Source organism: Dermacentor albipictus, chromosome 3, assembly GCF_038994185.2.
Source record: "Dermacentor albipictus isolate Rhodes 1998 colony chromosome 3, USDA_Dalb.pri_finalv2, whole genome shotgun sequence".
In the NCBI taxonomy this organism is placed as follows: Eukaryota; Metazoa; Arthropoda; class Arachnida; order Ixodida; family Ixodidae; genus Dermacentor; species Dermacentor albipictus.
Window position 1 is genome coordinate 145,939,395 of NC_091823.1, and position 280,850 is coordinate 146,220,244.

The window sequence follows — 280,850 nt, forward strand, 5'->3', positions numbered from 1 at the left end:
AATGATTTACGTGATATTAACAGGATTGCAAACAATGTAACGTTACAAGCCTCCATCGAATCTGCGCCACGTGTAATTTCATAAAGTAGACGCAAAACGCCTTGTAAATTAGAAATTGTTTGTTTCGTTCTAAATAAATACTGGTTCCGCCCTTTTTGTGCGCTCATCCAACGTTGTGGCACCAGGTAAGTAGCAGTAGTTCCCGCACGAGTCTACCGGATTACGTCAGCTGAAAGAATTTAATTACAAGTACGTATCATTTTGGTATTGAGACCTTATTGTAATACTGCCTGTAGAGGAGAAACGTGCGAAAGTGGTGAATGCGGGACGTTACAGACAAAAGCAGTTCACGTTTACGTGCACGGCGTTGCAAATACCCGACTCATTCTAAGCCTTACTATAAATCATGAAGAAAACATCCAATTTCCAAGGAATTTCCTACTCCTTAAGAGCACAATTCAACGGCGACTGTGTTTTTTCAAAACAACTCCGCTTCAGCCGACGCGATAGTGCGCTACATACATAGAAGTTGCCACAACACAGGCTCTCAGCCGGACCATGCTAGACGCTCGCAAAATACCTTATACTCGCACTCAAGAGAAGGGCGTGGATGCAAAGCCTGTTTGCAGTCGTTCAGAGGACGGAATTTTCATGTTCTTGATTTTTGTGCTCTTCGGCGTTACCTTTCGCGCGTTCTGCCAGCGCAAGCAACAAATTCCAGTGTTATAACTCTTGGCAATCACTCGTCGCGTCTTCCACAAGCGTGAATACCGAAAGTAGGTATGTGTCACGGGGCCATAGAAAGCGCAACAAACTTGTCTCCATAAAATTCAGTACATGCCCAACTTACTGCGTGACACGGCCAAGCAGCTTTTCGTAAGCTGCGTCACAACTCCAGGCGCGGCGAGCGTGCCTCTGAAGTATCACAAAAAGTTGCGAAATCAACTACGATAATGTTGGGGGTCAGGGAAAGCGTCACGAACTTGTCCCAGTCAAGTTTAGCAGACGTGAAACCATCACCACGGTCGAGCTACTTTTCGCTCACTGCATCAAAAAGCCGGGTGCGGCGAGTGCAACCAGAAACTACATAAATAAGGTACAATGATGTTGGGGCTCAAAGAGAGCGTCGCAAACATCTCCGAGTACCACAAATTATCTGAAATTAACTGGTCGAGAATGGCCGAGCTGTTTTTCGGTAACTGCGTCACAAGTCTTGGTTCCGTGCCGCAAGAGCAAAAATTGCTTGAAATGCGTCGCAGACTGTCGAACAAATTTTCTCACCTTGCCGTAGTCCAATAGTGCAGCGGCGCCGTGTTGAAGTGCAGAAGGAACGCAAGAATACGCCGGGAGCCCAGTAAACACACGATACATCCAAAAGAGGCGGGTCGCCAATAGATAGATAGAAACTTTATTGGAATGGTAAAGATTTGAAGGTGGGGTGGTCGGAGCCTCTCAGTCCAGGGCTCCACTGGGCTCTGCCGCCTGTCTGACCTGGCTAATTAAGGACGTTTGTCCTGCCAGGTCGGAGCGGGCGAGCTGCGCCTCCCGCTGCTCCATTGCGTTACTGGTATTTGGCCTATGAGGGTGCTTGGTGCACTCTCAGGTTATGTGTATTAGGGTAGGTATGCCACCGCAACAAGGACAGTTGGCCCTATAACGAGTGGGATACATGGCATTTAGCTATTTTAAATGGGAGAATACCCCGGTCTGTATTTTACGCCAATCGGCGACCTCTTCCCCGCTAAGTTGTGGGTGAGGCGGCGGGTATTTTTGCGGACACTGCGCTGATGAGCAAGGATGTCTTTGGCATTTGAATTGGTAGAATTTTGTGAGGGATAGTGCGGATGGTTGGGGTAAGAAGAGGACGCCGTCGCTCGGTTAGTGAACCCTCGAGCTAACGCATTAGCCTTTCCGTTCCCCTGTACCTCCACGTGGCCTGGGCACCAGAGTAGGCGATGATGGTGGTTGAAGGATTTGGGGATTATCGCGAGGCTAGCCGCAGTCACGTGCCTCTTGAGAAACATGCGACATGTCTCCTGGGAGTCCGTGACCACGACGGAGTCCCTTGGCGGCAATCAGCTTGTTCGGGAACCGATGAGTGTCGCGCCCCGCCGCCCTGCACACGGCGCACTGCACTGCACATTCGTGTCCTTGTGGGGGTGAATTTTCGAGTCCACAGCCACGGCATATGTTCTTCGCGTTCGGACAAACGTCCGAGCGGCGTCCCTCTTGCATGCACTCCAGGCCCATTTGGATTATTGGTCTGTACTCTGTACACCGCAACTCTACTCCTATGTAGCACACGCATTTGGGGTGCGTGCCTCACGAGAAGGTGAGGACAGCGGTATTTGAGCTTCCTAGCATTCGGGCCCTTTCGATGGTGACTTCTTGGGTTCTGCTTCGTAGGTGTTGCTGGAGATCTGCTGATTCAGTGCATGCTGGAAATCCGTGCACCACCCCTCTGTAGCTATCATCTGCATCCACTACGTACACGTTGAAGGGGTGTTGCTTGCCTCGAAGCTCCATGCACTCGATTCGACGAATGACGTCCGCCACTTCCAGTGAAGGTGTGGAGACGATGATATTCGTTCCCTCACGGATTCGCAGTATGAAATCCTCTCCAGCGATTTTTCACTGGCTCGGTCCGCTTCCTGCGATTATCGTCCCAGTAGCCCGAATAATCGCTTGTAGTATTTCTTTCCTCAGATATTCCTTGAGCATTAGACCCTTGTGAGGCCTCAGTATTACCTTGATGTCATTCTTCGGTAATGGTGGCAGAGGCTTCCCCTTCCTCGGGCGCATGTTGCAACGACCGATTTGCCCGTCTCCTCTCGCGCCTACTGCTGATGGCTATCCGTTTATGTTATTCTTGTTGTTGGAAGCCGTTTCCTTGTCGTTGTGCTTGACAGCCTCTCGCTGTCGCCGCGATAGAACTAACTGCCAGCTGTCCGTCACCTGATTATAGGCGGCGATCTCTTGGCTTTTGCTAGTCCCTGCTTCAGAAATTATTCTTTTGTCCCCGTTTTCGTCCGCGTTGTTAACCGGATGCAAAGGGGTCATTTGGAGGTCCATGTGTTCTGATGTAGCCATCTCATACGCTCGACAGAAGCGATCCGGTTATTAAGTGATGAGGCGGTCGCTCACCCGCTAAGCCTATCGAGGCCTAACGGGGATTCCGCCGCTTCGAATTTTCAAGGTCGCGTGGGATGACGAAAAATTCAATTAGGGCTTTAACTTGGTCTTGAAACGGAGCTTTTGTAGAATGGAACCAGATCGGATAGTCCAGGCTGGTGCTGTTGACGAGTTTTCGGCTAAAACGTCGATAGTCGGCGTAGCCCATGTGAAAGAGCGTGTTCTGCCGGAACTTTTTCATTTTCTCCCCGGGTCGCCAAACAAGCGAACTACGCATGGGCAACCGGCCTCGCTGGCTTCGGTGGCCTTTCTGGCGCATGACGCACGCATGATTGTATACATGACGCATGCATGTCGCTCCTCGCGTGCCGTTAGCCTGTTGCTAGTGACGCAAGAAAAATAAGTCGCAAAGTACAAGTTCATTTATACGCAAAATATCTTATTTTTAGCAGGAGAGCAGATAGAAAAAATAAAACGTTTCCTGTAAGTTTATTTCATATTCTTTTCTTCCAATGCTCGCGTCAACGGATGAAATTGACACTAGGCGTGACGTGTTTCCTTTTGCCAGTTTTCGCCGAGTATTACAGCGTCATCCAGCGATTCCAGTGTAATCGCTGAGGCCCGCATAGCTTCCAGAAAGAACTACGCAATACGCGTCGCGCATGCTGTCAGATTACAAAAATCGCAAACCATGACACTCGAAACAAGCGCAAACGATAGTAAACGAAGCAACCCAAAGAGCCACGAGCGAGAGCTGACGCGAGCAGACGATAGAACGAAACGAGAAGTGAGATGGCTTCGTATGGCACCAGTTTTGCGCGAGCACTTCATTGAAGGGGTCACTCCCATTGGTCTCTGGCATTCGCGTCTAAAGTTTTTCATCTCCCCCTGAGCATTCGCTCTGTCTTCTGTCGCTGTTTGCGTTCGCTCGGCTTCGCTGCCGATGCCGATGCTCGCCGCAGGAATGGGCGCATGAGAGCTGCGCTCTAAAAATTGAAGGTAATGATGAAGAAGTCCTCTTGAAATAGTAGCAGAAAAACTAAAATGCGAATGAAAATACGCGAGAAACTATAGAGTGTACTAGAGTACGGTTGAGTGGGACGAGGGGCCAGTGTGCACATTCTTTGCAGTAAGAGAGAGAGAAACAACTTCATTTAGTCGCCTGCAGAACGACGCCATGGCTAAATGGCGCCGTGACGCGGTCCCTGACGTCTTCTCAGCGGGTGGTCTCTACTTAACTCCAGCGCGTGTTACTCCCGGGGTCGCTCGCCCTGAGGGGCAAGGTTCCGTCGGTTTCGCTCTACCTTTGTCTTTCAAGAGCCGCCAAGACGGGATGGACGGCCCAGGTTTGGTTTTCTTAGTGGTAGCATTCCGCCGCAGCTGCGAGTCGTGGCGGAATCGTTGTACTTGCCGAAGCTTCATCGGGGAACTTGGTGCAATGCCATAGGATGAGCGTCAGGGTGGCCCTCTCCCGTTGGCACACGTGGTACACATCACTCATATTCACTCACTCATAATTCACTCATTCATATTCACTCACTCATTCACATCACTCATAATTTCGGGTACAAATGATTCATTAACACTGGAATGGGTAAGAAACAGGCTTGTAATTGTCTGAACAGAGCCCCGGGTGCGGGGGTGGGAAAGTCTTTCTAGCCAGGCGGTGAAACTGTGTAAGTTCGTTGAACCTCGTTATGCGGTCCTTGGCACTACACCACGTTGGACGGTCGGTTGCAGCGGCGTGGTTGGTTAGCACTCGCACGTCTGCGTGTGCCGTCTCGTTGTGGTTATCACGCTTCTCCGACGCATCGTTGCCCGCGTGCGCCGGGAACACTTCATTTTAACATACCTATTCTCTCGTTGCAGGTCAGCCGAGCACACAGCGCGCACAGCCTCACCACACACTTTGCTCTTGACATAATTCCGCAATGCACTTCGCGAATCACACAACACCGTTTGGCACCCAGGGTCGGCAATGGCCAGGGCAATGGCCCCCTCCACCGCCTGAAACGCCTCGCGGACCCGTAAGCTCGCCGCTGCCCTCGTCGCACCGGATGACGCCTTGATGACGGTAGCTACGAAAGCCGCGCTGTCTCTGGTATTCTGCCGCATCCACGAATCTTGCGTGCTCGTCCTTGGCCTGAAAGTCGATGAGAGACTTGGTCCTCACCACTCTTATCTCCTTGTTAAACTCCGGGTTCATGTTTCTCGGGATGCGGCTTACCCGAATGTTGCACCTGGTCCCGTCCGGAACAGGAACGTCGCTGCTCGCCTTTCTCGCCCCGGGCGTGAAGCCCAAGTATTGAAGTATGCGCCTGCCGGCTTCGGTCATAGAGAGTCGCTCCAGCTGGGCGGTCCATTGCGCTTCCGCAATTTCCTTGAATGTATTGTGTCGTCAGCTTGTTGGTGTTCGTACACTCGAATAGCCCGAGCGCCGCCTGGGCCGGTATTTTGTAGCGATGCCTTTTTCCGATTCTATGCTTTTTCATTCTTTTCGCGCTTGGCCAGTGGTCAGAGCGACGGTCTGCCCACATTATCAACGGGATCGGACGGCCGTGTGTGGTGGATGATAAGAATAGCATAGAATAAGGCATAATAATAATAATATTTGGGGTTTTACGTGCCAAAACCACTTTCTGATTGTGAGGCACGCCGTAGTGGAGGACTCCGGAAATTTAGACCACCTGGGGTTCTTTAACGTGCACCTAAATCTAAGCACACGGGTGTTTTCGCATTTCGCCCCCATCGAAATGCGGCCGCCGTGGCCGGGATTCGATCCCGCGACCTCGTGCTCAGCAGCCCAACACCATAGCCACTGAGCAACCACGGCGGGTTAGAATAAGGCATAAGGCATCGCTACAAAATAGCGGCCCTGGTAAGCTCGGCGTATCAGGGCGTTGATCTTATTCGCCTCACACTGCATCCAGTTGTGGAAGGCTGCAACGTAGGTGACATGGCTGATTACGAAGGAGTGCACAAGCCGAATCAAGCTTTCCTCTTTCATCTCAGCCACCTGTCTGATGAGGCGTATTTCGGTGGTAATCTTGCCTTTAAGGCGGGAAATGGTCTCGCCGTTGCCCCGTCGCTTGTCTATAATTATGCCAAGCACCCGAATTTTGTCGACCTCCGTGATTGCTTGGCCGTTCCTCGTCACGATTTTGATGGCCTCGTAATCCCTCGGTTCACTCTTGTTATGTCTGACGTACTTCGGCGGTAAAACCGGCAGGTCTGACTTGCTGAGTGAGCAGATCAAACCGGAACCGTTTAGTTGGTCTTCGATTGCGTCGACGGCTTCTTGCAGCGTGCTCTCAATGTGACCATCACTGCCTCCGGGAATACACAGCGTTATGTCATTGGCGTTGATGGTGTGCCGGACCCTCTCGTCTCAAGAGAGTCGCTTGGCCACCCCGATCATAACGAGGTTGAATAACAATGGCGCGATGACCAAGCCTTGGGGAGGCCCGACACTGGCGAGCCTCCTCTTCTCTTGGAGCCGTAGATCGCCGGTGCAGAGCTCGGTAGTCCGCCCCGTCACAAAGTCCTTGATGTAAGTGTACGTTCTTGCGCCCATGTTGAGTCTGGACACCTGGGCTAAGATCGCAGAGTGCTTCACCTTGTCGAAGCCGCTCCGCAGGTTCAGCCCCAGGGTAGCCGTGTTGTCTTTCGTTAGGGGTTCATCGTCAATGATATCTTTCTTCAACAGAATCATCGCGTCTTGGGTGTCGACGGAATGCCGAAACCCGATGATCGTGGTAGGGTATAGTGACGACTCCTCCAGGTAGTCCTGCCACCTTCACATGAGGACGTGGTCCAACACCTTGCTCACGCAGGACGTGAGCGAGATGGGCCGTCGGTTGACCGTGTTCCCCGGCTTACCTGGTTTGTGGATGACGGTGGTCTTGGCAGTCTTCCACTGCTGGGCCAGTGACCCTGAACTTTGAGGTTCTTGAGCGCTCTGTTCGAGATATGATCCGGGCAGGCTGCCGACTTGCTGTTTAGTTCGTGCAGGGCCGCTCGCACCCTCTCGACACTGATGACGATGATGATGACGAGGCTGGTCATGATGTCGAGCTTCTCGTTGGCTTGACCACCGTACTCGGGATGCCTTTCCGTGGGTGTAACTGGGAGGTACTTGCCGTCTATGCGTCTGATAACTTCGGGTTCCGCATTTTCCTTGACTGCTCTGTGAACGATCTTTGCGAGGTGGTGGCGTTGGTGGGATTTTGTTTTAGTCTCACCGAGCAGATGCCGCCTCAAGTTCCAGGTCTTACCGCAATGCATCTGCCCGTCCGCAGCGCTACAGATTTCGTTCCACTGTTGCGTGCGGAGCACCCGACAATGGACTTCAATCGCGCAATTCAGCTCCGCCCCCTTCTTCCTCAGCTGCAGATTTTGTCGTTGCTTTTCCACCTGTTTAGGATAGATGGTTTTGATCGATTTAGTGCGCAAGGTGGCTGTAAATCTTGTCGTCCAGCTCATTCGTTTCTATGACCTTGGTCGCCTCCTTGATCTTCCCCGCGATGGAGGCTGACCATTTTTCTATGTTCTCGATATCCGGCATCTCCGTTGGTAACAGGATACGCAAGGCATCCCAATCTGTATAATTATGTTTTCTGGTGTCCTCTCAGGCCTTGACCTCATCAGGTATGATGACCTCTACAATGTAGTGGTCGCTGTCGAGCTCAGACCCCGTGATGCGCCAGGAGATATTTCCCTTCTCATCGTTCCTCACGAAGGTGAGGTCCAGCGTCATGTCCTTGGAGACAGAGTTCCCAATCCTCGTAGGATCAGTCGGGTCTGTGATGAGGGCGAAGCCCATGTCTATTGTGTCTTGTAACAGGTCTCGCCCCTTGGCCAATTGTTTGCTATATCCCTATGCCGGCTGCACCGCGTTGAAGACCCCGCAGGCGACGGCCCTGTGCGTTCCTGCCACGGTGCAGGCTCTGTGAAGGGGCGTCTTGAATTTTTTATTCCAGTGTGAAGGGCTACTGTAGACGTTAAGCAGAAAGGTGCTGTTCTTTTGTTTCTTGCCCGTGTTCCCTTAAACGCATGTTTCCTCTTTTGCGCCCAACAAGCTTTCGAAGCTGTGTTCTAGAGTTTGCTGTGAGAGCAGGCGGCAGCCCCGAATGCTTTCACAGCAAACTAGAGAACACAGCATCGGAAGCTTGTTGGGCGCAGGAAAGGAAACATGCGTTTAAGGAAACATGTTCCCCTTCAAAGGAACATGCGCGAAAACTAAAGAAAAAGGAGGATAAAGGCGCACATTTGGTGACCCATGTTAGCGCGTGTGGTTGTGACGCTCGATTTTCTGCGACAACTCTTTTGGGCAGGAGCGGAAACGCCTCTTCTAGGCTAGCTCTTGAGGCCTTCTTTATCAAGAAGAATAGAGATATGTGCGTAAGTGAGCGTCCTATCACATTCCTAGATGACGACTTTAACTTCTTGCGCAACCGCCTATGTTTTGCATGCGCCTGTTTCTCTTCTGCTTGGTAGGCGCGTGCGTGACAAGAGGATATATATGTATTCTCCTTGCTTCCCAAAATCAATTGTCAGTAGTGCTTGTCCTTGTCCGGCTTTCTTGTTTCTGTGTTTTTAAAAGCGAATTGGGTCGCACCAAGAACGCGACGTTGGTAACTACTGGCAATTCTGCTCAGCGAGGTCGTTGATGCTGAAACCCCTGAAACTGCAAATTAGCGGCACGCTTTGAAGAATGCCGCCTCCTGAGTGCGCGCCCTCGAAGAGGCCAACGACGCGTCGCTATTGGCCTAATAGCATCACGTGGCAGCTCGTGCCTACTTTGTTTCGTTACAGTCGCGGGTCACCACCATTTATGGTCCAAAAGCGTCCACCTACTGGTGCGAAGCACATGCTTGCGGTATTTCTCTTCCGTGTGCGTTCTGTTTGTTGTTTGCGGTCGCCCCAAACCACATTTTATGCTAAGTGCGACGACGCACCACGGTGTTTTCCATTACAACGAGCTTCTGAGCCTTCGGACGTAGAAATAGACTCACCGAAGGCAACAGCCTCTTCGCGATATTGTCCGAAAAGCCCGTCCAGTTAAGAATAAAGACGTCGGTTAAGCGAATTGGGAGGGAGAACCTATGACCGACATACTTCACCGTACTATGCGAAGTAATTGCGAATCTCTCATAGTATACTATGTGTCGAGGATTGCGTGATTGGCTACGGGCCATAACGTAGTATATATGACACAGTTCTCTGAGCACGTTGCCCTCTATGTGCCCATTTTAACACTATTCCTACGCAACGGATACTTTCGTTTATAAGAGTACTACCTGCTCGTATTTTGTGCGCTCACGCGCTAACAGTCTTCAATTTACTGCTTCACGCGGCTGCGTCTGAACACTTGATCGCAAAACTATTAAATCCAGGAAAGTATTTTTACAGAATTTGAGGCTGGAGCGAGAAAGGCATCTTCTAAATGTAACTCTCTGCCTTTTGTGGTTACACAATTACTAGCCTTCTCTAGAGCGATTAGCTTTCTTTGTCGGTCATTGAATTTACGATACAAGCACACCGATTAAAATCGTGCGCGCTCTCCCGAAAGTGAGCTACGGGACGCGTTCTTAGCCAAGCAGCATCATAGGCCTTTGAAACGCACGGGGGATTCCAGGTGACGTTTAAAGTGTGTGATATTTCAGTAGAGTACTCGCAAAAAAATATAGGGTCGCCCACTCTGCGATTGGCTGGTTTAGTCGTTTGCTCGGTCATAATTTGCCTATACACTAATATCTTGCAAATGGAATTTCGGAGCGACTGCAACCGTCCTCAGTGCATGCCCCTCTAAATTACTAATGGTGCAACTCAATTCACGACAAGTGCATCGCTTCATTGTGGAACGAGCTAAAGCACGATAAAGTGTGACTCGGGATCAGTTACTAACCTGAAAGACTAAAAGCAATTTACTCAGCGTAAGCTTTAAGCTCTTGCTTGAGGCTGAGTCAAGCGTTGTTACCTCTTTCGCGCTTTGCGAATGAACGCTAAAAAAGTGATTTAATTTTCTACGCACGCCCCGTTCTGACTGGATGATCGACCGCGCTTATTTTATCGATTTCAAGGCAAGAAATGCACAATAGAATCAATGCCCACTTCTGAGCCTTTGCGCGCGCATAGAAGATTGGCAAGCACGCACGAAGGCTAGGACGTTGGCGGCACTGTAGCTTGTAATACTCTATCGAATTTTAGAGCAGTGATTGTTCGTGCCCTCAGCCAGCCTTTGTGCGTCATAGCTGACACACGCCGGAAATTCACCTACTAAGGACGGTGCCGATTATATAGGTTACTGAGGGCTTGATGAGGGTCGGGATATTAGCATTCAATCGTAATTTGCAACCATTTGCAACAAGATCTTGCGACACGAGCTCGACAAATGTCGCGTACCTAACTGTAGCGTACGCGATACATTCCTAATGGCCATGGGACTACGTTAGTGGTAGTTTAGATACTTTTTTTGCAAAACGTTATCAACACAGGAAACAAAGTTGCAGTTACTGACTTTGTATGGCCCTCTGTAAAGAAATTCTATGCTGTACACGAACTTACTCGCTGCTAGAAAGCCAACACGAGCGCTTAATGCGCTCCACCTTGCTATACGTGCATTCACTCTGTGAAAGGTCGTTTGCTATGCTTACGCATGGTAGGATGTGAGCTCCAACGAGTCTGGTGAGGCCGGGGTAACCACACAGTCCCCACAAACCCAACAAGAAGACTCGAGGTACGTCTCAGCGGGGGCCTCATACCTGAGAAGCCATTGCTGAGGGTGCTGGGCATGTGGCAGCAGTCCAATCAGCGGGCTACACACACCCTTACGCTCCTCAAAACCAGTGTAAAGGCGATATCACGCACGATCTCCCGCGTAACATCCAAGAACCGAGGCCTGAAGGAAAGGGACACCCTCCGACTGGTCAGAAGCCTGGCGTTGAGCAGAATCACATACAGCCTGCCCTACTACCACCTCGCACAGTCCGAGGCGAAGCAGGCCGACACAATTTTGAGGATGGCTTTCAAGACCACTCTCCGACTGCCAATGAGTACATGGACTGAAACAATATTGGCGCTTGGGTTGCACAACACCCTCAGCGAACTGATAGAAGTCCTTTAAGTGTCGCAATAACAGAGACATGCGCGGACTCTCATGGGCGGGCAGGCCTTACAAACCTTGGGGTTCCCGGCTATAACAACACAAACCCAAGAGACCTGCATGATACCTCGTCACGTCCAGGACAGGTTTCAGCTTGCCCCGATACCACGCAACATGGACCCTAACCTACACTCCGGCAGGAGGAGAGCAAGGGCCCAGTACATGGAGAAAGCATTCAGGTTCAATACCACGGCCCCTTTTACGGACACCGCCATGTATGGGACGGAGAACAAGGGCGCAGTGGCAATGGCATGCGACCACCGAGGCTACGTTAACTCCGTTGCATCAACCCGCCCCTGCGCGATTACGGCAACCGAAAACCTGGCCAACTGTTTAGTCATCCGCGAGGGCTACACGTAAACCAACCACTGACAATCCTCGCGAATTCCCAGCAGGCCTGCCGCAACTTCCTACAGGGAAGAATTGGAAGACCTGCTGCACAAGTCCTAGCCCGAATGCTCAAGGAGGACATGGAGGACTTCACCACCCAAACCACCATATGGATACCGGGCCATAGTGGCATTACGGGTAATCTGCAGGCCGACAGACCAGCTCGAGGATTCGTACATAACCGAGTACTGATCACGCCGGCTGCAGAAGACCCGGACCCTGTTGACCTTGAGCCATCGTGAACTACCGCAGATGGCATCGCTTGCGTTATCCACCACCCCACCAAAATCTAAAGACAGAGGATGCCAATGCCTGGCGTAGGCTCCAGGCAGGCACTTACGCGAACCTACACATATTACATCGGATACACCCCACAGCCTACAGGGACGAATACCTATGGTGTGGGTCCACACCAAACCTATACCACAGTACGTAGGCGTGCACACAACACAACATCGAACACCCAGACATGAACACCACGAGGGAGCAATGGGAGGCACTGCTGTCCAGCTCGGCCCTGGACGACCAGCCCAACCTGATAAAGAGAGCTGAGAAAATGGCAACAGCCAGCGGAGCCCTGGACTAGGGGCCCCGACCATTACTGGTTTTTCTGATTATTCTTTTAATAAATATTATCTATCTATCTGGCAGCACGGCGGAAGAGAAAGCGCGAAAGAAAGGAGAAACAAGGAGAAGCGAAGGCAGAGGAGGGGAGTGTTGCTACTTCAAGAACTTTCAGGGGCTTTAGTTCTTGCTACTTCACACTTTTGTATTTGTGGTCGGATAAATCAAATGGTGTTCCTAATCGCATATGACGGGTATTTATGTCTAAAGAATAAATGCATTTATTTTTAATATTTTTTACGCGGCGCGTTGATTGCGTGTGAATTGTGACCGCAGTGTCACCTTTCATTCTACTATGGTATTGTAGTCGGGCGGTCGCAGACAGCCAGACGAGTCCAAGACCACATCTTGGAGGATCTGCCAGCAGAGTAGGAGTATTCGGGGTTCAGCACAAACGCCCTTGCTTGTTACCGATGCACGAATTATCATAAATAGAGAAATACTGCAGCACCAGAAGAAAACCAGCATGCCAGCACAAAGCTTCGTCGTCGTCTCTTATTGTAAGGGTGCTGTCTGTAGCTCGACCCAGCATTACCGCGACCTATTGAAAGGGTTGAAAGTCGCGATATGCTGGCTCGAGTAACAGACAGGAATCGTAATGAATTGTCTTTGACGCCCTGTCGTAGGCTAGAGGAGTGGCCAGTGCACAGTCAATGACCAACGTTCCGGATGCCCGATAATTTGGAAGGCTTTGCGGCACCACCACATAGCCCATAGAGTCAATGTATCAGAACGTCTGAACTTTCGGACGCGAGAACCCTCCACCGTACGATTTTCCGGCCTTTTTGCCGTTACCGCAGGTCTGAAACGGCATCAATCAAAGCAAACACTATTGCCATTTTGATTACCTCGCCGTCTCGAACCGGCGCTCTCGCTCGCAGATCCGCTGGCAGCCATAACCACCACTGCGGCAACGCTAGATCTAGCTGCTTCGACGTTCGCTATTAAGCTTCATGCCATTGAGCGCGATGTTTTTCGTTGAGGGAATTAGCTGCTGTCAGCAATGGCACCGACTCCGCTTTGTGGTCTTCGCGATTGGCTTAGAAACTTGGAAAGCACGATGCGTTGCATAGTGCCAGTTTCCGAAAGTCAGCTTCGCCTCTGCATATAAATGTTATTTGGTGAAGCATCGGCAAAAGTATTGCAGTGAAGCATAACAAGCGTGTGAACGGGCTATTGCCTTGGGACACAGTATGTATTGTTTAATTAAACACAAGTGTACCTTGTATCTACTGTCACAGTACGAGCACCGATATGCCTAATACGTGTACCGACATGCCTTCAGAGCGTTTTTGAATGTGCCTGTGGCTGTTTGAGACCTTAAGGGCAGTAAATACCATGCATTTATTTTTTCCAGCTTGCCGAGTTTTCGGACGTTTTCGCGGCCCCTAAGGAGTTCGACAAATCGGATGTCGGCAATGCAGCTGACAAATAAGATGCTTGAGATGGTCCGTGGGGCAAACGAGTGGTGGAAAGAGGACAAAAACCGAAAGCACCTATGCATAGAGGAATGAACGGGAAAGCAAGTGTGCTGCCGCTGTTTTGAAGGAGCTTGAGCTCAAAAAACAAAGTGTTGCTTGATGCCGTGATGCAGGTTTCCCTCATCCAAACCAAAATAAACTCTTTAAAGCAGTGAAACCCAACACTGAGGCGTCGTTTGCGGGCTGAGAGTATGTCAGGACAGTTGAGGTTGACCTAAAAGCTGGTGATAAAGAATCTCAGTTGTGACAAACTCGGGCCTCATACCACTGAGCTTGGCATCAGTTGATAGAAATAGATTATATTAGGAAATATTTGCTTCTGCATGCTTCTCCTTTTTATTCGTATTTGAGAATTTGCGACACAATTTGCAATATTTTTCGAAGACATTTTATTTGCTGCGCATTTTACTAACCCCTCGTTTCTATTCTCTTATTGAATAACATAAACACTACTCCTTAGTATTCAAATTGGATTAAGTCCTTTTTTTATTTTTTTTTTTCATATGCTTAATACAGAGTGACATCATCGGGTGATATGGTTTCAGCCCGTTTTGACTTAAAACATAGTTCTGCATCACTCAGCGAATTTCGCAAAGGCACTCAGGGAAAACCTGGAAAACTCAGGGAATTCGGACATGCCAACTTGGTCAATTTATGTCAATGTCAATTTATCGCTTCTTTATTTCATTTATTAAGCACAAGTAATTCCCCCTATGTTGTCCTTGGGGTCAGTGTTTGTTGGCTTCTTATGATATGACTAATAAAAATCGGGACCCTCGGTTAACCCCCTCTCTTCTCATTTCTTGCTAACCTATAGTTACACTTGCAGGTTCACATAGGTTGGAGGAGTACTCATCGACGAGGTGATCCTGGAACAGCTTAAAATGGCCTGCCAAGTTGGACCAAACGAGTTTTCAAGTCTTACACCACCACGTGTTCACAGAGCAGGAGCTCATGGGACTCTCTTTGGACAGAACAGGGCAAAAAGAAGCCCTTCACCTTAGCGGCGTCAATGGTCTTCTAGGCAAGCGCCATACATCCTTTCCCATTTCATTTTTGCATTCACATTGCGGACTTTAAGACCTTGCGATTAGCATAACATAAAGATTTCAAGTAGCCTGTGATTGCAACTGCGTGCTACAATAGTCTGCCATCTGGAATGACTCTCTTCGTCCAGTTCTTTAGCGCTGTTTGCTACTCGCAATCCTGAGCCAACCTGCCCAAATGCGTACTCTTCTGTAATTGCTTTCTTCTTCTGCCGGGATGCTTTCTTTAACAAACATCAGCAAGTATACGTAGCTTTCCAAATGTGTCAGTGCCAAATTAGTCTCCGATTCCTCTGTTAGCCCTTGCTGTGGTATTCGTCTTTCCTTTCGCCTCTCACAGTCTTCTTTTTTTCGAGTTTTTCGCGCTAAAAACAGCATGTTAACCTATCCTCAGAGATTCTCACTGAGCCGGATGCATCCTCGCTAGAGCATTTCCACTGGTTTCACTAGCTATGGGTTGTGATTCCTGACTGTCTACGTCACGACGAATATTTTTGGCTTCGTTGCCGTTATTTATCTCCACCGCGATCTCTGGAGCCTCGGTGGTGGAGGTGGCGGTGGTGAATTGTAGCAACAGGCGGGCTTAGCCTGGCGATCAAGGCCAATTGCTCCGCCCGAGCGTCTCGCACAATACTGCTGAAGGGTTTCACCATATGTCCATCACACCAGTCTCTCTTAAGAATTCGATGAGGAGACGTGAAGTGCCTTTGCGGGCCCTCGGGAAATATAAGGCGCTGCAGGCGCGCATGCGGGAGGTCCTTGTTTTGCAGATTCTTCAACAGAGTGCCTCTTTCATCTTGGAATTGCTGGCAGGACCAACGCATGAGGACTTGGACTGTATGGAGGCCAAAACTCAGGCCCTTTTTCTTCAGCAGTATTTCCAAGTGCTTTCAAGCTAAGTAAAATAACATTCTGACAGATTTGGCGATACTGCCGCTTCAGTCAGCAATAGTCCAAACGGCTCTTCAGTCTTCACGCTGGGTGTGGGCAAGCAAACAGCATTCTTTTCGACCACCTGCCGGATCCACGCATATTCCCTGGTGATATACATAGGTTTCACAAAGGCAGAGTCGACAACGTCCATTGCCGTAGCTGAGTCCCTAAGTATCTGAGATGGCATTTCATACAGGCCGCGAAGGTAGGATTAGAAGAGGGCCAAATTGCCATCATTGCCATTCACGAAAGAAAACACAGTTCTAGGATTCAAACAGTCGATCGCATGGTATCCAGGCTCCTGGCAACTGAAACAGACCCCTGGTTTTCTAGTCTCAAACACTTTTTCTGTTTTTTTTTTTGTATTTTACTGCGGTGATTTTCTCACCTGAGTCATCGGACTGCATGCCTTTTGTACGACCTCCAGCTTCATCGCGGTGATGGGGCGCCTGTTTTCCTCTTTGCTCAATTTGGTGAACGGCCTGAGGCGCGTTTTTCGGGATTCGCGACGTGTGGCGAATTCATCTCGAAGCGCTGCAGCAAGTTTCAAGCCTTTTTCGCCCTACCTTCCGTGAATCCACAGGTGCACCTTCTCGCTAAAGGATCCATAGTACTACTCCTTGGAGATTAGCTCCACAACCTTGTCGTGACAACCGAACGCACTTTCTTCTTTTAGCCAATCAATTAAACTGGATTTGAGCTTGTAAGTGAAATCCTGAAGCGACATGCCCGGTGATCTGGCTGTCTCCCGAAATCGACGGCGGAAAGCCTCCCCTGAGAGCCGGCATTGTCTTAGTAACACAGATTTTACTTTCTGATAGTCATATGTGTCGCCTATCGTTAGCTTTGCAATTATTTCGCTCGCTTCCCCAGCAAAAGTTGACAGAATGTGTTGCAGCCAACTATCTAGTGCCAACTTGTTTTTCTAACAGGTTAGTTCAAATGTACAGAGAAACAATCCCATGTCATCGTTCACATTGTACAACGGCATGAGATCCATTATTCTCACTTCTGCATCACCTGAACGTATCTCATTTGTCGAGAAGTTATTCGCTGATTGCCTGGCCAGATCCCCTTGCACGTCTAGTTCTTTCAGCTTTAGTTCATGAGTTCTATGTTCCTTTCGTTCCGTTCTTTCTGCAGCTTCATTTTCGTTTGCTTCAGCTTTCTCAGCATTCTGTCTTTCTTCTGCAGTGGTTTGTTCAGCTTTCTCAGTTCGTTTCTCTCTCTCTTCTCATGCTCCTGAAATTTCGTCCTCATGAGCTCTGCACTTCTCAATCTCCTTAATAAGCTGCGGCTTTCTATGACTTTTCCAGACGTCACTTCCTGCCTCTTGACAAAGTTATAACTCTGGCTCTCTCCGTTCACTTTTATCCATGGTTAATCCCGAACGAAAATGTTCTAACTTTGATGTGATATGAGGAAGCTTCAACACGGCCGTGCACGTACCTAAACTTATTTGTCGTATTAGAAAACAGGCGAGCTAAAAGATGGCGAATTCTAAAAGAAAGTCAAGTGCTCAACAATCTGCTTCGGCCAGTATAAAGGGTGGAATACCCCTTTGCTGCCAACCAGCTGATACAATCTGGACCGGGGAGATGCGCCTTCACCACAGGAATAAAGAAACGACGATGCAGGTGGGCATTGCAGTGGTGAAAAAAAAGTAGAAAAGAATGCGCTAACTTCACTGCTACATAGTTATGACTCTCTACGAATCTCGAGCGGTTCTGCCATACGCGGGAGCCACGACGGCCTTGAATACCCCTCGTGGTCTCTTGGTAGTCGATGCCTTGCAAAACTTGGGGAGTTCGTGGAAGTGTCAGTGCCTTTGTTACGTTGTTAAGCCGAGGACCTCCTCCCCTTTTTGTCTTCTCCTCTTGGGTCCTCGCCTTTGCGTCTGCTCAAGGTGGAGATAGGTGACGCTTTTTCGAGGAACAGGAGAATAATCTCGACATGGGAGCACCTGATGAAATGTTTCCCACACTGAGAGGTCGATCATAACAGTGCCAAAACTACGATAAGATTGAAGGGCTGGCTGTAGTGGCGGACTCCGGAAACTTGGGCCACCTGGGGCTTTTTAACAAGCACGTAAATCTACGTAACTAAGGGGACCAATTTTAATGCATGCTAGGTGACCTGGAGAAGCAAACCAGCTGCAAAATTAATCAAAATTAATCTGCAGAAAAGAAAGTTAATGTTTAACAATCTCGGAAGAGAACAGCAGTTTACGATAGGTGGCGGGGCACTGGAAGTGGTAAAGGAATACATCTACTTAGGACAGGTAGTGACCGCTGACCCGGATCATGAGACTGAAATAATCGGAAGAATAAGAATGGCTTCGGGTGTGTTTGCCAGGCATTCTCAGATCATGAACAGTAGGTTTCCATTATCCCCCAAGAGAAAAGTGTATAACAGCTGCGTCTTACCAGTACTCACGTACGGGGCAGAAACCTGGAGGCTTACTAAAAGGGTTCTCCTTAAATTGACGACGCAAGGAGCTATCGGAAAAAGAATGATAGGTGTAACATTAAGGGATAAGAAAAGAGCAGATTGGGTGAGGGAACAAACGCGAGGTAATGACATCTTTGTTAAAATTAAAAAAATAAATAGGCATGGGCAGGACATGTAATGAGGAGGGAAGATAACCGATGGTCATTACGGGTTACGAACTAGATTTCAAAAGAAGGGTAGCGTATCAGAGGACGGCAGAAATTTAGGTGGGCGGATGAGATTAAGAAGTTTGCAGGGACAAAATGGCCACCATTAGCACAGGACCGGGGTAGTTGGAGAAGTATGGGAGAGGCCTTTTCCCTGCAGTGGGCGTAACCAGGCAGCGGCTGCTGCTGCTGATGATGATGAAATCTAAGTACTTGGGTGTTTTCGCATTAGGTCCATATCGAAATGCAGCCGCCGTGGCTTAGGTTCGATACTGCGACTTCGTACTTAGCAGCCGAACGTCAGAGCCAGTAAGCAATTACGGCGGGTTTTTTGTTTGGTTGTTTCGATCAAAGCGACAATGGGGATAGTGTTGTCAGCATCACTAAGGTCGTTCCTAAGAGATCGGGAATCTTCGGCGAAAATTGGGTCAGAACAATATGTCACCGACGTCAGCAAGGGTGGTTATGGAAGCAGAGAATATGGAGCTACTATGTGAGGAGGGCACGACTATTGGGATTTTTTTTAAAATTTAATACAAGGTATAGTTTGATTCATTCAACAAAAATAGAACACCTAACCAATTTAATTTACGCGTGACGAGAAAAGACAACACTATTTTACTTATTCCTTGAAATAAATACCTTTTTTCAGCGCTAACCATAAGAGAGGGTGTTGACGAAGTCATTTGAAATGCAATCTAGCTCTTGAATTGTCAACGTTTTATCAACGTTTTTCTGAATATGATGGCACGTGTGGTTTCATCGTTGCTCAACCTGTTCAGTCAAAGGTAGCGAGCTACGATCGCCATATAACCGTTAAGCTTAGAAATTTTCGTGGCGCAGTGCTGGCTGACCGGCATCGCGACGGGCGATAGGACGAGCACTCTACACCCAAAGCTTTCGTCGCCCTCCAAAAAAAGTATGTTGTGTACGAGGCTGCAATTTTGACACCCGTACGCGTCACCCTTTGCTGCATCGCTTCCTGCGCTGGAAGCTCGAAACGCCCATCAAGTCGAATGGCGGGCATTTAAGCATACAGTTCTAATGGCAGGCTGTCAAAACAAATTTCTTGCTTTTGACATCAAAGTGGCGTCGCTTCTGTTTTAGAAGACATGGCGTCACATTACTTTTCTTCAGCCGGAAGTATTCCCTCGCCACACAGATGGCACTAAGCCCCTTTGAAGTGCCGCTGAACCACCATGTTTTGAACGTATGAGTTTCTATGGAAGCTTCGCTACAAGGTGTACTTACTTTGGCATCAATGCCAACATTCCTAGCTGCAATGAACGCTTATTCATTCTAAGCGCCTAATCTATTTGTCAAGATGCACTTTGTCAGTTTGTATTGTAACATATGGTAAAAAAACATTATGTGGTTTTTCCTGGCATGTTTCAAATAAATTGAGGAGCACTGAATAGGCCCTTGACATCTACAGTCTAAAGCTTCTTAGAGACCATGGGACATGTCCACTGCCCCATTCAGAAATCGTTGGAAGTGTCTCCTGCTTTCTTGCTTCAAGCGAGCGCTTGCCAGTTTACAGGGTTATTATGAACCATTATTCAAGTAGCCTATGGGTTCAAATTGATCAAAAAGATGAATGGGCTCTCAAGTTGTCCTTGTTTAATTGGTTGAGGGTCACATTTTGGGGGGAAATATTTCTCGTAATTTAGGTTTCATATATTTTTTCGGTGTGCGAATACTCGACACTTTCAAATAACGAACTAAATAGTGTCCCATTTGATACGGTCTTCGAATACAAAGCCACTATTCGTAAATGTAAATATTTTTAAATTGTTGAATCAATCAATGAACCTTTATTTCAAACAGAGACTGGTCAATCGAGGGGGGAGGGTCTCTTATTCCAGGAATCCTTTCCCCTGGAATATCTTTCAATAGTATTCAAAGATTTCCAAAGACCAATTAAACATAAAATTGGAGCAATAGTACGGTAAATTATAACCTTTGCGGGCATAGTATCAAAATAAAACATCAGAACTTGCGCAGGCGGCGTCGCTTAGGTAGGTAGGTAGGTAGGTAGGTAGGTAGGTAGGTAGGTTCGCTTAGGTAGCCGCACTTTACAGGCTACGCAACAATCATTCACGCTTACTGAAGAATCCTATGCATCGGGAAAAGGAACTGGTTGGGTGCTTCATTTGTGCTTTTAATAAGAAGCGATTCATAAGGTACTATGCAGTGACAGAAACTTGGCAATTTTAAGAATACTAGGATGTTAGCATGCTATTATTCTTGGTCTCCTGAAGAGCCCAAGTTGTTCATCTGAAACCAAGAACCAAGTTTGCTTTTCTAAGGGTCGATATTTTTATACCAATACCAGGCCGTCCAGCAGATCTCGGCGGCCCTCGAAAGGCAACGACCGAGCGAAACCGGAGGGAGGCTGCCACCCCAAAGGAGGGGCAGGCGCGGTCGACCAAAGGGAATAGTGCGGCCACGGCCGAAGTAGAGGCGCCACACGCCGCGAAGACGTCATGGCCGCGTCACGGTAACGCCTCCCTAACAGGGGAAGGCTAACCGTTCTGCAGGCATTCATAACAAAGTTTCTTCACTCACTCGCTCAATGTTTGTTACGTTAGTCTCCTATAGAGTCCAATTCAAATTTCTGAAACGAGCGAACAAACGTTGTGTTTTTGTAACTCTTCAAATTTTATGTTAATTTGAGTTATGTTAGTTATACTGGTCTCCGTAACGGCCAGTCATTGCTGACTGAAATCAGTATGCCAGTGTTGTGCCTAGTTCTTACCAGTTTTTAAGTTTTTACCTAGTTCTGCCAAATATAGTGTTTGTTTACTACGTTTACTGTTTTGTGTTTTAGTTATCTTGTGTTTTTCATGTCATACAGCCCAGTTTTGTGAAAAAAAATTGTTCCATGGTGCCACACCATTTCAAGTTACTAAGAAAAAGTTTCAGAAAATTTTGTTTCATGCGTATGTCTGCAAGTGAATCAATGGCATTGTTGGAGTGGTTCTCGTTAATAGAAAATTTCTGAAATTCTGGAAATTGCACGTATGCACATATTGCCATGGCCATTCCGGTGGCAAACAATGCTTAGGGTTTAGTAAACAGCTGACAGATTTTTCTCGGCGCTTCCAACCCCTTCAGTGCAATCGTACCAATTGAACCGGAACTCCGGCCACTAGCGCGCATCGACGGAGCAGAGCGCTCAAAAGCGAGCAGCTGCCGCGGTAGCGCGTGAGGCGTGGAGTGATGGGAGAGTGCATGGCCGCGAAGCCATGTCATCTTCACTGCCGCTTGCGCAAGCATGAGTTATGCGCGCGTTCCTTGCTCCCTCAAGCTCTCGCCTGCTTTCCCACTGCGTCTCGGTAAGGCCCAATGAAAACAAGCCAAGCGTCTCAATGCACTCGCTTGCACGCGAGGTGATCAAAACTCGAAGGGTGCTCAGCAGCGCTTACTTGTGCATTTAGCCACCCCAATATCTCAAGTATGTTCACTACCAAATTTCAAGTTCGCCCACCCCCAAATTTAGGTTGGCTCATTAGTAAATTCATTTCAAGTTGGCTCAACTCCAATTTCATGTTGCGCACCCCCAAATATCAAGTTGGTCCACCCCCAAATTTTCGTGACACTGCTCGCGCGTTCGCCGTCGTCTTCTTCCACAATTGGATGCCTCTATCTTGAGAGCAATCATTTTAGGCGAAGGAGGGATGGACGGACAGCTTTCTCGTTTGGTAACGACGGAACTGCTTATGGATTTAAAGCTGTAATTAATTTAAGTTCAGGTAAGTGTTGTTTTGCTATCCCAATACATGAGCAAGAATAAAAGGTATAAGTTAACTTGAATTTAGGGTACCCCAAAAGCTGTCGAGTAATGGCAATGATGTGCCGTTAATGTATGCATGAAACTAGATTTTTGGGGAATTCATTCATTCTATGTTTTCTTGTGGCACTAAATAAGACTGAAATGGAACTCATTCGAGGAATAATTATTTAATACCTTCGAGAAGTTCAGTAATATTCATGATTTCTCGAATAAAAAGTTGAAGTAGTTAAAATAAATAAGTCGCTTGGTACGCAACGATCAGAAATGCAGTAATCCATGCCAATTAACCCACATTGCACTAAAAACGAAGACTAAGAAATAGTAGACACTACACTTTCAAATGGAAAACTTATTGAATAAATGAATCAGTATTAACTTGAACAGTGCATTTGTGCGTAAGGCACTGAACAATTCGCGATAAGTATTCATGGTCAGATCAGGTTATACAACATTACCAAAGTAATGAATGAACAAAGATCGAAAACAAGCGTGCTGCTCGGCTATCAAAGATTGCGTGGTCTAAAAAAGAAATTTATCTTTTTTTGTGGGCTATTCACGGCTGAATAATACAATCTGGTCCTGCTTTTTGTATTCTATCATCATCAGCCTCGTTACGCCAACTGCAGGGCAAAGGCGTCTGCCATACTTCTCCAACTATCGCGGTCATGTACAAATTGTGGGCATTTGCATTCTATAGGCATCACAAATTTGACGTGTCAATTAGTCTGGATGGCGAAAATGAGTCTTGGTGCGAGCGAAATCTGCGGTGCAGCCGTAATCCCTGCAACGCACTGCCAAGTATGAAGAGAAACCAGTGCCTTTAGCGCATTTGGGTGCTCCTTGAGGTGCACGTTTGCACATAACCCTGATTGTGCCACCTATACTGGGACACACGTGAGGGGATGCTGTTTACTACCCTTAACTAGCTTCGTGGAAAAGGCACAAGGGCAAAAGATATCCGCCCTGTAAAGCACACTAATATGTTTGTGCTCTGTGCCTCTGCGGTAGTGTACAGCGTCCCCCTCACGTATGGTCCAGTCTACGTGGGACGATTAGGGTGGTATGCAAACGTGCACCTCGGGGAGCACGGCAGTGCGCTTAAAGACATTGCTTGCTTTTATGCGAAGCATACTAGCCGCACAACCACGCTCTTCCTTGCTGCGCCGCGCGCGGCCGCGTAGCTACCATATGACGTCATAACAGCTGCAAAAGCGGAGGCTCAACTCGTGCGCTCGCTTGCGGCCGCGTAGTTACATAGCCGGGTCTCAGCTCGTGCGCTCGCCTGCGGTCGCGCAGATGGCACTGCGGCCTAACTCCCACTCCTCCCGCTATACCAGGTTACCAATACCGCTATACCAGCGGTATAGCGGTATTAGTAGCGGTAGAGCGTATTTATTGCTTTGAAAATAAAGGAATCAGCAGAGTAACACATGAGTTGTGTCTTCGTCTAGCCGAACCAAATATAGCCAAGCAACAGCAGTTCACCAGGCTAAACAGTGGTTCAACAACTAAAATAAAGGCTAGTATGCTTCGCATCTTGGGCTTAACCTTAGCTAAGCCACAGCCATTTTTTACACTTGGAAATGCATTGCCTTGACTGCGGGTTTCTACAAAGGCTACTCGGGCCAAATGTCTTTTTCGGCATCCATACCAATTGACGCACGAAATTTGTGAGTTCTATAGTATACATAAAGCAGGACCAGATTGTCAGCCTTAAATGGCCCTCCAAGAAAAATAAATTTTCCTTTTAAAAGACGAAAATAGTTGGTAGCCGAGCAGTAGGCTGGTTTTGATTTTTCTTAATTTATTGTTTTTTGGTGTCACCTGACCTAACCACGAATGCCTGTCATGAATTGTTCACTGTTTGTAGGCGCGTGCGCTGTTCAAGTGTATACGAAGTCGTTCATTTAATATGCTTGCCAGTTGAAAGTCAGCCCTTGTGTCGGCGTCTTCTTTCGCCTTTGTTTGCAGTTCACCCTTGCTTAGTGGCCTTCGAATCAATACCAACTCGCCCAGCTTTCTATTCCTTTCAGTCTAGTAATCATAGCAGGAAACACGAATGGTTCTTGCGACAAGCAAAGTAGCGCAATAAACTGCTACTACGGATTCACTTATTGAAATTTCCATGTTGTTTCAGAGGTCGACCATATTTAGCAAAATTGGCACACACCATTCAAAAATTAAATAGGAGGATTATAGGGGGTGATCATTTTATAGTTCTGCGGCATTTTTAATTATCGCCTGTGGCAGATAGCAAATTGTTGTTCCTCAGCTGATTATTCATAGAGGTAGACATTATCAGTCCAAGAAATTGAAAAACCTACACTATTCCACTAATAAACACAAAGTTTGTAATTCACCGAAATAATTGCTTTGCGGCACATATTGTAGTTTACAAGCTTTATCCGGTAAAAATTCAAGACGTATTCATGGAAATTATCTTACAGAATGACAGCATTTTCGAAATATTTCCAAAATATGCTAGAAGAGACAGGGGCATTCCAGTTGCTTTTGTGTTTCAATGCAACAAAATGTTTTTTTTTGTCATTTTGAATAAGTGCAACAAGAGTGAATTTCCATGGCCAGTATTGTGGCGTATATTTAGAAACTGGTGTCATTCTATAAATTCCTTCAATGCATGTGTGTGGCAAATTCCGTGGCAACAATTCGTAAATTGGAATAGGCGCCATCAAGTAATTAAAAAAAGTAGATAATGGATTTTCGTTTTTCTCTTGAAGATGTATTTTAATTTCTCATGCAAGAAACGTGTGCCTCCCTAATTCCGCTCAAGGACTGGAATTATGTTATCTGCAACAGCCGATTTTCTTTTAATTCACCAAAACTTATATATCACCACCTAATGTATCAGTGTTTGCCATGTGCTTGTGCGAGTCGTGTCTTGGTTACTGTCACTGGCTACCTAATAAATATATCAAGTACTTTTCTTGAGTGTTTTTGTCTGCTATGACGCAGTTCTACTTGCATATAATTTAATTGCTTGTTATATGTTTTGCTATTTATTAAAATAGACAAAATATTTTACTTCAGGGCCACGCAGACTTTACATCTGACAGTATTAAACCTTGTTATGGTGTCAAGCTATAGGTAGTTTGTACTTTACAAAACCTTTTAGGAAGCTTCTGTTGTTCTCAAGCTGCAAATGGTTGTACATTTACACAAAGGTTTGGTGACAAGTAAACATTTAGAAACATGGTTTTAGTCTGCATCAATTTTAAATTGTTCATTTTGAGAAGGAGCATTTATTTCGCTATATTGTGCCAATTGAAAAACTGGCATAACGATTGTACTGGCAGCTTTGCAATATGGTTTATTCCAGGCTTATCACAGGTTTATAGGTTTATTAGAGAGCAGCATGCTTTTAAGCCTAAGGCGACCCACGCCTGCCATAGAGATGCACCCGTATTTAAGTTTGCCCGTGTCGTTTCACATGCAAGGACTATATCAACATGATGGCAAAGCTAATGATGTGTGACATAACATAGCTGAACAGAATTGTAATAAAAGTGCCGTTTTAAACATCAGTCAAGAAACATTGCGGGCGTGATTCAATCGACTTTCAACATCCTTTCAATGTTGACGTTAAATAAAGCTCCAACAATATTGCGACGGGCTTTCCCTCTTCACACGCAACGCATTTGAAAAATGTTTCGATAAGTTTTCAATACCGACATGCAACACATCAACAATGCTTCAATGGAGCCTCACCATTTACATTAAACATGTTTTCAACAGATCAATGATTTTTCAAAGGGAAGTGTCTGAATGGTTTTATACAAAATATCATGGGCCCATTAACACTTGTCAACGTCTTCCTCAGAGGTGTTTCAACAACGCCACAATGAACGTTCGATGGCATTTATTGGCATTGACCAAAATATTTCAATAACTAGTGAAATATTTTTTTGTAAGGAAAGGTTGTGTTTTACACCATACATAGTGGCCCAATGCCTGAACGACGTGAAATATGAGGTAGTGCCAAATGGTGAAAGTTGCACGCGGTCCCAGAATACCCACCCAAAAGGGTGCATGTGGTGACATGAAATCGTACCTATACAAGTGACTTACGTTATCATGTTTTCTGTAAAGATGTTACGCATCGGTACGATGCTTTTTTTTCCTATGGAATGCAACTGCCGCGTCTGTAGTGCAATAAGGACGATGAGATGTATCGGCACTTTAAAGAACAATGATGTGACTTACGCACGATAATAAATCATTCTTATTACTGCATCTCATAGCAAGTGTTTTTCTTTATCGCGGCAATATGCTGGAATGCTCATTCTGTCAAACGAAGGCAGGCGTGCTAACCGCCATACTGGTGACACTGACACAGGCGTATATATGCTTAGCATAAGTCAATCAATGGTGGAATAAACAGGCAAGGCACGGAAACAGCCAAGAAATTTCCAAACCCAATCATGCGCACTTCAGCTTGCCAGGTAAAAACTTCAAAGAATTTAGAGTATTTACAAAATGTACAGCTTTTACAGTATAAAGTATTTACTGTCACACTTTCATTCTCACAGATCCAGAAAATATACAGGATTGCATCCCATCCTGAAGTTCGCTGCACTGCAACCACCAGTCAGAAAAGTTTCAAAGGCAGCTCTCGAACCTGTTTATTATAATATTGAGAAGGAAATAAAAGCAGCCCTTAGCTTTTGTGGTGTTATACCTATTCGGAAGAGAGCTAAACTTATCGTAAAACCCTATTTTTTATTTTTTTTTGCACACAGGTCAGTTTTTACTTATATCTCACAATAGTTTACTCTCAACTTGAGTTAAATTGTAGTGGCGATCTTTTTTTATATTCTGTGTTATATTTATTGGCTTTTTCACCTTTTGCTGCCACAACTTCAGCAAGACTATATATTCATGCTCATTGTATTAATTTCTCCTTTGCATTTTCACTCTTAACCAGTAAGCTGTGACAGGGCTTCCTTTAAATTATTTTGCTGTTTATTATTCCCCTGACCAAAGCCCCTGTACTTTTACTGAAGGAAAGATAGAGCATACCGAAATGAAGAACACATACTGGCGAAAACGTTCAACTAATTTATATCAGAAGCCGGCAATATAAGTACGTTATCAAACAATGACAGTGAGGCAGGATGGAATCACTATGCAAGAAAGAAAAGTAGAGTGGTAAAACGTGGACGATGTGCTGGCGCCTTATCGCCGCTGTTAAGAAGGTAGCTGCTGTTTCGCCCACATATGCGGTATCTTCAGAAGTCATACACAAGGCACCAATCAGCTCGCTCAATGTAAATGTTTTCCTTCTTTCCAGAACATTGATCCCTCCGCGTCACCAGCACATAGGCACGGGCTATAATGCACTGGCAATTTCGCACTACTGCTACATTTGATCTAATGTTCGCACTCTCCTTGCAGCTAGGGCAATAATGCAGTGCCTTTGGAGTGCAGTGTGAACATAAGAGCTGTTTTATCTCTCCTTTCTCCGACAGATACGTCCCTATAAGTGTCCTGCGAGTGACGCACAGCTGAACTAAACAATCCGCTCCAGTCTGTAATAAATGTGACGTTATTGGACTAGTACTGACTTCGCTTGTAGATTCGGTATATTTCTTGACTTACGAGCGCTTATCAATATTTATCTGACACCACCAACTGTATTCTGACGAAAGCCCTACCCACGACCGAAGCACAAATAATTTTTTTATAGGTAGTTTTATTTTTGCTTTCAATATTTCACGATGCTAATAAGCGCTTCCTCTTGTTATTGATTCATTCGATGTTGCACCATTGGGTGAAAAAGAAGCAAAAGTAAACAGAAGTGCGGGGCAAATTAGCTGTTCCAGTAAACTGACAAAATGCGTTACATAAAAGTTGTAGCGGCAATATTTTCCAAGATGTTTATATACTCAGGGAAGATAAAGTGCGAGTAAGGAAAACGAAGAGAAATCCATGGGCGGTGAAAACGCTGGAAGACCAGTTCGTGGCTGCTTGAAAACCAACTACGTTAGGTAACATGTTGTATTTGACAAGTTCCTACTGCAGTGAATACCTAACGAGAAGCCTCGATAATTAGTTATCTTTAACTGAGCTCCTGTGTACGCCTTGCAGCTAAAATTGGATATTATTTCGAACACAATTCGCAATATAATGTAAGCGTGCCCTGGAAGTTCCAGACTTCGTTCAGAAGGTTGCTGTGGCCAGACGCAAGCTTGAGGAATAAATCATCGGTAACCAGTCTCCAAACAACATTGGGCTAAAAAAGAAAACAAACATTAATAAGAATCCTAATGTCTGGAAATATATTTTTTTTCAGAATGCTCAGCGAAACTTCTCCGTAAAACTAAAACGCGCCTTCAAAGCAAAGTTATGATGGCTGTGGCTCCATTATTCGGACTGCGAAATTCCCGTGTATAAGAACGACAGCTCAAGTAAAATTAACCCCATAAGTGAATATTTTGCAAATGTTATATGTCAGTGGAAAGAGGTAAAGCTTATATTATTTGTGACAAGAAAACGATAAGAATACAATGTGGCGTGTAGCGGCTCGTTTATATGACTCATCAGATTACGAGTAGTCATAAGACAGCCCTTGAGTAATGGGGGCCTCCCTGTCTGCATTCGCCAGTCAATTTATGGACGCTCTAAACTCCCATATCCGCATAAATTTATTTGCACTAAATTATGATATGTCTCACACTCTTCATTAGTAACATAAAACCCTGAATCCACTACAGTTCCTCAGAATCGTGCAATTATCGTGTTTATCCAAATGAGTTCAAGTGAAAAACTCAAGTTGAATGAAATATCGAGTTCCATGACAGAAAACTCGCAATGCAGCTCCTCCTCCTCCTTCCCTCACAATAGCATAATACTGTTGCCGGGGGGCAGTATTACGCCGCCGGGCGGGCGGGGGGGGGGGGGTAGTATTACGATATGATCAAGCGATCTTCAAGAAACGAGCCGCCGCGAGAACGACGATGAAATTGGTCTGTGCCCTTGGCGCGAGCGAGTGTCGGCCTGGCTGCCTGGCTCCAGTGTAAATAGCCTGCAAAAAGCGTCAACCGGAAAACTAGGCACTGCAGCTTCTGGAGGTCAAGCTGCGTTGTCGACCCTGCTCTCAAATCCTCTGCTCACGTTACCTACAAACCGAAACCTTCTTGATGTTGACGTTGACGGCTATCCTGTCACGGCACTTATCGATACACGAGCACATCTTTCAATTGTGAGTGCTGCCTTCCGACGACAATTGCACAAGCTCCTTACCCCAGCGTCAGCACGCGTCGTCCGCGTTGCGGATGGCGGTACTGTGCCTATCATCGGCATGTGTACGGCATGCGTCAGCATCGCCGGCCGCCACACTCCTGTCCTCTTCACCGGAATTTCTCATTGCCCCCGCGACCTCATTCTCGGCCTCGATTTTCTCTCCGCACATTCTGCTCTTATTGACTGCTCTTCCAGTACCCTTCGCCTTGAGTTGCCGATGCTCGCAGAACCTTCTGACGCACCCCACTGCCGCTCACGTTCCACCGGCTTTCTTCGCCTGCAGCCAAAGCCAATAGCCTACATTGAGCTGTTGTCTTTCCCACCAGTTCCTGATGGCGAGTACCTCGTCACTCCTCTGCCCGACATTCCAATAAGGTATGACGCCACAGTGCCTCACAGTATACTAATTATTACTGGGAACCGCAGTCGCCCGTGCCAAGCGCACCGACCAACTTAATCGTCGTTCTCACGGCGGCTCGTTTCTTGAGCATCGCTCGATCATATTGTAATAATATTATAAATAACCGTTATGATGCAGTCTATACGAAAACTGATCTTCACAGTTGAAAAGCAGTTTACCAATGATTGGTAATGGCTCGCTCCGCTGTCTTTCTTGTGCAGTTACTCTAGCATATCATCAAACAGGGAGGTGAGCGTATGGCACAGCCAAACCGAATTAACCGACAAATCGAGGAGCGGAGACCTTCACGTTATGCAATTTACGTAATTTACACGGATATTAGATGGTTCCGAATGTTTTGTGTAAGATAAGCGTTGCTGTAGCAGCGTGTTACAACGAAATGAACTGTTGTGAACACAGAGGCAAATTTTCATGTTCAAATGCAGCTCCTACTTGTTATGAGATCGCAACAAAGGCCACTGCATTTTCCAGGAATAGTCTAGATTCTGTTTCTAAACGTTGTCAGCGACTTAGCTAGAGAGCCATTCTTTCTAATCCGAAGTCCCTTACAACGACACAGAAATTCATCTTATTCTTGCATGCTTTAACCCTTCCAGTCGTGCTTGTGCTGGCGTCAACACATTTTCCTGTTGAATAAAGGGGGAAATCAGACATCCACCCGTTCGTAGCAATTGCTACAAAGGAAACCCATGCGAGTTCTTCGAAAGAAAAGCCTTATATTTGAAGAAAAATTCGTCCTGGTCCGGGACTCGAACCCGGGACCACCACCTTTCCGGGGCAGCCGCTCCACCATCTGAAGTAACCAGGCGGCTAGCAGATGGCAGGGCGAAGTCGAATTTGGCGACAACACGAAGCAAAGGCAAGAGTTTGTCGTAGTAGTTCTACGGGTGGATGTCAGATTTCCCCCTTTATTCATTACTTCTCTCCACCTTGCGGGTTTCTGCAGAACTACTACGACAAACTCTTGCCTTTTCTTCGTGTTGTCGACAAACTCGACTTCGCCCTGCCATCTGCTAGCCGCCTGGCTAGTTCGGATGGTAGAGCGGCTGCCCCGGAAAGGCAGTGGTCCCGGGTTCAAGAACCGGACCGGGACGAATTTTTCTTCAACTATGAGGCTTTTTTTTTCGAGGAACTCGTATGGGGTTTTTTTTTTCGAGGAACTCGTATGGGTTTCCTATGTAGCAATTGCTATGAACGCGTGGATGTCTGATTTCACCCTTTATTCATTACTTCTATCCAACTAGCGGTTGTCCGCAGAACTACTACGACAGACACTTTCCTTGTTGTGTGAGTGCTTCTAGCAACAACTATTTCTTTCAGATAATATCAATTATTCCGTGTATCAGCTCTTAATGTGTGTAAAAGGCTCCTAAAATGTTTAGCCGCTTTCGTAATCTACGTTTCTGCAAGATAGAAAACGCTTACGCGTTATCCAGTCGCTTTGAGTGCTCCACAGATTGCTATTATACGAAAGTATCTACCGCTTCCTGGCACGCGCTAGTTATGCTAGGAGCCGAGGATGCAGAACTGTGCGTGAGGCCTGCTGAAGAAACGCACAGTAAACGGCCGTTCGCTTGGAACTGGCTGCTTGCCTTTTCCTCTCGCGATAGACTGGTGGAGGCGCCGGGTAAGCACCCGCCCTATGCCTACTGGTCCTGAACAAGTGCTGTTTGCCTACACGAACATTGAACACACATATATGCCGAACGAAACGCCAATGACGGAAACGTTTACACAAAGTAACGCAAACGGAAGCTACTTATACGCACTTCTCTCTAGTCTAGTTCTTAAATTTTGTGTTGTCGGAAATTTGCTATGTTTTCCTGCTGCCTTGCTTCTCTACACGGGTACCTAATTGGCCAATAATAGCGAACGCAAGCCAGCCTCCTCTGCATGCACTCTTCCCTCCTTTCAGCGCCTATTGGCACGATGGGAAGTAGGCCCTCCGATATTGCCGAACATAAGGCATTGTTTGGCTCGTGGTAGCTTTCAGTGACGTCCTCGTAGCGGTCAAGAACGGCCACCCGCCCTACACACCCTCCCCTATACACCCTCCATATGCTTGGTGGCTAGCAATTACCGCTTGCCTATTACGGAACAACGGCCTGTTTCTCACGCGCCTTTCCTTTATAGAAGTTTCAAAATTGTCACGGGGCGCTCCTTTCTATAGTAATTTCTTTTCCGATGTATACGTTCATGCCACCGGAGCCAGGCTTAAGATGTGACGCACTGGCTCGCTTCGATTTCCTGATCAATCACCGCTTGTGGCCGGTCCTCAATATTGTTACGGAAGTGTGAACGAAGAGAGGAACAAGAAGATCGTGAGGCGCTGGCTGCTGCGGGTTGTTGGTGGTCAGCCATCTTAACTACTCAGACTCATTATATCGGGACAGCGTTAAGGAGCTCGTGTCGCAGAAAAGCCAGTGTATTCGGCGTCGGCGGCATTGGCCATAAACGAAAAATGGCGGAAGTCAATTCATAAATAAAAAAAAACTTGCAAGATGGGCGGGGTGGGAATCAAACCAGGGTCTCCGGAATGTGAGACGGAGACGCTACCACTCAGCCACGAGTTCGATGCTTTAAAGCGGGAGAAAAGCGCCTCTAGGGAATGCGGTGTTGCCTTAGAAGCGTGCCATAGAAAGTTATACTGCGGTGTATATTGGTAATTATGAGCATGTAAATGAAAGAAGTCGCAGTTAAACGCGTAGCTATGTACGTTACCGCTACATTTCTTCTGCGCTTGGCGCGCATGTAGAGCCCTCTTGCGGCAAACACACAAGACCCCCTTCTCGCAATGTACAGCGCTGTCCGAACATGTGGCGTGCCACTCGCCCGCTTCTCCCCTTCGTCTCGTTTGAGCGCATTGGGGTCGTGCGGGGACCGGTGCGAGGATGCCCCAATACCCTTGCGTTTAATAAGTTTTCTCGCTCTCTCTCCTTCCAACTTCCAGTGTGTGTCACATGAACGCTCGTGTTTAGGCGACACGGCTCCTCTTTCCGCTCACAGCGCGATTCCTAGGTGCAGCGTCCGATGCGGCACGCCTCTGACGTGATCGCTGCGCCGTAGCGCGTCTGGTGCGATAGCTTTCTCTGCAAAGTGTGCCGTACTGCTGGCGAGGTGTCATGCGTCTGCGTGGTGCTCCCAGGCGAGATAGAGGATCGAGGCGTCAGCCCCACGATCACGTCCGCCTTCGTCGCACGTCCCGGCCCGGCTGTCCGTGCCGATCACGACGTTTGGCTCTCGTAGATTGTTTCTCCCTCCGAGACACCAAGTTCTTTAGTTCCTCCCGTTTGCTCAGGCGCACGTTTCGTCTTTGTGTGACTCAAGAGCATGCCGAGCGAATGAGTGGCTGGTGTGAACGGGGTGCGATAACGCTAACGCGTCCACTTTTGAAGGCGAAGCTTAAGCGTTCTCCAAGTTTTGGTATATATATTGACACGTGTATTTATATTTATCGGGCGACCAGGTTTCGCCGCCTAACAAATCTTATCGCACAGCGCGGGATGCGCTTGCATGTATCCGAAGTTTCTGGAAAGGTATCGATGCTTCTATCCGCTGGCTGTTGTCGCCGAACGTTATGTTATCTGATTTAATCGCCTGACGCGAATGGTGTAGAACTTTGTGGAAGGCACGCGGGTCCGAACGATTAGTCTGGAACATTCGACGACCGCTCTATAAAAGCCGACGCACTTGACCCGCTGATCAGTTTTCCGACGATCGCCGACCGTGTTCGCCGCTATCGTTGTGCTATAAGTGTAGCCTGTTTTTGTGGGCACAGGTTCGCCCAATAAAATCTCGTTTTGTATTCCACCGTATTGCTTCTTTCTTCACTGTCACTACCACGTGACATCTGGTGGAGGTGCTTTGCGTTCATGCACCGGACGCCCCCACAAAGCCGTGACCCAAGCCCTCACTCGGAAGACACCAACGTCGATAAGAACCAGCGAGGTAGCCGCAGGCTGCTAGGACTGCCCCCGGAGCACGGACTTTTGCCCGAGACGACTAGAAAGATGGCCACCAAGTCCACCCCAATGGCAGCACCAGCGTCACCCGTCGTGCTGCAGCAGCCCAGGGAGCCTCCGACGTTCCGTGGTTCAACTTTCGAGGACCCGGAAAGCTGGCTTGAGACGTACGAAAGAGTCGCTACCTTTAACAACTGGAACAGCGACGACAAATTGCGATATGTGTTCTTCGCTTTGGAAGACGGGGCCAGGACGTGGTTCGAAAACCGAGAAGCCACCTTAACAACCTGGGAACTTTTCCGAAGCGGCTTCCTGAAGACATTCGCAAGCGTCGTACGCCGAGAACGAGCCCAAGCGTTACTAGAAACCCGGGTGCAGCTACCTAATGAGACGACCGCGATCTACACGGAAGAAATGAGCCGTCTCTTCCGCCACGCCGACCCTGAAATGCCCGAGGACAAGAAAGTTCGCCTACTCATGCGTGGTGTGAAGGAGGAACTTTTTGCCGGGATGGTACGAAGCCCACCGAAGACCGTCGACGAGTTTCTTCGCGAGGCCACCAGCATCGAGAATACACTCGAGATGCGAAACCGGCAATTCGACCGCCGCACGAACGCGACAAACTACGCCGGACTTCAGTCACTGGCCACCGACGACCTACGCGAGACTATCCGAGCTGTCGTGCGGGAGGAGCTACAAAAGCTGTTCCCATCATCACAGCCTGAAGTGGCTTCGATTGCCGATGCCGTGCGTGAGGAACTCCAACAGCAACTTGGAGTAGCCCCTGAATCGCCGCAGCCCAAGCCGCAAGCAATGACCTACGCTGCCGTCGCACGCCGTCAAGGCCCCCCTCCACGACCGCGCCAGGGCCCTGTCACGCCGCAGTTTCGTCGTCCGCCGCCGCCGCCGCCGCCAGCACGACCACCCGTCGCCCAGCGCACCTACCCGAGGAAGACAGACGTTTGGCGCGCTCCTGACCACCGCCCGCTTTGCTACCACTGCGGGGAAGCCGGCCATGTGTACCGCCGATGCCCATACCGGGAGATGGGACTGCGAGGTTTCGCCGTTAACGCGCCGCGGCCACAGATTGGCGAACGACCTCGCGATATCGCCGACTACCTCACCGCCACTCGGTGGAGCCATCGACGTGCTTCCCGTTCGCCGTCACCAGGCCGCTACCTGTCGCCGCAGCGCCGACCATACACTGGCCCAGCCCGAGGCCGGTCAGCAAGCCCATATCCGGAAAACTAAAAGCAGCAACCGATGGAGGTGCGGTTGCTGTTCGTCGAACTGACGAAGATCCTCCGCCGCCGACGAAGACGACGACGAAACGATCTCGACGATATAACGACACGCCGCCGTCACGACGAAGTCAAGAAAGCAAGACTACACCGACGAACGACGACTTGACGACGCGACGTTCTAACTTCAGTTCAACACGACGCAGCCGTGATCCGACGCCACGACCTAACTGCAACGCCAGACAAAGAACCACCGACCTCGACGTGCTTCTCGACGGCCACGCAGTTACCGCCTTAGTGGACACAGGGGCTGATTACTCCGTAATGAGTGGACACATCGCCGCCCATTTGAAGAAAGTTAAAACTGCATGGGAAGGCCCCCAAATTCGGACCGCTGGAGGACACCTCATTACGCCGACTGGAATCTGCACGGCAAGAATAACCGTTCATGACCGGACTTACCCTGCCACCTTCGTTATCCTCCAACAGTGTTCACGAGATGTCATTCTCGGTATGGACTTCCTGAACCAACACGGCGCAGTCATCGACCTCAAGTCGAAGTCAATAACGCTATCGGAAGATAAAGCGATACCGCCGGAGAGCCCTCGTAGTCACCACGCCTTGAGTGTGCTTGAAGATCAAGTGAGCATCCCGCCTCGCTGCAGCATTGTTCTTTCGGTCAGCACCGAAACACCCGCTGACGTAGAAGGTGTCATCGAAGGCGACCAACGCCTCCTGCTAGACCGTGAAATTTGCGTCGCAAGAGGGATCGCTCGACTGCATGGAGGGAAAACTGAAGTGTTGCTGACAAACTTCAGCCCGGAGTTCAAGCACATCAACAAGGGCACGACGATCGCATACATCGAGGAATTTCAGGAAACCAGCGATGCGTTTGTCCTCTCGGATTCTGTTGCATCTACCCCGACGACCGTAGTTCCCGAGCCAGACTTCGACATAAATCCAAGTCTCCCCGTGATTAAGAAGCAGCAGCTCAGAAGTCTCCTTCGACGCTACAAAGACTGCTTTTCGACGTCATCGAGGATTCGACAAACCCCAGTCGCAAAGCATCGCATAATAACCGAAGAGTGCGCTCGACCACTCCGCCAGAGCGCTTACCGAGTTTCGACGAGAGAACGCGAAGCTATAAGAAAACAAGTCGACGAAATGCTGCGCGACGACATCATCCAGCCGTCGAAAAGCCCGTGGGCATCCCCTGTTGTCCTGGTGAAGAAAAAGGACGGAACCCTACGTTTCTGCGTCGATTATCGTCGTCTGAAGAAGATCACGAAGAAGGACGTATACCCCCTTCCACGGATAGACGACGCGTTGGATCGCCTCTGCAACGCTAAGTACTTCTCCTCGATGGACCTCAAGTCTGGCTATTGGCAAATAGAAGTCGACGAAAGAGACCGCGAAAAGACCGCCTTCATCACCCCAGACGGCCTCTACGAGTTCAAGGTTATGCCATTTGGACTGTGCTCGGCGCCTGCAACGTTCCAGCGCGTGATGGACACGGTTTTAGCGGGATTGAAATGGCAGACCTGTCTCGTTTACTTGGATGACGTCGTTGTATTCGCCGGAAATTTCGACGATCACCTTAGGCGGCTTGCCACAGTACTAGAGGCCATCAAGTCATCAGGGCTCACTCTGAAGCCAGAAAAATGCCGCTTCGCTTACGACGAGCTTCTGTTCCTAGGCCACGTCATCAGTAAATCCGGAGTACGCCCCGACCCCCAGAAAACAGCTGCCATCGCAAAGTTCCCGCAGCCCACCGACAAGAAGGCAGTGCGTAGATTCCTTGGCATGTGTGCCTACTACAGGCGCTTTGTCAAGGACTTTTCACGCATCGCCGAGCCGTTGACACATCTAACTAAATGTGATGTTGAGTTCAAGTGGGAAACGCCGCAGGGCGACGCATTTGAAGAACTCAAACGACGCATGCAGTCGCCGCCGGTACTTGCGCACTTCGACGAGTACGCCGATACAGAAATCCATACTGACGCCAGTAGCCTAGGCCTCGGTGCCGTTCTAGTCCAGAGGAAAAACGGAGTCGAACAGGTGATATCTTACGCTAGCCGGTCACTGTCAAAAGCGGAAGGCAACTATTCTACGACCGAAAAAGAATGCCTCGCCATCGTTTGGGCTACAGCTAAATTTCGCCCTTATCTTTATGGCAGGCCATTCAAAGTCGTCAGTGACCATCACGCGTTGTGTTGGCTAGCGAATATAAAGGATCCTTCAGGACGACTGGCACGATGGAGCCTCAGACTACAAGAATACGACATCACTGTAACCTACAAGTCCGGACGAAAACACTCCGATGCCGATTGCCTATCACGCGCCCCCATTGACCCGCCGCCGCAAGATGAAGATGACGACGCCTTTCTTGGCATGATAAGCGCCGAAGACTTCGCTGAACAGCAACGGGCAGACCCGGAGCTAAAAGGCCTGGTGGAATACTTGGAAGGGCACACCGACGTTGTCCCCAGGGCATTTAAGCGCGGATTATCTTCCTTCACGCTTCAAAACACTCTCCTCGTGAAGAAGAATTTTTCACCAGTCCGCGCCAACTACCTTCTTGTTGTCGCGTCAGGACTTCGTCCAGAAGTACTGCATGCCCTACATGACGATCCGACCGCTGGACACCTCGGTTTTTCCCGGACACTATCGAGGATACAAGAAAAGTATTATTGGCCGCGCCTGACCGCCGACGTCGCCCATTATGTCAGAACATGCCGAGACTGTCAGCGACGTAAGACACCGCCGACAAGGCCAGCCGGATTACTACACCCAATCGAGCCTCCTTGCCGACCATTCCAGCAGATCGGGATGGACTTGCTGGGACCCTTTCCGACGTCAATAACCGGAAATAAGTGGATCGTCGTGGCGACGGACTACCTCACCCGCTTCGCTGAAACAAAAGCACTGCCGAAAGGTAGCGCAGCCGAAGTGGCGAAATTCTTTGTCGAAAACATCCTGCTGCGACATGGCGCCCCAGAAGTCCTCATCACCGACCGAGGAACGGCCTTTACAGCGGAGCTCACCCAAGCCATTCTGAAATACAGTCAGACAATGCACAGGAGAACAACGGCTTACCACCCGCAGACGAATGGTCTTACGGAGCGGCTGAATAAGACCCTCGCCGACATGCTAGCGATGTACGTCGACGTCGAACACAAGACCTGGGATGCCGTCCTGCCGTACGTAACATTCGCTTATAACACGGCGGTGCAAGAAACAACACAGATCACGCCGTTCAAGCTGGTTTACGGCAGGAATCCGACGACGACGCTCGACGCCATGCTGCCGCACGTCACTGACGAGGAAAATGTTGACGTCGCTAGCTATCTCCAGCGCGCCGAAGAAGCCCGACAGCTCGCCCGCCTGCGGATCAAGAACCAGCAGAGGACCGACAGCCGACACTACAACCTCCGACGACGCTTTGTCGAGTACCAGCCCGGTGACCGTGTTTGGGTTTGGACCCCTATACGCCGACGAGGACTGAGCGAGAAGCTTTTGCGTCGCTATTTCGGACCGTACAAGATCATCCGACGTATTGGTGCACTGGACTACGAGGTCGTGCCAGACGGCATTTCGCTGTCACAGCGGCGCCGCTCACGACCTGAAATTGTCCACGTTGTGCGGTTAAAGCCATACCACCAGCGTTAACGAACTTTGGGACTTCGCGTAACTGACCTTTGAACTTTGTTTCTTTTCGTTGTGTTGTTACTTCTGTTTAATAAGTATCCTTTTGCGTTTCGCTCTCTTTGTAGCATCGGGACGATGCTTTTTAAGAGGGGGGTATTGACACGTGTATTTATATTTATCGGGCGACCAGGTTTCGCCGCCTAACAAATCTTATCGCACAGCGCGGGATGCGCTTGCATGTATCCGAAGTTTCTGGAAAGGTATCGATGCTTCTATCCGCTGGCTGTTGTCGCCGAACGTTATGTTATCTGATTTAATCGCCTGACGCGAATGGTGTAGAACTTTGTGGAAGGCACGCGGGTCCGAACGATTAGTCTGGAACATTCGACGACCGCTCTATAAAAGCCGACGCACTTGACCCGCTGATCAGTTTTCCGACGATCGCCGACCGTGTTCGCCGCTATCGTTGTGCTATAAGTGTAGCCTGTTTTTGTGGGCACAGGTTCGCCCAATAAAAGCTCGTTTTGTATTCCACCGTATTGCTTCTTTCTTCACTGTCACTACCACGTGACATCTGGTGGAGGTGCTTTGCGTTCATGCACCGGACGCCCCCACAAAGCCGTGACCCAAGCCCTCACTCGGAAGACACCAACGTCGATAAGAACCAGCGAGGTAGCCGCAGGCTGCAAGGACTGCCTCCGGAGCACGGACTTTTGCCCGAGACGACTAGAAGGATGGCCACCAAGTCCACCCCAATGGCAGCACCAGCGTCACCCGTCGTGCTGCAGCAGCCCAGGGAGCCTCCGACGTTCCGTGGTTCAACTTTCGAGGACCCGGAAAGCTGGCTTGAGACGTACGAAAGAGTCGCTACCTTTAACAACTGGAACAGCGACGACAAATTGCGATATGTGTTCTTCGCTTTGGAAGACGCGGCCAGGACGTGGTTCGAAAACCGAGAAGCCACCTTAACAATCTGGGAACTTTTCCGAAGCGGCTTCCTGAAGACATTCGCAAGCGTCGTAGGCCGAGAACGAGCCCAAGCGTTACTAGAAACCCGGGTGCAGCTACCTAATGAGACGACCGCGATCTACACGGAAGAAATGAGCCGTCTCTTCCGCCACGCCGACCCTGAAATGCCCGAGGACAAGAAAGTTCGCCTACTCATGCGTGGTGTGAAGGAGGAACTTTTTGCCGGGATGGTACGAAGCCCACCGAAGACCGTCGACGAGTTTCTTCGCGAGGCCACCAGCATCGAGAAGACACTCGAGATGCGAAACCGGCAATTCGACCGCCGCACGAACGCGACAAACTACGCCGGACTTCAGTCACTGGCCACCGACGACCTACGCGAGACTATCCGAGCTGTCGTGCGGGAGGAGCCACAAAAGCTGTTCCCATCATCACAGCCTCAAGTGGCTTCGATTGCCGATGCCGTGCGTGAGGAACTCCAACAGCAACTTGGAGTAGCCCCTGAATCGCCGCAGCCCAAGCCGCAAGCAATGACCTACGCCGCCGTCGCACGCCGTCAAGGCCCCCCTCCACGACCGCGCCAGGGCCCTGTCACGCCGCAGTTTCGTCGTCCGCCGCCGCCGCCGCCGCCAGCACGACCACCCGTCGCCCAGCGCACCTACCCGAGGAAGACAGACGTTTGGCGCGCTCCTGACCACCGCCCGCTTTGCTACCACTGCGGGGAAGCCGGCCATGTGTACCGTCGATGCCCATACCGGGAGATGGGACTGCGAGGTTTCGCCGTTAACGCGCCGCGGCCACAGATTGGCGAACGACCTCGCGATATCGCCGACTACCTCACCGCCACTCGGTGGAGCCATCGACGTGCTTCCCGTTCGCCGTCACCAGGCCGCTACCTGTCGCCGCAGCGCCGACCATACACTGGCCCAGCCCGAGGCCGGTCAGCAAGCCCATATCCGGAAAACTAAAAGCAGCAACCGATGGAGGTGCGGTTGCTGTTCGTCGAACTGACGAAGATCCTCCGCCGCCGACGAAGACGACGACGAAACGATCTCGACGACATAACGACACGCCGCCGTCACGACGAAGTCAAGAAAGCAAGACTACACCGACGAACGACGACTTGACGACGCGACGTTCTAACTTCAGTTCAACACGACGCAGCCGTGATCCGACGCCACGACCTAACTGCAACGCCAGACAAAGAACCACCGACCTCGACGTGCTTCTCGACGGCCACGCAGTTACCGCCTTAGTGGACACAGGGGCTGATTACTCCGTAATGAGTGGACATATCGCCGCCCATTTGAAGAAAGTTAAAACTGCATGGGAAGGCCCCCAAATTCGGACCGCTGGAGGACACCTCATTACGCCGACTGGAATCTGCACGGCAAGAATAACCGTTCATGACCGGACTTACCCTGCCACCTTCGTTATCCTCCAACAGTGTTCACGAGATGTCATTCTCGGTATGGACTTCCTGAACCAACACGGCGCAGTCATCGACCTCAAGTCGAAGTCAATAACGCTGTCGGAAGATAAAGCGATACCGCCGGAGAGCCCTCGTAGTCACCACGCCTTGAGTGTGCTTGAAGATCAAGTGAGCATCCCGCCTCGCTGCAGCATTGTTCTTTCGGTCAGCACCGAAACACCCGCTGACGTAGAAGGTGTCATCGAAGGCGACCAACGCCTCCTGCTAGACCGTGAAATTTGCGTCGCAAGAGGGATCGCTCGACTGCATGGAGGGAAAACTGAAGTGTTGCTGACAAACTTCAGCCCGGAGTTCAAGCACATCAACAAGGGCACGACGATCGCATACATCGAGGAATTTCAGGAAACCAGCGATGCGTTTGTCCTCTCGGATTCTGTTGCATCTACCCCGACGACCGTAGTTCCCGAGCCAGACTTCGACATAAATCCAAGTCTCCCCGTGATTAAGAAGCAGCAGCTCAGAAGTCTCCTTCGACGCTACAAAGACTGCTTTTCGACGTCATCGAGGATTCGACAAACCCCAGTCGCAAAGCATCGCATAATAACCGAAGAGTGCGCTCGACCACTCCGCCAGAGCCCTTACCGAGTTTCGACGAGAGAACGCGAAGCTATAAGAAAACAAGTCGACGAAATGCTGCGCGACGACATCATCCAGCCGTCGAAAAGCCCGTGGGCATCCCCTGTTGTCCTGGTGAAGAAAAAGGACGGAACCCTACGTTTCTGCGTCGATTATCGTCGTCTGAACAAGATCACGAAGAAGGACGTATACCCCCTTCCACGGATAGACGACGCGTTGGATCGCCTCTGCAACGCTAAGTACTTCTCCTCGATGGACCTCAAGTCTGGCTATTGGCAAATAGAAGTCGACGAAAGAGACCGCGAAAAGACCGCCTTCATCACCCCAGATGGCCTCTACGAGTTCAAGGTTATGCCATTTGGACTGTGCTCGGCGCCTGCAACGTTCCAGCGCGTGATGGACACGGTTTTAGCGGGATTGAAATGGCAGACCTGTCTCGTTTACTTGGATGACGTCGTTGTATTCGCCGGAAATTTCGACGATCACCTTAGGCGGCTTGCCACAGTACTAGAGGCCATCAAGTCATCAGGGCTCACTCTGAAGCCAGAAAAATGCCGCTTCGCTTACGACGAGCTTCTGTTCCTAGGCCACGTCATCAGTAAATCCGGAGTACGCCCCGACCCCCAGAAAACAGCTGCCATCGCAAAGTTCCCGCAGCCCACCGACAAGAAGGCAGTGCGTAGATTCCTTGGCATGTGTGCCTACTACAGGCGCTTTGTCAAGGACTTTTCACGCATCGCCGAGCCGTTGACACATCTAACTAAATGTGATGTTGAGTTCAAGTGGGAAACGCCGCAGGCCGACGCTTTTGAAGAACTCAAACGACGCATGCAGTCGCCGCCGGTACTTGCGCACTTCGACGAGTACGCCGATACAGAAATCCATACTGACGCCAGTAGCCTAGGCCTCGGTGCCGTTCTAGTCCAGAGGAAAAACGGAGTCGAACAGGTGATATCTTACGCTAGCCGGTCACTGTCAAAAGCGGAAGGCAACTATTCTACGACCGAAAAAGAATGCCTCGCCATCGTTTGGGCTACAGCTAAATTTCGCCCTTATCTTTATGGCAGGCCATTCAAAGTCGTCAGTGACCATCACGCGTTGTGTTGGCTAGCGAATATAAAGGATCCTTCAGGACGACTGGCACGATGGAGCCTCAGACTACAAGAATACGACATCACTGTAACCTACAAGTCCGGACGAAAACACTCCGATGCCGATTGCCTATCACGCGCCCCCATTGACCCGCCGCCGCAAGATGAAGATGACGACGCCTTTCTTGGCATGATAAGCGCCGAAGACTTCGCTGAACAGCAACGGGCAGACCCGGAGCTAAAAGGCCTGGTGGAATACTTGGAAGGGCACACCGACGTTGTCCCCAGGGCATTTAAGCGCGGATTATCTTCCTTCACGCTTCAAAACACTCTCCTCGTGAAGAAGAATTTTTCACCAGTCCGCGCCAACTACCTTCTTGTTGTCCCGTCAGGACTTCGTCCAGAAGTACTGCATGCCCTACATGACGATCCGACCGCTGGACACCTCGGTTTTTCCCGGACACTATCGAGGATACAAGAAAAGTATTATTGGCCGCGCCTGACCGCCGACGTCGCCCATTATGTCAGAACATGCCGAGACTGTCAGCGACGTAAGACACCGCCGACAAGGCCAGCCGGATTACTACACCCAATCGAGCCTCCTTGCCGACCATTCCAGCAGATCGGGATGGACTTGCTGGGACCCTTTCCGACGTCAATAACCGGAAATAAGTGGATCGTCGTGGCGACGGACTACCTCACCCGCTTCGCTGAAACAAAAGCACTGCCGAAAGGTAGCGCAGCCGAAGTGGCGAAATTCTTTGTCGAAAACATCCTGCTGCGACATGGCGCCCCAGAAGTCCTCATCACCGACCGAGGAACGGCCTTTACAGCGGAGCTCACCCAAGCCATTCTGAAATACAGTCAGACAATGCACAGGAGAACAACGGCTTACCACCCGCAGACGAATGGTCTTACGGAGCGGCTGAATAAGACCCTCGCCGACATGCTAGCGATGTACGTCGACGTCGAACACAAGACCTGGGATGCCGTCCTGCCGTACGTAACATTCGCTTATAACACGGCGGTGCAAGAAACAACACAGATCACGCCGTTCAAGCTGGTTTACGGCAGGAATCCGACGACGACGCTCGACGCCATGCTGCCGCACGTCACTGACGAGGAAAATGTTGACGTCGCTAGCTATCTCCAGCGCGCCGAAGAAGCCCGACAGCTCGCCCGCCTGCGGATCAAGAACCAGCAGAGGACCGACAGCCGACACTACAACCTCCGACGACGCTTTGTCGAGTACCAGCCCGGTGACCGTGTTTGGGTTTGGACCCCTATACGCCGACGAGGACTGAGCGAGAAGCTTTTGCGTCGCTATTTCGGACCGTACAAGATCATCCGACGTATTGGTGCACTGGACTACGAGGTCGTGCCAGACGGCATTTCGCTGTCACAGCGGCGCCGCTCACGACCTGAAATTGTCCACGTTGTGCGGTTAAAGCCATACCACCAGCGTTAACGAACTTTGGGACTTCGCGTAACTGACCTTTGAACTTTGTTTCTTTTCGTTGTGTTGTTACTTCTGTTTAATAAGTATCCTTTTGCGTTTCGCTCTCTTTGTAGCATCGGGACGATGCTTTTTAAGAGGGGGGTATTGACACGTGTATTTATATTTATCGGGCGACCAGGTTTCGCCGCCTAACAAATCTTATCGCACAGCGCGGGATGCGCTTGCATGTATGCGAAGTTTCTGGAAAGGTATCGATGCTTCTATCCGCTGGCTGTTGTCGCCGAACGTTATGTTATCTGATTTAATCGCCTGACGCGAATGGTGTAGAACTTTGTGGAAGGCACGCGGGTCCGAACGATTAGTCTGGAACATTCGACGACCGCTCTATAAAAGCCGACGCACTTGACCCGCTGATCAGTTTTCCGACGATCGCCGACCGTGTTCGCCGCTATCGTTGTGCTATAAGTGTAGCCTGTTTTTGTGGGCACAGGTTCGCCCAATAAAAGCTCGTTTTGTATTCCACCGTATTGCTTCTTTCTTCACCGTCACTACCACGTGACAATATTGTAAATTTAATATTCTATAATCCGAACATCCGCGTAACATATATGTGAAAGGTGCGGGGTACCACGGCTGGAAACGAAACTACGCAGTGGACGTCGCGTCACCATCCGCACCATGAATGACGGTGAGCACGTGGGATAAATGTCCTTGCCGCCTTCTACGTCACCGTCACCAGCTACGTCGTTCTCACCTTCGTTTGTCGTCGTGCAATCCAACGATCCTGGAACTTCCTGCGGGACCAATGGCACCGACGTTGAAGAGTGGGTGGACATGTACGAATGCGTGAGTGGAATCAACAGATGGAACTCTACGCTTACGCTAGCTAGCCTGTTGTTCCCCCTGAGAGGCACGAGAAAGATGCGGTATGAAAACCACAAAGTGGAGCGAACTGGATGGGACAAATGCAAAGAGAACTTGACAGACTTGTTTGGCAAACCAGCCAGCCGTAAAATTGTCGGAAAGCCGGAACTGGCCTCAAGTGCCCAATTCCCCCGAAGTCCTATTTCTCATACATCCAGGATGTGCTGGCACTTTGTCGTAAGGCCGATAATGACATGACAGAAGCTGAGAAGGTCGGGCACGTGCTTAAGGTCATTGCTGACGACGCGTTTAATCTGCTGATGTTCAAGAGTTGCTCTACAGTTGATGCAATCATTTAAGAGTGGCGAAAATTCGAGCACGCCAAAAGCCGACGCATCTTGCAACCATTCGCCAGACTTCCCAATACAGCGGCAACCTGGACATGTGAAGATCAACCCGCACAGCAGCATTCGTCGCCATCAGAGGATGTGGTGCGAATTGTTAGACGTGAACTGGATGCGATGGCTCCCGCCGCTTTCTGTTCGCGTAGCCTTGATGCTACCACATTTTCAGTTATTCTTGCACAAGCAATCGTTCGCCAGGAACTCGAAAACATTGGTTTACATTTTGTGAGTGCTGTCGCCAATCCCAGAGATAACGAACGCTTTCTACTATTTTCTCTCCATTACGATGCTTCTCTCAGCGTTATCGGAACACGACTGAATGGAGAACTGCGGACGACCAGCCTATATGTTTCACCTGTCGCCGCATTGGTCATGTCGCCGATACTGTCGCAACTCGCGGCCCTCAACACCTCGCGCGCCGACCAACCTGAGCAATTTTGATGGAAATACGCGCAATGTTTCGCCCACCGCCGAGTCTAACAGCGCGGACAACTCTGCTAGGAACACGCGGTACAGCCGCTCACCATCACCGCGCGGACACCAGTCTCGTTCACCGCAAACACGTCGCCCACCTTCCCGTTCACCGTAGCCACGTCGCCGTTCGTACCCTGTGGCGTTTGGTCACACCTTTTCGGAAAATTAAATGCAGCCCTCAGAGGTGGTGCTGCTTCGCCGACTACCACAGCAAATCCTCTGTCTGCACCCACAAGGAGAAGTGTAATAGACGTTAAAATAGGCGGCGTATCTGTCCAAGCACTCGTCGACACTGGAGCCAACGTATTTGTGATGAGTGCTAGCCTACGTAGACGTTTAAAGAAGATCCTCACCCCAGCAGCTGCCCGAGTGCTTCGTGTGGCCGACAGCGGCGTGCTGGTTGTTCTTGGAATGTGTGCTGCGCGTTCCATTATATTCGGCCGCCCTACTTCTGTTCTTTTTGCTGTGATCGACAACTGTCCTCACGACGTTATCCTTGGATTACGCTGCTTATCCACTCATTCTGCTCTAATCGAATGCGCGACCGGCGTTCTTCAGTTGGAACTGCCTCAACTCGCCGATGCGCCGAGTACCCCTCCACAGCGCCTTTGCTCGCTTCTAGCTGTGCGTCTGTTACCCGAGGCAGTTACTTACGTCACTTAGATCACCCAGCCACAGGTTCCTGACGGTGAATATGTGCTTCGCCCCATCATCGACGTGCTTTCGAACAGGAAAGTTGCTGTTCTGCATATGTTGGTCACAGTGACTAATAACGACGTCGTTCTACCGCTTCTGGATTTCAGCCTGTGCCCTCAAGTGATTCCGGCCGGGATGTTCTTGGCCAGCGTTAGTACTGGTTCCGGATTTGACATTGATAGTCTGAATGCCGAGAGTGGCTTATTAGCACACATTGAAGCTCACAGTACTGGTTTCTTAACGAATGACTTCTCGAAAATGATTGCACCGGACCTCAGCTTTTTACAGGCCACGGACATACGTCACCTGCTTGAATCGTACAGTGACACCTTTGATTTCGCCGACAGGCCTTTAGGCCAAACATCTGTTGCGCACCCCCGCATAAAAACTGCAGACACAAATCCTATTCGTCGGCGTCCCTATCGGTTATCGCATGCTGAAAGTCGAGTCATCCAATCATAAGTGGACAAAATGATCCCCAAAGGGGTCATCGAGCCATCAGGCAGCCCTTGGGCTTCGCCTGTCACTTTGTGAAAAATAAAGATGGTACCTGGTGTTTTTGCGTCGATTATCACCACTTAAACAATATCACGCAAAAAGACGTCTTCCCACTACCACGCATCCACAACGCCTTGGACTGCTTGCAAGGAGTTAAATACTTTTCGCCCATCGATCTTCGATCCGGCTACTGCCAGATTTCTGTTGAAGAAATGCACCGCTAGACGACATCTCTCATCACGCCGAATGGCTTATCCCAGTTCAAAGCCATGCCCTTTGGCCTATGCAATGCTCCTGCGACATTTGAACGTATGATGGACTCTCTTCTGCGAGGCTGCAAATGGACCACCTGTCTCTGTTACCTTGATGACGCTATTGTTTTTTCTCTCACGTTCGGCAGCCACTTTACCCGACTCGCTGCCATTCTTGAGGTCTTGCGGAAAGCCGGCCTTAAACTAAACTCCACGAAGCGTCAATTCGGGCGCCGTCAGATTACCCTGTTGGGAAACCTCGTTGACGTATCTAGTGTCCAACCAGATCCCGAAAAAGTTCGCGCCGTGCGCAATCACCTTGAGCCACGTTCTGCTTCTGACGTGCGCTGCTTCGTCGGCCTGTGTTCTTACTTTCACCGTTTCGTCAAAACTTCGCCGACGTTGATCGGCCTTTGACAGATCTAAAGAAGAAGACGCCATTCTCAAGGAGCCCGGAGCAAGCTCACGTGTTCGCCGCTGTCATCGGGTTTCTGACCACTCCTCCCATACTTGCCCACCTTGATCTATCTGCACCAACCGAAGTCTACACTGGCGCAAGCGGCCATGGCATCGGCGCAGTTCTCGCCCAAAAGTACCGAGTGCGTGATAGCTTACACCAGCCGCCTGCTCTCACCTGCTGAGAGAAATTACTCCATCCCCAAGCGGGAGTGCTTGGCTTTAGTTTGGGCTGTCACCAAGTTCCTGTCATATTTGTACGGCCGCACGTTTTCGGTCGTTACAGACCACCACGCCCTCTGCTGGCTGTCTTCCCTGCGGGACCCCACAGGACGGCGTGGTTGCTGGCCTTTGCGGCTCCAGGAATTTTCATTCTTTGTCAACTATAAGTGTGGAGGTCTGCACAAAGACGCTGACTGCCTCTCGCGTAACCCCGTGGACCCCCCTGATCCTGTTGCGCATGATCCGGTGACCTGCGTGATAGCTTTGACTGACATGACCGACATGTGCGCTGAACAACAACGCGATCGCATCCTTACAATCCATGATTGCCAGAGTGCAACGTGGCAGCACTGATGGCACGTGCCACAGGTTCGTGCTGCACAACGGCATCTTTTACCGCCGTAACAATCAACCCTGACGGCCCTGAGTTGCTCTTTGGGCTCCCTTGTCATCTGCGATCCGTCGTTCTCGAACGATTTTATGATGCACCGACGGCAATACACCTTGGAGTTTGCGTACGTATACGACCGCGCACTACGGCAGTTCTTCTGGCCGTGTCATTACCGCTCTGTGCGTGGCTACATCGCAACTTGCGAATTGTGTCAGCGCCGGAAGAAACCTCCCCTGCCACCTGTCGATCGACTCCATCCTATTGAAGTTCCCTCTGAACCATTCTTTCGCGTATGCCTTGACCTGCTTAGCCCTTTTCCGACGACGACTATAGAAGCAATAAATGGATCGCCGTCTCTACTGATTACGGGACGCGCTACGCGATAACAAAGGCGTGTCCGACTATTTGCGCAATAGACGTCACTGATTTTCTCCTTCGGGACATCATTCTCCAGCCCGGTGCACCTCGACAGTTACTTACAGGCCGCGGCCGCTCGTTCTTGTCTCGAGGTGTGGACGACCTCCTCCACTCTTGTGCCACTGAGCACAGACTGTCCATCGCCTACCACCTACAAACGAACGGTCTTACGGAACGTCCAAACCGAAAACTCACAGGGGTGCTGTCGATGTACGCTCCCAACGATCCCCGCGACTGGGACGCCACGCTAGCCTGCGTGACATTCGCGTATAACTCGTCCCGACATGACACCGCAGGATATTCACCCTTTTATCTTTTGTATGATTGCTACCCCACTTTGACACCATCCTACTTTCTTTGCCTCGCGTTGTCACTGAGTACCCTCGCGAAGTCAACGATCGCGCTCACATGGCGCGTCAAGTCGCCCGATCTCGCTTAATAGCCTCGCAGCATCTGCAAAAAGAGCGTTACTACCGGTGCCATCGCGATGTTCAGTTCGCCCCAGGTGCTTGGTTGCTGCTATAGTCACCATGTCGTCGGGTCGGCCTCTCCCAAAAGCTCCTCTCTCGCTACATAGGGCCTTATGAAGTCCTACGACGTCGTGCACGTTTCGCGGCTGACGCCATACTTGGCTCACAGTTCTTCTCTTCGAAACCCGGGGGTCATGTTACGGAAGGATGAACGAAGAGAGGAAGAAGAAGATCGCGGGACGCTGGCTGATGCGGGTTGTTGGTGGCCAGCCATCTTAACTACTCAGACTCATTTTGTATATATGTTGTAAATGTAATCTTCTATACTACCAACATCGCCGTAACAATATGTGTAGATGAATTAGGATGACCAATGGGATGTATGGATGGGTTGAGATGGGTGGACGGACGGACGTGCGGATGAACGGACGGAAGAATAAATGGATGCAGAAACTTTATTGTGGTCCATTAGGTCGCGCTAGTTTCGTAGCCCGAAGCGGACAGCTCCCACGTAATTTTTTCATGGCCGTATAAAACAAATACGCAGTGAAGCCAGTCAAAGCACAGGGTAAGTAAACTCTTATCCTTGTTTGACATATAGAAATAATTTGGCTTAGGGAAGTGAAAGTGAACGAAAAGACAACTGCGGCAGTGCTTCGATCAGCTTTTTCGGCTATTTCTGCATGTGTACAAGATAGTGCCTCGCAGTGTTAGACAGTCTCACTCGCGGTCACGGCGGAGGTTGTGGGACATCCTTTGAACGGCAGATCTCCCGTAGTGCATCCACTTAGAAGCAGTCAACTGGTCAATGACATACTGTTCCTCACGGCGTCAACGCCGCCAAAGTCACTGTTTTCATATGTCGGAGAGCATGAAGAAACTATCCTGCTGCAAGACATGTTATAGATGTCTGTGACCAGCCAAAATGGGTAAAGCGTATACAACTGCTCAAGGAAGCTACAAGGCATGCCCCAAAACTTCCTAAAGATATTTTAAGGAGGCTACGAGAAGTCCTGCAAAATCTGATGCAATCCGCAGGAAGGAAAGGAAACCCAATGGCGACGTTATGGTCGCCGAAGGGCAGTCCACAGAAAACGACCGTAAGGTCGCGGTGATTCCATACTACAGGGGATATCAATCGTTTTAAAGAAACCTTACATGACATTTTGTTTTGAGTACTCTTGTTTTAACTGTGTTTGAAACTATGGTTTCAGTGCTCTTCTCACATTGAATTGTGCACTCTGCTTACTAACGTCCCTTATACAACTTCGTATATGTAATCTATGTACGATAAAATATGTAGTTCGAATAATTAGAAATATTCTTTATTTACTTTGTTTTTTATGCGCTAAAATTTTATATTTGTACTAGAATATTTTGGCTGTTTGCTGACGCTGCTGTGTGTAATATACGTTCTACTTATTCCCCACTCCCATCTGTGATGCCATTGGCCCTGAGGGTATAGTAACTAAATATTAAATAAATAAATAAATAGGGATATACATGAATAAATAAATAAATGGTGGCAAGCATCGCCCTCTGTCACTAGAAGACGACTGTATGGGCATGTTGGGACTGATATAAAGTGTTGCGTGTTTCATACAGAAGTGACAGCCTGTGTAACAGCCACCCTCAGCATGACACCTCTAAGCACAACTTCCTCCGCCCTAGTTAGGAGACTTGGGGTGGGGTGGGACAGAGCAGACACATGGGTCGGGGGGGGGGGGGGGAGGGTATTAGCGTGTCCATCCCACCAGAGTCTCATGCAGTGGGACACACACGGCGAATTGACGAAGTATCACGAATGGGAGGGCTCTGTGCCTGCTGGTCAGCAACAATATTGTAATGCTTCGAAGCATGCCCTTGAATCCAGTGTACCGTGATGCAGGTACATGTATTGCGATTCATTGCGTGTATCGTGTCAGTGCTCGAGCACAATGAAAATAACAAGACAGTGAGACTACAAGACAACGCTCCTGGTCTTGTGGTTCCGCCCGTGTTAAGCCTATTCGACGCCTCGAAGACGTTGTAGACGTGAATATCCCCAATGAGTCATTACCTCGGCGTGCAGTCGGAAGGCCTTATATATGCGATGACTCACTGCCGTTATTCAGTCGGAAGTAAAGCTATAGTGCACTGATTCCTTTTCCATGCTTTGTTTTAATCTATGCATCACAGCACACGACAAGTTTCGCAACGGGTGCACCGTGACCCAAAGTTATGATCGCTCCAGCATTGTTAGTGTCGCTGCGCAGTTGGCAGGAAAGTTAATGTGCAACATTGAAGGCCATACATCACTGGGCAGATTGAATGCTACTGTGGTGCTTACGTGCACTAGCCGCTATCATGATGCGAGCTTTCAGAAACCCTACTTCACAAATATTGGAAGCTGTCTGAGCAGAGTCTAAATATGCAGTTTTTCCTGTTTGGTTACCTTTACTTGACTCTCTTCTGGCTATTGTGATAAGTCGTCACATTGTACAGTTAGATTGTATCGTGATTTTTATTGTAGTTCAGAAATAAATTTCTCGGCAGGTTTTGTGTAAACAACAAAGAGCAAGAACTTATATCCGCTTCAAGCAGTCAGTATATTAAAGCTCCACATTTATATAAAATTAGCGTAAGCGTGTCGGATGGAGTGGCCAGCGAAGCTATTTCTCCGTTCTGATCTATCTTGGCGGCAGCTCCAGAGAGAAAGGTTCCTTATGTTAAAAATGCAAATTTGTACCTCGTAGTAACATTTAGGACTGAAGGCATGCCGTTACCTGGAATAATAATGCCAATTATGACATGTCTATAACAAAGACACACACTAAGAGAACGCCATGTAACAGCCGTTCGGCGTATTACCGACTGACTGCCATAGGAGAACATTCTTCGCTGGTCCCCATTTTAAAGGATGACCAACTCTAATTCAATGAACCATTTTTACATAGCAAAATTTTAACATTTCATTTCGAAAGTGCTCTATGGCATCGAGAACCTTTTTGCACACTGGCATCTGAACAAGCCTGTTAACAAAATTGTTTATATTGTTGGGTTTTATTAGATAAGACCACGATACAATTCGACGACACGTCGTCGTGGGAGACTGAATAATTTCAACCACCGGAGGGTCTTTATTGTGCGTTAAGCCTAACTACGCTAACGTTATTGTATTACTCTCTTAAGTCCTTCCAGAGCCTAAACTTTCGCAAGGTCTCACATTTTTCTGCAAACTTCATTGACTCCGAACCTCAGGAAATTATCCATCTGAACCGTCCTGTTGTGAAATCCGTAGTTTTTCCCCTTTTTATGATTCTTTGTTACCATGAATTTCAATAAATGCTTCATCCTAATCGACAAAGTAGGTTGGAAGGTATTTAGCAAAAAAAATTAAAAAAATGAGAAACATGCAGCCTGACAATGAAATAAGAGCTTGCGACGGCTTGTTTTGGAGTGAACAAGGATTCCTATAAAAGGAACTATCAGAGTCCCTGGATCAGTGAAAAAATTTACCTTACATAAGAGTCAAGGACGTATCCGTATGCTACCATGCCGTGATCTTTTCATGTTCTTGCAAAAGGAAACAACGCATTTTTCTAAACCCGCCACTACCTTTTCTTTAAAAACATGTTTATTGACCAATTTCACGTTCCATTTGCCTAAAAGGGAACAGTCGTCAACTAGTAAAAAGGTGAGCGCTGACTTCAGCCTGGTTAACAGTTGCTAAAAAGCTTTTACGGCTAAGCAGAGCCGCACTATTGGTCTCCGTTCCTCTGCAGGTCATTGCTCTTGCAGCAAAAAGTCGGTGCTGTTCGCCCGCTTTCGCTTGTTGGAACGCTCCATGGCAGCAGCTGCGTTCTGGCTCTTCGGATCCTCCTCTTCGTCGTCCAGAATGTCACCGACCTTGAGGTAGGAGCGTAGGTAATCCAACATGTCGGCACCAAGTTTGTCAAGCTGGCGTACCTTCTTGCCGTTTGCCCCAGTAGGCGGGGCATTGCAGATGAGCTGTTCTTTGACAATGCCAGACAGCTGCCAGAACTGCATGAAAAAATACATGTATGGCAAATCAGTTTTGCGGAAACCTGCAATGTCAATGAAGGTTCAAGAGGGAAGGAAGGAAGGAAGGAAGGAAGGAAGGAAGGAAGGAAAGGGAAAATTCACGCACGCACGCACGCACGCACGCACACACAAGCGGAAAGTAAATGGGTCAAAGCCTGCCGCATGATTTACTCCTGGTCTAGTCAAATCAATTATTCAAATTGGAATAATCAAATTAGTTGTGGGCTGCAATGAGTGGGCGGTGACAACGGAAACAAAGCGAGGTTTTCCAAGGCATGCAGCCATGGATTATTGTGCGAAAAGAGACGAATAGCCTTGGTTGTCGACGACCTGCCTTTGGCCATTGTGCACTTTGGTTATCGCGTCATGCGCGCCGATACTAGCAGGGATGTGTGCAACTGCTATTCCTTTTGTACCTGGTAGCAGGGTAGATGTGAGTTGATCTTCGTCAGAGTCACGTTATTAATAATTTTGTATGAATAACATGCGTGTTGGTTTTACAGCCCGCGTTCACAGAAAGCGATCATGCCTTACGCTTTTAGAACATTAGAAACTAGCAAAGATAAATCTCCGCCCTCTGGCTAAAATAAGCAATCTTAGTCCTATCCCTACACAATGCAGCGCAGTTTTGACAAAGAATTGGCGATGATTTTTAGAGCCGGATACGCGGGCTAAGTCTTGAAAGTGGTCCATCAGATCCTCCCGAAGAAGGTGAACGACCCTAGATGAAAATGAAAATATGCAGATTCCACGCACGATGGGAATCGATGTAATCGATGTTGCTGTGCTGTTTCTGTTAATTGACCGCATTTGGCTTTGATTTCGACGGCATGCAGCAGTGATTAGGTGGTAAAAGAAGCTTCGCATGCACCGCTTGCGTTTGTCTAAATTGTGCACACAGCACACAGCGAGACGTGTTTGCTCGAGACGTTGCTGCGCGCCGTTGTCCGTAGCCTGCGAAAAGGTTGGCACTGCCACTCCCACACACGGCGCATTGCACGGTCGATGAGAGAGAGAAATCCTTTTACTTATGCCTTAGGAGCAATAGCTGCTGCAACGTCCCTTAACCGACGGACCAGCACCTGCTGGCCACCCGTGCTCCGTTAAGTATCAGGCATCTCCCCCCACCTCCCCCACCCAAGTGTTGCAGGGTAACGGCACCGCGGATAAAGTGTGTATTTGCTGGATCACCACTTGCGTGCCGTCATTTTCAGGCCGCGGTGCTTTAATGCGGCTTTGCGTTTGCGCACAAAGACCCTGCGTCAGTTGTCCGCGTGGACGAACTTCCATGGTGCTCATTTTTCAGAAATTGCAGAAACGTGCCGTACCATACCTTGAATTATTATTATTATTATTATTATTATTATTATTATTATTATTATTATTATTATTATTATTATTGAAGTGTGGCGAAAGAGAAGATGCCGGATAACATCCCCAGGAGCCGGGAGACAAAGGAGAAGAATAAACAAGTAAGCAATGGCGACATCACGCTTATTGGACCTATTTGATATGTCTGGCTTATTTGAAATTTTGGCGCCGCCGACAAGGGAACGAAGATGTGGGCGTATTTTTTTCCTGGAGAGGTACAGCGAGGCAGTTGTATTCAAAGGCTGCTATCTCCACGATTATTCTCCGGTCGACCTACCCGTGGACACAACGGGTAAGCTCCTGGATCTTGTTCTAGATCGAGCTTCTGTGTCGACCGAAGAGCTTGTTTAACGAGGCTCAGCGAAGGTGAATATCCCATTGGGCCTGTTTAGTCAGGTGGTACTCGGACGACCATTCGGTCGTGCAGGATCGTATGCCAGCAAATCATCAATTCTACAAGCCATACCCATGCAACAATAACATTTATCGCAACAGAGCGCAGCGGCGCATGTTCGCCTGCTTACTTTAAGCCACAAGAGAAACCATCTACTTGAAATTTTAACGCCAAAAACTTTTGACGTGTCTTCAAATAACCTACAAAGATGAATGAATTTTTATGAGACCGCAGCGAAATACATTGGGTAGATTTCTGACCAAGACCCGGTTTTAAACATGCGACAATATTTGAGTGGTGTAGCCAGAATGCGGCATTAGTTGCCCTAGATAGAGCTTGTTTGCGAACCTTGGTGCATGTGGAAATATTTTTTTGTCAGCCTTCTGCAGAAATAACGTGCAGCGATAAGACCAGGCACTGTTTTAACGTTTTAGGTGCGGTTCCTCACTTGGCCACTTTCTTGAGAAGCAGTGACTGCTTCGACTTGCTGAACCAGATTTGCAATCACGATCAGCCTTAATGCTTGTATTTCACGGTCTCCCAAACGATTTGCAACTACACACACAAATAAAAGGGCTGAAAACTCCCGAAGCACTACTAGAGCTGCTACAAGTACTCCCTCATCTCTGGTGTTAGAGGAGCTGTTAGACGCGGCAAGCTCCTCACGGACAGTCAGATTCTCAGTCCAGCAAACGTAAGGTAGCCACTAATTAAATATAGTGCAAATATTGGAGTTCGTGCGAGCAACTCAGGGCCTGGTGATGCCTTGCAGTCATCGACACTGTTCGAACGGAGACAATTGACAAAAAAGCCTCAGTGTGTTCCATCGAAACGAAACAAGACCACGTTACTGATTTCTTCAAGTTTGCTTGACGTATAGCTCGATGTGAATGCACATAACCTGCGATCTCTTCAGTATCAATACTCAAAGAAGCGGAGCAAGTGCAGAGGATAGATGGAAGGACAGATCAGTCCTTGTACGACGTTATGACAGCTGTGAAGAGGAGCACGGTGAACGGACAAGCTTAAGGCTAAAATATCAGTCGACGCACACGCAAATGCTTGCGTTGATGATGGAAGGCGTCTTATGCGACTTTCTTCTCTCTCGTCTTCTCTCTCGTCAATACGGAGTTGGCTTTACGCATCCTGTTCCTCCTGCCTACCGTTCTACGTCCCTCCCGGCCATTGCGCGTGTCAGAAAATGTAAGCCCTGCAGCTTTTGCAATGCTTTTGTGAGGGGCTCATGCGTAATTACATCAATATGTCGACGACGAGAGAATTCCAGAGAGCATTGTGGCAACGGCGAGGGACTTGCGTAGGGCATAGTGGCGACGCCCCCGAAGTTCATTGGGAAGGTTTCCCACGCACTTGCAATGCACATTATGCACGTTATCAAGCGGCTCCCTACGTGGCGTGCAAAACAGCAGCAGCAGCATCGGACAAATCAAAGAAAAAGAAAAGACAAAGAAATATTGGTTTAAAAAAAAATGTCTCGGCCCAGAAGCAGATCAAGCCCTGAATAGTGTCTTATGTCCACAATATGTCCCACTATGTGAAGAAGGTAGCAAACTTGTATGGCGCTCAAGTGATGTTTTTGGCGCCATGTAAGCTCGTGCGCTGTTAACGCGGAAGTGTTAAGGCCCACATGTAGCAAAAAATCTGGCGTCGCGTGTATGGCGTCCCTTCGATAAAACGAATTTCGAACCACGCATACCCAACAACGCAGGCTTTCCATGTGGCGCAAGGAAATTGCTGAAGTAATTATACTTCGCAGAAACAAATTCGTAGAAAAATCGTAAAGTACGACTTGCGCACAACCTACAGACATAATAGCATCGGATTGTAATTTGAATATGCAAAAAAAAAACAATTCTATTATTCGAAAACTTAAAAAGAACAAGTCCACTTTCCAGCGTTTCTACCACCCATAGAAGGGCCATGGCCTCCCAGGTTTGCGCGCGAACATCTCAAGGGCCATAAAGCAGCGCTGCCGCTTCCTTGCAGCATCTGGAGATAGCGCTTGCCTCCGCCGCATCGCGGCCGACGCAAGAGGCGCGTTTCTGCAAGAAAGATCAGCTTCATGCATAGCGTTCGACGCCAGCGTTTCCCGGTAAACATTACAATTATATAAGCAGCAGTTGCCGGGAGACGTGAGAAATTCAAGGATTTTCAATTGGTGTAGCCTTCCACTACTAAAGGAAAAGCGTAAGCGTGCTCCAATTATTTTCATGTTAAAACACAAAGCGTTAACGCCAGAAGAATCAGGTGAGACCACATGTGAGATGTGCAACCGGCGTGGTTTGCTTTATTGAATTGTTACGGTATTGAATTGTTACCTGTTCACCTCATACGCGTCTGACGGCAACGTTGCCAATGACGCTGCGATGGCGCTGCGGTGACATCATTGTGGGGATTCGCATTTCTCGTCTGCTACACTTCGCTATAACAGCTGGATTTTAATTCGTTTCCTGGCGCCGTGGATGCATGCTCGCGTGGCACGGCGTTCTCCGATTACTACGTGTATTTTTTCTAGGTTGGTTTTAAAAAGTCCAGCATTATTATGACTAACCAACTTATTTTCCCTATAACAAAGCACTGTGGTTGCCCAGCGGCTATTACGTTTCGCTGCAGAGCTGTCGGCTTTGGGGTAGATATAAATGGAGAGCAAAGTGCACGTATGCTCGTGTATTTAGATTTCACTGCGCAGAATAGAACCCCAGATGGTCAAAGCTAATGCGGAGTCCTCTGTTATGGCGCGCCTCCTAATATCTGTTTCTGGCACGTGAAATGTCAGAATAGCTTTCTTTTTGCATTTAATTACAGACGTCTTGTTAAGGGCATGAAGTCACGACTCAGTCACCAAGCATCACACATAGCAAGTAAACGGGAGTCTACACTGCTTTGAAACGATCTCGGTCGCAGGGCTCACTGGCTAAATTTTGCATCGATCAAGTAGTAAGTTGACGCAAATTTTACATTTCGGTCACAATCATATTCAGTTGGTGTCGCACGTAAGAAACTCTTGCTCATATAAATAACCTAATTTCACTGACAGTTGGTTTATCACGAATATTAGTTGCAAAACCCTCTATCATATTTCGCAGTCGCCAAGCATGCGTTACACTATATGTTTGACAAATAAATTTCTTGACTATAGTGTAATACAAAAAAATGACCTGCAGAAGGGCAGCGGATTGGGCGAGTTGGTGTTGCATGGTAACAATAAAAATTCAAACAGCGCATAAACGATGGGACCAGAATGAGGAGGACACAAACACGACAAAAAAATGACATTTGAAATGCGAGAAGAATGACAACATTTCTGTTGAACGAATTTTTAGGCTACTGGAGAGCGCTCGGAAAATATCACTTCATATAAGTGCAAGAATAAAGATATGTTAATAAGGAGCCGGAAAACCTATCACCGATTTATTGCACCGATGTGTGTTTGGTCATTTGTTTAGTCCGGAAACCAACTCAGTAAGAACAATGAACGGACAGCATACTTTTCTCGCCCACCACAATTTCCAGATGAGGAGTGTAGAAACTTCCCCGTTGAAGAAAAAGTTGCACGATATTTGCGGAAAACCAGATCTAATACTCAGCCACACATGTTTATAATTGCTTCGTGCTTTCTGGGTAGGCTCAGCTTGCATCGTGTTGGACCATTTACAGTTGCAGATACATCACTTATTTACCTTATGTCATTTTTAACTCATGCCACATTGTAGCAATATACCGCATTCTGCTGCAAAGGCGGTAAAGTAGCATATGCAATAATGCGGCGCAGAAACCACCTAATTTTTGGGAACAGGATCAGGTGTCTTTCGTGAGGTGCTTAACGCTGTCGGCAGCAACAAAATTGAACTACCTGTGCACAAGGGATCAGGTACTTGAGTAGGCAGCGCGCGCTGGCGAGAGACAAACAGTATAGCAGCATAGACGTCGAGGAAGACGAGTAGAACGGTGGCTGGGTAGGAAGGACAACAACAACAACTACAACGGCAGTCCACTGCGTAGGGAACGAAGCGGGCACCCGGCCTACATCACGAGCGGCCGGCGCGAGGCAGCCAGGAGAGTGATCCCTCTAAGTATGAGCGTCAGCTAAGGCCTCCCGGTCAGTTAAAATGTACTTGCGTTTGTTGTGGCTCATCGTCATCACTGATGGTGCACCCCACAATATTGGTGACCACGGACGGTGGACATGGAGTTAAGACAATCGCAATGCTTCCAATGATCGATCATCGTCACGGTTGACAGCAATCGAAGAACCCCTGCACCGCAGTGCGACTTGGCTACTATTTCGCAAAGGTTACCCAAAAACTGACCAGTGGACCCCGAACTCTTGATCGCTCAAATAAACAGCCTGTTCATCATTGCGCGAGTAACTTCGCAGGCTCAAAAATTCAACCGTCTCCTTTCTTCGATGCTGCCCTAGATTGCCACCCAGCTTCGCGATCTCATCCTTCAACCCCCTGGCGACAGGCCCTTCTGACATCACGAGCCAATTCGTCAAACGTAGGACAATGTCGGAACAGCGACGCCTACATCAGTTTCTCCAAACTGAAGAGCTCGGGGATCGCAAATCTTCGCAGCTCCTGAGTCATTTTCAACAGCACCTTGAAGACAAGGAAACCACCTTCGGTTAAAATTTGCTTCGAGAATTTTTCCTACAACCTTTGCCCTCTTCCGTCTGCATGGTTCTGGCGACCCGCAGCAGTTTGCCCGTGTCCCAATTAGCCGAACTTGCCGGCTGCGTCCTGAACATATCAATTGATTGATGATTGATGTTTATTGATGCAAGGGCATCAAAGGCCAATGAGTGCCAGGACATGTGTTATATTTAGTAAAATTTAGTGTTTAGGACTGTGACCTAAATAAAGGCTGTATAGAGGCCTACACGTAGGATATATCTATAAATACTAGTAGATGATTTCTAAAATAAATACTAAGATAAATATACGGCCTTAAAGGAATTTGCTACAGGCTCACATGTTAAATTATTCTGGATCATCTGAGTCCCTTGATGTACAATTCCTGCTTGCGCAAGGAGTGCGAGAGATCAGACATACTTTTGAGCATCAGATTGTACCTAAACCTGTGAGGCACAACCTGAAGCTTAGGATGGTATGAGATGATGTCGAGAAAGTTAGCTTCTGCAAGATAATTAACAACTATTTTAAAGTTAAAAAGTGCATCCTCTGATAAGAACATCGAGGGATGGTAGGGGGGGGGGGAGGGGTGTATATGGTGCGAGTAGAGTTCCCTAATATGAGCTAATCGGTCTCGGTGAAGTTCAGGAAACTGAATTAGGACATGTAGGATGGTTAGCCTCTCATCGCAGCGTGTGCTCATTGGTGGGCCAGTTGCTGTCAAGAGATATTTGTGTGTGCCATCAGTGTGCCCTATTCTGAGTCGTGCCAGGGTGACTTCGGTGTGTCTATCAAGCTTCAGTGGAAAAGATTTGGTTAACTGCGGTTAAAGCCGGTGCAGCTCATTTTTAACTTCCTTGTCCCACTCAGTTTGCCAATGATTACGGAGCGCCTTTGGTACCACAGGTTACATATCTACACCATGTACCCAGCTTACATCAATTGTATCCCGATGATCCGCTTGTGCAGCATTTTTGTCCGCCATTTCATTGCCTGCGATCCCAGAGTGGCCTGGCACCCAGCATACAACAAGAGCAAGGTTTTGTTTATACGCTACCTGAATGTGCTTATGGAGCTGGTTAATTACAGGGTTTCTGTTTGCTTTGCTACAGGACAGAGCTATTACAGCGCTTAAGGAATCTGTGTATATTATGGAGTTTCGTATCTTGTGCTGGGTACTATGTACTCAACAGTGATCAGGATAACGTACGCTTCGGCTGTAAAAATGCTGCTATGGTTATGCAAGGTTTTAGAGTTGGAGAAGTTTCGGCCATGGACTGCACATGATACCGAAGTTGCAGACTTCGAAGCATCAGTGAAAAATGCCATCGTTCAATACTTGTCTTCAAGGGCCAAAAAATGTTGCTGGATTAGGGAACTTGGACAACTCTTATTGTTCAGTTCTTTAGAGGACAGGTAACAGGTAACTGTACATTGCTCATAAGGTGGGATGGATTCAGCGTAGTCGCTTTCCTGCAGATCCGTGAAAACTACTCCGAGTTTTTCCGCAACAGATTTTACTGCTAACGGGAACGGTGGAGCGTGTGGAAGCCTGTTTAAATACAACTGATTTGTGGACTGATCACTTATGAGTGCTTTGCATGAATGTTGTTTCGTGACAAGGTTCTTATTGCGTAGGTGACTCCCTGATATGTACGCTGATTATCCCGCGGCCATTGATCCGATTCTGCATGATGTCACGTGGCCGTGACGCCAAAGAACACACTACCAATACTGTTAAAGGCAAAAACTAGCTTTTATTGGGCGAACCTGTGCCCACAAAACACCTACACTTAAAGCACAACGAGAGCGGCGAACACAGTCGGCGATCGTCGTAAATCTGATCAGCGGGTCAAGCGCGTCGGCTTTTATGCAGAGTCGTTGAATGTTCCAGACTAATCATTGGGACCCGCGTGCCTTCCATAAAGTTCTACATCATTCGGGTCAGGCGAATAAATCAGATAACACAAGGTTCGGCGATAACAGACTGCGGATAGAAGCATCGATAACTCTCCAGAAACTTCGGATACATGCAAGCGCGTCCCGCGCTGTGCGATAAGATTTGTTAGGCGGCGAAACCTGGTCGCCCGATAAATATAAATACACGTGTCAATATAGACTTTGGACGGGACTCGTATGAAAGGCACCAAGTGCTAGGCGGATACCCAAGTGATAGACAGGATCGAGTGGCTTAAGTGTTGTCTTTGAAGCCGACTGATAAACAATACATCCATAGTCTATACATGGCAACACAAGGCTTTTAAAAAGAGATAGGAGACAATACTTATCGGTTCCCCACGACTGGTGAGATAATATTTTTAAAAGGTTCATAGTTTTAAGACATATGAGCTTCAACTATTTTATATGCTGCATGAAAGATAGCTTACAATCGAAGATTACACACAGAATTGTTTGTTCTTTTCTAATTACCAAGCTTCTTTCATTCATCGTAATGCATGGGTCAGAACATACCCCTTTTCGCCTGGAAAGCAGCACACAGGTAGTCTTCTCTGCGCTGAATCTAAACCGGTTTTCTTCTGCCCTTTCGCGAGCCGATTAACACTTAACTCTATCTGGCGTTCACATATGGACAGATTGCAAGATTTAAAACTGACTTGGATGTCGTACACAGAGACAGAATGAGACACCAGGAAGGTATAGCAAAGCGGAGACAGTTCATTTTAATTAGGAAATGTGTGCAACTTAGCACTCCTCCCTGTGGTACGCCGTTTTTTTTTTGAACAAATGCGCGTGATAGAACATTGCCGATTCTTACGCGGAACTTCCTTTCAGATTGGTAATTTCGCAAGATGTTCAGCATATAACCACAAATTCCATAAGACGACCGGTGTTGCAGAATACCGTATCGCCAGGCAGTATCATATGCCTTCTCAAGTTCAAAGAATACAGATAGACAGTATTGGCTGTGTACAAATGCATCGCGTATATATGACTCTAGGAGAACAAGATTATCTGTTGCAGACCTTGCTCTTCGGAAGCCAGATTTGTGAGGGTCCCAAAATACTACTATATTCTGAAAAGAACACAAGACGACGGTTAACCATTTTTTCAAATATTTAAGTAAACAGCTCGTGAGTGCAATTGGTCTGTCGTTGTTAACTAAGGAAGGGTATTTGCCGTGTTTCAGTATTGGCAGGACTATTACCAAGATGAAGGTATATGACCAGTTGCAAAAATCTTATTGTATACACCTAAAATGCAGTTTAAGGCCTCACCAGGCAGATTTTTGTTTATTTCATAGGTTATTGGGTCAGAGCCTAGAGCTGAGCTCCCACAAGAGCCTAGGGCAAGCTTCAGTTCATGGAATGTTAGTGGTTTGCTGTATCCTTCGGATGACAACTTGTTTGGACGCAGAGGAATACTTTCAGCTATTTTTTTATGGTGTAAGAGCTTTTTGGTATAATTTTCGGAGCTTAATACCCTCTGAAAGTGCTCACAAAGAGTATTTGCTTTATCTTCTATTGTCTCGCCAGAGCCAGGAATGAAAGGAAAAGGATTTGGACGTTGTCCTTTTCGTTTACGTACCCTATCATATACTTTGCTTACATCCATGTATGGGTTTATGGAGGATACGTAGCGGGTCCAGCTTTCTCTTTCGGATATTCGGCGGATACGGCGGCCATTCGCTTCGCCCTACTTAAGTTCTATTATATGTTCTGTTGCTGGGTGGCGTGAAAATCTGCTCCATGCTCTGTTCTGGCGTTTCTTTGCGGTTTCACAGTCTTTGTTCCACCATGGTTTTGGATTGATTTTTTCTGCAGGACTGAGGTATGCACTCTTCAGCAGAAGAGAGGATACGTGCAGTGCTGTAGGGGGTCAGTTCCTCTACGCCTAGATGGTCCACTTCTTCCAGACACAGTTTACTTATGTTACTAAATTTCAACCAGTCGGCACTATTAGGTCTCCATTTTCGAGGGTAAGCTGGTCCATCGTGCCACTTTGTTGTTTCAAGGAGTGTTGGAAAATGATCGCTCCCATATGGATTACTGATAACTCTCCATTCTAGGTATGAAAGAAGTGAGGCGGACCTTATGGCTAAGTCTATACACGAATACGTGTTGTGTGTAGGACTGTAAAATGTTGGCTCTGTCTTGTTAAATAGAAAGGAAATTGAAATAGAAAGGAAATAGAAGGAACTTTTCAATTGCCCATCCTCTCGCATCACATCTTGAGTCACCGCAAGAATATGCTGCGAGAATTGAAGTCTCCGATTACTATATAGGGTTCGGGAAGCTGGTCAATCAGCTTTTCAAATTCTGCTTTGTCAAACCGTTCATCAGTCAATATATCTATGGACCAAATAGTTATAAATTGGTTGAACAATATAGCCCGAACAGCCACTGCTTCAAATGAAGTCTGGAGTGATACATGCTGGCATGCTACGGAGTTTGGGCTATGATTGCCACACCACTGGGAGAATTACCATTATTTCTATCTTTACGGAAGATTATGTACTGTCTTCAGAAGTTCTTGTTTGTTGACTTTAAATGTGTTTCTTGAACAAAAAACAGTCGTGGCTGATATTCCTCTAGCAGAGCTTTGACATCATCTAGATTATTAAGTAGGCCCCTGCCATACCACTGAATTTGTTGTGTAGCCATATCGAGGAAGATTTTTGTTGTCTGCGTTGAAGAGGCCGCGTTAAAGATAGATATGTATATATACAAGGACGGTAATCGTTTAGGTTACCGGCCACTTTTTTTGAGCAGTTACAGGTATTTTATCTCTTCTAGTGCGCTAGTGAGAGCGCTGATCTTTCGGCGTCGATGACGCCGGGGATTTTTGATCACCCTGCATAACCTTCTTAGAGGCGCTGGAAGATCATGAACTAGACGCTGAAACTTACGTCCCAGGCCGTGGAGTTCAGATTAGCTTTGGGACCTGCGGAACAGGAGTCGGCAGGTCCACTTTCAATGTTGATGAAGCAGCACTTCTTGCAGCCACCAGGGGGGCAGGCGGAGTGATTACAGGACCACTATCAGTGACCCCGGTAGACTCCCGAGGGATTTGTGACGCTGTCCCCGTCGCGCCACTCCGGAAAAGCTTTTGTGATTGAAGTATGACAGACGTTTCCTTCATTCATGAAATGTTATATTTTCTTTGAGCTTTACTGAAATGATTTCTTTTTTCTTTCTTCCATTTAAGGCATGTTCTAGAGTAGTCTGGATGGCTTCCATCACAGTTCACCCAATGTGGAGATGAGTCGAAAGTGCCTGATGGATGATCGTTCGAGCTGTATTTCGCGCAAGTGTGCGTTCCTCGACATGTCTGGGATCCGTGCCCATACCTCTGGCACTTAAAGCATCTTCGAGGATTTGGGATGTACGGCCTAACACCTACTTTGATATAGCCTGCATCCAATGTACTAGGCAGCACACTGGTACTAAAGGTTTATACAGTATGCTTTGTTCGAAGTTGTTCGTTATTTCTGCTGATTAGGATTCTTTCTACCTTGATGACATTTCGTCTTGAAAGCCTTCAAGCAGCTTTTCGTTACTAAGCTTCAAGTAGTCATCTTCAGAAATTACTCCACGGCTCGTATTCATGGTTCGATGTGCCGACACAGTGAATGCAACATCGCCAATCCATTTTAAGTCATTCATATTATCATATTGGGTTTTATCTTTCAATTCAAGGAGTAGGTCTCCCTTGGACATCTTTATGGCTTTGTTGCCAGGTGCTATCGTGTTTGCGAGGCATTTCGCCACGAAGAAGGGGGAAAATTTGCGCACGCTTGTGTTGCCTTCACTATTTATGACATGGGACTAGGGAAGTGTTTCTCATTGTTCTTCAAAAAGAATTGGAAGCTTGCAACGGTGCGCACTTTTTTCAGAGGGCGATCAAGGGATAGTTGTCTACTTGAAGCCAGATAGGGGTCTTGAATTCTGCAGCAGCGGCAATCGCCCACCACCGAGACCAACATGGGACGGAGCAGATCCTGCGATCAAGACAAGCCCTCGCCAGTTGTATGGTGCTACTATAAACCAATCTGGAGTACCCAACGTTGGCCACCCAGACAAGGTTAAACCTCGCTGCTAGGAAAGTCGGAAGTAAATAGAAGACAGGAGAAGGCAGGAAATATTGAAAGGAAGAGAGAAATACGCAGAATGGAGAGGGGGACAGGAAAAGGCAACTACCGATTTCCCCCGGTAGGGTCAGTCCGGGGGTGCCGTCTACCTGAAGCCCGAGGCTAAAGAGGTGTGTTGCCTCCACTGAGGAGCCATAGAGGTCCAATTATTCGGCATCGTCTCAACCCCCAGGATCCCCTTTTCCCCGGACACGGCAAAGCCGCGCATGGTTAAACGCGGGAGGGTCCAACCCCCATGTGCTCGGGTACGTGGTGTCGCAGCACACCAAACGCCTGCTGACGCAGACGCCCCTGCGGTGCATGGACGCATCAGGTCCCGCGGTTTCAGTCGTGTAACGTTGAGATGCATCCATTGTGCCACCCTTGCCGTCTCTGCAAAGTCTGCGGAATGAATTCCGCGAGGAGATTTACGAACTATCAGACCAGACTACCGCTCTATCTCGTCGATATCAGCATTCTTTCTCGCACAGCCACTCCCGTCCTCATCACAGCAAGGCGAATTCTGGTACCACCGTACGTTCGGTAAGGCATCGTGAAAGTGCACCACGCCCTAAAGTTTTCAGGGCAATTTCCCTCAGGGTGAACTGTGAATTCGGCGCACGCAAGTTGGACTTCATCAAACACCGTGTCGAGAAGAATGGCATCTATTTCTTGTCGTTAAAAGTCAAGTCCATACAAGATTTTCGTCAGCCATCTTCCATCCGTAAACCGTGCGAGTTTTTTGGCCTCGTAAATTTCTACAACCGCTTCATATTTCATTGCGCTGCTTTTCACAGGCCATTAAGACATGCTGCAGGGCAACAAATTCAAAAGAACTGAACTCGCTTGGCCCCCAGAAGCACTAACTGTTTTGATACAATGAAGACCAAGCTGTCTCAGGCGACCCTTCTTGTCCATCCGAGACTAGGAGCCCCACTTTTCTTCATGACTGATGCGTCGAATGCTGCGATGGGAGCGGTGCTTTAACAGTCTGCGGATAATTACTGGCAGCCCCTTTTTTTCTTTGCTCGGAAGCTCTCTCTAATGGAGACCGCTACAGCGCATTAGGAAGAGAACTCCTGGGAATGTACATGGCTGTATGTCCCTTCAGACATTTCCTGGAGAGTATCACGGCGCATACGCGATTGCCGAAAGCCAGAAGCTGCATTTCGTTGTCAAAAAAGGCCTGACAAATAATTAGGAGTGCGCCGTGAAGTGTAAAAGGAATGGAGAGAAACCAGTGTCATGCAAGCACGTGTGCCGACTGATTGCTAGTAGACGACACCAGCAGCAATCCACACTGAGCATAGTAACGACAGCCAGTGCGCTGGATTTACCGAGGGATAATGTTCCAAAAGACTTGCTTACTGTTGTACATAGCTGCCCACTCACGCTTAACTCGAAAAATCGAATGGAACAGGTCGGCCGACACCGTCAAGTTGCCTTCTCCTAACGAGGGAGCACGCGGCAGGACGGAGGAGTTCATCGCTGAGGTCAAAAGCAAGAGGGCGCCACTGAAACATCTCATGGCTAAAACATGTGAAATTGGGCGATGCGTTAGTGACCGAGCACGGCAGCACTATCTCTCAATTAAAAATAAAAGCAATGCAATGTTCTGTTCGAACATTGTATGGCTTGTAAATGCGAGCCTTCGTTTCGCCACATTAAGATTCTGGGCAGTAGCAAGCAGTCTTTCGCACACGAACTTTTGGAAGCCGCCCATATCAAAAAGAGAAGTAGTACGAATTGCATTACATGTTCTTGTTTGTCTTTTTCGTAGGGAGGTCTGATTTGATTAATCCTTTTTTTTGGTAACAAACTCCTGTGCATGCGCATTTTAGCATACGTTTCTTCTGGCTTTCAAGACACCTATAAATCAGATAAGAGTGTAGCACCCGTTGTGTCCGGTCTAGTGCTGTGGTCATTTTTATTTGCGCTACTATGGTTTAAGCAAGCCTTGTCGCACTTGGACTTCGTACTTAACATGAAGGCGAACATTCGTCTGGAGTGGTCATGTAATTTGCTTCGGAATAATGAGCAGGCTGGTCGCCATGACATGTGATGATCCATAGTGTTATTGGTTCACCGTCTACGCTGCATTGGCGATTTCACCAATGAAGTTCAGCAGTTCGACATGTCGGCACGTCACAGGCACGACGGGGCCGCTTTTAGATATGCCAGAGCTGGGACGACCAAAGAACGAAATTACAGGGCATATCGCACCATGTGAAACAGATTTTTGCAAACAGCGTCATCATTGGGCAAGATTGTTTGGGAGTTTTTCGGATGGTATTGAATTTCGCCGAAGGTTTGTAATGCGCGAAATTGCATTTCGTAAATGCACAGTGCGCCAGAGTGCATTTCGTAAATGCACTGTGGCGCTCAACGTGAGCAGGCGTCAAAGGATCATCGAGAAGCCATAAAGTTGGGACTACACGAGCAAGAGGTGCTCCGTAGATGGAACAAATACAGAGAAGAGGGTGGCGAGTGAGCTTGTGCAAGGTAAAATTAAATGCACAAGCGAATGTTGGGTGCATAACATTCACAAAACAGACAAAGGCGCACAAAAATGAGCACCAAGTAAATATTCGTACATGGCTGTAAGGAACGAAGGCAATAACATTTTCGAAGATGGCTATGCGCTGCGGTACATCAGAGACGATATTACGTACAACTACGGCACGAAAAAAAACAAAGCATAGTCCGGACTCAAACAGATCAAGCAACAACAGAGAAGCCTGAGGGACCAAAACTTAGTATAGAAATCTATTGCTAGAAGACAGTAGAAGAAAATGACCCCAATAACACTGCCGCAGCATCCCACAAAATTCCGATGCAGGTAATCAAAAATATTGGTGCAAAGAACCAGCGACTGCTACCACAGAGGAATTGAGTAGATGGATGGAAAATGAGGTTGGATGGCGTAAAAGCAAGATTGAGCTCATCTACAAAAGCGAACGTGATAAGGATAAGATGAGCACGCATAGGCCAGTTACCTGAGGTCGGTGATATACAGAGTGGTAATGCAAGCCATGAAATTACAACTGTCTAAGTAGGTTGAAATAAAATTACGTACTCGGGGAACTAGAGAATGGGTTCAGACCAGGCAGACGTTTAGATGATTCGGCCGTAATAACTCAGTGCGAGCTCAATAGCTCAGAATATAGCTTTATGGATAGCATTTCCAAATGTCAAAGGAGCCTACAACAACAACATAGGCAAGGAATTGTTATGGTTTATTCTCAAGCACGAAAGTTGAAATAACAATTTCTTGGAGCTGCTGAGGTACATATATAGAGCCAACATAGTGTAAGTCGTGCCGGAATGTAAAAAATGTAATGGAGTGGTAGAAATTCACCTAGGACTGAAGCAGTGGTGTCCTTTGTTTCCAGTGTTGTTCACGCTTTATGTAAAATGCATAGAAAGACCACTGCAAAAAAAGTCAATTAGGGTTTGATTGATCCTACCTGCGTAATATACAAATGGTGCAACAGAATGTCCGCGGACTGGTGTATGCGAACAACATAGTGCTACTAGCAGGCAATGCAGGAGGTATACAGACACTTGCGAATATCAGTGAAAAGACGGCGACCAATATAGGTGTTGAGTTTAGCACACAGAAATCGGTAATTATGACCTTTTATGAAAAGTCGGGTAATTTCGTGGTGTCAATTAAAAAGTCATACCGATAGACAAAAAGTATAAATATCTCGGCGTATACAAAACGAAGGAAATAATTTCTGAAGCACCACCCACGATATTCTGAAAATAAAGGGGAAGCGCAATGCAACTATGAAACTTAGAGCACTGTGGGGCCACAATAAATGTGAGGTGGTGCGTGGAATCTGGAAAGTAGTCATGGCGGCAGCAATAACGTTCATAAATATTAAGTACTTATTATCGGATATCATGGCGTGGTTAGAAGTTGACCAAAGGTTGGTAGGCCGGTTGGCTTCGGAAGCCCACGGTAAAACCACAAATAAGGCAGTCCAGGGTGAAATAGGTCGGGCCTCATTTGAAATCAATGAAGCGCAGAGCAAATGAGTTTTGAAGAAAGACTCAGGAACATGCATCAACATAAATGGGCAGCTAAAGTGCACAAGTTTCTTAACCTGACAAGCGTGGGCACGGAATGGAGTACGAAGTCAAGAAATTTGACAGCCAAGTACAGGGTAATTTAAAGGGTAAATAAACAAGCAAGGGCTATACGAAATAAAGTGAAAGTAACACAGACAACAAATCGGATGCAAAGAATAGAAATAAAGAAAACATGGAGATTTACTATAGCAAGAAGGAAATTAGACTGGAAAATCTGTGCGATAAGAGAGAAGGAAGTACCTTGCTATTTCATGCTCGAGCTGGTTGCCGAAGAACAAAAACATACCGGAGCAACTATTCGCAATAAGACGAGGCATGTGTATGCTGCAATCCGGAGACGGCTCAGCACATCCTAATGAAATTAAATGTGATTCACCTAGTGAGAGCCTTGGACCCCCGCCTACCTCATCACGAAGCCGAAGGCGGCTTTGCTCCATTCTCGCCTTGGCCTCGCTTTCACTCAGGGATCCCATGTACTGGACCACCTCGGGAAGCTGCGGGTGCCACGAGACCAGTTCGTAGGCGACCGCAGCGCGTTTAAGCGAGCTTCCCTTGACGAACGCAGCTGCGCACTGCACCAATCCGTAGTTACGCCGAATCTGCAGGGTTTCAGAATGGTTCGTGGGCTCAGGCAATGGTGACAAAAAAACACTGAACATTCAAGGAATGCTTGTGATGCGTGTTCAGAAATGTCGGCGCTCACAAGAACACCGCAGACCTGTTGAGCATCTGCTGTACGTGTGGCCGTGTCGTCAGGACCGTGTCTGGCCCTGCCGACGTTAGCTGGCAACGGGTACTTAAATATTTAGTCTGTACAGCAGTGTTTGAAGGTGCGAGAAAAATAAAACAACAAAGGTGATGTCGCGTTTAAGTCAGGTTGGCAGCCGGGGAAAGCTGGCAGTGAATTCGCTATTTTATGTGCCTGACGGATGCCAACTGCGGTTACGTCTTATGTTGGGAGATTCCGAGAAAAATAAAAATGTAACAAACAAATACAAATGCATTAAATGATACCACTATAAAAACCATTATAAAAATGCATGAAATAAAATTACGTAGAAAAACGAGGACTGTTGGCTAGAAGGAAGGTAAAAAGCTGAATGGATGTATTCTTTTTAATGTTCACGCCTCGGCGTTTGAAACACTCTGGCGAGCTAGACAAAGTGTCTTGTTAAATAGACATATACCTAATTTTTTTATCCGATGAAGGAGTAAACTAGCAGTATGAACGATTTTCGATTACGCGGCATGCTTTTTAAGATCCGATAACATCACTAAAATTGGCTCTGAGAAAAAAAAAAGATAAGGCATATCAAACGCTGGAATTCGTGTGAAGCAAAGCTTCAGTGAACAGATGATTAAAGGATGTACAACTAAGGCGAATGCGCACAATTGTGCTCATTTACATATTGGGCAACATGTATACTCACGCATTGTTTGTGTATATGGACCATATTGTTCAATTATCATTTCGGACAATGTTTATGTACTACACCCTTCAAAAGATACGCCTAAACGCTAGAAAAAACTCAGGTGGATGGCCAAAGTGAGACATCAATGCAGCGATGTCATGAGGACGAACGCGATGTTTGATGCTTGTTGCAGGAAGAATGGGGAAAACAGGATGGGGGGATAGGAAAGTGCGGCACTTATTTAACTTCGTTTAACACTTCTGTAACCATGGTGCCTCACTTAACCTAGAATTTAGAAATTAGAACTTGTGCGGAACCATGAACAGGCCAATTATGTTTTTGATTGCAAAACTTTCCGAGCAACCCCTATATGTTTCCTCTGTATCTCCATGCTACAACCAGGTAGATTACAAGTTTTTTTTTTGCTTGAATCTTCCTCCAATTTGATCGTTTTCACAAAAGCCTATTAACATTTCGATTGAAGCAATAAAAATACACTGAAATGCGCTCTCTTTAGTGTATTCACTTATAGCAAGGTCAAAGCTTCACTGTATTTTAAAACAAATGCTAACTTGAACTGTGTGAAGGATGTTTCTACCCGTAGGAAATTTTATGTGCTGAAGCTAGTAATAAAAGTGCCTACTAAACAACACCTCTACTGTTCTGTAAACATTCCGCAGGTCTTCTGTGATGCAAAGGAGTTGCATGCATGGTATTAGCCCTGCTTACCCTTTCGATTGACTAGGGGCTACCATAGCAAATATTTAAATACCGCTACGACGCTCTGACGATGACGGTCGTCGTTATACTGCATGCGGCCATAGTAAAACGAACTTCATGTTATGGCCAAGCACTAGTTACGTTGGAGTAACCCTTGGCAGGTATAACGAGAAGAAAGGGGGTTAACCGAGGGGCCCGATTTTTATTAGTCATATCATAAGAAGCCAACAAACACTGACACCAAGGACAACATAGGGGAAATTACTTGTGCTTAATAAATGAAATAAAGAAACGATAAATAATGGAAATAAAAGTGGATGAAAAAACAACTTGAAGATGTGTTCAACCTATAAGCTAATAAACTGGGAAGGTTTAGCAGTGAGAATCAATGGCGAATAACTCGGCAATCTTCGAGATGATATGACTATCTCGAGATGATAGTGTCTTGTTCGGCAACATTGGGGACGAATTAGAACAAATAATTCAGGTCTTTAACAGAGGAAGTGTTAAAGTGGGGTTGAAGACTAATATGCAGAAGACAAAGCTAATCATGAATAGTCGGGCAAGGGAACAAGAGTTCAGGATCGCCAACGAGCCTGTAGAGTATGTGGAGGAGGACGTTTACTTAGGTCAATTACTCACAGGGGAACCTGATCATGAGGAACAATTCGGATAAATTTCAGGATATGTGCTGTTAAGGGATGCGCGTCCTGTGGTGAGGTTGCTACTTTGCCTTATGTGCTCTGGCAGTGCTGGTTGCTTGGCCCGAAGTTCACCAAGGAATAGTGGGACGCGCTCCTGCGAAGTCCCGTCTTTGAAGACCACATCCTGGCAGTCCAGCGCGCCCGTGGTCGGGCCGGCAGACTAGGTCTTTCAGTCCCGCCGAGGCACTAGGCGGGTGCGCGTTTTATTGCGTTTTGCTGAACCCAATAAAAGTTTATTCACTAACTCACTCACTAACTTACTGATCATGAGGAGGAAATTTACAGAATAGAAATGGGTTGGAGCACGCATACGGCAGAGAATGTTAGACTCTGACTCGAAGCTCATCATTATTATCAAGTAGAAAGCTCTACAGTAAGTGAATTATACTGGTGCTAACATATGGAGCAGAAACTTGACTGACAAAGAAGCTCAAGAAAAAGTTATGGTCTGCGCAAAGAGCGATGGAACGAAGAATGTTAGGCGTAAGGTTAAGAGACAGGGAGCGCTGTGAATGAAAGAGCGAACGGGGATAGCCGAGATTGCAATTGATATTAAGAGCGAAAAATGAACCTATGCAACGCATGCAATGCGCAGTACGGATAACAGGTCGACCTTTAAAGTTACAGTATGGGTGCCAAAAGACCGGAAGTGCAGACGAGTACGGCAGAAAACAACCTGGGGTGACCAAGTTAAGAAATATGCAGGCACAAGTTGGAATTGGTTGAAGATGGACTGGGGTGAATGGAGATCCCAGAGAAGAGGCCTTCGTGCTGCAGTGAACATAAATAGGCTGACGATGATGAAGTCTTCGATCCAAACCTATTCTCGCAGGCACCACGTTTGCAGTGAACAGTGGCACGGAATATCGCCGTGTGGGCGCTGGCGAAATGCGATGAGTTTGGGCTGTAGTGACTGCCTCCGAGCGGCGTAAACTTGTATCAGTTTAAAATCACATTCACTGATATAAATGAACGTGTTCAACGTTAAAGTGCTCCACCAGATGTGGGAATTTTCAGGATCTCTGCACCTTGCACATCTCCACGACCGTCTGCTTACTGCGGAAAAGGCTGGACCTTGCAAACGTTTCTTAAAGTGAATAGCTTGATTTTGCGCTTTCACCTGTTTTCGTGTTCGGCGGCTGCCAATGGTCGGACTTGCGACACAAAGGAGCCGAGGGAAATGGTGCCCATCCAACTGAGTGACGGGGAGGGCGCATCATCGAGAAGTAGAGTGGAGGACTGTCTCGTACTATATTTGTCGAGTGTTCGGGAAGGGAAACGCTCGTGCGTTCGTTCGTTCTTCCATTCGCGCTGTTCTCTTAAATTGCCTTTCCTCTTCGATTCTAGTTGCTGAATTGTATGCGTTTTTGATCACTCATTTTAGCAGCACTAATGTGCTTGCTCAAGACATTTACTGGTGGATATATCCTCATTTCTAGCCCATGCCGAATCAGCTGTTTTACATTAAGAATATTTTGTATATTCCCTCTTATATTTGTTAATCATGATGACTACATTTAGTGCACTGCGCATCCTATCGTGAAATACATTGCATTGTGTAGTATTAGTGGTTTCCTTTGTTAAAGATTAAACTATTCTTTGTTATTGCAGCTACTGCTCTTTCAATCTCATGCAATATCTGAATGCGAGGTTTTATGCGTCACGTGAATGAATATAGAATAAACACACAAGCAAGTGCAAGCGTACGTAGCGCATATATTGGGCATCGCACAGAGCTTTCTTACGATGTTCTTTATGCGCATCCAGGCTGCTTGTTCGAGATCACGGTCAAGTACTTTCATTGCCGTGACGGAGTAGTTACTCTCTAATGACGTTGCCAAAGATTTGACCACTGCCGCATTCTCGCTAGGAGGAGGCAAGATGTCCAGGTTGTGCAAGCGCCGATTGTCGATCAGCCAATTGGTCAAGGTTGCCCAGTCATCATCCTTCACGGAGAACCCTGCGATCGCAAAAGGTAATTCAGAACCAAGTCTCAGCGCCAAAGCTACGAAAGCTATGAACGCTGCCGTACTATGCTATAAAACGTCGTTGCCGGGACTATTGGTATCTAGTGCCCAAGTACAGTGCCATACACAGTGCAAGTGTGCGTGCTTGGGCGTTTTTTTTCCATTTTACTCTGAACACTTCTCAACCCAGGGTCAGGAAATCATGCGAGAACGAAGCGTTGATTGGTGATCTGGTAGCGCGGTAATATAATACATGTCGGTTAGGTTACGAAATTAGTATGGCCATCACAAGCACAAAAAAAATTTTATACGGGATTGTGTCTGTTCTGGCAGAGTTTTTGAGTTTCAGATGTGGGCAAGACTATATCATAGTCACCATGAGGCGCTGCTGTATCAAAAGTAAGGCGAAGGTACACGTTGATTACATTGACGCTGCAGTACACGTTGATTGGCAACCTTCAGAGAAAGATATACTATCGTCGCTGCTGCAGAGTATACCAGTAGTCATCATGCTGCAGAAAACAAAATTCTGCTTGTTAGACGAGTATACAGTGTTGGTTGAACTGAAACAAGGTAGGGAATAAAGTGATTCCAACTTATACGCCGACTGTTGTAGCCAAATTCGCTGTGTATTGCAATGGCAACCTCCCGACAAACAACGTTTTTCAAAAATCACATATTGCTCATGGAATTGAAATCCAGTTATCCATCACACTTTGAGCAATTTCTCAATAGTTCAAACCAGTGACGTGTTGATGAATTTGTCTGCGCAGAGATGAACTGCAATTTTTTGCAATGAATAGTGAGTTAACATTTCTGCAAATGAAAACGTGCTAAACTTCTGAAAATGCTGCGGTACCTGAGCAGTAAATTGAAGCAACAACGCTTGTAGCGAGATATTGTGATGCCTTGTCGAACCACAATGCATTTAACACGTTTTGCTGCTACGTGAGTCTTCGTTTAAGAAAACTGAAACAACTTATGCACGTCAAAAGCACATGTTCTGATCTACCTGAACTTTTCGTGATCCGTTTAATCAACCGCATCAAATTATTTCATTTCATTCCTGCGCCTTTGGCTTAAAGAAATCGGGTGCGTGCGTGATGCTAGGCTACGTGACACACCCCGTGATCATCTTGAAGAGCTTGTTGATGTTTGCGCAAACAATATGTACGACTGTGGGCTGATAGGGCATTTGGATGGGGTACTGGGGTGACCGTGGGTCAATCCAACCATTGCGATTTTTTTTTAAATATGACTTCTCCGGCAAGAATCCACCTGCACCCATCAGCAGCCATGTTTACCAGAGTCTGGCAGGATTAACTAATAAGCATTTGCGTTAGAAAGGCTCTGTGTTCACCTTACGTTCTTTCTGCGGAAATTCACGCTAGCAGCTATTATACAATAATTGGTCACCAATCTTACATCTGCTTATTCTGGTAATGTTCTGCGCCGCCAGCAGAGTTCTTTACGTTGTCCGCAATATTCCGCAAAACGCAATTGATTTACGGACAAGCTTGAGCATGTTATGTTAGGTGCCCTGACTAAACCGCAAAGAATGTTATGCTGCCCGCAATATCTGTAAATAGAAAAGTAGCGATGGGCTACGTTACAGCACTCAAAAGTTCAAGAAAATTCTGCATTCTACGCGCAGTTCACCTACTTTCCATCCGCAGGTGCTCGATGCTCTTATTTTTCGCGATGCCTTCTATGATGGCCTGCGCCGAGTCATGCGACGTTTCAAATTCCATGCCCAAATTTCGTAGACTGCGTGTGAGTGCCAAGTAAAGGCCCAATCCTTTAGCGACATCCGGGGGCACTTTTGTGAGGTACGTGCCACCCAAAAGCAAAGAGGTCAGATGGTCTCCACAGGGGACATTGGGAGGACCGCACGAGTGCCCCAGCGGAGCAAAGATCAGATTAAGAGGCTCGACCCTGTCGGGGCTTGAGAGAATCTCGTGGCAGCAGGCAATTTGTTTAGCGGCATTGAGGTGCACGCTAATCCAAAATCTGCAAAAACCAGACAGAACACAACGACGTCACTAACATCTTGTGGTTGTTGTAGTCACGTCGCGACTATTCTCAGCTGGAATAATTCAGCGAGCAATAATACGATACCCAGTCCTTAAGTAAAATTAACAACATGCTGTATATAATTTACTTACTTACGTATTTATTGCATAGTGGGAAGCAGCGTGCAAGCAGCTCAAGAATGAGAAGGCAAATGTGTACGTGTGGACAATTGTTACTATAATGTCGACGAAATTCTGAAATAAAAATTCAGTGGCTAGCTAACCCGATATATACGACAGCGGTATAAGCAAGCTATGCAAGTCTGTGAGAGCCACCCTTCAACGCACGCTGTAGGCATGTAAAATATGTGAACATAAAATGGCAGTCTCCCTGGAAAATCTACGGGTGCGGTGGTTTGCTGCGCTGCTTAGCTCAGAACTCCAAGACCAACTTTAGACCGTCCAGCGAGTCATGGAGATCGTTCGGGAGCAGCAGCTCGCAGTGGCCATCTAGGCGACCCCAGGCACGGGCCTCCCAATCGTCGGAGTCCAAATATTGTCATCTCGTTAAGTCGCTATTTAGCAGTAAATCCAAGAGGAATGCGTAAGAACTACGTAGCACTTTTTAAGGCCGTGGTTCTATCATTTAAATCGTGTCTCATACGCGCGTCTTCTTCACTGTGTGTACATATGTATATACATCCAAAGCACGGTACACAATTTTCGTTGCATTGCGCCTGCATCGAATTGTGAATGCCGCGGGAAGGGAATCAAACCAGTGCCCTCGTGCACAGAAGTTCAATGCCACAGCCACTGAACCACTACGACCGGTTCACTCACAACCCCAACTAGCAACCCGGCACACGCTGCGGAATGTATGTGGACGGCATTACTTTCTCGTGCGCGAAAGGCAATGCAGAGAGCAATAGGACAGGCTGGAGAATGGCCTCAAAGTAAGAAATGTACATGCAAAGAAGGTGTGCCTACCCAGTGTTAAAGATAAATCAGTAGAGGTGAGAGTCAGCTTGAACAATCAACAACAACAACAGTCAGCTTGAAGCTTTCAATATACGGCCTTCCAAGGACACGAATATGAAAAAAAAATCTGGAGTTTTACCTGCCAGAAGCTCCTTCTGTGAGAACGCTATAAGAGAAGGGGGTAGGGTGTCTTGGGTCTCTAGATTCATTTTGGCCACCTGCGGTTCTTTGTAACATGTGCCGAATGCATGCTTTTGTGTTCCGTCCTAATCAGAATATTGTCACGTGGTGGTGACGTTGAAGAACACAGTAGAAATACTGTGAACGACAAAACTAACTTTTATTAGATGAACCTGTGCCCATAAGACAGGCTACACTTATAGCACAACGATAGCGGCGAACACAGTCGGTGATCGTCGGAAATCTGATCAGCGGGTCAAGCGCGTCAGCGTTTATAGATCAGTCGTCGAATGTTGCAGATTAACCGCTGGGATCGACGTGTCTTCCACAAAGTTCCACTCTATTCGCGTCGCGCACACATGCTATCAGCTTACACAAGTTGCGGTGAAAGACAGTGGACGGAACCATGCATAACATTCCAGAAACTTCTTTTACATGTAGGCGCGCGCTCCACTGTGCGATAACATATTTTAGGCGGTGAAACGTGGTCACCCGATAAAGATAAGTACACGTGTCAATATAACCGTCTCGGCCAGGATCCAAGCCTCGAACTCGTGCTGAATAACATAATGCCATAGCCTCTAGGCTACCGGCTGAGATTCGTGGCTTATGTTGCTTTAAAGTTGGATATGTATGGTGTTGGTCAGGCACGTTGCACAGATAATGTACCAGTTTACGTAAACAGAAATAGGAAACGCCAGTCTGGCATTAAAGAACATGAACTGGCCCAAGTCATACAGGCAACAATTTACACTCTAGTTTTTTGCGGGCACATTACATGGGTCTCAATGAATAGCAACCGAACGAACTACACGAGAAAGACTTTGGAGGTTAAAGAAGAGAAGTCAACCTTCGACCTTATACCAGAAAACTTGATTTCAAGCTGGCATCACTCACAACACCTGAAAAGAAATTATCGATGCGCATAAGGAAGGTTAGCACTATCGACTGAAGACGGTTTATTTAGTATCACGCTGTTCTGGAAGTGTTGATGCGCGAGACTGGACAAATGCTTATTATCCAGCAAGCTATGCTAATGGGACGTGGTTCGAAGCCTTAAGTGGTCCCTTCACCAAGTTTGGGCATTGCAAACAAAGAAGTGCGGCACGTGAAGCACGAGGTGGTTACTGTACCTGCAAAGTGTGAAACGACATCGTCACGCCAAAACGGTTGGAATTTTAAACAGAAGGACGCCAACCGGTCCTCACGAGGCAGCCGCGCTATGAGCGAGAGAGTCAATGTAACATGCACAAATGCCTCTACGCAAGACTCACAGGTTGCAGCGACACTGACCATGGCGCGTGAGTTAGGTTATTCCTTAAATGCGGAACACGTAGTGCCGCCACTAGAAACACGCTGTCTAACAAAAAAAAAGAAAAAGCAGAAGAAAAGAGGTGGACCTTGTCATGGGATTGAGAATTGGTTCATGGAACCTTACCGTAACTGCGGTGTCGTCAACGCTCAACCATAGAATCTATGACCTCATTCACCAAAACCGTTCGACAAAAAGGCCCGCTTTTTCGAAGTTAACGCGCCATCACACAGAGCACAACGACTTTGCAATTGGTCTCGAGATAAAAGGAAAACGCCTTAGAAGTGAACGTCGCTGCTTACGTTTTACCTTCGAGCATCACGTAGCAAGAAATTGCATAAGAAAGGTGAAATGCGGTAAGAGCAATTGGCGCCATGCTAAAACAATGTGCGATTCTAAGTTGAGGAAATAGACCGCTGGACTTCGCCATTACGTCACCAGATACAACTCGAGCTGGCTGGTACGGGCACTTCCAAACGGCTCGTATACCTCCAAACAGCTGTTGCATGGGCAGTTGCACTCGAAATTGCTAGTTCGCGTTTTATTGGATGGAGTGAGCCAGTGCTGTTTTGTGACCGAGTAATTGACTGAGAAACTAGTACTCAATCACTAGTGTCATACAGTGGACATTTTTTAGGGCATCATGACGAGAAGACTTTCCGGCGCGTGCTTGTAACTGAGTTCAGTGCATAGTTGAAAGTCAATGCGAATCGAAGCTCTCGTCTCGACCAAGATCTGCGACCAATACATTCCATGCCCGAGTAGACCCTTTGTCGACAACTGCGAGCACCGTCATCACGAATTCACTGACATCGATCAAGCGTAAAGCCCAAAAGCTATCGACGTGTTAATTGGCTGTGACTGCTACTGGTCATTTGCCACGGGAAACGCACGGAAGCTGGACAACGGAGTTAAAGCCGCTGAGACTTCATTAGGCTGGACTCTGCACGGACGAGTTGCCTCTGGCATTATACAGCTGCGCATTTCAACGAGCCAATTGTACTGAAAGCGGCAGTGACGTACCACTAGATGACCACAGTTAGCTACTGGGACCTAAAAATTATGTGGATAATATCCGATGACCATAACACCCGGGACACACACCCTATTCTGTATTTATTCAACAGCGGAGTAAATATGGAAAATCGTCATTGCGTAGTTTCGCTTACATGAAAACAGAAAATCCGCAACCACAACATTCCAGCCAAATCAAGGAAGCGCTTACCTCAACTTCGAGAACTTCGGCGATACCCTCAGCTTCTGCGAGAATGTAATGCTGTCATACGCAAATATACTAACGATGTTGTAGCCTAGAATGAAATGAGCAAAAAAAGCCACAGTGTATTACATGCAACACCATGCAGTAATCCGCGAGGATAATCCAACAAGCGTAAGAGTGATCTTCGATGCTTTCTCCCATGGAAAACAGGAACTTTCGCTTAACAACAGCCTGTAGTGCCGACCAAGCCGCACTGCCGATTTCATAGGGTTCCTACTTCGCTTCAGAAAACATTGCATTGCTTTAGTAGCAGACGTCAAAGACGTCTTTCTGCAAAGAAGCGTCGCCAGCACAGGCCAAGAAGCTTTACGATACCTGTGATTGGAGAAAGAGCCCAGGCCAGGTCAACCGTTCTCTAACGTTCGCATAAGGCGCATGGCCAGAGTACTATTCGGCACGACCTTTAGTCCTTTTTAGACGGCGACCAACCGTCATCATCTTGAGCAAATGTTGTCGGTTACTCCAAAAATACAGAAAGACTGTGGGGTCCTATATATCTCGACGACATTTTAACAGAAGTGGACTCCGTCGTAAGCACGTCCAAGCTGCGGTCAGAAACCACTGAGGCATTCGCAAGTGCATCCATGAAGCTCCGAAAATGGACTTCGAACGACGAACGCGTTCTCAGCACACAATCGATGCAGCCTCCGGAGTTGTTTCTCAGACAACTTACAGGAGTACTGAAAGTCCTGTGAATTGTATGACATTTTCACCCCGACGTATTTTCGTTTAGGCCCGGAAGCACTATGGAGTTTGTTCAACAAAGAACCGATACCAAGTGGTTCATACTACAGACGACTCTTAGCCTATGCGACGCTCTAAGCATGCCGACCCTTTCCACAATGAGGATCAAGATCTTTTCCGAAAATCTTAAGAGGAAAGCAGTTGACTGGGAAGAAGAACTGCCACTGGACGCTCTACACGATTGGAAGAATCGCTGCAATAAACTTCCACAGCTCTGGGATACTGAAATTCTCCGGTTATACCAATAGGGCATACATGCACTTGGCGACAAATACGCAAGGCTTTTCTTCGCTGACGTCAGTAATTGTCAGCCTGCGGAACCGTTTGCTACAGTTACACTGCAGAAAATAAGAACAGCTCAACTATAGTCTTGTGCAAGTACAGGCTGGCGCCAATCAAGCAAACAAGCCTTCCCAGACTCGAACTGCTAGCCATTCTCGTCTTTGAACGAATGTACCAGTATGTGCGTCAAGGCCTAGCTGAGGGAACAACAGCGCAGTTTTGGACTAATTCAGTGACTGCAGCGTACTGAATTACCAGGGATCCTAACCGATGAAAAAACTTTATTCGGCATTGCATAACGGAGATTCAGAGCAGAACAAATATCACATTGCGGAGGCATTGCCATGGAAAGCATAATCTTGCATTTTTTTTACGAGCGACGTCTCCGCCCATAAATTTACAACAATGTCCTGTGGGCAAGACACCATTGCCTTAATTGTTAGGAGAATGAATGGCCAGCACACCCTAGTCGAAACTCGACCGATCCCTCACCAAGTGTCAGAGAGGAAAGTCCTTATCGGGCATCATCTTTGCAAATCGCTATGCAAACCGAACCACTAATCATGGATATTCACAAATACAGCACCAATACAAATTACAACTGCACCGTGTTTGAGCTTGTATACTATGATTTGCCTCGAAGCTGGAGAAGTTTCCCGGGGAGCCCTGAATGCCGAAGAATTGCAAGCCACCGAACTATACTGAATAAAAGAAAGGTTCAAAGCTCAGCCTTCTCACAATAAATTGACCATGCCTTTAAAGGAGCTCAGCATATAAAGTATTTACCGCTTCGTGACCTGACCTGCTTTCTCGACAAGGGAGTTCTACGAGTCGCAAGACGCCTACAGCTCAGCAAGAAATCTTGCGACGAAAAATATCCAACCAATGGACCACCACTACTGCAAGCTCCCCTCGTTGTGTAACACCATCGGCAACTTCTTCATGCCGAAGTTCTTGATACACTTGTACCAATAAGGGAACACTTATGGATATTACCAGGACGGTAGGTAGTCGAGAACTTCATCACAGGATTCATCATGTGCCAATGCCACAACGACAGACCTTTCTCTGAAGTAACTGCACCATTCCAACCTGAAAGATCGGAGCCCTTTCAAGTCCCCAGACTAGATTTCGCTGGTCCCCTCTACGTTAACCATCTAGATGACTACGCCGAAGTGTACATTTGGCTGTTCACGTGTGCCGCGATTACAGCTGTTCACCTCGAACTAGTCGAAGGCATCACCGCAACAAGTTTTCTCAGCGCTTTCCGACGCTCTGTGTCATCGCGGGTACTTCCTTCTGTTATATATTCTGAAAAAGCTGTCGCATTCATAAAGAGCTAGAGAGCTTTCAATATTGCGGAAATCATTCAGAAACGAAGTTTATAACTGCATCGCTAACCATAACATAAAGCGGAAATTTATCGCCGATCATGCACCGTGGCGGGCGATTTCTGCGAGACACTTATCAGGTCTGTGAAACTGACATTGACGAAATGCATTGGCAAGGCATTTCTTACGGAGAACCGCTACAAACAACCCAAACTGAAGTAGTAGCTGTGATCAGTTCCAGGCCAATCACACACGTTTATAGCGACTGCCGTGATCTGGACCCTCTCTTCCCGCCTCACTTTCTCATTGTAAGGCGAATATCTGCACTTGCCGACCTAACACTCAGTGAGATTACAGTAAATAGTCGTCATATACTATCCATGCGGGAACAATGATTGAAAGGTAAAGCCAGATCCAAGCAGTGAAAGCTGTTAAAACAGCGAAACTGGTAGTCGTTTTCTCAAGTTTGAACTCGTGTTGAGCACGATTTTCATCAAATTATTTTGTCTGACTGTCCTCATTTTGCTAGATTCTAGCTTCGGTTCTGGATTGTACACTCTTGACCTGCGTGAGGTTGTGATCGAAACGCAGTCTATTACACGGCTTGCAGCTATGGCCGCACTCCCGGTCGAGGAGTGCGCTCTTGAACCGTTAATCGGCACCTCCCCCCGGGAGGAATCTCTCTGCTTCGACGGCTCTCCTTGGCCTCCTAATCTCAAAGCTGGGGGTTGACTTGCCTTCACAGGCGCTTGCCTTGCGTTTCCCGTTCTCGATCCTCGGTGATAACGACTTCCGTCGGCTAGAGCTTTCATTGCCCTTCTCGCTCTCGAAGCGAGGCGTTTGTGCAACGTCGGCGCTGCCACTCTCTTGCCAGCTTCAGCATTTATTGTGCACGCGATCATCTCTATAGCACCATCATTAAGTGTGTGTGGGCGCATCATAAACGTGGACTGTGCCAAGGCTGCGTCGCCGTGTCTCCTGGGCTCAGTAAACGCAAGCCCATATTCTGATTACACACACACACGCACACACACGCACACATTGTAACAAACAAAAGAGGCCTGCGCCTCCGCAGCATTGCTAACAATATGACCTCATGGTTTCTGCCCATGGTAGAACGCTGGTGACAGTTACCCATTCACCTGCGTCCGCTGATAATAAATCTATTATCAAGTTGTGGACGTGCAGAGTTTCGACCACCCTGGAAATTCGGAGGCGCACTCTACCCTCCATCAAGTCTGACAACTCATGCCCTCTTCCAACGGCGCCACCCACCCTGGTTTCTGCTGGTGCGGTGCCTCAGGGAGATCCCTTATCCTCTCCTGCATAGTTGACAAAGTTGATGATTGGATCTCCTCTTATCAGCAAGTGAGTGCCCATAACCAGTGGGACGATGATACCAAGTTGAGAAACGTCGCATTGTATCTTACGGACGTTGGAAAACTATGGTTTCTAAACCATGAAGCCGACCTCACTTCGTGTTGGTCTTCAGGACCAGCTTCAGAAATGTTTTCCGTTGGCCAGCAGTCCGAAAGCTTCGTGTAGAACGTTTGCGTACACGATCCCAAGAGGTCAGAGAAATTTCACGAGCTAAATCAAGAACAGTGTTGACATTTGCAAAGGAGTGTGACGTGTCCTTGTCAGAGGAAGTGAAGAACAAACACATAATTAAGGGTATTGAGGACGACGTGTTTTATATGTTAATATTGGAGAGTCCTCACACTGTCATCAATGTCATCCAATTGTGTTAGATTTACGGTGAGTTGCACAGGCAACGACTTCACACCTGAAATCCCACTACGCACGTCTACTCTGTCAAGTCTTGAAATCGCCAACCATGCTTCTCTGTTCCTGAAAATTCAGGCGTTCGTTCGAGCAGAGGTCGCTCGCCAGCTATCTTTGATGTATTCGATCCGGAAACCACCACCCGTTTTGCCACTTACGATCCGCGGTTGCATTCAAGAGCGAATTTCTGAAGCCGTTCTTCCAACCCGTGAGCAGACAGTCAGTGGACCTCTCACGTACGCTGAAGCAGTTGCCTGATCTCGTCCACAAACGCTCTTGCCACCCTCCATCCATCGACCGCATTTCAGAAGCATTTTCCTACTATGTCACTTGCCGACCGACAGAATTTTTCTCATATGGCGCTACCAGGCCGACAGCATTTTGAGACTCCTCAACCCCGACTCGGACCTTACCCCTACCAGTGGTGCACTTTCAATGACCGTCCAATATGTTTTGCTTGTGGTGATGCTACGTGGCACGTGAACTACGTGGCACGCCATTGTCGTAGTTCAATGCTTCCTTTCCCAAAGATCCAGTGAGCGCCACCTTTCCACGCTCAGTTTTCCTCTTCGCCTTCTAACCTTCATACCGCTTCCTAATTCTCTCACCGCCCAACCGCGTCTACCCGCCGCTCACCATCTCCACATCATCATTCGCTTTCTCCGATGTGGTGCAGTACCATGTCCACTGAGCCGGACAACTGATGGCTGCAGTTCCCGAGGCAGGAACCGCATCCACGCCACAATGCCCAAGTCCCCGTCCCTCTCCAGCCACTGTATATGACATGTTTGTCGAAGGAATTGCCATCCTGGCACTTGTGGATACAGGAGCTGGCGTGTTCTTAATTCCCGCCGAACTCCGTCACACACTACGAAAGGTTTTGACGACTCTCCGACTTCTCCCTTCGAACCTAAACTACTGAAGATGTTACGCTTCTCGCTGCCTTTACTGCTCTCGTCTTCGTTAAAGGACTACTGTATACCTTCGAATTCGTCGTGATGCGCTCGTGTTAACAAGACGTTATGTTAGGCTGGGACATCCTTGCAAATAATAACGCCGTTATTGACTGTTGTCACGCCGAAGTCTAACTTTCTGCACTTCATAACATTGAGACAATCGAAAACCGCCTTTCTAGTGATAAACTGTGTCCGAAGACAATGCCGACCTTCCCTGCTTTCCATGCTTGTGCCTGTGTCATGCGCCAATATTTCTGATGGCACTCTTCTCTTTACGCCCTCTGAAGCGTTCATTCTCCGCAAATCTTCTCCGCTACCCTTTGCTCTCCTTACTCTTCGCAGTAGCGTCGCGAAAACGGTCGTCGACAATCCCACGGCGCACCCTTTACCGTTATATTATGGTGAATGCCTAGGCCACTATCAACTTGTCGACACCTTTTGCATCTTTGACGCTCCTGCCGCTTCTGCTTCTACAGACCTTAGCGCACTTGCTTTTGACCCTGCGGTTGATCAGTCACTCCTCGACGTTTCCCACAGCTGCATCGACGATGAAACATCATCTTCAGAACTAAGCCAAAGAAGTTCCGCGCTTCTTTCGACAGCCGTGCTTCTGGTTTCGACAGCACATCTACCTTTCTTCACTGGATAGATACCGGCAGTCGTGCACCTCTACGGCACCGCCCTTACCGTGTATCAACCACTGAATGCCGTGTCATTGATTACCAGGTTGCGGACATGCGCAAGCGTGCCGTTGTGCAGCCTTCAAACAGTCCCTGGGTGTAACCAGTCATTCTCATTATAACGATAGGTATATTCGGTTCTGCACCGACTACCGGTATTTGAACAAGATAACGTACAAGGAGGTTTACCCGTTACCGCGCATCGATGGCACCCTCGACTGTTTGCTGCGATCGTAGTTCGCTGGATTTACGTTCCGGATACCGGCAAGTCCCTTTTGCAACAGCTCTTCAACCTAAAACGACATTTTTAATACCTGACGGATTATACAAAATCATCATAATGCTTTTCCGCCTGTGTAACGCTTCAGCCACTTTTGAGGGGATGACGGATAATATTTTAAGCGGCCTCAAATGAAACACATGTCTATGCCAGCAGGATGACGTAGTTGTCTTTTCCGCTCACTTCCGAACACATCTCAGCCGTCTCGGGCACGTTCTGAAATGCTTTACTGACGTAGGACTTCAACTCAACTTGAAAAATGTCATTTCGGCGCCTGAAAGCTCACTATTCTTGGCCATGTTGTATCGCGAGACGGCATCCTTCCTGATCGAGCCAAGCTGCCTGTTCTTACCTACTTTCCACAACCAAAGAAGTTTATCATCATTATCATCAGCGTGGTTACACCCACTGCAGGGCAAAGGCATCTGCCATACTACTCCCAATACCCCGGTCATTTACTAAGTGTGGCCATGTTGTCCCTGCAAACTTCTTAATCACATCCGCCGACCTAAATTTTTTCCACCCCCTGCTACGCTTCCGTTCCCTTGGAATCAAGTCCGTAACCCTTAATGACCATCGGTTATCTTCCCTCCTCATTACATGTCCTGCCCATGCCCATTTATTTTTCTTGATTTTAACTAAGATGACATTAACTCGCGTTCGCTCCCTCATACAATCTGCTTTTTTTTATCCCTTAAGATTATACCCATCATTCTTTCCATAGCGCGTTGCGTCGCCCTCAATTTAAGCAGAACCCTTTTCGCAAGCCTCCAGGTTTCTGCCGCATACGTGAGACACAGCTGTTATATACTTTTTTCTTGAGGGATAGGTGCAACCTTCTGTTCATGATTTGGGAATGCCTGCCAAACGCACCCCAGCCCATTCTTATTCCTCTGATTATTTCAATCTCATGATCCGGATCCGCTGTCCCTACCTGCCCCAAGTTGGTGTATTCCCCTACGACTTCGAGTGCCTCGCTGCCTATTGTAAATTGCTGTTCTCTTCCGAGACTGTTAAACATTACTTTAGTTTTCTGCAGATTAATTTTTAGACCCACTTTTCTGCTTTGCCTCTCCAGGTCAATGAGCATGCATTGCAATTGGTCCCCTGAGGTACTAAGCAAGGCAATATCATCGGCGAATCGCAAGTTACTAAGATACTCTCCATTAAATTTTATACCCAATTCTTCCCACTCCAAGTCTCTGAATACCTCCTGTAAACACGATATGAATACCATTGGAGGGATCGTATCTCCCTGCCTGACGCCTTTCTTCATTGGGATTTTGTTGCTTTCTTTATGGAGGACTTCGGTGGCTCTGGAGCCGCTATAGATATTGTTACGTGTGGAAGGGCACAGAATAAAGAGGCTGTATACAGGCTATTTACACAGGAGCCAGATCGCCAGGCCGACACTCGCTCGCGCCAAAGGCACAGACCCCTTTCGTCGTCGTTGTCGCGTTTGCTCGTCCCTTGTGCATCGCTCGATGATATCGTAATACTACCTCCCAGCGGCAAAAGCGCCGTCACGGTGCTGTTAAAAATCCAAGGGGTGTGAAGAGTTGTAGGGTTTGAGTCGCCCGACGTGGACAATGTCACTGGTTGTCACAGTGGAGGACGTAGTGGCCGTGGTTAGAGCGATTTCGTAGGTGACATCGGTTACTTGGCGAAGGACGCGATATGGGCCTGTGTAGCAGGAAAGCAGTTTTCACAAAGGCCAACTTTAAGTGATGGTGACCAAAGCAGCACGATGGTGCCGGGCACAAGATGGACACCATCGTGACGGAGGTCGCAGCGTTGCTTTTGCTTGCCTTGAGAGACTTGCAGGCGAGTGCGGGCAGGTTGGCGAGCATGGTCAACATGGGTGATAGCATCACGGGCTTAACCGCTAGTTGAAGCTGTGGTGGACAGAAGCACAGTGTCCAATGGTAGGGTCGGTTCACGGCCATACAAGATGTAAAAAGGCGAAAAGCCAGCAGTTTCGAGACAGGAAGATTAATACGCAAATGCAATGTAAGGTAGAGCCTGGTCCCAGTCACGGTAGTTGTTTCGAACGTATTTAGATAGCATGTCTGCAAGGGTGCGGTTCAAACGATCAGTGAGGCCGTTCGTTTGAAGGTGGTAGGAGGTGGTAAATTTATGCTGTATTGAGCAGGCACGCATGATGTCGTCAATGACTTTGGCTAAGAACGTACGGCCATCGTCTGTTAGCAATGGACGCGGAGCACCATGAATCAAAATGATATCATGCAGGAGGAAGTCCACGACATCAGTTGCGCAACTGGTCGGAAGAGCGCGGGGTTCGCATAGCGGCTCGCGTAGTCCACCGCGACTGCAAGCCACCTGTTTCCTGATGTAAAAATTAAATTATGGGGTTTTACGTGGCAAAACCACTTTCTGATTATGAGGCACGCCGTAGTGGGGGACTCCGGAAATTTCGACCACCTGGGGTTCTTTAACGTGCACCAAAATCTAAGTACAGGTGTTTCCGCATTTCGCCCCAATCGAAATGCGGCCGCTGTGACCAGGATTCGATCCCGCGACCTCGCGCTATATATATACATATATACACATATACATATATATATACATATATACACATATACATATATATATACATATATACACACACACATATATATATATATATATATATATATATATATATATATATATATATATATATATATATATATATATATATATATACATATATACATACATATATGTATACATATATATATATATATACATATATATATACATACATATATATATACATATATATGTATGTATATATATGTACGTATATATACGTACATTGCGATGAGGGCTATTGTCGTTCACAACTTTCTGGAACGCTAGGTAAATCAAAGCACTGCAAGGGCCGTCCGTAGCACGGGGCTCACTCGAGATCACGGCACGGCCCTTCGTCTTCCTGCAAGGTAGTCAAGTAACAATGTAAGGGTTGGGTCCTCGCGCTGCTCTGTGAGCACGTCAGTGATAGTGAACGGAGACAGGGTGGACGAGGAAGCTGACAAAGACGCCAAATCAGGCGTCAGTGGGGAGCCAGAGAGCGCATCAACGTCGGAGTGCTTGCGACCGGAGCGGTACATGACGTGGATATCGTAATCTTGCAAGCGAAGCGCCCAATGTTTCAAGCGTCCAGATGGGTCTTTGAAGGAAGAAAGCCAACAAAGGGCATGGTGGTCAGTAACAACGGCGAAAGAACGGCCGTAAAGCTATGGGCGAAACTTGTTTAGTGCCCAGATGATCGCTAGACACTCTTTCTGTGAAGGAGTAATTTATTTCTGCTTTCTTTAGAGCACAGGTCGCTTAAGCGTCGACGTATTCATCATAGCCAGCTTTCCGTTGCGCTAAGACCGCGCCAAAACCAACTCTGCAGGCGTCAGTATGGATTTCCGTGGGAGCGTCAGGGTCGTAGTGGCGAAGTATCGGTGGTGAGGTCAACAAGTGGTGCAACTGCTGAAACGTTCCATCACATTCAGGTGACCACGCTGATATGCCGTTACTGGCGAAAAGTAAACTTGTCAAAGGTGCCATGATGGGTGCGAAATTGCGTACGAAGCGACGAAAATAGGAACATAAGCAAATAAAACTTCTGAGGGTTTTGATAGACGTGGGCGTCGGGAAGTCTGCAATGGCGTGGAGCTTGTTTGGGTACGGGAGAACGTCGTCTTTTGAGATAACGTGACCCAATATGGTTGGGTTTCTTGCAGCGAAACGGCACTTATTGAGGGTAAGCTGTAGACCAGCAGATTCGAGACAGGTTAGAACGTCATGCAGGCGAGGGAGGTGTGTCGGAAAATCAGTTGAGAAGACGATGTCGCCTAGGTAACATAAGCAGGTCTTCCATTTGTGGCCACGAAAGAGGGTGTCGATCATAAGCTTAAACGTAGCAGGCGCGTTGCACAACCCGAAGGGCACGACGTTAAACTTGTAGAGGCCATCAGATGTAGAGGCCATCGGATGTAGAGGCCATCGGATGTAGAGGCCATCGGATGTAGAGGCCATCGGATGGTTTTCAGACGTTCAGGCTCGGCCATTGGAACTTGCCAGTACCCAAAGCGGAGATGAAAGGAACGGAAGTATTCTGCGCCTTTTAAACAGTCTAGAGCGTCATCTATTCGAGGCAGAAGATAAAAGTCTTTCCTCGTTATCTTGTTTAGGCCTCTGTAGTCGACGCAAAAGCGAATTGAGCCATCTTTTTTTCTCAGCAATAGGACAGGTGAAGACCAAGGACTTAGAGAGCTACGGATGGTTTCACGTTTGAGCATGTCGTCCACTTGCTCCGTGATGATTCAGCGCTCTTCGGTGGAGACATGATACGGGTTCCGTCGCAAGGGGGAGTGGGAAGCGGTGTCTATGGAGTGAGAAACAATGGTGGCATGGCCCAGCGATGTCTAATGACAGTCGAAAGAAGAGAAACTTGTGAAGGAGAGCGAGAAGTTGGCGGCGATGAGATGGGGAAAGAGCAGGATCGATGGGATGGTGGGACAAAAAAACTGTGATGGCGGTCGTGCAACCGGAAAGGAATCCGGATGCATTGGCGATGAAAAGGAAGCTGTTTGCGCAGGTGTCCGTGCAACCGCGGCTGCATAACAGAGGCAGCGACGTAGGGTAAGTGGTCAAGTTGGTATGCGTCAGCAGAGCACCCATAGGATTGCATGGGGGGGGGGCGCTGTAGGATCTGCAGGAAGCGCTTCAGATATCTCAGTTCAGATGGCTTGCTGCAGCGTTGGAGACAAAGCTACCGTAGGCGTGTCACTGTGAGGCAGCAGCGAGAGCTGCCTGGCCAGCTCTTCACGAATAAACTCTCTGATATGCTGTGAGAGGGTCGAGTTGGTTATTTCGGCAGAAACCGCGATGCTCGAGGCGGAATCGGCGTGCTAAATGTTCCCGTGTGCGATGGAACATTGGCGGCGCAGCTCGTCAAAGCTCTGGCAGAGGTTAATGAGGACGGATACGCTACTTGGGCTTTTGTCCAGCAACATCTGGGATGCGCTGTCCTCGATGCCCTTGAGGATGTGTTTGATCTTGTCATCCTCTGACATGTTCGGATTTACCCGCTTGCACAAATCGAGAACATCCTCGATGTAGCTGGGGAATGTCTCTCCAGGCTGCTGTGCGTGCTTGCGTAGACGCTGTACAGCGCGTAGCTTACGCACAGGTGGGCTATCAAACACTTCAGCAGAGTCCTAAACGCAGAACAGCTTCTAAAGTCTGATTCGTTGTTGAACCAAACTTTGGCTACGTCATCTAGGTATAACGGCACGTGGGTCCGCTTAGGCTGGTCATCCTATTTGTTATGGGCGCTTACATGTTCGTACGATGACAGCCAGTCTTCCACGTCCTGTTCGGCGGTCCCACTGAAAATGGGTGCGTCGCGTTGACGAGCGACGCCTGCGCAACCGGTGGTGCAGGCAACGAGGTTGTGGGATCAGGCATAGTGCAAGGCGATCTTGTTGGCAGGTTTCGAGTGCGAAGCTCCAGGACGAAGCGAAGGACCTCAGCAACCTCCACTAAATGCGAACGAGGTTTATAGTTATTTACAACGTTGTGGAACGCTAGGTAAATAAATGCACTGCAAGGGCTGTCCGTAGCACGCGGCTCGCTCGCGATAACGACCTGGCCCTTCATCGTCCTCTTCAGACGGCACATACACAGGGGCACGTCTGCTTCATTACAACGTATATATATATATATATATATATATATATATATATATATATATATATATATATATATATATATATATATATATATATATATATATATATATATATATATATATATATATATATATATATATATGTGTGTGTGTGTGTGTGTGTGTGTGTGTGTGCTCGTATGTGTGTGTATGTGCATGAGTGTGTATGTATCTCTGTGTGTGTATGTGTATATGCGTGTGCGCGTGCGTGCGCCTGTGTATATATATAAACAGTACCGGAAAACGCCAACAGCAAAGAAGAGGAAGAGAATGGTAAGGAGACCGATAGAGTAGTAGGGACTGAGGTGCCTCTTGGCCAATCCACCATAGTTGGCATGCGCCCCGTGTTTGGCAGAAAATACCAACTCCGGAACCTGCCCCCCTGCGTTACACCGGACAATGAACGGCGAAGGCTCAACTCAAAACAGCTCCGCTGCTTAAAACGCAAACTTCCTGGGAGCATTGGTAAATGAATAACTTTCTGTGTTAACAATGCCCAGCCCCAAGTCAGCGACCTCGTTCGGCAGAATTAAGAAAAGTGACCTCGTACTTCTACAACAGTCAAACAAGCCCTGGCTACTATGGAATTTTGTTTGAATAGAGGTGCTCCATAGAGGAAGGATCGGCAAGACAAGATCATGTACCTTTAGAGTACCGGGTGGATCTGCGGTTAAACAGGCCGTTCAACACCTGTAGGTGCTGGAACCAAACTTTTCGGTAACTTCTGCGAGCGGGGTAGTTTTTTTGGAACTAGAACGACAAAGAAGGAGACGGCGCGTTCTCGTACCTCGGTCCACGAGCAACAGCAGCTACTTACGGAGTCTCGTAATAGTTTAAGCTTAATACACCCATTTTTTTATGCAAGGAAAGCATGATTTTCTGCATAGCCTATGCGTATGTTTTGAACACTGTCAGAACGCAAGCCGATAAGGTTCTAGAAAATAACAGTTACCTAATGAATGATGGCACACAGTGTGCTTTGAATGCGGGCCTTGAATTTAAGGTTATCAGGAATCTATGATAACAAGAAAACAAACTGTGCGTTGCCAGTGCTGCTGTTCTGCGCCAACGTCGATGACACGCGAGTATGACACTGGCTTCAATAATATCGCTTCAATGAAACATTCAACTTCAAAGCTTCCACATAAGTTAAGATTTCTTTCCATCGTGACATAGTAAAAAATGTAGTTGTAATTCGTCTTTTTATATACAGACTATTTCTAGATTAATGTAGCCAACAATAACTGAGCGGATCATTCATGCACTTGCTGCTCGTATTGCTTCAGGCAAACAGCATACACAAGCTTTTTTACTCTGAGCACCGGAATCCCCTTGCAGGCAATGCAATCTCGATAACGTAGAGAAGTAATAAAATTACTCACTGTCCAATTGTGATCTTCCAGTTGTTGGTCATCTCCTGACGCGCAGCAGATATCGGCTCAACATCGTCCTCAAGGATAACCGAAAAGTGCAACTCTTTCAGAGACTCACATACTTGAGTGGCTTCGATGATACAACGAATCTCGGCAGCAGAAAAGTCAGATCTCAAAGTAAGGCGTCGGAGTGACTTTGCTTGTCTGAGGCCACCTGCTAAATGGTCAGCGTGCCACCTGATCTTCTGCTTGTCGGAATACAAAATGTTAGACAAAAGAATTAGTTCTTGATTCATCTCTATAAATTATCAGACGTAGTACATTTGTTCCAGGAATGCGAGTAGCTGAGCAAAAGCTGCATGCTGAGGCTCAACTCTACTCTCTTACAACACAAACACGCAGCTGTGAAGTGCATTCCATTTACAGAGTCCACAAAGCCTTGCATGTGTACTTCAAAAAAAAACTCAGATGACAGATAAAAAATTTTGTAAAAACATTCTCGCATATAGGCAGAATACATATTTCGGGATATTGATCATGCCGGAAACTATCTGTAACAAACGTTAACCTTCATGAACCCATAGCAAACCTAGAAATCAAGAATAAAAAGTATCGAAATAAATCCCTCTCATATGTTGTAGAAGTTTACATATGTCTTGCATTTTGAGAAAACGTGTTTTAATTTGGGATGTTCGTGATTTGCATTCGCAAATTACGGATATCTTACAAAGTCTTTAAATTTTCTGTCAGCTTTCGCACACATGGTATTTAGAAAGTTTGCGACTTATATTCTTGTGTTCGATGAGCATAAGTAGCAGCTGTTGTGGGTTCTTTCAGCTCCTAACATGTCCGCTTGCATCTGTTCCCTGTGCAGCCAGAATATCACCGATAGGTAACGCTCCCTTTTCATTGCTGTAATTACATGTATGGTGTAGTTTCAGTAGGATAAGTGACTTGCAGAACCTTCATAGTCAATTAGAAATTGATATTTTGGTGGCATTTATCCACATCTGTAAGAACAGTTAGCCTGGATAACGAATTCACGCACAAATTGACTTATAGTCTTATGTCATGTCTTTTTTATTGACAATACTTATTGACTCACAAGACTTATTCATTGGCAAGGCTAATTGCCTCCGGAGCCGACGAGTACCAACCAGTGTCGTCCAAGTAGAAGTGTTTGAAAAGGGCGGACCATTGGATTAATAGATGATAATGGCAGCAAAGGCGGCTTAAACAGAAATCAAGATGCGTACCAATCTTGTAAATGCCACTACACTGCAGTCAAAAAAGGAGTGCACAATGACTAGCATTGCAAAAATAGAGGCTTGGTAAAAATAAAGTCCATGCCGACAGATCCTCACTATTACTTTTTGTAAGACATGTTTTACCACCTCATTTCGAGATACCTCGAAAGATACCATAGCAACAAGTTTCATCACGTCAAAAAGGTCATAAAATCACTTCCAGTCATAAAATGTCGTAGCAAAAGCCGAGCGGAAGAGCAGCTAGCGCATTGCGCCATTGATGCAAGAGTGACTGTGTATTTTAAAGCAGAGGTTGTCTTTAACACCTAAATTTATTCTTAAAATTTTCATTCAATGACAGTGATTCTCGTGAAGAAGACTCCTTTTCGTCAAACACTTAATGGACGAAACGTCCAATATGGAATTTCTAAAGGATCTCTTGCATAAACATCTGATCACAAATAAGGTCTTTCAAAACATTCTTTGAAATGCAGTCGTTCTGATTTGGTCTCTTTCGCCTCAAGGAGAGATTATTTTCATTCGTGCCAGAGATATTGGCTGACCGAGATTATAGGCACAGCCTTCTGGCATCTTAGAGAGATTAGTAGGCTGCGCTTATACCTTCAGTGGGGCAATAGGACAGCAGGGGCTCGATATTCACATTGTAGATGCAAGTGACCAGATCCTAGCTTATCAGCGATTGTGGTAAGCTAGATAAGCTTCATTATAGAAGTTACTCGTGTACATTAAGGCGACGCCCATGTGTATGGTAGTTTTGCGCGTGAATGAGCCCACGTCTTGGTGATTCAAGTAGTAAATTTGAAGACCATTTTGAGCATTGGTCTTATTACTTTATTTGACGTGTTCTTGGTCGCTAATTAACCGGTTGATAGGGCCACCAAACCGCAAGAAAAACCTAAGGGCACAGATGAGATAATACATAGGCGTATCAGCGGGAATACGAGGGCCTAAAAATATTTTGCGGCACTGATTAACTACCGAAGGTCCAATGAAGAAACACTTTTTTGAAAAAGTTTCTCCCACAAAGTGAACATTGACAGTGAGAAAAATTGCTCAACTTTTTTAGCCGCTTTTATATAATTACTTTAAATTTATATTGTCCGCATATTCGGAACTCTAGTCATCAATATAAGAAAGAAAGTGTTATCGTTAGTTCGCACCTATGAAGACGTCACGCGATGGAAATTTTGAATTGTGCTGACACAATAGGAACTTCCAGCTTGTGGTACTCAACAAGTTGAAAACTGGCGGAAGTCATCCTCACCTGAGTTTTTTGTTTCCTCAAGTCCCACTCAATACTAACGAGTGTCATCTCCTGAATGGTATTGTTGGTGGCAAGGAACTTCGAGAGTGACTTAGAATCCAAGACACCCAATTTGAAGCCCTCAACGGTGAGCTTGGTCACTGTTTTGTTGGTAATGAGGGCTCCGAACACCATGTTTGACTTGGTGCGGTAATTGTGGCTGTGGCAAATTACAGTCACGTCGGGAGGAGCTGAAGGTCTGGCAAGCATTCGCTTGAAGCTTGAACCGCACCGGTGAGATGAAAAGGAGGCATCCAAGATTACGCAAGAGATGTCGGTGCTCTTTTCCAGGGCCTGCAGCAGCTTTCCGACGAAGTCGAACACCTAGACAGAAACAGGCATACGCGGCAATTGAAAACAATAAAATTACTTCTACAAAAGTCTCACGCCTTTTCATGAAAGGTGCGATCAGCAGCCTCGAGTCAGTGAATATGCTTAGCGGCTCATTGCAATGTGACCGTTCACGTGAGCCAGAAAAACGCGTCATACAGCAGAAAAAAATGTTTTCGGAATACTTCGCCATAACCTCACTGTTCCTCTGCAAGCGGACAAATTCTTTCCAAGCTTTATTTTTGCTTCCAAGGCGTAGAGCGTTACGTTACATGCGCCTGTAATGTTACATTAAACTGTGACGCTATAGGAATATCCCGACATTTAGTTCATAATGACTGAGCACACTGCAATTCTGCTCGCAAGTAACCGGGACCTCACTGTTTATTATATGATTATTTAGAGAAAAATTAACTAATATGTGGAGTTCTGCGTGTGAAAACCACGAGCTCATTATAAGGTACACCGAAGTGGGCGACTCCGGATTAATTTGGACCACCGGGTTTATTGAACATGGACTTAAAGCTAATACACTGGTGTGTTTTGCATTTCGCCGACATTTTTTTGCACAGCGAGATTTGTTATTGCTGAAATCGTAAATTCTTAGAGTACTTAAAAATGAATTATGTGGTTTTACGTGCCAAAACAACTTTGATTACGAGGCACACCGTAGTGAGGGCACCGGAAATTTAGACCACCTGGGGTTCTAACATGCACCTAAATCTAAGTACACCTGTGCTTCCGCATTTCACCCCTATCGAAATGCGGCCGCGGTGGCTGGGATTTGATCCCATGACCTCGTGCTTAGCAGCCCAACACCATAGCCACAAAGCAACCACAGCGGGTATGTTTGTGCACGGTTAATGCAGTGTTAGGTGTTACAGCAGTGTTACAGCAGTTAAATCAGTGTTAGTCAAGTGTTACAGCAGTGTTAGAGCAGTTACAGCAGTGTTACCGCAGTTATAGCAGTGTTAGAGCAGTGGTAGTGCAGGTGCAGTGCTGCCTCGGTGCAGTTTACGAGCAGCCCCAGAGCAGTTCCAGCCCAGTATGAGCCCAGTTTCGGCACAATGTCGGCGCAGTGCCAGTGCAGTGTCAGTGCAGTGCTATTTATAGTGTATCAGTGCATTTCGCCCCCATCAAAAGCTGCTTTTTAAGCAGAAGTGTTAACGATAGCTGCGTTTCTTATTGCTCAAATGGTAAATTGCTAGTGTACTTTAGGAAGAAGTGCATGACAAATGCAATTTATAAAATAATCAATGCTACGTGCAGCCACAAATATTAGTATTCGTACAAATATATTCTACTTTAGATAAATAAGACCGCTGACTATGCTTTGCTTCAAGGATAAAGTTGTTAGATACGGGACCTATTCCTGAGCCTCCGAGTTCACCAGACCACATCGAATCGCGTCACAGCAAATTAAGGAGCGCAGAAGCACATCTACCCCGTTCCCAAGGCACGGGACGTGCAAACGAGTTGGCGTCCCCCACCTCGTGTGCCGCAGTTGGAGCTATTCACTGCTTGACTATTCCCGAAAGTGAAGCGAGAGCCTGGCACTGTTCCAGGTAACGTGGGTCCCGAGGTAAGACGGCTGTAATGCACCGTGAAGCCCTGGCAGTGATCCCCCCCCCCGTCCGCCTTGGTGACGGTAGTTGCAGACCGGGAAAGCAATACCGCAGAGAGAAGTAAGTCCTCGGACAAGTGGGGCCCAGGGAGCGACCCTCTCTGCCGGGTGTGACAATCGCATGGGCGCCAACCATTGGCCGAAAATTACGACATCTGAGCGGGCTCGCCGACTGGCCGAAAATGGCGTCACCTGAGCGGGCTCGCCGACTGGCCGAACGTGACGTGACTTCGAGACACTGAAGGGCTTAAAGCCAGATACCGGGAGCAGCAAGGGAGCATTCCTTCATCTCTTTCGAGCATCTTGCCACTGGCCGCAGCGTCTGAGTTGCTGCCGGCCCGTAATGACTTGACCTAATTTCTTGGTCCTCTCACTGTAAATAATGTAAATAAACCTCCAGTTTTCTCCTCAATGTCCTCTTCAACCTCGGCAAACTCCCGCAGCCAACGGCGAAGTCCAAAAATCTGGGGGACAGCAATTGGGATTGGCCTCCAGATCCAACACCGTTAAAACTTATTCTTCTCTAGTAACGTAATTCAGATAAAAATAGAATTTATTGAGGGAATGCAGGCAACCACCTTAGGTACACGCAATGCACAGGATAGTAAAGAAAGCATTGAAGAAACACCAGTGAACACCTCACTACACATCTACCGATACTATAGCTGTTATAATATTTAGAAGTGAAATATCAGCTAAGAACAACTTCTTGTCCCTCCAACCACAGGGTTATGTTAAACCACTTACAGCGCGTCGAACACGGCATCGTCACGCTGATTCTTTAACACCTTATAACAACCGAACTAACCTCTAAGTTTTCCTTCTTCCCGCGCACTGTAACAGATTGAAACACCCTGCGATTATCACAATTCATAAACACCGATTTTATTGAACGCATGTGTCTAATATTAACGGTATTGCAATTGTGGCAAGCCTAGTTGATGTTTTCTTTTTCCTCTTTTACATGTGAATTTTGTTTGATACTTTCCACATCTTCCTTACTCTATTATTTTCAGTATTTTGCAATAGTCGCCTGTTCAACTTATGGGGCTATTTCCCCCCTCTCGCGATAGTGGTTGCAAGTGCTCATATATGCGCGTGATACTGATCTAATGTTTGTCAAGTTGTCTTCCTTCAATGTACCTTCTCTTAATCTTACTTAGTCGTGGCTTTCATTTTTTTCTGATATTTACATAGGTTGCATAGCTTTTGTATTTCGTTTTCATAAGTGTATGTATATGTTATACGTGCATATGTTATTTTTCTGTATTCTGCTCTTCCTGCTTGGGCTCCCGTTTGGGCCTGCAGTATTGTATGAATGAATAAATAAATAAATAAATAAATAAATAAATAAATAAATAAATAAATAAATAAATAAATAAATAAATAAATAAATAAACAAATAAATAAGTAAGTGTTTGCAGACGAAGGCAAAATCTGTTAAACTGTATGCTTGCTACAAATATTTCGGAAGGCCGATTACGGAGGGTCATGGGGGTAGCCAAAAAGAAAACCTAAGCTACCATCGATCTGAGTATGACAGTTACTTTCTGCAGCTTTGAGACTTTCAAGGTGTGATAAATGATACGAACCGGACAATATTGAGAGTTACGCCACGACAAAGACGCAAGAGCGCAGAGAAGGACAAACTCTGAGACGACAGAAGAGCGCTAACCATGAACAAAGGCATTTTTCTATTAAATTTCTGCATTACAGCGCCATGATAGGCCATATTGGTAAACCAGGAAGTCCAAGCGTCTAAAAATATTAAGGGCGGTTTAGGGGATCGAATTTATGAACCTTAGAGAAACCACAACGTACGCAGCATACTGACGACTGTCTACAGACCACAAGCTAGTATTTCAAAAGACAAGTACGCAAATAGGTAATGCCATAGACTGATAAAAGAAGAAGAGTTCCAGATTAGCCATCAGTCTTGTGAAGCTGCATAGAAGTGCCAGTTTAGGAGAAGATATTGTGGCGCACAGTCCAGTGAGCGCAGGTAAACAGTCAGCACGGCGAGCACGACTAAACTGCGAGAACTTTATTGGACAAACTTGTGCCTTCAAACAAAGTAAATATGATTCTGGGGCGGTGGTAGCAGCAGGTGCGGTTGGTTGCGGCAAAATCGTGTGCCAGTGCTGCGGTTCGCCTCTCATGCGTGCAACATTTTGTCCTTTGTATGCGGTCGTGACTAAGGGCTATAATATATAAAACATATAACAATTATGCATTAGCGCACCTCTAAAGAGGCAAGTATTGCCTTTATTTATAGTACGAACACGTTTTGGATCTGTGCGTTTTATCGCGCCGCTACAGCGCTCTCCTGCGATTGAAGAATAATCATAAAGCCGCGCAACGAAACTGAACAATCGAGAGCGCATAGCACTCGCGTTGCAATAACAAGGACCACGGTCCGTGTGCAGCAAACCTGCTGGTGATAAGAAGTGCAAGTGCATGCGGTCGGAATTTTAAATTATGAGCGGCAACGTATCGTTGTTCTGGAAAAAGAAAATAATAAAATGCGTGCATTTTAGCACTTGTAACATACGGGGGTTAATTTGATAACGATGCTTACCAGGCGTTGTTGAGCGGGTTCAGACGAATATAAAGGGTTAGGTTAGGATGGAAGATAAACGTGGACATTCAAAAAAGATAATGCGAACAAAAAAAATATAGGGAGAAAAAAAAGAACAAGAGGCGTCGCATAAAGCGATAGAATTGAAGTTCGTCAACGAAGTAGGGGGATGATTCTAAATACGACAAATCTGTTATTCGCAACAAAGACCAATATTTAGCAAACAAAGTTCGGCAAATCGTGCAGCTGAGAACCTTCCAAGTAACGAATTGGCTGTCAATGAAGAAAGAAAACGCCTTCGCGGACGGTAGTGAATTCGAAATCAGGCGTAATCGTAAGTCAGTTCTAGAAGCCTTCGCTTAACAGTTGCCAAAAACATTTGACAGATGGTAAAGAAGGGCACATTTCAAAGTTTGATAAAGCAGAAAGCGAAGCGTTATCATTAAACATAATCTAAACCACCACCGAAAATTGGCTGGGTTTCATTGCATACGTCCCGCGTTTGTGCTAGTAATACGAAAGAGACGGGGCAATAATGCAGTAGATGAAAAACATTCGCGGAAAATGAGCAGAAAGGTTGAATATGATTGATTTTACGGGAAAGAAGGAATGTGAAGTGGAGGAAACACGGAAAGGAAAAAATGAAGGGTTAAAGCACATTAGCTGACCAATATACGGAAGGATAGCAAAGTAACATAGTAAACTACGTCCTACTGATATTCTAAAGTATGTATTCAATGATTTCAGGTAAATGAATGCGGCCATTTGATGAAACTCTAGATGCCTGTGAACCTGGCCAAATTCTGCTTGTAAGGCATCTTGGAAAAGTTGAGAATATGTTGTGTGAAAGCTCGTCATCAATATGAAAGGAAACAGTAATGTTTAGCGCTTGCAACTCATGCTTCTGAATTTCGGAACTTCAAAGGTAATTCGTTTTCCAGTGGGGCATTTAGTCTCACTGACCACTTGACGGTATGCAAGTGACGTTGCGTACAGGCAAGCACGAAACGTTGCCGCGACGTCTATATTTTGGAAAAAATGGAGCGTGGAAAATTTTCACGGATAGAAAAGTCGCCAATAAGGCACAAAAAGCCTGCGTTTACAGTGTACGAGACCGAACTTTAAAAAATGCCACCACTTGTTTTCTCACCACTACTAGTTCAGGTTACGTGAGTGCCTGATTTGCTACAAGGTTTTGGATGCAGTCAAGTCAGGTATTTAAAGTGAGCGACTATTTAGTTACAGTTACGTTATCTTAGCAACTTACCCGTCATACGTATTATGTGAAATTTTTCAAAAGCAGATTCTAAAGAAGAAATGTCGCTGCACATGCCCCGGACACCAAATCTGAAAGGTGTGTTGCAGGAGGTGTGGATGTTTTAACGCGTTGCAAGCCTTCCACAAAGGTACACCCGATGGGATGTGTTCCATCGTTTCTGAAAGCGAACTCGTTATCACTTTCACCCTCTGATAAAAATGGTGGTTTCCCTGTCCTGCCGCTGGGTGACTTCAATGCGAAGGCCACCCTTGCCATTGATTTAGTTTTTAAAAGTGATGACAGAGTTTCCCTTGCAAACGTGAAATTAAAAGCAAGAAAACTATGCAAATCCCTTAGCAAAATGGATTTGCAGGGAAAGCTAGCAAAAGTAATAGAAAAAACTAAAAAGCCAAGCTTAGATATTTTTTTTCAGCTAAGACGCATCAGAATTACTGGCCTCTGCGGGTTACCGTAACTGAAACGACGACTTGGCAGAAAGCTGTTGGCTTGTTTTTGCCAGATAAACTAAACCTTATAATCATTGACGATCCATTTCTTGTTAGAGATTCTGGTGAAATTATTAGTTTATGAGAGAATGAAAAGGGACTCAAGATCTTCTCGATCGACATTAAAGATCTGTACCATTCACTTCCACGTCACAAAATGCTACTGGTTGCTGAAGAATACATTGATGACTTTGGATGAGTTGGCTTACAGAATGCTGCAGGTATTTCTATGAGCGGCTTTCTTGAATTGCTAAACTTCTCCATGAAATCAACTTACGCCTCATGGAATGAACAAAATTACATACAAACAGTGTTTACATAGGATCATGCGTAGCGCCGGTACTAAGCGATATTTATCTAGCTCATCACGATCGCAGTATTCATGGTCACCTAGCCACGTCCCCTGTTGTCAAAGTGTGCAGGTTTGTGGACGACTACCCGATATTTACTGAATGTACTGATCACGCTTTTGAGCATGATGTTTCTGAAGTCTTGGATATCTTCAAGAAAGAGCTGGAGCCTCTAGAAATCACGCATGAGGTCTGCATTGATGATTCGTTGCGCTTTCTAGATCTCAGGCTGTGCCTTGCTAACAAACATGTGCGCTGGTGCTTCGAACCAAGAAGTAAGAAGCCACTCTTGCTCTTCAACTTAGCACACTCAAAGCTCGTTAAACGAGATATTATAAAGTTCTGCCTCGTTAACAGCCTCAATAAATCTTGCCCACACGAGATGTAACAGTCTTGCTGCACAGGTTGATCGCCTTTTTTGGGCTTGCTACCCTTCGGCCTTAATTTCAGCCACAGCGGTACACCTTCTGAGGCGCACAAAACGTTATGAGCCCGCTTAGTCAAGGAACCAGCTGGCTGAAAGACACAGGTTTGCAGTGCCACCGTATGTGCATGATGTCTCCCATAGGCTAAAGAAAATTGGACAGCGTGCAAGAATCAGTCGTTTTATCAGCCCCGAAAAGTTGGCAAGGCTCTGTAAGCGTGTAAACACGCCTAAATCACATCAGAGTTGTTGCTGTGTCGGGCACAGAAACTATTTTGTGACGTGCACAACAAATGTAGTCTACCAAATTCCCCTGTCTTGCGAAATTAAATAAGCTGAAGAGACTGTTAGGTGCTCAAACGATCGTCTAAGGGAGCACTGTAACAAAACAAATAAATTACGGGGTTTTATGTGCAAAAACCCCTTTCTGATCATGAGGCACGCCGTAGTGGAGGACTCTGGAAATTTCAACCACCTGGGGTTCTTTAACGTGCACCTAAATGTAAGTACAGGTGTTTTCGCATGTCGCCCCCATCGAAATGCGGCCGCCGTGACCAGGATTCGATCCCGCAACCTCGTGCTCAAGCACTGTAACAACGTCCACAGTACTGTGCAAGGTCACTTGGGCATCCATTGACGGGACTGTGGCTCCGTTCCCCTCTTTGAAGATACTGAAGTTTTAGCGAGACACAGCTCATAGCTCACCCGGAAAATTGATAATAATATTTGAGGTTTTACGTGCCAAAACCACTTTCTGATTATGAGGCACGCCGTAGTGGAGGACTCCGGAAATTTTGACCACTTGGGGTTCTTTAACGTGCGCCTAAATCTAAGCACACGGGTGTTTTCGCATGTCGCCCCCATCGAAATGCGGCCGCCGTGGCCGGGATTCAATCCCGCGACCTCGTGCTCAGCAGCCCAACACCATAGCCACTGAGCAACCACGGCGGGTCCGGAAAATTGCGTAAGCTGATGTTGTCACATGGTATTGACGATGAAGAAAGCAGCCAAACTAACAAAGTCGAAACTAGCGTTTTATTGGGCGAGCTTGTGCCCTCAAGAACAGGCAACACTCGAAGAACGGCGACAGCGGCGAACACCGATGGCGATCGTCGAAAATCTGATCAGTGGTTCAAGCGCGTCGGCTTTTATACATCACTCGTCGAATGTTTCAGAGCAATCGATGGGACCCGGGTGCCTTCCACAAAGTTCTACACTGTTCGCGTCGTGCACACAAGCGCTCAGATTACACAAGGTTCGGTCGCAGACAGCGGATGTAAGCTTTGATTAACATTCCAGAAACTTCCGATGCATGTAGGCACTTCCTGCGCTCTGCGATAACATTTGTTAGGCGGTGAAACCTGTCACCCGATAAAGACAAGTACACGTGTCAATATCCCCCTCTTAAAAAGCATCGACCCGATGCTGCAAATGAAAGTAATAAAAAAAAACAGCCGTAGCAAAAAGAACAACAAAATAAGGAAGTTCCTCAGCGTCCGTAAAATGGTTTAAGATGCACCACGCGGACCCCTTCAGATCGTGCGCGGCGCTGCTGTGAAGATGAAATGTCGCCTGATATGACCTCATAGTCCAGTGCGCCAATACGTCGAATCACCTTGTAGAGTCGAAATAGCATAGCAATAGTTTCTCACTCAGTCCTCGTCGGCGTATCGGGATCCAACCCCAAACACGGTCGCGGGGCTGGTACTGGAGGAAGCGTCGTCGGAGGTCGTAGTGTCGGCGGCCGGTACGCTGCTGGTTCTTGATCCGTAAACGGGCGAGCTGTCGAGCTTCTTCGGCACGCTGGAGATAGGTATCGACGCCAAGATTGTCTTCATCAGTTACGTGCGGCAGCATGGCGTCGAGCATCATCGTCGGGTTCCTGCCGTAAACCAGCTTAAACGGCGTGATCTGTGTTGTTTCCTGCACCGCCATGTTGTAAGCGAATGCTAGGTACGGCAGGACGGCATGCCAGGTCTTGTGTTCGACGTCGACGTACATTGCCAGCATGTCGGCGTGGCTCTTTTTCAGGCGCTCCGTAGGACTACTCGTCTGTGGGTCGTAGGCAGTTGTCCTGTGGCTTGTATGGCTTTACTGCAGAATGGCATGGGTGAGTTCTGCTGTAAACGCTGTTCCTCTGTCGATGATGAGGCTTTCTGGGGCGCCATGTCGCAGCAGAAGGTTCTCGACGAAAAATTTCGCCACTTCGCCTGCGCTGCCTTTCGGTACAGCTTTAGTTTCAGCGAAGCGGGTGATATAGTCCGTCGCCACAATGATTCACAGATTTCCGGATGTTGACGCCATCCATGCCATGCCGATCTGCTTAAATGGTTGACAAGGAGGTTTGATCGCCTGTAGTAATCCTGCTGGCCTTATCGGTGGTGTCTTGCGTCGCTGACAGTCTCGGCATGTCTTGACGTAACGGGCGACGTCGGCGGTCAGACGACGCCAGTAATACCTTTCCTGTATCCTCGACAGCGTTCGCGAGAATCCGAGGTGCCCAGCGGTTGGATCGTCATGTAGGGCGCACAGTACTTCTGGACGCAGCGCTGACGGAACAACAAGAAGGTAGCTGGCGCGAACTGTTAAGAAGTTCTTCTTTACGAGCAGGTTGTTTTGTAATGTGAACTTAGACAATCCGCGCTTTAATGCCCTAGGTACAACGTCGGTGTTCCCTTCCAAATACTCGACGAGGCCTTTTAGCTCCGGGTCTGCTCGTTGCTGTTTAGTGAAGTCTTCTGCGCCTATTATTCCGAGAAAGGCGTCGTCATCCTCATAATTCTGCGGCGGGGAGTCAACGGGGCCGCGTGAAAGGCAATCGGCATCAGACTGTTTTCGTTCGGACTTGCAGCTTACAGTAATATCATATTCTTGAAGTCTTAGGCTCCACCGCACCAGCCGTCCTGAAAGTTCGTTTAAATTTTCTAGCGAACACAAGGCGTGATGGTCGCTGATGACTTTGAATGGCCTGCCATATAGGTAAGGGAGAAATTTTGCTGTAGCCCAAACAATGGCGAGATTTCCCTTTTGGCTGTCGAATAATTGCCTTCCGCTTTTGACAACGTCCGGCTAGCGTAAGCTATCACGCGTACAAGTACGTTTTCTCTCTGGACTAGGACGGCACCGAGTCCTAGGCTGCTGGCGTCAGTGTGGATTTCGGCATCGGCGTCCTCGTCGAAGTGCGGAAGTACTGGGGGCTACTGCATGCGTCGTTTGAGTTCAAGTGCGTCGGCCTGCGGCGTTTCCGACTTGAAGGCGACATCACATTTAGTTAGGTGTGTCATCGCCTAAGCAACGCGTGAAAAGTCCTTGATAAACCACCTGTACTAGGCACACATTCCAAGGAATCGACGCACTGCCTTCTTGTCCATGGCCTGTGGGAACATTGCAATGGCAGCAGTCTTCTGCGGGTCGTGGCGGACTCCAGACTTGCTGATGACATTTCCTAGGAACAGAAGCTCATCGTAAGCGAAGCGGCAATTCTCTAGCTTCAGATTGAGCCCTGATGATTTCATGGCCTCTAGTACTGTCGCAAGCCGCCTAAGGTGATCGTCGAAATTTCCGGCGAAGACAACGACGTCATCCTAGTAAAGAAGACAGGTCTGCTACTTCAATCCTGCTAACACCGTGTCGATGACGCACTGGAACGTTGCAGGCGCCGAGGAAAGTCCGCATGGCATGACCTTGAACTCTAGAGGCATCTGGCGTGATGAAGGCAGTCTTTTCGCAATCTCTCTCCGCGACTTCTATTTGCCAGTAGGCAGACTTGAGATCCATTGACGAGAAATATTTTGCGTTGCAGAGTCAATCTTGTGCGTCCTCTATCCGTTGAAAAGGGTATAGGTCCTTCTTCCTGATGTTTTCAATTCGACGATAATCGACTCAGAAACGTAGGGTTCCGTCCTTTTTCTTCACCAAGACTACAGGAGATGCCCACGGGCTTTTCCACGGATGGATGGTGTCGTCGCGCTGCATTTCGTCGGCTTGTTCTCTTATAGCTTCACGTTCTCACGTCGAAACTCGGTAAGGGCTCTGGCGGAGTGGTCGAGCGCACTCTCCGGTAATTATGCGAAGCTTTGCGACTGGTGTTTGTCGAATCATCGATGACGTTGAAAAGTAGCATTTGTATTGTCGGAGCAGACTTCTGGGCTGTTGCTGCTTAATCATGGGGAGACGGATTTATGTCGAAGTCTGGTTCGGGAACTATGGTCGTCAGGGTAGACGCGGCAGAATTCTAGAGGACAAACTGATTACTGGTTTCCAGAATTTCCTCGATGTGCGCGATCGTAGTGCCCTTGTTGATGTGCTTTAACTCCTTGCTGAAGTTTGTCAGCAACACTTTAGTTTTTCCTCCGTGCAGTCGAGCGATCCCTCTTGCGCCGCAAATTTCACGGTCTAGCAATAGACGTTGGACACCCTCAATGACGCCTTCTACGTCGGCAGGTGTTTTGGTGCCAATGGAAATGACAAGGCTAGAGCGGGGCGGGATACTGACTTGACTTTCAAGCACGCTTAAGGCGTGGTGGCTACGAGAGCTCTCCAGCGGTATCGGTCGCTCTTTGGACAGCGTTACTGACTTCGACTTCAGGTCGATGATTGCGCCGAGGTGGTTCAGGAAGTCTATGTCGAGAATGACGTCTCGTGAACGCTGTTGGAGGATAACAAAGGTGGTAGGGTATGTCCGGTCATGAACGGTAATTCTTGCCGTGCGTATTCCAGTCGGCGTGATGAGGTGTCCTCCAGCGGTCCGAATTTGAGGGCCTTCTCATACAGTCTTAACTTTCTCCAGCTGGGCGGCGATGGGTCTACTCATCACGGAGTAATTAGCTCCTGCGTCTACTAAGGTGGTGACTGCGTGGCCGTCGAGAAGCAGGTCGAGGTGTGTGGTTCTTTGTCTTGCGTTACAGTTAGGTCTTGGCGTCGGATCACGGCTGCGTCTCTTTGACCGGTGGCTGGTACGTGGCGTCATCACCTCGTCTTTCGTCGGCGTATTCTTTGCTTCCAGACTTCATCGGGATGGCGGCGTGTCGTTGTGTTGTCGAGTTAGTTTCGTCGGCGTCTTCGTCGGCGGCGGAGGATCTTCGTTAGTTGGACGAAGAGCAACCGCACCTCCATCGGTTGCTGCTTTTAGTTTTCCGGATATGGGCTCGCAGAACGGCCCCGGGCTGGGCTAGTGCGATGACGGCGTATGTCATCACTTCTGGCTGGGGCTGCGGTAATTGTGGTTGGAGCTGAGGAACTCCAAGTTGTGGCTGCACCTGTTCTTTCACGATGTCGGTGCTCGAGGCCACTTGAGACTGCGACTAAGGCAAGACCTTGTGCAGTTCATAGCACACAATGGCCCTGAGGGTCTCGCGCAGATCGTCCGTAGCCAGTGATTGAATTCCTGCGTAGTTGGTAGAGTTCGTACGGCGGTCGAATTGCCGGTTCCGCATTGCCAGTGTATTCTCGATGCTGGAGGCCTCGCGAATGAACTCTTCTACGGTCTTCGGTGGGCTTCGAATCATTGCGCCGAAAAGTTATTCCTTCACACCACGCATGAGTAGGTGGACTTTCTTCTCCTAGGGCATATCCGGGTTGGTGTGGCGGAACAGATGGCTCAATTCTTCCGTAAAGATGGCAACATTCTCGCTAGGTAGCTGCACTCGGGCGTCCAGCATAGCTTTGGCCCTTTCCTTGCGCACGACGCTCGTAAAGGTGCGCAGGAAGCCACTACCGAACAGGTCCCACATTTTCATGGTCGACTCCCGGTTCTCAAACCATGTTCTGGTGGCGTCTTCTAAGGCGAAGAATACATGCCGCAGCTTGTCGTCGGAGTCCGAGTTGTTGAAGGTATTATTGTTGTCGTGATTTGTTCGTAGGTCTCCAGCGAGGATTCCGGGTCGTCAGTAGCTGCTCCATGGAAGGTCGATGGGTCCCGAGGTTGTTGCAGGATAACGAGGGACACTGGGGCAGACATTGGGGTTGTCTTGGGCACGATCTTTGTCGTCTCAGGCATTTATCCGTGCTTTGGGGGCACTCCTTGCAGTCTGCGGCTAGCACGCTGGTCTTGGGCGATCATGGTGTTGTCCTCGGGCTTCGGGCTTGGATCGCGGCTTTGCGGGGGCGTTCGGTACATGAACGCACAAGCACCTCCACCAGATGTGACGTGGTAGTGGCGGTGAAGAAAGCAGCCAAACTGAGAAAAACGAAAGTAGCATTCTATTGAGTGAACTTGTGCCCTTAAAAACAGGCTACACTCAAAGAACGGCGACAGCGGCGATCGTTGAAAATCAGATCAGCGGGTCAAGTGCGTCGGCTTTTATACATCAGTCATCGAACGTTCCAAAGTAATCGCTGGGACCTGCGTGCCTTTCACAAAGTTCTACATCATTCGCGCCGCGCACACATGCACTCAGATTTCACAAGGTTCGGTCACAGACATTGGATGGAAGCATTGATAATATTCCAGAAACTTCCGATACATGCAGGGGCATCCTGCGGTGTGCGATAACATTTGTTAGGCGGTGAAATGCGTCGCCCGATAATGACAAACAAGTACACGTGTCAATATCTTCAGAAAACTCGGTAGTATGTGCGTTAGTGCTCCCTCTATTGCGCTGACCCCTAGTGAAGTCGCGTATCTAAACAGATAGAAACCGCAATGTTTTTTTCAAGTGACCATGCTTTTAGTACAGTCACTCGCTGTTAAAACACCCCTTATGACGGCGTTTCATTTTTTGCGCATGCTGCCTCTAGTACATATACACACAATGGGGTAACGCAACAAAATATTGTTGGAAGCACCGCTGTGTACGTCGTCTCTCGCAGTCCTTGTCCTTCGTGCTGTACATTACTTTTTGATGAATAAATGTTCAGTCCACAAATAATATTACGTACAGAACCGTGCCTCGGTTTTATTGTCCAACAACAATGACCTGACGCGCATTCGATCTCGTCGTCTCAAGATTACAAAATCGAGTCTCAAATTCAATCTCTGTAATTCATTCAGATTGAATTTCCTTGTTTACTCATGGTTACGACCCTGCATTACTCCGCCTTCTCGACATTTACCGCCATCGGCTATGTGGGTTTCAAAGAACGCTGCTTCTTGGACTAGTTCGCAATTGATTTTAGTTAGTATTTGCAAGCCTTGTCACGCATGTGTCTTTCGTGCGCGTCTTATCTGCTGCAAATGTGTCTTGCAGTAGACGTGGTTTAATTCTATCAGTTATTTTGGTTCCTCTTAAACTTTTTAGTGGTACGAGCATCGAGCGACACTCTTAGTTCTCGCGCAGGGCTTCTGGTTCACCTCCTCAGACGACCGAAGGCAAAATTAAAAATAAAATGAGAAAAGAAGCAATAAAATGAGACAGTACAATATTCGCGGGTTTCATTGTAGGTTTGATATCAGATCACAGGTTTAGTTACAAGTTGAGTTACCGAAGTGTCTAGAATTAATAGAATTAGAAATTACTGATTACCGCACACAGAATCGTAGATTTTAGAGACCCGCCACGTGAGCACGACTTTGGCGAAATTCCTGGAAACACGAAAGTAGAAAGCGGAAGTAATGGCGTCACTGATGAAGTCGCACATAAGAAGGTGACCTGATATATAACCGGCTAATTAATGGAAAAGTGTTGCTTCGCACAGACTGAACATCTGCCTAGCATAGTGGATGTGACGTCACTGTCTCCTCTCTCGCGGCGCTCAACTGCTTGCTCGCAACAGCTGCGCGCGCGCGCTCTTTACATGCTGTGACGTCAGCACTGTAATGTGCGCTTCGTGCGCAGTTCGCTGGGGGGTTACGCCTCGCCAGATGACGCGCGCTGCGTTTCCTCTTCGCCCGCTTATCGTGTCAGGGAAATATGTTCGCCCGCTCAACCCAAAGAACACCAATGGCGAGGTGTGAGTTCCACTAAGAGATGCGTAAGTGCAAGATTAAGATGGTCTACTATTCAGTCAATCAATCAATCAATCAATCAATCAATCAATCAATCAATCAATCAATCAATTTTTTCAGTATCAAAGACACTTGGTGGGCACAGACAAAAAGCCATTCATCAGGCTTGACGAGGTCCGCACCCCCGAATATTGGCAGACAAGGCGCATAACAAATACACCACGCCTACATAAATAAACCGAACAGTGTACAGAAGTCAGGTGTGTGTGCATTTACGGTCCTAAATCAGCTGCCATTGTCATAAATACTAGTAAAAGATGCATAGCAACAAATCATTGTGTAGAAACAAATGATAAAATAAGATAAGGAATACGCAATTCGAGAGGATTTCAGTCCTGCTATCAGATATGCACGATCAAAACTGGTTGAATATGCTTTAGCCGCAAACCTCTCATTTAAACTACGTTTCGATAAACTGCACATGGGCAACAAAATATTTGGCTATGATAGTGGAAAAAAGGTGGTAACCGAAATAAGATAGCTAAAGGTCAAGCACCGTGCAGACCCTGAAACCTTGCGTACTGGCGCGGAACATAACACTTCTTGTTATCTTACACTTAATCTTCTGTTTGTTAACTGCCGAAGCTTGAAAAATAAGGCCGATGAGTTTGCAGCTTTACTTTCCGCTGTTCAACCACACAGTGATCGGCACTGAATCCTGGCTTCATGAATCCATCGCCAATAACGAGGTATTTCCGTGTGGTTATGATGTTTACCGGTGTGACAGAAACACACATGGTGGCGGCGTTTTTCTTCTCATTAATGAGTGCCTTCACAGTACTGAACTCCCTACTTCTTTCAATCACTCTGAATCCATATGGTGCAGGGTTAGAATGAGCAATGGCAATTACCTTGCTGTTGGGTCTTTTTAGCGGTCTCCTAGTTCTTGTAATCCGGAATCATTTACCGAGCTATCAAACTTTTTAACTACCGTAAATACTGAGTATATACTTGGGGGCGACTTTAACATGCCTGCTGTTGACTGGGAAGAAGGGAAACCTGTGTTCTCAGACTCGACTGCCCTATCTCTTGCCTTTTCAGAGTTCATTATAACTAATGACCTAACCCAATTTGTCTCCGAATGCACACGAAGAGACCATTTTTCTGCCAGCACTTTAGATTTGTTTTTTGCTAGCTCTGAGTCGCTGATCCAAAATGTAGCTGTCATCCCTGGTATCAGTGATCACGATTGCGTTGTTGCCACGTCTAGTGCCGCTTCAGTTAGACCAACCCATAAATATTCTAGAAAGGTTTTTTTCTACGACCGAGGTGATTACGTCTCTTTATCACGAGAGCTTTCAAATTTCTTCCCTATTTTTTATGAGGTCAGCCAGACAGTCGACATAGATGAAGCTTGGATTCTTTTTAGAGATAAATTAAAGGCTTTAATTGAACAATACATACCTTCCAAACTTTTGACAACTAGACGCCGGAAAGATAAACCGTGGGTAGATAAGAAAATTCGCTCGCTAATTAACAAAAAACGCCGCCTGTATGCTTCGTATTTGAAGACTCGCAATCAATCTGTTTTCCATGAAATGCGTCATGTGAACTACAATATTAAGCAAGAAATAAAGGTGAATAAACAAAGTTATATTTCATCGCTTGACGCAAAGTTAAGGGATAATCCTAAAGAATTTTGGAAATTTGTTAAAATAAATGGTAAAGTGGACACAACTGTCCCCATTTTATCAGTTGGCCAGAAAACAGTGCTTGATGATTATGAGAAGGCTTGCTGTCTGAATTCCAATTTTAAAAGTGTTTTTTTCTGAGACATACACTGGTGAACCGCCTGAAATACAAGAAATAGTCTATGAGAATATGCCTATGGTCACTGTCACATATAACGGTGTTCTGAAACTTATTTCCAATCTGAACAACAAATCAGCTGGCGGTCCCGATGGTACTCCGTCGCAGGTATTGAAATCCTGCTCTCAAGAAATTGCGCATTTTTTAGTCGCTCTGTTTAATAAATCATTAAATACCATTTCATTACCTGCAGAGTGGAAGGTAGCCCACGTCGTTCCCATACATAAAAACGGTCCCAAAAATGTACTAGAAAACTACAGGCCTATTTCTCTAACATGTGTATGTTGCAAAACAATAGAACACATCATATACAGTGCTGTGATGAAACACCTTCAAAGCAATAATTTTTTTTCGGATTTTCGACATGGATTTAGGCCCGGCTTGTCATGTACGACTCAACTGGTAGAGTTCGCTCACGATCTCTTTTACTCTTTTGACCTTGGATTTCAGGTAGACTGTATATTTTTAGATTTCCGGAAAGCTTTCGACACCGTTTCTCATGCATTGCTTTTACATAAATTATCTTGTCTCGGTATACACCCTGCAATAGTACATTGGATTGGAAATTACCTGTCTGGACGAACACAGCATGTTTTAATAAACGGCACTAAACCAACACCTGTCACTGTAACCTCTGGCGTGCCCCAAGGGTCTGTTTTGGGGCCTTTGTTATTTTTAGTCTCTATAAATGACATTGTGCACAATCTAGAATGCAAAGTGAGGTTATATGCTGATGATTGTGCCATATACAAGAATGTAGAAAATGTTTGTGATGTTAGTAGTTTGCAGAATGATCTGAACAAAATTCATGCTTGGTGCATTAAGTGGGGCATGTCTTTGAACAATGCTAAATGCCAACTTGTGTCATTCACCCGTAAACGCTTTCCTGTGAGATCAGTGTATAAATTGGACGGACTACTTTTTGAAAAGGTCGAACACTACAAATACCTCGGGGTCTATTTTTCAGAAAATTTAACATGGAACAGACATATTGAATATTTAACCTTAAAATCATCTCGTATACTAAACCTTGTTAGACGTAATTTTTATAACGCCCCCCAGAAAGTAAAAGAACAGCTTTACATAACAAATGTTCGTCCGGTACTCGAATACGCTTGCCAGGTATGGGACCCTCAAAGCTCTAAACTTATAGAAAAGCTCGAACGCGTCCAAAACCGCGCTGCAAGATTTGTTTCTGGTAATTATAATTTCCGTAGCAGTATTACATTGCTTAAAGAGGACCTTGGTTGAAAAACACTAGCACACCGCCGATTAACTGCAAAATTAGAACTTTTTTTCCGAATCTACTTTGATCTCACAGGAATAAACAAGAACTTGTACATTTTCCCTCCCCACTTCATCTCTAAACGATGTGATCACGAGCTGAAAGTCCTTGAAATGCGCTGTCGTACTGATGTCTACAGTAATTCATTTTTTCCGCATGTTTCCGCACACTGGAATAGGCTTCCCAGGAACATTGGTGAATGTAAAACGTGTTCAGAGTTTCTGTCTTTATTGTCACGCAGTCTGTCGTAGTATATTATCCCGTTTTCATTATATCATTTGGCTAGCATTGAACTTCATGCGATAGTGTACCCTTTCCATTTCTGTCTTGCAAATTTGCACCGCATTTCACAAGACCGTTTTGCAATCGAGATGACTCATCTATGTTACGTATTTTGTTACTTTTACCACCTGTGCTCTGCTGTATCAAGTTTTTGTCACATGTTCACTTTTCTTCAATTTGTCCCCCCCCCCTGCAATAATGACCTTGTGGCGCTGCAGGTACATGTATAAATAAATAAATAAAAAGAAATACGCTTGAACACACGACAGGGTCACATGAGTACATGAATACTGCATGAGACTACACACTCTATTGCGAAAGCAAAAAAGCACCGATAATTTGAACGTCACAGTAAGGGAAAGAAGACAATTAGGTGTGGCATTGTGTTATATTTGAAACTCTGAATTGTTGAGGAGCGCAGGTAACTGGTATTTTAGCATCTGAGAGCCGTACTTTGTACGTGTTCTAGGCACCTTCCAAAGATCACGCATTCTCAGTGTACGGGCATGCTCAAGCCGGTGTAGTCCGGACAATTCAGTAAGAAATGAATTGTTATTTTTCACTTCCAATTTGTAGCGTTTATGTAACATTGTAGGGCAAAGCTCATTTACTGCTAATAGATTAAGGGCCTTAAAGATTGGTTCCGTGTGTGTGTCGTATGCAGCATTACCGATGTTGCGAAGGGCTTTCTTTTGGAGTTTATGCAGTTTCTGAGTGTTTGTTTGTGTTGTCGTGCCCCAGACTGAATAGCAGTATGATAATTTCGACAAAAACAGGGATTTGTAAATTAACAATTTTATATTCTAAGGCAAGATGTGGCGATATTTGCACAAAACCCATATAGTTTTTGAAAGTCTATTTAATGTTTCATTTACTTGAACTGTCCACGTCATGTGTTGTTCAAAAACGGCGCGAAGACTTAGCTTCGCGTGATATTGGTATATTTGATGACCCAGTTTTTAGACTGCTGGTTATATTGAGTGCTTTGTGCTGAGGGCGAAATAAAACTGCTTTAGTCTTTGCAGCGTTTAAGTTTAATGAGTTAACGACACTCCAAGCATGAAGTTTACTTAACACCACGTTGCCTTTTTCTATGAGGCTAGACGGATCACACCCTGTTAAGAAAATACTTGTATCTTCTGCGTATATAATAAATTTTGTTTTACTGTCTATGTTTACTATATCGTTCACATATATGTTGAAGAGTTCTGGGCCTAACATACTGCCTTGAGGCACACCAGCACGAATTGGTTTTACTTTAGATAGAAAACCGTTAACACTGGTTTGCTGCCGACGATGATGAAAATAGGACGTGAGAAGTGTTAAGAAAGTGCCTCTAAAGCCATAATATTGCAGTTTCGCAAGTAGAGACTGGTGGTTAATTGAATCAAATGTTTTAGAGTAATCAACGAATATGCCTGGTGTGCATAGTACTTACCTCCAACGAAGTTGCCCATGCAAGCGCGTTCAAACTGGAGAGCTTTCCATCACGCGAGTTGGCGGTATCTTAACGATGACGAAATGGTCACGTTCTCAACAAAGTTGTCGTCGTGCGTGAAGAAATGTCTGTCGCGATTCACTAGCTCTCAAGAGAGGGGCTCTGCATGGACTGAAGTTCGCTACTCTCTTCTCGCAGGTTTGTTCCGAATTCACGGCTAGTGCAAAAGTATTTCGCATATGTGCACAAGTAACCGAAAAAGATTAGATACACTGCATAAACAACAAACGTAGACCTTATGTTACGTAGGCGCATGCGGTCACAGGCTCGCAGAAAAATTATACAAACCCCACACGCTTCGGGAAACGGGAAACATGAGCAAGCAAGGCCAAAATTACGCAGCACAAGGAGATGGCCGCTGGAGAATTTGGAGACAGATGCATGCCTGAGTCACGAGGATGAACCTTAAACAGCTAGCAGAAATTTTACTAGGCATTACAGAACGTGTTAAGCCACAAAACGCGCCGTGATCAACCCTGTAGAAATGCGCCCCCCCGAATTAATACGGTTCACTGTCCGAAAAAAAGATGCGTATTGTGTTCCATGGCTTGAAACAAGCGCAGCGTTTTTTTTTTCGGTTACAGAAATCGTTCCCGGACCTAATGGTAAGACGGGAACATTTTGCGTGGCGCAAAGCAGGTTTTCCTGTCGCCGACCAGATCAGCTCCAGAAAATCTCTAAGTGTGAACAGGGCTTTAGAATGTGTTGACCTGGGGTGCGATCGGAGATCATTCTTCAAAACGCACGTTCAGTTTCAGCTCACGCATATAGGCTGCGCCGAGTCGTTAGCCGCCGACTCAGCGCGGCCTAGGCCAATCGCGTGAGGTGAAAGTGAACGCAAACTGAACGCACTTTTGGAACAATGATCTCCGATCGTGTAGCTGATCCTTTTTTCCTAGAGCTTATTGTTTTCATAGAGCTGTTATTCATTTTGATCACGTATAACTAGGAACCAGAACTTCAGGCAGAATTCTCATTTATTTCTTACCTCCTTATCGCGCCTATTTAACATATAAACACTTACTATGTCTAGAAACATTTTATTGGCGTCATTATCGGGTATTTGAATGACTAGTTCGATGTTACTGCCTACATTCGATTTTCAGGGGCTACAAATGTCTAAGAGTTTTGTGCTAGCCTTGCCTTGTATAGAATGTTATAACTCACTGGGGAACTGGACTGAAGGCAGCCGATTGTTACCGCGAATGCTTTGCCGGTGTTAAGGCTCTTATTAACAGATTTGGGGCTGGCTAGTGCACTTCTGTGAGAAGGGCTGAAACTGCTATACGCGAAGATACACTCGGAGGTCTCTTAACCTACTTGTGGGCTGAATTGATATCTTCAGCTGACGTCATCTGGAAACTTGAATGCCTAGTTGCGACTCTGACCACTAGTATGGGGCTAACATGGAAGTTTAAGAAAAGGTTCGTTGGCATCCCTAATGAACCTGCTGTTTTTCAAGCTATTTAGAAGCTTCAAACTACGTGGTACAAAAGTATCAGCTGTTAGGTATTGAAAGAACTGTTGCAGGTTTTGACCAGCGAACATTTTGCAATTCCATAGGGCAATAGATCATCAAACGTACCGAACGAGAAGTATGTGCCGGTAACTTCGGTGGATGTTGAGCGTTGTTTGCCCGCACAAACTGATACCCAGCAAAAATAGGCACAACTTGAAACACGAAGATCTTGAGGTGGTGCTTGTTTGTGACTGGTTTCACAACTTCTCCCGTGGTTGTATGTCTAGGCACACTAGATTTCAGATAAATCTTACAACCTCCTTTTATTGTATTGAGAAAATAAAATGAATTTCGCCAAACATGCATTTAATGGGTTTTACTTCTCGCAAAATCAAAGGTTATCCTCAGATGGACAGGAGAAGTTATTTTAGCCTATACACGGCTAATTATCGGTTTATAGTAATTATGCGTAAATAGCAACTATACTGCCTGTTAAAGGCGACTAAAAACGGCGATATTAAGTGCCTAAGGAACCGGTGTCTAGTTATGACAAGGAGTTTTAGGATTCCTTGAACTTATTGAAAGGAGAAAAAGTTAGCGCTTTCCAACTTGTTTAGTGCGACACCCGGCGAATTAGTTACAAGCGTTACAAGAAGGAGGACTTTCTGAAGTTTGCTAGCTTTCTCGGTCTTTACCGAAGAAGTTACACATCGACCAAAAATTTATCATAAATTAGTACACTACCTGCGCACACCGCAATCATATCTTTACCGATGTGGTAGGGTGCACTGGATAAATTTATGACCATCTGGCGTGGTGTCTGTAAATTTTCCTGAAAAGCGTTGTGATCAGAGGCCGTAACGCTCTCCCTCGTCCGCGGTCTGGTTTCATCCCCGACTGTATGCCCACGTGTGCAGGCGGAAGGAATATAAATCCCCTCGTATAGGGACACTTGATACACTAAGAAAAAAAAATGTTTCCAATCCACGCTGTTAAGGTGGTTCGACAGTATAGCTGTGAATAACTAGAACGATTACCCATTGACACGTAGTCTCATATTAGTCACACGGCGACATTCACATGCACGTTACCTAATTGTTAGGCTGTAACGGTTCAACGGCTCGCGACTTGGCTTGCGCCGCTACTTCGTGCACCAACAAAGAGTGGACCAGACTGATTAGAAATGCACTCAGCCGCACTTTCACCGCGCTTCGTATGCACGCTGGACATCGGAAGTACTCACTATACGCGGCCTTGCCCGTGGCACCGTCCCAACACAAATCAATTCCTAGGCGGGTTCTTTTAAGCATGAAGGTGTAGTTACATCGCTCCCTTCTTCGTATGCTACACTTGCCGCTTCCCGGCGATCGCGAAGAATACAGCCGCAATCTTTACTGGGAAACGCGTGCGGCGAACGCTATGCGCGAAGGCGATGCTTCTGGTTCTTCTATATTTACCCCGCACGACCGGCGCCGTCAACGCCATGGAGGCGAGCGCCATCTGCTGGTGCTGCAAGAACCCCAGCGGCGCGCGCCTCCCGTGTTTTTTGCCTGCGAACACGACAGACCCATTGTGAGGTGGCCAATACAGCTTTGCTGCAAAAACATTATCGCACAAAATGTCGAAAATATTCCGGAGCCCTCAACTGAGGCGCACTCTGTGACTGTGGGAAATGAAACGCAAGAGCTTATTTTATTATTTTCACTTTCAATAACAGCACGTATCGCAGGGATAAAAGAGGGTGCTTAAGAAGTATTTCTGTGCAGCTCTATTCGTCCGCTTGCAGAGATTTAAAAACTGCACTCACTTCAGGGCTACCCTATCACTAATCAACTGCGTCACATTTCTTAGCGCACACGCACACACACAGGCACACATACAGAGGCACGCACGCGCGCAAGTTACCTCGTTTGGGAAGAGCGTATTGACGACTCTGAGCCACTTGAGTGTGCTTGTCTCCGAAACTGCCGTCATGAAAGCATTCAGCGAAGCACACGCTTCCTTGGAAAGATTGGTCAGTCGCAGGTGCTCCAGAGAGAGTTCGGTGAGTCGCGACCGCAACAGATGAGTGACAGCGGAGAAGACCGCAACTGTTATCGCTGTATTAGTTAAATCTGAATCACTCAGGCAAAAGCAGCTCAGCGAAGAGATCCGCTTCATGGTGTTGCACATCAGTGAATCGAGGTTACGTTGTTCCCGTGGCTGAAGTCTTAACTGCGACAAGAACAACAAGAAAAGAATACATTATGTAAACCCCCGCCTTCAGTAGAGGCATCTGTATTATCCAACAGTTGAAACATCTGCGTTCTACTAGTGGCAACAACGACAAATGCAGAGTTTAATGGAAGCGTTGTCGTTTCCTAACGAAACAATACCACATTCTACCTCGATATTGAAGAGAGCTCAATTGGCCTATTTTAGGTTAGAAAGTTTGTTGGTTACACTACAGTAAGAGAACAGCTTCTTCCTCCATCTCAAAAATAGAGAGTATTCTTTTTCTACTTGGGCGTCCGAGACGGACTGCCAGAGACGGTATCCGCAAGTGAAGAATACTGCCTCTAAGTAAAGCGGCGATAGGTTGACTGGAAACTTAAGGTGAATAGAAGCAGTCAGATGAAACTTGTATTTACAATTTCTTACAAGAAATTACGCATAGAAATGCAAGGTGGAATAGTAACACACCGGGTGACCCTATGTCGGCAGAGTCGATGGTTTGTAGCACCGCGAGGCCGGAACGCTTGGTCGGAGCAACGGCACCACGTTTTCCATTCCTCGATACGCAGCCCCAAACATATACAGACCGAACACCATCGAGTGGTTTTCAGTATATAGTCCACCGGTACGCCAATCGCCAATCTTGTACAAGCATCGCCACGTGAGTGGTCCGCCGGCTATTCAAGTAGGATATATCCTTTGAGCGTCCCCTTTAGAATGGTGGCCGTAGGTTGCACCCCCAAGCTCTTGGTAGTATATAGCTTAATGTCCCACTTATGTTAAAAAAACGAAAGAAAAAGTAACCCCAAAGTATTCCCTTCACACACCTTTCCGAACCACATTTGGGAACTTTGTTTTTGTACACCTCCATTATTTGTCCTTTCCCTACTTTTCTTCCACCAATCTTCCAAACGCCTCGTACTAATCTACTGGGTACATGCTTGCTTTCCCCATGCTCTCGCTGAACCCAACGGCTTCAAGGAGGCCAGTGGTGCCTAAATAGACCGCTGGGCAGATATCTTCACATTCTAATAAAACATGCTCCATTGTTTCCCTAGCTCTACCACAGGAAGCAGATGCTTCTTCATTGTATCTCGGCTTATAATTGCGTGATCTAAGGCAACTTGATCTCTATTTGACAAGTAATGAGTCTCCCTTTGAGCTAACATGAATTGCTTCTTTCCAGATTTCATTTCTTGCTCTCATGTAGTTACTCGTAGCAAGCTTATGTTACATTACCGCCACCCATGAGATTGTCGTAGCCTCTCTGAGTTTTCGCTTGACGTTCTTTGTTGCTCACCCCACCCGTCTCGTAATTGCTGGCAAGCTTCCTAGTTACTTTCCTCTACCGTGAATCAATGTTTTTCCTGTGCAAATATCTGAACACTCTCCCAGCCCATTTAGTTCCATATTCCTCAGTCCTTCTTGACAATCAATTTTACTTAGAGCTTCCCTCCCTTCAAAACGTGTCCAGCCGATTTCAGCCTCGGCAGCTTTATTTATAGAAGGGCAGCGGATTGGGCGAGTTGGTGTTCCAAGGTAACAATAAAATTCAAACAGCGCTAGACGACAGGACAAGAAAGAGATCCTTTCGTCTAGCGCTGTTTGTCTCCTCCTCTTTCTGGTCCTGTCGTCTAGCGCTGTTTGAATTTTGCAACTTCATTTGTAGTCTTACAGTGAGCGCCCAATGCGAGGCGTCCCACTTTTCTTTGGTTGTCCAGATTTTATCCCTGACTTCAAGCAAGCAATCGCGTTTCGAAATGTAAGTCCTGGAACACTTACACCTTTCCACATACTCCGGCATACCTCGTACCTATTGTATCCCCATAGCCCTGTGTTTCAGTATGGCCGCATTTCTCTTCCCCTTAACTGTTATTGAATTTTTTTCTGTGTTTCTATATATCTATTGCCATCTTTTATGTGTATAACAACGTATTTATATTCGGTACCGCAAGGCATTCCCTGGCGCTGTATTGTCACTGTATGTTCGTTGTTTTTATTCAATACCATAACACCACATTTCTGAACGCTATATTTAAGACGTAACTTATCGCCTTGCTGTCCACAGATATTAGCCAAACACTGCCTTCACTTTGCTTCTTAGCTATGAACACAATGTTGCCCGCCTAAAGCAAACCTGGAAGTTGCTGTTCTACTACTGTACCCACCTGTTTTTATAAGAGATTAAACCCAGTATTACCTCTTTCTAGCGCCCTTTCCGTCGACGCCATGTACATCGTAAATAGCAGTGGTGATAAAGCGCACCCCTGCCTCAGTCCCTTGTTGATATCAACTTTCTCCTCGCTCGCATTCAACGCAAACTGTACTTTCTAGGTAAAATATTTCAAAATCTGTATGTAATCGTCACCCTTTCCCCTTACAGAATATCCCACAAAATGTCCCCGCCTACGTTGTCATATGCTACTGTATTGTCTAAAAAAACCACACAAAATGGCCTCCTTTGTATCAGGATATTTCAATACACTGAATAAGGACAAATAAGTTGTCATCCAAACACCTACCGACTCTGAAGCCATCCTGAAGTTCTCCCAATATGCCATTATGATCTGCCCATGCTTGCAGCTTCGATTTGATAGCCTGCATTGCTAACCGTTATATTACGAATGTAGGGGTCAGCGTCTATATGAGCAAATTCTCTATTTTCCCCCCTTATCTTTATAGCTTGAATTCGTTCCACTTTGTCGCCAATTGTCGGGCATTCGTACGTCTTCTAAAATTTTTTTCCGCTGCTTTCAACAGAGCTCACTTACATTTTTATCATAGTTGATTAATCAACCTAACGGCAACTTCATATAGTAGTACAGCTGTACGCTTAGGAATTCGCTCTTCGGCTTTCTTCCAGTTCGAATTTGTCAGCACCAGCTCCTTTTCCATCTGGTTTCCTTTCGTGCATTGTAAGGCGAAAGCGTTTCTAAACTCATGGTGAAGTGTGTGTCAACAGACCTTACTGCCGGGGTGTCCGCTGAAGTGTCATCACGCCGTACGAAGACAGTTTAAAGACAGATTAAAGAGTTAAAAACGATTGAGAATGACAGTGAATGATAACGTTATAATAGATTTTGGTAGAGGTTAATAATACTAGTAATGACCAACATTGACTATCAATGGCTTATCAATGACTAGTAAAGACTCCGAAAATACCAATATGTCCATCGACGAATTGTAATGAATACAATTGATTAGAAATGAATAGAAATGCTTAGTAATGCCGAGTAATGACTAATAATTACTGCAGTGACCTGTGATGTCTACTGATGACTATTACATGACGAACATGTTTAACGACGGCTTGGAATGGATCACGATTGACTACAAATGACTAAAAATGCTTAGTAGTGAGCAGTAATGACTAATAGTGACTGAAATGACTTGTAATCACTATTAACGACTACAAAATGACCAATATGTCTTACGACAACTTGTAACAAATACAATTCGTTACAAATGTCTAAAAATGCTTAGCAATGACCTGTAAGGACAAATAATGAATTTTGCTTTATATTCAAGAACTTTTAATTTATCAAGACATTGACAACCTTAACTTGAATAATAACAACGCAGTATAACAGGAGGCGAGACAGGGACAGACAGCGCTGCTTATGTAGAGAATAGATTATAATTTTCTTGTTCGAATTTAACACGCCTTTGATACTTTTTTCTCAGTCTACTTTTTTCTCAGTCTTTATCATCTGGCTGCATCCCTCATGACTGGCGAGTAGCTAAAGTAATCCCAATTTTCAAATCTGGCAGCCGCTCTGATCCCCTAAACTTTAGACCCATTTCACTGACTTGCACCTTCTCAAAGCTCCTTGAACATGTCATACACACCCATATCATTAATTATCTTGAAGATCACAACATCATATATAAATATCAGCACGGTTTTCGCAAGGGATTTTCTTGCGACACCCAGATTGCTGGATTTACTAACGACTTATTTACTTTAGTAGACGCCGGGTTTCAAGTCGACGCTTTGTTTCTCGATTTTTCTAAGGCATTTGATCGGATCCCCCACCATAGACTACTACTCAAGTTATCGCATCTCAATGTTCACCCTCAGGTTTATCATGGATTAAAGACTTCCTCTCATCTCGCGTTCAGTTCACAGCTGTTAATGGTTCTAACTCTTCGATGGCTCAAGTCACATCCGGTGTACCCCAGGGGAGCGTGCTTGGTCCCCTGCTCTTTCTAATATTTATTAATGACCTACCCAATTGTGTATCTTCCCAAATCAGATTGTTCGCGGACGACTGTGTTGTGTACCGAGCCATTAAATGTGAAACTGACCACCAATTTTTACAAACTGACCTCGATTCAATTAACACTTGGTGTTCATCGTGGCTAATGATGCTAAACCACTCTAAGACAAAGCTGGTCTCCTTTACAAGAAACTCTTCTCGCATCCCAACTGCATACACTATTAATCACGTAACAGTTGAGACAGCTTCTACTTACAAATATTTAGGGGTTCACCTTCAGTCCGACTTAACCTGGAACTATCACATCGATCTGATTTTAGCAGCTGCTAACCGTTCTCTTGGCCTCTTAAAACGTAACCTTCGACACGCTCCAGCGCTTGTGCGTAAACTTGCTTATATCACCCTAATCCGTCAGAAAATCGAGTACGCTTGAGCCATATGGAACCCGGATCAAACCTACCTCATAGATAACATCGAATCCCTGCAGAACCGTGCTGCTCGTTTCATTTTTTCAGATTACTCACGTTTCACTAGCGTCACATTGTTAAAGGCTCGTGCTGGTCTTGATAACCTTTCCCATCGTCGCAAACTTGCTCGCTTAACACTTTTTCACAAAATTTACCATCATCCGTTGCTTCATGACGATTTCTTTCAATCACCATCGGCGCTCTTTCCACGCCGTGACCATCCTTTCAAGATCAAACGCATCATTTGCCGCACTTCATCTTTTGCGAAATCATTCATATCCAAAACAATTATTGAGTGGAACCAGCTGCCTGCTTCAATCGCAACTGAAATGAATTCGTCCAAGTTTCATGAACTTCTAAAAAATGAATGTGATGAGTAGCTTTTTTTTCTAGTTTTGTTCCATTACCGCAATGTGTTTGATTTTTTATATATATAATTTTTTGTGTTTTGTTTACTACGATGCGTTTTTTTTCATTATGTCTCATTGAGTGTTGTTGTTCTGTTTTTCTTTAATTCTTTGCCTATTCCTTGAATACGCTTCTCTGGGTTGCTTGTAGAATTTTTGTCACCCCCTATGTAATACCCTCGTTGTGAGGGCCTTTAGGGGTTTCAAGAAATAATAATAATAAAGTTGTGTAATGTGTCCTTCACCTCGTTCCTCCCATTATCATCCCTCATTGTGACCCTTTTTCTTCCCCTCTTCCCCTTCCCTTACGTAGAGTAGCAGGCCAGATGCTCCATTATACGGCCGACCTCTCTACATTTTCCAGTCATTAAAATACTTCCTAATACAAGAAAATGGTTGCGAGCAAAAACAATTTCTCCATTCTTATCAGCTCAGATAGGAGACCCAGACTAAAACTGCCACTTAAGAGGAAGCTGTAACACAGTGCTAACTCCAATTTTCGTATTCGAATGGACACATATAGAACGCCAACTTTTTTTAAGGCCGGAACCACTACTCCAATGGCAACATAATTTCCGAACTGGGAACAGGTAAATTTTAGTGTTTGTAGCAGGCAGCATTGAATATAGTGTCGGGAGGTTTTATAAAAGGTTTGTTGAAAATCACTGGATGCGTTGAAGAAGAGATTTGCCGATGGTGAGTGGATGCTGTAGTTTCTAAGGTAACATAAGAAATGAAAAGTGAGGTATCCTGAAGAACTGCCATATCTAGAGGCACGTTCGAAATTTGTAGGGAATTTTCCAGAAAAACATGAATAAACTGGGTTGGGAGACTGAAAATGACTAATAAATGCAATCTTACAATTAGATGTGCCATTACGAATAAATATCTCTAAAATGAACGAAATCGTTGAGCACACACGTTTCTTCTCGAACGCAAATATTGCCTATTCAAGAAGAGTTCATAAAATTAGAGCACAGCATCTAAATCAATGAGAAATCAAAGAAGTATGTAAAGCTAAAGATTTAATTCTCAAGTTTTACATGCCAAAACCCCGGTAAGATTACAGGACACGTCGTATTGGAGGACTCCGAATTTATTTTGCCCGCCTGGGATTCTTCGCTGTGCAGCCAATGCTCCAAACAAGGGCATTGTTGCATTTAGCTCACATCGAAATATGGCTGCCGCCACCAGAATTAGAAACCGCAACCTCGTGCTTAGCAGCACAATGTCAAAGCGACCACTCAACCATGGTGAGTGTAAAGCGCTCCTAAGGACGAAAAAGCTCGGGAGGTACGTAAGATATGAAGAGCTATGGCTTCACCTTACGAAGCGCGCAACAGTTGAGCGCCACTGTTAAACTGATCTTCTCAATAGTATAATTATAAAGTTTCAGAACGTCCTTTGAAATAATATATATTGGCTACACTTAATTAGAAGTAACTAAACCAGGGGGCGTTACGTGCCAAAGCCACGATATGAGTTGGCGGCACTCAAGGCCAACAAAGTGTGCTTCGTGCCAGCGTGGCGCGTGTCTCGGCCGTGCGTTAATCGTCCAGTGCTCGAGGGTGATTTCTGCTTAAATAACTTCGTTGAAAAACTTTCGGGGACTCATTTCTAACATGTAGGCCACTAGGCAAGCACTCTCCTTATCAGAGTGCAAGTGCTTAGGCTATTCATTTCAATCTGTGGTGTCACATTTCTCACAACGCACTGTAGTTTTCTTATGACACTGGCAACAGATAGCTAGCCTGTCGTGTAGAATCACAATTTTGTCCAATCGGGCCAATCAATTTGGTGTTTTCAGAAAATATTCTTGGCTCCCTGAACGCTATGACTCTTCAATGTGCTCTTCAAATGTGAGCAGGTCAGCGTCATCCCTTTCTACGCGGTAGTGCTAGTAGGCATTCATACGCATGAAGAAGGCATGCAAGTATCGAATAATACTGCATCTTGCACTTATAACGGCGCAGTATGTTGCAATGGTTTGGTTAAGCCTCAAGACTCCATCCTTGTTAGATTATACTGGTTGATTCTGAAAGGCGTCGATTCCTGACCACGACATTTAAGTAACTTTCTATCCAATCTCTTATTACCTCGTGCTTTGGCTCCCCACACTGAGCGTTAGACGTGACTGCAGCAGCACTGTGGCATTTGCAGTGACAGACGATTTCAACAGAGTCACAACTCAGTAACCAAAACCTTGTGCCCAGAATTTTAAAATTGCTTCAACAATATTCACTAAGACTGGCGCAGTTTAGGAAACACGCACAAAAAAGAGCACCTAAAGCACATTTCATGCACATTCCAAGTATATGTTACAATGGTGGCCATAGCAGTTTGCGTTATTTGCAAGAAAAGTGACCACTTCGTCTACGAAAAAACTGTGAATGTATCTATTGCAGACAGAGATGCATCTTGATGCATTAGCGTGTTGCAGGACTAGGTGCTCAGAGAACACGTTCAGGTCATGGTAGCGCCTACTTTCTGCATACTTTGACATTTTACTGGCGCTTCAGTGACAAACAAGTAGCCACATGGTTCTAAGCTGTGCCTACTTCTTTACCCATGAGAGTGCTGTCCGGGGAATAGTTCGTGCCCGTGGCCTATTCATTACTGCTTGGCTTGTCTGTTACTACTACGGCATACTTCCAGGCGGAATAAGGGAGAGTGCTGCGTGCACCTTATCACAAGGGTCAATGGTTGAAAATTATCTTCAGCCTTTGGTAGGCAGGCGGTTTTCGTTTGCAATAGCCTTATCAAAAAATATCTGCCCTCTTAAAAGGATGAAAACATATCGCGGTTGCTTTAGTTTATCTGCGGTAGGATGTTTGATACCCCATTACTATAGGTTCCCAAAACCGCATCTAATCTGCCTAGTGTCCTGCATATAGGTCAATGCTGGTTCAAATGCTGCAAGTCACGAAATTGTAACTAAAGAGAATAGATAGTCTGCCGCACGTACATTTCGTCCCATATGGACATGTAGTCACATTCTCGGCAACAATCAATCAATTACATTTCAATTCTTATGGGTAAAGTTTGTACCATGAGGTCGTGCCCTTCACGAAGTCCCAATATTCACGATGTTGCAGAGGCCCATTACGTAGAAACAATTTAGCACACACTTACCAAAGTTTGCACAGAGAAGAGATATGACCTCCTAGATAACGGCTGCCAAATGCAAGCTTTTAAACAAGAAATGTTAGGTGCTGCCAACGGGAGAACTGTACTACATGTAGGACACTAGGCATATATTGGTTAAGCGTGAAGAGCCATTCTATCATTTTTTTTCACTCTGACAAATATCGAATCCCGATTATAACCTCCCATCTTGCTCCAATTAGTGTGCTCATATGCAAATCATTTGCCGCACGTGAGCCACGCCTGATGAGTTGGTAACGAGCATGCATGTTTCACGCTTGCATTCTTCATATCCTCACCTATCCCTCTCATTTTACGATATTTATACTTCTTCCTTTTTTCTCCTGTTCTTCACTCGCTATTCTTTTTCTACGTACGTTTCGTCTTCTAGAGCCGGCATGCATATTGTCCCTCTTGGTGGCTATTTCCAGTTTGCTCTCTTCTTCGTCTCTTAGGTTTATGGGTGCCCACCAGAGAAGTCACTAAAAAATATGCTGCAGTAAGTAACCGGCAACGGTGGAGAGGGGCAGGCAACCGCAACGGACGCAGTTCACATGCGATGAACATATACGGCCTTCGGCATGCGAACTTAACTACGACATGGTACAGCTACGTATTGAATAAAATCAAACAGATGAGCTTGTCGACATTTCAGACGCAAACCATTTCTTGCCTCATCCTAGCCACATTTCTGTAGGTAGGTAGGCAGATTCACGTCTCACCTCGTTTTAACGAAACGAAAATTACGATGTGACCGATAGTGGAATTGAAGCTCATCCAAAGCAACAGTCCACAACTTACCACTAGGACACAATCCCACGCACACATTTCCGTCAAAAGCCTGCCAACTCTTTGAAACATTTTGCTAGTGAGTCCCTATGCCCTGTCTCTTGTTTCTTCGTGACATACGACGCTTTAGGGTGCTTTCTTGTTCTGCACTATCTCCGCGATTGGCCACATACCCCAGTACTCTCCTCGTAGTAGACAAGGACATGTAAAAGTTGTGCGACGCCTTGCCGGTTTCATCAGGCCAAGTTAATTACGCTTTAACGATTCTTCCCCGCAGTAGAAGCACCATCATTGTGCTAACATACACTACATGACATGTACATGGGCACGTACGATTTCAGAACACTCAGTTGCAAATCACGTCACAGTCTCTCCCTAACTGCCGTTGAGTTCCGGTGTCGAACCCAACTACTCGCAAGTTTAAATTTGCGTTAATTTCTACCGCAGAAATCGTGCGATTGCCGCCATACGATTGTCTTCAGCATGATCGTCGTCGTGCTGTAGACGTCATACACTCGTTCGTCCGTGATACGCACACACAACAATTGGATTTACACCAACACAATGGTCTGCCTGGTAACACTTTGCAGAAGCAAGGCTGGGTAATCAGGTACCAGCACATTGCTTCGCATAAAACTGATTCCAACAGTGCACGGGACCTGGCCATTTTTTTTTGCATTTCCTTTTCTGTTAGCATTTCAGAAAGCAAAATGGGCCGCATTAACGTCGAAGTTAAGATTTAAAGGGTTAACAAGTCGGGAATTGAACCCGTGACGTCGTGCTCAGGAGCAGAATGGCATCCCAAGATTATGATTAAGGAAGGGAGATAGAGCAGGGAGCAAGAAAACGCAGGGAAGTTAACCAGACTGAGTCCAGTTTGCCAACCTACGCATGGAGAGGAGGGTGGGGGAGTGAAGCCGAGAGGATATTCCGTCTAACCGCACTTCCACATGCACTAAGTTAGATGCAGCATGTATGCATTCCGACACTCGTCCGTTGCCTTCAGGTACTGAGGAAGCACTCGAATGGCTTTCTTAGCTAATGAAATGCGAGGCCAGGCTCCCAAGACATTTCCTTCTGCAAATGCCCTATCGTCTCGTCTGTTCAAGGTACGCTGGAGAGCCTGACGTTGATCATCGAAGCGAGAACAGTGGCACAGAAGACGACTTATGGTCTCTTCACACTTGCACTTAGAACGCATCGGCGAGTCCGCTTTTCCAATACGACAGTTGAAGGAGTCAGCGAATGCTACTGATACACACAGCCGACACAAAATTTTTGCGTCACTTGGTGAAAGGTTTGCCGGTAATGTAAGTTTCAGTGATGGGTCGAGGCTGTTTCAGCGATGGCCAGAAAATGAACGTGGTGGCAAGAGCGAGATTGCGAACCCCTTTTGCAGCGTTTACTCTCGATAAAAGTATAAGGAGTGTCGGTGCTCCAGCCTGGCCACATAGGCCAGCGTCATTGGCCACGACATGATATATTCTTTCAATGGCTCCAGTGAGATTGCGGCATTGTTAGTCATCACCTTATGGAAAAGGAAGTTAACCAAGAACCGATAGTAACACTGCTAACGAGCTGTAACGACGTTTGTGGCGGAGGGCTTAGAAGACAAAATTCTAAATATTTATTTACTATATTGCGTTGTTGAGTACGTAACTTCTTTCCTGTAGAGACGAACTCTCAGTGGAAAAAAATACTGATGAACTATTTGCTCGGAATATTACATGATGTGGATTACTGTGCTGAAATTACAGGGCCAACGTTCTTTATATTATGTGCGGGAACCTCAATGTAACAATCATCTTGTAAGCATACCTGAAGTATGTCGACGCAGCGGTGCCTAGTGACGATGCAGTGGAGGAATATGATCGCTGTCACCATGTGGGGGTCTCTCTTCATTTGTTCATTATTGTTGAAGTTTGTGTAGCAGCGGACAACAATTTTTCCCGGCCCGACTTCAGTCAAATCAGCCCCTATGTAGTACAGCAGTTCATTCAGTGCTGAAAGCTGCTTGAGAAGGCGGCAGGTCCTCGTCTGGCTGTCGGTGCAGTGAACAGGCAGCAGCTGGCTTGACACGCTGGCCTCTGTTCCGAAGGCCACTAGTCTTCTGGCTAGTGCAGATACATCCTCTACTTCCGAGTTCAGTAGCTCCATGTAAAAATCGTCGTCCAGAAAAGCGTTCGAGACCTGTGGTCGTTCCATCACTTCCTGCGAAAATATAAAACACCGAAATATAGAAGCATCGAAGTAAGTCTAAAATATTCTGGTTTTGAAAGTTATAGGAGCGTATAGTTTCGTGGACAACAAGTACGAAATATCTCGCTGAAATTGTTTAGCAATCGCGGCAATGATAGGTGGGCAAATATTTTTCTTCATTACAGCGGCCTCTTTGAGAGACCGCGTGCAAATTGTTTGTGCCTCATTTAGACCAGTATGGGCGCGCGCGGAACCCCCAACATATCTTTTGAGGAAACGCCATGTTTCAATGATGGTTTCTTTATTTTTCTTCTATAATCTTCCGTACGAATGAACTATCGAACCCATAACTACACCGTCACAGTGCATTAGAAGGGGATGGTTATATTTGTATAGTCCAAGAAAACATGAATAGAAATAACTTCGAGGACACCTATGCGCTTCTTATCAGTTGTGAATGCGAAAGCATAAATGACCAATTGAACGCCACTGACCGGTCCTTCAATTTATGAACTCCTCGAAGGCAAGCGAGCCCGTTGAGACTGTTGACTAGCGCCTCCTAGATAACACAATTCCGCGCATCTTGGTCCGTGACGTCATGCTACCGTATAATCTAATGGGGACACTCCCGTATAAGCCTAAGTAAGCCGCGTTAATTTTGACGGGGCCGCTTTCGTCGCGCGGGGCTCCGCAATGAGCGCTTCGATGTTCATTGTTCGGGTAGCCTGACTGCAGCTCTGAGAGGAAATTACGTCTTGTTGGCCTTGTGGTCACGTGAGAGAAAAGTCTCCGGCAAGTCTCAGGCAGCCCTAGGCGTTCGAGGCCATACGAGCCTCGCAAGATCGAACAACCGGCAGTTGGCGCTAGGGTGCTGACGCTGCCGTACACTCAGTGTCGTCTGCTCCACTCTGTGCTTGAAGGAGATGGTGGCTTGGGCGGACGAGATAATTGTGCTGCTTCTAGCAGTAACCGAACTGTCGGACGCATACGAGGCTATTGAAGAGGAACGCGATGAAGTGGACGAGCATGTCGTGAACCTTCTGCTCACCTGTCATTCTTAATTTATTACGTGTGCATGTAGTGCCTGTCTCCATACTTGTAAACATTGCACTCTGCAAGCGTGAATCACAGATAATTTTTTTTAATCGTTCCCTTGTGGAACAAGCAACATACCTACATGCTTTTTAATTCGAACAGTCGGCGCTCGTGCTGGAAATTTCAAATGAATTTCATAAGGAAATGGGCCTTTATATGCAAATATACCGAAGCGATTTCAACCTATCCTTTTACAGATACAAAAAAAAACTCGGCAGCCTGGGTTTCTTTTTGGAGGCGCAATGGGTGTGTTTCTTCTGTCTCTTCACCTCCTCCATATGCCTTGAAAAAGCAACGAAAAAAAATTTATCACTTACAGAGGAATTTTCTGCATAGTCTATACTTTAATGAACGCCAAATATATAACACACGTTTTTTTTAATACGCGAGGTCGATGTTAGGTATAATTTGTTCCACTGAATGACGGTACTTAGCCTCTATGACATTAGTTCATATTTAGCTACAATACTGAGAACAGATATATTGTTGCGATGCGCTCAAAGACGATACTTTTTCCTCTCTGCTTCTATTGCAGTGCACTGAATAATATTGCGCACCGTGAGGTTATTGCCGCACTTACTACATGTCGGAGGATCCCTCCAGTGAAGAGCTAAGAGCGAGTACCGTAAGTGTGTCCTATTCCTAATAGGGAAACAAATACTTCATGGCACCGTGCTGTTTTCTCACTTATCCAGGTCCCTAGTTTTGGTTTTGTCATGTGTAGCTGATTCAATGTTTGGTTATCCCACTCTCCTTGCCAATGCTTCCTCAGTTTACAGCGTAGAACAGACTAAGTCTATGGCATAGATTGGGATATTTCGCCCTCTGCCTCTGAAACTTACTGACGCAGAGTTTTTGTCAGCAGCAACGTTACCTTTTATACCTTTGCGGCCATGTACCCAGCATAAGCCAATCACTTGGCTGCATAAATATGCGGAGCACAGCAAGCTGTACAGTTCATTCAAAAAGGAGTTCTTTTGTTTTCGCAGGATAATCAGAAGTCACTAAAGTTAATGAGTCTTAATTAGCCTTAACGATATTTGTGTGCCTTATGTATTGAACAGCCCAGAGTATAGCGTACGCTTCCGCTGTGAAGATACTGGTGTGTAGATTTCGTCCCCCAGATGTTGAAAATGAGGGTCTTAGAGCTGCTTGAGCAACTTCAGCAGGAGGCTTCGAAGCATCTGTGTAAAATTGAGCACAGAACACTTTCCCAGAGGTTCACTAAATTGTGAATATATATTAACCTCATGGTGCTCGTTTCCATATTTCTACGAAGGAGATGTCACAGCGGATATTCTGCCACTGCCAAGCCGGTGGAAGCCGAGTAGGAGCCATTAGAGATTCTATAAACGAGGGACTCCTGTTGTTTCTCAGAGTGCTTACGACTGGAGGGACAGAGGAGGCTGGATGACTGGACGGTTACAGAACAGCCTGAAAGTAGGCATGTCGCGAATAGTAAATTTACATGGATGCTAAATATCTGATTTGATTTTCAGGGCGTAGCAGAAAGGTAAAATGTCCTTTGTAGATGTAGGCACCTTCTGTCACTTCACCTGGGTTTGCGGGACAAGACCTTCAGTATATTCACTATCTTCATACACTTCGCTTTCAGATAGTTGAAGTGGCGAATAAATGTAAATTTATAGTCCGAAATGAGGCCCAAAATTTATGCTCATGGCTGACAGGTACCTCTTGTCGATTAAAATAAATAGAGAGGTCAGGTAATATGCTCTTCTTATTCCAGAAGAGAACAGACGTGCTTTTTTACTGGCTTAGTTTAATCCCACTCTCGCCAGCCCACATACACAATTTATTAGGCCCAAGCTGTACATGTCGCTCAAAGATCGAAATGCTACACGATATAGAACCTATTTGTACGTCATCCCCATACACATGATGATGATGATTATGATGATGATATGTGGGGTTTTATGGCGCAAGGGCCACTCATGGCCAAAGAGCGCCAAGCAATGTTTTAATGGAGTCAATGATGCAAGTAATGATCAATGGCGGCGTGGTTGGCTATAACAATGGAACCTGGCTGTATAGGGGCCATAAAACAATAGTAAAATTAATATATATCTAATAAAATTGTCACAGTGACTTTTTAGATGTACTATGAATTTAAAAGATATGTTCTCATGGAGGGATGGAATAAAATATGTAAATGCCAATTGCTATTGCCTCAAGAGGCCCTTAAGTGCAAGGGCCTGTAGGCACGTGCTCTACAAAATGCTACTATCGCAGCAGCAGCGTCTGGTAAGATGCTGTGCTACGAATCTCTTCGGCCTATAACTTGCAATGAATTAACATCTCCCAGAAAGTTAAAAACTGATTTTCTGTGAAAAAATGGGTCAGCACCAAGCAACATTGCAGGATGAAAAGGAATGTTTTGTCGGTAGGCTAGAGGGAAGTGTTTTTTCCTTTGAGTTTCCATTTCTCTACACTCCAGCAAGACATGGAGGACGGTTAGTGTCTTGCCACATCTACAGCATATGGGATGTTCGCTACCGGTCAAGAGATAAGAGTGCGTGCCATACGTACGACCTATCCGAAGGCGGCAGAAAATGACCTCGATTCACCGTATTTTTGTTATCGGTGGGAAATTTCGTAATTGTGGCTCGATCAAATGGAGTTTATTCGAGGTTTCTGTGTCCCACTTGTGTTGCCAATGCCTTCGAAGTTTTTTGCGCAGAAATGGCTTTAAGTCTGAGGCAGGGATACCTACGGAACAGCTGCCAGCTTTCGTTGCAATGGATGTGGCAATTTCATCTGCAAGCATGTTGCCCTTAATGTCTCTGTGCCCAGGTACCCAACATATAATGACGTGCTGATTAGATGTATATGCTGTGCACAGGACGAATATAGCTCATTGAGTACAGGACTGTTGCGTTTCTGGAGTGACAGAGATTTTACGACACTAAGGGAGTCTGTGAATATAATAACCTTTTGCAACTTCATTTTCTTGATATGTTTACCAGCTGTCAGTACAGCATATGCCTCAGCAGTGAATATGCTTGTTTCTGGGTGCAGGACGTTGGAGTCTGAAAATGATGGACCGATGGCTGCATACGAAACGCCGGCATGCGACTTTGAGGCATCTGTGTAAAATTCCTGGCAAGAGTACTTCGACTGAAGTTCAAGAAAGGGCATTTCAATGTGTACCTGGGGAACGTTCTTCGTTATTTCAACGAACGAAGTATCACACTCAATGAGCTGCCATTGCCACGGCGGACATAGCATGACAGGAGCCATAAGAGGATTTTCAAAAAGTGGAACATCCATTTCTTGACTGAGTTTCCGTACACGCAGTGGGAAGGGTTCTCTAACTGCCGGTCGATTATTAAATAAAGTTGTAGATGTCATGTTGTTTACACTTGGGTAAGAGGCATGCTCACGGTTTGCATTTACCTTCAGAAAATACATAAAACTTGAGTACGACCTCTGAAGATGAAGCGACCACTCATTAGCTTTAACGTAAAGGCTCTCCACAGGACTTGTCCTGAAGGCACCGGTCACCAGGCGGATACCTTGGTGATGGACAGGATCCAGCATCTTCAATGCACAAGGGCTAGCCGAAAGATAAACTATTGCCCCATAATCTAAGCGTGTTCGGATGAGGCGCTTGTAAAGGTTCAGCATGCATTTCTTATCACCACCCCACGTTGTGTGTGACAAAATTTTAAGAATGTTCATGGTTTTTAGGCATTTGTTTCTGAGGTACTTCAGGTGTGAAATAAAGGGTAATTTCGTGTCTAAAATAACGCCCAAAAATTTGTGTTCTGTGCTCACAGGTATGTGCTGTCCCTGAAGTTCAACTTCAGGATTTGCTATGAGACCTCTTTTTTGAGTGAAAAGAAGACAGGTACTCTTGCTGACATTGAGCGTAAAGCCATTTTCATCAGCCCACTTAGACACCTTGTTTAAACAAAGCTGTACTTGTCGCTCGCAGATCGCGAGATTACCTGACTTAAATCCAATCTGAATGTCATCAACATATAGTGAATAAAATATACTACGCGGTATTGATGAGCGCAAGCAATTCATTTTTATGATAATAAGTGTGCACCTAAGCACGCCACCCTGCGGTACCCCAGTTTCCTGTAGAAATGGTCTCGAGAGAACATTACCAATTCTGACACGGAATGTGCGATTTGATAAATAGCTTTCTATTACATTAAGCATTTTTCCGCGGATGCCCAACTCTAATAAGTCACGTAAAATTCCATACCGCCACGTGGTGTCGTAAGCCTTTTCCATGTCTAAGAATACAGAAAAAAAGAAGTGTTTGTGTATGAAAGCGTCGCGAATATATGCTTCAATGTGAACGAGGTGGTCTGTCGTCGATCGGCCTTCCCTAAAACCACACTGATATGGGTCAAGGAGCTTGTTGAATTCAAGGAAGTGCAAGAGCCTGCGATTTATCATTTTCTCAAAGAGCTTACATAGACAGCTTGTGAGTGCTATGGGCCGGTAGCATGCCACAGAGGACGGATCTTTACCTTGTTTCAAAACAGGGACTACAATCGCCTCTTTCCATGCCAATGGAATGTCTCCTGTTTCCCAGATAGTGTTGAAAATAGACAACAGAGCCATCTGCGTGTCAGGGTGAAGATGTTTTATCATTATGTACATGACTCTGTCGGCTCCGGGCGCCGATTTCGTGCAGCCGTTCAAGGAAGCTTTGAACTCAGCAATGCTTAATGGATGATTGTACGGTTCACTTCCGCTAGCTTTACGGTTCAGTGCCTTACTTTCAGCTATCTGTTTATGTTGCTGGAATGACTGCGCGTAGCTCGCAGAGCTCGAAACCCGCTCCAAGTGTCCTCGCAGAGCGTTCGCCTGGTCTTGAAGGCTGTGGCTTTCACCATCAACCAAAGGCTTGTTGTAGGTTTGCCGAGTAATTAATTTTCTTAGCCTGTTCCAGACTTTTGCTTCTTGTATATAGGAATTTATGCTTGTGACGTATTTTTCCCAGCTTTCTCTTTTAGCGATACGACGCGTTCGTCTGCCTTTGGATTTCACGTGCTTAAAGTTGATGAGGTTTTCTGCCGTTTTTGACTGACGTAGCAAACGCCAGGCTTTGTTTTGCTCCTTACGCGCATTCTTGCATTGATCCTTCCACCACGGCACGCGCCTCTTTTTTGCAGTTTCCTTCGTTTGTGGAATGCACTCTATTGCAGTGTCAATTATAAAAGCGGTGAAATAAGCAATAGCATCGTTCACACTAAAATCTTTAAAAGTGTTTCGCCGCATCTGGGTGATTTCCCGAAATTGTTTCCAATCTGCGGATGCGACTTTCCATAGAGGGGGGTGTGCCAGGAATTCATTTTGTTCTAAAGCTTTGAGGCAGATGGGAAAATGATCACTCCCATATGGGTTTTCGACTACCTCCCATTCTAGGCAAGGTACAAGTGTAGCCAAGCAGATAGCTAAATCTATCGCAGAGTACGTGCCATGTGTTGTGCTATAGAATGTCGGCTCCTTTTTATTTAAAATGCATGCATCTGAAGAAACAAGGAAATTTTCCATTAAGCGGCCTTTGACATCGCATCGAGAGTCTCCCCAGAGAGTATGGTGCGCGTTGAAATCCCCAACGAGTACGTAGGGCTCAGGAAGCTCATCGAATAGACTAAGATATTCTGTTCTTTGGAGTCGATAATTGGGTGGTATGTACACAGAAGAGATTGTAATGAGTTTACCTAACAGTAAGGCTTGAACCCCAACTGCCTCAAGAGGCGTTCGGAGTTCCAGGCCTGGCATGCTACACGCTTATCAACTATAATCGCGACACCACCGGACGAAGCAAAAGCATCGTCATGGTCCTTGCGAAAAATGTTAAATTGGGGTAGAAATCCTGTCTGTAACTTTCAATTGGGTCTCTTGTACACACAGCACCTTTGGATTATATTTACGCAAGAGTTCCTTGACACCATCGAGGTTATGTAGGAGACCCCTGACGTTCCATTGTAATATTTGTGTCTCCATAGCTGATAGTGTGCGAGTGCTGTGCGTTAAGAGAGGAAACTTGATTTAGATTACAGGGCCTTCCCAGGCCCTGTAATGCGGAGTTTGTCTTTCTTGCCGCCGTCCTGAGACTGGCGGCGATCCTTGGGCGCTTGCTGCGCCGTCTGGCTTGAAGTAGTGTCCATTGCCTCTTGAGAGGCACTGGACGTCCGCTCTTGTGAGGGGCGCGTGTGTCGTGAAGGCTTCACCTGAGCAGATGAGACCTTCGTGCCTACCGACCCTGAGGTCGATGGGCCCTCTTTCTGTGACGGTGAGGCAGCGTTGGCTGCTATCGCCGAGGGGGCTGGTGGCACAAGCTCGGCCACACTCTTTGTGGGCCGGGCTGGTGCCGGAGTCTGCTGCGGCGTTGCCCCCTTACGCGCCGCACCAACATAGCCTGCGGTATGAATGAATGAAACACGTTTTCGCGCTTCTTGAAACGATATATTCTCTTTAACTTTCAGTGTAATAATATCGTTTTCTTTTGTCTACGTCGGACATGATCGGGAATATGTGGCGTGATCACCGTCGCAGTTCACACAGTGGAGTGCGCTAGTGCAGTTGTCGGAAGCGTGCTCTTGACCACATTTTGCTCAAGTGAGACGGCCTCGGCAGCTTTGTGAGCCATGGCAATTCTTTGACATTTGAAACATCTACGTGGATTTGGAATGTATGGTCTTACTCGTGTTTTTGTGTATCCTGTATCGAGAGATTCTGGCAGAACGCTTGTAGCAAACGTGGGAATGAGATGTTTTGTAGGAATTTCTTTGCTGTCGCGCTTGATCATTATTCTTTGTACTTTGACAACTTCTTGTTCCTTCCATACTTTGAGTAGTTCTTCACTCAGGTTCAAAAGATCGGCGTCTGATACCACACCTCTGCATGTGTTCATAGATCGATGCGGCGTCACTGTGACTTCGACATCACCAAAAGCCAGAATATTTGAAATCTTTTCACGTTGGAGTTGGTCACGCACTTCAAGCAGTAGGTCGCCGCTAGCCATTTTAGCAATCTTGTATCCAGGACCAAGAGCATCGGTGAGAACTTTCGCAACGGTGAATGGTGAAAGGGTTCTTACTGTCTTATCAGGGCACTGACTATGTATGACGTGGTAGCGCGGGAAGGATTCCTTGCGTTGGGCAGAGAATTGAAAAGTTTCTTCGGTGCGCCCTCTTTTCGAAAGAGGGCGATCAGGAAGTCGGGGAAAGGTGCTTAAAGCCATCAATAACCTATTACATTTCGGCAGCTATGCCAGCCACCCACCACCGAGCCCAACAAGGGGACGCTGCGAGACCCGAAGGAAACGCAGACGCCAGTTGTACATAGCTACTATAACCCAATATAATAGATCCAAGGCTGGATGAACTACGCCAGGTTAACCCTCGTTGCCTGGAGAATTGGAAGTAAACGAAGTGAGAAGAAGACAGGAAAGGTGGAAAGTGAGAGAAAGACGAAGGTTTAAGAGAGAGAAAGATAGGAAAAGGCAACTACCGATTTCCCCCGGGTGGGTCAGTCCGGGGGTGCCATCTATGTGAAGCAGAGGCCAAAGGGGTGTGTTGCCTCCGCCGAGGGGCCTTAAAGGTCCAAACACCCAACATCAGCTCAACCCCCAGGACCCCCCTTTCCCCAGACACGGCTAAGCCGCGCACGGCTACACGCGGGAGGGTCGAACCCTCGTGTGCTCGGGTACGTGGTGTCGCAGCCCACCAAACGCCTGCTGACGCAGACGCCCCTGCGGGGCCCCATACACAGAATAAAATATATTGTACATGATATGATATTATGGAGAGAGTTCATTTTGCAACAAATAGAGTGCAGCTAAGCACACTACCTGGTGGTGCACCTGCTTCCTGTGTAATTAGACGAGATAGCACATCGCCGATTCTAACACGGAACGTGCCGTTAGACCGTTAAATTTGTATGAAATTAAGCCAATCGCCTGGGATTCCCCTTTTAGCAAGGTCAAGGAGAATTCCGAAACGCCACTTGCTGTCGTATGCCTTCATATCAATAAATACTCACAGAAAGAACTGCTTATGCACAAAAATATCGCGAATATTCCTCTCGATGCGGACAAGGTGATCAGTTGTGGATCTACGTTCCCTGAAACAACCCTGTGGTGGGTCTAATAGCTTTTTACTTTCCAGAAATTAAGCAGACACGAGTGAATCATAATGTCAAACCGTTTATATAAGCAACTTGTCAAGGCTATACGCCTATAACTGTTGACCGAAGTTTATTATTGCTTCTTTCCAAGCGGCGGAATGCAGCCGGCTGAGAACACGGAGTAGGAGAGTGACAATAGTGTTTGGTGGCTTTCAGGGTGTAGGTGCGATAATTTCATACACTATTCTATTGCTTTCTGAAGCGGACTTGTTACAACCGCCACGTGCATCCTGAAATTCCTACATGTTGAGCGGACGGCTGTCCAGCTTATTTCTAGTTCCTTTCGGATCCAGAGGCAATTACTTCGCTTGTTGCAGGTATCTCATAAATGTATCTGAGTATTGGGATAAGCTAGAAATCATTTCAAGATGTGCCCCTATGGAATCAGCTTGGTCAATATGTGTGTCACCTTGTGTGTTTATTAATGGCAGACGATGAGTTTCACGGCGTTTTATTATGTTTTCTCTTTTCCAGTTTCTTTAGACTGTATATGAATTAATGCTAGATATGTATTTTTGCCAGAGAGAAACGAAGAGCGAAAGGCAGGAAGGATAACGAAGGGCCTGCCTGGTTGGCTACCCTACACTTTGGGAGAGGGAAAAGGGAAGAACAGATAAGGAGAGAAAATAACAGTAACAGTCATTCACAGTCAGTCGCAGTGGAATTTCCATTGTCATTTTTTGTCAGCTTTCTCTTTTGGCACGGTGGCCTGTTTTCCCACCTTCAGACTTTATTTTCTTGAAGGTTATCAAGTTATAGGTAGTTGGATTCGCTAGTGTGACTCCAAGCCTTATTTTGATTTTTTGAGAGCTTCCTTCCACTCCTGCTTCCACCAGAGAATACGTCGTTTAGAGGGTGATCACTTTGTTTCCAGGATGCATGTTGTTGCAGCATCAGTCATAAACGCTGTTAAATGACACTATATCATCGATAAGGCGAGTAAAGATGTCTACCCAGGTCATATGTGTCAGCTTTCTGTACCGTTTTCAGTCGGCACTGTGGACTTTCAAATGGGACAGAATTGGAGAACACTCATCGCTTTTTCTTCATTTCAAGGCAATTGGGCGTTCAAGTTCAATCGCGTTCAAGTTCAAGTAAGGCACAAGTGTACTTGATGCAGTGCTTAAATGTATAAATGGAAACGTTTTTTTGCCACGCTGTAGAATGTGGGCTCTTTTTTATGTAGTAAGCAAGCGCTTGTGGAGAAGAACTTCTCTAATAATCGACCTCTCGCATCACATCGAGGATCTCCCCAGATGGTGTCATGTGTATTAAAATCGTCTACTACAATGTACGGTTCGGGAAGCTGTGGTAAAGCTCTCGAATCCCGGCTTGGAAAGTTGATAACTAGGAGGAACGTATATAAAACTAACGGTGAGCAGCTTATCAAACAACACGTTTGTGATTGCAACTGCCTGAAACGTAGTGTGCAGCTTCAAGTTCTGGCAGTCGACACCATTATCCACCGTTATGGCCACACCGCCCGACTAGGCAAGGGCATCGTTGCGGTCTTTGCGATAGAGGGCATATTGTCAGAGAAAGTGTGTGACGGACTGAGGTGTGTGTCTTGAACAGAGAGCACCCTTGCATATAACTTATGTAGTATTTTCCTAATGTGATCAAGATTATGTATCAGACCTCACAAATTCCAATGTATTAGTTGTGTAGCCGTATTGGAAGTGCTTTGTGCTGTGTTTCAAGGTAAACAAATTTATGCCACGGGACCTTTCCAGGTCCCCTTATACAGCATTGTTCTGTTTTCCCGGCGCGCTCCACGCAGCTGCGCCGTTTCTTAGGTGTCAGAGGTGCCGGACTAGTGTTGCTTCCATGCAACACCTCTTTAGAGGTGCCGGAGGACACCCACTCGGCAGGAACACTCGGTTTTCTTTAGGGGGGGGGGAGCGGCTATCTGCATGCGTATTGACCCTGGGACCGGCAGGCTCGGAGGTCTACTGTCCCTTCATTCCAGGGCACAGAACAGCACTAGGCTGCTCCGGCCGGACAAGCTGACGGTGGAACCACCGTCACACCCCGGGTGACTCGGGCGGCAGACGGAGGATGTGGCGTTGGCCCCGGCGCGCCACGTGACTGTAGAACGGATTAGACTGATTGTGAACAGAATAACGCATGCGCTCTGCTGGAAAGAAAATGTTTAGTTTGACCTTGGGTTGATTTATTTCTTTTTCTTTCTTCCATAACGGGCCCGATCACAAATAAGCGGGATGATCGCCGTCACAGTTAGCACAGTGGTTTGTGAAAGCACAGATGTATAAGGCTTGCTATATAGGTGCATACTTTGCCCAAGTAGCGTGCCCTCGGCAGCTCTGAGACCCATGCCGAAAACTGTTACACGTCAAGAATCGTCGCGGATGGGGAATGTACTGTCGTACGCGAAGTCTACAATATCGGGCCTCTATTGAATCAGGGAGTTCACTTGTTCCAAATGTAATTATTACGTGCGAGGTTGGAATGCCCTTGCCGTCGCGCCTTAATTCGTTGCACCTTTACTACTTTCTGGTCTTCCCACATATCCAACAGCTCGCTTTCACTGAGTTTAATGAGGCCATAATTGGAAATGACACTGCGCACAGTGTTCATTGCCCTGTGGGGACCCACAGAGACAGGAAGGGCACCAAACTCAACAATTTTTCTCTGTTTATTGTATTGATGCTTATGACGTACTTCCAGAAGGTCGCCGCTTCCCATTTAAGTTACGTTGTAACCAGAGCCGATTGCTTCAGTCAGACATATTGCGGCAGCGTATGGAGATAATGAACGGACTGTCTTGGTTTCATGTTGACTATATTAGGAATGGCACATGGGAAATGTTTCTTTTGGTTTCATAAAAATGTCGAGGGTTTCATCAGTGAGTGATCAGGAAGGGGGAGGGGGGGGCACTTGAAGCCATAGATACCATTACTGCGCGCTGCCCACCTCAGAACCAAACCTGGGGATGTCACAGGATTCACCATCATCATCATCAGCCTGGTTACGCCCACTGCAGGACAAAGGCCTCTCCCATACATCTCCAACTACAGAGCTCATGTACTAATTGTGGCCATGTTGTCCCTGCAAACTTCTTAATCTCATCCGCTCACCTAGCTTTCTGCCGCCCTCTACTACGTTTCCCTTCCCTTGGAGTCCAGTGCGTTACCCTTAATGACCATCGGTTATCTTTCCTCCTCAATACATGTCCTGCCCATGCCTATTTCTTTTTCTTGATTTATACTAAGATATCATGAACTCGCGTTTGTTCCCTCACCCAATCTGCACTTTTTTTATCCCTTAGCGTTACGCCTAAGGGATAGCTCGTTGTGTTGTCCTCAATTTAAGTAGAAACCTTTGCGTAAGCCTCCAGGTTTTTGCCCCGTATGTTTTTGCCCCTTAAGACACAGCTGTTATATACTTTCCTCTTGAGGTATAATGGCAACCTGCTGTTCATGATCTGAGAATGCCTGCCAAACACACCCCAGCCAATTCTTTTTCTTCTGATTATTTCAGTCTCATGTTCAGGATCCGCAGTCACTACCTGTCCTAAGATCTATTCCACTTCCAGTGCCTCACTACCTATAGTAAACTGGTGTGCTCTTCCGAGACTGTTGAACATTACTTTAGCTTTCTACAGAATAATTTTAGACCCACCCTTCGGCTTTGCCTCTACAGGTCAGTGAGCGTGCATTGCAGTTGGTGCCCTGAGTTACTAAGCAAGGCAATATCATCAGCGAATCGCAATTTACTAAGGCGTTCTCCATTAACTCTTATCCCCATTTCTTCGCAATCCAGGTCTCTGGATACCTCCTGTAAACACGCTTTGAATAGCATTGGAGAGATCGTATCTCCCTGCCTGACGCCTTTCGTTACGGTGATTTTGTTGCTTTCTTTATGGAGGACCACGGTGGCTGTGGAGCCGTTATAGATATACTTCAGTATTCTTACATACGGTTGTCTACACCCTGATTCCGCAATGCCTCCATGACTGCTGAGGTTTCGACTGAATCAAATGCTTTCTCGTAATCAATGAAGGCTATATATAAGGGTTGGTTATATTCCACACATTTCTCTATCACATGATTGATAGTGTGAATATGGTCTATTGTTGAGTAGCCTTTGGCACTTTGTTTGACGGATGGCTATGGTGTTCGTGATTCTATTTGCGATTACCTTAGTAAATACGTAGTAGGCAACGGACAGCAAACTAATCAGTCTATAATTTTTCAAGTCCTTGGCGTCCCCTTTCTCATGGATTAGGATTATGTTACCATTCTTCCAAGATTCCGGTACGCTCGAGCTCTTGAGGCATTGTGTATACAGGGTGGCCAGTTTTTCAAGAACAATATGCCCCCCCCCCCTCCTTCAACAAATGTGTTACCGGATCCTCCTCAGCATAGCTCCCAAGGCGGTCTTTACTTCTTCCGGCGTTACTTGTGGGATTTCGAATTCCTCTAGATTATTCTATCTCACGATATCATCGTAGGTGTCACTGTTACTGTATAAATCTCTATAGAACTTCTCAGCCACTTGAACGATCCCATCCATATTAGTGATGATATTGCCGGCTTTGTCCCTGAACTCATATATCTGATTCTTGCCTATTCCTAGTTTCTTCTTCACGGCTTTTAGTCTTCCTCCGTTCCTGAGAGCATGTTCAGTTCTATCTATATTATACTTCCTTATGTGAGCTCTCACGCTTGTTCATTACCTTGGATAGTTCTCCCAGTTCTATTCTAGCTGTAGGGTTAGAGGCTTTCATACATTGTCGTTTCTTCATCAGATCTTTCGTCTCCTGCGATAGTTTACTGTTATCCTGTCTAACGGAGTTGCCACCGACTTCTATTGCAGACTCCTTAATGATACCCCTGAGATTGTCGTTAATTTTTTCAACGCTAAGGTCCTCTTCCTGTGTTAAAGCCGAATACCTGTTCTGTAGCTTGATCCGGAATTCCTCTATTTTACCTCTTACTGCTAACTCATTGATCGGCTTATGTGCCAGTTTTTTTTCCGTTCTTTCCTCAAGTCTAGGCTTATTCGAGTTCTTACCTTCCTATGGTTACTGCAGCGCACCTTGTTGAGCACGTCCACATCTATGATGCCAAGGTTAGCACAGAGAACAAGGTCTATTTCATTTCTAGTGTCGTCATTCAGGCTCCTGCTCCAGTTTCGGCTATCCCGCTTGCGGAAGAAGGTATTAATTATCCGCATCTTATTCTGCTCTGCTTAGTCTACGAATAACTCTCCCCTGCTAATCCTAGTTCCTATGCCATATTCATTCACTGCCTTGTCTCCAGCCTACTTCTTGCCTATCTTGGCATTGAAGTCGCCCATCAGTAGAGTGTATTTTGTTTTGACCTCACCCATCGCCGATTCCAGGTCTTCATAGAAGCTTTTGACTTCCCGGTCATCATGACTGGATGTAGGGGCATACACATGTACGACCTTCAATTTGTACCTCTTATTAAGGCTCACAACAAGACCTGCCACCCTCTCGTTAATGCTATAGAATTACTGTACGTTACAAGCTATATTCTTGTTAATCAGGAACCCGACTCCAAGTTCTCGCCTCTCCGTGTCATGCGAAGCAGAGGCCGAAGGGGTGTGTTGTCTCTACCGGGGTACCTTAAAGGTTCGAAAACCCGGCATCAGCTCAACTGCCAGGATCCCCCTTTCCCTAGACACGACTAAGCCGCACACTGCTACACGTGCGAGGGTCCAACCCTTCGGCGCTCGGGCACGTGGTGTAGCAACACACCTAACGCCTGCTGACGCAGACACCCCTGCGAGTGCTGAGGTCGCGCAGGCATTAGGCCCTCCCCATACGTGGGCCGATCCCGAAGACTGTGAAATGCCGGGCCGACCCGCCGCGGAGGTGCAGTTCGCCATTAAGGAGCCCACATACACAGCTTCGTTGGTCATCCTTCACAGAATGGAAGGGCACTGGGTCTTTTTCTTCGAAGAAACGCTTTGCCACGATATGCACACGCAAATTCCACATAATGTCTAGGTGATTAGATATGCGCGATCATTGGTTCGCTACCCTTGTGCAAAAGACATAAGGTGGATATAGTACTCATGATGTAGCTTGGGCGTATTGCAATGTAACCAGCTTGTTCTTTGAACATTTACCAAACGTGATCGTCTTCAGCGAGCATAATGCCTGAGTCTGAAGCGGTGCTGAGGCAAGCTACAAACATTTATACACACTGATATGCGGCAAACGTCGAAGTGTGAACGTCTGGATCGGGTGCTTGAGTAGATGACATACGGGAGAGGTGCGGGCGGGAGTTAAATGCGACTACGCTCAACGAATGTGCACCCTATCGGTGGCATCTTGCTACACACCAATAATCGTCATCTGCCTTGCTTGAGTTTCCTTGCTCAAAAACGCTGCGCTCGGTACTTTCATGTCAAGAACTGATAATGTATTAGTGTGTAGCATAATGAAAAAAAAGTTTTAACTGAAGGGCGTACAAGCATTCATTTAACCATTTTATGACACCTCCTGGGCATCCGCGGTGTGACATCGGTACAAGGAGCATAATGTCCATTGGGTCCGTATAGTTTTTTCCTAGTTATAGTGGTGGGATGCTGCTTTGAAAACCGCACATCCAACAATCTGTACGCATGCACGACGTCTCGTAGGTAACGTTTAACGGCACCATGGATTGCTTCATACATTCGTACAAATCCTGGAACGTGACGATATAAAAGCACTTGCACAGATGTGTGAAGGAACAAATCATTCATTGTGGTTTTGTTTGTGCGGCTGGTTCATTCCTCAAGTCTACGCCCATATGAAAATTGTGAAAACGCGGGGAATTTTTTAGGATCTTGATCCCCGACGCACACAGCAGAGAATACCACATTGCGGTGGTAAGATATAGCTTACAGACTGTGGCACGCGAGAACCTTGACAGCTGTCGCCCTTGCTACGATTGAACCTTTTTGCTGTGCTCTCGCCCATTGTTTCTTCAGTTCGGCTCCTGGTTGGGATAAGTATTGGGAAACATGCCTAGATACTTTGTTTCAGGGGTTGACCACCAAAGTCGAAAGTAGTAGTCTGGCATTTTATCCCATTCACCTCCCATGCCAGAATTCATAACTGTTCTCCCAATTTATTTGCGCCCTGTTGTATTCGCAGAAGGTTTGAACTACCTCTACGGCCTGACAAATATCTCTATTTGAACAAAATATGGCGATGTCATCGACATACGCCAAAAGTCTTACATGTGTTGACTGTAACCTGACGCCAGTTATACGTTCATTATTCTCGATGGCATTGTACAGAGGCTCAAGGTTGGCCGCGAACAGCCGGCGCGACAGTGGACAGTCGTGCCTAACAAAAGCCCGCACTTGCTGTCAGTCAGGTCGACGTTTAAAGGGACCTGACTGACAGTTAGCAGTTAGCATACGCCATTCTGACACCGTCTCTTATTACGTTTCCTACGTTGGAATGCTCGAATATGGCGAAGAGAGGATTGTAGGAAACACGGTTGAAGGTCTTAGCGAGATCTAATTGCACCATAGTCACTCCGTGCCCAAATACACCGCTACATGTAGCACATTTCGAGCTACGTGTAAGTTTGTGGCGATGCTTCAAACCTTTATACCACAGGTCTGAAGCGTGCCAACCAGCCTCCTTATCAGAACTGGCAATCGTTTGGCCAACAGCTTCATAAATATTGTAACGTAGGAAGACGCAGTCGAAAATCTATATGGAAGTATATTTACAAGAAATACGCCGCACTTAGCCAAGAGGCAACAGCCCGCGCTAGCCTCTAATCGTCGTCGTCGTCTTCACCCTACTCGCCTCTTTGTCATCGCGAATACTTATCCGTAGCACTACCAACGGCGGCAAAAGCGCCATTCCGGAGCGACTAAACACCGGACTCGGAAGCAGTGTAGTAGGCCTTGAGCCTACTGACGTGTACATCACTAGATGCCAGGGTAATGGACGAGGTTGAACGCACAGGAGGAATTTCCCACGTCACAGGCGTCAGCTGGTGCAGCACGTGGTAGGACCCTGTGTATCGTGAAAGCGGCTTCTCTGAACGTCAGACGTGACGAGAGGGCGACCACAGGAGCATGAGCGCACCACGTGAAAACTGTACGTCACGGGGGCGGGCGTTGTACTGACGCTGCTCAGTGGTTTGCGAGGCCGTCAGTCGACTACGGGCAAGCTGGCGTGCATGGTAGTCGAGGGCAATGGCGTCGCGCGCATACTTCCTTGTTGAGATCGTAGCAGAAGGAAGTGCCGTGTCAAGGGGCAATGTCGGTTCGCGACCTTACGGTACATAAAATGGAGAAAATCCAGCGGCGTCATGCCGGGAAGAATTATGTGCAAATGTGACGTAAGGAAGGGCAATGTCCCAGTCGTGGTGGTCCTTGGAAACGTACTTGGGCAGCAGTGAAGAGTATGGTTTAACCGCTCTGTCAGGCCATTGGTTGGAAGATGGTATGGAGCAGGAACGCACAATTTCGGCGATATCTTTCGAGAGGAAGTTACGACCATGGTCAGTAAGCAGCTGTCGCAGGGCGCCATGAAGCAAGATAATGTCACGCCAAAGAAAGTCCGCGACGTCAGTGGCGAAACTGGCAGAGAGAGCCCGCGTGATAGCGTATCGGGTGGCGCAATCAATTGCGACTGCTACCCATTTATTCCCAGAGGACGACGTGGGAAAGGGACCGAGGAGGTCTAATCCAACACGAAAGAACGGTTTCACAGGGACGGTGATCGGTTGGAGATGACCGGCAGGTGGCACCTGAGGTGTTTTCCGACGCTGGCAGGGATCACAGGCAGCAACATGGCGTCGGACGGAGAGAGCAAGACCAGGCCAATAGAAGCGGCGGCGAACGCGGTCGTACGTACGGGTTACGCCAAGATGTCGTGCAGTGGGTGCGTCATGCATCTCAAAGAGCACAGTCTGTCGTAGATGTTTTGGCACGACAAGAAGATCAGACCAGTCAGGGAGGAAGTTCCTTCGGTACAGAATGCGGCCCTGGACGATATATCGGTGAACGGATGCGACGGTTGGTGTAGAGCGCAGACGCTCGATGAATGCTCGCAGCGATAGGTCTCGGTACTGCTCATCGGCGATGTTAGCGAAGGCAGCACATGCGTGCCAACCAGCCTCTTTATCAGACCCGGCAATCGTTTGGCCAACAGCTTCATAAGTATATTACAGTCGACGTTGGTAAGGCTTATCGGGCGATAAGACCCCACTAACGGAAGGGTTTTCAAGTGCCTCAGTTCTTGGGATGAGGACGATCTGCTAAGTTGTGAAGCACAGTGGTTTATCTTTTTGCTGATACGATTCGGCGATAACTGTGCACAATCTAGGCTAATATTGTTTTAATGTTTTAAAAAAATGCCTACTCCTAGGCCGTCAGGGCCAGCTGCCTTGCCAACAGGTAGTGCATCTTTTGCGTCCTCCATTTCTTTTCTGGAAATTGGCAGTTCCAGAAGCGTCCTTCATCCAGCTTAGGCACTAACAACAAATTCTGCTTTAAAGCCCCCTATAATGGTGTGTGGTTGACCGAGCAATTCATTCAAATATTCCACAACGACGAAGTCGATAACATCACCGCACGTCGAACCGTCATGCCCGCTTCCTATTTGTCGTATTTCCTTATTAGAAGCGTATCGTTTGTTAGTCCGATAACTCACGTTTTGTGGGCTCTTACCCGGCCCGCAGCTTCTCGGCCCGTGCACGAGTAACCGCCACTGTGTACTTGTCTGCATCAATCTTTCCAACTGAATTGTTATGCTTAGTAATTTGTTGGTATAAGTACCTGGTTCGGAGCATTCTATACACGTAAAAAACTCCAAGTTGCTCTCAAGGGAAGGTTTGTCATGAACGAACCTTTCTCGAGGAAATGTCATGAACATACAATGCAGACCGACCACTGTCGGTCTGCATCGGTTGTTCACGACATTATTCCTTTGCAGACACTCTCGATTCATCATACGGGCCCTATGAAGCGGGACTTTATATGCCTGAAGAAGTAGGCACAGCGCAAAGCGTGAGGCAATCACAAACTTCCCCTCCCTCCGGAGGAGGAGGATGGAAGGGGTGAGATTGCGCGTCCACTCGCCTCTGCGCCTCTGCGCCAGTTCAGGCCGGGCAATCAGATGGCGAGGCCCTACTTTATTCGTTTTGCCGAAGAGCAGGCTGCGTAGAAGAAACATCAGCGGGCCATGCATAGTGCACTCGGGTGAAGAATAGGAGGCGTTTGATGAACGTTGCCGGGAAATCGCCCGAGAAGGGGCTCGTCGTCGACGTGCCGACCTCGTCGTGAGGTAGCGAGAAGCCGAGGCGCTACGACAACGAAGAATCCCGAGCTTCGCTTGCACCCTTGTTCACAGTACTCAAGTGGCAGCCAATTTTTTTTAAACTGATAGATTTGTCATAGGGTATAACGCCATTCTGACACGACGTCATAGAAGCTTTAGACATACTTTAATGATATGCCCTAGTTCTTTGTGGCCCTATACACCTCGCATCCATCCTCTTCCTTTCAGGAGTATCGGACATCGCCTTCGTGGTCTTGAGATCGCTATGTCGAGGTCCCAAAGTTTAAATTCTCCAGAATTGATGTGTGCGAACATGCAAACAGTTTTCGAACAGTGTACTTCATAATCGGAAACATTTCACAGGATTGATGTTGTGACCAACGCGTTACCTAAGCGTAAATATTGCATCAGATTACAGAACGCCTATAGGTTAAAAATGTACAGAAATGTGCACATTTGATGTAGTTCTATATTATATATTTACCGTATCGCTTAACCTTCGCTGGATATAGAATAAAATAAGTGCGTTAGATCTGCATAGTTTTGATGGATGGCAAACACGGTCGTTATCAGCCTTTTGTGCCACTGTTTTGTTGGTTGTGCTGATGGAGAATAGACGCAAGTGGATGTGATCAGAGGATACTAAGGTGTAGCGCTAGAATAGTTGGAATTGCATAACTAATGCTTTCGTAGCGCATTAGACATTAACAACATAATGCATACATACAGCGCTGTGTGTGCATCTTGTCCGTAAATACTGCTCTGGAAACACAGAGCACTACAAGACTCAAAGAAGTCCCACTTTAGTTATGGATACGTTAACAAAAAACCGGTACATATAACCTGTAGGTGTTTGCATTCTGCAATTGGTATCGCAGGTTGTCTGCCTCTTAAATTTGATATGGTAAATTTGGTTGGGGTAAATCATCACTTCATTTAGTGCATTCTTGACACGGATATTGCACGAGACTGAGGTCTATCCTGAGGAACGATGCTGCGTGAAAAAACAATTCACCGACGATTACGGTACTGCCTAACTTGAAATTTGAGCACAGCTCTATAGTGTTATTTCGCGATATGTTGAGGCAGAATTTGAGAGTGACATGTAGTAAAGTCGTCGATCGTATAAAGTCATCTGCGGGTCAAGCGCGTCCATTTTTATACATCACTCGTCGAAGGTTCCATTGTAATCGCTCGTGCCCCATGGCTTCTATAAAGTACTACACAAGTGGCGTCGCGCAAACAAGCAGCTTACAAAACAATCGCAAACTATGATAATCGAAAAAAGCACCAATGAGACCAAACCGAGCAAACCAAGCAAGCTCTAGCGACAACTGACGCGAGCAGACGATAGTAGGATACTAGACTGGTCCAGCTGAGACCATTTACGAGGACGCATCGAGCGGTTGAGTGTGGGTGCACATGACAGTTGCTGGCATCTTTCATATCACACTACGGGTTCCCTTTTCCATCTTTCGCTGCAGTGCTCATTGCAGGAACGTGGGCCTAAGAGCTGGGCTGTAAAGCAAGAGCACATATATTGCCTCCCGAATTAGTCGACATTCGATATAAAAAAAAACGCAGCGGTGCGTAAAGGAACCATGAAAGTCTGCTGCACCGTTCGCTCTAGTGCGCCAAAGTTCTGTGCAAGTCTCCACGATATGCACTGAGGCAATGGAACTACATAAAGCGGTGGCTTATTGCATAACCGGGAAACAGAAAAGATCGCAGTTTCGCCCGTAAGGCAAATAATCGATTGCGATTGCAAATAAGTAGTTTTATCGGCCGTATAAACTTGCAGACATAGGCAAGCGTACTAAATTAACAAGTATGGTGTCACGCGCTCGAGCAAACATCTCACTCGATCACCGCGGAAACTAGTTGTCGAAACGCTGGCGTGAGGGAACGCGGCAGAAGCAGCGAGCGAAGTCACATTCGTGCTCTATTTCTTTAACGCAAAATGAGCGCCGAGAACACACAGTACTCCCAAAGCTATGAGCCACCGACGCAGATCGCTCTTGAGATACGGCCGTGCGGCCACGTGCACCGCCACAAGCGTTGTTGCAGTCGGAAGCGAATGCCGCTTGCCTTCCCTTCCTTCCCCCGCTCCCTCGCAACGTTGGGTCCCTCGCGCGCGCCGCAAGCCTGCACGCTTCTTTCTGGCTTTCCTCTCTCGGTTGAGGAGCGATCGTCGGCTATCCTTGCATGATTTTACTCGCAAATAAGCGTAGTACGCACGGCGACTGGCACTCTCGGACTTCATACGGGACCTCAGTGACGCCGACTGCGACGGCAGAACGGCGCTTGGAGCTGCTCAATCTGTCTGGTGACAATGCAACATAAGTGGTGCAACAACGTGCTGCACCGCTTACTGTGCTTCGGCAACCCGAGTTCACAGGACGCACACGATGACTTTCGCGGCGATGGGTGCGATGCCGTACGCGTTCTGCGACTGCGTGTTGTGCAGCACTTCGGCAAAGTTCTCTGTCACTGCGAAAGCGTCTGATTCGGGGATTAATTTTTAAATGTTCTGGAACTAGACCACTGGTCCGCGTCTAAGCGCAATGGGGAACAGTCCAGAATACGTATGGTGTGCGCATATTACGTCAAGGATTCCATTGCGTCTAAGGCCTTTTGTAAACGATGGCAGAGTACTATGAGCTACGAGTCACTCCAAATGCAAAGTTTTATTGATCAGTGTGACCTGCGTAAATCAAAGCAATATGAGCTACAGATAAATTATGCATTTGGCACATTGTCTAGGCGGGTAGGAGTCAGACAAAGTGAGAAGTTCATTTGATTGCAGAATGTGAGCTGATATCAACGACGTGTGCTAAGTTAAAAAAGGCCCGAGTAGATCTGGATGCTCGGCTCACGACTAAGGTCCGTGAAATGCGGCGGTCTTTTCCTCTACATTTGTCGATTTGCTTTTTCCTTAGTTGGCGAGCACAAACCTATGCTTTCTGCGCGAATAAAATAACAAGAACATCACGTCGGGATTATCAAGGCATCCTGGCATCCCCAAAACAAGGCGAGACAAGAGCGTTTCGCTAAAAAAAGCACACTGCGATTTTACTTTTTCAGTGGTTTGTACAGCAGATAACAAATGTCTACGGACCACACCAGATCATGCCAAACTAGGGTGACTGGATTGTTTCCTCTTCGCCGCTGCGCAGTCAGTTGGGGACACACATCGAAGAGGCCCTTGCCGCTTTTACTTGGTCGGCTCGACCATCTCCTCCATTACCGCAGTCTCTACGCACCGCGACTAGGTCAGAGCTTGTATATGTGACTTTGTATCAAGCTTACTTATCGAGTTATTGTCAGAGTAATATATTATATAGCAACAACTAGAATTCTCACGGAATGCCAGCATTTTCCAACACTGCATCTCCTTCCAGAATATCCTGCGAGGGTCTCTTAGGGGTTTAATAAGTTCTGATAAGTGTTATCAGCCCGGCAGCATTTGGGTGGTATGAGTAATATCATTTCCATTGATACTGCTTTTAAGAGAGAAACGCGTCGCCATGGTTGTCGAAGAATTCGTCGCGTAATCAAGAGAAATATAAAATAAATATTATGACAACAAGAGGCATTTGCAGCCTAGCTTGCTGGTGCACCAGAATTTTCGCGGAGGGGCCGCTTCACGAGTACGCACACGTGTTCACTAAACTTTTTGGGTAGACTGCCCATAAACCGAGCCGAAAAACTGAGGCACGTAAAAACTGTCATATAAGTCCCGTAATGAGAATGCTTTGTTTCATCTCATAGAGTCTGAACTCTGTTACTGGCTGCTGGCCCTAATTGCGCCTCACAGAGCAGCCGTAACGGTAACAGACAAATCGCTACGGCATTCATTACGGGGGCGATACCTGTAGCAGACGCGAAAAATTTTTTTCGGACGCTTTGTGCAGGCGCCATAGGCAGCGTTCTCAGCTAAAAAAAAAAGCCCAATATATTCGCTTGCTGGATGTCGATAGGTTCTCGCAGGGCAAGTTGATGTGCCGTACTTTACCAAGACGTCCAGCTCATTCTACGCATCGCTTACATAGTCATTTGTACCAAATATAAATAAATGGGTGTCGCTAAGAATGTAAACATATCTTCGGCTGCCCTTCGGCTAAAACCGTCCCTCTATTTTTCTTGACAAAGAAAGAAGACCGCTGTCGCTACGCATGTTACGCTTCAAACCAAGAAAGATAACATATATTTTAGCATACTTGCAACAAAGCAAGCGCCCACAGAATAACTCCAGCGAATATTCTGTCCGCTTCTCAGAAATACTAGAACTTCGGCTCACCTCTTGAGGATGATGAGAGCGCGAATTTCTTGACACGTCGTGCCGAGAATCCGCACCAGATCCTGCGTAGCTATCCAATGCGGCTGGACTACGAAGCACCACTCTACAATCGCAGCGCTATTCAAGACTAAAATAACCGCAAACACCCATCGGCCTAATGGAATGCCGCTAGTCTTGGATTGAATTGGCTTTCTAAGTTCCAGTGGCCACTAACGAAAATATTTTCGTGACATTCATGTTCAGGTGTTTCTTGTTGTCAAAATCACAAGCATAATTCGTATTGCTGCTGTAAAGCTGTTAGCGTGTTACGTAGCAGTATTATTACTTTTCTATATTACAATAACCACATGCTTGAGGACCTTGATGATCCTGCTAAAACACTATGAATTGGTGGTATCAGCAGAGGCTCTGTTGTCGACACGTGTTAAAAAACACTTTTTTTACGCTTTCATCAAGATCACGAAACGTGACGTGAGCTGTGGGCTTCTTCTAGTAAAACATTTTTCTGTTCCTTGGCAGCTATACAGCGGCGTTTGCGCTTAAAAAACAAGAACAGCGGTAGCGTGCAGAATACCGTTTAACGCACCTGCCATTCCCCGTATATGTAGTGGTGGTCCGAGATTGCCGCCACGTCAGCTTGTTGATTTGCTGAAGGAATATTACGTCAGGAGTGTCACAGAAATGGACGCATCGTAAATGTTAATATGACGTGGTGTTACGTTGCATTAGGCTGCCATTGCACAGATTTTCTGATGGATTAGGTACATATATGCTGATGAGCTACTTTATGCAATGGCGGCCGAAAGGCATCTGTATCGACGCATTTTCCATGTCCTTTGGGACCATGAAAATCTTTTGCTCGTAATGCGTGTCCATAGTGTTTGCATCCCTCTCATGTGGTGTGGGCATTGTTGTTTTGAGCGATCACTTTAAAACTAAGATTTCTTTGCCTCTTCTCTCGTCTTTTAAACTGCTGCTGCTGCTGTCCATGTCTTGCGCTAGTGTCCAAGGTCATACCACCATTAGTAAGAACATGGCGCAGTGTGGCCAAGTATTGAAGCTAAACGGCGCAGGCTCGCAAAGGCTTGGAAGCGGCGCTGTATATGGTCCCGCAGGGCGAATATACAGGAACACTATCTGCTCGAGCGCCGGAGCACGCCATGCTTTTCATTTCATTTCATTTATTTGTTGTTTGAGACATACAGCTGTCTCAGGTGTTGCAGAAAAAGGCAGTATTCTTGCCTGACAAAGGCTGCAGCACCCAAAGCATGTTGACACTCTGAAGCAAACAACAGCACAACAAGTTAGAATTTTCGAAATATGATAACATATCAAAAGCGATTAACAATTCGAATCTCAATCAGTACATGTTAACAAGGAAAACAAAACAATGATATTGTGGTACATAAGGAAGTTATACAATAAAGTAGTGAAGAAAATACGTTTTAACAGATTTCTTGAACCTCAAGCTTGATTTCAAGGTTTGTAATTGTTCCAGGATAGTGGGATTATTGTTTAGTAAGGTTGATATTTGAAAGTGTAATGCCTGTTTCCCGTAGTTCGTGCGAGTAAGCGGTATAGAGATTGGGTCATGTCTGAGATTATACGGAGTTTCTTCGGTGGCGAAGGCCTGATTAAATTGTACGTGATCAGGTTGACCGAGACGGAACGCCTCGAGCGATAGCTTGTGCAAAAATAGGCGATCTATATGGAGTATGCCAAGCTTATCAAAAAACGGTTTAGTGTGTGCAAGAACAGGTAGGTTACAAACTGCACTTACGGCTCTTTTTTGCAGCCTATATAGTGACATAAGGTTAGTTTTGGTAGTAGTTCCCCAGACCAGAAGGGAATAGTGTAGACGAGAGTGTATTAGTGTGTAATATAGCTGTTTCTTTAAGTTCATTGGAATAAGATGCTTTAACCTGTTAATCATTCCCGTCGCTCTACGAATGTCGGCTCTGAGGGTCTCCACATGAATGGACCAATACAGGTTTTCGTTAAACCATACGCCTAAAAATTTTACGAACTTCGTATTTTCTATAATGCGCCCCCAAAATTTAACTCGTAGTGACCCGTCAGCTGCTTGGAGGGAACAAACATTGGGAAAGAAAAACGCGTTTTTTAATTCAAACCAGACGCAGTTAGATTCATTCAACGAAAATAAAATTCCCAGACAATTTTATACATTCTTGACGAGTGAAGAAAATACAAGTTTAATTGTATCATTATTAATAAATGAATTTCTTTTGAGCGCCCATCGCTACAGGAGGCGTTGACGCCACTATCACTCGCAATGCAATGCACGTCTTGAAATTGGCAGAAAGGCGCACTCGTATCACCTGTTGAAATACGCCCCCCTCACAGTTTGTGCTTTCTTGCTTGTCAAAGTTTGTCTGAATATGGTGACGTGGGTAGCTTTATTGCTTCTTAATCTGTTCAGTCAAATGTAGTGAGTTACGGCCGCCAGATAATTGTGTAGTTGTTTTCGTGCAACCGCGCTGGCCGACGGGCTTGGCATCCAACAATATCATCAGCACTCTACACCTAAAGCTTTCGTCGGCCTCCAAAGGAAGTATGTTTTGTGCAGGAATGCGATTTCGACAACCGTACGGCTGGCCTTTTCCTACATCGCTTTCCACGCTGAAAGCTCGAAACGCCCATCAAGTCGAATGGTAGGCCATTTGAATATACAGCTCCAAAGGAAGAACAACAAAAATAATTTAGCCCCTTCGAAAACAAAATGACGTGACTTCGGCTTTTAACGGACATGGCATCACATTATTTTTTCTTCCGCCGGAAGTGTTCCCACCACATACAGATGGCGCTAAGCCCCATGGACCGCCGATGGACCACCATGTTTTGAACGTATATGCTCCTATGGAAGCTTCGCTACCAGGTACGTTTACCTTGCTCTCCGTCCCAACTCTTTATTTTTTCTTTTTTTGGAGCAAAAATGTATTCATTTGTCCTGTAAAGGTAGTAGTCCAAGATTCAATCCCGAGGCCAGGATGAATATTCTTGGAACTGTGCAGCTTTATTTGTAAAAAAATGGGTTTCCTAGTAGCTCTAGGTTACTTTCAGGTGGATAACGCAATACGGCCCTTCCATGAAACTTCTCCCGCCTCCCTTGCTGATTTCCACAGAAGAGTGCATTTGCTCATACTGTCTACTCATCAAACTGTTCAGTAGTGGTAGTTCACCAGACAGTGCATTGAATGGGCTGGATGGAAAGTATGGGACCATTGTGAACACATTTGTTTTAGGTGCTTTGTAATATTTCCGGCTGCAAGGTCCTTTTGCTAACACAATAACTTCTCAGATGCTTCAGGGCCTGCATGTCGAAAGCTGCATTGATTGTTTGAGCTAAACATAAAAATTGGAGGTGCACCATAACATGGCAATCTGGAAACGCAATCAGCATGACTTTTTTTATTTAACCTTTTCACTTCAGCTTGGTGTAGTTGTAAGTTCTTCTCTTTGCTGATGATAACTCTTTACCAAAATGTATTCTGTAAACTTAATCCTTCCAGTGAATGCAACAGTGTTCATGCTCAAACCTTTACACATGAATCATCAGTTTTGACATTATTTTGTTGCAAACGTTCCTTTTGCAAGCGTTATGTCATTATCTGGTGAACATACAACTTTCCACAAATCAAGTGCTTCTGCCATCATTCTAGCAGTCAATCGGCAGTCACGCAACGCAAGAGAGCGTACAGAACCAATGTTTCCATTTCGCATGAGGAGGAGGGAAATCCATACCTTGCATCGTCCTAGGGTCTTGAAAGCCTTCCCCCCAAAATACTGGACTCCCTTCAACACAGTCCTTTCCTTCGCGGCGCCATTTCATTGCACGTCTTGCAACTTTTGATGAATTGTTTCTCCATACGTGGCCAATTTTGCAAGTAACTTGATATTCATGCTTTGGTTCCATCTGATCTTCAAGGTCAATTTCAACAACAAAAAAAAGTGAGTTGGGCAAAGAAGCGCACAAACAAAACTCTTGATTGTCACTGCGCTTGAGCTCGTACTAGAGGTCCACAGGAAGTTTTTGAGTGGAGAGAAAAGGAGCATGATGCCACAATATATGAGCATGGTGCCACTATTAAATCATGTGTTACTGGACTATCACGTTTTCGTGGCTTTGTCGCTGGCTCACTGCAAAACATTTTGTGATGGCAACGCAAAGCACAACACAAAAAAAGTTAAACACATAAATTTCGTAAAGTCCTTACATTTCGATTTTGTTATCAGCCAATTCCGATGTGAACATTACGACTGCATTGCAGCGTGTCAAGACTCGCATTATATGAGAAGCAGACTTAAGCAATGCCCAAGCGGCATTAGCAAAATCGCCTTTGTTATGAACAGCTCGCTGGCAAGCTTGTTTTTATAAAGACTGTCAGAGTGATGGTTTGTTGGCCGTTAATGCAAGCCGAAAGGAGGATTGAGTGCACGAAGTGTGTACATAGACCCTAAATGTTTGCCAATGTGAAGAAGTGTGACCAGGCACAGAAATATCTCAAGGAAATCCCTGCTAAAAGAATGAAACGTTTTAGCTCTCTAGCATTTAGTTTGCTTGTATACATTGCTACAGGGGGAAGGACATGGTGCTAGAATATGTATGGTTGAAGGCACCATACGAGGAGGATAAAACGTTTCCAGGAATTAGACCATGACATGTGACAGTGTGCATATTATGGTGTACTTGCAAGCCTGTACATTGTCTTTGTATAACAGTGTTTTATTGTCATATTTATTAAATGGTAAATTTGTTCCATGTTGTGTTATAGCAATGTGGATTGAGTGAACGTTCACCTAATGATGATTTTGCTTTGAAACTCAGCCTGAATGAGATGTCGCTGTGTGCAGGGTTATGGAAACCCACTAATAATTTTTTAAATAATAATAATCTTAAAACACGTTTGCAAAAAGATTGTGCATGTTTTTAGTCCTCAGGGATATTTGCCCACAGACTTTCTTATCCGTTAATGTAGTTCATTGCAAATTCATGCAAGTGCCCTATTTACTTGTATATGGGTTGACTCCTATACATTGATTTCGTTGTAAAGAAATAATAAATTGACTAAATTGAACTCATATTTTTTTTAGGAGAACTATGAACTGCGATCATGACACCCCTTTCTTTACCTTAAGTTTGGTTTCTAAATCTTCGTAGTCAATGCCTTAAACTACATCCTTGTTGGGACTGCCAAAGAAGCAATCCTCATTGCATAGTTCGCAGGCATCGTCGACACCCCAAATAACGTACTCATTCTCATCGAGTTCATTGAATAGCAGCATTTCTTGAAGCCAGTCTGGATAATCTCCAGACAGACTTGATGGCCTACGCGTTGAAGAATCACCATTACCTCATGAATATTGCTAGATTTTTCACGAATATAGGCCGAGATTTTTTGCCATGAGTATGAGGCGATGAGCATAACACTAAAATATGAAAACACTAAACATTAGAAACAAATAACATTAGTCATATTCCTGAATCTATGGAAGCAATATAGATAGTTTCATTGCACTCTGCGGATTTGTCAATTACCGGATTCGTGTGCAAATCTTATACCCCATTTTTTTTACACCTGGGCGGCAGACAGCTAGTCCCAATAACGTTACAAGCCAAAATTTCACACTGATGTTACCAGTGGGCGCGGGTCGTAATGTGGATATGCCTCGCGTCCGTGTGCCATTGCAAGGTAACTATCTCATTCGTTTCACTCCCTCTTGCACCGTAAATAAAGAAATCAAAACTCCAAAAAGCAGTTGGATACACAGACTGTCGAAGTGTCCTGAAAGCCTTGATGTCAATCCGTAAGCATAAATATCCCGTATTTATTCAGCTCTATTCCGACCTGTGTAAAGCTTATCTAGCTAGCCATCATATCATTATATTCTGGGTACCGGGCCGTAGGGGAATCGAGGCTATGTCCTGGCAGACCAGATGGCCACATCAATCGCATCACATGCTGTTAATCCTACTGCTGCTGCTCCTGTCACAGAACTGAAGCCTTTCTTACGAAAGAAATTGCGAAACCACCGGCAACGCATGTAGGACACAGAAACAAATAATAAACTGCAGGCGATAAAGCCACGATTCAGTTTCTAGACCTGTGCAACGAAATTACGGCGAGCAGATGTCCTATTCTGTGTGCCTGCATTTCACGCCAAATGTGCATTGACTTTTCTAAAGTCGTGCATCGGACCATACAACGAGACAAGCCAAATCAACGCTCTGTCAGAAATTTGACAAACCACGCAGCGAGGTCCGATGAGCTGAAGCATTGTGGTGGTTCATATGTGCTGTCATGTAACAGAAAAGAATGTCAACATTTTATTTGCACTTGCGTCAAAGCATTCATGTCGCGACACTAAAACCAGAGAGGGGAATGACGTTCTCATTTATTTTTATACTTTGACTTTTATACGCGAAGACACATTGATTCTATACATTTTTTTTTTCTCGCTACCCGCGGGCTGCTGCAACCAGCCAGAGCGCAGGCGTTTTTCTCACGTTGCCCACGCCCACCGCGCGGCGCACTTCGGTGTGCGTTCATTTTTCTCTGGCCGAGATGATCTTTGTCTGGCAGAGGTTTGGATGCTTTCTGGCTAGCAGACAAGAAAAAGAAACAACGCGTTGTCGCTAGCTGCCATCACTCGGGGACTCGACGAAGTGCAACGCGTTCGCTTACGCGCAACCTCTGCGGAAAATTTTGTCCCGCCGGTGTAGGATACCGAGGAGCATGCGTATGGTTCACTGTGAACCAAGCATCTCACGCTTTCTTCGATATTCCTTCAGTAGCCACATTAGGTGCCGAAAGTAGGCATTCCATTGTGGCCGACATGCTTTCCCTACCGCTTTTTTTCATTTCCATGCACCGGCCTCACAAAAGAATAACATACATTCTTGCGGCGCAGCAAATTCTCGCATGGTGAAAGTTCGATTTTGGTACTTGTTCTTCTTCTGCGGAAAGTAGTGGGCCGCGGGACGCTTCAGTTGCCAGATACCTTGATTATATTACTGCTACTAGTTAGTTATATAGACACTATAGACACACATTAGTTATGTAGACACTCCAGGCGCGTTCTTGCCGTCGCTGTCACCCTCACGTTCCGTATAAAATCCAAGGGTGATAACATCGTGACCGCGCGCAGCGTGCCGTATGTGCGAGTGAAAGAATAGGGGGGGGGGGGGGGGGGGCGTGGCACGGGTGAGCCCACGATGGTGGCTCAGTTATGTGTGCGCAAGGGAGAAAAGCGAGGAGATATTCCCGGCTTCCTATCTTGCACGATACACTAGGGGGAGTAGAGAGAAAGGGTTCTGTGGTCTGTGAATTTGTGGATGCGCAACATTTTTATTTGCCTTGTTTGACGCAATATATAAAGTAACTTTTTCTTAAATTAGCGCATTAATAAAGACTTACACATATATTTAGATATCTTGTTGCGAAGTTTTGTATATACGCGCAGTGAACTTAGTTTCCAGTGACACTTTCTTGCCCTTTACGAAGCTGTATCTTCGCATTTGTATATTCCAGTCTATGTTCGGATTTCTAATGTACGAGGGCGAGTCAAATGAGAGTGAACCAAAATACCCCACGCAAGAATGGTTCAGTTCATTATGTGCGAAGTATGCGCGAAGCACTGAGGCATCTCTCATTCACAAAAGTGACACGCAGGTGTGAGGATAAAGGGTCTGTAATGCTCTCATACCGTGGGTTGAACATGGCTGCGGGACGTATTAGACTTTCAAAAAATTGAACAGCATTGTGTCGTGAAGATTTTGACAGCTGAAGATCTTTCCCATAAAGAAATTAGTCGCTGTATGGCTGCCGTGTACGTTGAACATTGCATTTAATTGGCCACTGTGAACCATTGTAACAAACGGTTCAAAGAAAGACGTGAAACTTGCAAAGACGATCCGAGACCGGGCCATAGCCACCGTGCTTTCACGCCCAGCAGAACTGCAAAGGCTGACTAGACAAGAACGGAGGATAAGTTCGGGTCACGCCATAATTCATGAACATCTCCGTTATCGGCTCTTCTGTGCGCGATGGACGGCCAGCACTTTGAACCACCGCCACAAGAACGACAGGTTTGGCCCTGCCTTGACTCATCTAATCCGGCATAACAATGAAGGTGACGACTTTTTTGTCTGCAATTGTGACCGGGGACAAAACATGGTGCCGCTACTACTAGCCTGAAGCAGGACGACAAAACTTACAGTGGAAACATTTGAATTCACCACCGCAAGGAAAGCAAAGGCAGTCATTTCTGCCGGAAATGTGTTGTTGACTTTTTTTTTATCGTCAGGGGCCATTATTGATCAAATTTCCTAAACCTGAAGAGTCTATTAATCGCTCACGATATTGCGAAACGTCGGATCGGCTGCATGCCGCAATAAAAAACAAATGACATCGAGAATTGAGGAATGGGGTCATCTTGATCCACGACAATGCCCGTCCCCCCTTTGGTGATTTGTTTAATACAAAACTGGCAAGGTTCAAATGAAAAACGCTGCAACGCCCTCGATACAGCCCAGACCTGTCACCTTGCAACTTCCACATTTTGGTGCATTTGAAAAAAAAAAGCAGGTCAAAGGAACTAGATTCGTGTCGGACGATGACGTGAAAAAGTGAGTTGTAAATTTTTTGAAACAGCGACCCAAGGCGTTTTTATCATACGGGAATCACGTGACAGGTTAGTCAGTGGGACAAGTGCCTAAAAACTCATGGAGACTACCTTTGAATAAAGTACCCCATCTGTATTATATTCGTAGTGGCTCACTTTCATTTGTATCGCCCTCGTAGATTTTGCAGAACTCCTGCTTTTTTATAAGTGCTTCCTGTCGCCACTATAATTTCGGTGCAATTTCTCACAATACACGACCGGTGCCAGTTACTCCTGCGCAATATATTGTAACAAAGGATAGCGTCATTGAGATTTTTCATGGTTGTTGCTTATGTACGAAAAATGTAAACAAGGTTCTTCAATGACAGAGAGAGAAATGCAAATGAGAGAAAGACAGGGAGGTTAGCAAAGCTGCACTACAATATTTGCCCTCAACTTGCTCAATACATGGCCTTGCATTTTCATATAAGTGGCATGCACTGCTTTGTTGGTTCCCAACTGATATAGTTCCAAATTTCGTGTGATACGTCCTTTACCTATTAAAAAGGCAGAAAACATGGAAGCATTGATATCAGCTATTTCGGGCACAATATTTTGAGACATGCTTGTATATTCGTTTATGAAAAAATACATATTTTACTTGTCTTGAGAGTGCGTAGCGTTCAATAATTCATTTGTAGCATTTTTTGGCAGTGGTAATTCAGTGAGATGTGTGGTGCGCGACATGGTGCGGTGATCGGGACGGTCAGGAGCAGACGACGCTGAGTGCACGCGCGCCGAGGTGGAAGAACGAAGACAACGACGCCGAAAAGCGTCCGGCGCGAGAACGCGCAGCGCATGAAAAACAACAAAGAGAAGAAAAGCAACCAAATAGAAAAGACCACGGGGCGTCAGGCAGCCAATCCGAGAATGCGAAATCGGCGAGACCAGAAGAAAAAGCGTGGTGCGCTGGCAGAACGGAAGGGACACGCAAGGAGACGCAGGGAAGACGCCAGGACAGTCCCAGGAAGCGACGGCAGGAGGAGGTCAACCACCGGAGAGGGCGTTCAAGACGGGCCGTCGGGTTCCGGACCCGAACCCACCAGGACTTCACCCGACCGGGGCCTCCTGCCATCCTGTTCCTGTGCGTCGCCCGTCTACCCGAGCGTGCCGTCACTTCCTCAACGCCGGTGAGCTTCTGCGCCAGTGCGCAGGACGAGAACAGTCGGGCTACGGGCCCGAGTTCTACGCCAGCTGCCCGTCCAAAACGCCACCCCGTCTGTCGTGCCGCTTGCTGCCTTAGGCCGGCGTTCGAGCTTCTGCGCCCGAGGGCCAGACGAGAGCAGTTGGGCTACGGGCCCGAGCTCTATGCCCATCTACCCGGCCAGAACGCCGCCGCCGTCTGCTCGTGCCACCAAGCCGCGCGCTTTACCTCGCCTAGCCAGAGCTGGCGCGCTCCGGTCGCCCGGTCGGTCAGCTTACGCCGCGACCTATGGTGAGACCGGCGCCACTCCTTTCGCCACCTTGTCGCCGTGTCGCAGCGTCGAGACTGCCCTCGTTGCAACCCGGACTCGCGCACTCGTTAACCTCATGCAAGCCCTATGTGTGTTCCTTGCCGCAATGTCTGCTTGAGTGTTTATTTTAGGCATGCTTTCTATTTCCTTCTATTTGCTTTATGCCTCTTTTTAGTTTGATTAAAAGTATTTGTGTGTGTGTTCAAACCAACGGCTTTGTCCTCGATTGGGTTCTCGGAGGCTCCGCCTTAGAGAACGAACCGAACCATTGAGTACACGAACCTTTGCCCCATATTAGGGTCATCACATGCAGCTATTATCAATGTATTTGATCGCTCGACAAATTCTATAAAGAGGAGGCCGAGCTTCAACGTGAACCTGCCCGATTAGATGCTTCTAAAAATAGTTTTCCTTGTGTATTGCGAGTGACGCCTGCCTTATGGTACGTCTACACTAGCGACAAAAACGCGCGCGACACAACGCGCGCGGCGAGCGGTGCTGTCGCGCGCGGCAAGATTCACGAAAAGCGGCAGCAACGCGCGGCAAACGCGCGAATGGGTGCGAGACCCATTTTTCGCGGCTGACGCGAAACGTCCACCAATCAGAAGCGAGCCGCTTTACGAGCCGCGCTGTTGTGGCGCCACCTGTCGCATAAGCAAAGAATCATAATCTATGGGCTCTGAGACTGAACAGTGACACGCGCGCCGTAAAATCTCAGAGGCCATTTCCAGTCAAGGGGGCTGTTTTTGTTAAGCCTTACTACACCGCCACTGAGGCGTCGACGAAGAATTCGCCTCGCAATGGAGGCGTTTTTGGAAACCGTTCGCGGATATGCGTACCTCTATGATAAATCGAGCGTCGGACAAGGAGCTGCGCGCCAACCGCTGGAACATTATGGACAGCAGTTTGGCATGACAGGTGAGTAATTGGTGAAGGTGGGGAAGCAGAGTGCGCGCCTGGCCCTCAGTGTCCCTGTACCGCACCCAAAACTTTCTCGTCCGCTGTCTGGCACGTCGGCGTCGCACAAGTAAAGAACAAACAAGTATTATAGTGTTCACAGTCACCAGAAGCTCCTCGTCCGTATCCGACATGCCTGAGCGTGGCCGGCAGTGGCGCAAAAAAAAACACAGACACTTCCGATGGAAGACGAAATGGGCAGAACGGAGAGCGCGTTGTCGCGAGAAGTATCGAATGGAACGAGACAACGCGGGACTCCACGGGCCGCTGCCGCGTGCCGCAAAACGCGACTGTGGACTTGCCCGCACGCGTCTGCCGCGCGGTCGCTTGCCGCGTGCGGCGTGTCGCGCGCGTTTTTGTCGCTAGTGTGGGCGTACCATTACGCACCTGTCACCACACTTCTTGATTAGGTTGGCTTCTCAAATGAGGCGGGTAGTTTTTATTTTTGTTTGTCCAGATTACACTTGTGCGTTCAAAAATGGGCTTGCAACTGCAAGCTGTGCAATGGGTGCTCAAATGTAATAGACCAGCGTTCTTCATTCTGAAAGAATGTTCTTGCAACCTTTTGTTTATACACCTGCCCGTTTGGCGGATGTAACAAGAGCCACATGAGAAGGTAATCTCGTACGCAACATTATTGCGGCAAGTCACGAATTCAGGTCTGTGCTTTACATGAATTGTGCGCAACTAAATCTGACACTTGTGCTCGTGCTTACACAGCCTGGCACAGAGTGGATAATTTCTTTGGAAATAGAAATAACTCTTGAAACCATAACGATTCCCGACGTTGTTTAGGCCATGTGCCAGCCTATGTATATAAGCAATAAGTGCTGGCCTTTTGCGATGACCAATGTCACTTCGATCGCTAGCTCTTTCTCTGCTTTTTAACAATTTCGCCAGTTTTTGCGCTGTGAGCCTGAATATGTGTTCAGGATAACCAGCTATGGTTAGCCTGGTGACTTGATCCATAGCCGCATCCAGCAAGCAGTGCTGACAAGATTTTGTTATGGCGAAACGGAGGCAACACAGGGCGATACCATATTTTACCAATTTGCTGTGTCACGAATTGCTTGTGCAAGGCATGGACGTGACATATGAACTCTTCTTCCTGGCTTCCACAGAATCTGCGGAACCGGCAGCTGAAATTGCACCCGCCGCAGTGGTATAGCGGCTATGGTACTGCGCTGCTGATTACGCGGTCGCAAACTCAAACGCGGGCTCTCATTTCGACGGAGGCCAAATGCACAAATGTCCTAGTCCTTCCATTAGGAGCAAGTTAACTGTCCTTTAGTGGCCAATACCCCCAAAATAGGAAAGATCATAACACTCTACGACAGAGGGGATTATGTCGCGTTCAATGAAAAGTTAACTCAGTTCAGTTACTCATTTCTTGAAACTTTCACTTGTCGTTCCGTTGAAGATAACTGGTTAATGTTTAAATCCACAATGCAAGAACTAACGAAAGCCCATATTCCTACCATCACTGTAACTGAACGGCCCTCATCCCCTTGGTTTAATAACACATTAAAACGCCTGAACAATAGAAAGAAAAGGCTTTATCGTATCGCCAAGCAATTTAACATGTCGCGCGCGTGGGAAAAGTACCGCTGCATTGACAAAATGTTTCAGTCACAAGCTAACAAAACTAAGCGATCATTCTTTTCAACCTCACTTCCTGATATGCTACGTAATAACCCTCGTCCATTCTGGAAGGTTGTCAATCCATGCCCAAAGAAATCGATAAATATACTTGACCAAAATGGCGTCCCTATACCTGATACCGAACTTGCAACAACACCTAATTCAACATTCTGTACAGTTTTTACAAAAGAAGCTGAAGGCAATCTTCCTTATTTCCCTAATCCTCAATATCCTCCCATGCCTGCCATCACGTTTGAACCTCATGGCATTTTCAGACTAATAGAATCTTTGAAGCTAACTTCTTCGGCTGGCATTGACGGAATTAACGCGAAAGTGCTTAAGAATACAAAATATGTCACTAGTGTCATCTTATCACACATTTTTCAACAGTCACTCTCGTCTGGAGTGGTGCCGCAGGACTGGAAGACAGGTAAGATCATTCCAGTCCCCAAAAAAGCTTCTTCAACGTCATGTCTTGACTACCGGCCTATTTCCATTACCAGCGTTTGTTCCAAACTGATGGAGCATGTGATCTTTTCCCACATCATGATACTTCTAATTTCTAACAACTTTTTTCATCCTAGTCAGCACGGATTTCTTAAGCATTTATCTTGCGAAACTCAACTTGCGCTCTTTATAAATAATATCAGTTCCCAATTAGACCTTAATGTACCCGTAGACTCATTGTTTTTAGACTTCGAGAAAGCTTTTGATAAGGTACCGCACAACCGTCTTTTCTTGAAACTTTCAGCCCTGAATCTCAATCCCTTAATTTATAATTGGTTGCGCAGCTTTCTGACCGGCCGACAACAGTTCGTTTTTGCAAATAACTTTTCATCCCCGCTGTCTCCTGTACTTTCTGGGGTTCCTCAAGGTTCTGTTCTTGGCCCCATCCTCTTTTTAATCTACATTAATGACCTTCCTAATGACATATCTTCTAACATACGCCTATTTGCGGACGACTGTGTTATTTACCGACCCATTAACAATAGCACAGATATCTTTGCCCTGCAGCATGACTTACAAACGGTTGAAAAATGGTGTAAGACATGGTTAATGTCATTAAATGTAAATAAAACCTCATTAATCTCTTTCAATCGTCGGCACTCTTATGTAGCACCCTCATATCTCTTAGGTAATTCAATAATATCATCTGTGACCTGTTATAAATACTTGGGGCTTATCTTAACTCAAGATCTTTCATGGTCCTCTCACATTGCTAAAATAACTAACGAGGCTAACCGCAGCTTAGGCTTCCTCCGGCGACATCTGAAATTTGCCCCTCCTCCAGTAAAAACTCTTGCCTACAAATCTGTGGTAAGGCCCAAACTTGAATACACATGCTCAATTTGGGACCCTCATCATGCTAATCTTTCTAACATGCTTGAATCTGTCCAAAACCGCGCAGCCTGATTCATTTTCCATGACTATTCTTCATATACAAGTGTCACAGCACTAAAATCTAATGCGAATCTTCCTAGACTACAAGCGAGACGTCAAGTGTCCAGGCTCATTCTATATCACAAGTTTTATCATGCTCCGATTGGTAACAGCGTCATATCACCAGCTCACCGCCATTCATCCCGGACCAATCATTCAAAGTTAGTGTACCCCCCGCATGCGCGCACATCATCCCATCTTCATTCGTTTTTTCCACGTACAGCGAGAGACTGGAATGATCTGCCTGAAGAAGCAGCGGACCACTCCAGTGTGACTGCCTTCAGGACTGCCATCGAACGCATTTTCCTTTGAAGCAGCACACCCCTCATGTAAAACCCCTCTCCAGGGGCATTTGAGGAATAAATAAATAAATAAATAAATAAACATTATTACATTGTCCCCCGATAGACAATGCCTCATAGCCTCATAGCCTCATAGACAAATCGTAGTTTGAGCATGTCAAAACCATAGAAATCCATTCAGCTGAAAGTGCAAACGTTTCCCGCCTCAAGACGTACTCTACTGCGTGATAACTACCGTAGAATGAACCGGGACGCTGCATTTGCTGTGGGGGTCCTGTGTCGGGCGATTTGTGTCATGGTGAAGATCATGACACTGGCTTGGCGCACACCCTGTGCGGGTGCTGTCATACTAACAGTATGTTTAAAAGTGTTTTGTTAATTATAATCTCCCCGTAACAATACACATGTCGGAAATGTGTTCTGGACACTCCCAGTTAAGAATGTGAAACGTGATTCCTCCCGAATGTTTTATTATCAACAGCACTATCTTCAACAGACAAATATCCCAATGATACTGAGCGTGGCACTGCACACGAAACTGCCGAACGACCGGTTTCAAAAAGAAAGCATTAAAAATATATCATTAAGAATTGCAATAGTGCGGAGTAACCATGTAGACTGCGGTTCACTGTTAAAGGTAAAACTACAATTTGTGATTGTTACTTTGCAGGAGCTAGATGCAAATTCTGGATGAATAAGCACCAATGCACTATACAGCCGCGTAGGAAGGTGCCAGCGCCAGCCACAACGCATCTGCAGCAAAGGAGTGCAATTGTACAACGCTAACGGGAAACATCCACACGGGATCTGATCATGTCCCTTTTTACCAATAGATTACACTGTACGCAATTATCATCGTAATCATTATTAATTATTCACTAGTCTTACGACGTGTGCAAACATGAGGCTAGAACGTTGTCATATGACTTCCCGTTCCCTCTACGTAAGAGTTCCGTCTCGGCATGCGCCCGACCGTCCAGGTTACCCAACGCGCAATTTATCGCTCACCCAAGGCGGCTAAGATGGCGGCTGACCAGCACACCTCGCCACAGAGCGCCGGCAGGAAGAGCAGGCCACCCATGCGGGTTCCGAAATGCTTCTGGAAAGGGTCCAGCATCGTCTTGTAGCCGGCTTTACGCATCTTCACCGCAAAGAGGTTGCCACCTGCGTCAGTATGCAGATGTGTTGTATGTGTGTGGGGTAGTATCGCCGCATATACGTATGCACATAGGTCTGGTGAAGGTGCAGATCCTAAGTTTCGGCGCTGAAATCCTAATGATCTGGAGGCGTTAGTTAGGTGACGCGATTATTCCATGAAAGTCTTTCTGCAAGGAGCACTCCTTAGTACTTATATTCAGTGTTGTGGTCAACTGTGTTAGAGGCCAATTAAGAAAAGTCATATATATATATATATATATATATATATATATATATATATATATATATATATATATATATATATATATATATATATATATATATATATTATCACTCCATCGCATCACCTTTATTTCAGCTAACGCCTTCAGACCATTAGGATTTCTGAGCCGCAACCTAACTGCGCCTTAACCCCTACGAAAACTAGCTTAAATAACTTTTCTACGGCTGCAAATTGAGTACGCCTCTTGTATATCGTTACTTCATCAAAATACGTTATCGAACTCCTGGAGAACATCCGGAATAGAGCGAGCCGTTTCATTTGAAAACGTTATAGTAACCAGCCAAATGCAACCCAAATAGAAGTCGAACTTTCGTTGCATCCACTAACCACTCAACGCGATATTTCCCTTCTATTATTGTTCTATAGATTCATTCACATAGTTCGCCTATCCTTATCCAACCTGAAGAAAGGATCCTCGATGTCACAACGGCTGAACAATCAGTTCAGCCACACTTGAATTTACAGCAACACACGCGCTTTCAATTTTTCAGCTTTTACCCCGTGCGGTCCGTTTAGGAAACGCTCTCCCAAATAACATCGCTTTCCAATTGATACATAGGGCATTTCACAATCTCATAATTAATCAGTATGCCGTTTCAACAATGAAACATGTCTTGCGTTCTTCTAATTTGTTGCATTTCTTACAGTATCTATTACTGTATACATGCAAAAACATTTATAATGCTCGTATGTTATGTTATTCTTTTTTGTTATTAGTCTTCATGCTGTATGCGCAATATCGTAATAATTTTCCGCTTTGTCTCCGCTATTCCTATACGAATGTGTTACTGTATTTTCCCCTTAGCACAAAGCCGTCTCGAAGGCTGTAAGGTACTTGTAAATAAATAAATAAATAAATTTCCGCGGGCGAGAAGACGACTGCAGCATTAAGCCGGCACCGATGAATAAGAGGTAGAGGTTGCTCTTCGTCGTCTTGGCGGTTCTTACGCCTGGGCTACTCGCGTTTCTGGTAAATATTTGTAAATGTAGTTTTCTTGTGCAACATTTTAAGTGCCGAGTACTTTAGAACCCGGGAAGTCGTCCGTAATATTCCGTTGGGTGTCGCGCACCAAGGCTGATACCGAAACTAGTTAAGAGAGGGCGCCACAGCATCTTGAGCGTCACGCACCCAGGCTGATACCGAAACGAATCAAGAGCCACAGCATCAGTCAGGAGCCACATCAGGCACAGCACCTAGGCTGATACCGAACCTAGTCAGGACAGGGCGCCACAACACCTAAACTGATAGCGATACTAGTCAGGAGAGGGCGCCACTGCACCTACGCTCGTACTGGAACTAGTCAAGAGAGGGCGCCACAGACTGTTGAGTGTCACGCACCCAGGCTGATGCCGAAACGAGTAGAGAGTATTCCACTGTGAGGTTAGAGGAAGGTGAAAAATCCCTGTCGTAGCGACAGTAGATAAAACGAACAGATTTCTTTTGTACGGACTCAATCGCGCTAATATCATTTTTTTATCGAAAGGGCTCCAAACTATATATGCATATTCAAAGATAGGGTGGATTAGGGTTTTGTATGCCACCAGTTTGCTTTCTTGAGGAGTCACACGAAGGGAGCGTTGGAAATGGCTGATATTTTCAATGAATTAGTATATATTACTTCAGCAGGCTTGCTCCAAGATATGTTGTGGGTGAATAAGAGTTCGTGGTACTTATATTCGGGTATTCTTGGTAGAAAGGAGTCATTGACAAAGTACGAAAGAAACGAAGGAGTTAACAGCCTAGTGAATGTGAATGTAACGGCTTTGGCGAAGTTCACACTCATCTGCCAGGTGTTACACTATCAGTAGAAGTGTAAGAATGCTAATTAAGAGCAGTATCATCTTGAGGGGAGTTAAAATTGCGGTAGAGGATGCAATCATCAGCATAGAGACGCATGTTAATTATGTTTTGTGGCAAGTCAGTTATGTAAAATAGCAACGGAATTGGACCGGGCACTGCACCTGCGGGGCGCCAGAGGAGACATAATCAATAGGCGGGTCAGAAGTATTGTAGCGTACACATTGGGAACAGTCGGACAGAAAACTAGCAATCCAGTCTACGCAGTTAGGATTATTTATGATGAGGCTGAGTTTAACTAGTAGATTATGCTGAACCACAGTGTCGGACACTTTGGACAGATCTATGAAAATTTCGTCAACCTGTGCACCATGGTCTTGTGCTTTCGCAATGTCATGCATGAATTCAACCAGATGAGTTACGGGTGCAAACACCACGACGAAAACCATGCTGGCAATCAATGAGTACGTTATTGGATTCTAGGCAATCTACGATATATTTGTAAATTATATGTTCGAGTAGTGTGCCAGAATTACAGGTTAGGCAGATTGGTCAGTAGCTAGTTGTCATCATCTTATTGCCAGATTTGTGAAAAGCTAGACATTTAACACGTCGCCACGAAGAAGGAACAAGGGCAGTTGCTAATGATTTGTTAAACATAACAGTGAGATAACTATTATACCAAAGGAAGTAAATAACAATGAAAGCATTACAAATGCCGCCATGTCCACAGGACCTTTTACTGTCGAGTTTACAGTAATACAGAGAGGTCACTAATTTTTGAAGCTATATAATATTGAAAAGCAGGGAGTTTCAGGTGGTCTTAAATCGAAACGAATTGAAAATAGTTGAAGGCAGATGCGATTTTATTGGAGTTACTAGAAGGCTTCCTAATAATTACAAAAGTAGTAATATAATTTGCGCAAGGCAAGATAGAGTGCAAAAATTTCTTGGAAATTGGTTTTTAGAAGTTGAGGAAATATAACTATGAAATATAAATCTTTGCCAGCTTTGAGTTTACCTCGAAGTTCCTGCTTCACTTCGTTAAACATTACAGTTTTAGCCGGATCACTACTCAGCTTTGAGCGACTTGGTCTCGTGACACATCGTGAAAAGTGCAAAGCACCTCTCGTCAGCCATGTTTCAGCTAAGTGTTTGTTTACTGCGTTTTAAGAGCGACAAAACGGTGAATGTGTGAGGGAATAAGGTTTTCGAAAACAGAAACTAAATGATTAACATCATCACCGACACTCATTGAAACTGTTATTGACATTTTCACTCAGGGTTTCAATAATGGAAACAATATTAAACGTTTGGAATCGAGGAGTGCAAAATGTGTGGCTTTTTTGCCAGCACAGCAATACAACCTGCAACTACCCGAAATGGCAAATATCTTTAGTCACTGCGCATTCAAAACTGCCATCCACGAGGCGTTGGCTGAGAAAGTCTAGATCTAGAAGGTCTTCACTTCTGGTGGGCTGGCTCTTGTTTAAGACCAGTCGACTGTGACAGCTCCCGAAAACTCCTTCGATGAGCGAAACTCATGACGAGGCAGGGCTAATGACGACCATTGATAAATCTGGAGCATTAAAATGCCCCATAAGCAGTATGTGTGAAGATAGGATGTTGCACTCGTGCGAAAACATATTCAGACTAGATAAGCCGCCATGAGGTGAACGGGGCAGCAATATAGGATGCCAATTATTACTGATCTATTTTCAAGGTATACGTTACGCCAAGCAGACCCTAATTTGATCAGAGCTTGGATTACATAATGGTCACATTTCAGGAAAAGGACTGCACCTACCTCCTCGGCCGTGTTGCCAGTCAACTCTAACAAAGTTGACATCAGGTGGTGCTATTTCATCATATATATCACCGTGTAGCCACGTCCCTGTGACGCCTATAATACAAGCATCGTGACAAGTAATGAGTGTGAAAAAGTGACTAAATTTGTTAAGCAAGCTCGTGGCATTGACTTTCAGAACTATAGGTTCAGAACTTGTAGTAAGATAATTTCATCTAGTTTTATGGGCGGGATTGTGTGCGGCAGCGCCTGACATGCAGTTGAATGCTTCGACAAGTTCATTGGTGTATTTATGCCAGTTATAGCATACGTTATCGACGAACCTATTATCAAAGCGTATCCTTACAGAAGGCCCATTGTAACGAAAGCATGTGGTACCATCCCATAGATGCTTACATATTCGGTTAGAAAAATCCTGCCGAATGCTGTAGCAAGTGTCTTTGTGCTTGAATTCCTGAGTACCTGTATTTTCTCATTCAAATCCAGGAAGTTAATGAACACAGGACGTGCATTAGTTCAGCAGGTAACACCTATAATACCTAAAGTGGTATTATCAGTTGGACAAGGTATAATGGATAGCCAATTTTTTTGGAATTGCTGTTAAAAAGCCGAGGCAGTGTTACTCTGAAATGGAAGTCCTTGGCCGATTAAAGTTTAGCTCGGAGTTCCTCCTTAACTTCGTTGAACATTGCTGATTTAGCGGGATCACAACTCAGCTCTGAGCGCCGTAGTGATTGACAAGTCGCCACAAGAGTAAAGTATATCTTATCATCCATACTTTATCCAAGTTATTGTTTACTGCGTTTTAACAGGAACAAAATGGTCAATGCAGTATTATATAGTGAAATCTTTCAATGCTAGCGAACTGCATTTTAAGCACATCCGATAACCACAAGGATACACTCGAAAGTAGTACGCCGTCGTTTTAGTCTTGTACTTCAGGTAATCCATACCAGACCACTTTATTTCTACGCGACTATTTTCGAAATAGTCAACGCTCAAAACGAGCTAACCAACTGTGTCAGTAAAGTGATCCTGAAACTGCTGTCTTTAGCATTTATGCTTCAGACGGTAGTGTTAACTTTCTCAGTCAAAGTACACTTTCAATTTCCCATTTGCCCACAACGCTTTACTGACAGAGCAGGTTCAATGGCATTCACACAAGATTCCAGCGCCTCGAGAGGCGAATTAACAGGCTGTCCGAGTAACTTAATATCAAAAGTCATTTGTTCCTGGTCAGCAATTAGCCTCGCAAATATATCAGCATGTAAAGTATGACGCTATCTGCAGAGCAATCAGCATTCAGATAACCTGTTCCTGCGACATTCGTTTGATTGGGGCTCAGGTTACTTCCAGGACAAGTACTGTTGGCAGTATTGCGAGGGCCTGCATGTAGTCCAATAGCCCCGGTTAAAAGGAGATCGCTGAAGCAATTTAGTGCAATAGGACATAAGTAAACGTCACCGCCCCTTCCACTTCGTGAAGATGGTCGAAGAGCGAAGCGGTGATAGTTTTTTTATGTGAGGGTTAATGCCTCAGGACATACAGGGTTATAGGGTGCGGGCGAATGAATAATGAATAAAATTATGAGTAAATGAATAAAAAAAGATTTGTGGATCTATTGAAGTTCAGGGGGGATCGATAATGCGGACCCTGCGTCCCAGCAGTGCAGTAGTTAGGATTATGCGGCGAAAGTCCCGCTGCTGCGAGGTGCCGGAGCATGGTCAGTTTCAAGGCAGGGCAAACTCACAGCATGTGGGGCATGTCGGCTTCGGCACTGCGTGACTTGCAGACTGGACGCCTAGGGCGTGGATATAACTGGTGAAAGCGCGTCCACTTCCGAGTCATGACAGGAGTGAGGGAAACCCCGACGCGGATCCTCTGAAGCACAGCCTCCTCTCACGGGTAAGACCACCGGGGGAGAGTTACCGCACACGGAGGTACGAGAGCACGTGTGCAGCGCCGGAGGTGATCCTTTCTTCTTAAAAAGAGGGTGGCATCACCTCGGTATTTGGTGTTACTGGCACCGAGTGTTACATCATGCAAGTCAAACTTCACAAGCAGTCTATATTGCAAATATTTTACCATTCTTTCCCACGTCTCCCGCGCGCACTTCGGGATCGGCCTCCCAGCACTGTCATTTAAACTATGCATCTCTGGCGCGCAGCTCGACGTCGGCCCTACGATGATGAGTCCATTAACGAGCCAACTCTCACTGACGCTTGCGGTAGGCAGCTTTTCCCTGAGGAATACGCAATTCTCGTGGTATTCTCATAGTTGTAGCTGAAATCGAACGTGCGGAATCACTAATGCAAAGCAGCGTAAATTGGGCGCGAGGCCCACCACTGGAGATCCGGGTGCTGCCATCGTTTAGACGAGTGGTTGGTTTGGTTTGGCGTGTCTTCCGGCACTTATTGCGCCAGAAAGCAGTGCCGGCCGCCACGCGCTCTTAGTATCGCGTCTATCGTGCGTACGTTCCTGCAGCCATGCCCACTGAAAAAGGAATGTGCTGCCGGCGCCTTTATACACAAAGGCTCGTGGCTGACGTCACATACGTGAACGTCATATCCATTTTTGTTCATCAGGTTGCTGGCAAACAGGTTGACCAGCAAACCAAGATTACCATTCGCTGGTGATACAAGCGTTCTTTTGCACAAGGGATCCGAAATGTGCGCATGTACTGTGGTAGTCGAAGATGTGGCAGCTGCTAGATAAGAAAACGAATTCTGCACGGAATGCCCGGGCGGGACCGGATGACCGAGGCAGAAGAGAAGCTGGGTGAAAACGAAAAGACGGTTCAGCATCCTGTATACATTGCTGATTCCTCACCCACTATTGCCGGCTTCTGACACATTGACAAGCATCGTTCGTCGTAAAATAGAACTAATGTCACCAGCTCCGTTGTCTCGACTGCCAACAAGCGTATGATTTCCTTCGTTCAAGCTGTCGTTCCCCAGAAGGTCGCTAATTTGGAAATCCCGTCTGTCTGATCTATTCGCGTTCGAAACGCCGACCACATTCCGCAAGACACATAGAGAAAGGAGCTCTTACTCCCAATACCGCAACCCCTCTGAATGGAGGAAGCCAGGTGACCGCCCAATGTGTTTCACGGCCTCTTTAGATGGGCATGTTGCGCGACACTGCTGGAGGCACCTTGAGAGAGCACTGTCTCACTGACGACCCCGATAAGTGGACGCGAGCAGTGGAGGAGCCCATTTCGCAAAAGTCCGTAAACACGGATGAATACGGCTTTTGTTCCCTTTCACGACCGCGGCGCGAAGGCGGTCGGCCGCGACGTCATGTTGACACAGCGACACCAGTGGTTGCAAGGGCAAAAAACGAATTGCTCTTGAGTTGTATCGGACAAGAGAGGTGAGGCAAGCTTTGTCATGGCCTTGACCTTCCCTGTTTTGGCATTGACTTCTGTTGTGGATACCACATTCCTTAGGAATGCGGCTTCGGTTTGACGAAATGTGCACTTGCCAATGTTCAGGGTAACAACTACATGTACCTTCCAGCTTCTTTAGCCCACGCCATAGATTAGCATCTGGTTCTTCAATTGTCCTTTGACAGAATGCTGTGGTCTTGCAGAAAACACGTCGGGTAGTCCTTCCAGCGCTCGGAGCATGTCGCGTTCGTTGAACTCTAGTGCCGTGGAATTTCCGAATAATAGTCTCAAGAAATAAACCTTCCGATTGCATCTGATGAGAGTTGTGTATTCGCGACAATTTTTGGGCAATAGAACGTGCCAGTATCCTGCTCATGTGTCCAGCTAGGCGGTTAAACACTGTTACACATGCCAGTTTTGCGAGACACTCGTCGTCATAAGCAAGCGTTCAGAATTATCTGCTGATTGAGGTGGTCATATCCACGCAGATGCGAAGCTCGTTCTTTTTCCTTCCGACGACCATCGGAAAACACTAATGCGTTGTTCGCTCTACCTTCTGGGTGACATCCATGCTAAGCGTCCTTTTCAGCTCCTTCTTCACAAGTGGGTAACGGTGGATGTGGGTACACTAAATGTAGTTATAGGCGAATTATTCGTTTTCGGGAGCCTGAGGTTTCACCTTTGGTCTTCAACATTCGCACGGAATTGTAGTGGCCTTTCGTCCCACAATGGTTACGTGTCTTGTTCGCTGTAGGGCACTGTGACTTCGTGTGGTCGCGCACGCTGTCACACAACTTGCAGCGTTCATCTTACAGCTTGATTTTGCGTTGTGGGCACGACGACCTGAAAAGGCCTTTTTTTACCTTGCGGTTGGCTTTACTGCTTGCCTATACGCGCACTTCTACGTCAAGAGCCGGCTGTTAAATGGAGTGGATTTCTTTGCGTTAAGGATTCGCGGCCTCAGAATTGCGGGCAGCTGTATAATCGTTTTCTACAGAGTGAGTTCTGCGTGAAGCTGCAGCTTCTCACTGACTTTCTCGTCATGCAAGCCAACCACGAGCTTATCCCGAATCAATTCGTCTTTGAGAGTTGCGTATATAGTCGTAGTTTTCTGCAAAACGCTCAGTAACGAACGCATCGGCGCGTTCATGTGGCTCTCATTTCCGAGATTTGAACCTCGCTCGCTCGTATGAAATTATTGCAGGACAGAAAATGCTTTTCAAAAGCATTCACTGCGACATTATACGATGGTATCTGTTCGCCAGTCAGTTTCATGGAGATGAACAGGTCCACCTCTTCTTCACCCAAGGTGCAGAACAATGTGTTGGTTTGTGTCATCTAGCCTTGGCTCTTGAGACCGAATATTTGAAAAGACAGTAACCTTCCCGCCTATGATGCCATTGAGTACAATCTTCATGCTTGCGGGGGAAGGGGAGCTTTGTCGGCAGGTCTGCGGCAAGCGGGTCAAACGCCGTTGTTGCATGGCACCCGTTTCGGTGTGCGGCTTACTACGTCGAGATCGCTGTACTCGTGGGCACCTTGTTACCTTGGTTATCCCACCGCTGCCTTCATGTAGTAGTCGCGGCCAGTAACGAGTAATGAAGACTGCTTTGCATGACATTATTATGCTGGCGGGCTGACTTATCGGTGCCGTTGGATTTACTGCTGCGTCTCCGCTCGTGTGTGGGAGGCCGGGGTTTTCTCAGGAGTCCGCTTGGCTTTCTTGCGACTTGGGGTGGTGCGCTCGCGATGGCTGTATGGCATATCCGATAAACTCAAGCAAGCCGAGTGACTGTTCGTCACCACCGCCGTGCAAAGGGAATGGCAATAAATCATCATCGTCGTCGTCGTCGTCGCCGTCGCCGTCGTCATCATCATCATCATCATCATCATCATCATCACCGACAGGAATTATACGGGTATCAAGAAAGAGGACAATCATACGGCGAAATCAAGAAGTTCTGTGCTGCGTGTGATCAAGAAGTGACCTTTCAGTTGTCAGTGCGCCTTGCGATGGTCTCGCACTCCTTGGTTGTTGCTCGTGTTCTCTGGCAACATCTCCTCACCGCCCCCCGTTTGCAGCTGTGATAAACCCACTAGCTGAAGAACAAAATAACATGTTTCGACTAGAAATGGCACCCATCGTGGTTGCTTAGTAGCTATGCGGCTGGGCTGCTATGTACTAGGTCGCGGGATCGCATGCCGGTCATGGTGGCCGCATTTCGATCACGGCGAAACTCGGAAACACCCCTGCGCTTAGGTTTAAGTGCACGTTAAAGAACATAGGGTCGTCTAAATATCAGGAGTCTCCCACTACGACCTACCTCAAAATCAGATCGTATTTCTGGCCATCATTAAAAAAATAACTAGCAACAGCAGCTGATACTCATCGCCTCGATGCTGCTGGCACTGCGCGCTAATGGAGAGATCGACATATCCAATGTCCAGTTAATTATAATGGAGTTATTTTACATCAGTATCGCGCAGTAGGTTCTAGTGTTCTGCATAGAGAATAATGCTATTGATCCGGGTTCGGTATCGTTCGATTCAACTGTAAGCTAAAGCTTTGGTTATGTTTGCATTCTCGTCTCCTTAAGTCATATGCATCAAAATATTCTCTGAAGTTCACCTACATATAGCTGTGTACGATGCATACCCCGTATGTTTATTTTTGCAATTACTTCGTTATGTGAGCCTTGGCAACAGTACGGCTCTATTCCTAAGCTTGATTGGGGAGGCTTAATTATGAACTTCTAGCGTAATATTTTGTACATATTTTGAGCAGGAAGTACAAATATTTTACCCACAACATGCTTGTGAACGTTATTTCCGTTAGCCATTTGTGTCAGGCATACAATTTTAAACACACAATGAAGTTCGTGTCTGTTCTCATTTCTATACAACCAGCTTCCAAAGTCTGTCGCGAGCATTCAGGGTTATCCAGCATTTCAAAACCGCAATAATAAATATCTCTTATTAGTTGGTGAATCATCATTCTCCAGTGCTGTTCTCGTATTGTTGCATGTGTTTCTATGTAATTGGTGTATTTTTCGGCATACTGATTGTCTAAGGCCACGTTACTGTTTTTTTTATTGATATGATATAAGGAGATGTTGGCGCGCAATTTAAGGCGCCGGCTACTCCTTATCTCTTGGGTGGTTCCGTCATACATCATTCAGGGTTCACGATTACATATCAAATAGTCATTTCACACAAGCACCAGGACTTATAAAGCAACGTTTCCACAGGAAGACTATTGCAAATGTCTCCACACCTATGTAGTCGAAAGTCTCAAAAGTAGAAACGATACTGTCGCCTAATAACACATTTTCTAGGCAGCGGGTCAGCGGGTACATACAATATACATGGCAAATGTCTCCACGCTTATGTAGTCGAAAGTCTCAAAAGTACAAACGATACTGTTGCCTAATAACACATTGTCTAGTCAGCGGGTGGTATATACATCGTGTAAATATATTAGCACATACAGTCACAACAAAGCAGTCAACATAACATAATTCCCAAACAGATGGATATATAGGGTCACATTGAAATGAACAGAACAATGAAAGCACTAATAGCGTCCAGCGATGCCGCTGTCTTCAAAGAAAGTCTTTAGTGATTTTAAAGCGCTCTTCTGCAAGGCCCTTGTTGGCCAAGGGCCCAAAAGTTTCCTTAAACTGAAAGGTCTGCGGTCTAATTTACTTAGCGCTGATTTAAGTCGGCATCTTGGTGTGTCGTGATGTGGGCAATCTAGAAGGAGGTGATGTATATCTTCATCTACAAATCCGCAATCACATTCGGGGGTTTCCGCTCGGCCAATTCTGTGTAAGAAATGCTTTGTGTAGGCAGTGCCTAGCCTTAATCGATGAATAAGCGTTTCCATAGTTCTATCTAATGACAATGAAAATTTGAATTCAATAAATGGATCAATATGATATAAGTCAGAGCTCTTAGAATTCTGGTCAAACCAAGTGTTTCTAGACATGTTGAAAGACGTTGTCCTTATAATGCAGCGTAATTCATTCTTTGATATTGCGAGCGGAACCGTATCATCTTTCAGGTGCGCTTGTCGTGCTGCTTCATCGGCTGCTGTGTTGCCAGGAATGTTGCAATGCCCTGGTATCCACTGGAATGCTATTGCATGTATTGCTTCGCTTGCCTTTGTGAGGTATTTAAGTGTTTCATATATTATACTGTCGCTGAATGTTTTCCCCTTTGTGCTGCAGAGTGATGTTAGAGCCGCCTGTGAATTGCTGAAAATTACCCATTTTTGCGCTTCTGTTGCTGACAATATAAATTTTACCGCACATAGGATTGCGAACAGTTCAGCCGTTGTGGACGAAGTCGCACGAGATAACCTAAATGATTCTTGTTTGTTTAGGTGAGGTATAATGAATGATGAAGTTGAAGAGGTTGCTGTACTGGAGCCGTCTGTATAGACGTGTGTGTATCCTGAATACCGCATATATATCTGGTATAGTGCTAGTTGTTGAGCAGCTTGAATGAATATGTCTCTTTTGCTGAATATCCCTTCTACTGACAATTCAATTTTTGAAACTGTAAGCAGCCATGGAGGATATTCGATGTCTGAGCTCCAAAATTCATTTTCTGGCAATATGTGAAGATTTTTTTGAATTTCTATATGAACATAACTTCTATCACGTTTCATTATGTCTAGAGCCAATGGGTGGTTTTTATGCTGGGTTTGAAGGCGGTAATAATGCCGGCATGTTTCTGTAGTTCGCATAACTGGAAATGGTGATTGGCGAGCCTCAGCTATTACAAGAGAACTCGAAGTCGCTCGTGGAACTCCTAGACATAGGCGTAGTCCTCTAGCTAAAAGTCTTTGAAGTCTCTCTTCTGACGTGTGGGAAAGTCCGTGTAAGATGGGCGCGGAATATGCAATTTTTTGTCGTATTAATGCATTGTAAACAGTCAGCATGGACGATACTGATCCGCCCCATGATGTGCGTGCAAGTCTGCGAAGTACAGTCACTATGGCATTGACCTCGTTTTCGAGTTTTTTTAGGTGGGGTGCCCAGGATAGCTGCCTATCAAGTATTATGCCAAGAAATCGATGCTGTGTGACAATCATTAGAGGGTGTCCTTCCAGATTAAGAGTGAAATTTTTTAACACCCTCCGAGTGAAGGGCAATACAGCAGTCTTTGCATATGATAGTACCATTCCTCTTTCTCTCAAAAATTGGTTGATGATATTTGTGCCGTCTTGCAATGCCATCTGGAGTAGTTGAGCTTTAGACCCAGATGTCCAAATACACACATCATCTGCATACAGTGAAAACTTTAACTGTGATGGCAGTCTTCGCGTTAAATCGGCCATGACGCAGTTAAAAAGGAAGGGGCTGAGTACGCTTCCTTGTGGTACTCCCTGTTTGACAATATGTTCAGCACTCTTTCCTTCACCTGTCTGAACAAATATTTTGCGACCTGATAAAAATTCAGAAATCCATCGCAAGGACCTGCCAGACAGACCAAGTTCCAACATGCTTAGCAGAACATGAACGTGACTAACGGTGTCAAATGCCCTCTTGATGTCTAGGAATACTGCTATCGTCATGTTTCCACGTGCACGCTCGTGCTCCACACAGGTTACTGTATCTAATATTGCATCCATTGTGCATCTATGTTTTCTAAAACCTACTAAGTAGTTGGACAACACCTTCGTTTCATTACACCACCATGGAAGGCGCGCGTCAATCATTTTCTCCATTACTTTGTATAAACAACTTGTCAAACTAACGGCGCGGAAGGATTCAAGGCACAAGGGCGGCTTACCAGGTGTTAAAATTGGTATGATTCGAGCGACCTTCCAAGAGTCAGGTACAGTTTCCTCTATCCATAAGTTATTGTAGATGTCTAAGAGCGCATTTGTACCTGTCGGTCCGAGGTTTCTTAGCATATTGTACGTAATGCCGTCGGCCCAGCAGCGGACTTTTGGCGACATGATGCAATTGCACATTGGAGCTCGTTTAATGTGAAAGTGTGATCTAATTGAGGATGTTGGGCCCAGTAGCAAGCAGTAATTTTTCGCTTAGCCAACTCTACTGAAATATCAAATTCTGCACATTGTGATGAAAAGGCAGATCTGGAAATGAGCTCACAAAATTCATCTGCAACTATAATTTCACACGTGTCCCGGGCTACAGCGAGAGCACGAAATGGGAAGCTTTGTGTTACAGGTCCGCTTAAAGAACGAATTACTAGAAAAATTCGTGGGACAGCGTGCCGCAGAAATCGCGCCAGCGCCGTTTGCATAAGCTTTCCATTCGTCTGCGCATTACATTGTGTATTTTCTGAGCGTTTCTGTATGCTTCTAAACTTCCGCTCCGTCGGTAAGCTCTTTCGGATCGGCGTCGGATGCCTCTTAGGTGTTCATATTCTCCGTCAACTGCAGCATAGTCTTTTGGTATTGGGACCTTCTTTGTGCATATGTTCATATTATCCTGCAAAAATTCTGTAAAATTTTCCACTGTTGCATGTTGGTTAATTTGATCCGTTAGGCGGTATCGAAAAGCTTGCCAGTTGGTTAGTCTGCTGTAACGCCTGATATCACAGTGCATGCTAGGGTGGTTAACAAGAATGGGAAAATGATCACTTCCGCGCGTTTCCATATCTGTTGTCCATCCCACACCATTCACTAGATCATGTGAACACAGGGTAACATCTATGCAGCTTGAGTAATTATATCCACGAAGGAATGTTGGCGACCCATCGTTTAAAACAGTCAAGTTGCATTTATCTATGGCGCATTCAATAACATTACCCCGTGCATCACAGTGATCACTGCCCCAGATGATGTTGTGTGCGTTGAAGTCGCCACATATAAATACATTAGAATGAGCTATTTTGAATATATCCACTAGCGCTTCTACTGAAATCCGGTTTGAAGGTTGTAGATATAGATTAATCACTGTTATACAGAGCTTGCCAAAGGATACTTTACATGCGATGAATTCCGGGAAGTCTGAATCACTGGACTGAATTTGATAAGATGGTAGGTCCTTTCTGACGCACAGGAGCACTCTGCTAACAGCACCTCGACGAGAAGTCTTATATATCACATAATTCGAGAGGCGAAAGTCGTCAGTGATTCCCGCCTCTTGAATGCAAAGTATTGGGAAGTTGTATTCCACAAGCAGTTTACGAAAGTCAGCGCACTTTCCTCGAAGACTGTTGGCATTCCACTGAAATATTGAGACATTTTTGTAGCGGTTATTCATGTAGTGCCTGCCGCAGTTTCGGCCCGGATTGTTGACACAACAGTGCTTCTAGAGGCAACAAGGCTTTTACTTCTGGTAGGTTGTTTGCTTCCGGCAAAGCAGATAGGATTGCCTTAAGAGCTGCGAAAAGCATTGGCAAAATCAGTTGTGTCACCGATGCTGTAGTATGTTCGCTATTAGCTGGTGTTACTTCTGCAGTAGATGCGTAAGGTCGCTGAGAGAAATGTGTGGGAGTACAGGAGCTTTCTTGTGTATTACTTTCTGCCTGTTGTCCTCTGGGTTTCTGTAGTACTGATGCATAGGACTGGGCGCTTGACTGCGATCCTCTTGATTGGTCTCTTGATTGCACTGTTGGTTGTTCTCTAGAGGAGGGATATCTTGCTGGTGCTCTTGGCTGTGGTGGTTCCGGTGCCCGCTGAGGTGGGTGATCTGGCACTGGATGAACAATCTCGAGGTTTGGTGCGGGTTCATTGCGTCGCGGTTGTCTTCCATGAATTAGTTCATGTCGACGCATTTGCGCCGCTGCTTTGTTCTGTGGGCAGCCTGAGAAGGAGGCGGCATGGTTACCCGCACAGTTCGCACATTTAGGTTGAAGAAGTGACTTGCACTGCTTGTGGTCATGGTCTTCTGAGCAGATTTTGCATCTGCGTGTGCTACGGCAGGTTTTCGCCATGTGCCCGAATCTCTGGCAATTATAGCAGCGAAGTGCGGGTCCTAAGTATTCCTCGACAGGGTGACTGGTGAAAGCCAAGTAAATTCTTCCAGGAATAGGGCGGTCGTCTCTGAAAGTCAGGATTACCGTGTGAAGTGGATATGACTTCACTGCTCCATCTTCTTGGCGGGAATACCTTATCTGTCTGCGTGCCGATATAACTCCTGCGTCTTTCAAGAAGTCTAGGAGTTGATCGTCTGTGTACTGCAGAGGCACATGTTTTATTTTCCCAACGTTTCGCGTGTACGACTCTGGGATGAATGGCTTGACTTCCAGGCCACCTACACTTGAGAGCATCAAAAGGCGTTTCGCCGATGCTAAGGAAGCAACGCTAACACTGAAACTTCCATCTCTAGTCGTCCTGAAAGACTGTACTTTCTCTTTGGCAGCAGAAACTATTTCGGCAGACACTCGGTTTGGATTTACTTGCCAAAAAGTAGTACCTTCATTTGTTGGGCGATAGACAACCGGAATGCCTTCGGCTCGCTTTTTCTTATACGTGACCACAGTAAATGGCGCATCTTCACCCATATCTTCTTCATCACTTGGCTCATAAGTCGATGTTCTATCATCGTACTTGCCGTCTTCTAGGCGAGGTTTCTTGGTCTCGGATTCACCATCAGCCATCATTCCTGAATTCGCTGAAGTTGATTCTGAGTTGGGGAGAACCAAACGTGCCGGCTTTATGAAGTTTTGTGACGCTTGCAAGGCGCCAGGCTTTTCATTACGGCCCGTAGCGTCATTCATATGGCTTGTTATGTTTGGACGAGCATAAGGCTCGTGACGGTGTTGTCGGCTTCCGACCACCGTAGCGGCGGGGTAATAGACAGGTCTTCAAAAAAGAAATGTCGTACCTGTAAGGCGCCTGGCTCGTCGAATCTTCACCCGATGTCTTGTTAATCAACCGTCGTCAAAGGTAACCGTAACTATCCAAAAAACCAGAAAACTCAGAGCACCACATAAAAACAGCGACCGAACAGATACCGAACGTTACTGTTTTAATCTCTTACTTGCCTGCATAATTTTATGCGCCCATACTTGATCGCCCCTGGCCTTTTTAATGTTTCTATGAAGATGCAGCGTAAAATAAATGCCTAAAGGGTCCCTAGCGCTTCTTCTTTTCATTGCGAGTGCTACGGTTGCTCCTTCTTTCACTCTCCCTCTCTCTCTCTCTGTCTCTCTGCGCACACTGAGCCCACACACATGGAGGTTCCCTCACCAATGGCAAGGCTGATGGCGTAGCCGAAGGGAGCCTGGCACCAGGCGAGGCCACTCACGTAGATTATCTCGGCGGTGCCATTGATGTACCCTCCGCCTACCCAGGTGGCTGCGCAAAACATAAAATGTTAGCAGCACAACACGTCGCACTTTCCTTACCAATATTCAAGGTTTGGCGACATTCATTCAACTGTAAGGACAACTGGATATCTAGGATTGTGTTGTCGTCACGTCAGACGTTCGCCGCACACTACAGCTTTGTGCCGGCACAAATATGATTAGGCGCAACGGCATTTACGTGTGCATCTATAATTATAAAACATGTAAGGTGGACATTAGCTGGCAAATGTTTTGCATTAGCTGTATTGAAGGAAATGTGGACCTATGTATAACTCAGTGCAGGCTATGCATAATCGCCTGCGACATGTTACATGTGCACAAAACGTCAAATTGCTAGCAGCAAATACGCAAAGCAAAATCTGCTTACTAAAACTCTAAGGTTCACAAAAAATATTTATACACAAGTGTCACGCCCATGTGCCCGCACCAGTTACATTTTCATATTAATCTTTTTTTTTAACGCGCAGCACCCGAATGAAACGACCTTTCCCACCACATCGCAACAACCACTTGTTGATCAACCTTCTTGAAGAGCTTAACCGATTTTCTTTCCGATTGGCATCATGTGGCTATATTGTGAGCCCGCTCTTATGTAATATCCCCTAGAGGGGTCTTTAAGAAAATAAAGCGATGTGATCATCATCATCATCATCATCATCATCAGCCTGGTTGCGCCCACTGCAGGGCAAAGGCCTCTCCCATGCTTCTCCAACAACCCCGGTTATGTACTAATTGTGGCCATGCCGTGCCTGCAAACTTCTTAATCTCATCCGCCCACCTAACTTTCTGCCGTCCGCTGCTACGCTTCCCTTCCCTTGGGATCTAGTCCGTAACTCTTAATGACCATCGGTTATCTTCCCTCCTCATTACATGTCCTGCCCATGCCCATTTCGTTTTCTTCACTTCAAATAAGATATCATTAACTCGCGTTTGTTCCCTCACACAATCTGCTCTTTTCTTATCCCTTAACGTTACACCCATTATTCTTCTTTCCATAGCTCATTGCGTCGTCCTCCATTTGAGCAGAACCCTTTTCGTAAGCCTCCAGGTTTCTGCCCCGTACGTGAGTACTGGTAACACACAGCTGTTATGCACTTTTGTCTTGAGGGATAATGGCAACCTGCTGTTCATGATATGAGAATGCCTGCCAAACGCACCCCAACCCATTCTTATTCTGATTACTTCCGTCTCATGATCCGGATCCGCCGTCACTACCTGCCCTAAGTAGATGTGTTCCCTTACCACTTCCAATGCCTCACTACCTATCATAAACTGCTGTTCTCTTCCGAGACTGTTAAAAATTTAGTTTCCTGCAGATTAATTTTTAGACCCACTCTTCTGCTTTTCCTCTCCAGGCAGTGAGCATGCATTGCAATTGGTCCCCTGAGTTACTAAGCAAGGCAATATCATCAGCGAATCGCAAGTTACTAAGGTATTCTCCATTACCTTTTATCCCCAATTCTTCCCAATCCAGGTCTCTGAATACCTCCTGTAAAGACGCTGTCAATACCATTGGAGATATCGTATCTCCCTGCCTGACGCCTTTCTTTATTGGGACTTTGTTGCTTGCTTTATGGAGGACTACGGTGGCTGTGGAGCCGCTATAGATATCTTCCGGTATTTTTACATATGGCTCATCTACACCCTGATTCCGTAATGCCTCCATGACTGCTGAGGTTTCGACTGATTCAAACGCTTTCTCGTAATCAATGAAAGCTATATATAGGGCTTGGTTATATTCTGCACATTTCTCTATCACTTGATTGATAGTGTGAATATGGTCTATTGTTGAGTAGCCTTTACGGAATGCTGCCTGGTCCTTGGGTTGACAGAAGTCTAAGGTGTTCCTGATTCTACTTGCAATTACCTTAGTAAATACTTTGTAGGCAACGGACAGTAAGCTGATCGGTCTATAATTTTTCAAGTCTTTGGCGTCCCCTTTCTTATGGATTAGGATTATGTTAGTGTTCTTCCATGATTCCGGTACGCTCGAGGTCATGAGGCATTGCGTATACAGGGTGGCCAGTTTCTCCAGAACAATCTGTCCACCATCCTTCAACAAATCTGCTACTACCTGATCCTCCCCAGCTGCCTTCCCCCTTTGCATATCTCCTAAGGCTTTCTTTACTTCTTCCGGCGTTACCTTCGGGATTTCGAATTCCTCTAGACTATTTTCTCTTCCATTATCGTCGTGGGTGCCACTGGTACTGTATAAATCTCTATAGAACTCCTCAGCCATTTGAACTATCTCATCAATATTAGTAATGATATTGCCCGCTTTGTCTCTTAACGCATACATCTGATTCTTGCCAATTCCTAGTTTCTTCTTCACTGTTTTTAGGCTTCCTCCGTTCCTGAGAGCATGTTAAATTCTATCCATATTATACTTCCTTATGTCAGCTGTCTTACGCTTGTTGATTAACTTCGAAAGTTCTGCCAGTTCTATTCCAGCTGTAGGGTTATATGCTTTCATACATTGGCGTTTCTTGATCAGATCTTTCGTCTCCTGCGATTGTTTGCTGGTACCCTGCCTAACGGAGTTACCACCGACTTCCATTGCACACTCCTTAATGATGCCCACAAGAATGTCGTTCATTGCTTCAACACTAAGGCCCTCTTTCTGAGTTAAAGCTGAATACCTGTTCTGTAGCTTGATCTGGAATTGCTCTATTTTCCCTCTTACCGCTAACTCATTGATCGGCTTCTTATGTACCAGTTTCTTCCGTTCCCTCCTCAGGTCTAGGCTAATTCGAGTTCTTACCATCCTGTGGTCACTGCAGCGCACCTTGCCGAGCACGTCCACATCTTGTACGATGCCAGGGTTAGCGCAGAGTATGAAGTCTATTTCATTTCTAGTCTCGCCGTTCGGGCTCCTCCACGTCCACTTTCGGCTATCGCGCTTGCGGAAGAAGGTATTCATTATCCTCAAATTATTCTGTTCCGCAAACTCTACTAATAACTCTCCCCGGCTATTCCTAGTGCCTATGCCATATTCGCCCACTGCCTTGTCTCCAGCCTGCTTCTTGCCTACCTTGGCATTAAAGTCACCCATTAGTATAGTGTATTTAGTTTTCACTCTATCCATCGCCGATTCCACGTCTTCATAGAAGCTTTCGACTTCCTGGTCATCATGACTGGATGTAGGGGCGTAGACCTGTACAATCTTCATTTTGTACCTCTTATTAAGTTTCACAACAAGACCTGCCACCCTCTCGTTAATGCTATAGAATTCCTGTATGTTACCAGCTATATTCTTATTAACCGGGAATCCGACTCCCAGTTCTCTTCTCTCCGCTAAGCCCTGGTAGCACAGGACGTGCCCGCTATTTAGCACTGTATATGCTTCTTTTGGCCTCCTAACTTCACTGAGCCCTATTATATCCCATTTACTGCCCTCTAATTCCTCCAATAGCACTGCTAGACTCGCCTCACTAGATAACGTTCTAGCGTTAAACGTTGCGAGGTTCATATTCCAATGGCCACCTGTGCGGAGCCAGTGATTCTTAGCACCCTCTGCTGCGTCGCAGATTTGACCGCCGCCGTGGTCAGTTGCTTTGCAGCTGCTGGGGACTGGGGGAAGCGATGTGATGCGACACATTGAATGAGACAGCGAGATTTTAGACCCGATATATTCGCAAGCATGCAGAGAAGAATGTGTCTACGATTTCCATACACCGCATCCAGAAATACAACGTCTTACGGAGATGACGGAAGCACATAGAAATCATGTTTATCTTTTGCATGGTTCTCACGTAATTGTTCCTCATGAAATGAGGAACAATCACCTGGCCGAAGCTTATTCGAATACGCGCGTTGCGACTGATCAAAAGAGCGAGCCTGCCTTGTTTAACTTTTGTTGAGGAGGGCGCAGAAGCTTTTTTTTTGTTTTGCTTTTTCTTTGAAGGTTGTGCCTTGAAAAAAATTTCAGTATGCAAAATTACAGAAAGATTTTATTTGTAACTGTGCATAGCTAATTATTTATATGCCTCCACATCACGCGCGCCGTGTTTTTAGTCTGCTACAGGCGCGTTGTCAAAGCCACTCAAGTTCGAGTGATTTTAGGCCTGAGAATAGCAAGGCATCTTAATCAGAAAAAAACGCTATATATTTACTGGTTACTTGAGTGCAACATGGCACAATTCCGCGAATACGTAGACATTAGAGTTCTTTTACTTATTTTAGTACAGTACGTAGACAGTAAGCGGCAAGCTTCCTTGGTCATCATCACGCTCTATGCAATACTGCCAGATGGTTTTAGATAACAGCAAAAGGAAGCATCGTTTCAGGTGACTGAAACACGTCACAGTTTGGAAGGGCTGAAATATAGGATGCGTGGTTGCGATTCTGTAGCGATCCCTTTTCTGACGCTATTGCTTTTCCCGGTTTATGCTATTCTTCAGTGATCAGAACGATTTTACGGCCGTGTTATCAGGCGGATATGACGGCCTTGAACGGTGGCTGATAAGATTGGCGCAGAATCGAGCGCAAATCATCGCTGCGAAATCGCAGCACTGCATCGCTCATTCGCACCTGTCATTGTGAAGACGCCGACAAAGAGGCCGATGTTTCTTCCGGCGAGCATGATATTAGACTGGTCGCCAATGCTGACATTCTGTGAGTCCTTTTCCGGGCCGCCACCCTTGCGTACTGCCCAGATGCCTACGACAAGGATGACCAGGTAGAAAAACACAATGGCCAGCAGGCCAGGGACGTTGATCGCCATGGCCTCGGAGTAAGAAAGACGGAGAAGGGCTCTTGACGATTGGCGTCAATAACTGCTTGCCAGCCGTTGCCAGTCTTCTTCTTCCACGCACATGGTTATGGCGACGACGATGATGAGGAGGAGGAGAATTACTATGCTGTCTTCAATGAAAACTGAGAGAAATGCCTCATTCTTGGTCTGTCCCTGCACTCTGCGAGCGATAAGCCAATTTAGAGTCTGTTTCGGGTGGCACTAAGTGGGCACGAAATCATTGTTTCGGCTTTTAAAATATTTTCAATATATTTGAAAATATGGCACGTACCCATGAGGAGGGATTTATATTTAATTTGAACCTTCATTGAATAAAAAAATGAATTCTTTGCAAAAAACTGTTTGTGCCGATAGCTGCGAAGGCTACTGGCCGGTCCAATTCAAAAATTCAAAATACTTTATTTATTGGTAATTACCCTCAAGACCAAAGGCAATAATGAGGGGTCTGGGTTACAGCAAATGAGCAAAAAATATAATACACGACATTCATTCCCGTTAGCAATGAGGTATGTCTTCTCGCTTTCAGAAAAACAAGTTCACCGATGATTACCATACTCGCTAATATGAATTTAGAGCGCAGCTTTTCAGGTGTTTAGAATTCGCTATATATCGTGGCAGTGAATTTGATTCTGAACGACGGGTTCCTCTCGGAGACGGCGCTAAGCCTCTGCTTAGGCAGCTATATTAGACTCGGCGGCAGACGAAGCACTTCCACCTGTTGCATCCCTCATTGTTCAGAATGAACTGACTGACGCTATTTTGGATCATGATTATATTGTCCCGTGGCAGTGAAAAACGATACAGTGTCGAAAATATGGATTCGAAATTCAACTATTTATTGGGCGAACTTAAGACGGCAAACAAGTTACAATCAAGCACAACGATAGCGGTGAGCGAAGTCGGTGATCGTCGGCAATCTATCTGCAGGTCAAGCGCGTCGGTTCTCATACGTGACTCGTTGAATGTTCCAGCATCGAGAGACATTCAATAAGAGCGGACCCTCCCATAGAGCCCAGCGGCCGCATTGACTGTAGTGCACCAACCAGATGAGATTAACTTTCGGTTTCGGTTCTAGGCGCGCGTATTTTGAACGCTAGCTGGCACGTGCTACGCCGGCAGGGCTACTCGGCGTTTTTTTTTATTGCTTCTGCTGCTCAATCGTGCTAGGTAGTGAATGATTGCCGAAATGAGTTAAGTGATATTAACAGGATTGCAAACAATGTAACGTTACAAGCCTCCATCGAATCTGCGCCACGTGTAATTTCATAAAGTAGTCGCAAAACGCCTTGTAAATTAGAAATTGTTTGTTTCGTTCTAAATAAATACTGGTTCCGCCCTTTTTGTGCGCTCATCCAACGTTGTGGCACCAGATAAGTAGCAGTAGTTCCCGCACGAGTCTACCGGATTACGTCAGCTGAAAGAATTTCATTACAAGTACGTATCATTTTGGTATTGAGACCTTATTGTAATACTGCCTGTAGAGGAGAAACGTGCGAAAGTGGTGAATGCGGGACGTTACAAACAAAAGCAGTTCACGTTTACGTGCACGGCGTTGCAAATACCCGACTCATTCTAAGCCTTACTATAAATCATGAAGAAACATCCAATTTCCAAGGAATTTCCTACTCCTTAAGAGCACAATTCAACGGCGACTGTGTTTTTTCAAAACAACTCCGCTTCAGCCGACGCGAGAGTGCGCTACATACATAGAATTTGCCACAACACAGGCTCTCAGCCGGACCATGCTAGACGCTCGCAAAATACCTTATACTCGCACTCAAGAGAAGGGCGTGGATGCAAAGCCTGTTTGCAGTCGTTCAGAGGACGGAATTTTCATGTTCTTGATTTTTGTGCTCTTCGGCGTTACCTTTCGCGCGTTCTGCCAGCGCAAGCAACAAATTCCACTGTTATAACTCTTGGCAATCACTCGTCGCGTCTTCCACAAGCGTGAATACCGAAAGTAGGTATGTGTCACGGGGCCATAGAAAGCGCAACAAACTTGTCTCCATAAAATTCAGTACATGCCCAACCTACTGCGTGACACGGCCAAGCAGCTTTTCGTAAGCTGCGTCACAACTCCAGGCGCGGCGAGCGTGCCTCTGAAGTATCACAAAAGGTTGCGAAATCAATTACTATATTGTTGGGGGTCAGGGAAAGCGTCACGAACTTGTCCCAGTAAAGTTTAGCAGACGTGAAACCGTCACCACGATCGAGCTACTTTTTGCTCACTGCGTCAAAAAGCCGGGTGCGGCGAGTGCAACCAGAAACTACATAAATAAGGTACAATAATGTTGGGGCTCAAAGAGAGCGTCGTAAACATCTCTCAGTGCCACAAATTATCTGAAATTAACTGGTTGAGAACGGCCGAGCTGTTTTTCGGTAACTGCGTCACAAGTCTCGGTTCCGTGCCGTAAAAACCGAAATTGCTTGAAATGCGTCGCAGACTGTCGAACCAATTTTCTCACCTTGCCGTAGTCCAATAGTGCAGTGGTGCCGTGTTGAAGTGCAGAAGGAACGCAAGAATACGCCGGGAGCCCAACAAACACGCTACATACAAAAGAGGCGGGTCGCCGATAGATGGATAGAAACTTTATCAAATGGAAAAGATTTGTGGGTGGGGTGGTCAGAGCCTCTCAGTCCAGGGCTCCACTGGCCTCTGCCGCCTGTCTGACCTGGCTAATTAAGGACTTTTGTCCTGCCAGGTCGGAGCGGGCGAGCTGCGCCTCCCACTGCTCCATTGCGCTACTGGTATTTGGCCTATGAGGGTGCTTGGTGCACTCTCAGGTTATGTGTATTAGGGTAGGTATGCCACCGCAACAAGGACAGTTGGCCCTATAACGAGTGGGATACATGGCATTTAGCTATTTTAAAGGGCAGAATACCCCAGTCTGTATTTTACGCCAATCGGCGACCTCTTCCCCGCTAAGTTGTGGGTGAGGCGGCAGGCATTTTTGCGGACACCGCGCTGATGAGCAAGGATGTCTTTGGCATTTGAAATGGTAGAATTTTGTCAGGGATAGTGCGGATGGTTGGGGTAAGAAGAGGACGCCGTCGCTCGGTTAGTGAACCCTCGAGTTAACGCGTTAGCCTTTCCGTTCCCCTGTACCCCCGCGTGGCCTGGGCGCCAGAGTAGGCGATGATGGTGGTTGAAGGATTTGGGGATTATCGCGAGGCTAGCCGCAGTCACGTGCCTCTTGAGAAACATGCGACATGTCTCCTGGGAGTCCGTGACCACGACAGAGTCCCTTGGCGGCAATCAGATTGTTCGGGCACCGATGAGTGTCGTGCCCCGCCGCCCTGCACACGGCGCACTTCACTGCACATTCGTGTCCTTGTAGGGGTGAATTTTCGAGTCCACAGCCACGGCATATGTTCTTCGCGTTCGGACAAACGTCCGAGCGGCGTCCCTCTTGCATGCACTTCAGGCCCATTTGGATTGTTGGTCTGTACTCTGTACACCGCAGCTCTACTCCAATGTAGTACACGCATTTGGGGTGCGTGCCTCACGAGAAGGTGAGGACAGCGGTATTTGAGCTTCCTAGCATTCGGGCCCTTTCGATGGTGAGTTCTTGGGTTCTGCTTCGTAGGTGTTGCTGGAGATCTGCTGATTCAGTGCGTGCTGGAAATCCGTGCACCACCCCTCTGTAGCTATCATCTGCATCCACTACGTACACGTTGAAGGGGTGTTGCTCGCCTCGAAGCTCCATGCACTCGATTCGACGAATGACGTCCGCCACTTCCAGTGAACGTGTGGAGACGATGATATTCGTTCCCTCACGGATTCGCAGTATGAAATCCTCTCCAGCGATTTTTCACTGGCTCGGTCCGTTTCCTGCGATTATCGTCCCAGTAGCCCGAATAATCGCTTGTGGCATTTCTTTCCTCAGATATTCCTTGAGCATTAGACCCTTGTGAGGCCTCAGTATTACGTTGATGTCATTCTTCGGTAATGGTGGCAGAGGCTTCCCCTTCCTCGGGCGCATGTTGGAACGACCGATTTGCCTGTCTCCTCTCGCGCCTACTGCTGATGGTTATCCGTTTATGTTATTCTTGTTGTTGAAAGCCGTTTCCTTGTCGTTGTGCTTCACAGCCTCTCGCTGTCGCCGCGATAGAACTAACTGCCAGCTGTCCGTCACCTGATTATAGGCGGCGATCTCTTGCCTTTTGCTAGTCCCCGCTTCAGAAATTATTCTTGTGTCCCCGTTTTCGTCCGCGTTGTTAACCGGATGCGAGGGGGTCATTTGGAGGTCCATGTGTTCTGATGTAGCCATCTCATACGCTCGGCAGAAGCGATCCGGTTATTAAGTGATGAGGCGGTCGCTCACCCGCTAAGCCTATCGAGGCCTAACGGGGCTTCAGCCGCTTCGAATTTTCAACGTCGCGTGGGATGACGAAAAATTCAATTAGGGCTTTAACTTGGTCTTGAAACGGAGCTTTTGTAGAATGGAACCAGATCAGATAGTCCAGGCTGGTGCTGTTGACGAGTTTTCGGCTGAAACGTCGATAGTCGGCGTAGCCCATGTGAAAGATCGTGTTCTGCCGGTACTTCTTCATTTTCTCCCCGAGTCGCCAAACAAGCGAACTTCGCATGGGCAACCGGCCTCGCTGGCTTCGGTGGCCTTTCTGGCGCATGACGCACGCATGATTGCATACATGACGCATGCATGTCGCTCCTCGCGTGCCGTTAGCCTGTTGCTAGTGACGCAAGAAAAATAAGTCGCAAAGTACAAGTTCATTTATACGCAAAATATCTTATTTTTAGCAGGAGAGCAGATAAAAAAAATAAAATGTTTCCTGTAAGTTTATTTCATATTCTTTTCTTCCAATGCTCGCGTCAACGGATGAAATTGACACTAGGCGTGACGTGTTTCCTTTTGCCAGTTTTCGCCGAGTATTACACTGTAATCCAGCGATTCCAGTGTAATCGCTGAGGCCCGCATAACTTCCAGAAAGAACTACGCAATACGCGTCGCGCATGCTGTCAGATTACAAAAATCGCAAACCATGACACTCGAAACAAGCGCAAACGATAGTAAACGAAGCAACCCAAAGAGCCACGAGCGAGAGCTGACGCGAGCAGACGATAGAACGAAACGAGAAGTGAGATGGCTTCGTATGCCACCAGTTTTGTGCGAGCACTTCATTGAAGGGGTCACTCTCATTGGTCTCTGGCATTCGCGTCTAAATTTTTTCATCTCCCCCTGAGCATTCGCTCTGTTTTCTGTCACTGTTTGCGTTCGCTCGGCTTCGCTGCCGATGCCGATGCTCGCCGCAGGAATGGGCCCATGAGAGCTGCGCTCTAAAATTGAAGGTAATGATGAAGAAGTCCTCTTGAAATAGTAGCAGAAAAACTAAAATGCGAATGAAAATACGCGAGAAACTATAGAGTGTACTAGAGTACGGTTGAGTGGGACGAGGGGCCAGTGTGCACATTCTTTGCAGTGAGAGAGAGAGAAACAACCTCATTTAGTCGCCTGCAGAACGACGCCATGGCTAAATGGCGCCGTGACGCGGACCCTGACGTTTTCTCAGCGGGTGGTCTCTACTTAACTCCAGCGCGTGTTACTCCCGGGGTCGCTCGCCCTGAGGGCCAAAGTTCCGTCGGTTTCGGTCTACCTTTGTCTTTCAAGAGCCGCCAAAACGGGATGGACGGCCCAGGTTTGGTTTTCTTAGTGGTAGCATTCCGCCGCAGCTGCGAGTCGTGGCGGAATTGTTGTACTTGCCGAAGCTTCATCGGGGAGCTTGGTCCAATGCCATAGGATGAGCGTCAGGGTGGCCCTCTCCCGTTGGCACACGCGGTACACATCACTCATAATTTTGGGTACAGATGATTCATTAACACTGGAATGGGTAAGAAACAGGCTTGTAATTGTCTGAACAGAGCCCCAGGTGCGGGGGTGGGAAAGTCTTTCTAGCCAGGCGGTGAAACTGTGTAAGTTCGTTGAACCTCGTCATGCGGTCCTTGGCACTACACCACGTTGGACGGTCGGTTGCAGCGGCGTGGTTGGTTAGCACTCGCGCGTCTGCGTGTGCCGTCTCGTTGTGGTTATCACGCTTCTCCGACGCATCGTTGCCCGCGTGCGCCGGGAAACACTTCATTTTAACATACCTATTCTCTCGTTGCAGGTCAGCCGAGCACACAGCGCGCACAGCCTCACCACACACTTTGCTATTGACATAATTCCGCAATGCACTTCGCGAATCACACAACACCGTTTGGCACCCAGGGTCGGCAATGGCCAGGGCAATGGCCCCCTCCCCCGCCTGAAACGCCTCGCGGACCCGTAAGCTCGCCGCTGCCCTCGTCGCACCGGATGACGCCTTGATGACGGTAGCTACGAAAGCCGCGCTGTCTCTGGTATTCTGCCGCATCCACGAATCTTGTGTGCTCGTCCTTGGCGTGAAAGTCGATGAGAGACTTGGCCCTCACCGCTCTTATCTCCTTGTTAAACTCCGGGTTCATGTTTCTCGGGATGCGGCTTACCCGAATCTTGCACCTGGTCCCGTCCGGAACAGGAACGTCGCTGCTCGCCTTTCTCGCCCTGGGCGTGAAGCCCAAGTATTGAAGTATGCGCCTGCCGGCTTCGGTCATAGAGAGTCGCTCCAGCTGGGCGGTCCATTGCGCTTCCGCAATTTCCTTGAATTTATTGTTTCGTCAGCTTGTTGGTGTTCGTACACTCGAATAGCCCGAGCGCCGCCTTGTAAGCTCGGCGTATCAGGGCGTTGATCTTATTCGCCTCACACTGCATCCAGTTGTGGAAGGCTGCAACGTAGGTGACATGGCTGATTACGAAGGAGTGCACAAGCCGAATCAAGCTTTCCTCTTTCATCCCAGCCACCTGTCTGATGAGGCGTATTGCGGTGGTAATCTTGCCTTTAAGGCGGGAAATGGTCTCGCCGTTGCCCCGTCGTTTGTCTATAATTATGCCAAGCACCCGAATTTTGTCGACCTTCTCGTCACGATTTCGATGGCCTCGTAATCCCTCGGTTCACTCTTGTTATGTCTGACGTGCTTCGGCGGTAACACCGGCAGGTCTGACTTGCTGAGTGAGCAGATCAAACTGGAACCGTTTAGTTGGTCTTCCATTGCGTCGACGGCTTCTTGCAGAGTGCTCTCAATGTGACCATCACTGGCTCCAGGAATACACAGCGTTATGTCATTGGCGCTGATGGTGTGCCGGACCCTCTCGTCTCAAGAGAGTCGCTTGGCCACCCCGATCATAACGAAGTTGAATAACAATGGCGCGATGACCAAGCCTTGGGGGCGCCCGACACTGGCGAGCCTCCTGTTCTCTTGGAGCCGTAGATCGCCGGTGCAGAGCTCGGTAGTCCGCCCCGTCACAAAGTCCTTGATGTGTGTGTACGGTCTTGCGCCCATGTTGAGTCTGGACACCTGGGCTAGGATCGCAGAGTGCTTCACCTTGTCGAAGCCGCTCCGCAGGTTCAGCCCCAGGGTAGCCTTGTTGTCTTTCGTTAGGGGTTCATCGTCAATGATAACGTTCTTCAACAGAATCATCGCGTCTTGGGTGTTGACGGAATGCCGAAACCCGATAATCGTGGTAGGGTATAGTGACGACTCCTCCAGGTAGTCCTGCCACCTTCACATGAGGACGTGGCCCAACACCTTGCCCACGCAGGACGTGAGCGAGATGGGCCGTCGGTTGACCGTGTTCCCCGGCTTACCTGGTTTGCGGATGAGGGTGGTCTTGGCAGTCTTCCACTGCTGGGCCAGTTACGCTGCACTTTGAGGTTCTTGAGCGCTCTGTTCGAGATATGATCCGGGCAGGCTGCCGACTTGCTGTTTAGTTCGTGCAGGGCCGCTCGCACCCTCTCGACACTGATGACGATGATGATGACGAGGCTGGTCATGATGTGGAGCTTCTCGTTGGCTTGACCGCCGTACTCGGGATGCCTTTCCGTGGGTGTAACTGGGAGGTACTTGCCGCCTATGCGTCTGATAACTTCGGGTTCCGCATTTTCCTTGACTGCTCTGTGAACGATCTTTGCGAGGTGGTGGCGTTGGTGGGATTTTGTTTTAGTCTCATCGAGCAGATGCTGCATCAAGTTCCAGGTCTTACCGCAATGCATCTGCCCGTCCGCAGCGCTACAGATTTCGTTCCACTGTTGCGTGCGGAGCACCCGACAATGGACTTCGATGGCGCAATTCAGCTCCGCCCCCTTCTTCCTCAGCTGCAGATTTTGTCGTTGCTTTTCCACCTGTTTAGGATAGATGGTTTTGCTTCGATTTAGTGCGCAAGGTGGCTGTAAATCTTGTCGTCCTGCTCATTCGTTTCTATGACCTTGGTCGCCTCCTTGATCTTCCCCGCTATGTAGGCTGACCATGTTTCAGTGTTCTCGATATCCGGCATCTCCGTTGGTAACAGGATACGCGAGGCATCCCAATCTGTATAATTATGTTTTCTGGTTTCCTCCCAGGCCTTGACCTCATCAGGTATGATGACCTCTACAATGTAGTGGTCGCTGTCGAGCTCAGACCCCGTGATGCGCCAGGAGATATTTCCCTTCTCATCGTTCTTCACGAAGGTGAGGTCCGGCGTCATGCCCCTGGAGACAGAGTTCCCAATCCTCGTGGGATCAGTCGGGTCTGTGATGAGGGCGAAGCCCATGTCTATTGTGTCTTGGAACAGGTCTCGCCCCTTGGCCAATTGTTTGTTATATCCCTATGCCGGCTGCAGCGCGTTGAAGACCCCGCAGGCGACGGCCCTGTGCGTTGCCGCCACGATGCAGGCTCTGTGAAGGAGCGTCTTGAATTTTTTATTCCAGTGTGAAGGGCTACTGTAGACGTTAAGCAGAAAGGTGCTGTTCTTTTGTTTCTTGCCCGTGTTCCCTTAAACGCATGTTCCCTCTTTTGCGCCCAACAAGCTTTCGAAGCTGTGTTCTCGAGTTTGCTGTGAGAGCAGGCGGCAGCCCCGAATGCTTTCACAGCAAACTAGAGAACACAGCATCGGAAGCTTGTTGGGCGCAGGAAAGGAAACATGCGTTTAAGGAAACATGTTCCCGTTCAAAGGAACATGCGCGAAAACTAACGAAAAAGGAGGATAAAGGCGCACATTTGGTGACCCATGTTAGCGCGTGTGGTTGTGACGCTCGATTTTCTGCGACAACTCTTTTGGCCAGGAGCGGCAACGCCTCTTCTAGGCTAGCTCTTGAGGCCTTCTTTATCAAGAAGAATAGAGATATGTGTGTAAGTGAGCCTCCTATCACATTCCTAGATGACGACTTTGACTTCTTGCGCAACCGCCTATGTTTTGCATGCGCCTGTTTCTCTTCTGCTTGGTAGGCACGTGCGTGACAAGAGGATATATATGTATTCTCCTTGCTTCCAATAATCAATTGTGAGTAGGGCTTGTCCTTGTCCGGCTTTCTTTTTTCTGTGTTTTTAAAAGCGAATTGGGTCGCACCAAGAACGCGATGTTGGTAACTACTGGCAATACTGCTCAGTGAGGTCGTTGATGCTGAAACCCCTGAAACTGCAAATTAGCGGCACGCTTTGAAGAATGCCGCCTCCTGAGTGGGCTTTCCTATGTATACTTTGTGGCGCAAAATACATTTCTAGAAAAGGGACAGAAGAAAGGGAGACAATGAAGACATTGGCGCTTCACTGTCTCCCTTTCTTCTGTCCCTTTTCTAGAAATGTATTTTGCGCCACAAAGTATACATAGGAAATCTAAGCACCAACTTGCCCAAGAAGAAGTCCTTTTGGAACATCCTGAGTGGGCGCCCTCGAAGAGGCCGACGACGCGTCGCTATGGGCCTAATAGCATCACGTGGCAGCTCGTGCCTACTTTGTTTGGTTACAGTCGCGGGTCACCACCATTTATGGTCCAGAAGCGTCCACCTACTGGTGCGAAGCACATGCTTGCGGTATTTCTCTTCCGTGTGTGTTCTGTTTGTTGTTTGCGGTCGCCCCAAACCACATTTTATGCTAAGTGCGACGACGCACCACGGTGTTTTGCATTACAACGAGCTTATGAGCCTTCGGATGTAGAAATAGACTCACCGAAGGCAACAGCCTCTTCGCGATATTGTCCGAAAAGCCCGTCCGGTTAAGAATAAAGACGTCGGTTAAGCGAATTGGGAGGGAGAACCTATGACCGACATACTTCACCGTACTATGCGAAGTAAATTGCGAATCTCTCACAGTATACTATGTGTCGAGGATTGCGTAATTTGCTACGGGCAATACCGTAGTATATATGACACAGTTCTCTGAGCACGTTGCCCTCTATGTGCCCATTTTAACACTATTCCTACGCAACGGATACTTTCGTTTATAAGAGTACTACCTGCTCGTATTTTGTGCGCTCACGCGCGAACAGTCTTCAATTTACTGCTTCACGCGGCTGCGTCTGAACACTTGATCGCAAAACTATTAAATCCAGGAAAGTATTTTTACAGAATTTGAGGCTGGAGCGAGAAAGGCATCTTCTAAATGTAACTCTCTGCCTTTTGTGGTTACACAATTACTAGCCTTCTCTAGAGCGATTAGCTTTCATTGTCGGTTATTGAATTTACGATACAAGCACACCGATTAAAATCGTGCGCGCTCTCCCGAAAGTGAGCTACGGGACGCGTTCTTAGCCAAACAGCATCATAGGCCTTTGAAACGCACGGGGGATTTCAGGTGACGTTTAAAGTGTGTGATAGTTTAGTAGAGTACTCGCAAAACAAATATAGGGTCGCCGACTCTGCCATTGGCTGGTTTAGTTGTTTGCTCGGTCATAATTTGCCTATGCACTAATATCATGCAAATGGAATTTCGGAACGACTGCAACCGTCCTCAGTGCATGCCCCTCTAAATTACTAATGGTGCAACTCAATTCACGACAAGTGCATCACTTCATTGTGGAACGAGCTAACGCACGATAAAGTGTTACTCGGGATCAGTTACTAACCTGAAAGACTAAAAGCAATTTACTCAGTGTAAGCTTTAAGCTCTTGCTTGAGGCTGAGTCAAGCGTTGTTACCTCTTTCGCGCTTTGCGAATGAACGCTGAAAAAGTGATTTAATTTTCTACGCACGCCCAGTTCTGACTGGATGATCGACGGCGCTTATTTTATCGACTTCGAGGCAAGAAATGCACAATAGAATCAATGCCCACTTCTGAGCCTTTGCGCGCGCATAGAAGATTGGCAAGCACGCACGAAGGCTAGGACGTTGGCGGCACTGTAGCTTGTAATAATCTATCGAATTTTAGAGCAGTGATTGTTCGTGCCCTCAGCCAGCCTTTGTGCGTCATAGCTGACGCACGCCGGAAATTCACCTACTAAGGACGGTGCCGATTATATAGGTTACTGAGGGCTTGTTGAGGGTCGGGATATTAGCATTCAATCGTAATTTGCAACCATTTGCAACAAGATCTTGCGACACGAGCTCGACAAATGTCGCGTACCTAACTGTAGCGTACGCGATACATTCCTAATAACCATGGGACTACGTTAGTGGTAGTTTAGATACTTTTTTTGCAAAACGTTATCAACACAGGAAACAAAGTTGCAGTTACTGACTTTGTATGGCCCTCTGTAAAGAAATTCTATGCTGTACACGAACTTACTCGCTGCTAGAAAGCCAACACGAGCGCTTAATGCGCACCACCTTGCTATACGTGCATTCACTCTGTGAAAGGTCGTTTGCTATGCTTACGGATGGTAGGATGTGAGCTCCAACAAGTCTGGTGAGGCCGGGGTAACCACACAGTCCCCACAAACCCAACAAGAAGACTCGAGGTACGCCTCAGCGGGGGCCTCATACCTGAGAAGCCATTGCTGAGGGTGCTGGGCATGTGGCAGCAGTCCAACCAGCGGGCTACACACACCCTTACGCTCCTCAAAACCAGTGTCAAGGCGATATCACGCACGATCTCCCGCGTAACATCCAAGAACCGAGGCATGAAGGAAAGGGACACCCTCCGACTGGTCAGAAGCCTGGCGTTGAGCAGAATCACATACAGCCTGCCCTACTACCACCTCGCACAGTCCGAGGCGAAGCAGGCCGACACAATTTTGAGGATGGCTTTCAAGACCACTCTCCGACTGCCAATGAGTACATGGACTGAAACAATATTGGCGCTTGGGTTGCACAACACCCTCAGCGAACTGATAGAAGCCCTTTAAGTGTCGCAATAACAGAGACATGCGCGGACTCTCATGGGCGGGCAGGCCTTACAAACCTTGGGGTTCCTGGCTATAACAACACAAACCCAAGAGACCTGCATGATACCTCGTCACGTCCAGGACAGGTTTCAGCTTGCCCCGATACCACGCAACATGGACCCTAACCTACACTCCGGCAGGAGGAGAGCAAGGGCCCAGTACATGGAGAAAGCATTCAGGTTCAATACCACGGCCCCTTTTACGGACGCCGCCATGTATGGGACGGAGAACAAGGGCGCAGTGGTAATGTCATGCGACCACCGAGGCTACGTTAACTCCGCTGCATCAACCCGCCCCTGCGTGATTACGGAAACCGAAAACCTGGCCAACTGTTTAGTCATCCGCGAGGGCTACACGTAAACCAACCACTGACGATCCTTGCGGATTCCCAGCAGGCCTGCCGCAACTTCCTACAGGGAAGAATTGGAAGACCTGCTGCACAAGCCCTAGCCCGAATGCTCAAGGAGGACACGGAGGACTTCACCACCCAAACCACCATATGGATACCGGGCCATAGTGGCATTACGGGTAATCTTCAGGCCAACAGACCAGCTCGAGGATTCGTGCATAACCGAGTACTGGTCACGCCGGCTGCAGAAGACCCGGACCCTGTCGACCTTGAGCCATCGTGAACTGCCGCAGATGGCATCGCTTGCGTTATCCACCACCCCACCGAAATCTAAAGACAGAGGATGCCAATGCCTGGCGTAGGCTCCAGGCAGGCACTTACGCGAACCTACACATATTACATCGGATACACCCCACAGCCTACAGGGACGAATACCTATGGTGTGGGTCCACACCAAACCTATACCACAGTACGTAGGCGTGCACACAACACAACATCGAACACCCAGACATGAACACCACGAGGGAGCAATGGGAGGCACAGCTGTCCAGCTCGGCCCTGGACGACCAGCTCAACCTGATAAAGAGAGCTGAGAAGATGGCAACAGCCAGCGGAGCCCTGGACTAGGGCCCCCGACCATTACTGGTTTTTCTGATTATTCTTTTAATAAATATTATCTATCTATCTTGCAGCACGGCGGAAGAGAAAGCGCGAAAGAAAGGAGAAACAAGGAGAAGCGAAGGCAGAGGAGGGGAGTGTTGCTACTTTAAGAATTTTCAGGGGCTTTAGTTCTTGCTACTTCACACTTTTGTATTTGTGGTCGGATAAATCAAATGGTGTTCCTAACCGCATATGACGGGTATTTATGTCTAGAGAAAATGCATTTATTTTTAATTTTTTTTACGCGGCGCGTTGATTGCGTGTGAATTGTGACCGCAGTGTCACCTTTCATTCTACTATGGTATTGTAGTCGGGAGGTCGCAGACAGCCAGACGAGTCCAAGACCACATCTTGGAGGATCTGCCAGCAGAGTAGGAGTCTTCGGGGTTCAGCACAAACGCCCTTGCTTGTTACCGATGAACGAATTATCATAAATAGAGAAATACTACAGCACCAGAAGAAAACCAGCATGCCAGCACAAAAACTTCGTCGTCGTCTCTTATTGTAAGGGTGCTGTCTGTTACTCGACCCAGCATTACCGCGACCTATTGAAATGGTTGAAAGTCGCGATATGCTGGCTCGAGTAACAGACAGGAATCGTAATGAATTGTCTTTGACGCCCTGTCGTAGGCTAGAGGAGTGGCCAGTGCACAGTCAATGACCAACGTTCCGGATGCCCGATAATTTGGAAGGCTTTGCGGCACCACCACATAGCCCATAGAGTCAATGTATCAGAACGTCTGAACTTTCGGACGCGAGAACCCTCCACCGTACGATTTTCCGGACTTTTTGCCATTACCGCAGGTCTGAAACGGCATTAATCAAAGCAAACGCCATTGCCATTTTGATTACCTCGCCGTCTCGAACCGGCGCTCTCGCCCGCAGATCCGCTGGCAGCCATAACCACCACTGCGGCAACGCTAGATCTAGCTGCTTCGACGTTCCCTATTAAACTTCTTGCCATTGAGCGCCACGTTTTTCGTTGAGGGAATTAGCTGCTTTCAGCAATGGCACCGACTCCGCTTTGTGGTCCTCGCGATTGGCTTAGAAACTTGTAAAGCACGATGCGTTGCATAGTGCCAGTTTCCGAAAGTCAGCTTCGCCTGTGCATATAAATGTTATTTGGTGAAGCATCGGCAAAAGTATTGCAGTGAAGCATAACAAGGGTGTGAACGGGCTATTGCCTTGGGACACAGTATGTGTTGTTTAATTAAACACGAGTGTACCTTGTATCTACTGTCACAGTACGAGCACCGATATGCCTAATACGTGTGCCAACATGCCTTCAGAGCGTTTTTGAATGTACCTGTGGCTGTTTGAGACCTTAAGGGTAGTAAATACCACGCATTTATTTTTTCCAACTTGCCGAGTTTTCGGACGTTTTCGCGGCCCCTAAGGAGTTCGACAAATCAGATGTCGGCAATGCAGCTGACAAAGACGATGCTTGAAATGGTCCGTGGGGCAAACGAGTGGTGGAAAGAGGACAAAAACAGAAAGGACCTATGCATAGAGGAATGAACGGGAAAGCAAGTGTGCTGCCGCCGTTTTGAAGGAGCTTGAGCTCAAAAAAACAAAGTGTTGCTTGATGCCGAGATGCAACTGTCCCTCATCCAAACCAAAATAATCTCTTTAAAGCAGTGAAACCCAACACTGAGGCGTCGTTTGCGGGCTGAGAGTATGTCAGGACAGTTGAGGTTGAACTAAAAGCTGGTGATAAAGAATCTCAGTTGTGACAAAGCTCGGGCCTCATACCACTGAGCTTGGCATCAGTTGATAGAAATAGATTATATTAGGAAATATTTGCTTCTGCATGCATCTCCTTTTTATTCGTATTTGAAAATTTCCGACACAATTTGCAATATTTTTCGAAGATATTTTATTTGCTGTGCATTTTACTAACCCCTCGTTTCTATTCTCTGATTGAATAACATAAACATTACTCCTTAGTATTCATATTGGATTAAGTCCTGTTTTTATTTTTTACATATGCTTACTACAGAGTGACATCATCGGGTGATATGGTTTCAGCCCGTTTTGACTTAAAACATAGTTCGGCATCACTCAGCGAATTTCGCAAAGGCACTCAGGGAAAACTGGAAAACTCAGGGAATTTGTAAATGTCAACTTGGTCAATTTATGTCAATGTCAATTTATCGCTTCTTTATTTCATTTATTAAGCACAAGTAATTCCCCCTATGTTGTCCTTGGTGTCAGTGTTTGTTGGCTTCTTATGATATTGCTACGACACAATATGTGCGATCACGAAAGGCCAGCAGTGTGAAGACGACGACGACTAAGCTAGCGCGGGCTGTTGCCTCTTGGCCAAGCGCAGCGTATTTTCCTTGTAAATATATTTGTACATAGCTTTTCGTCTGCGTCTCCCTACGTAACATAACCCCACCCCAGTCGCCTCAGTACCACCGACTTCGTTCGCTTGCCACCTTCGGCACTGACCTACGTTGACCTGGTGTCATCCCCACCCGTCCCCGACGGTCACTACATCGCGGCTCCTATGCAGGACGTCCTCCTTACACACGGGATCACAGTACCCCATACAGTTTTATCTATTACGGCGACTTGCGTCTGCCTGCCAGTGGTCAACTTTGGCTTGACGACACAAGTGCTGCCACGTGGGATGTCTTTGGCCCAGCTTTGTTCATTCGAGGATCACTCAGTAGCATCCATTGCAGTAGACGACACTTCATCCGATACTCCTCTACCATCGCAGTCGCCAAATTGTACCATCGCTGACTTACGGAAAATGATTGCCCCCGACTTGCCCTCCGAGCACGCTCGTGAACTCTACCGCGTTCTGTTTTCCTACCACAATATTTTTGACTTTAACGATCGTCCTTTGGCCCAAACTACAGCTGTCAAACATCGCATTAATACCGGCGATGCCCCTCCTATTCATCGCCGCTCGTATCGAGTGTCACCAGCTGAGCGTCAAGTTATTCACGCAGAACTTCGCAAAAGCTTGCCAAGAACATTATTGAACCATCATGTAGTCCTTGGGCGTCACCGGTTGTGCTGGTAAAAAAGAAGGACGGCTCATGGCGCTTTTGCGTGGATTATCGGCACCTTAAGCGGGTTACCAGAAAGGACGTGTATCCCCTACCTCGGATTGATGACGCCCTTGACTGCCTCCACGGTGCTCGCTATTTCTCCTCTATTGACCTTCGCTCCGGCTATTGGCAGATTGCCGTGGACGATCTCGACCGCGAGAAGACTGCCTTTGTAACACCCGACGGTCTTTATCAATTCAAGGTGATGCCGTTCTGCCTATGTAACGCTCCTGCCACTTTTGAACGCATGATGGACTCCCTTATTCACGGTTTCAAATGGTCCACGTGCTTGTGCTACTTGGACGACGTTATCGTATTCTCCCCAACGTTCGCCACGCACCTCGAGCGCCTCTCAGCAGTCCTGGACGTTTTTCGGCGAGCCGGTCTGCAACTCAACGCATCGAAGTGCCAATTCGGCCGTCGCCAGATTACCGTCCTTGGACATCTCGTTGACGCGAACGGAGTGCAACCGGACCCAGGCAAGATCCATGCTGTTACGCACTTCCCTGTTCCGAAGTGTGTCAAGGATGTGCGCAGCTTCATCGGCCTTTGTTCGTACTTCCGCCGTTTCGTGAGGAGTTTCGCCGCCATAGCACGATCACTAACCGACCTTTTGAAAAAAGACGCTCCTTTCCAGTGGGGCGATAACGAGGCCTCTGCATTCTCTCATCTAATCGACATTCTCACAACGCCTCCCATTCTGGCCCATTTCGATCCTTCAACGCCTACCGAAGTCCGTACTGATGCGAGCGGTCACGGAATTGGAGCAGTACTGGCACAACGCCAGCGTGGCCACGACCGTGTTATCGCTTACCCCACCAGCCTCCTCTCACCCGTGGAGCGCAACTATTCCATCACTGAGCGTGAGTGTCTGGCCCTAGTTTGGGCGGTTGCGAAGTTCCGCCCATACTTATATGGCCGATCCTTTTCCGTTGTCACAGACCATCACGCGCTTTGTTGGTTATGCTCATTGAAAGATCCTTCAGGAAGACTTGGTCGCTAGGCCTTACGCCTCCAAGAATATTCGTTCTCTGTCACCTACAAATCTGGCCGACTACACAAGGACGCTGTCTGCCTGTCTCGCTACCCGGTAGACGAGCCTGACGACGCCGACAGTAGTACCGCCGACGGCATTTTCTCTGTGTCTGCCTTCGCTAACATCGCCGATGAGCAGTACCGAGACCTATCGCTGCGAGTACTCATCGAGCGTCTGCGCTCTACACCTACCGACACATCCGTTCGCCGATATGTCCTCCAGGGCAGCATTCTGTACCGAAGGAGCTTCCTCCCTGATGGCCCTGATCTTCTTCTTGTCGTGCCAAAACATCTACGACAGACTGTGCTCTTTGAGATGCATGACGCACCACTGCAGGACATCTGGGGGTAACCCGCATGTACGACCGCGTCCGCCGCCGCTTCTATTGGGCTCGTCTCGCCCGCTCCGTTTGACGCTATGTTGCTGCCCGTGATCCCTCCCAGCGTCGGAAGACACCTCAGGTGCTACCTGCCGGTCATCTCCAGCCGATCACCGTCCCTGTGGAACCATTCTTTCGTGTTGGATTAGACCTGCTCGGTCCCTTGCCCACGTCATCCTCTGGGAACAAATGGGTAGCCGCCGCGACTGATTACGCCACCCGATACGCCATCACTCGGGCTCTCCCTACCAGCTGCGCCACTGACGTCGCGGACTTTCTCTTGCGTGACATTATCTTGCTTCATGGCGCCCCGCGACAGCTGCTTACTGACCGTGGTCGAATCTTCCTCTCGAAAGTTATCGCTGACATTGTGCGTTCCTGTTCCATTCAACACAAACTGACTACTTCATACCATCCTCAAACCAATGGCCTGACAGAGCGGTTAAACCGTACTCTTACCGATATGCTGGCCAAGTACGTTTCCAAGGACCACCACGACTGGGACATTGCCCTTCCTTACGTAACATTTGCGTACAATTCTTCCCGGCACGACACCGCCGGATTTTCTCCCTTTTATCTGCTGTACGGTCGTGAACCTACCTTGCCCCTAGACACGGCACTTCCTCCTGCTGCGGTCTCAACAAGCGAGTATGCGCGCGACGCCATCGCCCTCGCCGACCATGCACGCCAGCTTGCCCGTGCTCGACTTACGGCCTCACAGACCACTCAGCAGTGTCAGTACAACGCCCGCCATCGTGACGTACAGTTTTCACCTGGTGCACTCGTGCTCCTGTGGTCGCCCTCTCGTCACGTCGGACTTTCAGAGAAGCTTCTTTCGCGATACACAGGGCCCTACCGCGTGCTGCGCCAGGTGACGCCTGTGACTTACGAAATTGCTCCTGTGGGCTCAACCTCGTCCTCTCCTGTGGCATCAAGTGATGTCGTACACGTCAGTAGGCTCAAGGCCTACTACACTGCTTCCGAGTCCGAGCTTTAGTCGCTCCGGGATGGCGCTTTTGCAGCCGGGGGTAGTGCTACGGCACAATATGTGCGATCACGAAAGGCCAGCAGTGTGAAGACGACGACGACGGTTAGAAGCTTGCGTGGGCTGTTGCCTCTTGGCCAAGCGCAGCGTATTTTCCTTGTAAATATATTTGTACATAGCTTTTCGTCTGCGTCTCCCTACGTAACAATATGACTAATAAAAATCGGGACCCTCGGTTAACCCCCTCTCTTCTCATTTCTTGCTAACCTATAGTTACACTTGCAGGTTCACATAGGTTGGAGGAGTACTCATCGACGAGGTGATCCTGGAACAGCTTAAAATGGCCTGTCAAGTTGGACCAAACGAGTTTTCAAGTCTTACTCCACCACGTGTTCACAGAGCAGGAGCTCATGGGACTCTCTTTGGAGAGAACAGGGCAAAAAGAAGCCCTTCACCTTAGCGGCGTCAATGGTCTTCTAGGCAAGCGCCATACATCCTTTCCCATTTCATTTTCGCATTCACATTTCGGACTTTAAGACCTTGCGATTAGCATAACATAAAGACTTCAAGTAGCCTGTGATTGCAACTGCGTGCTACAATAGTCTGCCATCGGGAATGACTCTCTTCGTCCAGTTCTTTAGCGCTGTTTGCAACTCGCAATCCTGAGCCAACCTGCCCAAATGCGTACTCTTCTGTAATTGCTTTCTTCTCCTGCCGGGATGCTTTCTCTAACCAACATCAGCAAATATATGTAGCTTTCCAAATGTGTCAGTGCCAAATTAGTCTCCGATTCCTCTGTTAGCCCTTGCTGTGGTATTCGTCTTTCCTTTCGCATCTCACAGTCTTCTTTTTTTCGAGTTTTTCGCGCTAAAAACAGCATGTTAACCTATCCTCAGAGATTCTCACTGAGCCGGATGCATCCTCGCTAGAGCATTTCCACTGGTTTCACTAGCTATGGGATGTGATTCCTGACTGTCTACGTCACGACGAATATTTTTGGCTTCGTTGCCGTTATTTATCTCCACCGCGATCTCTGGAGCCTCGGTGGTGGTGGTGGCGGTGGTGAATTGTAGCAACAGGCGGGCTTAGCCTGGCGATCAAGGCCGGCAATTGCTCCGCCCGAGCGTCTCGCACAATACTGCTGAGGGGATTCACGATATGTCCATCAAACCAGTCTCTCTTAAGAATTCGATGAGGAGACGGGAAGTGCCTTTGCGGGCCCTCGGGAAATATAAGGCGCTGTAGGCGCGCATGCGAGAGGTCCTTGTTTTGCAGATTCTTCAGCAGAGTGCCTCTTTCATCTTGGAATTGCTGGCAGGACCAACGCATGAGGACTTGTACTGTATGGAGGCCTAAACTCAGGCCCTTTTTCTTCAGCAGTATTTCCAAGTGCTTTGAAGCTAAGTAAAATAACATTCTGACAGACTTGGCGATACTGCTGCTTCAGTCAGCAATAGTCCAAACGGCTCTTCAGTCTTCACGCTGGGTGTGGGCAAGCAAACAGCATTCTTTTCGACCACCTGCCGGATCCACGCATATTCCCTGGTGATATTCCCTGGTTTCACAAAGGCAGAGTCGACAACGTCCATTGCCGTAGCTGAGTCCCTAAGTATCTGAGATGGCATTTCATACAGGCCGCGAAGGTAGGATTAGAAGAGGGCCAAATTGCCATCATTGCCATTCACGAAAGAAAACACAGTTCTAGGATTCAAACAGTCGATCGCATTGTATCCAGGCTCCTGGCAACAGAAACAGACCCCTGGTTTTCTAGTCTCAAACACTTTTTCTGTTTTCTTTATTTTACTGTGGTGATTTTCTCTCCTGAATCATCGGACTGCATGCCTTTTGTACGACCTCCAGCTTCATCGCGGTGAAGGGGCGCCTGTTTTCCTCTTTGCTCAATTTGGTGAACGGCCTGAGGCGCGTTTTTCGGGATTCGCGACGTGTGGCGAATTCATGTCGAAGCGCTGCAGCAAGTTTCAAGCCTTTTTCGCCCTACCTTCCGTGAATCCACAGGTGCACCTTCTCGCTAAAGGATCCATAGAACTACTCCCTGGAGATTAGCTCAACAACCTTGTCGTGACAACCGAACGCACTTTCTTCTTTTAGCCAATAAATTAAACTGGATTTCAGCTTGTAAGTGAAATCTTGAAGCGACATGCCCGGTGATCTGGCTGTCTCCCGAAATCGACGGCGGAAAGCCTCCCCTGAGAGCCGACATTGTCTTAGTAACACCGATTTTACTTTCTGATAGTCATATGTGTAGCCTATCGTTAGCTTTGCAATTATTTCGCTCGTTTCCCCAGCAAAAGTTGACAGAATTTGTTGCAGCCAACTATCTAGTGCCAACTTGTTTTTCTAACAGGTTAGTTCAAATGTACCGAGAAACAATCCCATGTCATCGTTCACATTGTACAACGGCATGAGATCCATTATTCTCACTTCTGCATCACCTGAACGTATCTCATTTGTCGAGAAGTTATTTGCTGATTGCCTGGCCAGATCCCCTTGCACGTCTAGTTCTTTCAGCTTTAGTTCATGAGTTCTATGTTCCTTTCGTTCCATTCTTTCTGCAGCTTCATTTTCGTTTGGTTCAGCTTTCTCAGTATTCTGTCTTTCTTCTGCAGTGGTTTGTTCAGCATTCTCAGTTCGTTTCTCTCTCTCTTCCCATGCTCCTGAAATTTCGTCCCCATGAGCTCTGCACTTCTCAATCCCCTTAATAAGCTGCGGCTTTCTATAACTTTTCCAGACCTCACTTCCTGCCTCTTGACAAAGTTATAACTCTGGCTTTCTCCGTTCACTTTTATCCGTGGTTAATCCCGAACGAAAATGTTCCAACTTTGATGTGATGTGAGGAAGCTTCAACACGGCCGTGCACGTACATATACTAATTTGTCGTATTAGAAAACAGGCGAGCTAAAAGATGGCAAATTCTAAAAGAAAGTCAAGTGCTCACCCATCTGCTTCGGCCAGTATAAAGGGTGGAATACCCTTTGCTGCCAACCAGCTGATACAATCTGGACCGGGGAGATGCGCCTTCACCACAGGAATAAAGAAACGACGACGCAGGTGGGCATTGCAGTAGTGAAAAAAAGTAGAAAAGAATGCGCTCACTTCACTGCTACATAGTTATGACTCTCTACGAATCTCGAGCGGTTCTGCCATACGCGGGAGCCACGACGGCCTTAAATACCCCTCGTGGTCTCCTGGTAGTCGATGCCTTGCAAAACTTGGGGAGTTCGTGGAAGTGTCAGTGCCTTTGTTACGTTGTTAAGCCGAGGACCTCCTCCCCTTTGTGTCTTCTCCTCTTGGGCCCTCGCCTTTGCGTCTGCTCAAGGTGGAGATAGGTGACGCTTTTTCGAGGAACAGGCGAATAATCTCGACATGGGAGCACCTGATGAAATGTTTCCCACACTGAGAGGTCGATCATAACAGTGCCAAAACTACGATAAGATTGAAGGGCTGGCTGTAGTGGCGGACTCCGGAAATTTGGGCCAGCTGGGGCTTTTTAACAAGCACGTAAATCTAAGTAACTAAGGGGACCAATTTCAATGCATGCTAGGTGACCTGGAAAAGCAAACCAGCAGCAAAATTAATCAAAATTAATCTGCAGAAAAGTAAGTTAATGTTTAACTATCTCGGAAGAGAACAGCAGTTTACGATAGGTGGCGGGGCACTGGAAGTGGTAAAGGAATACATCTACTTAGGACAGGTAGTGACCACTGACCCGGATCATGAGACTGAAATAATCGGAAGAATAAGAATGGCTTCGGGTGTGTTTGCCAGGCATTCTTAGATCATGAACAGTAGGTTTCCATTATCCCCCAAGAGAAAAGTGTATAACAGCTGCGTCTTACCAGTACTCACGTACGGGGCAGAAACCTGGAGGCTTACTAAAAGGGTTCTCCTTAAATTCACGACGCAAGGAGCTATGGGAAAAAGAATGATAGGTGTAACATTAAGGGATAAGAAAAGAGCAGATTGGGTGAGGGATCAAACGCGAGGTAATGACATCTTTGTTAAAATTAAAAAAATAAATAGGCATGGGCATGACATGTAATGAGGAGGGAAGATGACCGATGGTCATTACGGGTTACGAACTGGATTTCAAAAGAAGGGTAGCGTATCAGAGGACGGCAGAAATTAGGTGGGCGGATGAGATTAGGAAGTTTGCAGGGACAAAATGGCCACCATTAGCACAGGACCGGGGTAGTTGGAGGAGTATGGGAGAGGCCTTTTCCTTGCAGTGGGCATAACCAGGCAGCGGCTGCTGCTGCTGATGATGATGAAATCTAAGTACTTGGGTGTTTTCGCATTAGGTCCATATCGAAATGCAGCCGCCGTGGCTTAGGTTCGATACTGCGACTTCGTACTTAGCAGCCGAACGTCAGACGCAGTAAGCAATTACGGCGGGTTTTTTGTTTGGTTGTTTCGATCAAAGCGACAATGGGGATATAGTTGTCAGCATCACTAAGGTCGTTCCCAATAGATCGGGAATCTTCGGCGAAAATTGGGTCAGAACAATATGTCACCGACGTCAGCAAGGGTGGTTATGGAAGCAGAGAATATGGAGCTACTATGCGAGGAGGGAACGACTATTGGGAATTTTTTTTAATTTAATACAAGGTATAGTTTGATTCATTCAACAAAAATAGAACACCTAACCAATTTAATTTACGCGTGACGAGAAAAGACAACGCTATTTTACTTATTCCTTGAAATAAATACCTTTTTTCAGCGCCACCCATCAAAGAGGGTGTTGACGAAGTCATTTGAAATGCAATCTAGCTCTTGAATTGTCAACCTTTGTCAACGTTTTTCTGAATATGATGGCACGTGTGGTTTCATCGTTGCTCAACCTGTTCAGTCAAAAGTAGCGAGTTACGATCGCCACATAACCGTTAAGCTTAGCAATTTTCGTGGCGCAGTGCTGGCTGACCGGCTTCGCGACGGGCGATAGGACGAGCACTCTACACCCAAAGCTTTCGTCGCCCTCCAAAAAAAGTATGTTGTGTGCGAGGCTGCAATTTTGACACCCATACGCCTCACCCTTTGCTGCATCGCTTCCTGTGCTGGAAGCTCGAAACGCCCATCAAGTCGAATGGCGGGCATTTAAGCATACAGTTCTAATGGCAGGCTGTCAAAACAAATTTCTTGCTTTTGACATCAAAGTGGCGTCGCTTCTGTTTTAGAAGACATGGCGTCACATTACTTTTCTTCAGCCGGAAGTATTCCCTCGCCACACAGATGGCACTAAGCCCCTTTGAAGTGCCGCTGAACCACCATGTTTTGAACGTATGAGTTTCTATGGAAGCTTCGCTACAAGGTGTACTTACTTTGGCATCAATGCCAACATTCCTAGCTGCAATGAACGCTTATTCATTCTAAGTGCCTAATCTATTTGCCAAGATGCACTTTGTCAGTTTTTATTGTAAGATATGGTAAAAAAAACATTATGTGGTTTTTCCTAGCATATATTAAATAAATTGAGGAGCACTTAATAGGCCCTTGACATCTACAGTCTAAAGCTTCTTAGAGACCATGGGACATGTCCACTGCCCCATTCAGAAATCGTTGGAAGTGTCTCCTGCTTTCTTGCTTCAAGCGAGCGCTTGCCAGTGTATAGGGTTATTATGAAGCATTATTCAAGTAGCCTATGGGTTCATATTGATCAAAAAGATGAATGGGCTCTCAAGTTGTCCTTGTTTAATTGGTTGAGGGTCACATTTTGAGGGGAAATATTTCTCGTAATTTAGGTTTCATATATTTTTTCGGTGTGCGAATACTCGACACTTTCAAGTAACGAACTAAATAGTGTCCCATTTGATACGGTCTTCGAATACAAAGCCACTATTCGTAAATGTAAATATTTTTATTGATGAATCAATCAATGAAAATTTATTTCAAACAGAGATTGGTCAATCGAGGGGGGAGGGTCCCTTATTCCAGGAATCCTTTCCCCTGGAATATCTTTCAATAGTATTCAAATATTTCCAAAGACCAATTAAACACAAAATTGGAGCAATAGTACGGTAAATTATAACTTTTGCGGGCATAGTATCGAAATAAAACATCAGAACTTGCGCAAGCGGCGTCGCTTAGGTAGGTAGGCAGGTAGGTAGGTAGGTTCGCTTAGGTGGCCGCACTTTACAGGCTACGCAACAATCATTCACGCTTACTGAAGAATCCTATGCATCTGGAAAAGGAACTGGTTTGGTGCTTCATTTGTGCTTTTAATAAGAAGCGCTTCATAAGGTACTATGCAGTGACAGAAACTTGGCAATTTTAAGAATACTAGGATGTTAGCATGCTATTATTCTTGGTCTCCTGAAGAGCCCAAGTTGTTCATCTGAAACCAAGAACCAAGTTTGTTTTTCTAAGTGTCGATATTTTTATACCAATTTCAATAATGTTTGTTACGTTAGTCTCCTATAGAGTCCAATTCAAATTTCTGAAACGAGCGAACAAACGTTGTGTTTTTGGAACTCTTCAAATTTTATGTTAATTTGAGTTATGTTAGTTATACTGGTCTCCGTAACGGCCAGTCATTGGTGACTGAAATCAGAATGCCAGTGTTGTGCCTAGTTCTTACCAGTTCTTAAGGTTTTACCTAGTTCTGCGAAATATAGTGTTTGTTTACTACGTTTACTGTTTTGTGTTTTAGTTATCTTGTGTTTTTCATGTCATACAGCCCAGTTTTGTGAAAAAAATTGTTCCATGGTGCCACACCATTTCAAGTTACTAAGAAAAAGTTTCAGAAAATTTCGTTTCATGCATATGTCTGTAAGTGAATCAATGGCATTGTTGGAGTGGTTCTCGTTAATAGAAAATTTCTGAACTGCTGGAAATTGCACGTATGCACGTATTGCCATGGCCATTCCGGTGGCAAACAATCCTTAGGGTTTAGTAAACAGCTGACAGATTTTTCTCGGCGCTTCCGACCCCTTCAGTGCAATCGTACCAATGGAACCGGAACTCCGGGCACTAGCGCGCATCGACGGAGCAGAGCGCTCAAAAGCGAGCAGCTGCCGCGGTAGCGCATGAGGCGTGGAGTGATGGGAGAGTGCATGGCCGCGAAGCCATGTCATCTTCACTGCCGCTCGCGCAAGCATGAGTTATGCGCGCGTTCCTTGCTCCCTCAAGCTCTCGCCTGCTTTCCCACTGCGTCTCGGTAAGGCCCAATGAAAACAAGCCAAGCGTCTCAATGCACTCGCTTGCACGCGAGGTGATCAAAACTCGAAGGCCGCTCAGCAGCGCTCAATTGTGCATTGAGCCACCCCAATATCTCAAGTATGTTCACTCCCAAATTTCAAGTTGGCCCAGCCGCAAATTTAGGTCGGCTGATTAGCAAATTCATTTCAAGTTGGCTCAACTCCAATGTCAAGTTGCGCACCCCCAAATATCATGTTGGTCCACCCCCAAATTTTCATGCCACTACTCGCGCGTTCTTCGTCGTCTTCTCGCACAGTTGGACGCCTCTATCTTGAGAGCAATCATCTTAGGCTAAGGAGGGACGGACGGACAGTTTTCTCGTTTGGTAACCATGGAACTGCTTACGGATTTAAAACTGTAATTTAATTAAGTTCAGGTAAATGTTTTTTTGCTATCCCGATACATGAGCAAAAATGAAAGGTATCAGTTAACTTGAATTTAGGGCACCGCAAAATCTGTCGAACAATGGCAATGATGTGCCGTTCATATATGCATGAAACTAGATTTTTTGGGAATTCATTCATTCTATGTTTTCTTGTGGCACTAAACAAAACTGAAATGGAACTCATTCGAGGAATAATTATTTAATGTCTTCGAGAAGTTCACTAATATTCACAATTTTTCGAATAACAATTTGAAGCATTTAAAATAAATAACTCGCTTGGTACGCAACGATCAGAAATACAGTAATCCATGCCAATTAACCCACATGGCACTAAAAACGAAGACTAAGGAATACGTAGACACTACACTTTCAACTGGAAAATTTATTGAATAAATGAATCAGTATTAACTTGAACAGTGCATTTGCGCGTAAAGCACTGAATAATTCGCGATAAGTATTCATGGTCAGATCAGGTTATACAACAATACCAAAGTAATGAATGAACAAAGATCGAAAACAAGCGTGCTGCTCGGCTATCAAAGATTGCGTGGTCTAAAAAAGAAATTTATCTTTTTTTGTGGGCTATTCACGGCTGAATAATACAATCTGGTCCTGCTTTTTGTATTCTATCATCATCAGCCTCGTTACGCCAACTGCAGGGCAAAGGCGTTTGCCATACTTCTCCAACTATCGCGGTCATGTACAAATTGTGGGCATTTGCATTCTATAGGCATCACAAATTTGACGTGTCAATTAGTCTGGATGGCGAAAATGAGTCTTGGTGCGAGCGAAATCTGCGGTGCAGCCGTAATCCCTGCAACGCAGTGCCAAGAATGAAGAGAAACCAGTGCCTTTAGCGCATTTGGGTGCTCCTTGAGGTGCACGTTTGCACATAACCCTGATTGTGCCACCTATACTGGGCCACACGTGAGGGGATGCTGTTTACTACCCTTAACTAGCTCCGTGGAAAAGGCACAAGGGCAAAAGATATCCGCCCTGTAAAGCACACTAATATGTTTGTGCTCTGTGCCTCTGGGGTAGTGTGCAGCGTCCCCGTCACGTATGGTCCAGTCTACGTGGGACGATTAATGCGGTATGCAAAGGTGCACTTCGGGGAGCATGGAAGTGCGCTTAAAGGCATTGTTTGCTTTTCACACTTGAAAATGCATTGCCTTGACAGCGGGCTTCTGCAAAGGCTACTCGGGCCGAATGTCTTTTTGGCCATCCATACCAATGGACGCACGAAATTTGTGAGTTATTTAGAATACAGAAAACAGGACCAGATTGTCAGCCTTAAATGGCCCTCCAAGAAAAATAAATTTTCCTTTTAAAAGACGAAAATAGTTGGTAGCCGAGCAGTACGCTGGTTTTGATTTTTCTTAATTTATTGTTGCTTGGTATCACCTGACCTAACCACGAATGCCTGTCATGAATTGTTCACTGCTTGCAGGCGCATGCGCTGTTTAAGTGTATACGAAGTCGTTCATTTAATATGCTTGCCAGTTGAAAGTCAGCCCTTGTGTCGGCGTCTTCTTTCGCCTTTGTTTGCAGTTCACCCTTGCTTAGTGGCCTTCGAATCAATACCAACTCGCCCAGCTTTCTATTCCTTTCAGTCTAGTAATCATAGCAGGAAACACGAATGGATCTTGCGCTAAGCAAAGTAGCGCAATAAACTGCTACTACGGATTCACTTATTGAAATTTCCATGTTGTTTCAGAGGTCGACCATATTTAGCAAAATTGGCACACACCATTCAAACAAGAAATAGGAGGATTATAGGGGGTGATCATTTTATAGTTCTGCGGCATTTTTAAATATCGCCTGTGGCAGATAGCAAATTGTTGTTCCTCAGCTGATTATTCATAGAGGTAGACATTATCAGTCCAAGAAATTGAAAAACCTACACTATTCCACTAATAAACACAAAGTTAGTAATTCACCGAAATAATTGCTTTGCGGCACATGTTGTAGTTTACAAGCTTTATCCGGTAAAAATTCAAGACGTATCCATGGAAATTAACTTACAGAATGACAGCATTTTCGAAATATTTCCAAAATATGCTAGAAAAGACAGGGACATTCCAGTTGCTTTTGTGTTTCAATGCAACAAAATGTTTTTTTTTGTCATTTTGAATAAGTGCAACAAGAGTGAATTTCCATGGCCAGTATTGTGGCGTATATTTAGAAACTGGTGTCATTCTATAAATTCCTTTAATGCATGTGTGTGGCAAATTCCGTGGCAACAATTCGTAAATTGGAATAGGCGCCATCAAGTAATTAAAAAAGTAGATAATGGATTTTCGTTTTTCTCTTCAAGATGTATTTTAATTTCTCATGCAAGAAACGTGTGCCTCTCTAATTCCGCTCAAGGACTGGAATTATGTTATCTGCAACAGCCGATTTTCTTTTCATTCACCAAAACTTATATATCACCACCTAATGTATCAGTGTTTGCCATGTGCTTGTGCGAGTCGTGTCTTGGTTACTGTCACTGGCTACCTAATAAATAAATCAAGTACCTTTCTTGAGTGTTTTTGTTTGCTGTGACGCAGTTATACTTGCATATAATTTAATTGCTTGTTATATGTTTTGCTATTTATTAAAATAGACAAAATATTTTACTTCAGGGCCACGCAGACTTTACATCTGACAGTATTAAACCTTGTTATGGTATCAAGCTATAGGTAGTTTGTACTTTACGAAACCTTTTAGGAAGCTTCTGTTGTTCTCAAGCTGCAAACGGTTATACATTTACACAAAGGTTTGGTGACAAGTAAACATTTAGAAACATTGTTTTATTCTGCATCAATTTTGAATTGTTGATTTTGAGAAAGAGCATTCATTTCGCTATATTGTGACAATTGAAAAACTGGCATAACGATTGTACTGGCACCTTTTTAACATGGTTTATTACAGGCTTATTACAGGTTTATAGCTTTATTAGAGAGCATGCAGCATGCTTTTAAGCCTAAGGCGACCCACGACTGCCATAGAGATGCACCCGTATTTAAGTTTGCCCGTGTCGTTTCACATGCAAGGACTATATCAACATGACGGCAAAGCTAATGATGTGTGACATAACATAGCTGAACAGAATTGTAATAAAAGTGCCGTTTTAAACATCAGTCAAGAAACATTGCGGGCGTGATTCAATCGACTTTCAACATCCGTTCAATGTTGACGTTAAATACAGCTCCAACAATATTGCGACGGGCTTTCCCTCTTCAAATGCAACGCATTTGAAAAATGTTTCGATAAGTTTTCAATACCGACATGCAACACATCAACAACGCTTCAATGGAGCCTCACCATTTACATTAAACATGTTTTCAACAGATCAATGATTTTTCAAAGGGAAGTGTCTGAATGGTTTTATACAAAATATCATGGGCCCATTAACACTTGTCAACGTCTTCTTCAGAGGTGTTTCAACAACGCCACAATGAACGTTCGATGGCATTTATTGGCATTGACCAAAATATTTTAATAACTAGTGAAATATATTTTTGTGAGGAAAGGTTGTCTTTTACACCATACATAGTGGCCCAATGCCTGAACGACGTGAAATATGAGGTAGTGCCAAATGGTGAAAGTTGCACGCGGTCCCAGAATACCCACCCAAAAGGGTGCATGTGGTGACATGAAATCGTACCTATACAAGTGACTTACGTTATCATGTTTTCTGCAAAGATGTTACGCATCGGTACGATGCTTTTTTTTTCCTATGGAATGCAACTGCCGCGTCTGTAGTGCAATAAGGACGATGAGATGTATCGGCACTTTAAAGAACAATGATGTGACTTACGCACGATAATAAATCATTCTTATTACTGCATCTCATAGCAAGTGTTTTTCTTTATCGCGGCAATATGCTGGAATGCTCGTTCTGTCAAACGAAGGCAGGCGTGCTAACCGCCATCCTGGTGACACTGACACAGGCGTATATATGCATAGCATAAGTCAATCAATGGTGGAATAAACAGGCAAGGCACGGAAACAGCCAAGAAATTTCCAAATCCAATCATGCGCACTTCAACTTGCCAGGTAAAAACTTCAAAGAATTTAGAGTATTTACAAAATGTACACCTTTTACAGTATAAAGTATTTACTGTCACACTTTCGTTCTCACAGATCCAGAAAATATACAGGATTGCATCCCATCCTGAAGTTCGCTGCACTGCAACCACCAGTCAGAAAAGTTTCAAAGGCAGCTCTCGAACCTGTTTATTATAATATTGAGAAGGAAATAAAAGCAGCCCTTAGCTTTTGTGGTGTTATACCTATTCGGAAGAGAGCTAAACATATCGTAAAACTCTATTTTTTATTTTTTTTGCACACAGGTCAGTTTTTACTTATATCTCCCAATAGTTTACTCTCAACTTGAGTTAAATTGTAGTGGCGATCTTTTTTTATATTCTGTGTTATATATATTGGCTTTTTCACCTTTTGCTGCCACAACTTCAGCAAGACTATATATTCATGCTCATTGTACTAATTTCTTTTTTGCATTTTCACTCTTAACCAGTAAGCTGGGACAGGGCTTCCTTTAAATTATTTTGTTGTTTATTTTTCCCCTGACCAAAGCCCCTGTACTTTTACTGAAGGAAAGATAGAGCATACCGAAATGAAGAACACATACTGGCGAAAACGTTCAACTAATTAATATCAGAAGCCGGCAATATAAGTAAGTTATCAAACAATGACAGTGAGGCCGGTTGGAATCACTATGCAAGAAAGAAAAGTAGAGTAGTAAAACGTGGACGATGTGCTGGCGCCTTATTGCCGCTGTTAAGAAGGTAGCTGCTGTTTCGCCCACATATGCGGTATCTTCAGAAGTCATACACAAGGCACCAATCAGCTCGCTCAATGTAAATGCTTTCCTTCTTTCCAGAACATTGATCTCTCCGCGTCACCAGCACATAGGCACGGGCAATAATGCACTGGCAATTTCGCACTACTGCTACATTTGATCTAATGTTCGCACTCTCCTTGCAGCTAGGGCAATAATGCAGTGCCTTTGGAGTGCAGTGTGAACATAAGAGCTGTTTTATCTCTCCTTTCTCCGACAGATACGTCCCTATAAGTGTCCTGCGAGTGACGCACAGCTGAACTAAACAATCCACTCCAGTCTGTAATAAATGTGACGTTATTGGACTAGTACTGACTTCGCTTGTAGATTCGGTATATTTCTTGACTTGCGAGCGCTTATCAATATTTATCTGACACCACCAACTGTATTCTGACGAAAGCCCTACCCACGACCGAAGCACAAATAAATTTTTTATAGGTAGTTTTATTTTTGCTTTCAATATTTCACGATGCTAATAAGCGCTTCCTCTTGTTATTGATTCATTCGATGTTGCACCATTGGGTGAAAATGAAGCAAAAGTAAACAGAAGTGCGGGGCAAATTAGCTGTTCCAGTAAAGTGACAAAATGCGTTACATAAAAGTTGTAGGGGCAATATTTTCCAAGATGTTTATATACTCAGGGAAGATAAAGTGGGAGTAAGGAAAACAAAGAGAAATCCATGGGCGGTGAAAACGCTGGAAGACCGGTTCGTGGCTGCTTGAAAACCAACCACATTAGGTAACATGTTGTATTTGACAAGTTCCTACTGCAGTGAATACCTAACGAGAAGCCTCGATAATTAGTTATTTTTAACTGAGCTCCTGTGTACGCCTTGCAGCTAAAATTGGATATTATTTCGAACACAATTCGCAATATAATGTAAGCGTGCCCTGGAAGTTCCAGACTTCGTTCAGAAGGTTGCTGTGGCCAGACGCAAGCTTGAGGAATAAATCATCGGTAACCAGTCTCCAAACAACATTGGGCTAAAAAAGAAAACAAACATTAATAAGAATCCTAATGTCTGGAAATATATTTTTTTTTCAGAATGCTCAGTGAAACTTCTCCGTAAAACTAAAACGCGCCTTCAGAGCAAAGTTATGATGGCTGTGGCTCCATTATTCGGACTGCGAAATTTCCGTGTATAAGAACGACAGCTCAAGTGAAATGAACCCCATAAGTCAATATTTTGCAAATGTTATATGTCAGTGGAAAGAGGTAAAGCTTATATTATTTGTGACAAGAAAACGATAAGAATACAATGTGGCGTGTAGCGGCTCGTTTATATGACTCATCAGATTACGAGTAGTCATAAGACAGCCCTTGAGTCATGGGGGCCTCCCTGTCTGCATTCGCCAGTCAATTTGTGGACGCTCTAAACTCCCATATCCGCAGAAATTTATTTGCACTAATTTATGACATGTCTCACACTCTTCATTAGTAACATAAAACCCTGAATCCACTACAGTTCCTCAGAATCGTGCAATTATCGTCTTTATTCAAATGAGTTCAAGTGAAAAACTCAAGTTGAATGAAATATCGAGTTCCATGACAGAAAACTCGCAATGCAGCTGCTCCTCCTCCTTCCCTCACAATAGCATAATATTGTTGCCGGGGGGTAGTATTACGCCGCCGGGCGGGGGGGGGGGGGTAGTATTACGATATGATCAAGCGATCTTCAAGAAACGAGCCGCCGCGAGAACGACGATGAAGTTGGTCTGTGCCCTTGGCGCGAGCGAGTGTCGGCCTGGCTGCCTGGCTCCAGTGTAAATAGCCTGTAAAAAGCGTCAACCGGAAAACTAGGCACTGCAGCTTCTGGAGGTGAAGCTGCGTTGTCGACCCTGCCCTCAAATCCTCTGCTCACGTTACCTACAAACCAAAACCTTCTTGATGTTGACGTTGACGGCTATCCTGTCACGGCACTTATCGATACACGAGCACATCTTTCAATTGTGAGTGCTGCCTTCCGACGACAATTGCACAAGCTCCTTACCCCAGTGTCAGCACGCGTCGTCCGCGTTGCGGATGGCGGTACTGTGCCTATCATCGGCATGTGTACGGCACGCGTCAGCATCGCCGGCCGCCACACTTCTGTCCTCTTCACCGGAATTTCTCATTGCCCCCGCGACCTCATTCTCGGCCTCGATTTTCTCTGCGCACATTCTGCTGTTATTGACTGCTCTTCCAGTACCCTTCGCCTTGAGTTGCCGATGCTCGCAGAACCTTCTGACGCACCCCACTGCCGCTCATGTTCCACCGGCTTTCTTCGCCTGCAGCCAAAGCCAATAGCCTACATTGAGCTGTTGTCTTTCCCACCAGTTCCTGATGGCGAGTACCTCGTCACTCCTCTGCCCGACATTCCAATAAGGTATACCGTTACAGTGCCTCAGAGTATGCTTAATATTACTGGGAACCGCAGTCGCCCGTGCCAAGCGCACCGACCAACTTAATCGTCGTTCTCACGACGGCTCGTTTCTTGAGCATCGCTTGATCATATTGTAATAATATTATAAATAACCGTTATGATGCAGTCTATACGAAAACTGATCTTCACAGTTGGAAAGCAGTTTACCAATGATTGGTAATGGCTCGCTCCGCGTTCTTTCTTGTGCAGTTATTCTAGCATATCATCGAACAGGGAGGCGAGCGTATGGCACAGCCAAACCGAATTAACCGACAAATCGAAGAGCTGAGGCCGTCACGTAATGCAGTTTACGTAATTTACACGGATATTAGAAGGTTCCGAATGTTTTGTGTAAGATAAGCGTTGCTGTAGCAGCGTGTTACAATGAAATAAACTGTTGTGAACACGGAGGCAAATTTTCATGTTCAAATGCAGCTCCTCCTTGTTATGAGATCGCATCAAAGGCCACTGCATTTTCCAGCAATAGTCTAGATTCTGTTTCTAAATGTTGTCTAAATGACTTAGCTAGACAGCCATTCATTCTAATCCGATGTGCCTCACAACGACATAGAAATTCATCTTATTCTTGCTTGCTGTAACCCTTCCAGTCGTGCTTGTGCCGACGTCAACACACTTTCCTGTTGAATAAAGGGGGAAATCAGACATCCACCCGTTCGTAGCAATTGCTACAAAGGAAACCCATGCGAGTTCGGCGAAAGAAAAGCCTCATAGTTGAAGAAAAATTTGTCGTGGTCCGGGACTCGAACCCGGGACCACCACCTTTCCGGGGCAGCCGCTCTACCAACTGAGGTAACCAGGCGGCTAGCAGATGGCAGGGCGAAGTCGAATTCGTCGACAACACGAAGCAAAGGCAAGAGTTTGTCGTAGCAGTTCTACGGGTGGATGTCAGATTTCCCCCTTTATTCATTACTTCTCTCCACCTTGCAGGTTTCCGCAGAACTACTACGACAAACTCTTGCCTTTTCTTCGTGTTGTCGGCAAATTTGACTTCGCCCTGCCATCTGCTAGCCGCCTGGATAGTTCAGATGGTAGAGCGGCTGCCCGGAAAGGCGGTGGTCCCGGGTTCGAGAACCGGACCAGGATGATTTTTTCTTCAACTATGAGGCTTTTCTCTCGAGGAACTCGTATGGGTTTCCCTTGTAGCAATTGCTATGAACAGGTGGATGTCTGATTTCGCCCTTTATTCATTACTTCTCTCCTACTTGCGGTTTTCCGCAGAACTACTACGACAGACACTTTCACTTTCCTTGTTGTGTGAGTGCTTCTAGCGACAAATATTTCTTTCACATAATATCAATTATTCCGCGCATTACCTCTTAATGAGCGCAAAATGCTCTTAAAACTTTCAGCCGCTTTCGTAATCTACTCTTCTGTAAGATAGAAAACGCTTACGCGTTATCCAGTTACTTTGAGTGCTCCGCAGATTGCTATTATACGCAAGTATCTACCGCTTCCTCTATATTGGCACACGCTAGTTATGCTAGAAGCCGAGGATGCAGAACTGTGCATGGGGCCTGCTGAAGAAACGCACAGTAAACAGCCGTTCGCTTGGAACTGGCTGCTTGCCTTTTCCTCTCGCGATAGACTGGTGGAGGCGCCGGGTACGCACCCGCCCTATTCCTACTGGTCCTGAAGAAGTCCTGTTTGCTTACACGAACATTAAACATACATATATGCCGAAGTAAATGCCAATGACGGAACCGTTTACACAAAGTAACGCAAACGGAAGATACTTATACGCACTTCTCTCTAGCCTACATCTTAAATTTTGTGTTGTCGGACATTTTCTATGGTTGCCTGCTGCCTTGCTTCTCTACACGGGTACCTAATTGGCCAATAATAGCGAAGGCAAGCCGGCCTCCTCTGCATGCACTCTTCCCTCCCTTCAGTGTCTATCGGCACGATGGGAAGTAGGCCCTCCTATATTGCAGAAGCTAAGGCATCGTTTGGCTCGTGGTAGCTTTCAGTGACGACCTCGTAGCGGTCAACAACGGCCACCCGCCCTACACGCCCTCCCCTATACACCCTCCATATGCTTGGTGGCTAGCAATTACAGCTTGCCTATTACGGAACAACGGCCTGTTTCTCACGCGCCTTTCCTTTATAGAACTTTCAAAATTGTCACGGGGCACTCCTTTCTATAGTAATTTCTTTTCCGATGTATACGTTCATGCCACCGGAGCCAGACTTAGGAAGTGACACACTGGCTCGCTTCCATTTCCGGATCAATCGCCGCATGTGGCCGGTCCTTTATATTGTCACGGAAGTGTGAACGAAGAGAGGAAGAAGAAGATCGCGAGGCGCTGGCTGCTGCGGGTTGTTGGTGGCCAGCCATCTAAACTACTCAGACTCATTATATCGCGACAGCGTTAAGGAGCTCGTGTCGCAGAAAAGCCGGTGTATTCGGCGTCGGCGGCATTGGCCATGAGCGAAAAATAGCGGAAGTCACTTCATAAATAAAAACAACCTGCAAGATGGGCGGTGTGGGAATCAAATCAGGGTCTCCGGAATGTGAGACGGAGACGCTACCACTCAGCCATGAGTTCGACGCTTCCAAGCGGGAGAAAAGCGCCTCTAGTGAATGCGGCATTGCCTTAGAAGCGTGCCATAGAAAATTATACTGCGGTGTATATTGGTATAGGAGCATGTAAATTACAGAAGTCGCAGTTAAACGCGTAGCTAAGTACGTTACCGCTACATTTCTTCTGCGCTTGGCGCGCATGTAGAGCCCTCTTGCGGCAAACACAGAAGACCCCCTTCTCACAATGTACGGCGCTGTCCGAACATGTGGCGCGCCACTCGCCCGCTTCTCCCCTTCGTCTCGTTTGAGCGCATTGGGGTGGTGCGGGGACCGGTGCGAGGATGCCCCAATGCCCTTGCGTTTAATAAGTTTTCTCGTTCTCTCTCCTTCCAACTTCCAGCGTGCGTCACATGAATCCTCGTGTTTAGGCGACACGGCTCCTCTTTCCGCTCACAGCACGATTCCTAGGTGCAGCGTCCGATGCGGCACGCCTCTGACGTGATCGCTGCGCCGTAGTGCGTCTGGCGCGATAGCTTTCTCTGCGAAGTGGGCCGTACTGCTGGCGAGGAGTCATGCGTCTGCGTGGTGCTCCAAAGCGAGATAGAGGATCGAGGCGTCAGACCCACGATCACGTCCGCCTTCGTGGCGCGTTCCGGCCCGGCTGTCCGTGCCGATCACGACGTTTGGCTCTCGTAGATCGTTTCTCTCTCCGAGACACCAAGTTCTTTAGTTCCTTCCCCTTGCTCTGGCGCACGTTTCGTCTTTGTGTGACTCAAGAGCATGCCGTGCGAATGAGCGGCTGGTGCGAACGGGGTGCGATAACGCTAACGCGTCCACTTTTGAAGGCGAAGCTTAAGCGTTCTCGAAGTTTTGGTATATATATTGTAAATATAATATTCTATACTCTGAACATCCGCGTTACATATATGTGAAAGGTGCGGGGTACCACGGCTCGAAACGGAACTACGCAGTGGACGTCGCGTCACCGTCCGCACCATGAATGACGGTGAGCACGTGGGATCAACGTCCTTGCCGCCTTCTACGTCACCGTCGCCAGCTACGTCGCTGTCACCTTCGGTTGTCGTCCTGCAACCCAACGATCCTGGAACTTTCTGCGGGACCGATGGCGCCGACGTTGAAGAGTGGGTGGCCATGTACGAACGCGTGAGTGGAATCAACAGATGGAACTCTACGCTTACGCTAGCTAACCTGTTGTTCCACCTAAGAGGGACGACAAAGATGTGGTATGAAAACCAGGAAGTGGAGCTAACTGGATGGGACAAATGCAAAGAGAACTTGACAGACTTGTTTGGCAAACCAGCCAGCCGTAAAATTGACGGAAAGCAGGAACTGGCCTCCAGTGCCCAATTCCCCCCGGAGGCCTATTTCTCATACATCCAGGATGTGCTGGCACTTTGTCGTAAACCCGATAATGACATGACAGAAGCTCAGAAGGTCGGGCACGCGCTTAAGGGCATTGCTGACGACGCGTTTAATTTGCTGATGTTCAAGAGTTGCTCTACAGTTGATGCAATCATTTAAGAGTGGTGAGAATTCGAGCACGCCAAAAGCCGAGGCATCTTGGAACCATTCGCCAGACTTCCCAACACTGCGGCAACCTGGGCATTTGAAGATCAACCCGCACAGCAGCATTCGTCGCCATCAGAGGATGTGGTGCGAATTGTTAGACGTGAACTGGATGCGATGGCTCCCGCAGCTTTCTGTTCGCGTAGCCTTGATGCTACCACATTTTCAGTTATTCTTGTACAAGCAATCGTTCGCCAGGAACTCGAAAACGTTGGTTTACATTGTGTGAGTGCTGTCGCCAATCCGAGAGATAACGAACGCTTTCTACTATTTTCGCTCCACCCCGATGCTTCTCTCAGCGTTATCGGGACACGACTGAGTGGAGAACTGCGGACGACCAGCCTATATGTTTCACCTGTCGCCGCATTGGTCATGTCGCCGATACTGTCGCAACTCGCGGCCTTCAACACCTCGCGCGCCCACCAACCTGAGCGATTTTGATGGAAATACGCGCAATGTTTCGCCCACCGCCGAGTCTAACAGCGCGGACAACTCTGCTAGGAACACGCGGTACCGCCGCTCACCATCACCGCGCGCACACCAGTCTCGTTCACCGCAAACACGTCGCCCACCTTCCCGTTCACCGTAGCCACGTCGCCGTTCGTACCCTGTGGCGCTTGGTCGCACTTTTTCGGAAAACTAAATGCAGCCCTCGGAGGTGGCGCTGCATCGCCGACTTCCGCAGCAAGTCCTCTGTCTGCGCCCACAAGGAGAAGTGTAATCGACGTTAAAATAGACGGCGTATCTGTCCAAGCACTCGTCGACACTGGAGCCAACGTATCTGTGATGAGTGCTAGCCTACGTAGACGTTTAAAGAAGGTCCTCACCCCATAGCTGCCCGAGTGCTTCGTCTGGCCGACGGCGGCGTGCTGGGTGTTCTTGGAATGTGTACTGCGCGTTCCATTATATTCGGCCGCCCTACTTCTGTTCTTTTTGCTGTGATCGACAACTGCCCTCACGACGTTATCCTTGGATTAGACTTCTTATCCACTCATTCTGCTCTAATCGAATGCGCGACCGGCGTTCTTCAGTTGGAACTGCCTCAACTCACCGATGTGCCGAGTACCCCCCCACAGCGCCTTTGCTCGCTTCTAGCTGTGCGTCTGTTACCCGAGGCAGTTACTTACGTCACTTAGACCACCCAGCCACAGGTTCCTGACGGTGAATATGTGCTTCGCCCCATCATCGACGTGCTTTCGAACAGGAAAGTTGCTGTTCCGCGTATGTTGGTCACAGTGACTAATAACGACATCGTTCTACCGCTTCTGGATTTCAGCCTGTGCCCTCAAGTGATTCCGGCCGGGATGTCCTTGGCCAGCGTTAGTACTTGTTCCGAATTTGACATTGAGAGTCTGAATGCCGAAAGTGGCTTATTAGCACACATTGCAGCTCACAGCACTGGTTTCTTAACGGATGACTTCTCGAAAATGATTGCACCGGACCTCAGCTTTTTACAGGCCACGGACATACGTCACCTGCTTGAATCGTACAGTGACACCTTTGATTTCGGTGACAGACCTTTAGGCCAAACATCTGTTGCGCACCCCCGCATAAACACTGCGGACACAAATCCTATTCGTCGGCGTCCCTATCGGTTATCGCATGATGAAAGTCGAGTCATCCAATCATAAGTGGACAAAATGATCCCCAAAAGGGTCATCGAGCCATCAGGCAGCCCTTGGGCTTCGCCTGTCGCCTTGTGAAAAATAAAGATGGTACCTGATGTTTTTGCGTCGATTATCACCACTTAAATAATATCACGCAAAAAGACGTCTTCCCACTACCACGCATCCATGACGCCTTGGACTGCTTGCAAGGAGCTAAATACATCTCGCCCATCGATATTCGATCCGGCTACTGGCAGATTTCTATTGAAGAAATGCACCGCTAGACGACATCTTTCATCACGCCGAATGGCTTTTCCCAGTTCAAAGCCATGCCCTTTGGCCTATGCAATGCTCCTGCGACATTTGAACTTCCTGGACTCTCTTATGCAAGGCTACAAATGGACCACCTGTCTTTGTTACCTTGATGAGGTTATTTTTTCTCTCGCGTTCGGCAGCCACTTTACCCGACTCGCAGCCATTCTTCAGGTCTTGCGAAAAGCCGGCCTTAAACTAAACTCCACGAAGTGTCAATTCAGGCGCCGTCAGATTACCGTGTTGGGACACCTCGTTGACGCATCTAGTTTCCAACCAGATCCCGAAAAAGTTCGCGCCGTGCGCAGTTACCCTGAGTCACTTTCTGCTTCTGACGTGCGCTGCTTCGTCGGCCTGTGTTCTTACTTTCACCATTTTGTCAAAACTTCGCCGACGTTGATCGGCCTTTGACAGATCTAAAGAAGAAGACGCCATTCTCAAGCGGCCCGGAGCAAGCTTACGTGTTCGCCGCTGTCATCTGGTTTCTGGCCACTCCTCCCATACTAGCCCACCTTGATTTATCTGCACCAACCGAAGTCTACACTGGCGCAAGCGGCCACGGCATCGGCGCTGTTCTCGCCCAACAGCAGAATAGTACCGAGTGCGTGATAGCTTACACCAGCCGCCTACTCTCACCTGCTGAGAGAAATTACTCCATCACCAAGTGGGAGTGCTTAGCTTTAGTTTGGGCTGTCACCAAGTTCTTGTCATATTTGTACGGCCCCACGTTTTCGGTCATCACAGACCACCACGCCCTCTGCTGGCTATCTTCCCTGCGGGACCCCACAGGACGGCTTGGTCGCTGGCCTTTGCGGTTCCAGGAATTTTCATTCTTTGTCAACTATAAGTGTGGAGGTCTGCACAAAGACGCTGACTGCTTCTCGCGTCACCCCGTGGACCCCCCTGATCCTGTTGCGCATGATCCGGTAACCTGTGTGATGGCTTTGACTGACATGACCGACATGCGCGCTGAACAGCAACGCGATCGCATCCTTACAATTCATCATTGCCAGAGTTCAACGTGGCAGCGCTGATGGCACGTGCCACATGTTCGTGTTGCACAACGGCATCTTTTACCGCCGTAACAATCAACCCTGACTGCCCCGAGTGGCTCTTTGTGCTTCCTTGTCATCTGCGATCCGTCGTTCTCGAACGACTTCATGATGCACCGATGGTGGGACACCTTGGAGTTTTGCGTACGTATACGACCGCGTTCTACGGCGGTTCTTCTGGCCGTGTCTTTACCGCTCTGTGCGTGGCTACATCGCAACTTCCGAATTGTGTCAGCGCCGGAAGAAACCTCCCCTGCCACCTGTCGACCGACTCCATCCTATTGAAGTTCCCTCTGAACCATTCTTTCGCGTAGGCCTTGACCTGCTTAGCCCTTTTCCGACGACGACTATAGAGGCAATAAATTGATCGCCGTCTCTACTGATTACGGGACGCGCTACGCGATAACAAAGGCGTGTCCGACTTGTTGCGCAATAGACGTCACCAATTTTCTCCTTCGCGACGTCATTCTCAAGCCCGGTGCGCCTCGACAGTTACTTACAGGCCGCGGCCACTCGTTCTTGTCTCGAGTTGTGAACGACCTCCTCCACTCTTGTGGCACTGACCACAGGCTGTCCATCGCCTACCACCTACAAACGAACGGTCTTACGGAATGTCCAAACCGAAAACTCACAGAGGTGCTGTCGATATATGCTTCCAACGATCCCCGCGACTGGGACGCCATGCTGGCCTGCGTGTCATTCGCGTATAACTCGTTCCCACATGACACCGCAGGATATTCACCCTTTTATCATTTGTATGATCGCTACCCCACTTTGACACCATCCTACTGTCTTTGCCTCGCGTTGTCACTGATTACACTCGCGAAGTCAACGATCGCGCTCACATGGCGCGTCAAGTCGCCCGATCTCGCTTATTAGCCTCGCAGCATCTGCAAAAAGAGCGTTACTACCGGTGCCATCGCGATGCTCAGTTCGCCCCAGGTGCTTGGGTGCTGCTTTGGTCACCATGTCGTCGGGTCGGCCTCTCCCAAAAGCTTCTCTCTCGCTACATAGGGCCTTATGAAGTCCTGCGACGTCGTGCACGTTTCGCGGCTGACGCCATACTTGGCTCACAGTTCTTCGCTTCAAAACCCGGGGTCGTGTTACGGAAGGAAGAACGGAGAGGAAGAAGGTCGCGGGACGCTGGCTGCTGCGGGTTGTTGGTGGTCAGCCATATTAACTACTCAGACTCATTTTGTATATATGTTGTAAATATAATCCCCTATACTACCAACATCGCTTTTTCTCTGGGTGAAAATTCCTGAAGGTGCGGCGTTTGTTCGCGAAAACCGATTAAGAAACTCTGGAGAGGTTCAATCAGATGAAGAAAACATAATGGTACAAATCTAGAAGAGCATTCCCAAAAATAATGTAAATGTTTCGGCTACACGGTTCATATTGAATTGGTAACATGCTGCTGACCACAAAAGAAAAAAAGGGAGACAGGGCTGAGCGCAGAAACCACATAACGCCCTGCCCTCTCTCTTTCTTTATTTTTTGGTTACGCAGCACGTCATTATCCATAAAATGAAGTTATAGCAAATAATACACACCGACAGAGTAAGGCGCTGATGCTGCATGGCGCTGAGCCATTTCGAGAGCGATCTCTTGCCATAGCCTGTTACGCAGCTGCGAGCTTGCATAATCGGCGTGCTCTATATTCATTAGCGCGGCGAAACCATCAACAAGAGGAAAAAATGTGCCGGTTGTTTCGTCACTTAGCATTTTCTTGTGCACCTCACTCATGTTGAGTTCACGCAGGCTGCGCGGGCTGAATAGAAATGCGCGCGCAACCACGACTCACCTTTCCCGCTGCACTACAACAAAAGCACATGCGGTCACTCCTGCACAACAAAAACACGCGTGGCATCAAGCCACGGACGCATCACGCCGACAACACGCCATCGTAGCCACGCCAAACCATCCAATGTTGGCAGATTTGACGCTGACTGCGTTAAATTGAGGCCAGACGACCGCCAAACGGACGGATGGAAATACCGGCGAACATTTTCAATCCGGATCGCGAGCGGAGGAGGCCGGACAAGGCGAGGGCGGCAAGTTCTGATGCCGCGCGCGTCATGTGATGCGCCATCCGCTGCGAAAATACCTCTTCCGTCCGGTCGTGTGAATGCACCTTTAAGGCCGATCCACACGACGGACCAAGTCCCCGGGCCGCTAGGTCCCGTGATACGACGTCACGGCCCGCCGCGGTCCGGTCCGGCGCAGAGCACATCCACATGGCGGACCGCCATACCAGACGGCAGAGCAGACCAACCAGCTACGCTCCCGGCCAGAGTGTTATCATTGTTATCGTTCCGGCTCGCGTCTCACAAAGCCGGGAACTGCTCAACGAGGCATACAAAATGAAAAAACAACCTCGTCACTTCAAGAGGACACGGTGTTTAATAAATATATCTGCTGCACGCACGTGTAGGCGGAACGGCAGACATGAAACGACTGGCTTGACTGGCTTTTGCTGAGCCGAAAACTAGATTAGATTTTGCTAGTACACTGTAATTTGGCTGAAGACACTCTGTTGCCCCACAACCTTCGTTGGCTACGCCAAAATCGCTGCGGTTTGCATGTGGTCCGCCGCACAAAACAGAAGCGGGAAAAGCCTCGGCGATTTGTTGGACCGCGAGCGCCGCGGTCTTGCGCGGGCCAATGGTGGTACGCACGAACTGGTGACGTCCTATCACGTGATGCACGGACCGCGGTCCAAAAGAGCAATTTGGTCCGTCGTGTCGATCGGCCTTTAAAGGCTGCCTGAGCGGAGCGTGCCGCGCAGCGCTTTGGCTAGCGTTGGAGTCAGAATGGATTGGATTGGATGCAAAAAGCAAGCGTGCTGGCTAACACGTGGCGTTCCCCAAGATGGCGCTTTATTTTCCATTGGATAAAATGGACCGGTAACGCATTGCAAGCGCACGTCTAGATACTTCATCTAGAAATAGTTATATATGTATATACATGTATACGCTTTACTGTATAAGAGTGATCATAAGGTGTATTTATTTTATTTTATTACCCTGAATTTGGCCAGGGGGCGCTGCAACTACGAAAGGTTCGCTCCGCTCCGCTAAACGTATAACTAAAACGTGAAAATCACCCATCGCTCCGGTGTGGCTTAGCGGCTCAGCTCGGAGCGAAGCGTACCGTAAAGACGCTCAGCTAAAACACTCTATCATCTTAAAAGCCATCTGCGACGAGGAACACACTCCGACGGGCGCTCTGTTCTGCGGCTTAGCTCACGCTGATGCGAGTCGCAGCAAGAAGGTCAATTTGCTCGCTGCTGCTGCCGCGCTTCCTGGCTCCAGCGATTAGACAGCGAGTTTCCGCGGTCATCGAGAGAGATTTGCTCATGTTCACTTGTGCATGCGTGACCCCATAATTGTTAATTTTTTTAGCGTGCCTATGTTTACAAACTCACATGGCCGATAAATCTACTATGCTTGCTTCGTATACCTGTTCACTGATTTGCTATCGCCTTTCGGGCGAAACTGCGACGTTTTTATTGTCATATCGAATAGTAGTACAAATTTTTATTTGTTGTTTTGTAATGAAGTAATAGAGGATGGAGCACTCAGTCTAGCGCCCATTTTTTTCTGTTATCGCGCCGGTCCGGTCAATCAGACGTCGCTTGGTCGTCCGAGGCCTTGATAGAGAGAGCGGCTTCCCGCTGAGATGGGGAGACGTTGGGTACTCTAGGAAGGCCGGGTGGTATGGAGCATTCACACGTAGAATGGTAGAGGTTTGGGTGTCCTCTACAGAAAGGACATTTGTCCGGATAGTGGGTAGGGTAAATGTGCGGTGGAGAGCAAGGCTGGGGAACGTATTAGTGTGGAGCTTGCGCCAAGCGGCTGCACCTACACGGTTTACTTCCACGTGTGGTGGAGGGAACGTTCTAAGCGATAGTGTGTAGTGTTGCAGTTTATGCGTGTATGTAAGTGGTGTCTTTTCCACCATGTCAGCGTTCCAGCTGCGCAAGGAGGCTGACGCATCGGGCTGTCGGACGAACACGCTCATTGCCAGGCAGACACGCATGCCAAGCTGCCCAAACCAGGTGAACTCGCGGGAAATGTTGGTCCTTGTGCAGCATTTTACGACCCATCGGGGATAACAGCTTATTGACCACAGACTCTTTCAAGTAGCTGGGTGTTACAATTGTGGATATAATTTAAAATGGCATACCCATATAGATAATAAAACGACTGGCCAGGCTTTCTATATATTCAAAATGTATAAGGGATGATTCAGTTAACTTGAAGTTAGCGTTGTGGAGTTCAGAATCGCCACACGAACGTGGACTTCTTTTTCTTTATGAGGCTTCTTTTTTATGAAATAAGATTTTATTAGTAGTAAAACTACTGCTTATAAACGTGCGTTTATATGTAATGAAGTGTTCTTTTACTAAGTGTTTTACTAAGTGAAGTGTTCTTTTGGTAATGCAAACCCTTCCGTTCTTGTTATAGCCTGTTTGGTAAATCCCTCGATCATGTAGAACATTTTAAATTCCTGGTGTCTGTTTGTCTACTGAAACATGTACGCCACGCAGCTGCTAACGCCATTGGTGTGTTAAATTTCCGCAAACGTAATTTCAAACCTGTCCCGAAAAGTCTTAAAGAACCTCTGTGTGTAACAAATGTGTATCCAATCTTTGAATATGCTGATACAGTACGGGATTCTCACCGCCAAGTGCTCATCTATAAACTTGGCTCATCTATACACATCTATAAACTATAAGCATATAAAATCGCGTTGCACGCTTTGTCAGCGGTATTTATGACTTTAATTTTACTATAACTCTCAGTAAAAATAAAATAGGTTGTGAAGCTTTCCAGCAGCGAAGAAAAGTATTGCGTTGAAATTATTTTCATTCCATTTTGTATTATGAAACTGCTATTAATAAAATTTTACACATTAGAAGCCCATTCAACATATCATGCAGAAGTGCTCTTGCTAAAATGGTTGTGGAAGTAGAATGTCAACGAATGTATTTGGTCATTCTTTTTTTTGCGATTAACGAGTGGAAACGCTTTGATGTCAGTGTTATTGATGTTCTCGCAAATGTGTTTACCTCTTCCTTGCAAGGCGTAGGCTTTAGTTGAATGTTCAATTGACGGCTGTGCCTATCGGCTTTCTTATTTTGATTGTGGCTCCTTTTCCAACCTCCCTACAACAATGCCCAAATGGGCGATGTAGGCTTCTAAATGAATTCATAAAGGTAAATAAAAAAATGAAGTCTCGTAGTCCCATGCTGCCGAATTCCCAATAAGTGGGTGTACTTCCAAGCGTCCGAACAACAATCGTAGTCGCTGAACACCAAGGCGGGAGGGCGTTTGTGCCTGTTTTACCGGCCCGTACCCGGCGGCAGCGCTGATTTGACTCAGCTGTTCGAGCGAGGAGATGAGCAGCCCCAGCCATTCAGCAGCGGATGAAATGAACAGCCGACTAGGTGGACTCCTACAGAATACCCTCCCTGGTCTGCCTCCAAGAGCAGCGGTGGATAATTGTCAATTTCACAAACACTGTGGCGGGAAAAAGTTGCGGCAAAACCCATCGCACAATGACTGTCGATGATATTGCGTTTAGCATTGAATCAATACGGAGACACAATGTGTATCAACCATCGGAATGAGCTATGTTTGAGGCGTGTACTGAAGCGGCACTCCCCTTTCGCACTTCCCTAAGAATACGCGACGCCATCTGGCGCCGCTGCCACGAAACCTGCGCTTGGCCCCGAAATGCATGGTGCGACGGCGCGTGCGAACGTTGAGAAACACGTCATGGGGCAACCGAGCAGCTCTCTCGTGCGTCTGTTTTTTTTTCTGGATACGCGGCTCCATCTGGTGGCGCTGCCGAGAAGTCCGCACATAGCCTCCGAGACCAGAAGCGTGGTGCATTAGTACCTGTGATGGTCGAGAATTGTTGCCTTGCTTGCCACACAGCTAGAGCCATCTACACAGTGAACCAAGTCGGTGAGAGATGCATTGATGAACGGCACAATCCTATTGCATTCATGGCGCAGCTCCCTAATGCGTTGGCGGGATAGACGTTCATTGAAATGCGGCGCATACGCAGTGCGCAGTCTGCTAATGCGTTGGTATGTAATATAGTTTGGCAAATATTCGCCAAAAAGTACGTTAGTACAGTGTGACGAAGCCTCGCTGCCGCTTTCGTTGTTCAACTCGTCCGCGATAAGAACCCTCCTCGGGCAAGGCATGTCGAACGACATCGCTCGATGCTTTCTTTCCTTGATCATTATTTCATGGCGCTACGGGAGATTGGCCAAGAAGCAAACGCACAATGCTGTTCGCAAGCAGAGTCGTCTTCTTCGTCATCGAGATCCCGCTGCCGCTTGAAGCAATGCCTACTTGGCAGCGATAAAACGGGTGGATTCGAACCCTGTTACCTCAGCACCGCAGTCTGTGGCACGCTACCCATTCGACCATTGAACCCAGTGACCCAGCTAGGCTAGAAAACGGTTTAGTATACAAACTTTTATAGATACATAGCCCTCCAAAAGTGCGTGACGTACCCCACGAATGCTAACGCTATAAAAAAATATCAGTGGTTGTGTGGGCCCCTCACCTATCCGAGATCCGCGAAGCACGAAAGCACTTCCAGCTCGGAGCCAGCCGTGACCTGCCCCTTATTTCGAGAGACTCGGCCATCTTACAATTAAGCCCACAACCGCACCGGCAGCGTGCGTGCTCGTGCAGCGCACGTGACCACCCCAACCGGGGCCAGCCACACCGACACGCCGAGGCCGAGCACATCTCGCCACCTCCCAGAAGCCAAGCCGTGCGACATTCGCCACACGAGAAGTCTTGTGGTGAATGCATGATGCGCCATGGGAAGCTAAGTATTAATGCACAGACATCATATGGCTCGTGAGGCGAAAAATCCGACGTTGTCGGCGTCGGCGTGGACCACACGCTGCTCCAAAAGCGCTACGAAGACTCGACCTTTGGTAGGAGTAGAATCCAGGACATTTCGTTTTAATTTAGGCGAAGTTAGTTAAGATAAAGCTAATTAAAGCAGATTTAAATAAGGGATTCGAAACCGCAGCCTTTGGTCGGTGTCGTACCCAAGACCTTTTCTGCTAATTAACACTAACTTAATAAACAGAGTTCACTGAGATAGAGTTATGGTACTCGCGCCCGCGACCTTTCGTGTTATTTAGGCAAAGTTAATTAAGACAAATTTAACTAAAATGTGATTATTTAAGGCGCTCGAACCCACGAGCTTGGGGGGCCGTCGAATCCTCGTCATGGCATGGGAGTCGAGCCCACGACTTTGGTGTTAAGAAGAACTTATTTAAGGAACAGTTATTTAAGGTAGAGTTATGTAGGAACCCGGACCCAAGAGCTTTGCTGGAAGGCGAACTCTCGCCCTTGCGTTGTGCCCACCTAGTGAGGAACACCATTCGACATGTGACGTCAATGCGCTTCTGCTGACGTTGCAGCAACACCTTTGCATTGATCCACGTAGGGATAACTAAGGTACCCTTGACTGTTTTGGTATGTCGGAGAGCGTGAAGAAGATATCCTACTTGCAAGACATGTTATAGATGTCTGTGACCAGCCAAAATGGGCAAAGCGTCTACAACTGTTCAAGGGAGCTACAACACATCCCGCAAAACTTCTTAAAGCTACTTTAAGGAGGCTACGAGAAGTCCTGCGAAATCTGATGCAATCCGCAGGAAGAAAAGTAAACCTAACGGCGAAGCTATGGTCACCGAAGGGCAGTCCAGAGAAAAGGACCGTGAGGTCACGGTGATTCCAGACTATAAGGGATATCAACCGTTTTAAAGAAGCCTTACATGACATTTTGTTTTGAGTACTCTTGTTTTCACTGTGCTTGCAACTATGGTTTGAGTGCGCTTCTCACATTGAATTGTGCACTCTGCTTGCTAACGTCCCTTATACAACTTTATGTAATGGTTTATGTAATCAATGTACGCTAAAATATGTAATAAGAAATAATCTTTATTTACATTGTTTCTTATCCGCTAATATTGTATATTAGTACTTTTATATCTTGGCTGTTTGCTTACGCTGTTGTGCATAATATATGTTTAACTTATTCCCCACTCCCATCTGTAATGCCATTGCCCCTGAGGGTATAATAAATAAATAAATAAATAAATAAATAAATAAATAAATAAATAAATAAATAAATAGGGGTGTGTGAATATTGAAATTTTTGAATACGAATCGAATTCGAATAAGGCAAAAACCTGTCTTCGAATATAAAATCGGATATCAAATATGTGTGTAGTATTAAAATGTTGAAAAACGAGGCAACAATAGCTTTATTACCCTTTTAAAAATTATATTGCATTTTACAAGGCTGCTTCAGATTAAAGAGGCGCTCATTATAGGTAATGCACTCAGGTAATGTCAGGTAATGCTCTCAGTCAGGTAATGCGCTTGCTACAGATTATCGTGAATGAAAATTACCTGCTGTCAACATGTTCAGGACGTAAGCGCTCTCAATGCATTGTGACAACATTTCCACCGGTAGAAGAGCCCACTGGGAACTGAGGTGGCAGGGATGGCCAAGTAATTCTGGGCGAGTGCACTTAAAATAGGGTGCATGAAGCGGTCAATGGTCTACCACCACACACAAGGATCCTTGCCCCTTTCAAGAAGGGGCTTTTCCGCATTGTGTGTAACTTCCCTCTCAGGGCCAGATGCCAAATGTGTCTTCTCCTTGTTCATCACTAGATCGTCAAAAGCATTCCATACACTGGATAACAACAGTGGACACAAAGTCGACGCGGGCATGGCGGTGTCCCCGCTGGGTTCCACGTCAGCTGCCTGCAGCTCCCTTGTCACAAGGTCTTTCAACCTGATCATCTCACCAGATGCCTGAGGAAGTGTGGCCTTAAAGCGCGGATCAAGAAACATGGTCAGGCTGGCCACTTCGTCCAATTCGCACTCCGCAAAACGAGTCTTGATGCATTTTTCAAGATTGTTAGCAAACCCTGAGTTGCCTTTGTAACCTCCTAGGCAATGCAACATTCCAAAAATATTTGGAATTTGACACGACAAGGAGGGGTACTTTTCAGCACTTAAAATCACAGTTGCGTCAAACAAGGGCTTCAGTGCCTCCACAAACTCCACTGAATATATTCACTCCGCAAAGTTAAAGGTATTTATATGCTCGGGTCCGAAGTGGTGAGCTCAAGTTCGAGGGACTCTTTGAGTTCAAGGAGCCTTGAGAGCACGAGGTACTGACTCTTCCATCTTGTAACGACATCCTGCACGAGATGGAGCACGTCTTCGTTCAACTGCTTCTGCAAATCGTTCAGTCATTCCTGCGCACTAGGGCTGTGCTTCTAGTGTCTTACAATCGTTCTCGCCTTCTTGCAGAGTCTGTTGTGTTGATTTCCGGAGTACACGACATTGCATCGCTGATCGCCAGCTGCCGAGTGTGCGCAAAGCATGCCCGCTAGAGCCATGGCAGTCTCCTGGCAGCCGCTCAGGTATTGCGGCCGTTGTCCGTCGCGATGTACTTCCCACAGTCGATTGGTATCTCCCAGTCGGTGCATAGCAGCTCCAATGAGGCAGCCTCTCCCGCCGCCCGCCCTAGGCGGGGCGAGGGGGGGTCCCTCCGCGACAATATGCGCAAGCCTGCGGCGTTGTTTGCCGCCGTGTTGTTGTTTTGAGGGCTTGCATTTGCCGAGCGTCCGTTATTCGCCAGCGTTTCGATCTTATTCATAAGCGCCCGTATTTGGGCGTTCCGTTCCTGGATCTGAGCGTTTTGGCGCTCTATGATCCTCTTAAGTTCTATGACTTCGCTACTGTCCTTTTGCTGATTCGCTTGTGAGTTAAGGGGTTGGGAGGGGATGAGCGGTGGGAACTCGGTGTTGTTGGTTCGAGCGACGGGAGACCTGTTGGTCCAGCCCACCTTTTTCTCGGCGATCCCTCGGCGTCCGGTTGACTCGCTCCGGGACCTTGAACCGGCCCCGGATCTCGAACTGGTCCGGGAGCGCGAGCGGCGGTTGCCGCCGCCATTGCCACCCCCGGATGGTGTCTTCGATCGGGAGCGGCGGGAGAGGCTGGGGTTACGCACAGTGCATCAAGTAATCAAGAGGCGATGGACGCCGAAATGAGCCTCGCGAGCGGTGAAGAAGCGGTGACCGCAGAGACCGCGACCACGGCAACGACACAGATCCCGCGAGAAGGAGAGCTGACGGCCATTTTGGCTGCAATTTCCCAAATTAATGAAAGGCAAGGCAAAATGGACGCCCGACTCGAGGCTGTCGAGAGTCAGTCTCACGCTCGATCGGTGAAGCACAAGCGCATAGTGCCAAAAGTAGCCTCAACTTCGGTGAGGAACCGCTTCGCGTCCCTGAAAAAGGAGCGGTCCAAAAAAATCAAAGGCGCGATCGTGAAAAGGCGCAATCGACTTGAGACGTCCGGAAAGGATGATGCTGAAGCCAAGTAAGAAGCACAAGAAGAAAACCGGGGGGGATACCACAGTAATTTACAATTGGAACTGCCGAGGGATTCGCAACAAAGAAGCGGAACTATTATTACACATTGACGGGCAAGAAAACAAGCCCGATGCAATTGCTCTACAAGAAACAAACGGGAAACCAAGACTCCCGGGGTACGTCACTTACACGGACCCCACGGAGAACGGGACGGCGGTGCTCGTCCGCAGCAACGTGGCGGCAACTCAACATGTCACGGCGCAGGGTGGGTGCGAGCACACGCTGGTCGAAATTCATGCTAGAGAAATTGGCAGCTCGGGCAATTTATTTGTAATGAGCGCGTACTGCCGTCCGTCACAACGGCAGTACGAATTTGACCGCATCGTGAGCCAGGCGAAAGGGTTGGCGGGGACCAGGCCCCTCCTGATCCTCGGCGACTTTAACGCCCCTCACACAACGTGGGGCTATAAGTTTCAGTCCAAGAGAGGAAAAGCATTGGCGAAAGCAATGGAGGATCACGAGATGGCCCTCCTGAACGAGCCGGACGTATCCACCAGAAGAGGCAACGGTGTCGCTAGGGACACCACACCAGACCTGTCGTGGCAATCGGGCACGCTAGACGTCTCGTGGAGAAGCGAAGAAGTGGACCTGGGGTCTGACCACAGTGTGATCGGTATCACGATCCGAGGCTCCCGATATCGGGCTGTACTGGGGACGGCGCGGATCACGGATTGGGACAAGATTAGAAAGTTTACCCAAGAACAAGAAGAGGCATCCAAGGAAGAAACGGGACAGGCTGACAGACAAAGGACCTACACCGATTGGGCGAGGGACCAGAAGAAGGCTCTAGATAAATTTACCCGAGAAATCGCAACGACGTCGCAGACACCGTACGTGGACGCCAGACTGGCCCACATGTGGGCGGCCCGACACTCGTTGACGCGGCGGTGGAAACGTCAGAGACACAACAGAAAGCTGGCCAAGCGCATAGCAGTCTTGAACAAACAGATCGCCGAGTACGCAGCCAAACTATGTAACGAAAATTGGCTGAAGACCTGCGACGGCCTACAGGGCAAGCTCTCGACGTGGAAGACGTGGTGTCTCTTGAGGCATCTGATCGACCCGCTGAGTAGCAAAACTGCGACCAATCGCAACCTCACCAAAGTACTGAACACGTACAAGGCAGACGGTTGCAGGCTCCTGGAAGACCTGAAGGCCAAGTACCTAAAGACAGAGAAGGGCCAGTACGCGGTGCCCGAGAGGTACGAAGGACCCGACAACGAAGAACTGGACCGGCCGTTTACCATGATGGAGCTGTGGACAGCTATAGATGACAGTAACAAGAGAAGTGCACCCGGCAGGGACGCCATAACTTACAAATTACTCGGTAACATGAGCGGTACAGCGGCCCGCGGCCTCCTAGAGCACATTAACGAAGCCTGGGAGAGCTCGCAGTTGCCGAAGGAATGGAAGGACGCCGAGGTCCGCTTCATTCCAAAGCCCGGCAAAGCCCTCACGATAGACAACATGCGGCCCATCTCCCTCACATCCTGCGTGGGGAAGGTGATGGAGCGCATGGTCCTTCGCCGGTTGCAAAAGCACCTCAAAGAAACGGATCAGATGCCAGAAACGATGTATGGCTTCAGGCAAGATCTCAGCACCCAAGGCGTAATGATACAACTTCACGAACTGCTCGTCAAGCCGGCAACGAGGCATGCGCCGCGCGGGATACTCTCCCTCGACCTGAAGGGAGCGTTTGACAACGTGTCCCACTCGAGCGTGTTGCAGAATCTAAACAAAACCCGGTGTGGCAGAAAGACATTCGGCTACATAAAAGATTTTCTGTCAAACCGAACGGCGACCATCAGGATAGGGGAGGAGAAGTCGGACCCTGTCGAGCTCGGCGATAGGGGCACCCCTCAGGGATCGGTCTTGTCGCCCCTGCTCTTCAATCTGGCCCTGCTGCCCCTGCCCGGTCTACTCAAGCAAATCGAAGGCGTGGACCACGCGTTCTACGCCGACGATATTACGCTGTGGACGGCCCGAGCCGGATCCGATGCCTGGATGGAGGAAGTCTTGCAGCGGGCGGCAACGACCGTGCACGAGTACGCAAAGTCGTGCGGACTGAGCTGCGCTCCCCAGAAATCAGAGCTGCTCATGATCCAACCGGGAAAAACCAAGAAGGAGCTGCCGCCGAACGTGATTATCACGATCGCCGGAACGACCATCAAGCCAACACAGCAGATTAGGATTCTCGGCCTACTACTTCAGAGCGACGGAAAGGCACAGGCAGCCATCACAAAGATCAAGACTACATCCGAACAGATACTTGGTATGATTCGGAGGGTATCAAACAGAAACCGAGGCCTTAAAGAGGACGATGCCATGCGCCTGGTACGCGCGTTCGTCGTGTCGCGGGTTACCTACTCCGCCCCGTATCTCCAGCTGACGAAGGCGAATAGGGACACCCTAAACACGATGCTTCGTAAGGCAACGAAACAAGCACTGGGCATACCCATATACTCATCCACGCAAAAACTGCTAGACATGGGGGCCCACAACACGGTGGAGGAGCTCATCGAAGCCCACCTCTCTAATCAGAGAATCCGGCTCAGTCACACGGAACACGGACGAGCCGTCCTACGCAAGATAGGATGGCAGATCGAGCCAGTACCCATCAAGACGGCCCTTCCAGAAGACTGGAAAATGATAATTCAGACAAAACCCCTTCCCCGGAACATGACGCCGGGCAAGGACGATGAGAGGCGCGCCGCGCGAGCCAAAGCCCTAGCCCGTAAGCTAGAAGAGAACCCCAGGGTCCTCTACGCGGACGCCTCGCTCCGAAAACACAGTGACCGTGCAACCGTGGTGGTTACTTCAAAGGAGAGGCTGATCGTCAGCGCGTCCCTGAAGACAACAGACCCCGCAGTTGCCGAAGAAGCGGCCGTAGCCCTCGCACTCGCACAGCCGAGCGTGGGCACCGTAGTCACCGACTCAAAGACAGCCTACAGAAGCTTCCGCAGGGGGGTAATCTCCTCCGCGACCCGAGCCATTCTAGCCAAGCACAAGTCTCCGGGAAGAGCCATAGAGCTCATGTGGGTCCCGGCTCACTCGCAGGTAGCAGGCAACATCATCGCCGACTACCATGCCCGAGAAATGTCAATCCGGACCGAGCACGAGCCGGAAGAGCTACTGCACCCGGTTACCAGCTTTCGCGACATTACCCGGATGTACCGAGAAGAAAGGTGCAGGCTGCCAGAACCGCACCCCAAACTCACCAGGCAACAACAGACGATCCTGCGTCGAGCGCAGGCGGGATCGCTTGCGCATCCCGTACTGATGAACCGCATGTACCCTGCGGAATACGATATGCTCTGTCCTTTTTGCAGAAGAGAAAAGGGCACCCTGCCGCACGTCTTGGCAGAGTGCACAAAACTCAAGACCCCCCCTCCTCCCCTTCCCACCAACACCCCCAATCCCCAACCCCTTGAGCGATGGGAGACCTTGTTATCCAGCCCCGCCCTACCGATTCAGCTCGCACTGACGGACAGGGGCCAGGAGCTGCTGGAAACATATGGGTCCCGTAACTAGGGAACCACCCCGTCTGGTGCCTGCGTGCACCACCGATTTATTTCGGGCCCAGTGAATGTTGCTTCATCATCATCCAATGAGGCAGCTGTGTTCACATTCATGTGATTTTCCGGCATATGTAGCGTGCTTAAAGTGAACTTTTTCATCTCAAACTTCACCTAAAGAAAATGACGCGTGAGACATATAAAGCCCTCGTTGGCACTCGTAAAATCGCTCATAAAAGCGAGAGTGCTTGTTCCGTGTTCAAGTGCTTTTCGCAGCTGGTGTGGTACCTTTGCTCTTGTTTCGTCGTTCAGGCGTTGGACGAGCACACACGACTGTTTTGCTCGAGATGGCAGGCTGTAGTACGGTGAAGCTGCTTTCATCAGTGCTTTGAACCCCCTGTTTTCTACAAAGCTATAAGGGGGAAGATCTAGGGCGACCATTTCCGCCCCTTTCTGGTTAAGTGCATTTTCTTTCTTCTCAGACAATGACTGCTGTCTCTGCTGTAGTATATGGTCCAGTGTTGGTTGATTCTTCAACGGCGCGTTTGCAGCGGCGTCTTTTTTGTGCTCTTCCGTCAACAAAGGGTGCTGTTTCGTGTGTTTTTGAAGAGAAGCAGTCGTTCCTGTCGGCGTTTGAAGAACACGTTTGCACTACTTGCACCGAGCTGTCGACGGCGAGAGGCTTGTGTGTTACCTCTATGGTAGATTTCTTCCGGCTTTCTTTTCTTGCTTTCGTGGTGATTCGTCATCCGCAGTTGATGCCATTCTTGGAGAACACGGTTGAGCGAGGGCTGTATCAGCACTGAGATAGCTGCAAATAGCAGAGCGGCGAAGTAAGCGTGCTTTGCGTTTGCCTCAAAGAGCAGCAGCGCTTAACGTAGAAAAGAGCCGGCGACCACCTTAGAAAAGCGGGAACACAAGGCGGGAGTTGTCGGTTTCAATACCACGTTTTCCTCAGACCTATATTTTTATCTTTTTAATTTTCAAACATCTAAAAATTGTCCACGTAGCATTTTAGAGATGCATATTTTATCGCGGATGCTTACACAACACGAAAGTACATCATATATCGTTGTGGAAGAGCCCTCTAATAAAGCTTGCTAAAAAAGAAACCGAAACTGATCATGTCTCACGGGCGTGATGCAGATAGACTGAAACAGAGCATACAGATAATGAGCGGATCATGCGAAGTTGTAAGTGAATAAACATGTTCTTAGCAGAGTGGGGAGCAAGCATGTAATTCATTAATTGCTCATTTAGTCGCAGTCTGTCCGAATATTTGTCGTTTCTACCGTTATTCGGCCGTCCTCGAATATTCGGGAATTTCCGAATATGCATTAGTCGAATCGAATACGCTTCGAATATGGAAAATATTCGATTCGTATTCGAAATTTCGAATATTCGCACACCCCTATAAATAAATAAATAAATAAATAAATGGTGGCAAGCATGTGTCTCCGTCACTAGAAGACGACTGTATGGGCATGTTGCGACTGATGTAAAGTGTGGCATGTTTCATACAGAAGTGACAGCCTGTGTAACAGCCACCCTCAGCATGATACCTCTAAGCATATCTTCCTCAGCCCTAGTTAGGAGACTTGGGGTGGGGTGGGAGAGAGCAGACACATGGGGTGGGGGGAAAGGGGGTATTAGCGTGTGGGTCCCACCAGAGTCCCATCCGGTTTTACACACACGGCGAATTGCTGGAGTATCTCGAATGGGAGGGCTCTGTGCCTGCAGCAATATTGTAATGGTTCGAAGCATGTCCTTCAATCCAGTGTTACGTGACCCAGGTACGTGTATTGCGATTCATTGCGTGTATCGTGTCAGTGCTCGAACACAATGAAAATAACAAGACAGTGAGACTACAAGACAACGCAGCTGGTCTTGTGGTTCCGCCCGTGTTAAGCCTATTCGACGTCTTGAAGACGTTGTAGACGTGAATATCCCCAATGAGTCATTACCTCGGCGTGCAGTCGGAAGGCATTATCGAAGCGACGACTCACTGCCGTTATTCAGCCGGAAGTAAAGCTACAGCGCACTGATTCCTTTTCCATGCTTTTTTTTAATCTATGCATCACAGCACACGACAAGTTTCGCAACGGGTGAACCATGACCCAAAGTTATGATCGCTCCAGCATTGTTAGTGTCGCTGCGCAGTTGGCAGGAAAGTAAATGTGTAACATTCGAGGCCATACATCACTGGGCAGATTGAATGCTATTGTGGTGCTTACGTGCAGTAGCCGCTATCATGATGCGAGCTCTCAGAAACCCTAGTTCACAAATATTGGAAGCTGTCTGAGCAGTGTCTAAATATGCATTTTTTCCTGTTTGGTTAGCTTTACTTGACTCTCTTCTGGCTATTGTGATAAGTCGTCACATTGTACAGTTAGATTGAATCGTGATTTTTATTGTAGTTTAGAAATAATTTCTCGGCAGATTCTGTGTAAACAACAAAGAGCAAGAACTTATATCCGCTTCAAGCAGTCAGTGTATTAAAGCTCCACATTTATATAAAATTAGCGTAAGCCTGTCGGATGGAGTGGCCAGCGAAGCCATTTCTCCGTTCTGATCTATCTAGGCGGCAGCTCCAGAGAGAAAGGTTCCTTATGTTGAAAAATTCAAATTTGTACCTCGTAGTAACATTTAGGACTGAAAGCATGCCGTTACCTGGAATTATAACGCCAATTATGACATGTTCATCACAAAGACACACACAAAGAGAACGCCATGTAACAGCCGTTCGGCGTATTACCGAGTGACTGCCGTAGGAAAACTTTCTTCGCTGGTCCCATTTTAAAGGATGACCAACTCTAATTCAATTAATCTTTTTTACCTAGGAAACTTTTAAAATTTCATTTCGAAAGTGCTCTATGGCATCGAGAACCTTGCTGGACACTGGCATCTGAACAAGCCTGTTAACAAAATTGTTTATACTCTTGGGTTTTATTAGATAAGACCACGATACAATTCGACGACACGTCGTCGTGGGAGACTGAATAATTTCAACCACCTGAGGGTCTTTATTGTGCGTTAAGCCTAACTACGCTAACAATATTGCATTCCTCTCTTAAGTCCTTCCAGAACCTAAACTTTCGCAAGGTAGGTCTCACATTTTTCTGCAAACTTCATTGACTCCGAACCTGAGAAAATTATCCATCTGAACCGTCCTGTTGTGGAATCCGTAGTTTTGCAAAAGGAAAGAACGCATTCTTCTAAACCCACGACTACCTTTTCTATAAAAACATGTTTATTGACCAATTTCACGTTCCATTTGCCTAAAAGGGAACAGTCGTCAACTCGTAAAAAGGTGAGCGCTGACTTCAGCCTGGTTAACAGTTGCTAAAAAGCTTTTACGGCCAAGCAGAGCCGCACTATTGGTCTCGGTTCCTCTGCAGGTCATTGCTCTTGCTGCAGGAAGTCGGTGCTGTTCGCCCGCTTTCGCTTGTTGGAACGCTCCATGGCAGCAGCTGCGTTCTCGCTCTTCGGATCCTCCTCTTCGTCGTCCAGAATGTCACCGACCTTGAGGTAGGAGCGGAGGTAATCCAACATGTCGGCACCAAGTTTGTCGAGCTGGCGTACCTTCTTGCCGTTTGCCCCAGTAGGCGGCGCATTGCAGATGAGCTGTTCTTTGACAATGCCAGACAGCTGCCAGAACTGCATGAAAAAAATACATCTATGGCAAATCAGTTTTGCGGAAACCTGCAATGTCACTGAAGGTTCAAGAGGGAAGGAAGGAAGGAAAGGGAAAATTCGCGCGCGCTCACGCACGCACGCACACGCACACACAAGCGGAAAGTAAATGGGTCAAAGCCTGCCGCATGATGTACTCCTGGTCTAGTCAAATCTATTATTCAAATTGGAATAATCAAATAAGTTGTTGGCTGCAATGAGTGGGCGGTGACAAACGGAAGCAAAGCGAGGTTTTCCAAGGCATGCAGCCATGGATTATTGAGCGAAAAGAGACGAATAGCCTTGGTTTGTCGACGGCCTGCATTTGGCCATTGTGCACCTTGGTTATCGCGTCATGCGCGCCGATACTAGCAGGTATGTGTGCAGCTGCTATTCCTTTTGTACCTGGTAGCACGGTAGATGGGAGTTGATCTTCGTCAGAGTCACGTTATTAATAATTTTGTATGAATAACATGCGTGTTGGTTTTACAGCCCGCGTTCATAGAAAGCCATCATGCCTTATGCTTTTAGGACATTAGAAACTAGCAAAGACAAATCTCCGCCCTCTGCCTAAAATAAGCAATCTTAGAGCTATCCCTACACAATGCAGCGCAGTTTTGACAAAGAATTGGCGATGATTTTTAGAGCCGGATACCCAGGCTAAGCCTTGAAAGCGGTCCATCAGATCCTCCCGAAGAAGGTGAACGACCCTAGACGAAAATGAAAACATGCAGATTCCACGCACTATGGGAATCGATGTAATCGATGTTGGTGTGCTGCTCTGTTAATTGACTGAATTTGGCTTTGATTTCGACGGCATGCAGCAGTGATTAGGTGTTAAAAGAAGCTTTGCATGCACCACTTGCGTTTGTCTAAATTGCGCACACAGCACACAGCGAGACGTGTTTGCTCGAGACGTTGCTGCGGGCCGCTGTCCGTAGCCTGCGAGAAGGTTGGCACTGCCACTCACACGCACGGCGTATTGCATGGTGGATGAGACAGAGAAATCCTTTTACTTAAGCCTTAGGAGCAATAGCTGCTGCAACGTCCCTTGACCGACGGACCAGCACCCGCTGGCCACCCGTGCTCCGTTACGTATCAGGCATCTCCCCCCCCTCCCCCACCCAGGTGTTGCAGGGTAACGGCACCGCGGATAAAGTGTGTATTTGCTGGATCACCACTTACGTGCCGTCATTTTCAGGCCGCGGTGCTTTAATGCGGCTTTGCGTTTGCGCACAAAGACCCTGCTTCAGTTGACCGCGTGGACGAACTTCCATGGTGCTTATTTTTCAGAATTAGCAGAAACGTGCCATACCATACCTTGGATTATTATTATTATTATTATTATTATTATTATTATTATTATTATTATTATTATTATTATTATTATTATTATTATTATTATTGAAGTGTGGTGAAAGAGAAGATGCCGGATAACATCCGAGGGAACCGGGAGGCAAAGGAGAAGAAGAAACAAGTAAGAACTGGCGACATGACGCTAATTTGACCTATTTGACATGTGTAGGCTGATTGGAAATTTCGGCGCAGCCGACAAGGGAACGAAGATGTAAGCGTTTTTTTTTCCTGGAGAGGTACAACGATCCAGTTGTATTCAAAGGCTGCTATCTCCACGATTATTCTCCGGTCGACCTAACCGTGGACACAACGGGTAAGCTCCTGGATCTTGTTCTGGATCGAGCTCCTGTGTCGACCGAAGAGCTTGTTTAACGAGGCTCAGCGAAGGTGAATATCCCATTGGCCCTTTTTACTCAGGTGGTACTCGGACGACCATTCGGTCGTGCAGCATCGTATGACCGCAAATCATCAATTCTACAAGCCATACGCATCCAACAAGAACATTTTTCGCAACAGAGCGCAGTGGCGGATGTTCGCCTGTCTGCTTTAAGCTACAAGAGAAACCATCTACTTGCAATGTTAACGCCAGAAACTTTTGACGTGTCTTCAAATAACCTAGAAAGATGAATGAATTTTTATGAGACCGTAGCGAAATACATTGGGTAGATTTCTGACCAAGACCCGGTCTTAAACATGCGACAATATCTGAGTGGTGTAGCCAGAATGCTGCATTAGTTGCCCTACATAGAGCTTGTTTGCGAACCTTGGTGCATGTGGAAAGAGTTTTTTTTTTTGTCAGCATTCCGAAGAAATAACGTGCAGCGATAAGACCAGGCACTGTTTCAACGTTTTAGGTGCGGTTCCTCGCTTGGCCACTTTCTTGAGAAGCAGTGACTGCTTCGACTTGCTGAACCAGATTTGCAATCACGATCCGCCTTAACGCTTGTATTTCACGGTCTCCCAAAAGATTTGCAACTACATGCACAAAGAAAAGGGCCGAAAACTACCGAAGCACTGCTAGAGCTGCTGCAAGTATTCCCTCATCTGTGGTGTTAGAGGAGCTGTAATACGCGGCAAGCTCCCCACGGACAGTCAGATTCTCAGTCCAGCAAATGTAAGGTAGCCACTAATTAAATATAGTGCAAATATTAGACTTCGTGCGATCGACTCAGGACCTGGTGACGCCTTGCACTCATGGACACTGTTCGAACGGAGACAATTGACAAAAAAGTCTCAGTGTGTTCCATGGACACGAAGCGAGACCACGTTACTAATTTCTTCAAGTTTACTTGACATATAGCTCAATGTGAATGCACATAACCTGCGATCTCTTCAGTATCAATACTCAGAGAAGCGGAGCAAGTGCAGAAGACAGATGCAAAGACAGATCGGTCCTTGTTCCACGTTATGACAGTTGTGAAGAGGAGCACGGCGAACGGACAAGCTTAAGGCTAAATTATCAGTCGACGCACGCGAAAATTCTTGCCTTGATGATGGAAGGTGTCTTGTGCGACTTTCTTCTCGTCTTCTCTCTCGTCATTACGGAGTTGGCTTTACGCATCCTGTTCCTCCTGCCTACCGTTCTGCCTCCCTCTCGGCCATTGCGCGTGACTGAAAATGTAAGCGCTGAAGCTTTTGCAATGCTTTTGTGAGGGGCACTTGCGTAATTACATCGTTGTGTCGACGGAGAAAGAATTCGAGAGAGCATTGTGGCATTGGCGACAGACTTGCGTAGGGGATAGTGGCGACGCCCCCGAAGTTCATTGGACAGATTTCCCACGTTCTTGCTATGCATACATTATGCACGTTATCAAGCATCTCCCTACGCGGCGTGCAAAACAACAGCAGTAGCATCGAATAAGCCAAAGGAAAAGACAAAGAAAGATTTGTTTTAAGAAAAACTGTCTCGGCCCAGAAGCAGATAGAGCCCTGAATAGTGCCTTATGTCCTCCATATGTCCCACAATGTGAAGAAGGTAGCCAACATGTATGGCGCTCCAGTCATGTTTTTGGCGCCACGTAAACTCGCGCGCTCTTAACGCGGGAATGTTAAGGGCCACGTGTCGCAGAAAATCTGGCGTCGCGTGTTTGGCGTCCCTGCGACAAAACGAATTTCGAACTTGAAAGAGCGTAGGTTAGGGCGTGTTGGTTCATAACTGAGGTTTTTTAGCGCACGAAAAGGGACGCAGGACAGTGGCAAGACGGGGAGACAGCGCTAACTTCCAACAATTGTTTTATTCCACGAAGCGGTACATATATATAGGGAACAGACACCACCGTACGCATGCGCATATGTACTGATTTTTTTGTAAGATGAGACAGCAACAAGACACGTGTAGGATTATATCGAAGATGAAAAATGACTGTGCATAGCCCCGGCAAAAATTTATTTTGTAATTGCAAGATTAAAATGTCATCTCCATCAGGCCCCCCTCTGTGTCACGTTTAAAAATTGACTTCATTTTTTGAAAGATCAATTGAAGGTGCGCTAACACAAGCGCTCCCCAACCTTCTGATCTTCGCCGCTTCAATTATCTCACGTGTTGTTTGCGTCGGGCTTCTTCCTATCGCCGTGCACTGTTTATAAATGGTGCTGCATCCATGTTTTCTGCAGTGAATAGCCAGATGCCCCACTCCTCGAGTTCGCACATTATTCGCGTGTTCACGCAACCTGTCAATTACACACCTTCCCCTTTGGCGGATGTATTTTTTGCCGCACGACAGGGGTGGTTCATACACGATATTGTTTTCACAAGGAACGTGACATTCCTTGTGATTTGTCCGGCAACTGGGCTTCTCAGAACCATAGTAGCTAGCGTTGCACAAGTTGGACAGCTTGATTGGTGCTGAAAAGATGACGCTTACCATTTGCGTTATTGCCAATCTCCTTCAGTGTGTGCGAAATATCGTGGATGTACGGTATTGTCACGTGGTAGTGACGGTGAAGAAAGAACACAGTAGCAGTACTGTGAAAGACAAAACTAGCTTTTATTGGGCGAACCTGTGCTCACACAACAGGCTACACCTAAAGCACAACGATAGCGGCGAACACAGTCGGCGATCATCGAAAATCTGATCAGCGGGTCAAGCGCGTCGGCTTTGATAGAGCAGTCGTCGAACGTTCCAGACTAATCGTTCGGACACGCATGCCTTCCACAAAGTTCTACACCATTCGCGTTACGCGATGAAATCAGATAGCATAAGGTTCGGCGACAACAGACAGCCGGGTAGAAGCATCGATAACTTTCCAGAGACGTCGGATACATGCAGGCGCGTCCCTTGCTGTGCGCTTACAGTTAAGCCTTGAAACGTGGTCGCCCGATAAAGATAAGTACACGTGTCAGTATGATTGCGCGCTTCTGCTTCATTCCCGCATTTTCCGGTAAAGTGCACCGCTCATCCTATCGCCCGCGATTTGTGGTCTTAAGGATACTTTTTGCCACAGCTGTGATGATATGCTGCAGAAAACCGGCCTGTTTGAAGCGATTCACTTGCGCCAGAAAGCTAGACATACACTTGTGAGGACATACATGAGCGGCGAAGCGCATTCATTAAGGTTGACATTGCGATGCCCCTCTTAACTTTGAGTGGCCCGATGAAAATGGCAGTAGCGGCTTGTTCGCCCTTGGTTCATATGCCCAGCACACCTGGTGTCCTTCAAAAAACATTGTAATATCGAGGAATCGCAAAGTACTATCCGGTGGCGTTTCATGTGTAACAGTGAGCGGTTGTAACCACTTGTTGAAAAGAGCTAGCACTTGCGTGACTTCAAGACAAACCTCCCCGCTAGGATTTGGATCCAGAAGCACAAGGTAGCCGTCAACGTACCTATGCACCTCTTTTTAGATTTGCATTTTCTAATCTGGCATCCAGTATCCTGTTTACACGGGCAAGATAAAGGTCACTTAAAATGGGCGTAATACAGGAACCAATGGAAATTCATTGTTTTGGAAGATAAACACTTCAATCCCACTTGGAGAACGTCGAGCGAAGATACATGGATAATAGTTCAAGAAAGCTCTGTGTAGTACGAGAGTATGCGTGCCCTGCAAAAGGCGGCTTCGATGACGCTGATGAGTATGGAACGATGCAACGTATAACATAGAACAGAGCCCGATGTACTAGAAATGTAACTTGAAAGAGTGTAGGTAAGGGCGTGTTGGTTCATAACTGATGTTTTTTGGTGCACGAAGAGGGACGCAGGACAGTGGGAAGACGCGGAAACAGCGCTAACTTCCAACAGTTGTTTTATTCCACGAAGCGGTACACATATATATGGGGAACAGACACCACCGTACGCATGCGCATATGTACTGATTTTTTGTAAGATGACCTGAGGTAAGGCACCACCGTACGCATGCGTACGGTGGTGCCTGTTTTCTATATATATATATATATATGTGTACCGCTTCGTGGAATAAAACAAATGGTTGGAAGTTAGCGCTGTGTCCGCGTCTTGCCACTGTCCTGCGTCTCTTTTCGTGCGCTAAAAAACATCAATTATGAACCAACACGCCCTAACCTACGCTCTTGCAAGTTACATTTCTAGTACATCAGGCTCTGTTCTATGTTCTACGTTGCACCCCTCCATACTCATCACCATCATCGCAGCGGCCTTTTGCAGGGCACGCATGCTCTCCTACTGTCTACGGCTCGACCAGATGCCGCCGGACGTGCAACGCTTCTGCGGGGACCTTGAACCCTCGCGAGGACATGGACGAAGAATTTGCAAGATTCTGAGGTCAGAATGCCTCAGGCAAGGTCGGCTTTACAGGGACTTGCTACATGCAAGAGTGTTCCTTCAGGAAAATCAACCTGCAGCAAAAAGGAAGAAGTGGCGAGAGTACTCAACAACAATTGACGACAGTGTGGAAACCCTCTGGAGACCTCTGCTCAGGCTGCTACGGGCTAAACAGAATCAACAGAAAAAGAATCAAGGGAACCGGAACAACGCAGTCCACATCGAGGGAGACATACAGTAGCCTGGGTATGTGAAAGACACCCTGAAGCTAGGACCAAAATTTGCTGTTGAACCTAAACTGTCTGCTCCTGAACTCTTAACCTTGGTTAGAGATGTTTCAAAATGTGCTGATGGAAATGAAGCAGGAATGTGTATCTCAGCAGGTGTGGATGTTGTGTCGCGAGCTAAGCCATCCAGGGCAGCCGTGCCCTTAAAACGTGTGAAACAGTTCCTTTGTGAAAATAGCCTGGCACTGCTTCCTGTAGATAAAGAAGGTGGTTTTGTGGTCATCCAGCATAATTCGTTGAAACAGAAGGCAGATGAGGCTTTGCATTCCGTGTTTCATGGCAGGCGTGATGTCTCACTTGCGAAAGTGAAACCAGAAGCTAAGAAGCTTTGTCAGAAATTAAACCTGAGTAAACTGGTCCACGAAATAGAAAGTAAAAAATCTGGGATCCTTGAAAAGTTTTTTTTTTAATCAAAACCCATAAACGAGAATGGCCACTGCGTATTATTGTGTCAGAAGGTGGAACTTGGCAGAGGTCCATAGGTCTTTTTCTTCAACGCAAGTTGAAATTGCTACCAGTGAATGATCCTTTTCTAACGAAGAACTCAGAGGAAGTAATAGTTTACCTGAAGACGCATGTAGGCAGTAATTTGAAAGCTTTCTGTATAGATGTAAAAGATCTATATTATTCACTGCCACATAATGAGTTATTAGTATGTGTTCAAGAGGCTATTGATGCTTACGATGAGCTGAAGTTTGTAAACATCATTTGCATATCTACACAGCGTTTTCTTGAACTATTATCTGTGTATCTGCGCTCGACGTTCTCCAAATGGGATGGAAGTGTTTATCTTCCAAAACAAAGAATTTGCAATGGTTGCTGTATTGCGCCAATTTTAAGTGACCTTTATCTTGCACGTGTAAACAGGATACTGGATGCCAAATTAGAAAATACAAATCTAAAAAGAGGTGCATAGGTACGTTGACTACCTTGTGCTTCTCGATCCAAATCCTAGCGGGAAGGTTTGTCTTGAAGTCACGCAAATGCTAGCTCTTCTCAACCAGTGGTTACAACCGCTCACTGTTACACATGAACCGCCACCGGATAGTACTTTGTGATTCCTCGATATTACAATGGTTTTTGAAGGACACCAGGTGTGCTGGGCATATGAACCAAGGGCGAACAAGCCGCTACTGCCATTTTCATCGAGCCACTCAAAGTTAGTTAAGAGGGGCATCGCAAAGCCAAGCTTAATGAATGCGCTTCGCCACTCATGTCCTCACAAGTGTATGTCTAGCTTTCTGGCGCAAGAGAATCGCTTGAAACAGGCCGGTTTTCCGCAGCATATCATCACAGCTGTGGCCGAAAGTCTCCTTAAGACCACGAAACACGGGCGATAGGATGAGCGGTGTACTTCACCGGAAAATGCGGGAGTGAAGCAGAAACGCGCAATCATACCATACATCCCCGATATCCCGCACAGACTGAAGAAGATTGGCAATAACGCAAATGTAAGCGTCATCTTTTCAGCGCCAATCAAGCTGTCCAAATTGTGCAAGGCTAGCTACTGTGGTTCTGAGAAGCCCAGTTGCCGGACAAATCACAAGGAATGTCAGGTTCCTTGTGAGAACAATATCGTGTATGAACTACCCCTGTCGTGCGGCAAAAAATACATCGGCCAAATGGGAAGGTGTGTAAATGGTAGGTTGCATGAACACGCAAATAATGTGCGAACTAGAGGAGTGGGGCATCTGGCTATTCACTGCAGAAAACATGGATGCAGCCCCATTTATAAAGAGTGCACGGCGATAGGAAGAAGCCCGATGCAAACAACACGTGAGATAATTGAAGCGGCGAAGATCGCTAGATTGGGGAGCGCTTGTGTTAGCGCGCCTTCAATTGATCTTTAAAAAAAGAAGTCGATTTTTTAAACGTGACACAGAGGGTGGCCTTATGGAGATGACAATTTAATCTTGCAATCACCAAAAAAAAATGTTTGGGCTATGCACGGTCGTTTTTCATCTTCGAAATCATCCTACATGTGTCTCGTTGCTGTCTCATCTTACAAAAAATTAGTACATATGCGCATGCATACGGTGGTGTGTGTTCACTAATAATATATATATATATATATATATATATATATATATATATATATATATATGTATATATATGTGTATATATATATATATATATTGTGGGTGTGTGTATGTGGGTTCCTACCTTCTCGTTTATTACTTAACGAGCTTCATGTACTGGTACCGCTTCATGGCATAAAACAATTGTTGGAAGTTAGCGCTGTGCCCGCGTGTTGCCACTGTCTTGCGCCCCTTTTCGTGCGCTAAAAAACCTCAGAACTTCGAACCACGCATACCCAACAACGCAGGCCTTCCATGTGGCGCAAGGAAATTACTGAAGTAATTATACTTGGCAACAGAAAATATGTAGAAAAATCGTAAACTACAACTTGCACACAACCTACAGACAGATAGCATGGAATTGTAATTTTAATATACAAAAAAACATAATTCTGTTATGCGAACACTAAAAAAGAACAAGTCCACTTTCCAGCGTTTGTACCACCCACAGAAGGGCCATGGCCTCCCAGATTTGCGCACGAAGATCTCAAAGGCCATAAAGCAGCGCTGCCGGTTCCTTGCAGCACCTGCAGATAGCGCTGGCCTCCGCCGCATCGAGGCCGACGCAAGGGGCGCGTTTGTACCAGAAAGATCGCCTTCATGCATAGCGTTCGACGCCAGCGTTTCCCGGTAAACATTACAGTTTACATAAGCAGTGTTGTGCCATTACCACAAGCCCGGATTCCGAATCTGCAAGATGCAGAATCTATCCTGCGAGCGCCATAATTCTCCCTTCACAAGTCAAGATGCTGCGCCTTCGTGCGGGAGAAGCCTCGGCGGAGCAGCGTGTTTTGACGTGTCCGCGTGTGCCCGACGGCCCGGCGCCGCACCTCCCTTGCCTGGAGGTCACCGCGCGCGCGAACTTTGAACCGAGTGGCCAGCGCGGTCGCTGGTTGGACCCCTCGGACGACCGTCGTGTGCTGACTTTGTATTGGGCCGGTTGAGTGACAATGGGCCTCGGGGATTATAAAAGCAGAGACACGCCGCTCGAAAACAGGATCCGCCGACCCCACCTGGAGAGAGGGTCGCTCCCGACTGGGGTGAGATGTGTCACGCGTTTTCGCCGGACGCCGTCGTGCGAGAACAGTCGCGTTTGTGTGAGCTCTCGGCCCCAGTGCCGATCCGTTTATGTCCTGTATGATAACCTGTATATAATGTATAAAGTCCCTTTTGTTATTCTCATCGACGCCAGGCTCGGAGTCTTCGCTACCAACGCTCTGTCACGAAACGGGTGAAGAGCGCTACGGGACCACAAAGCCGTAATCGTGGTGCAGCGGTTGAAGTTCGTAATACTGGTGGCACCGGTGGGAGTCCGTAACACTGGATGGCAGCTACGGGATTGACCGGCATCAGCTACCTCGGCGCGGTGAGTGCCTGAAGTTTACCTCAAACACCAGACTTTCTCTGACACAGGTTATAGTAGCTTAGGGAAGGATTTGGTGTTGCATTGTGATAACCTTGAGTGTTTCAAGCCTAGTAAGAGTGTTTTGAAAACCAGGGGATGCTGAGGGGGTAAACAGGGCAGTGTGTGAAATACTTGCATATGTCTTACTAGTAGCATTATAGTAGCGTACGGCAGGTATATTCAAAAAGGGTAAACAGCAGGAGGACAGTGTGCACGATGGAGAAGTACAAGGTGAAGGAACTTCTCGAAATTTGTGAGGAGTTGGGCATTGAGTTGGGCTCAACCAAAAGAAAGAATGCGATCCTTGAGGTCATGAGGACTGGGGACGTAACGGCTGAGGAAGCCGCTGAGGCCTGGGCGGATATCAAGGAACGTCGGGAAAGGGAGGAAAGGGAGAAGGAACGTTGCGAGCAGGAAAGGAGAGAACAGCAACGTCGCGAAGAGGAAAAGGAGGAAAGGAGAGAACAGCAACGTCGCGAGGAGGAAAAGGCGGAAAGGAGAGAGATTCGTGAGCACGAGCTTAAAATGAAAGAGTTGGAGACCCGAAATAGCTCGCCAGCGCCTAGTCTCACTTCTAACGTTCCAAGAATACGCGATCAACTTCCACCCTTTGTCGTCGGAGAGGATATGGCCAAATACCTCGTGAAATTTGAGCACGTCTGCGAACGGAATAGCATTGAGCGATCCCTTTGGGCACAGAATCTGTTAGCGTTGCTTCCTGGGGAGGCATCAGACGTAATAACTTGCTTATCGAAAGAGGCGTTTGAGAGCTACAGTGATGTGAAGGAAGCGCTACTGCGGAAGTACAAATTGTCGCCCGAAGCTTTCCGGCAGAGGTTCCGGTATGCAAAAAAGGGTAAGGAGCCGAATGTTGACTTCGCGTTTCGTCTAAAAGCCGACCTGGTGGAATGGCTGAAGGGCGAAGAGGTTTACGACGACCGCGACAAAATTGTCGAATGCATCGCGTTGGAGCAGTTCTACCGTTGCATTGATGAGGATGTCCGGCTCTGGCTGCAAGATAGGCTAAAGGATGTTAAGCTAAACAAGGCAGCAGAGTTAGCGGAAGAGTATTACACCCGCCGCAGCTTGCACAGCAAGGCAGTGCGCGTAGAAAAAGCTGATAGAAGAGATGGGTTTTCCGGGAAGCCCGACGAACGGAAGCAAATCACGCGTCGCGAGTTTCGGGACGACGAGTCCCTTCCCAAAGAAACTGTAAGGGATGGACAGAATGCATCTCAGAATGATGACGATGGTCCGAAACAGCGAAACGAAATGACGCGTTCTTTTGAAAAACGGAGACCGTTAACCTGCTACAATTGCAAAAAGCAAGGGCACATCGCTGCAAGCTGCCCAGAGAGAATTGCTTTTGCAACGATACAGGAAACTCACAAAAACATACGTCTATTGGAGCCCTATGTGCAGGAAATTAAGGTAAACGGCAAGAAGTGCCGAGCACTGCGGGACTCTGCAGCAACTATGGACGTTGTTCACCCGTCTTTCGTCTCCTCGAGTGATTTTACGGGAGAGTGCGTTAGGATACGGCAAGTGGCCGAGAAGGAGAGTGTCTGTTTACCGATCGCAACGGTTAGCATTGAAGGAGAATTTGGGAAACTTAACACCGAAGCCGCTGTGTCAGCCGCCCTCCCGGAGCAATTTTCCTACCTCTTCTCAAATAGCTCGGAGCAGCTGCTGAGGGATCAGGGCAAATCATTCTTTGCCGACGTGGCGTACATGGCCCCCACGCGATCCAAAGCGCGCCCGCTGTCGAGGGAACTTGACTTAGCGTCGGGAAGCGAAAGGCGGTGCGGCACACGGACCGATCACGGTAACTTGAGTGGCGAGCAGTCACGGGAGAGGCAGAGCTCGGACGCTGGCCTAGACGAGCGGGTCCTGGAGGTGAGTGGGAGTGACGCGTGCAGTGCTAGCCGCGATAGAGACGCGACGCCGCAATTAGGCGACGCGGGCTCCACACTCGCTCCGGTTTCCGCCAGCTGGCAGGAGCAGGCTGCAGTTGAAAGGGAAACTCGGATTCGCGAACAACAGGAAGATTGTTCACTAGCCGATCTGAGGAAGAGCGTCAAACGGGGAGTGGAAAAAAAGGGGGTTTCATTTGGCAAGGAATCTGGCTTATTGTACCGCCGCTACACGGATAAGCAGGGTCGCAAATATAAGCAGCTTCGGATTCCGCGAAAATATCGCCGGGAAAAATGAATGACCTCATTTGCTTCCTCAGTAGTATGTTTTCGGTCCAAAGCGATTTCAAGGGGACCATTCTATTTGTCATTATTATTGCTGATTATTAATTGTTTCTATTTTGGTGTGTTGTTAATTTGAAAACTGATTGTTTGAGCCTTGTGTGCTAGATCGTACACCTGCCTCTTGTTGCAGCGGGAGCAAAAGGGGATAGCGATTAATTAGGTTGATTTGAATTATGGCTTTGTCTGGTGTTTGACGGGAGACAGAGGGCACTTGTTCGTGTTGGGTGTTGCCTTTTGCCGGTCGGTTTTGCAAGCTGCAGAACGACCAAGCGGGACCAGTGGCGAGAAGCAAGGTCTTAGGAACGACCCGAGCGGAGCTGGTCAAGGTGCCTTGGCGACGACGTGGTGAGCAGAGCTCCTGTCCTGGCGAGTCGGACCTGGGCACGTGAGGTTACCTGGCGTCCCGACACTGGACGTGAACTTGGACGAGCCTGACGAACGTGCGCGCCTGGCATCCGAGCCACGTGGAGGCAGCTCGTCTTCCCGGCGCCTTATCTGAGGGCGGGGATGCTGTTGTGCCATTACCACAAGCCCGGATTCCGAATCTGCAAGATGCAGAATCTATCCTGCGAGCGCCATAATTCTCCCTTCACAAGTCAAGATGCTGCGCCTTCGTGCGGGAGAAGCCTCGGCGGAGCAGCGTGTTTTGACGTGTCCGCGTGTGCCCGACGGCCCGGCGCCGCACCTCCCTTGCCTGGAGGTCACCGCGCGCGCGAACTTTGAACCGAGTGGCCAGCGCGGTCGCTGGTTGGACCCCTCGGACGACCGTCGTGTGCTGACTTTGTATTGGGCCGGTTGAGTGACAATGGGCCTCGGGGATTATAAAAGCAGAGACACGCCGCTCGAAAACAGGATCCGCCGACCCCACCTGGAGAGAGGGTCGCTCCCGACTGGGGTGAGATGTGTCACGCGTTTTCGCCGGACGCCGTCGTGCGAGAACAGTCGCGTTTGTGTGAGCTCTCGGCCCCAGTGCCGATCCGTTTATGTCCTGTATGATAACCTGTATATAATGTATAAAGTCCCTTTTGTTATTCTCATCGACGCCAGGCTCGGAGTCTTCGCTACCAACGCTCTGTCACGAAACGGGTGAAGAGCGCTACGGGACCACAAAGCCGTAATCGTGGTGCAGCGGTTGAAGTTCGTAATACTGGTGGCACCGGTGGGAGTCCGTAACAGCAGCCATCCGGATAGCAGGGTAGCTACCAACCGCGCCCCAAAACTCCTCCCTGAGAACGGCCTCTCGCGACGGGACCGTTCCACACTCCGTCTGCGCACGGGTTCCGTGTGGACGGCAGCTAGGCTCCATGCCAAGGGACGCATCATCTCGCCAGCCTGCAGAAGGTGCGGTGACGCCGAGACCCTCGAGCACCTACTCTGCACCTGTCCTGCATTAGCCCAGGAGCGCGCTCCAGTCACTGCCACCAACCGATGGTATGGACTCCCGGCTACCTCAGAGACACACCTGCTCTTCCCGGCCCGCTACCACCTAGCAGCACTGGCAGCCCTCCCAGCACTGGCTTGAATATGTGTACTCAAACGGGCTCCTAGATCGCCAATAGACTTCGGCTTTGCACGGCCTCTGCCCGAGCGCTGGCCCCTGGATGATGCTGACGCCTGCTGCCTGAAACATACTCTCCCTTTCCCCCCTCTATCCTCTCTTCTTTCCCCGCCCCCATCTCCATTACGCTGCGCCGTGCTCCCATATGGGCTGCAGAACTGAGTGTATTTTCCCTCTCCCAAATCACGAAGAAGCAGCAGTTGCCGGGAGACGTGAGAAAGTCAAGGAATATCAATTGTTGTAGCCTTCCACTACTAAAGGAAATGCTTAAGCGTGCTCTAATTATTTTCATGTTAAAACACAAAGCAATAACGCCAGAACAATCACGTGAGGCCGCATTATAGATGTGCAGCCGGCGTGGTTTGCTTTATTGAATTTTTACCTGTTCACCTCGTGCGCGTCTGACGGCGACGCTGCGAATGACGATGCGAATGACGCTACAGTGACATCATTGTGAGGATTTGCATTTCTCGTCTGCTACATTTCCGCTATAACAGCTGGATTTTAATTTGTTTCCTGGCGCCGTGGATGTATGCTCGCGTGGCACGGCGTTCTCCGATAACTACTTGTAGTTTTCCTAGGTTGTTTTAAAAATACCAGCATTATTACGAGCAACAAGGTTATCTTCCCTATAACAAAGCACTGTGGTTGCTTAGCGGCTATGACGTTTCGCTGCAGAGCTGTCGGTTGTGGGGTATATGTAAATGAAGAGCAAAGTGCAGATATGCTCGTGTACTTAGATTTGACTGCACAGAACAGAATCCGAGATGGTCAAAGCTAGTGGGCAGTCATCTGTTATGGCGAATCTCCTAATGATTGTTCCTGGTACGTGAAATCCCAGAAAAGCTCTCTTTTTGAATATAATTACAGACGTCTCTGTAAGGGCATGAAGTCACGACTCAGTCACCAAGCGTCACACATAGCAAGTAAACGGCAGTCTACGCAGCTTTGAAACAATAACGATCGCAGGGCTCGCTGGCTAAATTGTACATCAACCATGGAGTAAGTTGGCGCAAATTTTACATTCCGTTCATAATTATATTCAGTTTGTCTTTCACGTATGAAACTCTTGCTCATATAAATAACCTAATTTCACTGACAGTTGGTTTATCACGAATATTAGTTGCATCACGCTCTATTATGTTTCATAGTCGCCAAGCATGCGTTACACTATATGTTTTGTAAATAAAGTTCTTGGCGATAGTGTAATACAAAAAATTGACATTTGAAATGCGAGAACAGTGACAAAATTTCTGTTGAACGGATTTTTAGGCTACTGGAGAGCGCTCAGAAAATATCACTTGATATAAGTGCAAGAATAAAGATATGTTAATAAGAAGCAGGAAAACCTATCACCGATTTATTGCGCCGATGTGTGTTTGGTCAATTTTTAGTCCTGAAACCAACCCGCTAAGAACAATGAACGGACAGCATGCTTTTCTCGCCCATCACAATTTCCGGATGAGAAGTGTAGAAACTTCCCCTTTGAAGTAAAAGTTGCATGATATCTTAGGCAAATCAGATCTAATCCTCAGCCACACATGTTTTTATAATTGCTTCGTGCTTTCTGGGCAGGTTCAGCTTGCATCGTGTTGGACCATTTAGAGTTCCAGATACATCACTTATTTACCTGATGTCATTTTCAACTGATGCCACATTGTAGCAATATACCGCATTCTACTGCAAAGGCGGTAAAGTAGCACATGCAATAATGCGGCGCAGAAACCACCTAATTTTTGGGAACAGGATCAGGTGTCTTTCATGAAGTGCTTAACGCTGTCGCCAGCAACAAAATTGAACTACCTGTGCACAAGGGATCAGGTACTTGAGCAGGCAGCGCGCGCTGGCGAGAGACAAACAGTATAGCAGCATAGACGTCGAGGAAGACGAGTAGAACGGTGGCTGGGTAGGAAGGACAACAACAACAACTACAACGGCAGTCCACTGCGTAGGGAGCGAAGCGGGCACCCGGCCTACATCACGAGCGGCCGGCGCGAGGCAGCCAAGAGAGTGATCCCTCTAAGTATGAGCGTCAGCTAAGACCTTCCGGTCAGTGAAAATGTACTTGTGTTTGTTGTGGCTCATCGTCATCACTGATTTTGCACCCCACAATATTGGTGACCATGGACGGTGGACATGGAGTTAAGACAACCGCAATGCTTCCAATGATCGATCATCGCCATGGTTGACAGCAATCGAAGAACCCCTGCACCGCAGCGCGACTTGGCTACTATTTCGCAAAGGCTACCCCAAAAGTGTCCAGTGGACCCCGAACTCTTGATCACTCAAATAAACAGCCAGTTCACCATTGCGCGAGTAACTTCGCAGGCTCAAAAATTCAACCATCTCCTATCCTCGATGCTGCCCTAGATTGCCACCCAGCTTCGCGATCTCATCCTTCAACCTCCTGGCGGCAGGCCCTTCTGACATCACGAGCCAATTCGTCAAACGTAGGACGATGTCGGAACAGCGACGCCTACATCAGTTTCTCCAAACTGAAGAGCTCGGGGATCGCAAATCTTCGCAGCTCCTGAGTCATTTTCAACAGCCCCTTGAAGACAAGGAAACCACCTTCGGTTAAAATTTGCTTCGAGAATTTTTCCTACAACCTTTGCCCTCCGCCGTCCGCATGGTTCTGGCGACCCGTAGCAGTTTGCCCATGTCCCAATTAGCCAAACTTGCCGGCTGCGTCCTGAACATATCAATTGATTGATGATTGATGTTTATTGATGCAAGGGCATCAAAGGCCAATGAGCGCCAGGACATGTGTTATATTTAGTAAAATTGAGAGTTTAGGACTATGACCTAAATAAAGGCTGTATAGAGGCCTACACGTAAGATATATCTATAAATACTAGTAGATGATTTCTAAAATAAATACTAAGATAAATATACGGCCTTAAAGGCATTTGCTACAGGCTCACATGTTAAATTATTCTGGATCGTCTGAGTCCCTTGATGTACAATTCTTGCTTGCGCAAAGAGTGCGAGAGATCAGACATACTTTTGAGCATCAGATTGTACCTAAACCTGTGAGGTACAACCTGAAGCTTAGGATGGTATGAGATGATGTCGAGAAAGTTAGCTTGTGCAAGATAATTAAGAAATATTTTAAAGTTAAAAAGTGCATCCTCTGATAAGAACATCGAGGGATGGTAGGGGGGATGTATATGGTGCGAGTAGAGTTCCCTAATATGAGCTAAGTGGTCTCGGTGAAGTTCAGGAAACTGAATGAGGACATGTAGGATGGTTAGCTTCTCATCGCAGCATGCGCTCGTCGGTGGGCCAGTTGCTGTCAAGATATATTTGTGTGTGCCATCAGTGTGCCCTATTCTCAGTCGTGCCAGGGTGACTTCGGTGTGTCTATCAAGCTTCAGTGGAAAAGATTTGGTTAACTGCGGTTTAAGCCGGTGTAGCTCATTCTTAACTTCCTTGTCCCACTCAGTTTGCCAATGATTACGGAGCGCCTTTCATACCACAGGTTACATATCTACACCAGGTACCCAGCTTACATCAATTGTATCCCGATGATCCACTTGTGCAGCATTTTTGTCTGCACTTTCAATGCCTGCGATCACAGAGTGGCCTGGCACCCAGCATACAACAAGAGCAAGGTTTTGTTTATACGATACCTGAATGTGCTTATGGAACTGGTTAATTACAGGGTTTCGGCTTGCTTTGCTACAGGACAGAGCTACTACAGCGCTTAAGGAATCTGTGTATATTATGGAGTTTCGTATCTTGTGCTGGGTACTATGCACTCAACAGTGATCAGGATACCGTACGCTTCGGCTGTAAAAATGCTGCTATGGTTATGCAAGGTTTTAGAGTTGGAGAAGTTTCGGCCATAGACTGCACATGATACCGAAGTTGCAGACTTCGAAGCATAAGTGAAAAATGCCATCGATCACTATTTGTCTTCAAGGGCCAAAAAATGTTGATGGATTAGGGCACTTGGACAACTCTTATTGTTAAGTTCTTTAGAGGACAGGTAACAGGTAACTGTACATTGCTCATAAGGTGGGATGGATTCAGCGTAGTCGCTTTCCTGCAGATCCGTGAAAACTACTCCGAGTTTTTCCGCAACAGATTTTACTGCTAACGGGAATGGTGGAGCGTGTGGAAGCCTGTTTAAATACAACTGATTTGTGGACTGATCACTTAAGAGTGCTTTGCATGAATGTTGTTTAGTGACAAGGTTCTTATTGCGTAGGTGACTCCTAGATATGTACGCTGATTATCCAGCGGCCACTGATCCGATTCTGCATATAAACTTTGGACGGGACTCTTACGAAAGGCACCGAGTGCTAGGCGGATACCTAAGTGATAGACAGGATCGAGTGGCTTAAGTGTTGTCTTTGAAGCTGACTGATAAACAATACATCCATAGTCTATGCATGGCAACACAAGGCTTTTAAAAAGAGATAGGAGACAATACTTATCGGTTCCCCACGACTGGTGAGATAAAATTTTTAAAAGGTTCATAGTTTTAAGACATATCAGCTTCAACTGTTTTATATGCTGCATGAAAGATAGCTTACTATCGAAGATTACACACAGAAAGGTTTTTTCTTTTCTAATTACCAGGCTTCTCCCATTCATCGTATTGCATGGGTCAGAACATACCCCTCTTCGCCTGGAAAGCAGCACACAGGTAGTCTTCTCTGCGCTGAATCTAAACCCGTTTTCGTCTGCCCATTTCGCGAGCCGATTAACCCTTAACTGTATCTGGCGTTCACATATGGACAGATTGCAAGATTTAAAACTGACTTTGATGTCGTCCGCAGAGACAGAATGAGACACCAGGAAGGTATAGCAAAGCGGAGAGAGTTCATTTTAATTAGGAATAGTGTGCAACTTAGCACTCCTCCCTGTGGTACGCCGTTTTTTGAACAAATGTGCGTGATAGAACATTGCCAATTCTAACGCGGAACTTCCTTTCAGATTGGTAATTTCGCAAGAAGTTCAGCATATAACCACAAATTCCAAAAGACGACCGGTGTTGCAGAATACCGTATCGCCAGGCAATATCATATGCCTTCTCAAGATCAAAGAATACAGATAGACAGTATTGGCTGTGTACAAATGCATCACTTATATATGACTCAAGGAGAACAAGATTATCTCTTGCAGACCTTCCTCTTCGGAAGCCAGATTTGTGAGGGTCCCAAGATACTATTATATTCTGAAAAGAACACAAGACGACGGTTAACCATTTTTTCAAATACTTTAAGTAAAGAGCTCGTGAGTGCAATTGGTCTGTCATTGTTAACTGAGGAAGGGTATTTGCCGTGTTTCAGTATTGGCAGGACTAGTGCCAAGATGAATGTATATGACGAGTTGCAAAAATCTTATTGTATACACCTAAAATTCAGTTTAGGGTCTCACCAGGCAGATTGTTGTTTATTTCGTAAGTAATTGGGTAAGAGCCTAGAGATGAGCTGCCACAAGTGCCTAGGGAAAGCTTCAGTTCATGGCATGTTAGTGGTTTGTTGTATCCTTCGGATGACAACTTGTTTGGACGCAGAGGAATACTTTCAGCTGTTCTTTTATGGTGTAAGAACTTTTCGGCATAATTTTCGGAGCTTAATACCCTCCGAAAGTGCTCACAAAGAGTATTTGTTTGATCTTGTATTGTCTCGCCAGAGCCAGGTTTGAGAGGAAAAGAATTTGGACGTTGTCCTTTTCGTTTGCGTACCCTATCACATACTTTGCTAACATCCATGTATGGGTTTACGGAGGATACGTAGTGGGTCCAGCTTTCTCTTTCGGATATTCGGCGGATACGGCGGCCATTCGCTTCGCCCTACTTAAGTTCTATTATATGTTCTGTTGCTGGGTGGCGTGAAAATCTGCTCCATGCTCTGTTCTGGCGTTTCTTTGCGGTTTCACAGTCTTCGTTCCACCATGGTTTTGGATTGACTTTTTTTTCCGGAGGACTGAGGCATGCACTTTTTAGCAGAAGAGAAGATATGTGCAGTGATGTAGGGGGTCAGTTCCTCTACGCCTAGGTGGTCTGCTTCTTCCAGATACAGTTTAGTTATGTTACTAAATTTCGACCAGTCCGCACTATTAGGTCTCCATTTTCGGGGGCAAGCTGGTCCATCGTGCCACTTTGTTGTTTCAAGGAGTGTTGGGAAATGCTCGCTCCCGTATGGATTACTGATAACTCTCCATTCCAGGTATGAAAGAAGTGAGGCGGACCCTATGGTTAAGTCTATAAACGAATACGTGTTGTGTGTAGGACTGTAAAATGTTGGCTCTGTCTTGTTAAATAGAAAGGCTCCAGATGAAAGAAGGAACTTTTCAATTGCCCGTCCTCTCGCATCACATCTTGAGTCACCGCAGAATATGCTGGGAGCATTGAAGTCTCCGATTACTATATAGCGTTCGGGAAGCTGGTCAATCAGCTTTTCAAATTCTGCTTTGTCAAACCGTTTATCAGTCAATATATCTATGGACCAAATAGTTATAAATTGGTTGAACAATATAGCCCGAACAGCCACTGCTTCAAATGAAGTCTGGAGTGATACATGCTGGCATGCTACGGACTTTGGGCAATGATTGCCACACCACTTGGAGAATTACCATTATTTCTGTCTTTACGGAAGATTATGTACTGTCTTTAGAAGTTCTTGTGTGTAGACTTTAAATGTGTTTCTTGAACACAAAACAGTCGTGGCTGATATTCCTCTAGTAGATCTTTGACATCCTCTAGATTTTTAAGTAGGCCCCTGCCATACCACTGAATTTGTTGTGTAGCCATATCGAGGAAGATTTTTGTTGTCTGTGTTGAAGAGGCCACGTTAAAGATAGACATATATGTATACAAGGACGGTAATCGTTTAGGTTACCGGCCACTTTTTTTTAGCAGTTACAAGTATTATATCTCTTCTAGTCGCCGGGGATTTTTGATCGCCCTGCATAACCTTCTCAGGCGCTGGAAGATCGTGAGCTAGGCGCTGAAACTTGCGTCCCAGGCCGTGGAGTTTGGACTAGCTTTGGGACCTGCGGAACAGGATTCGGCGGGTCCACCTTCAATGTTTGTGGAGCAGCACTTTTTTGCAGCCACCAGGGGGGCAGGCGGAGTGATTACAGGACCACTATCAGTGACCGCGGTAGACTGCCGAGGGATTTGTGATGCTGTCCCCGTCGCGCCACCTCGGAAAAGCTTTTGTGATTGAAGTATGATACACATTTCCTACCTTCATGAAATGCTATATTTTCTTTGATCTTTACTGAAATTATTTCTTTTGTCTTTCTCCCATATAGGCCACGTTCTAGAGTAGTCTGGATGGCTTCCATCACAGTTCACGCAATGTGGAGATGAGTCGCAAGTGCCTGATGGATGATCGTTCAAGCTGCATTTCGCGCAAGTCTGCGTTCCTCGGCATGTCTGGTATCCGTGCCCATACCTCTGGCACGTAAAGCATCTTCGAGGATGTGGGATGTACGGCCTAACACGTACTTTGATATAGCCTGCATCCAATGTACTAGGCAGCACACTGGTACTAAAGGTTAATACAGTGTGCTTTGTTCGAAGTTGTTCGTTATTTCTGCTGATTAGGATTCTTTCTACCTTGATGACATTTGGTCTTGAAAGCCTTCAAGCAGCTTTTCGTTTCTGAGCTCCAAGTTGTCGTCTTCAGAAATTACTCCACGGCTCGTATTCATGGTTCGATGTGCCGGCACAGTGAATGTAACATCGCCAATCCATTTTAAGTCATTCATATTATCATATTGGATTTTATCTTTCTATTCAAGGAGTACGTCTCCATTGGACATCTTTGTGGCTTTGTAGCCAGCTGCTATCGTGTTTGCGAGGCATTTCGCCTCAAAGAAGGGGGAGAATTTGCGCACGCTTGTGTTGCCTTCACTATGTTTGACATGGTACTTAGGGAAGTGTCTCTCATTGTTCTTCAAAAAGAATTGGAAGCTTGCATCGGTGCGCACTTTTTTCAGAGGGCCATCAAGGGATAGTAGTTTACGTGAAGCCAGATAGGGGTCTTGAATTCGGTAGCAGCGGCAATCGCCCAACCACCGAGACCAACATGGGACGGTGCAGATCCTGCGAGCAAGACAAGCCCTCGCCAGTTGTACGGTGCTACTATAAACCAATCTGGAGTACCCAAGGTTGGCCACCCACACAAGGGTAACCCTCACTGCTAGGAAAGTCGGAAGTAAATAGAAGAGAAGAGAAGGCAGGAAATATTGAAAGGAAGAGAGAAATACGGAGGAGAGGGGGACAGGAAAAGGCAACTACCGATTTGCCCCGGGTGGGTCAGTCCGGGGGTGCCATCTACCTGAAGCCCGAGGCCAAAGAGGTGCGTTGCCTCCACTGAGGAGCCGTAGAGGTCCAAACACTCGCCATCATATCAACCCCCAGGATCCCCTTTTCCCCGGACACTGCAAAGCCGCGCACGGTTAGACGCGGGTGGTTCCAACCCCCATGTGCTCGGGTACGTGGTGTCGCAGCACACCAAACGCCTGCTGACGCAGACGCCCCTGCGGTACATGGACATATCAAGTCCCGCGGTTTCAGTCGTGTAATGTTGAGATGCATCCATTGTGCCACCCTTGCCCTCCCTGCAAAGTCTGCGGAATGAATTCCGCGAGGAGATTTACAAACTATCAGACGAGACTACCCCTCTATCTCGTCGATATCAGCGCTCTTTCTCGCGCAGCCACTCCCGTCCTCGTCACAGCAAGGCGAATTCTGGTACCACCGGAGAGAAACCAGTGTCATGCAAGCACGTGTGGCTTCTGATTGCTAGTAGACGACACCAACAGCAATCCACACTGAGCATAGTAACTACAGCCAGTGCGCTGGATTTACCGAGGGATAATGTTTCAACAGACTTATATACTGTTGTACATACCTGCCCACTCACGCTTAAAAAACTCGAATGAAACAGGTCGGCCGACACCGCCAAGTTGCCTTCCCGTAATGAGGGAGCGCGCGGCAGGACGGAGGAGTCCATCGCTGAGGTAAAAAGCAAGAGGGCGCCACTCAAACATCTCACGGCTAATACATGCGAAATTGGGCGATGCGTTAGTGACCGAGCACGGCAGCACTATCTCTTAATTAAAAATAAAAGCAATGCAATGTTCTGTTCGAACATTGTATGGCTTGTAAGTGCGAGCCTTCGTTTCGCCACATTAAGATTCTGGGCAGTAGCAAGCAGTCTTTCGCACACGAACTTTTCGAAGCCGCCCATATCATGAAAAGAAGTACGAATTGCATTAGATGTTCTTGTTTGTCTATTTCGTAGCGAGGTCTGATTTAATTCACCTTTCTTTTTCGTAAGAAACTCCTGTGCATGCGCATTTTAGCATACGTTTCTTCTGGCTTTCAAGAGACCTATAAATCAGATATGAGTGTAGCGCCCGTTGTGTCCGGTCTAGTGTTGTGGTCATTTTTATTTGCGCTACTATGGCTTAAGCAAGCCTTGTCGCACTTGGACTTCGTACTTAACTTGAAGGCGAACATTCGTCTGGAGTGGTCATGTAATTGGCTTCGGAATAATAAGCAGGCTGGTCACAATGACATGTGATGATCCATATTGTTATTGGTTCGCCGTCTACGCTGCATTGGCGATTTCACCAATGAAGTTCTGCAGTTCGATATGTCGGCACGTCACAGGCACGATGGGGCCGCTTTTAGCTATGCCAGAGCTGCGATGACCAAAGAACGAAATTACAGGACAAATCTCACCATATGAAACAGATTTTTGCAAACAGCGTCATCATTGGGCAAGATTGTTTGGGAGTTTTTCGGATGGTATTGAATTTCTCCGAAGGTTTGTAATGCGCGAAATTGGGCTAGTAGCTCCTGCCATTTCGTAAATACACTGTGGCGCTCAACGTGAGCACGCGTCAAAGGACCATCGAGAAGCCATAAAGTTGGGACTACACGAGCAAGAGGTGCTCCGTAGATGGAACAAATACAGAGAAGAAGGTGGCGAGTTAGCTTGTGCAAGATAAAATTAAATGCACAAGTGAATGTTGGGTGCATAACATTCACAAAACAGACAAAGGCGCACAAAAATGAGCACCAACTAAATATTCGTATATGGCTGCAAGGAACGAAGGCAATAACATTTTCGAAGATGACTATGTGCTGCGGTACACCAGGGACGGTATTACGTATGACTACGGCACGAAAAAAACAAAGCATAGTCCGGACTTAAACAGATCCAGCAACAACAGAGAAGCCTGAGGGACCAAAAGTTAGTATAGAAATCTATTGCTAGAAGACAGTAGAAGAAAATGACCCCAATAACACTGCAGCAGCATCCCACAAAATTCCGATGCAGGTAATCAAAAACATTGGTGCAAAGAACAAGCGACTGCTACCACAGAGGAATTGAGTAGATGGATGGAAGTTGACGTTGGATGGCGTAAAAGCAAGATTGAGCTCATCTACAAAAGCGAACGTGACAAAGATAAGATGAGCACGCATAGGCCAGTTACCTGATGTCGGTGATATACAGAGTGGTAATGCAAGCCATAAAATTACAACTGTCTAAGTAGGTTGAAATAAAATTACGTACTCGGGCAACTAGAGAATGGGTTCAGACCAGGCAGACGTTTAGAGAATTCGGCCGTAATTACTGAGTGCGAGCTCAATTGCTCAGAATATAGCTTTATGGATAGCATTTCCAAATGTCAAAGGAGCCTACAACAACAACATAGGCGAGGAATTGTTGTGGTATATTCTCAAGCACGAAATTATAAATAACAATTTCTTGAAGCGGCTGAGGTACATATATAGAGACAACATAGTGTAAGTCGTGCCGGAATGTCCAAAATGTAATGGAGTGGTAGAAATTCACCTAGGACTGAAGCAGTGGTGTCCTTTGTTTCCAGTGTTGTTCACGCTTTATGCAAAAGGCATAGAAAGACCACTGCAAAAAAAGTCGATTAGGGTTCGATTGACCCTACATGCGTAATATACAAATGGTGCAGCAGAACGTCCGCGGACTGGTGTATGCGAACAACATAGTGCTACTAGGCGGCAATGCAGGAGGTATACATACACTTGCGAATATCTGTGATAAGACAGCGACCAATATAGGCATTGAGTTTAGCACAGGGAAATCGGTAATTATGACCTTTTATGAAAATTCGGGTAATTTCGTGGTGTCAATTCAAAAAGTCATTCCGATAGACAAAAAGTATAAATATCTCGGCGTATACAAAACGAAGGAAATAATTTCTGAAGCACCACCCACGATATTCTGAAAATAAAGGGGAAGCGCAATGCAACTATGAAACTTGGAGCACTTTGGGGCCACAATAAATGTGAGGTGGTGCGTGGAATCTGGAAAGGAGTCAAGGCAGCAGCAATAACGTTCATAAATATTAAGTACTTAATATCGGATATCATGGCGTGGTTAGAAGTTGACCAAAGGTTGGTAGGCCGGTTGGCTTCGGAAGCCCACGGTAAAACCACAAATAAGGCAGTGCAGGGTGACATAGGTCGGGCCTCATTTGAAATCAAAGAAGCGCACAGAAAATGAGTTTTGAAGAAAGACTCAGGAACATGCATAAACATAAATGGGCAGCTAAAGTGCACAAGCTTCTTAACCTGACAAACGTGGGCACGCAATGGAGTACGAAGTCAAGAAATTTGACAGCCAAGTACAGGGTAATTTAAAGGGTAAATAAACAAGCAAGAGTTATCAGAAATAAAGTGAAAGTAACACAGACAACAAATCGGATGCAAAGAATAGAAATAAAGAAAATATGGAGATTTGCAATAACAAGAAGGAAATTAGACTGGAAAATTTGTGCGATAAGCGAAAAGGAAGTACCTTGCTATTTCATGCTCGAGCTGGTTGCCGAAGAACAAAAACAATCCGGAGCAACTATTCGCAATAAGACGAGGCATGTGTGTGCTGCAATCCGGAGACGGCTCAGCACATCCTAATGATATTAAATGTGATTCACCTAGTGAGAGCCTTAGACCACCGCCTACCTCATCGCGAAGCCGAAGGCGGCTTTGCTCCATTCTCGCCTTGGCCTCGCTTTCACTCAGGGATCCCTTGTACTGGACAACCTCGGGAAGCTGCGGGTGCCACGAGACCAGTTCGTAGGCGACCGCAGCGCGTTTAAGCGAGCTTCCCATGATGAACCCAGCTGCGCACTGCACCAATCCGTGGTTACGCCGAGTCTGCAGGGTTTTAGAATGGTTTGTGGGCTCAGGCAATGGTGACAAAAAAACACTGAACATTCAAGGAATGCTTGTGATGCGTGTTCAGAAATGTCGGCGCTCACAAGAACACTGCAGACCTGTTGAGCACCTGCTGTAAGCGTGGCCGTGTCGTCAGGACCGCGTCTGGCCCTGCCGACGTTAGCTGGCAACGGGTACTTAAATATTTACTCTGTACGGCAGTGTTTGAAGGTGCGATAAAAATAAAACAACAAAGGTGACGTCGCGTTTAAGTCAGGTTGGCAGCCGGGAAAAGGTGGCAGTGAATTCGCTATTTTATGTGCCTGACGGATGCGCTCTGCGGCTACGTCTTATGTTGGGAGATTTGGAGAAAAATAAAAATATAATAAACAAATACAAATGCATTGAATGATACCATTATAAAGATGCATAAAATAAAATTACGTAGAAAAACGAGGACTCTTACCTAGAAGGAAGGTAAAAAGCTGAATGGATGTATTCTTTTTAAAGTTCACGCCTCGGCGTTTGAAACATTCTGGCAAGCTAGACAAAGTGTCTTGTTAAATAGACACATACCTAATTTTTTTTATCCGATGAAGGGGTAAACTAGCAGTATGAACAATTTTGGCTGACGTGGCATGTTTTTAAGATCCGATAACATCACTACAATTGGCTCTGAGAAAAAAAAAAGAAAAGGCATATCAAACGCTGGAATTCGTGTGAAGCAAAGCTTCAGTGAACGGATGATTAAAGGATGTACAACTAAGGCGAATGCGCACAATTGTGCTTATTTACACATTGGGTAACATGTATTCTCACGCATTGTTTGTGTATAAGTACGACATTGTTCAATTATCATTTCGGGCAATGTTTATGCACTACACCCTTCACAAGATACGCCTAAATGCTAGAAAAACTCAGGTTGATGGCGACATCAATGCACCGATGCCATGAGGACGAACGCGATGTTTGATGCTTGTGGCAGGAAGAATGGGGAAAACAGAAGGATTGGGGGATAGGAAAGTGCGGCACTTATTTAACTTCGTTTGACGCTTCTGTAACCATGGTGTCTCACTTAACCGAGAATTTAGAAATTAGAACTTGACTGGAACCATGAACAGGGCGAATATGTTTTTGATTGCAAAACTTTCCGAGCTTGAATCTTCCTCCAATTTGATCGTTTTCACAAAAGTCTATTGACATTTCGATTGAAGCAATAAAAATACACTGAAATGCGCTCTCTTTAGTATATTCACTTATCGCAAGGTAAAGGCTTCACTGTGTTTTAAAACAAATGCTATCTTGAACTGTGTGAAGGATGTTTCTACACGTAGGAAATTTTCATGTGCTGAAGCTAGTAATAAAAGTGCCTACTAAACAACACCTCTAGTGCTCTGTAAACATTCCTTAGGTCTTCTGTGATGCAAAGGAGTTGCATGCGTGGTATTAGCACTGCTTGCCCTTTCGATTGACTAGGGGCTACCATAGCAATTATTTAAATACCGCTACGACGCTCTGACCATGACGGTCATCGTTATACTGCATGCGGCCATTGTAAAACTAACTTCATGTTATGGCCAAGCACAAGTTACGTTGGAGTAACCCTTGGCAGGTATAACGAGAAGAAAATGGGTTAACCGAGGGGCCCGTTTTTTATTAGTCATATCATAAGAAGCCAACAAGCACTGACACCAAGGACAACATAGGGGAAATTACTTGAGCTTAATAAATGAAATAAATAAACGATAAATTAATGGAAATTAAAGTGGATGAAAAAACAACTTGAAGATGTGTTCAACCTATAAGCTAATAAACTGGGAAGGTTTAGCAGTGAGAATCAATGGCGAATAACTCAGCAACCTTCGAGATGATATGACTATCTCGGGATGATATTGTCTTGTTCGGCAACATTGGGGACGAATTAGAGCAAATGATTGAGGAGTTTAACAGAGGAAGTGTTAAAGTGGGGTTGAAGACTAATATGCAGAAGACAAAGATAATCATGAATAGTCGGGCAAGGGAACAAGAGTTCAGTTCAGGATCGCCAACCAGCCTGTAGAGTATGTGGAGGAGGACGTTTATTTAGGTCAATTACTCACAGGGGACTCTGATCATAAGGAACAATTCGGATAAATTTCAGGATATGTGCTGTTAAGGTATACGTGGCCTGTGGTGAGGTTGCTACTTTGCCTTATATGCTCTGGGAGTGCTGGTCGCTTGGCCCGAAGTTCACCAAGAAATAGTGGGACGTGCTCCTGCGAAGTCCCGTCTTTGAAGACCACATCCTGGCAGTCCAGCGCGCCCGTGGTCGGGCCGGCAGACTAGGTCTTTCAGTCCCGTCGAGGCACTAGGCGGTTGCGCGTTCTATTGCGTTTTGCTGAACCCAATAAAAGTTTATTCACTAACTCACTGACTCACTCACTGATCACGAGGAGGAAATTTACAGAATAGAAATGCGTTGGAGCGCGCATACGGCTGAGAATGTTAGATTCTGACTCGAAGCTTATCATTATCATCAAATAGAAAGCTGTACAGTCAGTGCATTATACTGGTGCTAACATATGGAGCAGAAACTTGAGACTGACAAAGAAGCTCAAGAACAAGTTATGGAGCGCGCAAAGATCAATGGAACGAAGAATGTTAGGCGTAACATTAAGAGACAGGGAGCGCTGTGAATGAAAGAGCGAACAGGGATAGCCGAGATTGCAATTGATAAGAAGAGCGAAAAATGAACCTATGCAACGCATGCAATGCGTAGTATGGATCGACCATTGGTCGATCCATACTCGCATTGCATGCGAGTATCGATCCATCTAGTATGATCGATCCATCCAGTATGATCGACCTGTTGGTCGACCTTTAATGGTCGACCACCAGATGTGGGAATAATGCTCCACCAGATGTGGGAATATTTTGGAGCTCTACACCTTGCACATCTCCACGACCGTCTGCTTACTGCAGAAAAGGCTGGACCCTGCAAACGTTTGTTAAAGTGAATAGCTTGATTTTGCACTTTCACCCGTTTTCGTGGTCGGCGGCTGCCAATGGTCGGACTTGTGACACAAAGGAGCCGAGGGAAATGGTGCCCATGCAAATGAGTTGCGGGGAGGGCCCATCATCGAGAAGTAAAGTGGAGGACTGTCTCGCGCTAAATTTGTCGAGTGTTCGGGAAGGGAAACGCTCGTGCGTTCGCTCGTTCTTCCATTCGCGCTGTTCTTTTAAATTGCCTTTCCTCCTCGATTGTTCTTGCTGAATTGTATGCGTTTTGATCACTCATTTTAGAAGCACTAATGTGCTTGCTCAAGACATTTACTGGTGGATATGTCCTCATTTCTAACCCATGCCGAATCAGCTGTTTGACATTCAGAATATTTTGTATCTTCCTTCTTATATTTGTTAATCATGATGACTACACTTAGTCAACTGCGCATCCTATCGTGAAATACATTGCATTGTGTAGTATTAGTGGTTTGCTTTGTTAAAGAGTAAATTATTCTTTGTTATAGCAGGTACTGCTCTCTCAATCTCATGCAGTATCTGAATGCGAGGTTTTATGCGTCACGTGAATGAATATAAAATAAACATACAAGCAAGTGCAAGCGTATGTAGCGCGTATATTGGGCATCACACAGAGCTTTCTTACGATGTTCTTTATGGGCATCCAGGCTGCTTGTGTGAGATCACGGTCAAATATTTTCATTGCCGTGACGGAATAGTTACTCTCGAATGACGTTGCCAAGGAATTGACCACTGCCGCATTCTCTCTAGGAGGCGAGATGTCCAGGTTGTGCAAGCGCCGATTGTCGATCAGCCAATTGCTCAAGGTTGCCCAGTCATCATCCTTCACCGAGAACCCTGCGATCACAAAAGGTAATTCACAACTAAGTCTCCGCGCCGAAGCTACGAAAGCTGTGAAGGCTGCCGTACTATGCTATAAAACGTTGTTGCCGGGACTATTGGTATCTAGTGCAGAAGTACAACGCCATCCACAGTGCAAGTGTGCGTGCTTGGGAGTGTTCTTCCATTTTACTCTGAACACTTCTTAGCCCAGGGTCAGGAAATCATGCGAGAACGAAGCGTCGATTGGTGATCTGGTAGCGTGGTAATATACTACATGTCGGTTAGGTTACGAAATTAGTATGGCGATCACAAGCACACCAAAAAAGAAAATTTTATATGGGATTGTGTCTGTTCTGGCAGAGTTTTTCAGTTTCATATGCGGGCAAGACTATATCATAGTTACCGTGACGCGCTGCTGTATCAAAGGTAAGGCAAAGGTACACGTCCATTACATTGAAGCTGAAGTAAACGTTGGTTGGCAACATTCAGAGAAAGATATACTATGGTCGCTGCTGCAGAGCATACTAGTAATCATCATGCCGCAGAAAACAAAATTCTGCTTGTTAGAAGAGTATACAGTGTCGGCTGAACTGAAACAAGGTAGGGAATAAAGTAATTCCAGCTGATGCGCTGATTGTTGTAGCCAAATTCGCTGTGTATTGCAATGGCAACCTCCCAACAAACAACCTTTTTGAAAAATCACATGTTGCTCATGGAGTTGAAATCCAGTTAGCCATCACACTTTGAGCATTTCTCAGTAGTTCCAACCAGTGACTTGTTGATGAATTTGTTTGCGCAGAGATGAACTGCAATTTTTTGCAATGAATAGTGAGTTAAC

General features: G+C 46.8%; 2 protein-coding genes across 5 annotated transcripts in view; both read right to left on the reverse strand.

Annotated features, from left to right (window-relative positions):
* Positions 1-53,083: 53,083 nt before the first annotated feature.
* On the reverse strand, positions 53,084-170,696 carry LOC135896665 (NLR family CARD domain-containing protein 3-like). Of its 4 annotated transcripts, none has more exons than XM_070536133.1 (9): positions 170,557-170,696; positions 130,834-131,226; positions 119,680-119,988; positions 96,388-96,750; positions 93,865-94,100; positions 76,599-76,945; positions 74,714-74,928; positions 70,537-70,731; positions 53,084-53,508 (listed from the first exon to the last, which is right to left on the reverse strand). In XM_070536133.1, exons 2-9 carry the CDS (start codon positions 131,218-131,220, stop codon positions 53,251-53,253), a joined length of 2,310 nt encoding a protein of 769 aa, XP_070392234.1. In that variant the 5' UTR covers positions 131,221-131,226; positions 170,557-170,696; the 3' UTR covers positions 53,084-53,250. The 4 variants fall into 4 exon arrangements, with proteins under 4 accessions (XP_070392234.1, XP_070392233.1, XP_070392237.1 ...); XM_070536132.1 differs by lacking the exon at positions 170,557-170,696 and adding an exon at positions 155,073-155,308; XM_070536136.1 differs by lacking the exons at positions 119,680-119,988; positions 170,557-170,696 and adding an exon at positions 155,073-155,321.
* A 79,175-nt stretch (positions 170,697-249,871) lies between these two features.
* Positions 249,872-280,850, reverse strand: part of LOC139057608 (uncharacterized) — a 32,082-nt gene continuing 1,103 nt past the window's right edge. The window contains exons 2-4 of the mRNA XM_070536137.1: positions 279,816-280,027; positions 275,978-276,172; positions 249,872-250,300 (exon numbers count right to left, since the gene is read on the reverse strand). Of these exons, the coding sequence (XP_070392238.1) occupies positions 250,043-250,300; positions 275,978-276,172; positions 279,816-280,027 (665 nt within the window). The 3' untranslated portion in view covers positions 249,872-250,042. The remainder of the gene's footprint in view (positions 250,301-275,977; positions 276,173-279,815; positions 280,028-280,850) is intronic.

What these genes read in the sequence shown, in the direction of transcription:
- LOC135896665 (XM_070536133.1), bottom strand. Translation starts at nt 131,220, where the DNA reads ATGGAACGACCACAGGTCTCGAACGCTTTTCTGGACGACGATTTTTAC. An exon ending in TGAGGAAACAAAAAACTCAG is followed by an intron (nt 94,101 to 96,387) that starts GTGAGGATGACT and finishes TCCGACAAGCAG; the next exon opens with AAGATCAGGTGGCACGCTGA. An exon ending in GCCTTCGGCTTCGTGATGAG is followed by an intron (nt 53,509 to 70,536) that starts GTAGGCGGGGGT and finishes TTTTTCATGCAG; the next exon opens with TTCTGGCAGCTGTCTGGCAT.